At 32.8% G+C, this 250153-nt stretch overlaps 9 protein-coding genes across 13 annotated transcripts; 5 read left to right on the top strand and 4 right to left on the bottom strand.

Moving 5' to 3' along the window:
- Nucleotides 1–3370: 3370 nt before the first annotated feature.
- LOC134694992 (complement C1q tumor necrosis factor-related protein 3-like) lies at nucleotides 3371–7238 on the bottom strand. The gene is made up of 3 exons (XM_063556117.1): nucleotides 7106–7238; nucleotides 4793–4968; nucleotides 3371–3780 (listed from the first exon to the last, which is right to left on the bottom strand). The coding sequence occupies exons 1-3, from the start codon at nucleotides 7108–7110 to the stop codon at nucleotides 3380–3382; spliced, it is 582 nt and encodes a 193-aa protein (XP_063412187.1). The 5' UTR covers nucleotides 7111–7238; the 3' UTR covers nucleotides 3371–3379.
- A 1254-nt stretch (nucleotides 7239–8492) lies between these two features.
- Nucleotides 8493–11900, bottom strand: LOC134694429 (cerebellin-2-like). The gene is made up of 3 exons (XM_063555438.1): nucleotides 11896–11900; nucleotides 9661–9818; nucleotides 8493–8927 (listed from the first exon to the last, which is right to left on the bottom strand). Exons 1-3 carry the CDS (start codon nucleotides 11898–11900, stop codon nucleotides 8527–8529), a joined length of 564 nt encoding a protein of 187 aa, XP_063411508.1. The 3' UTR covers nucleotides 8493–8526.
- Nucleotides 11901–16717: 4817 nt separating this feature from the next.
- LOC134695214 (dynein beta chain, ciliary-like) lies at nucleotides 16718–93091 on the bottom strand. The gene is made up of 48 exons (XM_063556426.1): nucleotides 93049–93091; nucleotides 83814–84391; nucleotides 78107–78291; nucleotides 77558–77747; nucleotides 76928–77027; nucleotides 76055–76266; nucleotides 75136–75369; nucleotides 74720–74887; nucleotides 71277–71393; nucleotides 70631–70896; nucleotides 70280–70348; nucleotides 69415–69797; nucleotides 68668–68912; nucleotides 67561–68148; nucleotides 67121–67290; nucleotides 66431–66653; nucleotides 65780–65983; nucleotides 63397–63798; nucleotides 62325–62570; nucleotides 61709–61933; nucleotides 60876–61094; nucleotides 59447–59599; nucleotides 57899–58132; nucleotides 53848–54140; nucleotides 53087–53243; nucleotides 52013–52275; nucleotides 48248–48479; nucleotides 47384–47578; nucleotides 46787–46997; nucleotides 46110–46386; nucleotides 45519–45801; nucleotides 44917–45090; nucleotides 43474–43947; nucleotides 42414–42653; nucleotides 41193–41978; nucleotides 37971–38132; nucleotides 36819–37313; nucleotides 35698–35844; nucleotides 33595–35055; nucleotides 32373–32543; nucleotides 31191–31313; nucleotides 29764–29957; nucleotides 28356–28632; nucleotides 27311–27538; nucleotides 26629–26940; nucleotides 26019–26261; nucleotides 19680–19868; nucleotides 16718–18179 (listed from the first exon to the last, which is right to left on the bottom strand). The coding sequence occupies exons 2-48, from the start codon at nucleotides 84168–84170 to the stop codon at nucleotides 17562–17564; spliced, it is 13395 nt and encodes a 4464-aa protein (XP_063412496.1). The 5' UTR covers nucleotides 84171–84391; nucleotides 93049–93091; the 3' UTR covers nucleotides 16718–17561.
- Nucleotides 93092–98295: 5204 nt separating this feature from the next.
- On the top strand, nucleotides 98296–104425 carry LOC134694793 (uncharacterized). The gene is made up of 2 exons (XM_063555850.1): nucleotides 98296–98370; nucleotides 102498–104425. Exon 2 carries the CDS (start codon nucleotides 102501–102503, stop codon nucleotides 104199–104201), a length of 1701 nt encoding a protein of 566 aa, XP_063411920.1. The 5' UTR covers nucleotides 98296–98370; nucleotides 102498–102500; the 3' UTR covers nucleotides 104202–104425.
- Nucleotides 104426–119885: 15460 nt separating this feature from the next.
- Nucleotides 119886–154107, bottom strand: LOC134695216 (histone-lysine N-methyltransferase EZH2-like). Its single transcript, XM_063556427.1, has 18 exons — nucleotides 153966–154107; nucleotides 152051–152249; nucleotides 151237–151365; nucleotides 150607–150717; nucleotides 150118–150331; nucleotides 149386–149506; nucleotides 148805–148965; nucleotides 148101–148192; nucleotides 147002–147050; nucleotides 146388–146500; nucleotides 145509–145606; nucleotides 144413–144591; nucleotides 143614–143727; nucleotides 138781–138842; nucleotides 137090–137185; nucleotides 122119–122200; nucleotides 121615–121780; nucleotides 119886–120047 (listed from the first exon to the last, which is right to left on the bottom strand). Exons 2-18 carry the CDS (start codon nucleotides 152219–152221, stop codon nucleotides 119990–119992), a joined length of 2016 nt encoding a protein of 671 aa, XP_063412497.1. The 5' UTR covers nucleotides 152222–152249; nucleotides 153966–154107; the 3' UTR covers nucleotides 119886–119989.
- Nucleotides 154108–160511: 6404 nt separating this feature from the next.
- On the top strand, nucleotides 160512–218387 carry LOC134695521 (protein crumbs-like). Of its 3 annotated transcripts, none has more exons than XM_063556801.1 (9): nucleotides 160512–160877; nucleotides 164520–164570; nucleotides 165357–165464; nucleotides 165848–165955; nucleotides 206226–206333; nucleotides 208361–208468; nucleotides 209640–209747; nucleotides 213911–214477; nucleotides 217482–218387. In XM_063556801.1, the coding sequence occupies exons 1-9, from the start codon at nucleotides 160685–160687 to the stop codon at nucleotides 217490–217492; spliced, it is 1362 nt and encodes a 453-aa protein (XP_063412871.1). In that variant the 5' UTR covers nucleotides 160512–160684; the 3' UTR covers nucleotides 217493–218387. The 3 variants fall into 3 exon arrangements, with proteins under 3 accessions (XP_063412871.1, XP_063412870.1, XP_063412872.1); XM_063556800.1 differs by lacking the exons at nucleotides 160512–160877; nucleotides 164520–164570; nucleotides 165357–165464; nucleotides 165848–165955 and adding exons at nucleotides 201875–202212; nucleotides 204262–204369; nucleotides 205137–205244; nucleotides 205602–205708 and having other exon boundaries at nucleotides 206225–206333; XM_063556802.1 differs by lacking the exons at nucleotides 160512–160877; nucleotides 164520–164570; nucleotides 165357–165464; nucleotides 165848–165955 and adding exons at nucleotides 201875–202212; nucleotides 204262–204369; nucleotides 205137–205244.
- LOC134694742 (uncharacterized) lies at nucleotides 180541–186410 on the top strand. Its single transcript, XM_063555788.1, has 3 exons — nucleotides 180541–181022; nucleotides 183080–183184; nucleotides 184644–186410. The coding sequence occupies exons 1-3, from the start codon at nucleotides 180563–180565 to the stop codon at nucleotides 185855–185857; spliced, it is 1779 nt and encodes a 592-aa protein (XP_063411858.1). The 5' UTR covers nucleotides 180541–180562; the 3' UTR covers nucleotides 185858–186410.
- Nucleotides 218388–218503: 116 nt separating the features above from the next.
- On the top strand, nucleotides 218504–228720 carry LOC134695522 (ataxin-8-like). 2 transcript variants are annotated; one of them, XM_063556803.1, is made up of 3 exons: nucleotides 218504–218727; nucleotides 222104–222150; nucleotides 225813–228720. In XM_063556803.1, the coding sequence occupies exons 2-3, from the start codon at nucleotides 222105–222107 to the stop codon at nucleotides 226247–226249; spliced, it is 483 nt and encodes a 160-aa protein (XP_063412873.1). In that variant the 5' UTR covers nucleotides 218504–218727; nucleotide 222104; the 3' UTR covers nucleotides 226250–228720. The 2 variants fall into 2 exon arrangements, with proteins under 2 accessions (XP_063412873.1, XP_063412874.1); XM_063556804.1 differs by lacking the exon at nucleotides 218504–218727 and having other exon boundaries at nucleotides 221670–222150.
- A 2576-nt stretch (nucleotides 228721–231296) lies between these two features.
- Nucleotides 231297–243260, top strand: LOC134694864 (golgin subfamily A member 6-like protein 7). Of its 2 annotated transcripts, none has more exons than XM_063555964.1 (4): nucleotides 231297–231429; nucleotides 237112–237223; nucleotides 238595–238843; nucleotides 241850–243260. In XM_063555964.1, exons 2-4 carry the CDS (start codon nucleotides 237205–237207, stop codon nucleotides 242563–242565), a joined length of 984 nt encoding a protein of 327 aa, XP_063412034.1. In that variant the 5' UTR covers nucleotides 231297–231429; nucleotides 237112–237204; the 3' UTR covers nucleotides 242566–243260. The 2 variants fall into 2 exon arrangements, with proteins under 2 accessions (XP_063412034.1, XP_063412033.1); XM_063555963.1 differs by having other exon boundaries at nucleotides 237183–237223.
- Nucleotides 243261–250153: the final 6893 nt, after the last annotated feature.

Consider the following 250153-nt stretch of genomic DNA (forward strand, 5'->3'; position numbering starts at 1 on the left):
CAGTATTTTTGTGATTTAATTTTTTAATATAGAAACATGAGGAAATACAATAAGGTTTATGTGTTGTGAGAAAAGGTCATACACCATCATTTGTACGTTTCAAAATATTTATTTGGCGGTCTCTGATTGGATTTATGAAGATTTCGAAGAAGAAAAAAATCCATGACCACCAAAGGAGGCTTAGTGATGTCATAATCTCAGAAAGCAGAGCTTGTAAAACCAAATAGATTCCCCCCCCCCCCCCCCATCATTTTACAAACATGACCAGTAAGTATTTCCGACATTAAGAAAACATGAATTTTACATTGTTTTATTTGCATAGAAATGCGTTTGTAAAAATGTTGCATTTACATGGTGAGAGTATCCGTGGAAAGTCAGTCAAAATGTCTTCCTCTAGATGGTTTTTAGATATCAATAGCCATGTATTGTAAATATAATAATAAAATAATTGAATTAAAAGATTTTATAATAAATATCTATATGACAATTTTGTTTTTATGTTATATGAATTTATAGTTTATAACCGCTGAAAGTTGACTAGCCTTCACCAATCATGTACTGTCCAGTATTACTATTGTGGAACTTTAACGAATACTTTATCCTTGAACGAAAAAAATATGATAAGCAGCTAAAAACGACAACCCCTGAATTACAGGCTCCTGACTCGGGACAGACATATACTAAATGTGGCAGAGTTAAACCAGTGTGAAGGCCCCACGCTGCCCCTAACTGGGGACCAGGACAGTGGTGTAACAACAAAAAAATACAAACTTCAGTTGAAAAGGGGTGAACTCATCTGATCGATACAAAGCAAAAAACTAAAAAAAACCAGGTAAGTCATTAATGCATCCCCACAAAAAAGAACTACAAAGTTAGCACAGATCTGAGAGTACTCGTTGTTACTGACAGCTACATATATATATATCTTATAATCCTGGTACCTTTGATAACTATCTACATTGTAGTTCAAAGCCAATAACAACGTTAAATACTAGTAGATAGATAGTTCTTGATCTATTGATGATATTTAACATGTGTTGCTACGATATCTCTTTTTGACTTTGAGATATAATCCAAAACCACTAGAATTGCAAAAGTTTTCTTTTTGTTGATGTGACGTCATGACTTCTCCTCGGTCTTAAGTTTTCTATGTTGTATAACTAGAGGCTCCAAAGAGCCTGTGTCGCTCACCTTGGTCTATGTGAATATTAAACAAAGGACACAGATGGATTTATGACAAAATTGTGTTTTGATGATGGAGATGTGTTTTTAAATCTTACTTTTCTAAACATTCTTGCTGCTTAAAATTATCTCTATCTATAATGCACAATAGATTCAGTGGAAAATGTAAATGAAAATTTAGAAATTTTATGAAAATTGACTAAAAAGGGCAATAACTCCCTAGAGGGCCAATTAACCATTTTGGTCATGTTGATTTATTTTTAGATCTTATTTTGCTGTACATTATTGCTGTTTACAGTTTATCTCTATCTATAGTAATATTCAAGATAATAACCAAAAACAGCAAAATTTCCTTAAAATTGCCAATTCAGGGGCAGCAACCTAACAACAGGTTGTCCGATTCATCTGACAATTTCAGGGCAGATAGATCTTGACCTAATGAACAATTTTATCCCTTGTCAGATTTGCTCTAACTGCTTTGGTTTTTGAGTTATAAGCCCAAAATTGCATTTTACTCCTATGTTCTATTTTTAGCCGTGGCGGCCATCTGGTTTGGTATGCCTGGTCACCGGACACAATTTCAAAATTAAATACCCCAATGATGATTGTGGCCAAGTTTGGTTTAATTTGTCCCAGTAGTTTCAGAGGAGAAGATTTTTCTAAAAGATTACTAAGATTTACGAAAAATTGTTAAAAATTGACTATAAAGGGCAATAACTCCTTAGGGGGACAATTGACCATTTTGGTAATGTCATTGAAACTTATTTATAGATCTTACTTTGCTTAACATTTTTGCTGTGTACAGTTTATCTCTATCTGTAATAATATTCAAGATAATAACCAAAAACAGCAAAATTTCCTTAAAATTACCAATTCAGATACAGCAACATAACAACGGGTTGTCTGATTCATCTGAAAAATTCAGGGCAGATAGATACGGACCTGATAAACACTTTAACACCATGTCAGATTTGCTTTAAATGCTTTGGTTTTTGAGTTATAAGCCCAAAACTGCATTTTACCCCTATGTTCTATTTTTAACCATGGCGGCCATCTTGGTTGGTATACCGCGTCACCGGACATAATTTTTAAACTAGATACCCCAATGATGATTGTGGCCAAGTTTGGTTAAATTTGGCCCAGTAGTTTCAGAGGAGAAGATTTTTGTAAAAGTTTAGGGACGCCGGACGACGACGGACGACGGACGCCAAGTGATGAGAAAAGCTCACTTGACCCTTTGGGCCAGGTGAGCTAAAAACGAAGATGTGGTTTGAATGCACCAAGTCTAATAAGGAGACCAAATGAGTGTTTTGTTTGCCATTGGGTTGTTGTTGGTTTTTTTTTTAGTCGTGGTGTTGTCACTTTTTTTCGACTTCGACTTGTGAGTTTGAATGTCCCACTGGTATCTTTCGCCTTTCTTTTAGGCTAAGATAGGAGGACAATGAGGATTATTTGTAGAGGACAGAACAATTACCAGTACTTCGTTTCAATAATAATTGGCAGGCCTATGCAAAGGATTTAAAGTAGATTTTCGAAAAAGGCAACTTTCGATGGCAGACGACGACGGATGCTATAGTGATGTAATAAGCCCATAAAGCCATTTTAGGACTAGCGAAGCTAATGAAAGAACAAAAATCCTTCAACTTTTAAGCATGACCCGTAAGTATTTCCGTCATTAAAAAAACATGAACTTCGCCGTTATTGTTTAAAAAGAAATGCGTTTGTAGAACTGTTGCATTTACTGTACATTGTGAAAGTGTCCATGTTTAAAGACAGCAATAGTTGCTCTTTCTGGACGGTTTTTAGATATCAGTGGCCATATATTGTAAATATCATTAAACAAGAATGTGTCCCCAGTACACGAATGCCCCACTCGCACTATCATTTTCCATTTCAGTGGACCGTGACATTGGGGTAAACACTCTAATTTGGCATTAAAGTTAGAAAGATCATATCATAGGGAACATGTGTACCAAGTTTGAAGTCGATTGGACTTTAACTTCATCAAAAACTACCTTGACCAAAAACTTTAACCTAAAGCGGGACAGACGGACGAACGGACGAACAGACGAACGCACGCACAGACCAGAAAACATAATGCCCCCTTACTATCGTAGGTGGGGCATAAAAAAACCATTGATTTCAAAGCTTTTTAATAAACATAATTATACTAGTATCTGACATTTTTTATATGCTTCTAAAGTTTATAACCACTAAAAGATGAATAGTGATTACCAATCATGTACTGTCCGGTATTGCCTTCTAGGACCTTAACGAATACTTTATCGTCCTTTTTAATTTCGATAACAGCATTTTGACTTGATGATATGTGATCCGCCACACTATTTGCTCCCGTGTAGTTTTTTATTATCACATTTCCGTTTAGAGCCAGATAAGTGACGAAGTATTTGTGATTATGAGTTAGTACGGTCCAGGAAAATATGTAGATACCATTTGAAGGAGCTGTAAATATCCCAGTTGACTTGTCGTATCCGTTGCCTATATTTGTCACAACTGTATCGTATACTACAGTAGATTTTGCAGGAATATTTATTAAAGCAGATATAGTTTTAGCCATAAACGCGACTTTATCTGGTTCTGAAAGAAATTGAAATTTCTGTCATTATATACTTATTAAGGTTGACAATATAAATTGTGTATCAAATGATGTATAAGAAAAGGAAATAAAAAAGAGAATAGATTAAAAAAACCTTGACGCCTCCAAAACTTTCATTCTTAGATTATATTAACCGTGATGTAGGGCGTAACGCTGATTGATCTGTGGTACGTGTTCAACCCCGCCAATTATGTATGTGCCTGTCCCAAGTCAGAAGCCTTTGATTTAGAGGTTGTCATTTGTTGCTGTGTGTCATATTTACACTAGTGGGGCCCTTTATAGCTTGCTGTTCGGTGTGAGCAGAGGCTCCGTGTTGAAGGCCGTACCTTGACCTATAAATGGATAACTTTTATAAATTGTTTTTTGGATGGAGAGTTGGCTCATTGGCACTCATACCACATCTACTATATTTACTAACGGCAGTCATGTATTGCGATTGGATCGTGAAAGCTCTAGTCTATATTCGGACCGCGAAGGAAATGATCTGATCGAAGAAACATATGCGAGTCAATTACTAATCTGATTTAATAATTATATGGACAAATTTAGCAACAACAAAAAACTGTCTGTCAAAAGATCTCAAAATAGTCACTTCAATATTCTGATCAGTAACCGAGAAAATAAAGATTCTCAAATAAATCTTTTTTTAAAACTACAAAAAGTATAGATTGTTCCTCGACATTTCAATGCCATTACACATGTAAGCAGTTAGGAATTTTCCAGATTTGACAGAATAAACGGACATTTCGTTGAGACATTTCATTCCATTTCGATGATTCAAATGGCTTTTACAGTTATATATTATACATATGGTGTTATCATAATAACTAATCAGAAATTTTGCTAAATGAAATATCTACAAGAATTTTTTTTTTTGAGATTGTGAAAGATTGACCGAATGAAAGTCGTGCTTTTGGTCTCTTGTGGAGACTTGGCTCATTCAGTTGGCAATCATATTAAGTCATCTTACTTTTAAATGTAAAAATATCATACCTGTCACAGAATCTCTTCTTGAATCTCTCCCTGTACAATCACATTTTCCATTATTGTCTTCAACGAGTTTAAGTTGGTATTGGATACTCTTCATAAGACCAGCATTTCTGGAGCAGGATTTATGTCCATTTACCATAAGTGTCATAACACATGTCAGTAGGATAACTTGAAATAAACTAAAAACAATGCTTGATGTTAATTTATGTATCACAAAAAGTGACATTCATAACAATGTTGAGCTCATTATTGCAATTCTTGTGTTTAAATTATGTCTTTGTCAACCAAAATTTGTTTTATAACATTCGGGTATTAAAATCATGAACTATCAAAGACATAGTTTTAATCAAACCGAATTGCTTATCATACTTGTTGATTTCTAACAATCTAAAAGTGCATTCTGACGTTTTCTATCTGTTTCAAAATAGTATGCCTGCCAAAAGAATAGTATAATGAACTGATTCTATATAAATGCAGGAACTAAACAGCAGAAAAAAGATCTTCCAGGTTCCGTGGCCTTTTTTTTTAAATTTAAGATAGGCCTATGTTTCATTGAAAAATTGGCGGGATATGATTCTTTCTAAATTATTCTTAATTTAATATTGGCACCGTTTTCTGTCAAAAAAAGAACAATTTGTTTATTAGATTACAAATATGACTAAATATGTAATAAAATAATCCAAAGAAAAGTAAGGGACATCTTATTTAAAAAAAATATAGCGTCATGTAGAATATCTGACACAAAGTAAAAAAAACAAGAGAAGCAAACATTCTTATGCGTGTATACGATATATTAATAGTAAGGAATTGTCGAATATTAGTGATAACGAGGAACTAATAAATAAGCGCACTCTATATATTGAAGTTATATATATCAATCCAAATTTAAACTCATCTTTTCGTAGGAAATTCATCTTGCTATAATTTGTCATTCAAATAAGCCAAATATTGAATAACTTAAAAGACTTGTAATATTCTTTAATTTTATATGAATATAATTTACTACATGTCTTGTGTGACTAGTGAAAACTTGAAGACCTGGGGCCTGTTTATCGAAGCTCTCTTAGGATTAGGACGTGTCCTAAGACCAACTTAGGACACATCTTAGTCCTAAATGGGTTTATCAAACATGTCGCAACTTAGGAAAATCCTAGGAATTGTCCTAACTTTAGGATACCAATTTAGGTGTCTTAAGATGGTCTTAGGACATTCGAATTTCGTCTTTTGTTCATTTTCACGCGTATTATTTTTAAAGCAGTAGTAAAAATAGTTGGAATTCTCCGTAATGATATGAATAATGCACGAGATTTGCATTTGCACTGTTTAAGAATGAAAATGTGACACTTCGAATTCAACTCACTGAAAAACATATTGTGATTTTTACGTATTATATATCTTGTTTACAGTTAGTTTGTAATTCTTTTTTATTTTTGTGTCATGTTTTGTTTCATACAGTTTAAATGTACAATTATTTTACAAAAAATATTTTTACCTTTAATTTAAAACTACATATTAGTTATTAGATTCTAATTAACCATATTTGAAATAAAATTATTGATAAAATATGATATTCTAATTATTTTTTTTTCATATTCGGTTTGTATTTTCTTTTCCGCTAATACTTAGGACATCAATTAGGACGTCCTAACTAAGATATTCCTAAGATAGCTTCGATGTGCATGCTGAGACGTGTCGTAAGTCGGTCCTAACTTTATCCTAACTTCTGTCCTAAGAAATTCTTAAGACCGATCTTATGACAGTTTCGATAAACAGGCCCCTGGGCACCCTTACGATGCACCATTATCCCATAATATATCAGTGACCGGTCCGCTCGAATAGTATTACACTTGGATTTGGTAGTAAATAACAAAATTAATTCATTTCTGATCATTTCTAGTATATTTATGTTGAACTTCATACTATGCAGTAAACGCGAAAATAATTGAAATTAACGGAAAACAAAACAAAAATAACGGATTTTGGAAAAAAAAGGATAGGGCTTAAAAAATTGTCCTGTCCCCAAGTACCTATGCTCATTCATACTTTATGCTTATAAAAAGAGACGTCTACATTCAGTTACACTAGTGTAGGAACCAGGCGATAGGGAGCGGACAAGGGATGTAATCCCTTTACATTTGAAACTCATACAATACCGATATTAGATTATTAAAGAAAACTTTCAATTTCAAAAGTTTGCTCCCACTTTCCAGTACATCCCTACTCCACTGTGTTATTTGAATACATTTAGTATTATGAAAATTAGCCAACGGAAAATTTCTGTGAAAAAAATAAGAAAAAAAAATACATGCATCATACCTCATTTCGATATGTTGATTCGGTACCTGGACTTGTTCGGATCAATTTCCTTGCATCTGTTTTGACGATATTTGGGCAATATATCAAGTTTGTTTAACACTATTGCCACACATGTTCCTATGTTAACACGCAAACTTATCATTTTGGTAATGTAGAAGTTGGAATCAATCCGAAGAAAAGGAAGTAAAAATAAAGGCCTAAAATTAGCAAAATTGTTAAATTCTAGTATGTGCAAATTTATGAAAATATCCTACACTGTCACGATATCAATTAAAGAGAACAACCGTAGAAAAAAATGAAGAAAGTATATAAAAAGCTCCGAGATGAAGACCGTACTTTACCTTCAATTGTTTACTTTTTACTGACATTGTGACTTGAATGGAAAGTTGTCTCATTGACACTCATATCACATCTTATTTCAATCAAAAATATTCAAAACTCATGCAAATGAAAAAATTTGGAAAACCAAAACAAGTACAAAGTTGAAGAGCACCGAAGACCAAAAGTTCCAAAAGTGTTCTATGTTTTAACATGGCGGACATATAATCTTTCCATAGGATATGAGCACAATGAGGATTATTTGTAAAGAGAATAGTTTATACACCATCACTGCTATACGTCTCAAAACTTTTGTCGGTCTTTGCATGAGTTTTGAAGAAGGTTTTTGAAAAAGGCAACTTTCGATGGCTGACGACGACGGACGCTTAAGTGGTGTCATAATCTCAGAAAGCTAGTTAAAGAAAGAGAAGCTATTAAAAGAAAACTGATTTTCCCCCATCAATTTCTACCCACCACCCGTATTTATTTTCGCCATTAGGAAAACATGAATTTTACCGTTATTGATTTAATAGATATGCAGTTGTAACAATATTCCATTGACAGTGTGAAAGTATCAATGTAAAGACAGTCATAATCGCTTCTTCTAGACGTTCTTTTAGATATCAATGACCATTTATTAAAAACATCATAATAAAAACCTTGTTCACTTGTTTGTGTTAATTGATATTGTATAGTGTGTCTTTCAATGTTGTGATGTTACACTATTGTTTCAGGTAAAGGTAAATTGGTACCTTTTAAAACGTTTAAATCCGCTGCATTGCTTTGCACCTGTACTCAAGAAGGTTCAGTGAATGTTGTTTGTTGATGTGGTTCATACGTGTTTCTCTTTTTTAATATAGAATAGACAGTTGATTTTCCTGTTTGAATGGTTCTACACTAGACATTTTTGGGGCCCTAAATAATTTGCTGTTCGGTGTGAGCTAAGGCTCCGTGATGAAGACCGTACTTTGACCTTTAATGGGTTTCTTTTATAATTGTGATTTGAAAGCAGAGTCGTCTCATTGGCACTCATACCACATCTCCTCCTAATTAAAAAAATGTAAATAAATATCTGACAATTGTGTTTTTATTTTATATAGCTTTTATAGTTTATAACCGCTGAAAGATGACCAATCATCACCAAACATGTACTGTCCGGTATATCCATCTTGAACCTTTATGAATACTTTATCGTCCTTATTTATTTCGAGAACAACATTCTGACTTGATGAGATGTGGTCTGCAATTTTCTGTGCACCAGTGTAGTTTCTGACTATCAGTTTTCCATTTAGAGTTAGATAAGTGAAGAAGTATTTGCCAGCATGAGTAAGGACATTCCAGGAAAAAATGTAGACACCATTTGTAGGAGCAGTAAATATTCCAGTAGTTTTATCGTACCCGTGGCCTACATTTGTTATTACTGTATTGTATACTACAGTAGATTTCGCCGGAATATTCTGTAAAGCAGCTGAATTTTTAGCCATAAACGCAACTTTGCCTGATTCTGAAAGTATAGATAGGAGAGTACTCGCAGTTACTGACAGATAATTGTTCAAAGCAAATAACAACTAATAAAAAAAACACGTATTTTAGATCAATATATCAATCAGATTAATGACAAAACAGAATTAGTAAAAATAAAACAGGGAAAAGAACAAATATATCACCTCTTGACGCATAATCATCAAAGATACAATTTTGTATATACGCCAGACGCGCGGCGTTTCGTCTACAAAAGACTTATTAGTGACGCTCGAATCCGAAAAAGTTAAAAAGGCCAAATACTGTTACAGTACGACGTTCAGCATTGAGGACCAAAATTCCTAAAAGTTTTGCCAAATCCAGCTAAGTGTACCCGGCACAACAGGGATTCTTTCATTCAAACTATATGAATTAAGGGCGTAACGTTGATTGGTCTGTATCAGACTTTTAAAGAAACTCGTAAAACCACGCAATATTTTGTATATGTCTGTCCCAAGTATCCTTAGATTCAGCGGTTGGCGTTACGTGCTCACGGTGTATCATATTTGCTTCTTGTTATTTTTGTAAATAAATACGACCGTATAGTGTTCGAGTTTGAATTTTTACAGGTGTTTTCATTGTCTAAGGACATACAGTGACCTACAGTTGTTAATGTTTGTTTCATTAAGATTTGGTGTCTAATGGATGGTTGGTTATCTAGTTGGCAACCAAACCACATCTTCTTATTTTTTCTACTTATTGTAAAAATATTATACCTGAAACTCTTCCTGTACAATCACATTTTCCATCATTGTCCTCAACGAGTTTAAGTTGGTATTGGATACTCTTCATAAGACCAGCATTTCTGGAGCAGGATTTATGTCCATTTACCATAAGCGTCAACACACATGTCAGTAGGAGAACTTGGAATAAACTGAAAATGAGGCTTTATGTTATTTAATGACTGGCACTTATCTATTTTGAATTATTAGTTTTATGGTTCAATAAAATCAAAATATATTATTGCCATTCATTATAAATAAATTTCTATCAAAAATAAGACTCAAAGAACTATTTATTTTGTTTATATTAACAATAACAACGTACACGCATGTTGGCGTATGAATACACAACGTCAGAGTAGGCGTGTCGCCATAAAAATTGACAACATTGAAAATAAAACTAAAAATGTTAACCAATCAGAAGACAGTAAAAACACCAAATTTATTTATTTAAGAATAGAATGCTTCTTCTGGTAAATGTATTGTGTTGTAAAAGCGTCGACCGAAACACATTTTTTTCAATCTAAAAATGTGCAGACGGTCAACGCTTTTACAACCCTATAAAATTACTAAAAGAAGCATCCAATTCTTATTATTATTTTATTTTTGTACTAGGATCACGAAAACACGATTTCCATCAAGATTTTTCTTTATTTGCATTTGCACTTCATTGGGGAAGCTCGTGTCATCATGAATGTTGTATTTCATTTTGAAATATAGATCTAGGTCAATTTAAGAATGACACGAAGAATTACTATTAGCCAATCAAAATAACGTAATATATTGAAACATACATGTAATGTAATTATAGGGAAGTGCATATACAAAAAGTGTGAGCTCATTATTGAATCTCTTTTATTGAAATTAAGTTTTGTCAATCAAAAGTGTTTTTATATTTATAACATACGGACAGTAAAATTATGAACTCCCAAAATCATAAATTTAAATAAACAGAATCGTTTATCCTGGGTCGAAAGACGTCTGGTACTGTTGAAAATAACAAGCCTTTCAAAAGAATGATATAAATTGATAGTATATAAATAACGGAAGTTGAGAACCTATAAAGCAGAAAAAAATGAAGTGTCCGTGTCCCATTGTTAAGCCGTTGAAAATTTGGGGGGAAATTATTCCCTCTAGATTTTTCGTACATTTAACATTGGCACATTTTTTTCTTTCCGAAACTATAAAGAATATCAATATATTTGTTAGTCTAAGGTTTAAGATATATAGATTCTTACATTGGCACCAGTGGATTATCGGATTTATCCAATCGAGATAGTAAAATTATCAATTTTAAAGTCCGAGCCGCCTCGGCGAGGACTTTAAAATTGATAATTTAACTATCGAGATTGGATAAATCCGATAATCCACGAGTAATTATGTAAGAATCTGTTTCTCTAATGATTAAAAAAACATTTTCTTTTTTTGTTAATCGAAAAACCCCTTCGGGTGCCTTTCACATTGCACGAAGTTGTCAATTTCATTAACACCTGTTAGCATTAATTTGAATCATCCAGTTAGCTAAAAAGGTCATGACCCTTAAAATCATCCAATGGTCTGTTGAGATCACAGTCAACCACACGTTGATTAAATTTTTTTATACAATGGGTTCGAAAAGGGATAAATTTCCATAGAATTAGAGAAATGGCTTTATAAAGTATTGTAATTTATTAATCAATTTAAAGTATAAAAAGAAATACATATACAGGATAGGTGGAGAAATACGCTTTCTTAAGATTTTTATGATTAACAAACCAGAAATGGTCTTATACAAGTTTCAAAATTGGTGAAATCTTCGACTATTTTAACAATGTTATCTATACGATACACAGAAACGGGAAAACACATTGTTGAATATGTATACTGCAGGAATTTCTCGCTACAATGAAGACCTGTTGGTGACCTCCTGCTGTTGTTTTTTATTTGGTCGGGTTGTTGTCTCTTTGACACATTCCCCATTTCCAGTCTCAATTTTATTCTACTAGTGTAACCACCAAAAAAAAGGGGGATATGGCAAAAGGGAGGCGATTCATTCACTTTAGAAAACTGTCGAACTCCTACAATACCGATATTAAATATTTATAACAGAACACATTTTTCTTCGATTACCAAAAGTTTGCCCACTCTCCCCTACTTTCCAGCTCATCCCTATGCCACTGTGTTACGTAAATACATTTAGAATTACAGTGAAAATTGACAAAAGACAAAATATAAAACAAACTATCATACCTCATTTTGATCTGTTGGTTCGGTAACTGGACTAGTTCTGTTTCAATGCATCTGTTTTCATGTTTTTTGGGCAATATATTCAATATATATATCATGTATAACACTATTGCCACGTATGCTCTATGTTAACACGCAAACTTATCATTTTGGTAATATAAGATGAAATCAATCCGAAAAAAAAAGTTAACTTGAAAGGCTTCAGTAAAAACAGCAACTTCGTTAGATTGTAGTATGTGCGAATTTATGAAACTATCCTCCACTGTCAAGATAATTTGTGTTAAAAAGACCAAAGAGAAAATATAAATTAAGTCTATCCAAGCTCCGAGATGAAGGCCGTACTTTGATCAATAATTGTTTACTTTTTACGCAAAGTGACTTGAATGAAGAGTTGTCTAATTGTCACTCATACCACATCTTCTTATTACTATCAATATCAAAAATATTTAAAGCTGAGGGGACTCTTGGAATACTCCAGTACACGTTGATTTGGTTAATTCAAAGCTCTTTCACAAATTCAGAAAAAAGACTTAAAAGAAAAAAAATCCCATATTCTGTACTTAGAGGATTTATGGTAATGACAGGAGACTCTAGGACAGGAACTATGGGGGCTCAAGCACCTTATTTATATGTATTTCTCAATAATATCAATTGTTCCAATCAATGATTGTCTATTAACAAAATTTCAAATAAAGTGGACGTTAGCATAAGAGTTGGGCTTTCAACAATGAGAAAATCCCATGACGTATAGTCGGCTATACAATGACCTGACGTGAAATATGAATCAAAACAATTGAGAAAACTAACGAACTAATTTATAACTTTACAATTCAATGTATCCCACCCCCATTTTTCTGTAGTCTTGGCACTCTTTTCTCTATATCTCAGCAGCCTGTTAGTCTCTATTCTTTCTTTTTTAGCTCACCTGGCCCAAAGGGCCAAGTGAGCTTTTCTCATCACTTGGCGTCCTGCGTCCGTCGTCCGTCGTCGTCGTCGTCGTCGTCGTCGTCGTCGTCGTCGTCCTGCGTCCGGCGTTAACTTTTTCAAAAATCTTCTCCTCTGAAACTACTGGGCCAAATTTAACCAAACTTGGCCACAATCATCATTGGGGTATCTAGTTCAAAAATTGTGTCCGGTGTCCCCGCCAACCAACCAAGATGGCCGCCATGGCTAAAAATAGAACATAGGGGTAAAATGCAGTTTTTGGCTTATAACTCAAAAACCAAAGCATTTAGAGCAATCTGACATGGGATAATATTGTTTATCAGGTTAAGATCTATCTGCCCTGAAATTTTAAGATGAATCTGACTTTCCGTTGTTAGGTTGCTGCCCCTGAATTGGTAATTTTAAGGAAATTTTGTTGTTTTTGGTTATTATCTTGAATATTATTTTAGATAGAGATAAACTGTAAACAGCAATAATGTTCAGCAAAGTAAGATCTACAAATAAGTCAACATGACCAAAATGGTCAGTTGACCACTTTAGGAGTAATTGGCCTTTATAGCCAATTTTTAACCATTTTTCGTAAATCTTAGTAATCTTTTAGAAAAATCTTCTCCTCTGAAACTACTGGGCCAAATTAATTGAAACTTGGCCACAATCATCATTGGGGTATCTAGTTTGAAAATTGTGTCCGATGACCCGGTCAACCAACCAAGATGGCCACCACGTCTAAAAATAGAACATAGGGGTAAAATGCAGTTTTTGGCTTATAACTCAAAAACAAAAGCATTAAGAGTAAATCTGACATGAAGTAAAATTGTTGATCAGGTCAAGATCTATCTGCCCTGGAATTTTCAGATGAATTGGATTATCGGTTGTTAGGTTGCTGCCCATGAATTGGTAATTTTGAGGAAATTTTGCTGGTTTTTTTGTTATTATCTTGAATATTATTATAGATAGTGATAAACTGTAAACAGCAATAATGAACAGCAAAGTAAGAACTAAAAATAAGTCAACATGACCAAAATAGTCAATTGACCCCCTAAGGAGTTATTGCCCTTCATAGTAAATTTTTAATACTTTTCACAAAATTTGTAGATTTTCACTAACATTTTCCACAGAAACTACTGTTATAGATAGAGATAATTGTAAGCAGCAAAAATGTTTAGTAAAGTAAGATCTACAAACACATCACCATCACCAAAACACAATTTTTTCATGAATCCATCTGTGTACAATGTTTAATATTAACATAGACCAAGGTGAGCTACACAGGCTCTTTAGAGCCTCTAGTTTTGCCTAGTTTTCTGTAGTCTTGTTTTATTAGTAGTCTATTCTTTATATTTCAGCAGCCTATTAGTCTCTATTTTTTTCGAATATTTTTCTCAAATTTTTTTCTTTAGTCTTGACTCATTATTCTCATATCCTGTAAACCCCACATTCGTTTACCAAAATTAATATTCAACTTTGATTTATAATTTTAAAAAAATTGTAAGGGTTCCGCGGAACCCAGTGTCTCGCCTACTTTTGCTGTAAATCGCAGGCTCAACATAAAGGAGGAAAAAAATCATTAAAAATATTCCTTTTGATTGTAAGAAGCATCTGTCCAAGTTTGGTAAAAATGTAGGATAGTTAATGAATCTAATTAATGTTTTGAAAACTTAAACTGCAGACTGTATGTTATGTTAACTGGAAGAAAATGTAAGTCCCTTTAAAAGTAAAATACAGAAAAAATGGAAATATCTTTTAACAAAATTTACTTCTGGATACTATCTTATGATCATAAATTTACAAATGAAAATGAATTTACAAATGAAAAGTAGTCCAAGTTTGGTACAAACCCAGCTAGTTTAAGAAAGTTATTAAATTTTTAAAAACTTTAACCACAGAGTAAATGTGGTTTCTCTGTAGAAAAACTAAGTCCATTTAAAAGTAAAATACGGAAATAATGGATTTATTTTTTTACAAAATTTACTTCTGGATAATATCTTATGATCATAAACAAGCTTTTGTCCAAGTTTGGTTCAAACAAAGGATAGTTTAAGAAAGTTATTAAAATTCTAAAAACTTTTAACCACAGAGTGAATGTAATGTTTCCCCGCAGAAAAAACTAAGTCCATTTATAAGTAAAATACGGAAAAAATGGAATTTTATTTTTACAACTTTTCTTCTGGATACTATCTTATGATCATACACAAGCTTCTGTCCAAGTTTGGTAGAAATCCAGTGTAGTTTAAGAAAGTTATTAAAATTTCAAAAACTTTAACCACAGAGTGAATATTTGTGGACGCCGCCGCCGCCGACGCCGACGGAAAGTAGGATCGCTTAGTCTCGCTTTTTCGACTTAAGTCGAAGGCTCGACAAAAAGGGCATCAACCAATTACTTTAATCTAGTTGTGATATATTGTTAAAACAAAGACATCTAATAACAAAAACAGTCACATGTTAAACCCTGCCAGTCATGAACTAGGGGTATGTCATGCAGTGGTTGTCTTTGTACAAATCTTAAGTGTTTTTGCCATTTGGTGTTGTGATATGGCAGATCTTTGAAAGTTTCTAATAAATTCATTGATATACTTTTTTCTTACATTCCTTGTGTCTTCTGATAAAAACAATACATTTTTGGATTTTAAGTATTTAAGTTGCTGTACAAGGCTCAGTGAGGAATACCCCCAATCTTTTTTCTATTAATATCTACATGCCTTTTCATGGGTATTTTTATGTTATGTGTTGATAGGTAGCTGTCTCATTGATTTAACCCCTGAATTCCCTTTCATTGTCTGTCAATGCAGTTGAATCATATCATTCCATGAAAGCCTATCATGTAAAAGAGATGCAAAAGATATCAAAGGGACATTGAAACTCATAAGTTGAAAATAAACTGACAACAACATGCATACCTGCCAACTTTTCAAAATGCCCATGGGGGTTTTGCATGCAAAATGGCTGTCATAGCCCTAAAAAAACTTCATGTGGGCCTTCAAATACATTTTAATGTTGTTTTTTTGGCTTCTTCATGCTTTTATAAGCCTAGAGTCAATGTAAAATTAACTGTTTTGTTTAAAATTGTGGTCAAAATTGCTCTTTCAAAATTTCGATTTGGGAGCCTTCATTTGGGAAATCTCCCGAAAATAGTGACAGTTGGCAGGTATGAACATAGCTAAAAAAGAAAAAGACCAAGAGACAAACAACAGTACAGTCAAGTGTGTAGTGCCCTCTTAATCATGTTTTAACTTTTGTGTAGTCATGTATGGCAGAACTGATAGAGCTTGACATGACCTGGGGAGAAGCCGAAAAAAAGGCTAAGGACAGAGTTGGATGGCGAAATCTTGTGGCGAACTTATGCTCCGCCAGGATCAAAGAGGATAGGTAGGTAGTCATGTATGACGGTCTGGATGGATGGGTGATATCTGTATTGTTCAAACTTTAGGTAAACTTTCTCGATCTTTCTTTATATCTTATTTTGCCTATTTTTCTCTTTTTTCATTTCGTTTGCACAAAGTCATGAATGTTTTCCCATTATTCTCTAAACTGTAACCCAACCCTGACCCTCATGGTTTGTTTGAACCATCTCCCATCCCAATCAAGGTACTCCAGGATTTATCAGCCTAGAATTAATTGATTCAGAGAAGATTGCTTTTTCTTTTATTCAGTTTGAAATTTTCAAGAATAGTTTCATCACTACTAAATCATTGAGTCTCTAGTGGATAGTTGCCTTATTATCAATCATACCACACATCATCGAGTCTAGTGGATAGTTGCCTCATTTTCAATCATACCACAAATCTTTGTTTTTACAAAACATAAATTCTACCACTGCTTCACTGTGCAAAAAAGTTTATGCTTTAACTAAAGCCTAAAAGAGACGAAATAATTGAATAATATTTTTATCTTTTATTATGCATCAAACTGAAAAATCACAAATAAACAAATAACTTTAGTAGTGACAAATAACAAATATGTATATATTATTCAACAATATGTATAAATATATATAAAAAAAATTAGAACAAAACTTTAGTTACAAACGTATATAATCTTAGGACGGATTGAAGTAAATATGACTCGACAGATAGAGCAAAAATACAGTAAGGCTTCTTTTGTGTGATATAAAATTAGAAAAGAACATATTTATTCAAAAATATACCCTTTTTCAATATTTAATTTATTTCACTAATACTGTTACTTGTAATATTCGCATATATACATGTTAACTTTATTTCCAAATTCCATTTATTTGAATAATACTGGTATTTCTAATGTTGCATACATTTGACCTTTTTTTCCAATTTTAATCTATTTCAATAATACTGGTACAATGTATTATGAATGTTACATGTAATCTAAATCAAGCAAGTCTATAGTGCTCAGAAAACAAACATTCTCAATCACATAATCTTCTCTGACATACATAAACAAGTTCTATAAATAACCCAAATACTTCTTGGACGGATTGAAGTTTACTCATTCTCACAAAAATATCTCTCTTTTATAGCCATTATATAATTCTTTTAACAATGCTATTCACTTAGCAGTGTATTTAATATAAATATAATACTTTATCAATTTAATGCTATTTCAAACATAAATAAAATCAGAAATTTATATGATACAAATATATATCACAAATAAATATATCAAGTACTTAATTAAATAAATAAATGTCAAACATACAAATTAAGTTAGAAATGCACACTAAGCATAAAACCAAATAAGTCCTAATATTTTTATACTTGAAGTAGAAGAGCCACACCACCAAGGACCCATTTACTTGCTTTCTCTTTGGACTTAAGATTAAAGGTCCAGACGAATGTTGGTCCTCTACTCTTTGTCTTGTATACTGGACACTCATAAATGTTCCTGTTGTCCATACGGTCAACAGGTATAGCTTTAATAAATATGACTGGCATAGCTGGGGCCAGTTCCTTAAGACGGGCCTCTCCGATCATGCTAGTCTGCATATCCCACCGAGCACCTTCCATGTATAGACCGTGGACGTAAGCACCTTCTCTTGGAGGTCCAGCCATATCTTCTCTGGCCTTTTTAGTCACGTCACATTGTAAGGCCATACGATCAAGTGGCCACTCATTCTTTCTAGCCATCTGCTGCATAATAGCGGTCAAGAATGATTGAGGGTTGAAGAAGCCACCGAGCCAGACTGCTGGTGGGAGTTGGAAGTCAGCAGTCCAGGTTTCTAATTCTTTAATCCTAAGCAACAAGTCAGCATACCATATACCAAGACCATGAAGGGATGGGTAGGCCTTCTTGGACCAATTCTCTGGTACCACATCTAAGTACAAGGCATTACCCAATGCTTCCATGTCAGCTGTGATAGTTAACTCTCCCTAAAATGTTAAAAGAAGATTAAGTGAAGGTTCTTTGATAATCACACAGTGGCAAATATTTCATACATATTTATACCAAGGCTCCGAGTTGAAGACCACACTTTGACCTATAATGGTTTACTTTTACTTGTTGAAGAAGACCATACTTTGACCTATAATGGTTTACTTTTTCTTGTTGAAGAAGACCATACTTTGACCTATAATGGTTTACTTTTTCTTGTTGAAGAAGACCATACTTTGACCTATACTTTTACTTGTTGATGAAGACCATACTTTGACCTAAAATGGTTTACTTTTACTTGTTGAAGACCTTACTTTGACCTATAATGGTTTACTTTTACTTGTTGAAGAAGACCATACTTTGACCTAAAATGGTTTACTTTTACTTGTTGAAGACCTTACTTTGACCTATAATGGTTTACTTTTACTTGTTGAAGATGACCTTACTTTGACCTATAATGGTTTACTTATACAAATTTGACTTGAGAGGGAGAGTTGTTTGAGTGCACTCATACCACATCTTCTTATATTTATTCATTGAAAGATATGATTATATTAATTCATAGTTCTTCATTTAATGTACAGTGGCAAATATTTCATACATGTTTATACTCCATTAAAAGTTATGTTAATATTCATTAATTGTTCTTTGCTTAATTTTCAGTGGCAAATATTTCATACAAATTCATACTATGTGGTATGGGCTTGGCTCATTGTTGAAGGCCATATAGTGACCTATAGTTGTAAGCTTCTGTGTCATTTAGTCTCTTGTTGAGAGTTGTCTTATTGGCAATCATACCACATGTTCTATTTTATATCAATAAAAAGATCTGATTATATTAATTCATAGTTTTTTACTTAAATGTTCAGTGACAAATATTTCATACATATTCTGGACAAATATGCACCAATGGTTTTTTCAGTATTTTCATCTTGGTGATGAAATAGTTTACCTTCTACATAATTGTAAAAGAAAAAAAAAGAAAAAAAATTTTCAATGGCTTATATCTCGAAAACAAGCACACATACCCTTCAGTTTTATTCTGCTGTTTTGGTTTCTTTATTTATAGATATTGATATTTTATAGTGTGTTTTTCTATTGTGATGTTATACTATTGTTTCAGAAAAAGGGAGAATGTTTGGTACCATTAAAACGTTTAATCCCGCTGCAAATGTATGCACCTGTCCTAAGTCAGGAATCTGATGTACAGTAGTTGTCTTTTGTTTATGTAATTCATACATGTTTCTCGTTTCTCGTTTTTTTATATAGATTAAACCATTGGTTTTCCCGTTTGAATGGTTTTACACTAGTAATTTTGGGACCCTTTATAGCTTGTTGTTCAGTGTGAGCCAAGGCTCCATGTTGAAGGCCATACATTTACCTATAATGGTTTACTTTTATAAATTGTTATTTGGATCCTTTATCTATCAATTTATAACAGTCTTTTAAAGAGCTGGTAATCTAAAACAGAAAAGCTAACATCCAAAATTTAATTTTACCTTAAGTCCAAGGTCAAGTTCTCTGAGGGTACGTTTCATTTCTGAGGTCAGACCATTCATTCTCTCCGTTTCCTGGAAGGCTACAACAACGTATGGTGTTCTTTCTTCAGGAGGTACTTTACCCATAACTTCTAACATGTTAAACTCTTCTGGTAGTTTCTCTGAAATCTCGTCTAAAATAGTCTTAATCTGAAAATAGATATACTACATGTATTACAATTGAGAATGGAAATGGGGAATATGTTAAAGAGACAGCAACCCAACCAAAGAGCAGACAACAAGTATTAATCTTCATATTTTTTTTCGTAACATTTATATAAATCAGTGAAGTGTAAAGAAATAAGGCTATTCTCTGAAAATGGATGTGTGGGGGTGAGAATTGATGTCAAAATTCTTCTGATTAATTTTGCATACATCAAATGAAAAAGATCTATTGAAGATCAATACCCCATATCCAAAAATATTTTTTCTATTATATTCTCTCACATTTATTTTAATGGATTTTAAAACATTTAAAATTTAATGACTGAAAAATAAGGAAAACTAAAGTTTATATTGTAAACCAAATAATTACTATTTATCTCGCTTATCTGAGCATATATTTCATTGGTAGACTTCTGGAAATGTTCATGGATAGTACGAATAGAATGTTATATGATCAATGCAATATATTTTGTGTATATCAAAGGTAGTGAGTGATAAACCTTGGAAGATTTAGATATCAAGTAAGTACCATAGGATTTTGATTTTCATGCAATCTTTACCAAAAAATATTCAAATTTTAAAGTAAATTTGGATTTTATTAGATAAATACTTACCATCATAAATTCTGAGTGTAACCCCAATTGCGTCATAGGTCAGATGGAAAATCCCAACTAAAAATAAACGTATTCTCACTGGTCCGGACATATACCCCTGTTTGCCCATATTCTTCCATTCAATTTCCTCAAGACAGAAAACATAAGGAAAGGGGATGAAGGGGAGGTGGGTGGGACCTATAATTTATGATGGTAAGTATTTATCTAATAAAATCCAAATTTACTTTAAAATTTGAATATTTTATAGCTATAAATACGTTACCATCATAAATTCTGAGTAACAGAATCTAACGTAAAGCTGAATCCCCTGTAACAGAAGAAACAGGAGGAAAGTTCAATCTTTGTGCTGAAACTATAGGTCCAAGAGAGTATAAACTCTCGGCAAAAGTAGCCATAGATTGGAGGTAGTGAGATATAAAAGAGTTCTCATTTCTCCAGAAACCTGCAGACAGTACCTCTTCCAAAGATGCACTGTTAAACAGAGCCCAGGATGTAGAGATACCCCTAACATCATGAGCTTTAACATTAAAACTATTTAAAAGTTCTGCCTTAGAAGAACCATAAGCTAAAGATATGCATTTGCATATCCAAGTAGAAATAGTTTTAACAGAAAGATCTGAGATTCCTTTTTTAATAGGAATAAAGAGTCTTGAGTTAGAAACAGAACGTAAACTACACGTTCTTTCCAGATAAATAGAAAGGATTCTTACTGGACATAAAAGTACAGAAATAGAATCGCTAGGGAGTGCAGGAATCACAACTGGTTCTGCACCCTTATCTGGAATCTGATTCTTTGCCAAAAAAGCAGGATCCGTTAAAAGAGTAACCGAAGATTTATCCCTGTTAAATCGAAGGCAAGCATCAGAAATAGAGAAGGCATGGATTTCACTCCTTCTCCGTCCAGAAGCCAAAGCTAAAAGAAAACAGCATTTATAGGAAAGAAACCTTAAATCTATTGTTTCTGCTGGTTCAAAAGGAGGAAGTTTTAAAAAGGATAAAACTAGTCCAAGGTCCCACTTAGGAACTAAAGTTTTTTGTCTTGGTCTTTCAAGACTAAAACTACGAACCAAAAGAGAAATATGTTCATTGATTCCAAAATCTGGGCCACCAGAAATATGAATAGTTCTTGAGATAGCTGATCTATATCCCTTAATAGTAGAGGGACATAATCCTTTGGATTCAAAAAGAAAAACTAGAAAGTCTGCTAATTGTTGTACAGTGACTTGGAAAGGATCAATTTCCCGCTCACTACACCAATCTGAGAAGATTGACCATTTTGCATCATAGACAATGCTAGTGGAGTCTCTGACAGACTTTGTGAGATGCTTGGTTGCTCCTTCAGAAAAACCTCTCTTTCTGAGGCTAACCCTGAGAGAAGCCAGGCGTGTAGATGAAGTTTTTCTGGATTTTGATAAAGAACCTTGCCCTTGATTTGAGACAGAAGGTCTGGTCTCAGAGGTAGAACTAGAGGACAAGCACATGATAGGCGCAGAAGGTCTGGAAACCAAGACTGTTTTGGCCATGCTGGAGCAATAACTATGATCTTGCAATTTTCCCCTGCTATTTTCTGAAGTACTGGGGAGAGAAACCTGAAAGGAGGGAAGGCGTACCCGAACATTCCTTTCCAAGATAGGCTCATTGCGTCTACTGCAAAAGATTTTGGATCTGGAACCGGAGACACAAATGTTAGAAGTTTGTGATTGAGACTGGTCGCAAACAGATCTATCTGAGGTGACCCCCAATGAAGAGTCACAGCTTTGAAAACTACTTGAAGTAGTTCCCACTCCGTGTTTACTGGAGCAAGGGATCTGGATAGAGTGTCGGCTAGAATATTGAGGTGCCCCGCAATATGTCTCACCACTAGATGAACCTGGAGTTGAAAACACAGAAGGAGAATGTCTCTGGCTATCTGATAAAGAGAAGGTGAATGAGTTCCTCCCTGATTCTTGAGATAAGCTACAACTGTTGTGTTGTCCGTGGCCAGAATGACAGACTGATTCTTTAGAGACATTTGGAAATGATTCAGTGCAAACAGAACTGCTTTCATTTCCAATACATTGATATGCTCTTCCAAAAGATCTGGACTCCAGACTCCCGAGATTGTAAGCCCCTCCAGATATGCTCCCCAACCGAGGGTGGAGGCATCTGTGAATAATGTTAGACTGGGAACTTGAGGGGACAGACATAGGCCCCTCATTACATTTTCCCGTACTAACCACCATTGAAGGTGTGGAAATAAAGGCTGAGTGATTGGAATCAATGCTTCCCATTCTTGTGAAGCTGCAATCCATAACTTGTGCAGATAAAACTGAAGCGGACGAATGTGAAGTCGTCCCAATGGAATTACATCTGCCAGAGAGTTCAATAGACCCAGAAGTTGCAAGAATTGACGTGCTGTGACTGATTGAACCGTCAGGAATAAATGTATTTTCTGACATAGTTTTGTAAATTTCTCCTCTGGTGGGAGGACTAGGCCTACACTGGTTAGGAAATGTTCTCCCAGGAAAACAAAGTCTTGAGAAGGAATTATCTCTGACTTTTTCCAAGAGATAAGGAAGCCTAGGGACAGAAAACAATTGATGACCAAATCTGTCTGAACCCTCAATTTGATTGGGCAAAATTCCTTGAGAAGGGAATCGTCCAGATAGGAATGAATCTGAATAGACAGGGAATGTAGGTGAGCTATAGCAGCCTGCATGATTTTTGTAAAAGCCAAAGGGGCTGTAGACAGGCCAAAAGGGAGAGCCTTGAACTGGAAAACTTTGTTGTTCCAAACGAAGCGAAGGTATTTCCTGTAAGTTTTGGAAATGGGAATGTGGAAATACGCGTCTGAAAGATCCAGAGAAGTAGTCCACATTCCCGGAAGGATTGAAGCCCTGATGGATCTGTTTGTTTCCATTTTGAAGTGGGGAACAATAAGAAATTTGTTCAGAATAGATAGGTCTATGACTGGCCTCATTCCTCCAGTCTTCTTTGGAACCAGAAAAAGACGGGAATAAAATCCCGGAGACAGAGTTAAGATCGACACCTCCTCTATTGCAGCTTTTTGTAACATAGTGTCCACTTCTACTGATAGAAGTTGACACTTGACTGGGTCTTGTGTATGAGACAAACTTATTGGAACTGCAGATAGAGGAGGTGGGTTCTTGAACTGAAGTGTTAATCCCCCTCGAATTATTGACAGCACATAACAGTCTGAGGTAATTTTCTTCCACTGATTTAGGAAAAAACTTAACCTCCCCCCTACTGGTATTGATTTTTGAGGAACTTGTTGTAAATTTTCCCCTGGGGAAGCTGTCAATAACGTACGAGGGGGCAAGAACCTAGGTACTAGACCCAGGTTTCTTGGAACCCTTAAAACCACCAGAAGGCTTACCTGAGCTTTTTCCTGAGTTATTGGGTTTGTTCTGCGGTTTGCCGTAGTTATTCTTCCTTTTCTTAGCAGAAGAAGGAGGACCACCTGAAGCAGAAGTACTATTAGAACTAGATGTAGTATTAACCGACCTCTTGCCATTAGTAACTTGTACACTAACTTTGACTGGAGGAGGGTTTTTGCTGAGTTCCTCTTGAACCCGCTGTAAGGGTAAACCAAACATCTTGTCAGAGAGTGGAGATTTCAGTAAAGAATCTTTCAAAGGCTCAGCTATAGAAATGTTTTCAAGAAACTCTGCTCTTTTAGATAGGGTGCAATTAGCAATAGAACCCATTAAAAGCAACTGAGATGAACCTAAAGCTTTATCCAGTTGAAGTAAGAAGGATCGTACTTCTGCTGGAACAACCGAATCTTCGCTGTTAAGCAAATGTCCAGTTGCAGCTAGAAAATGTTCGGCTGTGCCAAGAACTTGAGAAGCACTACGAAGGAGATTCTCAGTCTTTGACCAAACAGGTTGAGTGAGACGAAGACCATCTACTGGCTTTTTTCCCAATAAAGATGACATAGATTTGTCACAACTGGGAACAAGTCTACCCAGTGAAGAATCAAAGATATCAAAATCCTTGTACTTAACCTGATCAGTAAAGGATGACATTCCAAATCCTGAGATATTGTTATTAGAAACCTTTTCACTAGCAGAATTAGCGATACCTTCATTAATAAATTGTAAAGCAAAAGCCATATGGCCAGATTCAGGAAAAGAATTGTGAGAAGTCACAGTATCCTGAGAAATACCACAGGAAGCCTCAAAAGTTGAAGAAGGTTTCTTCGGCTTGGAAGGAGAGAGAAAAGGGATATGTGCTTCATCCCTCATCAAGGTATACACCTTATCCCTAAGATCCTTCAAGGAAGGAGGATCCTCAGTCTCCTTGGTGGGAGGTTGTTGAGCTGACTTAGAAGAAGGCTCAGGGGCCGTCTTCGATACCTTGGGAGAAGAAGAACTTTCAACATCCTCATCGGTGAGGAAAGCCCTTTCATGACTCCCAGGGGAAACAGAAAGCTCGTCATCCTCCCTCTCATCACATTCTACAGACTTAGCTGGAGAAGGTTGATGAGAAGAAACTCTATTTTCCAGTAGAGTCATACGACTGGATAGAGTATGGAATTCTGCCTTGAAAGACTCACCAAAGTCTAAAAGTAACTTCTGTAAACCATCCAAAGGTGATGCATGATCAGAAACCTGAGTACCATGTGAAGAACTAGAAGCTTGAGAGTCAGGTACGGTGGTAGGAGCTACTGCAGAAGTCAAAGATACTGCTACGGGTAGAGCAGGAGCTAAAGGTGGTGCAGTAGCTACCCCAGAAGGGGGGCCATAGAAATTGTCCCTATAAGGCCAAAAACCAGGTTGGTTTGGCATAAACCCACCATAAGGGTAAGACTGTGGCCAAGGTGGCTGAGACCATGAGGGTAAAGGTTGTGTGCCCGTGTTGGGAAGCATATACCCACAATAGGATAATGGGGGTCTAGAACCTGGCAAGTTCAAGCCCATAGCTGTACCTGGGACAGAACTAATAGTACCCGCTGAATTAACAGACCTAGATAAAGTATGAGTCACCGAAGTTGACGTAGGTACCCCCCCAAAATGCATGGCCGAACCTTGTGAAAGGGTCGGATAGGTAGCATTACCAGACACCGTTGTCGAAACTCCGGTCAATGTACTGGTAGTTTGGGGGGGACTTAAAGGTAGTGACCCATCTAAGAGATAGTCCGAACCAGGAATACTTACATACGGACTATTCAAATTAAAGTCCATAATAAATTTTACTTTAGTCAAAAAAAACACAAATAATTTGTTTAGAAATTTAAACAAAACAAGGGAATATATTTCCAATAAAATACACAATATATATGAAAAGCAATTAAGCTATTCAAAAAACTAAACACTTCTCTGTTGAATCTGTTTGCTGTGCACGTGTGACCGATGTCGCAGATGGAAATTGAATGGAAGAATATGGGCAAACAGGGGTATATGTCCGGACCAGTGAGAATACGTTTATTTTTAGTTGGGATTTTCCATCTGACCTATGACGCAATTGGGGTTACACTCAGAATTTATGATGGTAACGTATTTATAGCTATAAAACTTACCTTTTCTTCTCTACTGACTCCAGTACCTCCGGAGGCTCCAGCATCTCTGGGCTGCATCTCAAATACAGTTCTGAACAAGTTCTCCGATATAGTGGTCAAGAACTCAATCTCAGCATTAGGATGGAGACCGTACAAATATGGACTTTCTTGTGGTAGGCATTCATCTATGTAAGCATGGTATCCCTTGTAGTCAGAGTTAGGTGGACTAAGGAAACCTTGGGCCAAATACAGCTCACCATCAAGCTAAACAAATAGATTTGTAACAGTGTAGTTTGTTATAATAGAAATTCTATTATGAAGTTCATTTTATTGCTTTGGAAACAAAGCTATGTTCTAATCCCAATAAAACATGGGTTGCACCCGAATGATGTCACAATGGAAATTGCAACGTCAGCTGGAAATCAAAATAGACATTTGTTTTGTTGTTGCTCGCTAGCAAGTTAAATAAAATCATTCTAAAAGTAAGTTTTCATGTATCTGTTTATTTATTTAACGTGAAATGATTGATTTTCTTTAACATTTGGGCTTTATCAAATCTGATGCCTTTTGAACTAGTACAATAGGTCACCTCATAATTAAAAATTTGCCCCTGTCCAGATTTTTAACTCACCATATCAGGATGCATGTAGACCTCTAGGTATGTTTTACAGAGACGTCTATCCCAATCATCAGTGATGTGTCCACCATACATAATCTCTCCAAACAAGTATCTCAAATCTTCCCATGGAACCTTGGCATTGGCCTCTAAGTAATTGTACAACACCATAGCACTAATTGTCAAGTCTCCAGTGTTGTATGGGTACACTCTGTTCCAGCCCTGGGGTCCAAACTTACGCCTCTCACAGACAACGGCATGGAAGTAACACAGTGAGAACAAAATGCTCTTAAATTCAGTCTCTCGGGCACACATCTCCATGGTATTCTGAAAAAAGACAAATATATTGTACAGGATTATCTCCCTTGAAATATTATTATCTCCCATTTTTTGCTGTTCCTTTGCTTTTAGTGGGTTTTATGCTGTGCACATACTGATTTTGTGTCATTGATGGATACCCCATATCTTTTGTTTTTCTATTTAAAGCAGTTTGTCTTTCATTCTCTATTAATACTCATGAAAATTAAATATCTAAACTGTCTTGTATTACAAAAAATGCACACAATAAATAAATCAAATCAAAAAATTCAAACACTTCAGTAGAACTTACAATCAATTTTAGTTGTATGATATTTTTGTAAAGAGACCCTGGACGGTAATGAAAGGAGACTTAACTCCAAAAGATTTTTTTTTTTACCTGGTCAAAGTTGTCCAAAGCTTTATGTAAATTAGCAAACATGCCAGTTGGAGGTTCATTGGTGATTTTAATGGCAGCCTCTAGGATACCCTGTGGTATAATGTGGTATTCAGGTAAACCTGCTGGTTCAGCGCTAATGAACACACGATAGTTGTCGTGACTCTCTTCACCGTACGTCTCTAGCTTCTTTTCAAGGGTAGATAACCACTTCTGCACCAAGTGGACATTCTGAAAAAACAATTGCACACACATTGTTTATTTTGATATTGATAATGAAAGTCATTTCTTTCTATCATGTGGTTTAACTCAGACTGTTAGTGAACAATTGCAATCAAAAATTTTAATCAACCAAGGTAAAATTCTCTTTATATTATTTCCTGTGTAATTATACTGTAGAAAATAATTTTGATTAGTTAACAAATTTGATTAATATGAAAGGCTTTGGATTCCATCAACTTGTTTATATAATTGGCATTTTCAGAAACTACAGGACAATGGGATAATCTCTTTGTTTGTACACCAAAAAAAAACCAAAAACATGTCATTGGTTGAATTTCTATTGTTTAGAACGTTTTAAACAAATGACAACGCTTTAGTGTACTGTTTTAAAAATATAATCCAGTATGCATTAGAATCAGAAACAGTGATTCTCTAATTTTTGTGCTATTTTTACATTTCCTGACCAGTGTGAGAAAAAAATTTCTCCTCACTAGTGAAAAATCTGTTCTCGGCAAATGATTTATTGAAATTTAATTGTGACGTTGAATTTTCTTGTTTTCTTCTGAATTTTCTTAATGTGACGTCACATCAAAAGTACACAACTTTCCTCAAATCTTTTAAAAGGAAGGATAAAAATCATTAGAGAAACAGATTCCACCACTGTAACTCATGTACTACCATATTTCTCCACTCTCAACAGTTAAATTTTAATTATTTAAAAAGATTGGCAAGCCTCACGCTTTAAATAATAAAATTTTACTGTCTCGAGTGGAGAAATATTGTAATACACTTGTTGCAGTTGTGGAATCTATATATTGTAACTTACCTGTAAAATGACCCAGTGTCCCTCTTTGGCAGCAATATCTAAGGCTTGTTCAGCAACAACTTCCTGACCTTGACCTAGTGAAATGTTATGGAAGTTTTTATCATCATCAGTAAATTTAAGCTTTTTCCCTATAACTTCCACATCCTTCAGTGGATTGACACCAGGGGACAGGATAAAGAATATCGGTGTGCCGGGACCTGATTCCTCATAAGATGAAGCAAAGTCAACACTCCTTCCTTCTGTGTATTTGTTTCCAAGTTTCTCTGTCACAAAGTCACTAAAAATAAACAATGCATAAATATATGTTATTGATCCTCTTTATTGTTTCTGCTATACTGTTTATATACAATAATATATACCTTTTACAAGAAAATGAAAACAAAATACTAAACATTTATAACTAAATGTAATATTTTCAAGTGAGATAAAAAATAAAATAAAAATAATTGAAGCAATAATTTGTAAAATTAGGAGAAAAAGGACAGGACTAAATTTTAGGCTAAAATTAAAGATTATTTATTTTTTATTTTTTATTTTTCATTTAACTGTTAATGAAATCAATGATTCATATTTACCAGATATGTGCATCATCCGATAGAAATCGAATTTTCAAATATCAATCAGAGTATGTACATGTATCTTAGGGACAACATCAAAAGTTCAATGAAGGATAAAAAACTTAATTCACATAGTTTTTTTCACTGACCCCCACACCCCCCTCTTAACTTAATTTGGGAAAAATTGATTAACCAATAGGGATATATGTAAAATCGATTTTACATTAACAAAACTTGCAGCAATGTTGACCCCCCACCCTCAAACTATTTGATTTAAGTTTTTTATCCTACATCGATCTTTTGATGTCGTCCCTTACTTTGATTGATATTTGAAAATTCACATACAAAATGAAAGATGATTTTTGGTCTATTTTGTAGGGTTCTAATACAAACTTAATTTATTGATGTATTGATGTTCTTTTTTATCGGTCTATATCACTCTGATCAGTCTGATAAATCCATTTTAAGGTTATTCAATATATTGAGATTTTAAAATATCAGCTGCTTGACACAATATGAAGGCTTTTTTAAGGCTTTGGCTGCACTCACTCGACATAAAGCTTAATATTGTGACTCACAGCTGATATTTCGAATATCAATATGCTGACAACCAGATATTCGGTATACATAATGTTGATTTCTTTCTGACACAGTTTACTGTAAACCAACTAATTTTCGCATTATACCAATTCTAGTCCATTTCGCGGCTTTTAAAATTCGTGATTTTCTAATTTACTTAATGTAGATTAATAAAGATTTACTTATTCGTGACGATTTATATTCGCGTAATTTTTCTACTCGCGAAAGTGGCAAAAATAAGTTTGTTAACAGTATATATTTTCACTACTTACGTAACAGCATAAGTCATTCTGTCTGGTCTCAGAGCTCTCATCATGCATAATTTCTGTAAAGATGTTTTATTCTTCCATTCCTGTGGGAACTTCTCCTTCTCTGGAGCTTCACTCTCTACGAACTTCTTCCACCTTTTAGCCGAGCCTTCAATGTCACGGTCCAAGTTACGGAAGTCATCCATGTTAGACATAGCCTGTTAAAAATAAAGGTAACGTGAATCTAAAATAGAACCTTGAGATTACAGTTATTTCGTAGTGCATTTCTTTAAGACAATAAATTCAAATTAAACAAGAATGTGTCCCTAGTACATGGATGCCCCATCCGCACTATCATTTTCTATGTTCAGTGGACCGTGAAAAAAGGGCATAATCTCTATTTTGGCATTAAAATTAGAAATATTATATCATAGGGAACATGTTTACTAAGTTTCAAGTTGACTGGACTTCAAATTCATCAAAAACTACTTCGACCAAAAACTTTAACCTGAAGCTGGACAGACGGATGAACGGACAAACCAATGGACACACAGACCAGAAAACATAATGCCCATAAATGGGGCATAAAAAAATCTGACCTGCTCCATCTTAAAAAGATTTTAATAGTGTAGTGTACTACTATTGGGAAAAATAATATGAAAAGTTTATAAATTTATAAATTATCAATGTTTCAACTCCTAAGGGCAAAGTTAAAACTTGGATTTGGCTATAATATTAGGCCTTTTTTTGTCATGTAGCTCTTCAACTGTTTGATTTTTTATTCTTATACGTCCATCACTTTAAAATATTCTGCTTTAATGGTTCCTGGTGCAGGTAAATCTAGAAAAGCACTTCCATGGGGGTCTCATTGGGGGGTTTTGATCCTGGATCCCACTTAGTGTTTTGTCAGATTATTTAACCCCACTTACAATATGTACGTAAGCAATTCTCATTTTTTTGTAATTTCCTGTGTCCCGCTAGACTTCATTTCCTGTTTTCAAGGCACAATAATTTGACTTTCAAGTGTCATGCTTAGACCCCAATGAGACACACTTCCATGGCATGAAATTCAGAAAGTGTTGTTTTCATTTCTTTTTAGTATCTAGAGAATTATTGGAATTATATTGTAGGTACACCAACATGGAAAGAACTACACAATTATCAGGTGTTCATTGTTTATAATGTTATCAGCAAATCACAATACATTGGTGTTCTCATTTTTTTTAACAATAGTACCCAGAATGCATCAGAAACTGTGAATTGGATGAACAACTTATTTATGGCCAACCTCTGACAATAGGAAATCATGTCATGACATGACATGACATGTCATGTCAATAAGCATGTTTCATATTAATTTTAATATTTTGAAAATAAGGTTTTAATATTTTACTACTGTGTGACACAGGTGCTCCAATGCAGAGGAATTTATGAAGAAAAAGATTACAAACCTTAATTCCTCCCCAGCTGTTATTATTCATGAAGTCTACAGGGGTTGTTACATTAGGTGTAGCAGGGAATCTCAATAAGAAGTCCAATTCTGCTGGGTTGATATCTTTAGCCATCAATAATATCTAAACACAATAGAAATAAATTACAATTACAGTATATACAACTCAATTAATACAAAATTCACTATGAAACAGAATGATTGGAGGAGATTTGGCGTGAATACACTCTGATTTGATTGGTGGAGATTTGGATTGAATAAACTGATTTAATTGGTGGAGATTGTGCATGAATACACTCTGATTTGATTGGTGAAGATTTGGAGTGAATACACTCTGATTTGATTGGTGAGGATTTGGAGTGAATACACTCAGATTTGATTGGTGGATATTTGGAGTGAATACACTCTGATTCGATTGGAGGAGATTTGGAGTGAATACATTCTGATTTGATTGGTGAAGATTTGGAGTGAATACACTCTGATTTAATTGGTGAAGATTTGGAGTGAATACACTCTGATTTAATTGGTGAGGATTTGGAGTGAATACACTCAGATTTGATTGGTGGATATCTGGAGTGAATACACTCTGATTCGATTGGAGGAGATTTGGAGTGAATACATTCTGATTTGATTGGTGAAGATTTTGAGTGAATACACTCTGATTTAATTGGTGGAGATTTGGAGTGAATACACTCAGATTTGATTGGTGGATATTTGGAGTGAATACACTCTGATTTGATTGGAGGAGATTTGGAGTGAATACACTCTGATTTAATTGGAGGATATTTGGAGTGAATACACTCAGATTTGATTGGTGGATATTTGGAGTGAATACACTCTGATTTGATTGGTGGGGATTCTAAATGACTACACTTTGATTTGATTGGAGGTGATTTGGAGTGAATACACTCTGATTTGATTTGTGAAGATTTGGAGTGAATACACTCTGATTTGAACCTTTACAGTATTTATCTTATGAATGTATAGTGGTACAGACAAATATATGATGCATGACCAGACAAGACAGATTTTCATTTAAAAGAGGTGACCTTCATTGCAGGTTTTCCAGGTTTTACTGTACTTCAGGGTTAATCACCAATAATCACCAGTGTTCACTGTTAAATTATCACAAATTAGTGAGACCTTAAACAGTCAGTCAAATTGTTATCTGACTCTTACTTACTTGGAACGTCATCTGTGCTGTAAATATGATCTTGTCTCTGGTGAACAGACCTCTAGCTGTGTACATGAATACAGAGTATGTTATACAGTCGATCAAATTGTTTACTCTCTCTTTCAATTCCTCTGATGGTTCTGCCTTGTCTATAGCTTTCTCAAATACAACACTGAAAGCCTGAAAATGAAATAATTGTTTTACTTCTTAAGAAAATATCTCAGCATGTATACTAGGATTATAATTTAAACATCATCAATTCTATGACTGCTTTATCATACAAATTTATTTGAGAAGTTGTTAATTCTATTCCAATTGTTTAATAGCACAAAAAACTACAGGTAGTAAAATCAATATTCCTCAGGTAAACATTTAAAAGGCCAAATATGCCTACATAAAGTGGATTGACCATTTTGGCCATGTAACTGATTTGATTTGATTTTTGATGATCATTTTTGCCATTTGTATTTTCTCTCTATTTAGTGTAGATTCCGAAAAGAAGACAAAAAAGGGTGAAAAAACAAGTGAAACTGCGAGCTACTGCTCACTGTTGATACCCCCGCCGCAAGTGGATAATATTAATAGTGTAAAAATATGCAAGTGTTCGGTAAACAGGAAGTTGTCGAGTGATCAATCTGAAAACGCATCACACAGTATAGCTGACTTATATAAATCCTGAAACCAAATTTCAAAAATCCTTGTATTGTAGTTCCTGAGAAAAATGTGACGAAAATTTTCAACTTGGCTATCATGTGTAAAATCATACAAGTGTTCGGTAAACAGGAAGTTGTCAAGTGATCAATCTGAAAACGCATCACACGGTATAGCTGACTTAGATAAACCCTGAAACCAAATTTCAGAAATCCTTGTATTGTAGTTCCTGAGAAAAATGCGACGAAAAATATTCATGGGACGGACGGACTGACGGACTGACGGAAGGACAGAAAGAGGTAAAACAGTATACCCCCCTTTTTTAAAGCGGGGGTATAATAATCATGCAAGGGCAATAACTTCAATTAGAGTTGCGTGAAGATCTGGAAATGTTTATGTATTTGTAAATCTTGACTTGCTGATGATTTAGTAAAAGGACTACAGCTGTATCAATAAGTAAAAAAAAACTTTCTAAAAAGCTTTTTTATAAATTTCGGTAGAATTAAATGAAACTTAGAAATATGATCCCAGACTATGATAGATAAAGTTTACAGTAACTTCATAAAAAAATTCAGCTTACCTTAAGTGAGAACTGGTACATAGGATTAATTTTGTTCAGGTCATTCAGGATGAAGTAAAGAAGAGATGCCCTACTAGCAGCTGGTCTGTAATTCTCTCTGGCGAGGTTAATGTCGATTTCAGTCTTCTTTGCTTCTATAGCTTTCACTTCAATCTCAGCTGCAGTTCTCTTAGTATGTTCAAGATTTTCAACCAGAGCATAATCACCCAAGAAGTTTCCTTCGGCAGCAGATAAACGGGCCAAGAGCGAGTCTTCAAGTTCTTTCAGTGTGATTTTGAATTGATTCTGTTGTCTGGTCAAGTCACCTTTGAGTTTTTCTAAATCAGGTCTTTCCTTGCTGACGACAGCTGCCAACAACTGGTCTTCCAATCCATCTCTTGTGACTGTAAAGTTGATGAGAGTTGTCTGAGCTTGCATTTCTGGTTGGTAATGAGGATTAGCCAATTTTGTCTGCATAATCAACTTGAAGTCTGGATGATAATCAACCTCTTTGTCACCCATCTTTATGGCACGACCTTTCTTGATTGTGTTACGACCAATCAATGGAGCCAATACAGGATCAACATTTTCTCCGATGTTTTCAATAAGAACCACATCACCGTTAGCCACAGCCTTTTCAATAGAATCTAGATAACCCTTCTGACCAAGACGAATGATTTTAAGATCATTTCCATATTTGGTTTTGATCCACTTAATACCTTGTAATTGAGGATCTATCATCAGCGGCCATCTTTCACAGTTTGACAAAATGGTGGCATTTTCTGTTGACATTCTGTCGCTAGGGAGACTTTCATTGTTCCAGGAAGCAACCTGAGCATCATCTGTGAGCAAGGTCAGTGGGTCAAGGTTCTCTGTTATTGGAATAGGGCTCTTCAATCCCTTCAAATATGGAACCCAGTGTCCGTCCATTAGATCTAGACGGTATTGTTTGGTGAAACAACCGACATACGACACAAACGCAGTGGTCAATAATACATCACCAGGGAGAGTCTTTTCTTGTACTTTGAAGTTACCAATTGCTTCAGCCCAACGGACATTTTCTGATGCCAAGCCTCCTACCAATCTGTTGGCTAACTCAATAGTTTTAGCAGTCATTTCAGCCTCTTGTTGACATCTGAGCTTTTCATTGGTAGCTTTTTCAAATTCTGCTGTTAGTTTGGCCAAGTCAGCTTCCAGTGCTGCTAATTTGGCTCTAATAAGACGCAACTTTTCGGTTGCAGCGGCTAATTCAGAATTAGCTTGTGCTAAGGCATTACGTTTAGGTTCTACTGTACAGTATACCTCGTAGTATGTAATGATGTTAATTACCCATGAGCAGAGACCGGCAGCAGCCAGGGACTTGCCTCTTACGAAGTCAGGGTTGAATTCAGGGTCCTGCATATAAGGTGCTACGGCCTTCTGACAATTCTCATGAATATTGTCTTTGTCGTAGTTGACTAAGTTATCCAAGAACTGGTCAACCTGTTAAGAAAAAATTATAATAATAACTGATTGACTGTTGTTTGATTAATATCCAGTCGCAATCATTTCATGTATATTAAGGACAAATTTAATAAAAAATGTTATTAATAATTAAAAATCAAAGTGAATATTCCCTTTAGGTTGCACTATGTAAATACAGCTGTTTCACAAAATAGACCTCTCTTGGAGAGATATTCAATATTTATAGATATTTGGTTTTGTCTACCTACTTGTTCCCATATATGATCTCTATGTCTGATCTCACAGATTGGCTAATTAAAATTCAAAGAAAAAGTTACAGAAGTGCACCCTAGGGTGACCTAAAGTAGTTTATTTCTGTATTAAAAGTGGCACAGGGAAACAGCACTGTCTTTAGTTACAGAAGTGCAGCCTAGGGTGACCTAAAGTTGCTTATTTCTGTGTTATTTTGGTCTCTTAAAGAGATTTGTCTCATTGGCAATCATACCACATCTTCTTTTTTATATATAGATCTGCTTTTAATAAGGTAAAACTAAAATACACATTCACCCACTTTCTAGAGAATGTAACAGCTTTTCATGACTGTACTCACATCTCATTCATGAATGTACTCTTACCTTGTTCATGACTGTACTCTTACATTGTTCATGACTGTACTCTTACCTTGTTCATGACTGTACTCTTGGCAGCTTTCCAACTTTTATCTTTAGGGACTTTGCCTCCTTGTGCCATTAAACACATGACAGCACCTAATGTATTGATTACAGCCGGTGGGGGAGAACCAAAAGACTTCAATTCTGTAAGGTTAGTCTGAAAAAAAAGACAGAAAAATAATGATAAAAAGTTAAAAGATAGTTATCTCAATATCATACCTGCCAACTTTTCAAAATGCCCATGGGGGTTTGACGTGCAAGATGGATCCTAGGGTTCTACAATACCATCAAGGGGCCTTCAAATATAATTTAATGTTGTTTTCTGGCTGCTTCATACTCTGACAAGCCTATAGCCTTTGTAAAGTTTATTGTTTTCTTTCAATTGTGGACAAAATTGCTCTTTTAAAATTTCCATTTGGGAGCCTCCATGGGGAAAACACCTGCAAGTAGTGACAGTTGGCAGGTATGCTCAACATAGGAGCCTATAGTGGTTGTTGTCAGTTCATCACAGTCTGTCATATTTGTTTTCTCGTAAACATTTTGGTAATATAACATTAGGCTACAAGTTTATCTGTTTGAATTGTTTTACATTTTAATGCCCTGTAAGCATTGTATAGCAGACTATACAGTATAGGTTTTTCTCATTGTTGAAGGATGTAATGTAGCCTATAATTCTTTAAATCAACTCCATTTTAAATCTGGTGGATATTTGTCTCATTAACAATTGTACCACACCTCCTTGTTTTTATATAGATAAATTAATTTATCAAGACTTTCAAAATATCATTGTTATTTCAAGAATTAACATCCCTGGCTTTATAAATGTTGGGGTTTGAGCATTCCTGATGAAATCAATTTCAAAGAGTAAATTGGGCCATAAAATAAAATAAGTTTGTTTGCCCTAACCCTAACTAGCTGCCTACTCAAAATCATTTATTGTCCTGATGTGAATTTTTTTTTTCTTCTTCAGATAAGGATGAAGACTAATATACATCTTATACTTAAATTTCTCTTTGCCAAAAAATAAAATAAAATGCCTATTACCTACCAACCCACTGTTTCTATGTTTGGGTAGGGTTTGGGCAAACCAAAATATTTCTAAGTGTGGCCTTAATTTAAATCTCTTATTACCTTGTTGAGAGTATTCAAAGCTTCTTGGGCTGCTAACAAGGCTGGTTCTGCTTTGGCCAGATCAGTTTCACATGCTCTCTGTTTCTTACCAACTTCCTCGCTGAACTTGGACACTTTTCTCTCTTCTTCATCAGCAATCGCTTTTTCTTTTGACACTTTTTCTGTTTCAGCTCCTACAACGCTTATCAATTTGTTTGCATCCTCGTTCTTCTGGGCTAATTCTACTTCCTGTGATGCTAATTTTGATTTGAGATCGTCTACTTGTGTTGCGGTACTTCTTAGTTTTTCCAAACCATTTTCTAGACGAACGATCTTTCCTTGTAGATCAACATTCTGTTTCTCCAGTAAATTCTGATAAAGTTTGATTTGTTCTAAGAAACTTTTTGGTGTGGTGTAGTTGTAACGACGTTCATTTGTAAGATAGGCATGTGACATTGTGTTGACAGACGTATGTACATATCCCATAAAATCAGAAATAGACTCTCTCATCTCAGGCTGCAAATGAAGATAAAATGTTCATTAGTCTTGATACATAATAAGTTTTTATTTCATTGTAGTTTAATACAAAATCAAAGGAGGACTTTTTCTCTCTAGAGTACTCATTGTGAAAATTTCACACAATAATAATGTTTTTAATTTCTTTGTAGTCTAATAGGATTCTCTGGCCTTTGTGAGTCTTGTATGGGTTTTAAATTTAGTTTCTTTTGTATATTTCAGAGTTAAGTATTACATCCTAATCAATGAACTAGTACATATTTTTGTTTAAGGGTCGGCTGAAGCATGCCTCTGGGTGCAGGATTTTCTCGTTGTATTGAAGACCCATTGGTGATCTTTGGCTGTTTTCTCTCCTTGATCAGGTTGTTATCTCTTAGACACATTCCCCATATCCATTCTCAATTTATATACAAAATCAAATGAGGACTTTTTTCTCTCTAGAGTACTCATTGTGAAAATACACACAATAGTTAATGAATTCAAAATAAGAATTCTGTTTAAAAATTATATTGCACATTTTTTTTGGAACCATTAAGAAAGACTACTGGTACTCTAACATACAAGTTGTATCATAAAAAGAAATTTTAGGGATATGCAAATGAAACAGAAGACCAATTACTCTAACACAAAAATACATGTATTATATAATTAATTTACCGATAACATTTCTATGTCTTCTAAGAACCTGGCTGACACAGAGTTAAGAGCTTCCACAGGCCACTCATGGAACCAGTCTATAGAGGTACAGTTTGTGACGGCAGGGAACTTTCGACTTCTAACTCTTAGCGCTGATCCAACAGGTGAGAAACACAATACAACCTAAAAATAACAAAAAAATATTCATACAATATATTTACATGCACTTAAAGTGTTTTAGAACACCTAATGGAGTTAACTCTTTAAACTAGAGGCTCTAAAGAGCCTGTGTCGCTCACCTTGGTCTATGTGCATATTAAACAAAGGACACAAATGGATTCATGACAAAATTGTATTTTGGTGATGATGATGTGTTTGAAGTTCTTACTTTACTGAACGATTTTGCTTCTTACAATTATATCTATCATGAACTTTGCCCATTAGTAACAGAGAACTATATTTGGTAAAAATTTACATAAATTTACCAAATTAATGAAAATTGTTAAAAATTGACTATAAAGGGCAATAACTCCTTCAGGGGTCAATTGACCATTTAGGTCATGTTGACTTATTTGTAGATCTTACTTTGCTGAACATTATTGCTGTTTACAGTTTATCGCTATCTATAATAGTATTGAAGATAACCAAAAACGGCAAAATTTCTTAAAAAATTACCAATTGGAGGGCAGCAACCCAACAACCAGTTGTCCAATTCATCTGAAAAATTCAGGGCAGATAGATATTGACTTGATTAACAATTTAACTTCTTGTCAGATTTGCTCTAGATGCTTTGGTTTCATAGTTATAAGCAAAAAACTGCATTTTACCCCTATGTTCTATTTTTAGCCGTGGCCGCCATCTTGGTTGAATGGCCAGGTCATCGGACACATTTTTCAAACTAGATACCCCAAAGATGATTGTGGCCTAGTAGTTTCAGTGGAGATTTTGTAAAAGATTACTTAGATTTATGAAAAATGGTTAAAGATTGACTATAAAGGGCAATAACTCCTAAAGGGGTCAACTGACTATTTTGGTCATGTTGACTTATTTGTAGATCTTACTTTGCTGAACATTATTGCTGTTTACAATTTATCTCTATCTATAATAATATTCAAGATAATAACCAAAAACAGCAAAATTTCCTCAAAATTACCAATTCAGGGGCAGCAACCCAACAACCGATTGACCGATTCATCTGAAAATTTCAGGGCAGATAGATCTTGACCTGATAAACATTTTTACCCCATGTCAGATTTCCTCAAAATGCTTTGGTTTTTGAGTTATCAGCCAAAAACTGCATTTTACCCCTATGTTCTATTTTTAGCGGTGGCGGCCATCTTGGTTGGTTGACCAGGTCACGCCACACATTTTTTAAACTAGATACCCCAAAGATGATTGTGGCCAAGTTTGGATTAATTTGGCCAAGTAGTTTCAGAGGAGAAGATTTTTGTAAAAGATTACTTTAATTTACGAAAAATGGTTAAAAATTGACTATAAAGGGCAATAACTCCTAAACGGGTCAACTGACCATTTTGGTCATGTTGACTTATTTGTAGATCTTACTTTGCTGAACATTATTGCTGTTTACAGTTTATCTCTATCTATAATAATATTCAAGATAATAACCAAAAACAGCAACATTTCCTCAAAATTACCAATTCAGGGGCAGCAACCCAACAACCGATTGACCGATTCATCTGAAAATTTCAGGGCAGATAGATCTTGACCTGATAAACATTTTTATCCCATGTCAGATTTCCTCAAAATGCTTTGGTTTTTGAGTTATAAGCCAAAAACTGCATTTTACCCCTTTGTTCTATTTTTAGCCGTGGCGGCCATCTTGGTTGGTTGACCAGGTCACGCCACACATTTTTTAAACTAGATACCCCAAAGATGAATGTGGCCAAGTTTGGATTAATTTGGCCAAGTAGTTTCAGAGGAGAAGATTTTTGTAAAAGATTACTTTAATTAACGAAAAATGGTTAAAAATTGACTATAAAGGGCAATAACTCCTAAACGGGTCAACTGACCATTTTGGTCATGTTGACTTATTTGTAGATCTTACTTTGCTGAACATTATTGCTGTTTACAGTTTATCTCTAACTATAATAATATTCAAGATAATAACCAAAAACAGCAAAATTTCTTTCAAAATTACCAATTCAGGGGCAGCAACCCAACAACCGATTGACCGATTCATCTGAAAATTTCAGGGCAGATAGATCTTGACCTGATAAACATTTTTACCCAATGTCAGATTTGCTCTAAATGCTTTGGTTTTTGAGTTATAAGCCAAAAACTGCATTTTACCCCTATGTTCTATTTTTAGCCGTGGCGGCCATCTTGGTTGGTTGACCGGGTCACGCCACACATTTTTTAAACTAGATACCCCAATGATGATTGTGGCCAAGTTTGGTACAATTTGGCCCAGTAGTTTCAGAGGAGAAGATTTTTGTAAAAGTTAACAACGACGGACGACGGACGACGACGGACGCCGGACGCAAAGTGAGGTGGGTCAGGTGAGCTAAAAATAGTAGAATGTTTTAATCACATATTATAAACTGCTATTGTATCCAATGGAACTATTCATGTTAATTGCCTGGTTGAAATTTCTATTTTTTCAATAGGTCAAAGTAAATATTTTTATATAAATTTTAGAAAATTAAACAAGATCAATCTATTTTATTCATAGTGTTGGGTTATCCCTTTAAATCTGACTAACAAAATAATTTTCCTATACTCATGGGGATTCTATGTTAAGTTAAATACGTCTATTATTGAAAATGTGTACCTACTATTAGAGGCATATAAAACTAGTTTCTAGTGTTTATAATGTTACGAAAATTATTGCACCAATGCATGCATATATATACATACTAAGTCCTCTGTGCATGTATTTTACATTTATTACTTATCCATGATGTATAATCGACGAAAAATATTTCATTTGGGGATTGTTGATCAAAAACTTAAGCTGTTAATTAAGCTCAGTTTTTGTTGAGGAAGTATACCTATCATGACCTTGATCAACAATCAACACAGAATCATGGAGCACATGAAAAATAAGTGAGATGATTTTTTTTATTTTCCATACATTCCCATTTGTTTGTTTAAATTTGTCATAACAGTGTTAAATTATTTGGTTAATAAATTATTTGTTCTTTTTCTACAATAACTGCAGTGTTCAGACAATCTTTTTTGGAAAGCTGATACTTGTTTTCTTTTATAAGCATAAATGATTACCTTCAGAGTCTTTCTGACTTTATCAATAAAGAAGCTCCAACAGTTCTCTCTAGTATCTTCTATTCCAACCCCCTTAACTTCATTCCTGATTCCATTAATGATATTTTCAATCTCATCATCAGGGAAGAGATCAGGGATTTCACCGGAAGCCAACAGATCATTGATCAGTACCAAGAACTTTTCGTCAGCAACCTGTGCATCAGTCATTAAGAAGACCATGCCCATGTTTTTAATACCAGCTTTCATGTAAAGGGCAGCAATGTCCAGCTTTAAATCAGCAATACTGTATCCTTTTCTCAATTGGATCTGAAACACGTCCAAACTACTGATGAATGCAGCCAGACGTGACAAACTCTGTTTACCGCTACCACCAACACCAATCAACAAAGCATTACCACGAGGGGATTCTAAAATTCTGTTGATTCGGCAAATATGAGACATGGCATCGGCAAACAGTACAAGGTTCATAACAGCATTCAATTCATTGTAATTATCTAATGATTCTACCAAGATTTTGTTCAAACTTTCAAAACTTTCTACGATATTGTATTTGGGGTCTCCGATACCGTTAGCGAAGTGACAGAAGATCAGAGGCACTTTTTCTAAAGCGCTTTCCTCAATGTCTTCAAACGATTTTTTGACCACATCTTTCACTAGTTTATCGTAGGCTTCCAAGTCTGCGTTATCAACTAGTTTGTCTCTGTACACTCTCTCAGCCTCGTGTTGCCATAGTCTCACTAAGTCAATAGGCGTTTTAGCTGCATCTGGCATGGCAAAGAGGATTCCCTGTTAAGAAAAAAAGTATTTAAAATTCACAGTGCTATTTTTCACTCTTTTATGCAAATTGATATAACCTCAATATTTTTTTAACAATAATGTATCTATTGTTTCCTCTTATTTAAGTGACTAAGTAATCAAATGATGAAAACTAATATGATCCATTCCAAACTTTGAAACTTTTAATTGTACATTTCATAAAGCAATTCCTTGAATGTCCATCCAGTTAAATTTAAACTGTGAAACATACTGCATTTTATTGAAAAAAACATGAAAATAATTATGAATAAAATTAGGTTGATTGATTGTTGGTTGCTTAATGTCCAGAGGGAAAATTTTTTGCATGTTCAGGAAATTAAAGTAATATTTGAGGAGCACATATTTAAACATAATATGTTTTATGAACTAAGTCGGTCAAGGTTTTTTCTTTTCTTATTTACTCACCTGGAAAATGTTGGACAAATCTCTCAAGTTGAAGATATAGTGGAATTTGACAGCAGTTGGCAGGAAAGAAGAGGTTATCCTTGAATGAAGTGACACGGCTCCGGCGATAAGTGTTGGGGCATATTTCTGTACACCTGCTGCGAAGTGGTTGAGTGATAAATGCTGTTGTAATATGCTGGTATAGATTGTTGTCAAGGCATCCAAGTTAGGGAAATTCACTGAGAATACACAGAAGTGACGCTGAAAAAAAGAAAAAAATATAAGTGCATGCATTATGTATCAAAAACTTTAATCTCGTGAACACTGCATGAAAATACATTGCAAACTTTATACTTTCGGTTTTTGATATATATTACTTGTTTTAAAAGAATTTGTTTATATATTTTGTTATTAAATGTGATATTATATTACAGGGTTTTGTTTGATGCTCCTTTATAATAAAACTATCCAGAACCCTACATTAGTCTACTAGTCATATACGCCCCAGATGCTGCCACTAAATTGAAACAAACTACACTCAGATTCAATATTAAAGGGAATGAACAGGTGCTTTAAAGGGATTAATTAAGGTTCTTTTTTTATCAATGCTTGGTGGTCAAAATTTCTTGCATGTTGAAGAAAACTTTTAATGCAAAGGTACTGCAAATAATCATTGGTCTATCAAAACTACTTCATTTTACACATATTTTACCAGGAAAACTTTTTCTCAACAACAAATGTATGTTTTTTATTCTTTTGCTTGATTAATACATTTACAATTATGTAAAAAGTTCAAAATCACTGACACATTGCAGAGGAAGGCAGGAATCCTCAAATTCTGCTCATAACTGATTAGCAATGATGTTGATTAAAACCATTAATAGTACCATTGTGTCATAAATACTTATTCATCAATACAATTAATCAGAAATTTAAGTATTTGACTTTTGAAATCACTGCAGCAAATAATTATGTTTTTTTTATTTATTTTACTATCTATCTATAAATTCAGAAATTTTTATGATGTTTTTATTATTTGGAAAATTGTGACCCATAAAATCAATGAGGTATAACTAATTACCTGTAAACGAGAGTCAATTGTAAAACTACCAGCTGTAGGGTTCATGCAGGCTACATATTGTGTATTATGTATTTCTTTCATTGACAATTTCTGCCTGTCATACCAATGACCGTGGTCAATATGTTGTCGGATCAAGGTATGAGGTTGTACTGTGAAGTACTTGTCAACCTCTGGCATGTTCATATCATCCACAAAGTAGATCAACCGACGAGTTCCTGGTGGACCAAAGTTCCTACCGGCTTTCTTTTCCAATGGTTTCTCCAGAATACTTTGCAACATGGATGATGTTGTGTAAAAATTAAATGGTACATTGGCTACCATGAAATCTTCAGACAGAGCCGATAATTTGTCTCCCATAAGTACTGTTTTACCGGTACCAGCATTACCGACCAACATGACTGGACGTTTCTTTTCAACCAACATGTCTAAGAAGTATTTGACCCTGGTTGTCTCAGCTGTGTGTACTAATGCAGCCTGTATGTAAAAAAAATCTTATTGTTAAACATTTTGTTGATTTTTCATTGTTAATCAAATGTTCTTTTCTTCATATATAGGTATGCGAATCAATTTACCTACTTTATTGAACTGAGTTATTGCCTTCATGTGCAAGGAGAAGTCATGCACATGGTATTTAAAAGATCCCCCACCCTTTCATAAATCAATTTTACTTCAACTGCATATAGCCATGTTTAAATTAATATACCAAGTCAGGAGCCTGTAATTCAGTGGTTGTCGTTTGTTTATGTGTTACATACATGTATTTGTTTTTCGTACATTTTTTTACATAAATAAGGCCGTTAGTTTTCTCGTTTGAATTGTTTTACATTGTCTTATCGGGGCCTTTTATAGCTGACTATATGCGGTATGGGCTTTGCTCATTGTTGAAGGCCGTACGGTGACCTATAATTGTTAATGTTTGTGTCATTTTGGTCTTTTGTGGATAGTTGTCTCATTGGCAATCATACCACATCTTCTTTTTTATATTTCCAAATGTTCACAAAGAGATATTTTTACCCTTGTTTCAAAATTCCAATAGGGAACATATGTTATTGTAGTAAATAAACCATTTTGTGAGAACGATTGTAAAAGTAAAATGTCTACAATACAGTTAAGAAGGATAATTAAGAAACTAAAGAAGCCAGTGGCTGAAACATTTTACAAGAAAATAACACCTTGCAACTTAATATATGACAACACCATTTTGTAAACATCTGTCTTTTTTAGCTAAAAATGGCAGTATTGGCTTTGCTCATTGTTGAAGGTTGTATGGTGACCTTTTCGCTGTTAATTTCTGTGTCATTTGGTCTCTTGTGAAGAGTTGTTTCATTGTCAATCATACCACATCTTCTATTTTATATAAGTTGTTTTTGAGAGGGAGGCTCAACATTAAAAAGTGTCTATTTTTCAAACAACATACTTAGGAGAATTTTAAAATTATTTTACCTGCAGTGGCATATCTGGGTCCATTTCAAAAGTTGGAATTCTCTTGGTCCATGGTTCAAACTTTTTGGTCTCGTTGTCAATAAAATAGTCAAACACAGTACCAGCTATTGGGAATTTGACTGCCTTAAATTCAGTTACCCACCATTTAGTGAATTCTACTCTGTAGTCCACAAGCTGTAATAAAAAATAAACACAATGAAATACCTCATAAATTCTCAGTTAGATAAAACAAGAATGTGTGCATAGTACACAGATGCTTCACTTGCACTATCATTTTTTATGATCAGTGGACTGTGAAATTGGGGTCAAAACTCTAATTTGCCTGATAATATTGAATAAACTAAAAATGTATGACTGAACTTTTAAATTGAGGACATATAGTGCCTGTTTCTCAGATATCCTGTACCTGGTTTGGTGTATCTGAAGTTTCGGTAACCAGTACTGTCTGATGTGTAAATAACGGAATATTGATACTGACCACCCTCCCCCCCACCCCCCATAAATGTTTAAAAGTAAAATATTAAATGTGTATAGGAATATAGGAATAGGGACCAAGAATAGCCAGTATTTATATCAGAAATTACACTAAATAAAATATTTACCTGATCTTGGAACATAACACCACCAAAGGCCCAGACACAGGCAAATACAAAGTATAATTCATACAAGTCCTTAGGACAATCTGGGGGTGTATTTTCCTCAGTAAGTAGACACTCTAGTAAGAAGGTCAACATCTGGATGTGGCTGACTTCTGCTATAGGGGTGATCTTCTTGAATCTGATTCGAAGGGTCTCTAATAGGACTGGAACATATTTGTCAAACAAGATTGTCAAATTGGCTTTCTCTGACTGCACCTCTCGTGTGTCAATCCAACTCTGTACATATCTGTTAGGAATAAATAATATATCTGTTAGAAATATATAACATATATGTCAAAATTGGCCATTTCTGACTGTATCTCTCTGGCATTTCAAATATTATAACTTAAAAGACAGAAAAAGAAGCGATTTTCCCTCATAAATTTTTTGCAATCACATTCATCAGATTTAACATTTTTGTCAGTGGTCAAGGATTAGCAATTATAAATGCATGCATTAATTTCTAAATATGCAGTATTTGAAAATTTGGAAAGAAGTAAGTCCATAGAAGGTTTTACATATTTGATTTTGTCAAACTGTTATCAAAATACTTACGGATTCCATCCTACATCAGTGGGGTTAATGAACAGGATACCAGCTCTAGACACAGTGGCCGGGGTAGCAGTTCTCAAGTGACTGATCTCAAACAACAATCTCATACTGGGTGTCAGAGGAATTCTCTCGTTACTGGCGAGTGTCAATACTTTGTTGTCGTCCATCACTGTGTTTAGGGATTCAATCCACATAGGATCAATATCTCCGTCAAGGACAATCCACTTTGGAGAATCTGTCGTCAGGTTAGCTAGATCTCTCATGATCACTGAGAACAAACCTGAGGAAACAAAATGCGACAGTTTTTTATCAAATTTTTATGGATAAACTTACATTAACAGAACATTCGATCCAATATGATTATCTTTAATTACTTCTTCCCAAATTTTCTTAAATTGAAAAAAAGATTTAGGTAAAAAAAGCAACTAGAAAAACATTCCTGCTCAATTTATCACATGTTAAGTCAAACAGAAGGACTCAGATGGATAAACCTAATGGCCCTCAACTTATATTGGGTTCTCCATGCTCTTCAACTTTGTACTTGATTTGGACTTTTTAAACTTTTTTTTATATGAGTGTCACTGTTTTTTAAGACGAAACGTGGCGTACAAAATTCTAATCCTTGTATCTATGTTAAGTTTATTGCTAAGGAAAATTAGTGCAAAACAAAATCTACATACCATCCTTCCATTCTCTGGTGGCTGGGTTAATGATACCAAACAATTCATTATTGGTGACAGCCTTTGGATCCAGATCAATAGCCTGTGGTTTCCTGCCTGCGTTTCTGTAAGTTCTTATGAGTGATCCCCAGACCTTACTTTTACCCACACCAGCGTTACCCAGACAGAAGACAGAATGACGTACTTCAAACAATTCCTGGAGCTGTACAACCTGTAGAAGACAAAAAAACATGTTTTCAAAGCTATCTGATTAAAATGATTGTGAAATTATTTCTACATTTTCCCTCTATTGTTTTTTTTATCATGTTTATTGAAAAATTAACACTTTAATTTTATATTTCCCCTCCATTATCAAAAGTTTTTGGAATATGAACTCTTTTTTCATATTTTCCTATCATTATCAATTTTTTTGAGAAAATGAAAACATTTACTCAATATTTATTAGAAAATGAATAATTTGACATATTTTTTTTTTTAGGTTTGTATATATGCATGGAAATCAAAGAAATCAATTATCCATGAACATTTTCTTTAATCCATGAAAATTAGTACCCACAAAAAATAATTGAATCTACAGTAACTGTTAGAGAAACAAACCTTAAGAATGAAGTTTTCCTCTGGCTGTAGTTTCTGGTCGAGTATGGCTTGTTTGATCTTCTGTTCAAACTCCATGTCCCGTTTCCTGGGTACGTTAAGAGCTGGGAAGAGATCACCAATCAGTCCCATGATAATAGGTACATCATCAGTGACAATCTTTGGAATGTTGAAATCTCTCAAAGCTCTCATCAATACCTGAGGTCAAATAAAAGAAATTTAGAAATATGAAAACAAATTACAGCTAGAATAACAAAAATCTGCATTCAAAATTTCAAATACCAGGGCCCTCTGCCATAAAACTTTACTTAGTCCTGAAGAACATAAAATGTTTGCTTGGAACACAAAGTCCCGCATTTCGATTGGTTGAATTCTGAGTCTGAGTATAATAATTGATCTCCACACTTTTATGACCGCAAGGCCTGATGTCATTTTGTACTAAATAATGATATTAGTTGTTTATTTTGATATACACTGTCAAATAAGTAATTTCTGCATGCATTTACCATGTAACTATAGTTATAGTTATAAATGTTGAACAATGGACAAACATATATGTTACAAGAATAATTATTGGATTTCAGAAAATAGCACATACAAATGATGTTAGCAAATTCAAAATGCAATTTTTTTATTTTTGGGAAAACTATATATTGAAAAACCTCATTGCAAAGTTTTATGAATTTACAAAATATTTGTACTCTATCAATATTTCAATACATGTAATATAAAAACAAAATAAATATTTACTGAAGTACTTTATTATGAATGCAATTTTAGCCATAATTCAATAGTAAAACATAGATTGAAAAAAAAAAATTACTAAAGATATTTAATTATGAATTCAAAGCCATGATAAATTCTCACCTGATCTTCTGGTCTGTCAGGGTCACTTCTCTTCAGGGAACCTGCCACTACCAGTACAGACTTAATGGCCCTCAGACCCCAATCATAATGGTCCTGTTTAGACAACAATTCTCTACACAGGGTATACAGGGTGATGAACTTTCTGGCTAAAAGACGAGCTTCAAGGAAACCCTCAGCTACCAACATGATTTCACAAATCAGTTCAAAATCGGGGACAACCATAGCACATGGTCTGAAATTAAAATACAAATGGTTCATTAAATCATTGCAAAAAATAAAGCTGTAGAGAATCCTGTTTTCACCTAACTGCCATTAATAAATAACTATATAAAACCAATTATAAGGGTCTGGATGTGAGAATATAAGGCAAAAAATGAAAAATAAAGGGCTAATACAACATGTATAAGAATAGAGAAAATAGTCTCAATAAAAGAATAGAAAATAATGGGGTTAAAAAATAAACCAAATAATAGACGGGACATGTTGTGTAAAGTAGATAAAATGCGTTGTGTATAGATCGTGTTTATTTTAACGTCTAGCCATTGCTATATAAGTAACGTCATAATTACATAAGTCAAGTAGCAACGTTAACATGTATATATTCGCGCTAAATTCCCGACATTCTCGGGGCCGGCAAAAGTTAAAATATGAAATGATTAATTACTTTAAATGTCAATCGAATAGATATTTCTGAAAATTAAATAATTAAAATGTCTTTCTAAAGCAAATTCAAATAATTCACTTATTAATTTTTCACTTTTAACGAAGTCTATCACTTTTGGGTAGTCCATTTCTTGATGTTCTCTCGAGCTCGGACAGATGCCTCTCGTTTTGGTAGAACTCTTGTCAATCCCTCTGTTGAAGTACCGGTATCATCATTCTTGTCATCTAAATTGTTAATGTTTGTTCGGATTTCGAGCGGGTACAGTTTTACTATAGGACGCGAAGTACGTCCTGCACTAGTTCGTAATGTAAAACCATCGTTTCCTGTAATCAATTCATCAACAACGGCAATGTTCCATCGGTTTTTCTGTAATTTATCATCTTGGACTTGCACTACATCTCCAACTTGAATAGTTTGTAAATTGTTTCCTGTTTGGCGATGGAACTCTCTTAGGTTCGTTATGTACTCGGATTTCCACCGGTTCCAAAAATGCTCCATTAAACTCGACTGTTTATTTAAATGTTTATGCAGTTCTTGTTTTCCATTATTCACGGCAATGTATTCAATATTCGGTTGTGGATACGGCGTTAAAGTTATTCTTCTTCTGTACAGCAAGTGTGACGGAGTTAATGGCTCCTCGTCCTCAATATCCGGTGATACGTAGGTCAATGGTCTATCATTGATGATGGCTTCTATTTCTGTCAGAATTGTTTGAAGTGTATCCATGGTAACGTAAGATCTACCTAATGTTTTCTTCAAACAAGTCTTTGTAATTCCTATAAAGCGTTCCCACCATCCACCATACCAGGGCGCTCTTTTCGGTATGAATCTCCAAGTTGTTCCATATGTTGACAACGTATCGTTTAGCGATGGTGATTGGGTTAATTTCTTTAATGTTTCCGAGGCGGCTAAATATGTCGAGGCGTTATCCGATATCATGATATCTAGATTTACGACTAGCGAATCTTCTAAAGGCTTGTAAAAATGATTTTTCTGATCCGGTACAACCTCCAGGTGTACGGCTCTCGTTGAAGCACAAGTAAATAGACATATAAAAACCTTGTTTTCAGTATCATGTGTATCAGGAACGTACAGCGCTCCAGTAAAATCGACACCGGTAATTGTAAAAGGCGGCGCTTCCAGTATTTCGAACTTTTGGGAGTGGCGGCGGATCAGGTGCTGTATATGATTTACTGTTGATTTTTTGACAAATTACGCAATTTCGCAAAATTCCTCTTACGTATTGGCGAATTCGGGGTATCCAGTAAGTTTGTCGTATCTGAGTCACTGTTGATAAAACTCCTGAGTGTTTCATGTACTTGTGTATATCAAGAACAACTAATTTCGTAAAATGATGACTTCTGGGTAACAAATAAGGAAATTTCGTATTTTCACAAACAGGTGCGTTATGAATTCTCCCTCCACAGCAAATTGCGTCTTTGTCATTCAGGTACAATCTAAGTTGTCTAACTAAAACAGTAGGTTTAGTATCCTTTAATTTCAAGTGTAACATTTCTACCTTAAATGAAGTTCTTTGGCAATTTAGTATCCAACATTGTGTTGCATCCTGTAATTCCTCTCTTGTAACGTATTTTTCCTTATTTCTCTGTAATATTGGCGAACGGCAATTTCGTATAAATCGTAATAGATAAGCTGTTATTCGTAGTAATTTTGATAATGTGCTATATCTAGTAATTTGCACAATTTGGTGTATTCCTTGTTGATTATCTGTTTCATTGTCTGTTGTACTTGAATCTTCTATAACTGTACTGGTAAGTAATACTGTTGTGTCATTTGGCTTCCACGACGGCCATTTTGATGTATCAGTGATCCATTCGGGTCCGTTGAACCATAGTGTGTTCTTTTCAAACTGTGACGCGCTGAGTCCCCTAGTAAGAATGTCAGCTGGATTATCTTTCGTTGGGCAATATCTCCATTCTTGTGTATTGGTCAATTTGCGTATTTCCGTTACTCTATTTCGTATGAACCTTTTCAATTGCTTTGAAGTTGATAACCACTGTAGCACTATCTGACTGTCTGACCAAAAAGTTATGTCTTCTATGTGTAGAACTGATTTTACGTGATCGGCTAGTCGTGCTCCAACAATGCGGCCATTAATTCCAGCTGTGGTAATGTCAATTGCTTAAGCGGTGCTACTCTATTCTTTGCAATAACTAATGATGACTCATGATGGTTACATATGTAAACAGTTGAACTCCATGAACGAAGGTTGAATCCAGCCTCCGACATCAATGATCTGGCTTGTACAAAATACTTTTCGGCGTCATCTTCATTTTCCAAACTGGACAAAATGTTATCCACGTAAAGGTCATTCTTCATCATCGCTGAGATATTTGTGTTGCATGCATCCAAGTGTTTAAGCAGTGTTGCATTTAGGATGAACAGTGAACTTGTTGCACCAAACAAAATAGATTTAAATCGATATGTTGTAAGAGTACTGCTGGGATTATCTGTGTCGTTCAACCAAAAAAAGCGTGTAAAATCTCGATCTTTCTCATCTAATCCAATATGTAGGAAAGCCTTTTCAATGTCCGTGCTTATTGCGTACTTCTTGGTTCTAAATCCCATTAATATTTTTGTCAAGTCGTTCAAATCTGGCGGGGTTGACATTAGGCAGTCATTCAAACTTGCGTGATCTGGCGACTTTTTACAGCTACAGTCGTACACTATTTCTTGAATAACTTTGTAACTTGCCCTCTGTGTCCTCTACGTACTGCTTTTAACTTCGATTCCATTGTTTCCGACAGTCACAGCACCATAAATGTTGTGTAAAGTAGATAAAATGCGTTGTGTATAGATCGTGTTTATTTTAACGTCTAGCCATTGCTATATAAGTAACGTCATAATTACATAAGTCAAGTAGCAACGTTAACATGTATATATTCGCGCTAAATTCCTGACAGGACATAATAAAAACCCTAACCAGATCCCTCAACAGGGTCCCTTATTGTAAATGTAAACTTGTACTTTCACTCCTAAAAGATATAACAAAGAATCGTTTTGCTTAAATTTTTCTTAAATGTCATTAGCTCACAAAGGGGAATTTTGTAAAACGCTGTAATCATTTCCAATAAACCTACCTGAATAAAGCTTTAAGATTCTCTGGTAATTCAGTTCTTCCAGCGTAACCGGGGTTCATGGTAATAAAGAGACCAACAGTCCAGATAAGCTTTATCACATCTCCTTGGAAGTTGAATTCTTTCTTCTTTTCTTTGATGGCATCCTGGATACATTTGACCTGTACGGCCACTACAGACAACACTTCAACAGCAATACGATTAAACTCATCAAAACATCCCCAAGCTCCAGACTGAGCCAGACCTTTGTAGATGTTACCAATGGACTGAAAAATATAAATTTATGAGAATCTAATTTTTTGCATACATTTTTAAGTTTATTTAACAACTCAGTACCTGGAATATTATTAATATGGTCATTTTCTGTAAATGTTCTCTTTAGAAAATTTTAAATTATTTGAAACACTGAAGGTTTTATTACCCCGCAGCATTACCCCTTAGCCTTAGCTGTATTTAGTAAATTTTTTCAGAACTTTTGGCTAGCAATGCTCTTCAACTTCAATGTTGTTTTGGCCTTCAGAGGGGGTCTCATTGGGGGGGTTCCGATCCCGGATCCCGCTTACTGTTTTGTCAGATTCCCGTATCCCGCTTACCCTATGTACGTAAGCAATTCTCATTTTTTTGTCATTTCCCAGGTCCCGCTAGACCTCATATCCCGTTTTCAAGACACAATAATCTGACTTTCACGTGGCCCGCTTACAAAAAATCAGCAATCCTGCGTCACGCTTAGACCCCAATGAGACCCACTTCAGATTATTATTAGAGAGTCTTAATATGTAAATGAAATGTACAGCTGGCTTTACAAATTATAAGCCTGGTATCTTTAACAGGTTTATACACTAAATTGTCATAAACTAATGTCATTTCAAATTTGGGTCAATTTAGAACTCCACAATACCAGTTATCAACTGTGCGAGGGCTTTATAGCCAGTCAAGGTTGTTAAAAAAAATCCATAAGTATAAAAAAGAAGATGTGGTATGATTGCCAATGAGACAACTATCCACAAAAGACCAAAATGACACAAATAACAATACCAAGTAACAATATCAGTTAAACTAATTAAAGAAACATTTTACCTTGTAGTCCATCTGTTCTGAACAATTGAACACATAGACCATGATACCAAGAGCACGACCAAGATCTTTAGTGGTCTCAGTTTTACCAGTTCCTGCGGGTCCAGCAGGGGCGCCACTCATAATCAAATGGAGAGACTGGGTAAGGGTGATATAACATCTGTAATAAATATTTACGTAATATTAAAAATATCAGTTTAGTTTAGTTGAAGACCTTTTTATAAATAACTGATCTAGGTAAGTTACTATGTTCAGGGGTTATCTTTTCTTGATGTTATTCATGGGAGTTTCTTGTTTCTCTTTTTTATATACTACAGATTAAACAGTTGGTTTTCCTGTTTGAATGGTTTAAAACTAGTCATTTTTAAGGCCCTTTATAGCTTGCTGTTGAGCCTAGGCATTGTATTGAAGCTATTGCTGTTGACCTATAATCATGATAATGGTTTAATTTAACAAATTGTAATTTGAGCTAGACTCCTATCAAATGATCCATTAGACTGGAAAATTTATAAAAGAATTTGCTCTTGCATTTCTGTATTTTTTTATTACTAGTACAATATATAAAGATTTCTAAATTTTCCGTTTAACATAAAAAAATACAAAATATATATGACGTGATTTGAGAAACTTCAAACCTAATTTGATGCAGTGGTAGAATTTATCTATTACTTACAACTTAAAAATCTCACTGTGTAACTCATGAGAGATAACATACCTATCAGATAGAGGATAACTCTCTATCAATAGAAGGGGAGACAACTTACCTATCAGTTAGAGGAGTAATGACAAGACGTGGTGTGTTGCCGAGATACTCATGAGAATATCGGAACTGGGCATCACAAATGTTGGCGAAGCAATCTCTTTCGTTGTCATCCCATCTGTGACGAAGTTGACTCAACCAACTGAAGGCCTGTGCGCTGTCTACTCTGTTTGCGACCAACTTTATTAATACGTCACGAGCGTGCACATCAATAGTACAGATGGTCATAATTTTCTGACGATCTCCGGAATTCAATTTGCCAATCAACAACTGGATGAGTGCATTCAACTGTGTTACCTAAAAAAGATGGAGTACATAACAGTAAACTTGATTTAATCAAAGCCCTTGGTAGTACTGAGAGCAAAGTTTGCTACAGTGTGCATATCTAATCCCTGAGTATTCCTATATCCTTCTTTAATTGACACATATTCATGGTCCAAAAATGTGCCTTTCATTGCAGAAAATACCTGAGTATTTAGACACCATGCTTAATCCAACATTTTTTTCTGATCCCCAAAGTCTTATTACACAGGTTACACTATATAATTTTTCAGTGGGAAGTAAAATAACGCCTTTTTTTGCATTGTATTAAGTATTGGTTGTAGTTGATTCACCTACAATTCACCGTTTCAGAATATAGTGCATTCTAGGTAATATTTCCAAAAGCGTACACCAAAACGTTGTGATTGGTTCAAAACGTTCTAAACAATGGAAATCTATCCAATCATGTAACATTATTTTTATTTTGGTGTACAAACAATGAAATTACCCATAGTCCTTTAGATTCTGAAACGGCAAATTATGTACAAAGGAAGATAACCCTTTTTTAAAGATTACTTTAAGGGCATACGATACAGTTACAGGGGAGGTATTGATGTTGATAACGGAAATTGTTATTTTCGCAACGTCAATCTATGACTTATCAGGAAAAGATTCAGTTTTCGACTGATTGTTATCATTCAAACTTATTTAACTTGAAAACGAGTTCATGGACTCCTCTTTTTTAAAATGACATTTGGTTTGATTATGCGAGAAGATTACTGTATAGATTTGCTTGTATAGTTCGCACCCCCTTCTCCCACAAAATTTTGGGTAAAAAACCTTTTTGTAACTGTTAGAAAAGGTCTAATGAAACTCCGGTAATTTAAAATCATATGCGGTCGTTTGCGGTATTTTCTTGAAAAAACCTGTTTACCATCATCAAACAGAAGATAAAACTGCTTGTAAATGATTTTAGAACCCTTCATTATTGTTAAAATAAGTTTAATTTACTTAAAAAACAATTTAGAATCTTGTGTATAATTAAACAGGAAGTTTAAAAAGCACGTGTAAAAGAAGAAATTAACCTGTGAGGGTCAAAATCCGTACATAACAGATATCACTATAATACGACTTTATAAGTAAAACAGTTCCATCCTTTTGTAAAACAGTCTTTAATATATCTATCACATTAATGTTTGAAGGGTCTTAAGCTTGGGATCAGTTCGATGGTCCGAAAGGTCAATAGTCCGAAGGGTCAATAGTCCGAAGGGTCAATAGTCCAAAGGGTCAATGGTCCGAAGGGTCAATAGTCCGAAGGGTCGTTGGTCCGAAGGGTACTAGTCGGTAATACTCCGTTAATATTCATCTCCCTCTCATACAGGGCCGGAACCCGGGAGATATGGGGCGGGAATTAACCGGGAGACAAGGGGCGGGGAACCAGGAGTGGATGAGACGGGAACCCGGGAGTGAGGGACAGGAATCAGGGTGAATGGGACGGCCGGAAGAGGGGGGACAGGGGGACGGGGGTAGAGGGCGGGAAGCGGGGGCAAAAGGGACGTGGAGCGGGGAGAAAACGGGCAAAAAAACGGGGAAAAAATTAAAAATGGAAAACCTGCATAAGTACAGCGTACGCTCTTAAAAACGGGTCAAATCCAGCATACAAAAAGGGAGGTTACACCCTCATTCAGGGGAGTTATCACTATCTCGTCACATATCCAACAGGGAGGGTTGGTACGGTGGTGGGAGTTTGGAAAGCCACGGTGACTAGGGGCGGGGAGCGACAAAAACAGGGGTAAAACGAAAAAGTGAAAAGGGGAGATCGGGGGAAGCGCACACACACACACACACACACACAAGGATAGGAGTTAAATAGACTAGCTCAATCATGATTTCACTGCTAATTAGGAGGGGGTAGGAGAAGAAGGGGTAGTAATATCCACTTCCCGCCCCCAACTTCCTGTTCCCGCGCCCTTCTGCCCTCCAGTTCCCGTCTCCACACACCCTTTTATTCCTGGCTCTCGTCTGCCCGCACCCCTTTCTCCTGGTTACCGCCCCAACTCCTGGTTTCCACCCCTGACTTCCGGTTCTTGCCTCTGGACTCTTGGGCCCCCTATCCGACCCTCAATAATGTAGCTACGGAATCGGCCGAGTTGTGCCGAAATGAGGCCGTATAATCCCGAAATATGGCCAATATTAACCGGAGAAAACCGAATATTTTGTACTCGGCATAACCTTCTCCCCCCTACGGATTCGTCAAATCTTTATAGTAAATGGGGCAATATGCGCAATTGTTTCTCCATAGGCCGTAATGGTAACGTTTTCTTCTGTTGCTCAGCCCATATCGTAAACTTGTATTTGTATGATGGCTTAATGTTTCGAAGCTGAGACATTTTTACATATGTGGTTAAATTTTCGGGGTACGAAGTGTGATTCATTTTTCCGTAATTTAGCAAACCCCGATTATCCTTTTGCGATGTGTCTCCTCATGGTAAAAAATCCCATTTTTAACACAATAAGTTCTTTGAAATTTTAATACTTTGAACACATTAAATAGCTCCATGGTTTTTACACATTTATTCTGTGTTCCCCTACTTTCTAAATTAACACTAATGTTTCAGCTCAGTCATTTGTTTAACATAGAAATGTGTCAAATATCACTACACAGAGATTTTTTGTTTACACGTGACTTTTGTGTTCCTCAGTTACCTTTCGGACCAATGACCCTTCGGACCAATGACCTTTCGGACCATTGACACTTCGTACCACCGACCCTTCGGACCAACAACCCTTCGGACCAACAACCTTTCGGACCAATGCCCTGGAACCCTTAAGCTTATACAAACCATATTAGTCAGTATGAAACACCAAAACAGAATGAACAATAACCCATTTCTTTTTGTAGTTTTCAAATTCTAAGCTGGTTATGGTTGTCTTTTTTACTATGTTTGTATCGTTTCAACCAAGCAGATACCAGTTTATTTTAACCAATGCATTGAAAACAAACGAGAAATTTGTAATGAAAGTTTTAGTTTTTATATTTATCAGGATTTATTTGATATTGAATAGATTGATGGATTGTTGGTTGCTTAACGTCCAGTGGCAAATATTTCATGCATATTCAGGACGAGAACAAGCTCATAATAAATACAATAGGTAGGTTGATACAATAGAGGCCATCTGGGATGATGGTCAGGGAAATTTGAACTGCCACTGGAAAATGAGGGTATATTGGATAGGGACAGAAAAAATGATATTTTTTTCTACATTAATGAACATTTGATAAATATGAGTTATTTCTGAATAAAAAATGTATAAATTTTTATGATTCTTTATAAAAAACAGAAATTACAAATTATTTAACAAAAAACAAAAAACAATTTGTGTTTATCTTTTCAAACAAAAAAGTTATGTCTTTCTTTCGAAAGGAAAATACGGCCACAAATCTGAATTTTTAGGAAATATACAAAATTTCAACCTCATTTTACTCAAAAAGTAGCACATGAAGGAATATTTTTTATTACATATTTGATTTAATCAGGTAAAATAAAGTCTATTTGGAATTTTTTATCAAAATGTAAATACAGGGTCAAAACTGTATCGTATGTCCTTAATTAACAATGACTTCCATTGACATTTTTAGAACAGATATTAGGTTACTGCACATACCTTGCACACAGTACGTAATTTTTCTTGACAAGTATAACATCATTTTTTTAAATAATTGAATATTTTGGAATATATATTTCATTGATTAAAATGAATCCATATAGTAATATTGTTGACATATTCCTTACCTGTTTTTTGTTGTAATCTTTCAGGGCATTTTCATAACCTTCCTCTAGTCTGGCAAAGGCAATGTTAACTTCTGTAGTCCACCAAATCTGTGTGCCACACAATGCCACTTGAGCAGGGAAGTCAAAGAGCCACTGTTCTCTTGGTTTTTCTTCATATGAGCTAACAGCTTCAGTCATCTCATGTCTGACTGTACTACATTGGGAATTTAACAGTCTCATTAACCATACCTCAACCTAGAAAAATGTACCGTATTATTCTCTATTCTTTATACAAGATTAAGTATCCCCTTTTCTGTCAATAGTCATACAGTCAGATACGTCTACCACTAACATTAAATTGGTAAAAAAATTATATATGATTCATCAAAATATCCTTATTGTAATTTGTCAGATGTCTCAAAAATTTAATAATTACCATTTATTTGGGATTCGTTAAAAACAGTTGATTATTTATCGTCATAAAACATCATTTGGCAAGATTTTTTACCGTTTTTTTTGTCATGAAAGTACCACATTATGACCCTCTTATATTTCAGCACCCCATTATTCTATATTCTTTTATTTCAGCACCCCATTATTCTATATTCTTAATATTTCCAGCACCCCATTATTCAATATTCTTATATTTCAGCACCCCATTATTCTATGTTCTTATATTTCAGCACCCCATTATTCAATATTCTTATATTTCAGCACCCCATTATTCTATGTTCTTATATTTCAGCACCCCATTATTCTAAGTTCTTATATTTCAGCAACCCATTATTCTATATTCTTATATTTCAGCACCCAATTATTCTATGTTCTTATATTTCAGCACCCCATTATTCTATATTCTTATATTTCAGCACCCCATTATTCAATATTCTTATATTTCAGCACCCCATTATTCTATGTTCTTATATTTCAGCACCCCATTATTCTATATTCTTATATTTCAGCACCCAATTATTCTATGTTCTTATATTTCAGCACCCCATTATTCTATGTTCTTATATTTCAGCACCCCATTATTCTATGTTCTTATATTTCAGCACCACATTATTCTATGTTCTTATATTTCAGCACCCCATTATTCTATATTCTTATATTTCAGCACCCCATTATTCTATATTCTTATATTTCAGCACCCAATTATTCTATATTCTTATATTTCAGCACCCCATTATTCTATGTTCTTATATTTCAGCACCCCATTATTCTATGTTCTTATATTTCAGCACCCCATTATTCTATATTCTTATATTTCAGCACCCCATTATTTTCTATTTTTCACTTGTTCTGTCTATTTTTTCTGTAGTTTTGGCCCATTATTCTCTATTTTGTAAACCATATACAGACCCTCATATATTGCAAGAAAAAAGTTACCATTTTGAGAGAAAAAATTGCACATGTTATTTGATTTTGTTTCTAATTTTGTTTGCAACTATGCAAAAAATGAAAATATGAAATTAGTGAGGTGGTCAAGGCCTTTTTTCACACTACTGTTTATATAAAATATGAAATCGGCGAGCTGGTCAAGGCCTCATTTCAGACTACTATACTTACTTGACCATTCAGGTCACATGGTTTATCCATATCGACATACTCTCCGTCTTTACTGTGCATACCTATGGCAGATTTGATTGGGTTTCCCTTGTCATCCTCCTCAAACTTAAGGTTGGCCAAACTGTCAAATAACTTGGTCAAATGACGGGCAACCTAAAATGTGTGATAAAGTGTTGTAAAAACATAGAACTTAAGGTTCGCCAAACTGTCAAATAACTTGGTCAAATGACAGGCAACCTAAAATGTGTGATAAAGTGTTGTAAAAACATAGAACTTAAGGTTCGCCAAACTGTCAAACAACTTGGTCAAATGACGGGCAACCTAAAATGTGAAATAAAGTGTTGTAAAAACATTATGTGCAACGCTATAAATAGAAAAAAATGATTTTATTACTGGTATTTTCATTTATTGGAAAGATTTCTGAAACTTAACTGCAGTATATTTGCAGTCATATAAAAGGTGCTTTAATTTTTTTTTTAATAATAATGGAAATTTTGGTTTTATATCAGTTTAATCTGTAGGAAATAGCATCCCATTTTCTTTTTGACCTAAATGTGCATGTAACATGTTTAACCCTGCCACATTATTTATGTATGTGCCTGTCCCAAGTCAGGAGCCTGTAATTCAGTGGTTGTTGTTTGTTTATGTGTTACATATTTGTTTTTCGTTCATTTTTTTACATAAATAAGACAGTTAGTTTTCTCGTTTGAACTGTTTTACATTGTCTTATCGAGGCCTTTTATAGCTGACTATGCCATATGTGTTTTGCTCATTGTTGAAGGCCGTATGGTTACCTATAGTTATTAATGTTTGTGTCATTTTGGTCTTTTATGGATAGCTGTCTCATTGACAATAAAACCACATCTTCTTTTTTATATGTGATATTTTCCATTGGACACGGTTAACAAAACAAAATCATATCCAGAAACACAATTCAAGTCGAACAGTTATAAACTTTACTTAACTGAAACAAATTGATAGTTTTTTTTGTACAGAAATTTGGCTTAAATATTACTTGTTTCCACCAAACTGAGCAATATTTTTTTTCAAATTACACAGGTTGTTTTCAACTTACAACGAGGGGAGTATTTTCGTTATACAAAATATTTATTGAACTAAAGGGGTTGTTTTCAACTTAAACAAATTGCTAGTTTTATTTTGTATAGAAATTTTGCTTAAATTTGACTTCTTTAATCCACCAAACCTGCAAATATTTTGTTTTCAAATTACAGTGAAACCTGACTAAACCGAATCCTGAATAAACCGAAAACCTGTATAAACCAAACATGTTCTTGAGCACCACAATCTCAAATTGTGTGTGTTCTGAACCTGATAAAACCGAACATTGGTCAAAACTGAACAAAATCTTAAGTCCCGAAGAGGTTCGGTTTGAACAGGTTTCACTGTATATGGATTGTTTTCAACTTACAACTGGTGGATTATTTCCGTTAGACAAAATATCCAACAAATCGGCAGACGATACGAAGTAGAATCTTGGAAATGCCAATCTCTTGGTTTCTAGATACTCAGCCAAAGCCTTCTCACAGAGTGTAAGTTGCCCCTGTAGAGCCTCTAATCTCTCAAACAAGTTAGGCTGGTTGGTAGCATCAACAACATTCTTTGTTTTCTCAACTTCAGACACTAATTCCTAAAAAGTAATAAAAGTGGAATTTCAATTTTAAGTTTTCAACTTCAGATATCAATAACTTCAAAGTAACAATTGTAGAATTTTAATTATACACATTTAAGGAATCTTAGTAAAATATCTGGAAAGAAATGATCTTCATTCCTCATGTAATTAATACAAGGTAATAATTTGCATTATTCTGTTCTCTAAAATGGACAGTTTTAATATACAATAATGCAAGAGTACCTCCTATGGATAAATTATCAATGGTTTCTACATTTATTTTTTAAGTGGATAATTCACTTTTACTTTGGCACAGTTTGCATACATTCCTTCAAAAAGTTTGTAATTCGTTGAATATTTAAATTCGTGGTCCCCAGTACCTATATATATATATATATATATAAAAATTGTTATCCCAAATGTGCAACGAATCAAGTTAAATTTTATCCAAAAACAACGGTTACAGTTAATTATTTGAGACATCTAACGAATCACGATAAGAATATTTTAAATAATCTTGATAAAATTTTAACCAATTTGATGCTTTTGGTAGCCGAAAATAACCACCTCACTTCTAACAGTAAAGGGCATTCATACCTCTTACATATATAGGGTATAAATATTCTACTAACCTTAAAATCACTGTCAATTCCATCAAATCTTTTTGAATCCTCTGGTAACTGGTTCCTGATATCTTCTGATCCTATGAAGATACTTTCTAAATGAGACCAAGTTCTCTGTACCTCCATCCAGATCTGGATCACTTGATCAGCAGTCGACAGTTTCTTCTGCCATGACGATACTTCTTGTAAAAAGTGAGCGATGAACTTGGATGACAACATGTTTTGTAATTGTACCTGAAACATAAATTTTTAAAATATAAATAATAATCAAATTAATTTTATAACAGAAACCAAATGTGTGTACAATTTATTTTTAGTGGTGGTCAGTTTAAATTTTATTAATTTATCAGGAGCTATCTTTTTTTTCAAATCTGGTGTTGAAACCAAATTAGCTCATTTAGGCTTCAGGTAAATGAATGGTAAAGTATTAAGGACTATAGCAGGAGGAATTTCAGTGCTGTGGTATTGGGAAAGATTCCTATGTTTAACTGTTAAATTTCAATCACATGTTCACCTGTTTTTTTTGTCTAAGATTGTTCATTTTACCTAATAATGTTATAAATATCTGAGGGACCAGTTCAATGAAATAATAAAATGATGTCATAAAACTTTAACACCAACTGACCTGGTTATCTTCAAGTGTATCGATCAACTCCTCACTAGTCTTCAGCATTGTAATCTTTCTCCTGGGATGTGGGTCGTGTTCAAATTCCATCGAAGCCCAGGTAACGTCCAATTCTTTCAGGACCTTCTCCATACTCATTTCTTTCACGGCTTTGTCCACAATACCTCGTACCTCATCCTCAAAGTTATGGAGGTTCAAGGAGAGTAAATCGGCAAGGGTGGTCTTGTCATCCATCATAAATCGTACCTGTTAAAATATTATAACCTGCTTTATTGAAGTTCATGTATTTAAACAAAGAAGCAAATTATTATCAGTATTTTTGTGTATTTAAAAATAGTAAAAGAGTACTGACTTTCTTCATCATGTTTGTTGAAGCTGGTGGCTTAATTTTCCTTTTTTTTCAATTACTTCATTTGTATGGTAAATTGATTTTTGATTTTTGGTGTTTTAACGCCACTTTTAAGCACCACATTTAGGAAATTTCGTGGCGGCCAGCTTTTATTGATGGATGAAGCCGGAGTGCCCGGAGAAAACAATGACCTTCGATAGGAAGACTGAAAATCCTAGTCAATTAAGATTAGAGTCTAGTGCACCCGCAAGACCGGGGTTAGAACTCACAACCTCAGTGTTAACTGGCTAGTGATAACAGTAGTAACTACTTAGACCACTCGGTCACCAAGGCCCCCTGTATGGTAAATACTTCCTTCTTTAAAAATCTTTTAAAGAACAACATTATTGTAAGATTTGCCCTTGACAGTAGAGTAAACATAATAACTTTTTTTCCTTGGATACTACTTTTTTGCTTTATGCTGTTTTGGCAAACTCTGCAAGATTTGTTTTTCAGTTACATTTAATTTATACTGGTAAAAAATCCTATAAATTCGTGACTCAGAAAAATAGGTCACACTTTCTGAGTGTTACTATATCAGTTTAAGCAGTATGGGCTTTGCTCATTGTTGAAGGCCGTACGGTGATCTATAGCTGTTAATTTCTGTATCATTTTGGTCTCTTATGGAGAGTTGTCTCATTGGCAATCATACCACATCTTCTTTTTTATAACCTTAAAACCTACCTTAGTGGCAGCCATAAGTTGTTGCCAATGGCGTTCTCTGATGGCATCATTCTGAAGCTCACCAACGGCTCGGAGAGATGTCAACATGTTCTTAACACTATCCTCCACACCAGTGTAGGAGTCCCAGGCTCTCATTTCCTTGTCGAGAGATCGGATATCTTTGGCGAACTTTTTACAATCCATGTCCATCTGTTCTACGTTGATTTCCTTCCACGTTGTTGTTTTCCAATCATCAAAACTGCTTCTGACCATGATGACATAGTCCCACAGTGTTTTCAGAAGTTTTAGTTCTTTACGACATTGTTTAAGCTGTTTGAAATCTGGGACATTGACTTCAAAGAGACTGGCAGCATCTAATAGTTTAAGCATTTCTTTTTCCATATCAGATATCTCTTTATGGTACTGAAAAAATAGAGGAAAGAATTTGGTTATTTTAATAATCTGTTGTTCTGCTGGGATAAAAATGAACTATTCCAATTTCCTCTGTTCTGAATATGCATGAAATGTTTGCAAACAGATTAGCAAATAACAATTAAATAGATCAGCTTTCTTCATCAACATTTTATAAGACTGAATTTAAAAAAAAAACAAATCATGAGTGTTTTGTATCACTGTTAAAAGTATTATACAAGCCCATTTTAAATTTATAGTTTGAATTTCTCAAAATGTTCTTTCTTAATACAGTACATTCCGGTTATTTGCATAGCCTATTTGTCAGACGAAATTATGCAATAAAGCAGAGTATGCTTATATCCGAAATGCCAAATTACGGAGTCAAATAACATCGATAGTGCAGATCAGCAAAGAAGAAAGATGAACGTCCACAGTCCACTTACAACATATTGAATAAAATTGAGAATGGAAATGGGGAATGTGCTTATTTATTCTAATAAAAGTTATTTGTCTACTGTCATACATTTTATTTCATTGTGTATTCTTTCAATAAAGTTAATAAACACATTTTGTTTTAGTTTATTTATGTACCGACTTTTCCTTTACCTGAGATACGAAAATATAATTGTTCTAAAAATAGATTTGTTTCTATGACCCGGATGTACAAATTAAATTGTTACGCTTTGTTTAAAATAAACTGTTTTACGATACTACACAGTTTATAATCAGTGTAAACAATAATTGTGCAATGAACTGCCTTTGATATTCAGTATTTACCGATTACACAGTGATGTAACGCTGTTACTTTAACATCGTTAGTTTATATGCAAAGGTGATGGGGCCCTGCACGGGTTATTTGCTGGACACGAGTGTTGAAAGTGAGAAAATATAATAATCAGACGTTAATTTTCTTTTAAAAAAATATTAAAAAGGAAAGATTGATGTATAAAATTCTTCAACCATAAATAAATGCCCTGTAATATTTAACATAAATGTAGATCACCCAAGCTGAATTACGAAATTACACATTGGATAATGATCGATAATTAGCAGGCGTTAAATGTTTTAAAAATTCACCCAAAATATAATTATGAACAATGTTTGAAATCCAATCAATAATTAACACCTTTTGAGATAGAAGATTATAGAATGGTTGTGTTTTTACAACAATCAGCTGATTGACATTTTTATGACCTCGAGGCTTAAAATAGAATATGGGAAACTTTACCTGTGTACACATCGAGGCCTTTTCTATAATCATATAAACACGAAAGATACTGTTTTAAAACTTTATTTGAAAAACACACAAGTAAATGTGAAATAATAATGAAAATTATGATGCATTCAAGAAAAATATACTTACCAAATTGCTGTTTCTGGTCAAAAATCTCGTCAGTTTTAACTGAGCATATCTAGCTGGCGATTATTTTCTATGCAATAAACCAAAATGCCACTTGTAAGGCTATGCATATAACCGGACAATTTAACATTAGGTGAATGGGAAATGGTTTTGTGCAGGAGAAAAGTATGCAATTAACCGAATTATGCTATTAAGCGGTATGCAATTAAGTGGAATCGACTGTATAAGATAATATAAGGGTTAGGGCAAACAAACGTATTCTTTTTTATGACCCAAGCACAAAATATTTTTTCCAAAAAAATAAATGAGGACAACTAACAAGAATGTATCGATAGTACATGGATACCCCATCCACACTATCATTTTCTATATTCAGTGGACCGTGAAATTGGAGTAAAAATTCTTATTTGGCATTAAAATTAGAAAGTTCATATCATAGGGAACATGTGTACTAAGTTTCAAATTGATTTGACTTCAACTTTTCCAAAAACTTCCTTGACCAAAAACTTTAACCTGAACACAGGACACAGGAAAGAACGGACAGACGGATGGACGAACAGTTGCACATACCAGAAATCAAAATGCACACAAATAGGGCAAAAAAATAAATGAGGACAAATAAAAACTTACAGAATCAATGCTGTTATATGGTTTTTCACAGTTATATCTAAATGGTGGTATGGAGCGGAAATGTTCCCTGAACTTGTGTTGGTTGACGTCAAATGTGGCGGTGTTACGTCTAATATTTGCCACCTCAGTAGCCTGTAGTGGTGCCACCTGTTGTTTAACAGTTATAGCAATCTTCTTTGTATTTTTCCATTGTTCAGGTAATTCCTAAAAAGTAAAGAGAGAATGATAAAGAATATTTTAAATTAACATAAAGAGCCCTTGTCCCAAAATAGCTGTATAATGCTATAGACCACTTTGGAGTTTGTCCGGAAAAAATCTTCAATTATACACGCCTTTATGATGTCACTTACCAGATAGAGGGCATCGCCTGTATCCCTACACTATTATTGTTCATCAAGTGTCTTAGTGATCATCATTGTGCAGGTTACACAAGAAATAATGTTTGTTCCATAGGTACTTAATCACAATTCCCTTATGACAGAAGTGTTGATTGTCAATTATGAGAATTGAATTTGACAACTAACTCGTGCAATAGAGCATCATAGTTTTCCGTTCACTCGCTCAACATGGGAACGGAAATCTCTAAACGCAAGAATGATGTTCACTAAAACCTGTTATTTATATAATTTACCTGTAATTTATTTAATTTACCTGTAATTGAAGATGGACCTCCTCAGACATCTCCTGATCATAAGTTTTCAGTAGTTCTATAGTCTGTTTCAGCGGTTCAAACATCTCATCTGTAGTAGTTTGTCTATCCTTGACAGCCAGTAGGTATCCCATACATCCCACAAGGCCATTGTAATCACCTTCATCTACTTCCTGTTCTAACCCTATATCTGTTGTCTTGATGAAGTCAGTTAACTCCTTCAAACTTTAAATAAAAAACAAAGAAAATTATATTCTGCACTGCAATGTAAAATAGTTGATTTTTTTACTATTTGGGGAAATCAACTCCTTCAAACTTTAAATGAAAAACAAAAAAAATTATATTCTGCACTGCAATGTGAAATACGTTGATTTTTTTACTATTTGAGGAAACAAATCAAATTACATAATAACATAAATTAAAATCATATTACTTCCTAACAAAACAATAAGCACATTCCATATCAACTGTGTAATTTCTATTTATTTACAAAAGATCTCATATTAGTCCAGGACATTAAACATTTTTTTCAAAGAATAAGGACAATCTTATTTTTGTTCAATTGTGTTTGCATGCAAGCCTAAAGAAAATTCATACTTTAATTTAATGAAAGTTAAAAATTATGTTTACCTTTACCCAAGAATTCAAAGAAAACTTTGATCCCACCAATAATAATGAAGAGATCAACTTACCTGTTGGTCACATGATCAATCAGATGTTGTTTGAAACTGTAACTCCATCTTTTGATAGTGTTTAATAGAGCTTGCTTGAAAGGTTTAGAATTAACTCGGAACCAGCTCTCAAATTTCTGTGTTGGCTGAATTTGTTCTGCCTCTCCATAAATCTTCTCGTAAGTGTCAATCTATAAATAGAATTTGATGATTATAATATATTGTCACTATGGGTTTAATTATAAAATCAACAAAAACTTTCTATCTCTTGATAGCAATGATCAGATTAAAATTTGAATATAAAGATTAAAATTTGAATATAAAGAATTAAACAGATGATCAAAAGTACCAATTGGCTTCATACAATGTCTTGGTTACTAAAATCCATGAGTAATCTCTCAGGAGTGAGGTCACATATATTGTTTTTTATTAACCAATGAGAATGTATTATTCAATCCTACCTGTTCTTTGAATTGTTTGAGTGTTGGTGGATTCTCAGGGACACTGTCCTCTGCATGAGCTTCAATCTCTTCTTGTGTGAGTACATGGTTGTACAGTAAGAACTGTCTCATAAACTCTGTCCTGTCGTCAACCCATAGATAGGAGTAATTATCAAATGAATTTCTATACTCGACAGCCTTGTTCATAATGTTAGTAATTCTATCCATGAGTTCGCTTCTCATGTCCGACAACTCTTCCATTTCCTCCAAATCGGGTTGATAATTTTCCACCCCACTATGAGCAGCGAGACGTGGAATCAATGAAGCCTGTTTGTAGATGTCTCCGGCGAGGCTATCCACCAAGTCGTAGAATCCATCGGCTACTCCGTAATCTAGAGATGGAATGAAGATCATTTCCGGTACTCTTAGTTCTAATTGTGCTTCAAATAACGGATCTACATCAATCTTAGGATCTGTATTGTCTAGTAAGAATTTAATACTGCAGTGGATAGTGTTGAAGAAACCATCGACTACCATTTCATCTACATAATCTACATAGGCCTTCCAGGTGTCAGAACTACCACTGGCTTTGAAATATTCTAAGTTTTGCTGAAATAAATCAATTATTATTTGATTAATATGACTCTCAACAAAAATTTCATTTTAGTGTTTATATTAACATATTAAGTGAAAATATAGTACCGCGTATATGCCAGAACACATAACAGCATCTGGTGATGTTTCATAGCCTGACTGGTTTTGGTCCTTAAGAGAGGGGGGATAGGAGAGGTCCTGATCCCGAAATCCTGGGCTTAAAAAACACCAGATTCCGAAATCCCGGGCTTAAAAACACGAAATCCTGTGTATATATATATATGTGTTGATAAAATACTTATTGTATTCTTTAAAACTTCAATTTATAAAAATTATTTATTTAGACATATTTCATTACATGTTATTACAGCATAAAATTAAGGTTTAAATTTATTACAAAAAATTATTTACTGTGAAAAATCAATGCTGTTACTAATTTTTGTCCATATAAATCACACAAATTATTTATTTTGATTGCTGAAATCAAAACAAGACTCTAAAGATCATATTCTTGTGAAGCCCAATTAATTGTACCTTTAACAATTCATGTAATTTGTCTCCTAGTCCCTTAATGTTAGTATAACGCTTTTCAAGTCTTTCTTTTCTATCATCTAAGTTCAATAGAGAATCATGTTTTTCTTCTTTACGTTCAAACAGTGGTGTCTTAGCCCAGGTTGACATCAGTTTCTTGATTTCATCTACATTGTCCTTCGCCTTCTGTACACGGGACTCGAGGTCTATGACTTGGTCTCTAGTTTTCTGGATATATTCCCATACACCTAAAACATAGAGATTTGTAAATTGATTTATTTGCATCACATCCCATAAAATTAATTTTCATCTCATGTTGGAGAGACAACCTTTTTATTGAACAGACAAACAAAAACCTATTAAACAAAAGAAGGAACTGCCATGTAAATATACTTTTAAGGTGGTACCTAACACTACAGGGAGATAACTCTGTAAAGTCAGCTAAACGTTTTAATTACGTTGTGTTGTAAAGGGAATATTAAGCTTCTCAATGATCAAAATTGGTGTTTGTCAAACTCCTATTTAACCAGTGTAATTTTTCTGACAAAAAGGTTGGTTCAAAATTTTTATATTTTTGTTAAAGGGTCAAAGTAAATACATTATCAAAATTTTATGAAAATTAAACAAGCCAAATAAATTTTAGTGAAAGTGTTGGGTACCACCTTAACCTATAATCTTTATAAACATATTATTTAATATAGCATTCTCCTCAAATATTTCACTGTACAATCTATAAATGTATTCCCTTACCTTCACTCTCCCAGTTTAGAGATTTTTCAGCTTGTTCTAATTGGACATCAATATCCTTTAATTGGTCTTCAACCAATGGAAACTCTACTTCTAACACAGTGTTCCTGACTTTATTGTAGAGATGGACACTAAGATCTAAGTTGGTTACAAAGCGCCAGAAAGTGTCATTCTTAGCAAACATAGCTTTGGCAGATTCTGGGATCTCCTGTTCTTCACGCCCATCCAAATATTTGACTTCTCGTAGCACTGCAGTAAGTTGTGGGTCAAAGTTAACTTGTATAAGGTTTGTCTCTTCGTTTCTGACGATCAGTGGTTGACTCATATTGAAAGCACATGCTTCGCTTACACTGGCTGCCCATTCTGAATAGACTTCAGCGTCCCAACTAAAATTTATAAAAAAAAATCCAGTTTGATTAAAACTCCAGGAAAAGTTTCGGACCGATGTTTTCAGTATTTGACAGATTTTTGTTTGGCCATGTATTTGAACTAAAAATTGACAACAAAAAATCACATACATATTTTTTTTCTTTAATATAAACTGAATGAAAATTCTTAAAAGGTAAGGAGATTTTTTTTTATAATGTCATTTGATCACTGGTTGTTTTACAATGTTATGATTTTCTCCTCATCATTATTTGGCAATTTTGCGACTCTTTAACTTAAGATTTTGGGCACTTGACCTATTGCTGTCAAACAACAATCACTTTAACCTTTTTACATCAAACATTTTCTGGTGTGATTGGAAAATTTTAAGATAACTTCTGTGAAATTCTGTCACAGTGTACACAGTGATAAGGTGTTATAAGCAACAACATAAACTCTATGAAATTAATCATAGATAAAAAAAAAATTGAAAAACACCTACCCATTTAAAAGTCCCAACATTTCTTCAAACTTGGTATAAACTAATTTAGCATCTTCTCCTTGCATACATCTGAAGAAACAAATTGTCAAAGGTTTAATATGCTTTCAAAATGTGAAAAATACAAAAAGTTAATTTCATATTCCTTGAAATTAAACAATATTTGATCACATTCAGAATTCATTATAGTATCCATAATGTGAAGTTCATTCAACAAATTCCAAGGTTATTTTACAAGGCACTTGAAATAATGATATACATTGTATGTGGTTTTTGTCGAACATACATTCCAACCCTGGTACAAACACTGCAATGGATTAGACCAATTAACAAATGATCTACATGTAAACTTACGCATGATCTATAGATTTGAAGTCTTTCATTGGAATAGATATCCTTTCTCTGAGTTCATGGGACCACCTCAAACTACCAGAAACTTTAGGCATGTTTTTATGTAAACCAGCTTTTCCTTTGCCTTTTTTAATGGCGACTTGTGCATCGTAGATGGCCTTGGCAGTATCTAAATCATTGTTCATCATATCTATGATGATCGGGTATTTAGCTTCAAAATCTGTCTTTATCAGAGGACGCTCCAAAAGGGTACCCAAAATATCCAATAACTAAAATAAAAGATTAATCATTCAATTTTATAATATAATTTTAAAAACATGTTAAAATAAAAAGAAGCAGGCTAAAATTGCATCTGTGAAGTAAAAAACTTATATCAGGGGAGATAATCCATCAAAATTGTTTAAATATAAGATGTGGTAGGATTGCAAATAGAACAACTCTTAACCAGAGACCAAATGAAATAAAAGTTTGAAAACTTGGATTTCAAGAAAGTAGTCTAAGAATATATTTATTGAAAATCTTAATACTGTAATTTAAAATCCAGCGATTTTTTGGGATAAAGTTTGTGCATTTAGAGATATAATTCTTTGTTGTAGATGTGTAAATGTTTTTTTATAATTTCAAGTATTTTAGGAATATTCTTCCTTACCTTGAAGATAGACTCTGATGTTGAACAGTCATCAAATGCTTGGCAGACGACGGTAGCTAGTCGTCTGTCAAAGTCACCAATCTTCTCCTGGAATCTGCTGTAATCTTCTAGAAAATCCTGTTAAAAAAGAATATCATAATCATAAGAAACGAAAAAATAAAATAATATGAAATATAAAAATCTGTTAAAATTCATCATAACAGTTGAAGGTATATACCAAATTTGTAAACATCGGTTCCATTATATTTTTCATATTTTTAAATCCTTGGCAAGTTTTATTCAGTATGAAGTACAACAATTTAGGAAATTGTATTTGGATCTAGTGTAAAGAAATAAAATTCTATACAAAGCAGACAAAATTTGTAAAAAAGAATGATTATAAGGATAAAATCTAGCTACAGATCCTTATTTATACAGATAACATGCATTCATGCTTATTATGTTATAGTATATCTCATGTAGCATATATAATATAAAATTAATGAAAATTGTCCTGTGTAAGGTACAAAATTTCATTAAATTGTTGCATAAATATTTTTACTATAACTTAAGATTTCATGCATTGCCTTCTATCAACTTTTGAAATTCAAACATTTTGAAAACTAACCATGCAATAAAAAAAATCTACTAAAAAAAAACAGAAAACTAAATGTGTGTTTTTGTTATTGTTATGTGATTTACTGATTATATTGTCATTATGTAGCTTTATTTTCTCTAGTTTTACAGTATAAAATAAACTATACAAAACTATTACCTATAATGCATGAATCTATTCAACTCAATTAAGTTCTAATAATTAGAAAGTCAAATGGTTCACTCCTTTCTAAATTAAAATCTCCCTTATTTTTCATATTTAATAAAGATCAAAATACCATAAAAGGTACAAAACTATTAAAATTGCACATAGAAAGAAATCATATAAAAGTGAATGGTTTAAAGATGAAAAATAAATTGAATTCATGGAAGGTTAAATAATGATTGCAGGAACTCAGTCATTTGAAACCAATTTTGATGGCATTTCTTTATTCACAATGGTGTATCAATGAAAACAAGATAGATGAACACAGAGTTATCTGTCCTTCTTAAGTATGAAAATGATGAAAAAAGTGATATGATGGATTTGAACATCTTAAATAATGCTACCTACAAGTTAGATATTTGTCACCTTACATTTTATTTCTAGTTGAACAGAGGCTGTACTGATAATGTATCATAGTTGCCATTTGCCAACACACACAAGAGTGATTAAGGGTCTTGAATATTTGTTAGAGATTCAGAAAATTTCTAAAGGTGATTTTTACTACCAACTTTAGTTGTGTAAATTACGCATTTTCAACCCCCCAAAAATAAGGTTGGTAGAAGGGGTGCATATTTTACACAGCTATAGACGTTTTTTGATTTTCAATTGTAGAGGAAAGCAGTATGCTGTATTTTTTTTATCATTTTTTGGTATTCAGACAGATTAGAGAGATGGCAACTATGATATACAAGATACTAATACCAGAATATCTAGCAGTCAATTAATTTCTACTCCCTAAAGATATACATATGTATCCCCTTCAGTAATAGGGTTTAACAATTTAAATACAGATGAACCTTATATTTGAACTTGAATGGATTGTCTGGTGGGTATTTGATTTCTGTCGTTTTCAACAATTTACACAGTAAATATTAATTGAATTAAAATTTAAAAAAAGATAAAATTGTCATAAAAGTTCTATAGACAGTAGTCCAAATTACTGATAACAATTTGTACAACTTCTTTGGACAAAAAACAATTGAAAATGAACTTTTCTTGCACAAGAAAATCAAAAATCAAACAATCAAGGTTCTACTGTATATAAATAGTAAAACCAATCTGTCCTTACCTTTCTTGATAAAGTGATCACTACATTGTGGACACTTGATCTTACAACTAGAATTGATATATACATGTATATAAAAGTTTTCTGATTAGAATAAACAACACAAAACTTGAGTTAACTGATTATAAAACGAAATAAAGAAAGAGTACCAGTATATCCTCCTGTTGAAATGACTGATTAGAGAAGATATGTTGCAACCTCAAATAAATGGTGAAAGAACAAAGGGACACAAAATATTAAGGGTCAGACGAAAGCTATGAGTTGAATGAAACTGACCAAGCCAAGTCAAGAAAAATAAGATGACAAAAGACAACAAGCCCACTAAACACTACATAGAAATTATTGGATTATTATTCAGATGCTGCTTTTAAGAGTTGCTACATGAAAATGGAATGTTCACAATGGAAAGATAAAGCTTACAACATGGAACAGTTTTATGCTGCTAATTAGGATTGAAACACAAAAAATAGATTTCAACACGTTAGTTTTCAAGCATATTACCGCACTTATAAAAACACAACAACAGGTATAAGATATCATAAAGCATAACACAAGACAAAAACCATGCCTGTTTTACATATAAATATTGCAGGAAGAACAAAATCTACTTCGGAAGGAGTTGAAAATGTCTTACAGAGAAAGCATAGAGCTATATAGCTTGGGTCATAAATATCTATCAATTGATATTCTTAATTTTTTATCAAATTGACAGTCAGATACACTCCTTAAAAACATTCTGAGAAGCAGGGTTCATAAAACACTTAAAAGCATCAAAAGTAAAGGGAGCTGTTTGTTAATTTTCTAGCTTATTTAACTCCTGGTCACGGAACACACCATTGAGTTAGGTGTTAAGTCAGCATTCTTACCTTATCTAATGCCTGAAAGAGTTATCACTAAATAAGTAAGTACAAACAAACAAACAAAAGCATAGGGTGTTGGAAAATAATATTCTCTAGCCAAATAAAAAGTTTTACATTATTTCAAAATGAAAGATACATTTATCTTGTCTAGATTTTTTATTGTTATAATATCATTATATGAACATTTGTCTTGAAAATTTAGGAAAATACTGGTAAGTTTCAATTACTTTTTAAAATTTTATCGTAATACTATTTATTTGGCCCAATAGACTGAAAAAAGAATAAAATTGAAAGCCAGTAAACAGTGATAAAAAGGGAAAACACAGTGCAAAATTAAAATGTCTTACTGAATGCATACAAAATAGGTCATTTTCAAATTTATTTTACAAACAAATTGAATATGCATATAAACCAATAGATTTGATTACACTTTTTATCATTAGCAATTTCAAAATATTGAACAGTGAAGGTCCTTAGCATACCTCAATCTATGCAGTCTTTACCTCATTCTTCACGCTTCTTTGTTATCTTCATTTTTTTGTCATACATATTTTTTTTAAATTTTAGTTTTTACAAATTGATAAATAATATAAAAACCAAAATTAAACAAAATATCAAATAAAAAAATACTGTGAAATTAGTTGAAACTTTGTAGATAGAGGGAGAAAGTGATAAATAATGAGAAAACAATCACATGATCATAAATAAAAAAACGTACTGGGTTACTAGGATCCAGTGAGTCATAACTCCTGGTGGTGAAGGTACTGTAGACAGCATTGAACTCCTCAAACAACTGTACTACTTGCTGACTCAGCACTTTTCCTTTAACTCCACCAAGTTCTACTTTCTCTAGCTTTAGAAACTCTTGAGCTGTTTCCATCAGTTCCTATGGATTAAACATAATTTTGTTACCATATTTGGTTGTGTATAGTTCGCACTTTTTGTCATTCATTGAGACAAAAAGAACTTTCAAAAAGACATTTCTTTTTCATTACATTCATGTATTCAATAATGCAAAATATCAATATTTATTTCATTTCATAATTATATATTTTCTTATAATTTCTATGGACTCTCTCTTTAAACTTGTCATATCTGGCAAACTCCAGTTTAATAGCCTAAGTATAGCCTTACCAAAACAGTTTCGACTCTCTCTTTAAACTTGTCATATCTGGCAAACACCAGTTTAGGGGTAAACTCCCACTCTCTAGGTTCCTCCCCTTCACCAAAGTAAGATTTCAGTTTGTTCTTGTGGTCTTCATATGTCTCCTTATAAATATGGAGCACCTCCACAGACTTTCTGACTTTGCCAATGGTCTCTTCTAGCTCACCTTTAAACAATTCTGTTGGCTCCAAGAAATTTCTAGCCTAGAAAAAGAATATTTAACATAAGTTATATTTCACTGTTGTTGTTGTATCTAATATTTTTTTAAGTTGGAACTGCAATTTTTACGTGTACCCAATAAACGATTTTTTTCAGTTACTGATATTTGTATTTTCTTCTTCTCTCGCTTTTGTCTTTAAGCGTTTTCATTGAAGATTCTTAAAACCAATCCTTGTTACAGAATATTAGCCCTCTTTTGATTATTTTTTTATTTCTAGAGTTGGAGACTAATTTTTTTCTTTCAATTTCATATGGCCATACTCATTATTTTCATTATAAAATTGCAATTTAAATAATTTTTTGCATACTGTAATTAATATTTTTTTCAATAGGTATATATTGGTGATGTATAGATTCTTACATCTACAATCATCAGATGGATAGTTGTCTCAATGGCAATCTATCACATATTCTTATTCTTATACAGACAACTCTAGCGCTATAAAATCAGGTTCAATCCACGATTTTCTCATTTGAAAATGCTGGTACAAAGTCAAGAATATGTCGGTTGTTGTCCATTCGTTTGATGTATTTTATCATTTGATTTTGCCATATGATTAGGGACTTTAATTCCGTTTTCAATTTTCCTTGAGGTTCAGTATTTTTGTGATTTAACTTTCTATAGAAAATATTCATGACTATAAAATGACAAAGTAATAATATAATTACATGGTTGATAATCATGTTACACATTTCCTGGAGTAGGACAATAATTCTAGCTGGAGTATTGTAGTACTGAGAATGGACCCATATCAAACAAACTGTGTGCATCATAGGGGCCATTAATGGACCACTGTCATCAAATTCAGACTGTTCATAGTCCTCAAAGTGATGTCTGGCTGGTCTCAAGTATATATTGATGTCCTTGGCCTCTTCAAGTGCTGTAAATGTATAAATAAAAGTCAATAAAATGAATAGTATTGTAATTCATTGGCAATTTTTTAATATTCCTTTTGATCCTACTACCTTATGTTTTTGTAGATCAAGGACAGGATGTGGTACTTGATAATATTAGGCAATTACATCAGGTAACAATGCAGCAGTCATGTTTTTATGTACTGTACATATCAATGAAATGCTTTCAAAGTCAATCGTTCAATTGAACAAATCTAGCAATGTTTTATATGTGGTGAAAGAGATTAATCCACAACTGAGTGTTATTCAATTTTTTAACCAAGGACTATAAAAAGAATAAAGGCATTTTCTTCTTTTTCATTCTGACTACGTTATCGCTTGAATATCAGCTCTCGGCAGAGGGCTGTTTTCTGTTCTTTGGTTGGGTTGTTGTTATAATGACACATTTGCCGTTTTTATTCTCATTTTATTGCAACCCATTTTAACTGATAATAAGTATCAAAAACAAAATGCAATTATTCTGCAAGTCTTATTTCTACTGGTTAATAACACCAAATTATATCTATGCCTTAATAAGTTAAGCCAAATTAAAGAGCTAACAAGCAAATGGTCAGAAAAAATAACGTAAATCTCTTTGTAATAAAAGCTTAAGACCAAAAAGGAAAATTCATGTGTTGTAATACAAACCTGCTACAACATCCCTGAAGATATCTTTGAACACTGGGAAATAACTGCTCTGTGTTCTTTCCAATACTTCAGCCATCTTTCTGACTTTTGGATCTCTCAACTACAAACATATTATCAATTATTAGTGACATCCAGAAGCACATAAACTTATACAGAATCTTTTAATAAACTTGAGTATCATATCAACATGATCAAGGACATATGATGTATTTGTAATGTGTGATGGAACATGGTTTAAATCTGATTGTATCCCTTTAACATTAAAAATTTAACTGAGAAAAGACTCAAACATAAATATATAAATTAGTTGCCAATTACAAATGAATTTTGTGTACGTCTGATATCTGATAAAGTCAAGTTTAAGTTTTGTTGCTTTTCTGGAACTCATTATTAAAGACAAAACTCCAATTGTAGAGTTCAGAATGTGGTTTGATAGTTGTTCAATCTTAGTTTTTTAATTTGATGTTAATATCCAATATAAAACACTGTACAACATAATAATGTTGTCACAATTTTTGGTTCAATTGAAACATTGGTCTTTTGGTAAATTATTAAATTTAAGAAATCAAAAATTCTCAATTTTTTCAGTATGGCTAACATAATTCAGTTTTTTCTGTTGCCACTATTCACCTGGTCATAGATGCAATCCAGATTGGTGGATTTATTTTTCCAGAATTCTATTTCTACAAATGGTGTTGGGTTAAGACCCTCTAATAATGGCTGAGCAGAATCTTTCTTCAATACATCTCTGATCTGATGTGTCCAGTCAATGACAACTGACTCAATGGCATGGATAAGCTGTCGGTCAATACTGTCAGCTCTGGAAAAAGAAACATCATTATATATATATAAGAACAATCAAAAATAGTTATTTTTTATGATTTCATTATTGCATAATTTATATTCAACAGTTGACAAATTTACTATTTAACAATAGAAATTATACACACATTGACCAGAATGTAACAATACAACTTCTGGTAACATTATAAACTATAACCCCTAACCTAAAAGTGTTAACTGGCCCTTAATGTAAGGTGCAAAACCCCTAAAGTAAAAGGAAGCTAGAATTTTTCAGTCAGTTAAAAAAACTCTAATATATCACTTCATCTGCATTTCATAGTGTAAATAAAATCACAGAAAAGTTCTTAAGAACAAAGGCATGTGACAATAACATACTTATCATCATCAGCATCTACTTTCTCAGCACCGACAGGAAGTGGCAGCAAGGTTTTACCCTTAGCTTGTCCTGATACCACATATACATCACTTTTAAGTCTCTGAGAATGGCGGGAGACATCAGCGGAAACAACTTGTGGCCAGGATTCATGATTTCTGTCATTGGATAACAGTGGAACTAAAACCTGTAAACAAAAATATTAGGTTACAAATTGTACTGTTTTATCCTATATTACAAAATTGATTTTCAAACTTTTTAGAATTTCTTTCATGGGTACCTTATTTTATGGTTTTATGGATATTTTATTTCATGGTTTGGACAAAGTCAGCATATAAACGGAATTTGATGAGAGAGGGTTAGCGCTATAAAACCAGGTTTAATCCACCATTTTCTAGATTTGAAAATGCCTGTACCAAGCCAGGAATATGACAGTTCTTGTCTATTTGTTTTTAATGCGTTTTGTTATTTGATTTTGCCATGTGATTATGGACTTTCCGTATTGATTTTCCTCTGAGTTCAGTATTTTTGTGATTTTACTTTATACATGTTCATGTTATTTGTATATATTTTAAATTCGTAATTAAACTTTTCCACTAAATCTACAAAAGCTGGTACCAAAAGTGAATTCACAGGCAAAAGAGTTGGACAATGAAGGACTTGAATTCGCCATTGAAATTGATTGATTGTTGACAGAATAATGTCAAGTCATGCCAGTGGCAAATTCATTTAAGAATTGAATGCTTCTTTTTGTAAATTTATTGGGGTGTAAAAGCGTTGACCGAAGTACATTTTGTATGAATTCCGCGCTTCATTCTAAAAATGTATGCACGGTCAACGCTTTTACAACCCTATAAAGTTACAAAAAGAAGCATTCAATACTTATAATTACATTTTTTAGCTAGGATTATAAAAACACGATTTTCATGAAGTGAGATTTTTAAATTCACCTGTGCACTTTATTGTGGGACCTCGTGTCATCATGAATGAAATGTTATTGTCTCATGCAACTGCTTACGGAATAACATGTGGTGTGCAATTAGCCAATCAGAATAACGTATTATAATGAAACATACATCTAATGTAATTATTAGAAATTAACTATGGCATATTATCATGTACAAAACTTTAAAATCTGAATCTTATTTTAATACTTTAAAAATTTGTTGTTTTCTGTGAAAATAAAAGGACATTTAGGTCAGGGGTAAACATCAAAAGTCTATGTTATTGTATATTTTGCAGTGTATTAATATTCATAAAGTTCCTGGTATAATTTTATTTAGACATATTTTTCTGTGAATACCAATGCAGCTTCATTAGAAGTATACAATAAAACCTTAGAATAAACACCACAGGATTATACACTTGTATATGCATGTTTACCTTCTTTACCTAACATAACCTTAAATGAACTGTAAAACAGTTAAAATAACACCAATGATCCAAACAGAAAACAAATTAAGGTTAAAAAAAGGACAAAAGGTAACAAATAATGCCATAAGCAAATATGACAGTTTTATTGTGTAAATTGCAATTTAATTGAATAGCAACCTGTATTTAACATAGGTCTATTTGGTTGATTAAATAAACTTTGTTTATTTTGTTTCATTTTTTAAAATAAATAAAGAAAGACCTAATTAATGACATTTAAATATTTCTAGCCTGTTGAGAATGTTTGGGTTTTTTTTGGAAATACTGGAAAATTGACTTAATTTGTGCACACCAATTCATCAGAAATACATTTAATTTCACCAAAATCACCCCAAAAAATTATACACGAAAAGCATATAGTAATAATTAATCAAAATATAAATTAAAATGCATTCTAGTACTTAGATTTCTTTTTCTACTTTAATAAATATAAATTGGAGATCAAATTAAATCAATGTAAAAAAAGGCAGCCTTAAAATGCACATCCATCATGAAACTTCCTTTTTATCTGGGTGAACACTATTTCCATAGAATGAAGATGACTTAATAGAAATAAATGATGTGTAAACCGATATATTTCTTTGTAATTTCAAACACAAAGGGGCATGAACTCATGAATGACAAATATATGTGTAAATCAACCAAATTGTAAAAAGTAATTATGGTACCAGGATATCACTAAAACAAATTTGTAAAAACCTTTAAGCAAATCTGGTACAAAAATAAACATTAAAGAGAAGGACATGAATTAAATAATTGATCCCTATTCTAGTTAGCTTGGATTTCATTTCCAAACTTAAAAAGGCTAGAAAAATTTCTTGTCCCCTTGGTTTTTTAGATACAGTGCGATTTAAACATGTTCTGGTATTTGTCATGTGTGTAAGAGCATTCCAAGTCAGCTTATCTTTTGTTGAGTACCATAGTTTGACCTCTAGATGTCTTTGGTTTTTAAATGATACCATTACTATCAAATAGAGATCTTAGTTTGGCTATTCTCCATTTAATCAAAGGTACATCTAAGGAATGACACATTTAAAATATATGTCAAAGCAAAGTTTGAATAGTCTTTTGATCATGTTCATGTGAATATATAATATGTTTTAAATAAAATCCATTTAAATACAATTGTTTTCCTATTTTTTTCATACACTTAAAACTGTATTTTGTTATCAATTTTCTAGTAAGTTTTTAGTGGTAAATAAAATAATTTAAATTCATTGAAAAAGCATTTTTTCACAAAAATTCCAGATAACAATTTTTAACAGATCAGAGGTTGCTAAGCTAGAAAAACATGTGAAGGCCAAAAAATTACACGATGGTTAGGTCTTTGTTAAATAACACCTGACCTTATGTTATAATTGCAAAAGATATTGTCATTTTTAATAGGCTGTATTCACTCTACTCATGTTAAATATGTTTTGTGTGTTATCTTTTTAATGAAACCCAACTAATTGTTTGATATGCATTCAATTTTATATTTATAAGTCAAATTACAACTTAAAGTGTTTAATAATAAATGTAATTTGGTTCTATAATCATCAATGTTCAAAAATCAAACTAAACTTGTTTCAAACTTGTTAGAGCCTCAGTGAATTATGTTGAAAAAATCTGAATGTAAAGAAAAGAAAGCAAATTTAGGTAAATGAACTTAATACCCTTCCAAGGGGGGCATTGAAAAGTAAATCAATTTATATTACATCATGTTTATGAATAAACTTTTTATTTATTACAGTTAAAAACTTGACGACCAAATACAAGTTATGTAACTTTCATTATATAATTATATGGTTACCAGTTTAAAGTTATGTGATACCAAAGATATCTCAATCAATGCCATTGATGAATAATTATTTCTTACACTGTAAGAAATTGATTAATTACCAGCAAAATATCTTTTTGCTGAGGTGTTCAATATTGAATTTCTTGTAATGTTAATAAAAGACCAAAACGTTAACCTTTAATTTCAAGATAAATAAAAAAATATGAACTCTTAAATATGTAAATTTCAGTCTCATGACAGAAAAAGGATTCTTCTTCTCTTTTATAAAATTGAAAAAAAACCCACAAACACTGGTAGAAATATACCCTCCCCTCCCCTTAATAAAAGAAATTGATTATATCAAAGGACCATGTGAAGGGCTACATGTAAGACAAGGTTTCTAAGGTATGCAATGGAATGTTTCTTTAAGGAGAATCAACTGTCACACATCAAAGAGACAAGTCATTGTAGAGTCTATTATACATGTAGATTCTGTCACTGTATTGAACATTTGTTGAATGAGTTACAATATTTTCAATTGATCAAATTTTGAAATAACAAACGAGCCAGGGGATTTAAATATTTGAGATTTAGATATTGAAAACAGAGAAATAGTGCATCACTTGAAATACACTCCTAACAATGCCAATCTTTAATACAGTCATGACGTTTGTTGTTTCTTTATAAGGTTTATGCTGTACTTTAATTATTTTGTTCAAAAGGAGTGTCAGGAATCCTTTTTTGACATAAAAGAATAAGTCACTGTTTACCAATTAAGTATTTAAACATAAAAAAATATTAAAAAGAAGATAAAAAGAAGGGTAGATTAAATGTTAAGTAGAATATTCATAGTTTTTATTATCACCCTTTCTTCATGTTCTTGGAAAGAAAATGAACCTCAGTTTATTTCCTTAAAACTTTATTGTATATTGGGATATAATTTTATTCGATATCTTATGCCAACTCATGAATCCCTAAAGTCTTTCTATCTTTTACTCGGGATCTTTTACCTTTTACTTATAACTTTTATCCATGCTTTAATTATTCATGTATGGGACGTTTATTATCCAATACAAATTAGATTTAGTTCCGTGTTACTTTCATGGATTAGAAGGATCACACTATATGCTACGAGACTAGAAGTTCTTAATAATTCACTACTTTCTCATATAATATCCCGATATTATTTTGTATGGAGATTGTAACATGAAGATATCTACCTATTGCGGTTCTCCTTGTACAAGGTCAAGTTAATAAAACAATTGTTTGATATTGATTTTGACCAATTAGCTTGACTTATTAAGTAGTTTCCTAGAAGAAAAATGAACTATTGCATTATTGAGGATGTAGTTGAGGTTTACAGAAGAAAAAAGTGGACAAAATAGATTAGGGAAAAATGGGTAAACCTTATATAGAACAGAAGATTATTGTGACGGGGTGCTTCAAAATAAAGAATTGAAAAAGTATTGAGAAAAAAGGCTTTTAAAAAAATGATATAGAAATGAACTATCCCACACCTATCTAGATCCTCTTGAAAGATAACCATGGAAAGTAAAAGTATCATTTAACTACATATTAAATATTTCATTTAATAATATTGGTAATTTTAGGGTAATCAAATTTATATGGTCTTTTTTCATGTATAGAAGTACATTTTCTCTACCAGGAAATCAAATGTCGATTTATTAAAAAAATATGACATTAGAGCCAATTAGATAGGTTCACATATTGATTATCTAATTGCCATCTGAAGCCATTGATTCCAACACTAATAAAATCATATCAAATTCCTTTAATATTATGGGGGCTCTTGTAGGGTACCCACTAAAGGTCACAAGGTCGATTTACAAAAATTTGCTGAGGTTGGAAAGTTACTTTTGAAAAAATTAAACATTTAAATAACATTTACAAGGACTTTTAGATGAGACTTCAAGTCCCAAGGTAATTGTTCATCAAATTCCCTTAAAGTTGCTGGTCAGATTTGACCATGTTGGAGCAGGGGCGGATCCAGCCATTTTAAAAACGGGGTGGGGGGGGGGGGGGGGGGGGGGGTGGGGGGGGGGGGTTCTTATTACATGTCCCCATTCAAATGCATTGATCGTCCAAAAAAAGGGGGGGTTCCAACCCCCTGAACTCCCCCTCTGGATCCGCGCCTGTTGGAGACACAAACTAATAACAAAAGATTCTACTTTCATTTATAAGAATTGAGTCGTTTACATATAAAAAGATGATGTGGTACATGTTTGATAGCAAAAAAGACAAATCTCCACAATTAACCAAATGACACAGAAGGCAACTGTTCCAGCTTGAGCAAAGTCCAAACTGCATAGTCAGCACATGTATATATATATGCACACATAGCAGTTTTATTAATCCAAATTGAACTAGCTCCTATGTGAAGATCTATAATTTTACAAGATCCTATTGACAATGATAGATTGGAAACAGCATAAACCATAAATTTAAAGAAAACATAATTTTGTGGGAAAATGTGAATATATTGAAATAAAAATCTATACCTCATCTACAAATGCGGAAAGTTGATCGAGGGGAGCATATGAGAGATCACCATACATCAAAGCCGTCCTCATATTGGTGTCTTTGTTGATATTGTTTCCTGTCATCTTGACGAAATAGCAAGCTTTGGCTTTTGGTTTCGTGGGCCATTCTAATGTGGCAACTAAACTACCAGTAGGCTGACCAATAACTATAGACTGACAATCTGACTTTTCAAAGAAATCCATGAACATTTGTCTGGTATCTTCCAAACTGTACATCTTTTGAAATTTGTCTGGTTTAATTTTTAATGTTTTGATGACATAGTCTGCCATGAATTCCACACGTGCATCGTGTAAATCTAAATCTGCCGCCGACATGGTGGCAGTTTTAGCAGTCCTCACTCACTATAAAAAAATAATACTGTAATGTCCTTTCCAATTTATTCCACTCCAAATGAGAATATATCCTGTATACCAGACCTACTTCACAGATGTAATTGGACCATGTGATTCAGGTAGTACGGGAACTTGTTGTGTGTCGTCTGCAGGCCATGGTTACCAGGATCAGGACCATTGTCATGCAAACTGGGTTTTAAGTTCTATAAGTAGTACAAGGCTAAAATCAATATATTAATGGTCATACTCGTTGAACCGCTAAACTAATTATATACAGGTATATTGTCAATAAAATACATAAACTGATTTGAAAAGAACTTATATATTGTCAATAAATTATAAAGTAGATTTAAGAAAGAATTAAGAGATTAAAAATGCCTTAATATAATCAGGGATTTAAAACATGTCTTTTAAATGTTAAGATTGGATCAAATTTTACCTTGTATCATGTACGCTCAGCATGGGTAAATAATCCATTATTGATTTAACAGTTATTTAAACTAAAAAGAATGCAAATCATATTGTGCTTTTCTTTTATTTAGTGTATTGATAGGTATGGTATACATGATAGTGTGAATGTCATATGGTTTAAAGTTTCAAGTCTACGTCAATTCTTGTTTTTTTTCATACAAAACTTTATAGTTTCTTATAAATTGAACTTATAATAAGTTAGAATTTAAGTTGAATCTATAATGTATAAATCTGCTGTAGTTAAGGACAAAATCTTAGAAAAAAAAGGGGGAGGTTAACATTCCAGTATTGTGTCTGGAAAATGTCATGTTGTTTTCAAGAGAGCATTATAAAATTATAAAATAAAACAATTTAATTGAACCTGCCTTATTTTAAAACTTCTTATTTTATTTTGACAAAAGGATAGAGATAAAAACATTTCTGAAACATTTAAGCACCCCCCCCCCCCCCCCCCTTAAAAAACATTAAAAAATTATTATCTATTAAACGGTCATGACCTTCAATAACCCACAACAAAATTCTTTTCAATTCATGATCTACTCATTTGGATAGTGAATTTTGAATTACACTAGTTAATTAAATCTTTATTTTTTCAAGTAGAGAGACTTCACTTTAAAGTAAGGCGATATACTCTTGGAAAAGCAGAAATGGACTAAATGTGCGAAATGCTGTAAAGTTGTGAAATGACATCATTTGATAGTATAGACCTTGTCCCCATTCCCTCAATAACTGGACATAACAAAGGTTCTTAAATTATATGCAACTTGAAATTGTCTGATACCATTTAGGCAAAGTGATTTTTGCATGACATCAATAGTTCAATTAATCAAGTGTTGCAAATTCGTTAATTCTAATACCAAATGTCTTCACAGATTCCTAAATAGTGATAAGTAATAATCATGATAATGTCTATTGCGGCCGTCTATTGTTCCCAAATACAAAAATTCTGTCATGAAAATTTCACTGCAAGCTGTTTTTAGTGAACTATAATTTTATTTTATTTCGTGTCAATAAGCAAATGCTTTTCTCATAATGGTAAAATCAATGTGGATATCTCATTAAATTCACTCATCTATTTGTGTTACTATTTGTGCAAATCTGTGCAATTTTTCAACCACTTCTTAAGTTTTATAAATGTTTTCATAATATGTATATACCTACTGTAAATGATATGGTAGTGATATATTAATGATTTCAACCTTTCCAGGTACAAAGTTAGATTTCTCCATTATATTTTATGTACTTTTAAACGTCCATATATATCTTTGTAACAACTTGCGATATTAACTTTAAATTTTGAAATCAAGTGTATGCAATGGTCTGGTTAAAATATGGAAGTTTTAAAACATTTTCTAAGGCATAATGAAAACAAATTTGTGGTTCCAGTTACCCTACCTACATGTACAGGCTACCCTCCTTTTTAGTCGTGATACAAGTCTACCCTTAAGATTTTTTAATCATTTTGCATTAAGCACTGTTAAAGTCAGAATGTTGCTTCCTTAGACTCAATACAAGAAAAAACATAAAATTACAAAAAATCCCTACCTAAACCTTTTTTTAGATGTTACTAGAACCGCATATTCTATTGTATTTGGCCTCATAAGTACATGCATAGATAACTCTTCCAGACTAAGCCTATTGTTTTAAAACTTTTAGTGGATTTGTTTTTTTCATTGTAATCTAATTGTTAAATACAATTAGAAGATTATTATATGTTTGTAATGTTCATTCATGTATAATTATGTTATTTAAAAGTATAAATTAAAATAATTAAGTGTTTTTCACAGGTGATTTTTCAATTGTAATGTTACACCTTAACAACTGGATGATTGACATTAAATTTATTGATTTTACTTTTTAAACTTGGAGCACATGTACCTGTATTTGTGACACTTGGGGATCTTGATGGGGTTAACAGAACAGATTGATTGATTGTTGGTGTTCTAACACCCCTTTTGGGCTATTTTGTGGCAGGCACTTTTTATGGGTGGTGGAAGCTGGAGAAAACCACCCACCTTCAACAGTAAATTTAAATTGGAGTCAAGGTGCACAAACAGGGTTTGAACTCACAACCTCATTGAACGGCTAGTGATTACAGTAGTAGGACTACTTAGACCACTTGTCCACTAATGCCCCTACAGAATAGAAAATAATGATCAAATTCAATAATAAATAGAGAAAAGGTGAAAAATATATAAAAAGATAAAAGGTGTGCAAAGTATAACTTAAGGAATAACAGTGGAAAATAAAATAATCAAGTAATAAAATACTGATTACAGAAATGTAATGTGATGATGTACAGCTACTGAAATAATCTTACTACAGAAAAAGCATTAATTTTCATGATTTCAGGCCTTGAAGGCATAAAACTTTGCTCAGTGCTCGGAGCATAAATATCATGCTCGAAACATGAAATCCAGCAATTTGATTCGTTGATTTTTTAGTAAGAGTTCAAAAAACTGACTCGAAAGTTTTATGACGGCAAGGCCAGAAATTAGGACCCCATCCATACCCTCATATCAAATATTTTTATCTAATATTGTATTCATATTTTTCAATGACAATACTGAGTTAATAAAAAAACAACTATTTGATAACTTGAGGGGCACTTGACACAAACAACATTTAAACTATTAGAAATAGACCTTTTAAGTTGAAGCATGATGTTTTAAATTTGAATTGTATGTATAATACATGTATCTGTCTAATAATTCAAAACTTATTTTAAATACTGACTTTGAATTTGAATTGTATAAATATCTGTCTAATAAATCAAAACTTATTTTTAATACTGACTTTGAAATGAAGTTGTTAGGAGTTATATATTTTCATTTTATTAATTTATGTAAAACTTGAATGTAAAACTGTTTATGAAATTAATGTTATGCATGTTGTAAACATTACAGGATTATAAAGTGATATGACGTCAGATATATGTCAATGCTGAACATAAATGTTACTCAATGAAATAAATCTCTGCAAATTAAAATCACAAATAATTATAATCATCGCTATTTTTGTGATAATTTTTCATTTCATGCTATTTACTTGAGATAAAAAAATCATTGTCAAAAACTTGGGGTGCATGTGCCATTGTCAGTGTTTTATAATTAACAATAATCTATAAGGTCAGGGTTTTTTATTTTGTTGGTTTACAGATTTTCCCCATGAAAAATGGGGTTGGATGGTCTGAAAAAAAAAGAAAAAAAAGTTCTTTCAAGACAGAAAAATATGCAAAAAAACTATCACCTTTCTACCAATATGCTTGGTATGCTATTTTGTAATCATTTCAAAAATTTCAGTTCTATGAAGTATTATTGCTCAGCTGTCATAAAAATGATAAACATCGCATTTGTCTAATAATTCCTAAAAGGGATGTTGTGTCCACTTACAAAGACCATGAAGATGAAATTGAATTGTCATTCAACAAACTATGGAAAAAAAACAGATCCCCTTCATTCTTTTAGCTCTTTATCAATTCCATGAAATTTGGTGAAAATGATTTTCAAGCACGAAAACTAATAAAGAAAATTGCAAGCACGTCATACGAAAGTAAGTATACACTTTTGTGTTACAAACATAATAGACTCATCCACTGGAAAAACAAGGATATTGAGGTTCATCAGTTGTAATGCGTTCCCGTTTTTTTTTTTTTCTAATTGAACAATTATTTTTTTTTACAATGTATCTATGAAATAGAAAATTCCTAATGATTTGTTTATATTTAGTACTTTAACTTGAAGTCTTCCACAGTTGGACAAGTCCATTTTTAATTTTTCTATTAGGTAACACATCTTAGGAAATGATGACAAATACGGGAAACAAACTTATTATAAAAAAGTTTCGTTCACTTATTCATTTGCACAAGACATTTCAAGGTAATTTTTTGTCTATTTTTAGATACCGGTACATAAACATACAGAATACAGAATATTTTGAAAGTTATATTTTTTCACAACACAAAGACTTATCAATTCTGTTAGTGTTTAATGTAATTAAAGTAGTTTGAAAGTAGTTTTGTGATGATTACTGCAATCTATACCAAAAACCCAATTTTAATCATAACCAAATTTTTCAAAGTAACTACTATGAGGGGGAGAACAGGGGTAAGGGAGACAGGGAGAAGGGGGGTAGGAGAAAGGAGAAAGGAGAAAGGAGAGGAAGGCTGGGAAAATGGAGAAAAAGTTGGAGAAAGGAGAAAAAATAAAATTTCTCTTATTTTTGTGCTATTTTAAAAAATGATCTAATATTTCAAGAAAAAATATCTCAAAAGGTGATGTTTTATTCTAATGGGAGAAAGGAGAATGGGGGTAGGAGAAAGGAGAAGAGGGGTGGGAGAAGGGAGAAGGGTACCCCCCTTTCCTCCCCCTCTACTATCTGTACTTTTTTCAACATGAAAAAGTTGCAAAGGACAATTCACTCTACCAAATTAAAATCAATTTTATAAACATAATAAGAGAATTCTTGTGATGTGTAAATTACATTTTTTGTACATGAAAAAAGAAAAAAGTCTGATTCAAAACTATTTTTCACTATTTTCTATTCAAAGAAAGACCACTTTCTTTTCCTAGTATATTTTTATGACAGTTATATGGCAGTCTACAAGTCATTATACAAATCACCATAAAGTATATTAATGATTGTCTTTTTATTGAGAACATCTGTATAACTTGTATTTCTTTTAATATGCAACCTTATTGTTGTTTGTGTTCTTTTTATAATTACTCTTGAACATTAATAATGAGTTAACTGTCGATATTTGTAGCCTTTTTTTTCTTCGCTTTGAATACTACTGTCACTCTAATATAATTATAATCAATTTAACAATTGTCAGTTTGTTGTCTTAATTTTGTTTGACATAACCATGTAAAAGGGTGGTAAAGGGTTATTTTCGTGCAACGTTTTAGGCCTTTTTATTTCACGTGTTTTCATGTTTTGATGTTTTCCCAAGAGAAAACGAAAACGGGATCCATTGGGATCCCAATGTAATCCCAGATGTGTAGAACTATAAGTATTTCTGTAGCAGGTGTAAGAACACTGGCGTTACTTTAGTTTTACGATTTCGTAACGCAAATTTTAGATGATGTACGAGGGCTGTTCGTAAAGTTCGTGGACAAACTACAGTCTGCTTAAATATAGTGTTTCAGGGGAATTCTTTTTGCATATTTGTAATCCTGTACTATATCCTAGTTCGGTTATATCAATATTTGTCCAATTTTTAATGCGAAATAATAACACTTACTTCATATAAATATTAGTAATAGGGATTCGGAGCACGGCGAAAAAATCACACAACATGCAGGCTGGTGTTTTCATATTTCTGTTATTTTTAGTTTCAAAATCCGCCAAAAATACATGACACTTGCATTGTGACATCGGCAATAATCTAGACGTTACACCTGATAAATTTGAATGGTCAAAATTTTGAAATCGCAGCAAAATCCCAGTTTGAAGCATTGAATCCAAAATCAGCATCACTGAAAAAACGGACGTTTACTGAAATTTTGAAAAGGTGGAGCAGTGGACAGCTATCAAGTTTTGTGTAGACATCGGAAAAACGCCAACAGAAACACACAAGTTCTCAAAACAGTCTGAGAAACATAGCAAGACAATGCACTGGCCCACACTTCTTTAAAAACTAGTCTAGAAATTGATTTATTTGGATTCGAATGTCTGAAACATCCTCCGTATAGCTCTGACTTAGCGCCAATGGATTTTGCGGTATTCCCGCATATTAAACTTTTCTCCGTAGACAAAGGTGTGACGATTTATCTGTACTAAGACAGGAATTAATGAACATAATCTTAAAAATGAAAACAGAACAGGTTGAAAAAATATTTGAGTAAAAAGATGTAGAAAATGAGTTGCTTTGAAAGGAGACTACGTTTAGAAAAGTTAGAAAGTTATCGTAGTTGTCAGAACGTCGGAAATATTTGTTTTGGGGCTCCTGGTGAGAGTTGCTTATGATTTTTGAATTGATGAAAATACAATTACTCTAACAGGTACTGAAATAAAATTTTGTACACTTAATCAGTAAATCATGCAATTTGTTACATACTTATTTTATTTATTTCGGATGGGTAAATAATATTTTATTGAGATTGTTCTCAAACTTTACTGACAACCATCGTAATCTGCTTTGTTGTAATCAAATTCTTTATAACAATATGCAAATATGAACTCTCGCGAGATGTTCAAACAGGTAAATCAGAGATGATTTACATTCTTGTTGTGTTCTTCGTAATAATTAAGTTAGAAAATGACGTTATCGTTATGCATTACATTTCACACGAAACAGAAGTCCAGTTATTTATTAAAATTGTTTTTGTCGTTAAGTTCTAATCATTTCCGGTCATACGTAAAACATGTGACTAACATGTGATCACGCCCTTCCACCTGGATATACGAAATACTAGGCCTAAACATTATTTTTGTTTCCAACGGGATGTTAGCAAACATAATCTGTAGACTTGTTTTGTCTTGTTTTAAAAAGGAAAATACAATTTTCAAAGAGATTGCGCTGGGGGTCTATTATTTTTCCTATGTGCATAACGTTACTTACGATCTAATGTGTGAAAATAAATGCCCAATGACTTGACAAAATCGATTTCAGATTTGACAGATGTTGTTAACACACTTCGTTTCCTGATAACGATGTAAAGGGTCCTTGGAAAATTGAATCGAAATTACGTCTCTTATCATTGTACCGATGCTCGTTGGATTGATTTTGCTTTAGCAGTAAATATTACTGGATATTTAAGGTGAATAAAGATAATTTAATAAAAAATACATGTTAATATACCGTTACACTTGGAATGTACAAAGTTGGTATCTTTGTCACAATTTTTAATTAATTTTTTTATTCATGTTCTGCAAACACTTTTCAGAAACGCAATAAACTTGTCAAAGGAGAGGTGAACTTTTACCATGCATGACTTGAAAGGAAGTGCTTTATTGATTTTAGCCCACTAAAGTAGGTTAAAATGTAGAAACCATGTAGATGGTGTGCAGGTCACAAATATCACATGGTGCCTATTTTAAAGATTTTAATTCCAAGTTAAAAGATTTTTTCTTTACTGGATTTAAAGAATTTTCCATTGCCAATGATTTGGAATAAATTGTATATAACTGGAATTTCAAAATCAAATATAAATACATTGTTTTGGCTAAAACATCAAGATACAACGATTATGGTATCCTGTATCAATGAGGAAAATATGGAAATTTCTGAATAAATTGTACTAATTGTTTTCAAAACAAGCACATATTTAGGAGTTTTATAATACTGATACATTTAAGAAGGATTTTAAGAAAAAGTATACTGTTCAGATTATTTTAAGCAGATTTTGCAATAAAATAAAACTAAAAAAATGCTTTTGCTTTCCTATGGTTTCCTGTCGCATTGATTTTTTTTTTTAATTTAACATTGAAAATAGATTTTAAATATATGAAGCAAGTAACACCAGTAATGGTGTTCATTTATGTTTTTTGAAATATATTTTGCAAAATAAAGAAAATAAAGATTGGTTTCCTGTTTGGTTTCCTGTCACGTAAATGGTGAATCAAAATGTATTATTTTTTTCTTGAAAAACTCAATTGTTCCATTAATACTATTCTACCACCAACACAACCCACAGAATAAAAGTTAAAGTTTTAGTACATTTTGTACTTATAAAAAAGGATAGAAAAAGAAACCAAAGGTTGAATACCAAATTGTGGTCCATATATACCATGTATACTGTGGATTCACTTGTTTTCGTGGGTACCATTTTTCATGGATATTTGATTTCATGGTTTTTAACAAAAATCTTCATAATTTGATAAACCTTTATCATGTTTATTGAAAATATGTTATGGTTGAACAAATAATTTCGAGGTTTTACCTGTACCCATGAAATCCAGGAAATTGGTATCCAAAGAAAATAATGAATCCACAGAATAGCAAAGTCTATTTTTTGGATTGGAATCAAAACAAAGTTCAGAAATGACTCTAAAAGTTCGTTTTTTATTAAATTTGTCGCAGCTGAAGATTGCATGACCATTCAAACATGTCAAATAATTACAAAAAATGTAGATCATGTAGATTGTTTTTATCTATTTATGAAAATAAGAGTTGAAGCTGGGACAAATCCTGCAGTCTGTCTTAAACATTTTCAGTTACATTAGAGCCCCTAGTCTACTCCAAAATTCAGACAAGTTCGAATTCCCCTTTACGTAAAGGAGTGCATAGAAAACTCGATATATTGAGATTTAGATCGAGTTAAAACACTTCAGTATATCTTCCATTGCCTTTGGTTAGAGTTTATCTTAATTTGTAAATTGTGTAAATGATTGCACGCATATTATTGTGACAGAACTTTCTGTTTTATCCAAGTTTTCAATTTGTTACCTGAACAGTTTTCAGCCGGTATGAAACTTAAGGGGTGGATAGGTGGTAGGGACAGAAACGGTTATTTCATGTTCGAATTCTCACATAAACTAAACTGGACCAAAATACAGTGAACTTTGCGTTGACACTGAGACTACTAGTAGTAAGTCTCCACTGAGACTCTCAGTTTGACATCATCATGTGCTAGGCCCATTCTTGTTTTGTTATTGGGCAACACTCTTTATTCTATCAAGCCTCTTCGGTACTTCGCCTTGACTTATTTTCTTCCTAAATAAAGTGAAATATTCAGTTAGCCAACTCATATCATTAAAATATTTATTTCCAGGAATTTTTCAGCAAGTTATGTTGGTCAGTTTTCAACATTCACACGATCAATGTGTATGTATGCTTTTTTCATTACTTGATATCTTGACGGTTTTTAATCATGTGATTTCATCTTTTTCTATAAACAACAAACTTCAACTTTTCTGAGGACATTTTCTGTGCAAAAATAATCACTGAGAAACAAGATTTTGTATAACTACTAATCCATTAATTTTCGTGGACCATAATATCAAATGTGTGTTATACCAGAGACATATTATACATATTATAGGACATTATATGTCTCTGTCGGGTGATACAGTCAAACTTGGTATAAAGGTCATCTCCATTGACAAAAAACGCACTCGTCTTTAAAAAAGGCTCCTGGTCGAGTCACCATCTTGTTATCCTGTCCTAGCAATATCTATGCATTACAAACCTCAATTCAAAGTCCACCTCTCTTATACGGTCTGCTTTCTCTCTTCCCGAATGTGACCTAGTTTATATATATTTGTTTTGGAAACATCACTCTAAACAAGTAGGGTATACAAACCTCCGTGCTCTAAATTAATGTTGTTATCAAATGTACCACTGAAGCTTATAATTTGATATGCCAGACGCGCGTTTCGTTTACATAAGACTCATCAGTAACGCTTAGATGAAAATAATTAGAAAGCCAAACAAGTATCAGTAGCGGATCCAGTTTTTTTGTAAGGAGGGCCTACTGACTGACCTATGGGAGTGTCCGCTCCAGTCATGCTTAACTCAGTGATTCCCTCTTTAATCAACCAACTTTATACCACAAAAGGGGGTGGGTTGGCCACTTGAATCCGCCTATGAGTATATGAAGCCAAGTTGTAGAGTATTGAGGACTTAGAATGCCAAAACAGTTGTGCCAAATACGGCTAATTAAGCTATAGGTAATAAAATTGTGTCTATTGCTTGGGATTTCTTTAAGATCTATTTCAGTCTATTTCAATGACCTAAAATTGTAATTTTTGTGTCAATTTGTCTCCAGTCTAGACGTGTCTCATTGATAATCATACCACATCGTTTTATTTGTATACCCAATTATATAGTTACACATTATAAATTTAAAAAAAAATCTATTAATATAGTGAAATGCAATTATAAACTATGGGATCAAATTAATCAGTTAATTATCAGTAACATGTGCACACTGCTGACGGAGATTAAAAGTAAAAGTTAAAGTATTACTTTTTTATAAGTCATATAAGTAATTTTTAATCTCTCTTAATTAAAAATTCCCCTTTCCGTTTTAAGATTTTAATTATTCTTTGTTATGTATCGGAATATACCTATGTTTTTTAGAAAGTTTTTCAACTTGATCATGGAGCATGTAGAATAAATAAAACATAGACTGTTCTTAGAGGGTGGTAAAGGGTTATTTTCGTGCAAAGTGATCGCCTTTTTTTATTTCACGTTCAACGTGTTTTTATCTTTTTAATTTTACGTTCAGTCGTGCAAGACAGGCGCCTCGTTCAACGTGTTCTGCTTATTTATTTTTACGTGCATCGAAATTGTCAAATGCTTATTTTGCGTGCTCGGTATTTTTCAAATAAAATTCAAACACTTTGCAGGCATCGTCAAGAAATACTTTTTTAAAGCCGTAAACCATTTATATCATAAATGTGTTTACTAAATCGGGAATATCAAGTAAAACAGAGAGTGTACAACTATACAAGAAGACAGTGACTTAGTCACAAAAGGTTCACATCAAAATCTTTATTTTTCGTGCAACGTTCATGACAGAAATTATTTCACGTTCAACGTGAAAGTATGTCTTATTTCATGATTTTTTTTCCGTGTAAGCACCCCCTTTACCACCCCCTTCTTAGTTACGTCAAAAAAGTAACATGTCGGACACATGTATACAGGTACACATCATGCGAAACAAACGAAAATAACATCAGCGCGATAAGTTCCGTAATACCTTGTTATAGTGCTGCCATAAAAGTGCGATGTTTGGCTAGCAACAAAACCAGGTTCAACCCATTATTTATTCTTAAAATATCCTGTATCAAGTCATGAAAATGGCAGGTGTTGTCTTTTTATTTCATGTCCGAGTGTTTTGCATTGTCGTTTGTGTTTTGTTGCTTTTCAGTATTTCTGTCGTTTCGTTGTAGTCCTCTTTAATATAATTAATGTGTTTCCCCCGTTTTAAGTTTGTATAACCCGTATGTATTTTCTCTCAACCGATTTATGACTTTTGAACAGCGGTATACTACTGTTGTCTTTATTTATAACTATAAATAACGACTTTATATGTTCAAAACTGGCATTGGCTTTAAATACATCTTGAAATCTACACATATACTTACTTCTTACTCATTATTTAAGTTGAAAAGAACGCTGTACACATGTACGTACTGTATTTATCATAATCGCTCATCATTATTTTATCATGCATTACGCAGACTCTAGTGATCAGTATCCTGGAGTTTCTTGCGCATTTGTTAAATTTGGAGGTAGATTTTTCAACAAATTGTCGGCATTCCTATGAGAACGAACTTTGCGCCTCTCCTTGTCGACCCTTTCTTATTTTCATAGGAATCGGAGTTCCTTCAGAAACTTGTCAAAAACAAGAAGAACAAAGAAGCCATGTTATTTAATTTTCACATTCAGATATTGATGATGTTCTTTCCTGAAAAATCCGAACTTTTCTGATTTGGTTCAATTACTAAGAACTAGATATTAAAGACACAACAGACACGGCTTCATCCGCCTAGTACCTCATCTCAGTACTAGAATTTATGACAAACAAGACGATTTAAATTTCGAAATCATCAATTTCCCCCCACCTTAATAGCAATATATCAACTTCACCTGCATATGTGATACACATTTCAAAAATTATTAGGTATTAAAGACCTTGCAGCTCTTACTCAGACTTTGTCAAATGTCACCAGTGTCTGAGCAGAAAGTTGATGAACCAGGGGCCATCAAAGATCGTCTCGTCCTTTTTCTAAAAAATAGTTCACAAGAAGGTACCAATATCTTGTTGATAAATATTCTAAATCAACTTCACAAATGATACACGAAGGTCTTGAAATATAGATTATTGGTACTGACGTTGTTTATTATCATGGTAACGTGTAATGGTGTTCTTTTATTTGTATTTGTGAATATTGCTTTTACTGTTTGGTCTATTTTTTGTGATTTTCTGTACTTATACATGCCGTTATTGTGTTATTGTAAATTTTTGTATTCTTGTCCTTCAGTTTTGCTATTGTACTTCTTTGTTACAGATTTGTTTGTTTTTATAGTGACTAATATTGTAACAAAATGTTGACTGTTGTACCCCTATTTTTGACTTTTTTACCTATTATATCTGTTTGGTTTGTTCACACATTGTTTATTGTCAATATAATGAAATTTGATGTGACTGCCATACAAGTGAGAGGTCTAGCTAGCTTTAAAACCAGGTACGGTCCACCATTTTCTACTTAGGAAAATGCCTGTACCACGTCAGAATTATGACAGTTGTTATCCATTAGTTAATGTGTTTGAGCTTTTGATTTTGCCATTTGATTAGGAACTTTGCGTTTTGAACTATTCTCGGACTTCAGTAGTTTTGTGATTCTACTTTTTAATTCAATATTATATTTTTCAAATTTGGATTCCCGCTTGCGTTGCAAAACTTTACCAAAAACTTCAAAGGGGGTTTGTTCTTAATCTGAGAAAGTGCATCGATCATCATTACACACAAAGGTGGAAAAGTATATTAATCATAACACAAAAACAGACTTTCCCAATGGCTGGAAACCAGGTAATATTACATAAGTGTCATTGTTAAAAAATTGAATTGAGCATGTTGAGGGATATCACTCATGAACAGCTAAAGTGAAAATCGTCAATATTAAACATTAATTTTGTCATCCGTTATACCATTTTTAAGATAGAAAAATCCAAAACTTGTGAATGCATAATCCATAAAATGTCAGTTTTAAATCAATCAAGGACGAATATTCACAAACAGCAAAAATAAAAATTCTCGATATCGAAATTGATGCACACTAAAATAGTCTTTTTTACCAGTAGCAATGTAGTAAAATTGGAACGCATTGGTTGAACAATTGATTTGGTATTCATTTGGTATTGCAAGGAAACAACCGGAGCGTCTTTGAATTGTTTGTTGATGGATATGTTTTTGTGTTCTGTTAAATTGTTCCTTTAAAAATTGTTACACGATGATGACTGCTGTACCCATATTTTGAGTATTTTATGTTTTTTTATGTCTGTTTAGTTCACGCATCATTGTAAATATAACTGAATTTGATTTGACTGTCATCAAAGCGAGAGGGTTAGCGCTATAAAACCAGGTTTAATCCACCATTTTCTACATTTGAAAATGCCTGTACTAAGTCAGGAATATGACAGTTGTTGTCCATTCGTTTTTGATGTGTTTTGTTATTTGATTTGGCCATGTGATTATGGACTTTCCGATTAGATTTTCCTCTAAGTGCAGTATTTTTGTGATTTTACTTTCTATACCAAAACCTGTTTGCGAGGTTAAATTGGAGGTTTTTCTTGTCTGCTTTCGATCTGCCTCAAAAATCAAATCCATGCAAGGAAATATCGATCTGCTCTCTGTTTAATAAGTTAACCATAAGTGGAAAAAAACACTTTTTCGCAAATATTTCACTTCACGGTCCTTTGTTCATGTTGTAGACCTATGAGAGGCAGTGGCGGATCTAGAAATTTTGATAAGTGGGGGCCCACTGGCTGGCCTAAGAGGGGACCGCTCCCGTCATGCTTCAGTGATTCCCTATATAAGCAACCAATTTTTTGTCTTAAAAGGGGGGCCCGGACCCCCTGCCCCCCCCCCTAAATCCGCCTCTGAGAGGTTATATAGACTCTAACTAGACTATAACTCTAACACTCAAGACCTTTAAAAAATCATATATATATTTAAATGTCAGTGGTAAACTGGAACAGGTATGATCTATTTATAGATATAGATGTCATTTAAATATTTCCTGATTGCATGGTTACAAGGTATGTTTTTGTGTCATCATTTTTCTTGATTTTTGTTTTGTTTTAATATATGATCAAATGAGATAACGTGGACAAATATCAACGAAAGAGCAACCCAACCAGAATAGAGGACAACAGCAGACAGATACAAGGTTTCTTCACGCGTATTTTTGTAATTCTTATTGATTAACGGTTATAGTCCAGTCAAACTAAGTTTAAACCTCAAACTAATTGCAACAGAAAATGTTTTAACTCTAATCTATAGCCCTAAATATACACAGAAAAAAGTCCCAAGAAATCTGCCTTGAAAAAAATTCACAAAATCAGCATTTTTAATTTCCTATGGAAATTAACGTTGGAAGGGGAGATAACTCTGCCAAAAAAATGAGGCTTTTTTGTCAGTTTGTGGTTGTTTGTCTTTATATTAATGTTAAGTATGATACTTTGATCATGAAATGTACAAAAACGAAGTGTTATCGGTATTTTTATTATTTATGTGTGCATTAAAAAAGAATATATGGTTAATTAATTGTTTTTTTTTGGTTTTTTTTTATAAAATATGAGATTCTTTACCTTGACATGTTGAAAAAATCAATAAATGGTCAACTAATGAATTAAGAAATCGAGATTGAACCTTGTTAAAAAGATATGAAAACACCTTAAGATTTGTTTGTTTTACTCTAAAGACGGCTAAAATATCAAGAATCAATAAATTCTGTTGAATAGAAGCGGTTAACTTATAGTTTTGTATCAATTGTTTTGATATTTCTGCCTTTTCAATGGAAATCTCCATAGGATTTTGAATTGTGCTGTTTTAGTAAGATTTTATAGGACTTTTTTCTGTGTATGTTTGGGGTATAATGCTAAAGATTAAAACTTAAAAATCTTCTGTTGCCATTACTTTAAGGTTTGGCCAAATTTATGCTAGATTATCTGGACTATTAATTTAAATAGCTGAAGGTTCATCATAACAAATGGACAAATAATGCCGTATGTACACCCCAAAAACTACTCGGACTACAGACGTATTTGTCCAGTTGGAAAAGTTTTAATAGTTACAATAGATATCTATACAACTACACTATAGGTGAGTTAAAGGATGTAACTGAGTGGACAGTATCAAATGCAATTCCGGCGTTTGTTTATGTTTACACCTTCTGCAGGAATGAAAAAAAAATGCTTATCAAAATCCAGAAATGATTTTATCTAATGCATTTAACTTATATACGTCTAGTTAATTAACCTTAAAATCTGTATCAGGCATATATGGAAAAGGCTCGTCATACTTTCAAATGCAGGTTGATAATCATAAATCATTGAGGATATACATGAGATATTTACGGATCCCTATGTTTCGATTTCGATTAGTCAACATTACTTTATATCAGGTTGTTTCATATTTCACAATATCCTTAGATTGAGCTCCATACTATTATTTGTCTATTCAAGACCTTCACAATTGGATTCCAGGATATCCCTTAGTATCTATTGTGTTCCTCAATTATGTAGGAGCTGCACAATTCTATATAATGGTATCCTGAAAATAGACATGTGGATATCCTGAAAGAATTAGGAACATTCGACATGACGTCTTTTTTTATTTGAATCCACTACTGTGCAAGTCCACAGCTCATCTCCGGAGATTTTTTAAAGCATACTTGGTTTAACATTAAGAATGGAAACTCAATAAGACCTGACACTTTTGTTGGAACCCACTACTGTGCAAGTAGATCACAGCTCTCTTCTTCTGAGATTTTTATAAGCACACCTGGCTAAACTCAATAATGTTGTCTGAAAACTGAAGCGAAAGATACCAAAGGAACAGTCAAACTCATATATCGAAAATAAACTGACAACGCCATTGCTAAAAATGAAAAAAATCATCGGACAAATAAAAGTACACAAGAAACAACATAGAAAACTAAAGACTCAGCAACACGAACCCCACCAAATAGACTAATATGTAGTTTATATTGACTGTATAAAGTACAGAAACTGGAGACATGAGAGACTAACAGTGACTCTTGCAAGTATAACATGATCATCTAAACTGATTCTCTTGACCAACACGTTGAACTGCGAGTTTGTGTTCACAAATAATAACCTTTATAAGTAATACCTCAGGGCATTTAAAAAATATAAGTTCATAAGATATAATGACGAACATTTGATACATGACAATCATGTTTGAGTGATATCTTAGAGCATGATTTTCATAATAAAATCACAGTCTCTTCACAAATCCGGGGTTCCCCTTTGGTTGTAGTCAGCGCTGTAAAACATAGATATGTCTGACAAGTATTTTATTTTGGTAGTTAATGCAAATGTTGAAATCAAAATGACAATACTTAACACGCAAACTATGCAAAATATTAATTCAAACGTATCTTATCCAAAACTTAATCTACAAATATGCAAAAGTTTGACATGAGTATCAATAATGTGGTCATTTTTATAAATTTCCTGTTTACAAAACTTTGAATTTTTCGAAAACTAAGGATTTGTTATCCCAGGCATAGATTACCTTAGCCATATTTGGCACAAAATTTTGGAATTTTGGACTCAATGTTCTTCAACTTTGTACTTGTTTGGCTTTATAAATATTTTGATATGAGCGTCACTGATGAGTTTTATGTAGACGAAACTTGCGTCTGGCGTACTAAATTATAATCCTGGTTCCTTTGCTAACTATCAGAGTCAATGACTAAGAGTGCATGGTCAGGAAGTCATCATGGATGTGTCAATTCTTATACAAATGCATACCAAATAGCATTTACTAACCATACAATTTTTATCTCAAACTCACCTAATAGCAACCTTTACATATAAACTGTCTAAAAAATTCAATAGACCATGACCTAGGAGTCATATCATCAGCCGGACATTACAAGCCTTAATTTTTAACGTAGTGAATTCGTCGAGGCTATATAACACCATTAATTCGGTTCAAAATAATTAGTCCCTGAGGGTATCACCAGCCAAGCGGTGAAGTTTTAGTATGAAAACAGGGATATAGTTTTATTGAAATTTGCTCTGAAACATATTTAGGGGACGACCATTTGATATTCTGGGGGGGGGGGGGGGGGGGGGCTGGAGGATTTGTTTTTGGTCGGTTATTTATTTTTGTAAACTGAGAGGACAGATTATTCATTTTCTGCACTATTGAAGCAAGATTTTTCATTTTCATTAAAGCAAGGGACTGATTATTCATTTTCACAACTATATTTATGATAGTCGAAAACATACATTTTTTTTAAATATTTGTTAATTATGAATAATACATGTATAGTCAGTCATTATGTACCATTTAATCAGAAAAGATCAGTATCCCCTGCAGAAATTTTAAGATTCAAGATTTATTTCATAACCTCAGACACATACTTGCATGACTTGTGTACAAGAGGACAATATATTACAAATATACTAAGATAATACATAGCGAGACAGGACTAACGAAACACAAATACATAGTAATAAGTATATTATAAAAGACAATTGGTATAATTAGATTAAGTATTTTATAATTTTCTTCACGAAATGAATCATTTATATTCCCGAGCAATATACATGTATTGCATACAACATACATACATAGTATTAAAGTTAATTTAGTTTGTTTTTATCTAGCCTTTTTCAAAAGTATTGTTAAACATATTTTGCCTAGCGGAGCGAGGCAAAAAAATTTTGAAGGGTTTTGATACCGCTGAAGGCCCAAGAAGCTATAGATCTGCTAAGTTATTTATTTTCAATACATTGCAAGTCAGGTTATTTATTTTCAAACTACCACAGAATAAACCATTTATTTTTGTGATTATCAAGGCTGAGTTATTTATTTTCAAAATCCTCCTGCCCCCCCCCCCCCCCCCCCCCAGAATATCAAATGGTCGTCCCCTTAGAAGTTCAGCTTGATATATCCCGTAAGGATATCTCTAATTCCAAATTCATCTTTAGTTATACTTTCTTCGGTTTAATAAGCTCTTTTTAAGTTTTACTGATATATTGGCCTTTTTTTAACATTTTCTGATTCGAGCGTCACTGATGAGTCTTTTGTAGAAGAAATGTGCGTCTGGCGTAAATATAAACGTTTATGTAGATCAAATATAAGAGTCTTGTGACGCAAGTATGATAAACGTTTTTATTTGTTTTAGGTCATGGCATCCAATAAACCTGTACCATGTGGACCTTGTCACAAACAAAAAGTAAACAATAAAGCTGAAATCTGGTGTTATAAATGTGATGAAGGATTATGCTCAAAATGTTTGAACCATCACAAAAGATCTAAAGGAACTCAAACGCATCAGACAATTGATATCAAAAGTCATAACCGATCCATCCAGGCTATCAAAACAGAATGTGACAAACATCACCAACAGCTCAAGCTGTACTGTCCAAGTCATTTAATTCCTTGCTGTGATAAATGTGTGTCTACTAGTCATTCAAAATGCACAGAAATACAAAGTTTATCAAGTGTAGTGGAGGAAACCAATATTGAAAAGTCGAAGGAATCTGCAGAGAAAGACATTAGTTCTATCTTGTTTTTTCTTGACAAATTATTGAACACCAAATCAAAAAATATCAAAACAGGAGAACATACATATTTAGGTATAAAGAAATATGTTAAAGAGATTAGAAAGGAAATAAACAAACATTTAGATCTCATAGAGAACAAGTTATGCCAAGAAACAGATACCATTTGGAATCAGGAAAAATTAAAAGCAACTGATTTCATTTCTGAAATTGAAGGAAAAACGAAAAACTTAAAAGAGATGAAAAACAATTTGCATGGCATCACTGAACATAATACGTCGAAACTTCAATCATTTTTATGTGTACATTGGATTGAACAACAAGTACACCAATTTCAAATGTATGCTGATAATCTGGAAAAAGATAAAAGGACCAAAGAATTTGACATCAGAATGAAACAAAATGGCGAGATAGAAACTCTACTAAGTAAATTAGAATCGATAACGTCCTTAGGAGAGGTAATGGTCGTAAAGACAGACATAGATTTAAATAGAGAAACATCAGTTAAGAGGAAAGCACAAGTAGAATCAATAGAACATTTCAACATACACAACATGACAATGAACATTGAGACTAAGATAAAGACCAACATCGGTGAATGGATAAGCGACATTATGTGTTTGATAGATGATAGAGCAATTGTAGTGAAAGGTGGGGGTAAATTTGAAGTTATCCTTGTTACTTCCGATGGAAAAAAAGAAAAACGTCTACCAATACCTGAAGGATGTCAGAGTGTTACACAGATCAATCAGAATACTATTGCTCTAAGTTCTCCTTTTGATAAAACAATTAAGATCTTCAATGTGGAGAAGGAAAAAGTAACCAAAGTTATCAAACTAGACAAAGTATGCCATGGATTATCATTCTTCAATAATACTCTGGCTGTAGGGATGATGGGAGATGAGGGTAGTGAAATTCATATAATAGACCTGGATGGTAAAACACTGAAGTCAATGAAGGTTCATAGTGAATCAAATTTCTTTAACGTTGTATATTATAAGGACAGAATAACCTATAGTGACCCTGGTAGCAAAACAATTACATGTACTGATGGATCGGGTAAACAGATCTGGCAATATAAGCGGGATTTGTGCAGACCGGAGGGTCTTTGTACAGATGCTTATGGGAATATCATTGTAGCAGACGTTGAATCTGATAGAATAATAGCTATATCAAAAGATGGACAGAATAGTAAAGTACTGGTTAGGGCAGGAGATGGACTAAAGACTCCAACATGCATTTATTTAAAGCATAATGACTCCTCAGGTCTTATTAGTGATTACACTGGCACGTACTTGGCCAAATTTAAGTTGTCCTATGGATAATATACATATTCAATAATCTTAAGATATCACCTGATACGTCAGTAATAAGTGAAGAAATTTGACATTTGGAGAAGGATCTGCTTCCCTTCTGGATCACATGAGGTCACACCCCAGTTTTTGGTGGGATTTGTGTTGCTTAGTCTTTATTTTTTGTTGTTATGTTCTCTGTACTATTGTTTGTCTTTCTATTTGTATCCCTTGCATTGTCATTTTATTTAATCGAGTTATGAGCTTGACGATCCCTGTGATACCTTTCGCCCTTCTTTCAAAAGTAAGAGAAAATATATCTTTTTTTATTTTGTAAAATTTAATGATTGTAAAATAATTTATAGCACTTTGTAAAAAAAATATGCGATTAAGATTAATGAAAACGGTATAAGATATATCATACATACATACAGTTGTTGATATTAAAATTGATTTTTGATGAACGTGAATAGAAAAGATTATTTTGAAAGTCACATGAATCATGTATTAATTGCCTAACACTATAGTCCCAGGTAAGTTGGAGGGTTGGCGCTTTCAAACATTTTAACCCCTGTGTGTGTGCTTGTCCTTGCTATTCTAATTTTATCAAACGTCAGCACTGTCTGATTAGATGGTTGATGGTCAAGAGTTATGTCAAAGAACGTCTGGTCCTTTTTCTGAAAAAGGTTCATTTAAAGATACAAAGACCTTGTTGATAAATATTTTTTTATCAACTTCACAAATGATTTTATCCATCTGGTCTTTTTTTATTGTGCTTGGACCATTTATTTAGTTATTGTCTTTCATTTATGCTAAAGTGCTTTGTAAATATTTTTTTCTTTGTGGACACATTAGTTTGTAACTATAAAGATAATAACAAAATGTAGACTGCTTTGTAAATATTTTTGACACTTTCTCTTATATGTCTGTTTATTACGTTTAAACATCGTTGTCAATATAATGGAATTGTATGCGACTGTCATACAAGTGAGAGGTTAAACTAGCTTTAAAACCAGTTTACAAACACCATAACCCACATAGGAAATGCATGTACCAAGTCAGGAATATGACAGTTCGTTTGATGTGTTTGAGCTTCAGATTTTGCCATGTGATTACGGACTTTCGGATTGAATTTTCCACGTTTTTTTTTATTGTACTTTCTACATACATATTTATCATACTCTCTTATCATTATTTAAGCTAAATATAAAGCTTCGCATATATTTATCACGAATCTTCAGTTCTATCAGCTTCATCTTAATATCTCAATAAATTTAATGTGGGAGGGTAAAAAGGGAAACTTTACTTTTTTTTTTACATTGGTTGACTTCTCATGTTCGCAAAGATACTAGTAACTGAAAGTATGTTGGTTTTGGGACGACTTTGGTAGAACCTTCCGTTCTTCTCATATCGATTGTAATGATATTTTTCTTATTAAGCTCTTCTTGAACCAGACCCTGCTGATGGTTTCAATTATTCTTAATGTTCAATTGTTTACAATAAGTTCACAATGAGAAATTCATTACCATGCACAATCTAAATTTTAATCTTTGGACTTTATCTCCTGAACTACAAAAGCGGAGATTGTTAACCTGGAACATGACATTAGTTTAGTTATCATTGACAAAATATTTAAACGAAAACAACATTGGTTGAACACTTCTCACGTTATTGCGTGGACAAGAAAAAGAGTATCAGTTTTAAATTAATCAAGCACCGTAATCCCTGCATGGTCAAAGTTAAAATCCGGATTTTCAAAACGTACCTAATGTTTTCATCAGTAACTGCTCATATCAAAATTTGAGAAGCATTTTAACATGTTTACAGCTGCATTAGTTAGTGCACGGACACAAAAGGGCCAGCTCAAATTCATATGGCAAAACTGTTGTGGAGATTTTCATTGTGTGTATTTGTGATGTGATTTTGATCTTCGTAAAAAAGATAATTCCTTTTATGGTGTATTTCTCTGTTTAATATTCATCAGTATTTAGAGAAAAATATTTTTTTTTCTCGATCAACAATTTTCCGCAATAGTCTTCTAAATGTAGAATTATGAAAGAATCACATATTACAACATAAAACTCGTGTGAGTATTTTGTTGGGACCATGGGAAATTTCACTGTTGATCCCGAGAGATGTAAAATAACTTCACATGTTATTCACTTGCTGAATTTAATTATTTAAGACATTTGTTGGTTCATTGAAACCATAAATATCTTTTACATTCAAAATTTACAAATGATTGACACTCTGTATGCATGGTCTTAAAGGAACGAAACACTGATTAAAGTATTTAACTTTCATTGCAATTGAAATTAAAGTTCTAGTATTTAAAATAAATATTTTTAATGGTTGACTGACAGAAATGATCGATATGTGCCATTTGAATATAACATGATACCTGGATCATGTTTGAACACGTATAATTTGCTTCCTGGTAAGCTTACATTAGGGAAAAGAGATAGAAACATACATACAAGTCTTGTGCCAAAGAGGTATGTCATTGTAAACATTCATATAATTATCTTTTATGGCACGACATATTTTATTAACGTTATTTTTTTACTTGAATATGAATAACAGAAGAAAAAAGGAGGACAGGAGTAAACATCAAATACTAATTTTTAACTTTGTGAGACCAAATCGTTACTGTAAAACTCATGACACTTTTTTTTACTGTGTAATTTCTTTTCCCTTTATGCTATTGGAGGCATAACACATAGATAAATAGATTGGGAATGTGTACCACAAAACATATTTGAAGAATACAATGTTCACACTAGGGTAACATCTGTGGACCAAAAAAGTCAAAAGACCATAACTCTTTTCCTGGACCTTTACTGTTAAATATAAATATATTGAAGTGCAAACAAATTAAATAAACAAAACCACCCACTCTATTTCTACATTTAATCTGATAAATAATAATTACTTGAACAACATAATATTGTACATGAGAGTGGTCAAGGTCATATGAATCTTGCCAGACCACCATACATTGATTCTACTGACAAAAAAAAAAAATTCACACTAATCATATTAGTGACGATGAAATAATGTCAACATTTTGTCATGTACAATTAAATTTGCCAATGATAATTAACACACTGCTAAACTGATGGCACAGAGCCATATCTTTTCTATATGATTTTTTTTAGTAAAATTGCAATTTTTAACATGTAAATGCAAACGATTCAAAGTGTACATGTACCATGGCTGAACGTGAAATACGATAAAAGAGCAATTGTAATGAGTTATGCTGTTGCATACCAATGATTATTTACTTTTTAAAAAATGATAAATTGACCTCATTATTAACCTCACAAAAAATCGTTCTATGTAATATGATGGAGAGAGCAGGATGATATACTATGTGGAAAAGATGATTACATATGCATACAAATTTAAGTGGTATATACTTACTGTAAGGAGATATAAGTCTTTTACCCTTCCGGAGCAAATGAGATCACCCCAAGTTTTTGGTGGGGTTCGTGTTGTTTAGTAATTAGTTTTCTATATTGTGTTTCATGTACTATTATTTGTCTGTTTGTCTTTTTATTTTTAGCCATGGCATTGTCAGTTTATTTTCTATCAATGAGTTTGAGTCTCCCTCTGGTATCTGTCGTCCCTCTTTCACAAATGTAAACTATGCAAAAGTTTGATTCATTAGACCATGACGTACTTGGCCAAATTTAAGTTGTCCTATGGATAATATACATATTTAATAATCTTAAGATATCACCTGATACGTCAGTAATAAGTGAAAAAAAAATGACATTTGGAGAAAGATCTGCTTCCCTTCCGAATCACCTAAGATCACACCCCAGTTTTTGGTGGGATTTGTGTTGCTTAGTCTTTATTTTTTAATGTTATGTTCTCTGTACTATTGTTTGTCTTTCTATTTTTATCCCTTGCATTGTCATTTTATTTAATCGAGTTATGAGTTTGACGATCCCTGTAGTACCTTTCGCCCTTCTTTCGAAAGTAAGAGAAAATATTTTCTTTTTTTATTTTGTAGAATCGAATGATTGTAATACAATTGATAGCAATTTGTAAAAAAATTATGCGATTAAGATTAATGATAACGGTATAAGATATATCATATATACATACAGTAGTTGATTTTAAAATTGATTGTTGATGAACGTGAATAGAAAAGATTGTTTCGAAAGTCATATGAATTATGTATTGATTGCCTAACACCATAGTTCCAGGTAAATTGGAGGGTTGGCGCATTCAAACGTTTTAACCCCTTTGTGTGTGCCTGTCATTGCTATTGCCATACATTGATTCTACTGAACAAAAAAAACGGGAACATCTGCCTGTTAGTAACGTGTTTGAAGCACACTGATGGATACTGTTAATGTTGGTTCTCAACAAATCTTCATTATACTTGTTGAGCATATTGAATCTCATCGTCTATTCATAAATAATAGAATGTAGGTGTACGTGTACACGATTGATAAAAAGGTCTAATACCACTATAACTGTATACGAAGTCGAAATGTTGGTGGTTTCCCTTAAACTGGCTGATTTTTAACATTTAATATAATATTTTTAATATTTCAAGCATATGGTACATCATGACTGAGGTGCAAGGTATAAAAGTCGACAAAAATATTGAGACTATATTATAGCACACTTTTTTCTGTTAAAAAAGTAAAAAAAACATTTTGAAATCCTAATCGAAGTTCTGCTGTTTAATTAACTTAAACAAAGTTATGCTTCCCTGTTCGAGTAGGGTTATACTTCTAGTCCTATTTAGTTGAATCAGATCGTCAGATGTGTTTTTTTAGCAAATGGCTGAACAAATAGAACTATGTGAAGCTAGCTTAATAACTTTATTTTTATTTTTTGAAGTCATGGCATCCAGTTCACCTATACTATGTGGACCTTGTTACAAAGGAAAAATATACACTGAAGCAGATATCTGGTGTTACAGCTGTGTGGAAGGCTTATGCTCAATGTGTTTAAGTCATCATGAAAGATCCAATGGAACATATGATCATAAGACCACTGATGTTACAAGTTATTAACCATCTATCCCTGCTTTCAAAACAGAATGTGGCAAACATTATGAACAGCTCAACTTGTACTGTCCGAATCATTTAATGCCTTGTTGTGATGACTGTATTTCTACTAGTCATTCAAAATGTACAGGAATCAAAAGTTTAACAAGTGTAGTGCAGAAAACTAACATTGAAAAACTAAAACAATCTGTCGAGACAGACATAGATTACATCTTGTATATTTTGGACAGATTAGTGAACACAAAATCAGAAAACATAAAAACTGGAGAACGTCTATGTATAGACATAAAGACGTCCGTAAAAGAAATTCGAACGAAAATAAACAATCATTTAGACCTCCTAGAAAAGAAGTTATGCCAAGAAACAGATACCATTTGGAATCAGGAAAAATCAGAAGCAACTGATTTCATTTCTGAAATTGAAAGAGAAATGGATAACTTAATGGAAATGAAAGTAAAATTAAATGCTATCACATAATATAATACCTCAAAACTCCAATCATTTCTAAGTGTACACCAGATTGATCAACACGTACACCAATTTCAAATGTATGCTGAAAATCTGGAAAATGATGAGAGGGCCAAAGAAGTTGAAATTACAATGAAACAAAATGATGAGATATAAACTATTCTAAGTAAATTAGGATCATTAAAATTCTTAGGAGAAGTAATGGTTGTAAAAAAAGAAACATATTCAACAACACAATCCAACATAAACGATATGACAATGAACATTGGGACAAAGATAGAGACTAACATTAGTAATGGGATTACTGACATGATTTGTTTGATGGATGGAAAAGTAATTGTAGTTGGAGGGGATGGTAAAGTTAACCTTCTTACTGCAGATGGCAAATATGAGAAACATTTACCAGTAACTGATTTAGCCACGTGTGTTATACAGATCAATCAGAACACAATTGCGTTAGGTTATCTTCATAGCATTAAGATCTTAAATATGGAGGAGAACACAGTGACCAAAGTTATCAATCTAGACAAAGCATGTAATGGCTTATCATTCTTCAATAATACTCTGGCTGTAGGTTTAGAGGGTCAAGGTGGTGGAGAAATCCGTATTATATATAGACTTGGAAGGAAATACGTTGAAATCAATACAAGTTCAAACTGAATCATACCTCTTTAACCTTGTTTACCATAATACAGAATAATATATAGTGACTCCCGTGGCAAAGTAGTTACCTGTATTGACGAATCAGGTAAACAAATCTGGCAATGTAAACAGAATTTATTAGGACTAGAAGGAATTTGCAAAGATGCTTATGGTAACATTGTTGTGGCAGACCCTGGATCTAACAGAATTATAGTAATATCAAATGATGGACAGGATAGTAAAGTACTGATTAGTGAAGATGATGGACTAAAGAATCCTATGTGTGTTTGTTTTAAACAAAATGAGTCTTCCGGTTATATTTGTGAAAGTGGTACATACTTAGCAAAGTTTAATATATCTTATGGATAACATACAATGTACACATTGAAGAATCTCATATACCTGCGTTCGATTATACATGTAGGATAGTAGCAAATAGATATATTTGAAGCGAGATGAAATGTACTGCCTTTTGAGTATTGTTCATTTAATAGAATAAATGTTATTTTTCTAATGGAATTTCACAAATTGTATTGTTGGAATAAAAGTAAAACAACAATCATACCAAACTCCAAGGAAAATTATCAAAAGTGCGCACGCTAAAATGTCTCACCTGCTTTATTGACCATCGATTTAATGTTGAGATTCCTAAACATAGTTTACTACAAGTATTACAAACATTTGATTCCATTCATCGAATATAGTTGAACTATTGCTTATAGTATACAATAAACATTCAAAACCACGAAAATTTTATATTCACTAATGAACCATTATATTAAGGTAAAGGTCATATAAACCCTAACAGACAGACATGTACACCCGAAGATAATTCCATGTTTAAAAAAATTGATTTATTGAATATAGTATCTAAGAAACAAAGTTAACCAAAAAACCTTAACAGTGAAAAATGAACAATAAAGATTAGGTCAAGTTCAGATTCCAGATATATATATACCTCACTATCTTCCATACACCACACTTAGTTGATCTGAATATCAATCCTGGTAACTATGATGAATGCTGTGGCTTATAGTTCAAGAAAAACAGACCAAAACACAAAACCTTAATATTGAGCAATGAATCGTGAAAAAAAGGTCAAGATTGAATAAAACCTGCCGGATGCTCATCGTAAAGTATTTTCATACATTTAACTCTAACTACAGAACTATGTAAATGTGGTCCAGGTTAGACGATAACTGTCAGATAGACATATACATCTTATAATTACTAGAACACCCCCGCGAAATCGCGGGCATTCAGTGCGTATTTGAAAGGATGTAAAGTGTTGTAGGAAGAATTTTGTAAAGATTTAATGACTTGAGAATTTCAGGAAAAGTATCAAAAGTCATAGGTACTTGGGGACAGTAAAATGATTTTTTAACCCTCCTCCTTTATTTCCAAAATTCCCATTTTTTTGTTTTCTATTAATTTCATTATGAACATACATTTAGTGTACATGTATTATGAACATTCCAGTCAGGAGCCTATAATTCAGTGGTTCAGTGATATTTTTTTCCCGTTCATTTTTTGTACATAAATAAGGCTGTTAGTTTTCTCATTTGAATTGTTTTACATTGTCATTTCGGGACCTTTTATATCAGACTATGCAGTATCGGCTTTTGCTTATTGTTGAAGGCCGTAAGGTGACCTTTAAATGTTAATTTCGGTGGCATTTTGGTCTCTTGTGGAGAGCTGTCTCATTGGCATTCATACCACATCTTCTTTTTGTTGTAAAACATTTAGCGACTTGAGAATTTCAGAAAAGATAACAAAAGTCAAAAGGTAATTTGGGACAGGATAATTGTTTATCTAGCCAGGCTCCTCCTTTTTCCATTTTAATGACACATGAATAATTTTAGCGCTTATCTGTATATTATGAACATTGAATTTCATTAAAAGGGGGGGGGGGGGGGGTCGGGACAGAGGCGGATAAAGCCCCCCCTTTTCTGGAAAAATAATTGGTTGCTTATATAGGGAATCACTGAAGCATGACCGGAGCGGGCCCCCTCTTAGGCAGTCAACGGACCCCTTCCGGACCCGCCACTGAGGTTAAATATCTTGACATCCCGAAATTCGAAAAAAGAAAACCCGGATCCCGAAATGGTCAATCCTGAAATTTCGATCTTAAAAACACCTGTTTCAGACGCCCTGAAAGTGTATTTTTTACAGTTAATTCTCAGGTAAATAATTGATCCACAGCGGTCATTGATATATTATTCAGACCCTGTGACTGCCGTGGATAGTAAACTTGAAAATGATATCAGACAGAAAATACACTTTTCTCGAAGTATATGTATTTGTTTCAAAGTAAAAAGAAAAACGCAAACCGGAGGTCTAAATTTCGTCCAATGGCGGATATAAGACAGCAAATACACTGTATTCGTAGAATTTATAATGTATGTTCAAAGTATACAGAAAAACGCAAACCGGAAGTCTAATCTGACTTAAAATTTCGCCCAATGACGGAAACATATCCGGACGTCTTTTTTCTCGTTTTTTTTACCCAAAATAACTCAATCTGAATAATCATATGAATGGATGACAAATGCGATTATGAACTGTACCCATAGGACATAGAGGCATGATGATTAATTTATTGTTGAAAGAAGAGAAGCGACACCCAAAATGAGGTCTTCTCGTTTAATAGTATAGATTCCGTACACTAAAATAAAGTTGACCTTAAAAATGAGGTCAAGGTCAAATTAAGCCTGCCATACTGACATGTTCATCATAAAATATAAAACAGTATTTGAAAAACTGACCAAAACACAGAAAAAAATAACTTTAACACCATATACAAATTAATTAAATATAGTTGACCAATTGCAAACAGTATTTGAAAAACTGACCAAAACACAGAAAAAAATAACTTTAACAAATGAACCATCAAAATGAAATCAAGTTCAGATGACATATGCCAGTTGGACATTATTATCATTCCATAAATGTACGCACGTTCATACCAAAAATAGTTATCATGCTACACATGATAAGGGAGATATAAACATAACGAAAAATCTTCAATTTAAAAAAAAAAAAACACTGAACCAAACTCAATGATGTTTCTTAGCCACATCTGTCGCCGGTAAATGAGATTGAAGCAGAAGAAAACACCCTCTTCTTTGAAAAGTATAGTACACACGCCGAAATGTCTGGCCTTCTTTACTAACCATTGATGTTATATTGAGTCCTAAAAAAAAAGTTTTACTACGAATATCACATCAATTTAGCAGTATCCAAGTAAATGAGATCAAGGTCAGATTTAACCAAACTGGAAATATATGTACAGTTTTTAACCATTCAATACATCAAATATGCTTTAAATATAGCTGACATATTGCATATAGTATTTAAAAAAGGGCAAAACACAAAACTTAACTTTGACCATTGAACCATGCAAATGAGACCAAGGTGAGACGAACCTTGCCAGACAGACATGTACACCTTACAATCCTTAAATGCTTTTAATAAGGTTGACCCTTTGAATAAAGTAAACAAGACACAAACGAAAACAGGAAAAGTGAAGATTGTCCAATGAATCATGAAAATTAGGTCATGGTCAGATAATTGCAAATACGACATAAATACCTTATAATCATTCCATACACCAAATAAAGTTGACTTTAGGCTAATAGAACTAGAAAAACAAGCAAAAAACCAAAAATTTAAAATTGACCAATGAATCGTAAAAATGAGGTCGATGTCAAATGAAACATGCCAGACAAAATATAGTTGACCTATTACAGTATAAGAACAACAGACAACCACTACAAAACTGAACTTTAACCAATTAACCATGAAAATGAGATCAAGGTCATATGACACCTGTCAGTTAGACATGTACACCTTATAATCATTATTTATACCACATGTAATAGTCCTATTGATCATAGTATCTAATATATGGAATTAAGCACGAAAACTCCACCTTGCTCACTGATCCATGAAATGGGGTCGGAGTCATCCTATAACTCAAAATAAGAGATAAGAGATAAATTAAAAATCCAAAAAAAAATCAAAAAAATCAACTATGACTGAACCATGAAAACGAGGTCAAGGCCATCAGCCATATGGCAGACGTAAACTTCATAACATGGTGTCTTCCTCGAATGCCAACATTTTATATGTTACCTATTCCTTGAATGCCAACAAAAATATTTCAATAGATGTTTATATAAGAGCAATAGGTGTTTTCGTAACTATTCAAATGTAAAAATTAATTAGAGAACTTGATAAAATTGCAACATTTTATTACTTTTTTATAAGGAAATAAAGTAGATTTTGGGGATAAAATTATCATGAATTCTAAAATGTCTAAAGAAATAAAGAAAACAAAAATACTTTTAATTTTTTTGAAAAAAAATATTTTGAGAATGGAGATGTTTCTTAACATAAGACATATTTAATTTTTTTTTAAAGAAATTCTAGTTAAATACAACTATTTCAAACTAAAAAAAAGGGTATAAGAGATTTATTTAAATCCATATCATATTGAATATTTTATTAGTAAATATAAACTAAATTAACTTTTAATTGAACAATTAATTAAATTTTACAATTGTAATAGACTGGTTATGAAAATTGCTTGTATAAAATATTCAACAATATTCAAATATGAAGATTTATAGTGCTTTTTTCAATCTGCTTATATGTTTACTTAAGTTATATGTATTGCCTTCTGTGTTCTCTGTCTGCAAACAAATAATGTATATTTCAAAATTTTCTTCTTTTTATGCTATGAAAAAAGTATGACAATACACAAAGTTTGGTGAAATTCCATCAAGTAAAATAGTAGAATATTACAGCACATAAAACTATAAAATATTGAAAAGTCCAAAGACTTAATGATGCAACAATTCAAAGTTTTATCTTTAGAGAAGAGCATGTTGGTTAAAGCAGTTACGGCAAAAAAATTTTATTTTCAACAACTTTACCAACATGAATGTGATTTAACCACCTGGAATTTACCTTTCTGTTTAATTAGAATGATTGTTTTGATAAGCATCCACTTTTGTTGATAACTTCTTGCACCTATTCATCGAATGCCAACTTAATTTTACAGGTAAATTGTCGGAAGATCAAAGAATGTTGGCATTCAAGGAATAAACCCATAACATAAGGCATCTATATACAAAGTGTGAAGGATCCATGTCTTCTACCTTCTGATTTATAAGCATTTAGGAGTTTAAATAGCGCCGACGCTGCACTATCCCTATGTCGAGCTTTAATTGACAGAAACTTGATATCATAAGGCAACTTTATATAAAGTATCCATGACTCATTCTCTCAAAAAAATGTGAAGCTTTTTAATATTTAGTGAACGCTGCCATCGCTGTCTGATCACTATGTCGAGCTTTCTGCTACTTCTGTTGTTGGCTTAACAAAAACGGAAAGTACTTTAAATAATAAATTATTTAAATCTGGAACAATTTTGAATGCAGGAAAATTTCATTAGAAATGTATAATGAATTAGTAATCAAAGGTACCAGGATCATAATTTAAAACGCCAAAAGCGTGTTTCGTCTTCATAAGACTCATCATCGGTTAATGTAATATATGCCTGGGATTAGAATATCCTTAGTATTTCGAAAAATTCATACTTTGGTAAGCAGGACATTTATGAAAAGACCACATAAATGATATTCATGTCAACATGGAAGTGCTGACAACTGGGCTGGTGATACCATCGAGGACGAAACGACCAATAGCACTGTCATTGACTCAGTAGTGTGAATAGTTATCAAAGGTACCAGGATTATGATTTAATACGTCAGACGCGCGTTGCGTCTACATTAGACTCATCAGCGACGCTGATCAAAATAGTTATTAAGCCAAATAAGCACAAAGTTGAAGACCATTGAGGATCCCAACTTCGAAAAGTTGTGCCGAAGACTAACCGAACTAAATATGTTTATTCATGCATGCATGGCTTAAGTTAATTTTGCTTTCACTGATAGTTTAGTATGAGCTAATCGCACTTAGCCATGACTAACCTTCCAAAATTTTATTAGGTTTTCTTCATTTACTTTTGATCAATTTTTCAGACCTCAGAATTGATTCCTTCTTTTTATCAAATGGAAAAAACAATCTTTGAAACAAATGAAAATGAAAGGACATGGTACAGGAATATCGTTATGTAGAAATTGAATACAAGTCAATTGAATATAAGAATGCAGGACTATAGGTAAATATATGTGGATGTCATGTTCTACATTGGTTATGTTTTATAATATAACTTATGATGGCATGGTACTATCTCCAAGGGGGAGAGATTCTGGGAGATTTCATAGGATGAAGATATCATCTCCAATGGGTATAAGTTTAAACCTGATGATGTCAGTTTCAACATTTACTTGGTTTTAACTACAAGGTAGCAAGATGCATCAGTACTGTGTGTATGCAAAAGTAGCCTTTACCAAAAGTTAGATGTCCTTCACGATTTAGACTTTAATACCTCTTATATACAGCAAAACAAGTGTACAGGGACCAGTTACTGTCACTTATAAATATCATTCCTAAACTTAACTTTTTTTCTATTAATAACAAAATTGTTGTCATATTTTGCTGTTTACGGGCATACAGAAATGGAAGTGTTTTAATAAGTAAATCATCAATTGAACTGCATTGAAAGGGATGAATAACTTGATTTTAATAAAATTCTAAACTTTTTTTACATCATATTGAGGTTTGCTATTACTTTATCTGAAAACAGTCAGTTTTTAAAACTCAATGTCATTATGTGATGACCTCATGACCCTATTTTTGTGTAACACCCACAAAATGGTACAAATAAAGGAACAAATAAAATTAAAATTATCGGGTATTGATATCGATTGGATCAGACAAAAACCAAAGTTATGAAAATTTAAACTAGAGGCTCAAAAGAGCCTGTGTCGCTCACCTTGGTCTATGTGAATATTTAACAAAGGACACAGATGGATTCGTGACAAAATTGTGCTTTGGTGATGGTGATGTGTTTGTAGATCTTACTTTACTAAACATTCTTGCTGCTTACAATTATCTCTATCTATAATGAACTAGGCCCAGTAGTTTCAGTGGAAAATGTTAGTGAAAATTTACAAATTTTGTGAAAATTGTTAAAAATTGAATATGAAGGGCAAATACTCCTTAGGGGGTCAATTGACTATTTTGGTCATGTTGACTTATTTTTAGGTCTTACTTTTTTAACAGTATTGCTGTTTACAGTTTATCTCTATCTATAATAGTATTCAAGATAATAACCAAAACCAGCAAAATTTCCTTTAAATTAACAATTTTAGGGCAGCAACCCAACAATGGGTTGTCGGATTCATCTGAAAATTTGTGAGGGGATAGATCTTATTCTGATGGACATTTAAATCTTGAAAGATTTACCCTAAATGTCTTAGTTTCAAAGATATAAAGCAATCAAAGAGCTGAATAGCTCTGAGGGGAAAGACGGCCATTGTTTCTATTTCATTTGGGGGGGGGGGGGGGGGGGGTATCTTTTGATAGTTTTCATATACAGAATGAAAAAAAGAACAGCTAGAACATGTGGAAGGTTAAAACTATTGGAATCAATTGTTGTTTAATGTAATTTCGTTTCTTTAGTTTAGGATTCGATTCAGACCAATGGAAGAGATCTGCATCTTCTAAATCTAAACATTCAATTAAAGTTGATAGTTAATTATCTAAAATTCAACTAGTTGAATTCTGTCATTTAACAACAACTACAATTATTTTTGAAATCTTAATAGTGTACGACTGAACTGCAGGCTGTGGCCATTTTCCATTTTTTGTGACAGTACTCTTAAGATTTTTATTTTTTTTCTTAAGAAAGTTAGGACTGAAAAATCTATTCAGTTTTAAATTTCCATTGATAAAGTTCCCAGTTACATCTCTCATCACAGGGATACAGGTACTAATAAAAATAACAATATGATTGATGTAAACTGTGTGAAGCTTGTTTCCAAATCCTACATTTTGAAATATTTGTTAAATTTCATGAATAAATAGGTTTAAACTACAAAATGCATCATTTGTATTTTTTTTTTTGTGACTATTACAATGATTATGTTGGTACACAAAATTTAGTCTTAATGGAAGACTACTTATCAGATAATAAATGTCACATTTTATGTGTTTATTTTAGTGGATAATTAGCTCATAAATTGAGGTGCTCCTGAATTGGAGGAAGATTCTCAAAACAGAGTTTTACAGAAAAAAATGGAAAAGATCGTTTCTCTCCTTGATCTCATGTAGCCCCTCAGACTTCCTGTTTACTTTGAAAGTTGTTGACCTACAAATTAAAGTATTGCATGTTGATGTTTGGATCATCTACAGCAAACATCATTATGTTTAAATTTAACAAATATTATTTTTTAATAAGTGCACAATCTTTGAGAATGATTTAAATAACCAGTGAAGGATATCCCTGCTTATGCGTAGTGTGGCATTCCAACAATGACGTCACTATAAAATATAATGTAGGTTGGATATATTTAGAATATCTCGTCATACTGATTTTTCCGGATTGTTAAAGAAACGTAAATAGTGTAAAGGAGAGCTCAATATACGATAATTTCGAGAGAAACAGAAAGGAAATGTGTAAAAAAAGTGTTTAAAGTCAATTTATTCATTTGTGTCTCCCATCTCATCATTCTCAGTAAGATTTGTTGGGGGGTTTTCCACACTATAAAAACAAAATGAATGATGTGAGGGAATGTCACTCTGGTCAACCCCATTGGGGATTGACGGCTAGAAGCCGTCTTCCCCAAAAACTGCATTTTACCATTATGTTCTAATTTTAGCCATGTCGGCCATTATGTTTGGTAGGTGGGGTCATTGGACACATTTTTTTAAACTATATACCACAATGATAATTGTGGCCAAGTTTGGTTAAATTTGGCCAAGTAGTTTCAGAGAAGAAGATTTTTGTACAAGTTACAAAAAATGACGAAAAGTTGTTAAAAATTGACTATAAAGGGCAATAACTCCTTAAGGTAACTGTACATAATCAGATGTTTAAGTTTTATAAATTTGCTCCACTGTAGAATATCAGTGGTTGTTAAATAGTTTCCTTTTATATATTGTTTAAAATGGTTGGCCACAAAATGATTTTAAAGAAGTCTCGTATTGGTGAACTTTTTATGATACCTAAATCGCATAGAATATTATGGGGGAGAAATGTGTAAGGGCAGAAATGGGGACTTCATGTTGGAATTTTCATCACTTTGTAATTATTTGAAAATATTGAACACATCCTGTCATATTCACTTTCTTTTGTAGGTGAGTTTTTGTCTCAGATACTTTAACCTAATTTCACCTTGTCCATTTTTCTTAAAATATAAGAAATAGATAGTTAAAAGATGAAAACACTTAAATGTTATGTGTCCAAAATGCTTTTCTAGATTTACCTTAATCAAAAACACACAAAGCCGAAAGTATATGATAGCTGAGAATGTACTATAAGAACATAAACATTTGAAGACCTATATGACAAAAAAAAAGAAGACATTCTTAACATTAAAATCTTTATTCAGGTCTTGTTCAAAGAATAAACTCTTCTTTTTGTTGAAGGTAAACGAAGTACACATCTTTCCACTTTCCTGTTATCTTCACTTTTCCAACCAGTTTGATCAGTCAGTTTTAAACATTCACATTGTCAATATCTTTTCTGATGATATCTATGAGTATATTTTATGAATTTTCATCTCTTTCTATGCCAACAAACTTCAGCTGTTCTGTTGGACCATATCTGTTAAGAAAATAATAAAATTCTATAAATGAATTCATTTTTTTTTTCAGCTTTAGCAAGAAAAATATAATGTAAATGTAAAGATTGGATCTTCAATTACATAAATACATAAAGAAAGTTAGAAAATTACATGCTGTGGATTACTGTACTGTGAAGTTAGCAAGAAAAGATTTAGCCTAAACAATGTATTTACAGAAATATGTCAGTTAACAGTGATAGATTTTGTAAATAAATGAATGTATGAAAGATCCTTGTTTTTTTGGCATATCTTTTTTCTATATACTAGAAATTTTGAAATTCATGTAAAGGATAACAATTCCTGCTTTATTTGTTTCATAAAATTCTTTGTTTTTGCTCTTATTATATAACACAGACCTTTAGTGTATGGTCATTAGTATTTGTCACCTACATTTTTTTGCTATATTTTAAATAAAAACACATTTAAACAAGAATGTGTCCAAAGTACATGGATGCCCCACTCCCACGTTCAATGGACCGTGAAAATGGGTAAAAAATATAATTATGCATTAAAATTAGAAAGATCATATCATAGGGAACATTTGTACTAAGTTTCAAGTTGATTGGACTTCAACTTCATCAAAAACTACCTTGACCAAAAACTTTAACCTGAAACTTGCACTTTCGTTTTCTATGTTCAATGGACCGTGAAATTGGGGTCAAAAGTTTAATTTGTCTTTAAAATTAGAAAGATCATATCATAGGGAACATGTGTTCTAAGTTTCAAGTTGATTGGACTTCAACTTCTTCAAAAACTACCTTGACCAACAACTTTAACCTGAAGCAGGACGAACGGACGAACGAACTGACGAACAGAGGCACAGACCAGAAAACATAATGCCCCTCTACTATCGTAGGTGGGGCATAAAAAAGATATTTGATTTTAACAAATCAAAAGTGTTGAGAAATGCAGAATTTGTTTAAATTTAATTTATTTATTTGATGATAGTTTTGTCTTCAGATGATAATTGTCTCCTGAATGAATTAAAATCTGACCAGTTATGACCCTACAATATTATTTGAAAAATGTGCTTATTCATAAATAATTTAATTTTTGATGTAATGTGTCTTCTGATTGGCTGACTGTGTTTTGTCTATCAGCTCATAGACATAATTTGGTCATGTGACCGTGACATCTTCAATGTTTTTTCATGATTTACTCCAATTTAAAATGGAATTTAGAATTAAATTATAAGGAATGACTAATATTTAACCTGTCTATTTGAAATAACATAAAAAAATGTGGTGGACACTTTAAAATACATGCACAGCTACGCTGGTTATCCAGTGTGCACCACATTTTTGATGCTATTTCTTCATAGACAGAAAAAGTATTACAGTCATTCCTTAAATAATATAGTGCTCATGTCAATAATGATACCATAATGAACATTGTTTTTAAAATAGATATCATTAACATACATTTTTAAATTTAAAAACTTCTGCTCAAATTTTGTGAATATTAAATTTTTAAATATCTAACTTTTAAGATGTGAAATAAAACTATTATAACAGTTAAAATATAATTCTGTTAGTTTAACAACAATACCTATAATCAAAGAACAGTTCTTCTCCAGCATGTATAGGTCTCTTCCCAAATATACCAATCCTGTGGTCACCATTCACCATCATTACTTTAGCGTAACAATTAGGATTTACAGAATGATTGGCGAATCTGATTTTGTTCCCTTTCCTGGTAGCATCAACAACAAAGTCTGCAGAGAGACACAAGTATTTATGAAATATTTTAAAATTCGCCCCTATTCAAAGATTTTGAAATAACAAAGATGGAAAAAGATGTTTTTTTCTGATTGTTTCTGAATATAAAGGGAATTTTCTTAGATTATTTCTATGCTTTTCAGAAATTCTTCAAATTGGCATAGATCCGCCTCCCCTCCAAAAAAAACCAAAAAAAAAACCCCAAAAAACAAGAAAACAAGCACACTTTTTTATTTATTTAAAAATGTTAAAAGTACCTTTTATAACTAGTATTCACATCAAGCTAGCAAGTATGATGTATTTCAAATTCACAGTCAACTGAAAACTCACTTACCATTATTCAAGTTGAACAAAAAGCTACACATGTATTTATCATAAACTTTTCCTCTTCTGTCAGCCTCATCTTGAGAAATTATCTGAAATATATACATCTGTAATTTAACACAGTAACACTATGCAAAGAGATTCCATTTTAAATGGATGGGAGAAGGCATGAAAGTGGGTTTTATTTGTCTACAGTGGTAGTATGTCTTTTATTGTAATGCCGAAAAAACATAATATAATAATAAAGTAAAAGAAAAAAAAAATGTATGCTGGAACTATTCATCTACAGGGTAATAGTCTTCACTAGAAAAACCAAAGAGCTATCAAGCCCGCTTACTGTCTATGATGCCTGTCAACAGCTATTATTATTGACTAGATCGATTTTATAGACGTTCTACATTCAAAATAGCTGTCATATTTCAAAGTTGCTGTCAATCAGTTATTTTTGCCGTCTGCAGTTAAAATCGTCTTTCCGCTCGGCAGATTTGACCTTTACCTTTTAATCCCTCTGATACCATCAGATAACGACGGCCCTTTAACAGACGTCCGTTTAATTAATTATAAGAAGTTAAATCTCGCGATCGATATCGTGAACGTTAACGTTGTTACAGTTATTACAATAACTATATAAGTCATTTATATTTGGTATTTCTTTCAAATTAATACAATTATCATGAATGCAAATTTTAATATTTAAGATTTAAAATTAACCGCTCAAAAGAATTAATATTCTTAATTACCACAATGAAACATCGTCCAAAGCTTATGAGTTGTTTTCAAAAGCAGACCTACCTGAGTTTAATTCACATGAAAGGAAACCACCTTAATTAGAAGGAGCGGCTATTTGTCAATTTCAATGACAGTGTAATAAAAAAAAGTTGTATAATGAAGGAATGTTGAAATAGTTAATTGATTTATATAAATTAACATTATTGAAAGGATTCATATTGCTGAAATCCTACATTTTATCATACGTTTAATATAAAGATATTCAATTGAAAGACTTAGTATCATTATTAACAATTTTTTTTCTGTTGCTTTAGGTACACATATAGGTATGTGCGCATTTAACAGGCATGCGATTTTTTTTATGAAAGTGTTTTTTAACATTTCATAATTCTTTTAAAGGGATTCAAACATCAGATTTGAGTGAATTATATAGACCGAATAACCTAAATATTGCAATAAATCACGTGCCTGTTATTTTCCTGTTTTACAATTGTTTGATTTTTTAATTTGAAATTGTTTACGTTGACTAACAGTATCGTTTTATGATAGAAAAGAGCAGACTTGTCTTTATTTGACTAACATTAATTTATTCTGTTTAGATTAGAATGCATGTATATGTAGCGTACAATATTCAAAAGTATTACCGAATATAATACGGAGATGTTCATGTGAATAAATAATTAGTTAGTGTATTTTCCTAGGAAAACATCTTCAATCAGATGCAATCAAATAAAGTTAATATATTACATGCTTTCTTTTCCCTAATTGGTTATAAGAAGCCGAGATGTCAATTTATCAAATTTTATGTCAGAGGCTCACAGTTTACAGACATAAAAAATTGAGAATGGAAATCGTGAGAAATATAAATATTTTATAAACTCCAGGGGCGGATGCAGGAATTTTCGAAAGAGGGGTGCTAACCCAGGGCAAAGGGGGTGGCAAAACATATGTCCCGATACAAATGCATTGATCGGCAAAAATAAAGGGGGGGGGGGGGTGCGCACCCCCGGAACCCCCCTCTGGATCCGCCACTGTAAACTCTATGATTTCCACAAAGTAGTCTTCACGAGAAACCTATTTTATACTGAAATATTACAGAAATCTTTTCAAACTCCTTCATACACGTGGGAAATATATATGCTTTCTATAGTTCTACTATCATAGTATGCACGTTGTATTACTTGCTTTAATAATTATTTACTTGAATATCCGTACATGTACTTGCCGGAAAACTCTATTGTTAAAATCTATTCGTCGCCTCTTTGGTCAAGACGAATATAATATCCATGAAGAGAAGTACACGAAATAAACAGAAACTGTTTATATTACTTAATTGATTGGTTTTTTTTGTTTTTTTTTTCTCTTTCTATAGCACTCAGATTGTTGTTGACTTTATAGAAAAATTAACGATCACATTTAAAACAATTGTACACAATTTAACAAAACAAAATATAAAAAATAGCAGGTTATAAAAGATTTGATTGTGAAAAAGGTTTTAAACGTAATGCGACATTCCCGGTATTTGTTTTAATATATAAAAAAAAAAACACCCCCCAAAAAAACATGCCCCACCTACACCCACATTTGATTGGTCCGTGTAACAATACATACTATTATTGCTTATTTCTAATTGGATCAATTTGATGTGGAGGTGTGAACGATAGACTATACAATACACACTTTCAATTAACAAAACCGACAGCGTAAAAGGTGTGTAGCCGTTAAAAACTTCAGTCTTCATCACTTCCGAAAAGAAATATAGAATTTAGTCATTCCTCAGAATGCAATAATTATTATAACATAATGCTTATCAAACACTAACTACAAAGAATAATAGTCCAACAACTTTATGTTTAAAGGAAAAGTACCAATTAATAGAGAAAATGGACTAAAAATTAAAGTTTCCAGAAAGACGGGCCTACAATATATGTTAAATAAGTATGCACTTGTGTGTCATGTAGTCAAGCATAAATCGATGGCCTGTATTTTTTTACTATGCACATATTGTTTTATTTTTCAACCAAAACCAACTTGTGTATTGCTGTTAAATAAATTTTCGTCACCTCAGAATGTATTTTGCATTCTCACACCATTCACGTATATTCTTCAATCATGTTACAATAATCAGTGAAGTTTATGTTCAGTTACCAAGCGTAAACAAATCAAATGTGATTATGATCCAGAGTATTTGGACCGTATGCGTATAATCGTACGGTCCGACCATACGCGTACGGTCGGACCGTATGAGTATACGCGTACGGTCTAGTACGAGCTGATCATACATGTTGTTGGATCATACGGGTTAAATTTAAACAAACCTTATCACAATCTTTATTTTTAGTTTTACAAATTTATATTATTTGTATTATTGTTCCGAATCCTAGTTTGGTACTCTCGCCTACAGTGACACTTGCTACCACAAGTAACGTAATTTCGGAATTTCTCGCTACATTGGTGACCTTCTGCTGTTGTTTTTTCTATGGTTGTGTTGTATGTGTAATGTCGAACGTCGTATTTCTCTTATTTTCGAGAACAATTTTCAATTTATTTTACAACTGTCTCCCATCTTACCTCCCGGTCCAGTAAAAATAAATTGACATTTCCTCATAAATAATCATTAATGAAATGTATTTTATTTTCAGAAGATCTACTTTGTAACACAATCGTGGACTTATACATTTCTCTTAAAGCCCAAGCATCCAGTTATATTTTATGTTTCTAAATTACCATGCACAACATACATGCATGAGAATATGAATAGGTCATCATTTATAAGGATTTGAAGGTATTTACAGATATAAGAAAAATGTGCCAACAAGTAAGTCTGGGAGCGATACCAAAACAATATAGATAATAGAATAGAGGTGATGAACTATAAAGAGCATAATGATTAATCATGGATAGTGCTTGGTTGTTCAACGTCAAGTGGCAGATATTTGATATATGTTAAGGACGATTATAATACAGATCAATTGGCAGGAAAATATTAAGATAAATAGTACCGGTATAACGAAATAAAAAAAGATATAGAAATATAGAAACGATTTATGGTGTCCCCAGACAACGAGATTCTGGATCGCTCCTGTGTCAGAACAATTACTGACCATACATTATTCTCTTTGGTGATAATCAGCCGATTGAGCGATTTATTTTTTAAAATACAACTGCGGGCATCAATTTGTAAATAAACAAGATCTTATATATTATTTATTCGAAAATAAATGAAATTATTGAAAATTTTCTGTCATTCTAAAAAAAACCAACACTCAATGTACAAAATTGGTGTCCGAAAAAAGACGACTTCAAGAACATTTACAGATCATCGTATGCATACGAGTGACAAGCGTGGTGACAGGTCAGTCCCGTCTAATGTACAGTACAAGTCTAGTTTTTAATTAAAAATACAAGTATACATATTGGAATTTCATGACTGCCTTTTCATTCAGCATAGGTTTTGCCTTGTCTGTTTTCAATTAATTAGCTCTCTAGCTAATAAGTCTAGCGGAAAATACTTCACGTCAGGTCGTAAAGGGTTAGTCACTGCAGTACAGAAGAAAACATGGTAAAACAAGAGAAGATGATGATAATTAACTGACATTAATGCATTAAGGAAGGCCTAGATATTGAAATACAATATTAATAAAAGTGGATTTTTTTTATGCAAGAACTGTAAAGTGAAAACGCTAGGGATCACCTTGCTTTTTGGTTATTGGATAGACTGAGTACGGGGTTACATTTATTTTGTTTTATGTTGTGTTTGATTGTTTAGTTCTCACTGATATGTGTTTGATTGTTTAGTTCTCACTGATATGTAACACATTTTATCCTGCTTCACATTCTCATGTATTTTATCAATCATACACAAAGTAGCGTTTAAATCTGATAGATTGAAAAGAAATTTCCATTTAACCAAATAAGACAAAATTATCGTAGAAAATCAAACACATGATTTTTTTCATAATTTATTTACAATGTTATTTGGATATCAATATATTCAGTTCAGTTTCAATATATTTATCAATTATATACAAGTCCTTTGAATGAAGAGATAACTTAAACTGGTCTATGTAAAACATAGATCTCTCTGCCCAAAATGAAAGTTTTTAGCAACCTGCAGCATTGTCTTTATCACCGTCTTTGTAAAATGCATTAAAATATGAATTCGGTGCTAAATAAAAAAAAAAAGAAGTTTTGTATGTGTCGAAAGCCAAATACAGAGATTTTATAACGCGGATTGTATACTTTAAATATAATTACATTGTTGCTGCTTAAAACGTCCAGTGGCAAATATTTCTTTCATAGTCGGGACTAGTTTGATATTTGCCCAAGTGCATCTACTATTGTCATTAGCTATCATATGGAAAAAGTAAAGAAAAACCATACTCGTTGTTATCTGACATTACCGAGCTATAAGTTCGATTTTTTTTTCTAGCCCAAATTTCATACAATCTTGTTTGCCATGGTATTGTTTTCTTTGTAACCGAGAGCTTTTCTCTATAAAGATTATAACTTGTACCTCGCCACTCATATAATTAATCGCTAATATATTACAAAATTCTTTTTTGAGTATGTTACTAATATTTGTTTTATATGCGTTCAGTGGTAACTATACCATGCATGCATGTCAAGTATGTCGGCTATCGTACATATTATTGAACCTGTACAAAATTAAAGAACCTTTGTGAGCACGCTCATATACCCCACGTCTTCATATTTTCACTTGAGAAATAAAATCTCGTCGATATGCACAACTACATAGTATGTCCTTATTATCTGAAAAGGTTTCGTGAAATTCTGTTGTGTGGTTTGAGAGGAGTTGCGATGACAAACTGTTGCAGTATTACATTAAAGTAAATAAGTTCAAAGGGGCGTAACTCCTAGAAAAAAATTGATTCGCAATTTCCCGTCGATATGCACAACTGCATAGTATGTCCTTATTATCTGAAAAGGTTTCGTGAAATTCTGTTCTGTGGTTTGAGAGGAGTTGAGATGACAAGAAACAGGACTGACGGACTGACGGACGGACGGACGGGTCAAAAACATTAAACCCTCCGCAACCCGTTGACGATAGAAAACAATAGAGTCATGTCCAGATAAAGAGGCCGTCCGAAAATAAAGATGGGTATCAATTTCGAGAGTATTTTGGATAAAAATATAAAAACAAAATTTAATAATGCAAGACGTAACAACAACTACTTTTTACATAGTCCAGCTTGCTGCACAAATCTTTGTTTTTACATAAACAACAAGAAAATGTGATAGTACACGGATGCCCCATCCGCACTATCATTTTCTATGTTCAGTACCAGTAGACCGTGAAGATGGGAGTAAAAAACTTTAAATTGGCATTGAAATTAAAAGATCATATCACAGGGAACATGTGTACTCAGTTTCAAGTTGATTTTGGGTTGACATCAAAACAAAAAAAAACAACCACGACCAAAGTTTTTAAGTTGAAGCAGGGAAGACGGTGGGAAAAAGAAACGAATGAACCAGAGACATATATACACATGTGTATATATGTCTTTGAATGAACGGACAGACCGTAACGGACCTCCAGACTAGAATACACAATGCCCATAAAAATGGGCTTAAAATGAGGCATGGAAAGTGAAGATGATTGCAGCGCTTGTAATAAATGTCCATAGTTGAAATAAATATTCTATCAGCAAAGGCCTAGCCCCATTTTTGGCGAGCCTACGATGAAAACGCTAAACATAGCGATCCTCCATTCCGTCTGCTTTGTCCGCAAATATTCACTCTGTGGTTAAAGTTTATAAAATTCTGATAAAAACTATCTTTGATTTCCACCAAACTTAAAAAAAAAAAGATGTGGTATGATTACCAATGAGACAACTATCCACAAAAGACCAAAATGACACATACATTAACAATTATAGGGCACCGTACGGCCTTCAACAATGAGCAAAGCCTTTAGCCACATTATTTATGTATGTGTCTGTACCAAGTCCGGCGCCTGTAATTCAGGGGTTGTCGTTTGTGTATGTGATACAATTCTTTTTTTCGTTAATTTTTCTATAAATTAGGCTGTTAGTTTTCTCGTTTGAATTGTTTTACATTGTCATATTGGGGTCTTTTATAGCCGACTATGCGGTATGGGCTTTGCTCATTATTGAAGGCCGTACGTTGACCTATAGTTGTTAATGTCTGTGTTATTTTGGTTTTATGTGAACAGAGGTCTCATTGGCAATCATACCACATTTTTTTTGATAGTATGGAGAGGAATTTTTTTTTTTGATTTTTTTTCGTCATTTTTGTTAACAGCAAAAGTAGGCGAGACACTGGTTCCGCGTCTTTGTTAGCTAAGGGTTACAATCCATTCCCGTTCTCTCAACGGTGCCGACGTGGAGAAAACGGGAGTGGATCGTAATCCTTGGCAAGCGTAGATATGTGGGTTCCGCAGAACCCTTACAAATTTTCAACCCTGAAATTCGACTTCAATTTAATTATGTTGTTATATCTGAAAACAGTTATTCCTATGTCAATATTTGTTCTTAGTTAAATAAGTTCATGCATAACTATATCATACCTAAAAAAACATATGTAAATTATATGGTTTTAAAATGTTTAATTTATACTTTAGATGATATTTATTAGCACAAAAAAAAATCACAAGTCTCTTGCTATACACATCATTATTTTGTGAATCCGAATAATTCGGTCCCTCCCCGAAATGGTCCTCTCCTACTTGCGAGGTTATCGTGGATCAGCGTAATATGAACGACTGAATTATTCGGATTAGTTAAAGTCATTGACTTTGTAATTAGTAACACCCCGAAATCAGTCTTCCTTGACATTTCCGGCTATTTGAATTTAGTGCGAGTTTTCCTCGACATTTTCGAATTACCGACAGCTACATGTATATTACCTGTAATAGGTTAGGTGTCGCAACAAGTCTTCTATGTGCGCTAATTGTGTTGTGTATAATGCCACATTGATAGTATCTCAAGATTTCTGCGACTTTAATTTTTCAATAAAATTGATTCCAGATCAACGTTTAAATAATAAAGTTAAACTTATTGTTTGTATAGCATACTACTTTAATGTATAATTTTAGAACGTGAAAAGTTTGTCCGCAAGTGAGTCTGACTGACTGACAGTATGTAGACGAATAAGACCATGGAAGTAATATATTAAGTCAATATTGGTATCAAATAAAATATATACGAAAAACATTTAAATGAACTTATGTTGCATGCCGAGATGAAAATTCACTTGTTGCGGGGAATCGAGTTGAGAAAAACAAAAGTTATGATGCGAGTTACGAAAGTCGGGTTGAGAGTTACGCCAAAAGCTAGGTGTGCGTGAAAATAAGGAAAACCATTAAAACAAATGGTGTATCTCTAACAATTTATGATGCTTGCTTATAGAATGATTTACTATATTGTTGATTCTTTTTTGTTTGGACATCATCCTAGTTTCGTAAAAAGAGGTGCTTATATAACCACTACGCAAAGTATGGTTATTTTGTGAAGAAACAAATAGCCTTTTGAAATTATTACAGCTAATTTCCAAATGCACGTAAAGCAATATTTTGGTTAGCTTGCTTGCTTTGTTTTTATATTGTACAATTGTAATTAGAATATATAAAATAGTTTAATTGCCTATAAATTGTTTGAAGATGTCAATTTTAAATGTTAAGCTCGAATTTACGTTTATACAAACAAAGCAAGCAAGCCTTCCAAAGTACTCTACAAGGTTTAGGAAACTAGCTGTAATTATTATTAAATTCCATAGCTTGCAGCGTCATAGTTAACGGAAAAGGGGGTAGCAACTAAACTATTTTACATATATGTAAAATACCCCTTCTGCAGATTTCGTTAAGAGAGGCCTCTTTGGGGCAAAAATCAAATAATCTTATTGGTGTAAAATCCAAATATATGGTTATTACGAAGACAACAATAAGAAGTATAGTGTACAACATATAAAATTCGTATTCTTTAAGACTATATTTAGATGTTTTGGATGAGGTGTTTCATTAAAATTTGCAAATTTTAGACAGTTGCAGAAACAATTTATTTTATGGACCCCTGAACATTTGTTATTTGACCGTGACACTAAACATTGTTTGTGTTCAAAAATGAAATGACTAAAGGTGAAAAGGTTCGATTGAGCGCCCATAAAATCTGTTTAATCCAGTCGCATTTGCGTCCGTCCAAAGTCAAGAACGCTGAAAGGCTTTGTTGGTCTTGTATGTTGTTTTTTTTTTTGGGGGGGGGGGGGGGGTCATCTAAATGTTTCTGAGAATTGCGTCCTTATTTTCGATACGCTGTGTTTCGGGGCCTGATCGGGGCAGCCTCTTGTGTGGACTTTCTCGCTGTGTTGTGCATGTGCATTGGTGTACTTGGGTTGACTTGTTTATGTTTGTTGGGTTGTTGTCTCTTTGACATTTTCCTGTTTCCATTCATTATTCTATAAATGTAGTAGACTAGTCAAATATACTTTTGTAAAAGATACAGAAGACGCCGTTATGGACCATGTAACCTCTTGTTAAAAATAATACAAAAATATACAATACCCAGCTGATATCTGATATTTGATAACCCAAATATGCATAAAATTCACATATTTCTCCTCAATTAATTCATCTACCGTAGATTGCCAATCTGTGTTACCAGTATTTATCACTTATGTGGTCATATTTGTAGTTTCTATTTCATAATGCACAAGAATGGCGTATACCACATTCATTCCTTGATTTGAATAGTTCTAATTAACAACTCTGAATTTTCTTTAATAGAAGAAACACAATCCCTATATCTTCGATGGGTTACTTCCTTTGATATTCAATCCTATTAGGGTATAATATTGTCACGAGATTGGGTAACGTGTTTATCGCCATTAATCAAAATACCAGGATTGACCCCGTAAAAGTACATCCCGCCCCCCTTTTTTAGTGAGAAAAGTTTGTTTGATTATAAGTATAGGGAATCTCTGAAGCATGACTAAAGCGACACCTTCCTTTATAAAAAGTTCTGCACCCGCAACTTATGCATATATTACGTTATGTTCTCTTTTCCGAATTATGTCCTACTAGAACTTATTTAAAATGTTTTGTCGTACGTCCATTTCTCGTAGTCTGTCAAATCCCAGAACACCGGAAATGTCTCCCGCTCTTGTTAGCTTTTCTTATCACTTGGCGTCCGTCGTCTGTCCCACGTTAACTTTAAAAAAAATCTTCTCCCTTTTAACTATTGGGCCAAGTATAACCTCTGAAACAACTGGTCCGAGACCACAATTATTTCGTTTTTCTTTTAGAACATAAATGAAAATAAAAAAAATCCCACCTGCGCTTTCTCAAAGAAACTTTTAGTGTGTTGTACTACTTTTGGGACAAATTATATTAAATTTATAGAAATCTTCATCGGCTCTAACTCAAAATATGGACAATGCTAAAATGTTTAGGTCGTCTTGAAATCTTTTGACAGCTTCCGAAGGGCTAATTTTAAACCTTTTTTCAGCTGGACCAAATCACTACTTTCCTTTAAACTTCTGGACCAAATTTTTTTTCAGTGTAATTTCAACCCCTACTTGCAATTTGAGGCAATACACATGGAGAAATAAATTTGGAAGGGGTATAAAAATTTATGGCAAGTAACCCACTGTCAACACTAGGGACTATATTTGTAAAAGGGACGTCAATTGTGGTCTCGGACCAACTGTAATGTGCATAAACGAAAGAAATACACCAAACCATGAGACGTCTGGAGTGGTCCTGCTTTTTATATGCATAATATGTATGTAGACTTGTCCACAATGACACTATGATGTGCGTAAATTTTAACAAGCTCATAGATCAATACCATTTACTTCAACATACGTTGATACAGAGACATATATGTCTCTGGTTGATATAAGTAATTTGCAAATTATCACAAACTCTAAAAAAATATAAAATATAAAAAAAGGGTAATTGCACATCATTTCAACATAACTGCATTTTCAATAAACTAATCGTCATACTTTGTTCTTTGTATCGAAAAATTGAAGTAATAGGAGATTGACTAGGCGTGTTTATTTCTGCTTATATTAATTCGATATAACGTCTGAATTCAGAGGCGGTTTACCGGATGTACCCCCCGCCCCCGCAATTCAGGCAGGAACATATATAGATATACTGTTCACAGGTTCAGGTTTTTTCGAACAAGATTTTATTGCTATTGAATCTGCTTCTATAGAGAGAAGTTAATCACAGCTTGATTTGACTTCTTAAACTGGCCGTTTATTGATACTGGTCAGCGTCCACACACGTGATTTATGACAACTTATTGGTCGGTATGTAAATTTATACATGTGTTGACACCTGTGTGTAATGTCTCTTGGTAATTGTAGCTTTCATGTATAAAAAGACATTATTTACATGTTGATTGCAATGGTACAGTTGTATTAGTTTATACAGCTTAAGATTAATTGGCAGGTGAAATCTACTGAGCAGTTTTTTTAAATAGGTACAAATATATGTTTAATGTTGATAATGTTGGTATACATCTTTAATTGGGATATCTGAAAGTGGAGTGGCAAATATTGCATCCGTATTTTACGCATACATGGACTTTTTTTCGGCATGCTGTGGGTAAAGTATTAATAATTTTTACTAACTTGAAAATAAAGATTTGTATTCTTGGATAGAAGTTTATCGTCAAAAGGAAGTAAAGACAAGTCTCAAACAACTCTTTTAAAACCGGCCATCAAAATACCAGTACCCAACCTCATGCAAAAAAAGATGTGGTATGATTGCCAATGAGACATATGTCCACAAGAGACCAAAATGACACAGATATTAACAACTTTAGGTCACCGCACGCATGCTTTGTTTTTTTAAATGCGAAGTAAACCGGAAAACTCTGAGGACTGTTTAAATATAGGAAATTAAAAAATTAGAGAAGGTATAAATGTTTTTGTAACTCACAACTCGACTTTCAGAAGGGGGCTACCACATAATTGTTTCTTTTTAAAAAAGGTGGTTGGGGTGAAATAAAAGTAAATGTCCGGCATTCTTTTTAGTCGTATCTCTGTTCTGCCTTTTTTCCAATTAGCTCCTCCTGCCTTTTTAAAAAATACATCCTAGTCCGCAGATAGCTCACTAACTTGGAACTCTACCTTAGCAACTCACACACTCGACTTTTGTTGTAACTTTTAGAGATTTATAAGTTAAAATAATAATTGAATATAATTGGTACGATCTCCACGACATGCACCGTAATGAATATTGTTGTTCATGGACGTGTATATCTTAATAACTATGACTAATAAAATATAAATAGTTAAAGAAGACATTTTTTATGTATTTGAAAAAGGATTATAATTTAGACTTTCATAAATTAATTGCAAATGGACCCTCAAGAGCCTCGATTATTACACATGGAATGTAACACTGAATTGATTTTCCCACGGTCATTTAGTAAGGTCACCTAAGTTTACTGTTACATGAATTTTGCCGCCGTATGAAATTCTCGTGCAAGAAGATAATTGGTGTCAGCTAATTTTAGGCGAACAAACTGAGCAATGTCAAGTTAAAGGTCAAGCTACATCTGTTGACCACTAAGATGTATAAAATTGCGTGCATGAAATTATTAAATTTTCATAAAAAAGGGATTATAGATTTTATAGATTAAGATAATGTAATTAAATTTCATAAATTTTATAAACCAAATTAATTGTATACAAATAAGGATAATTTTCAAATTACATGATAATGTACATTTTACGCGTGACAATTTTTATATAAAACATGGGAGGGGGGCCACATTTTTTAAGAAATTGTTTGTATGTGCGGACCAGAACCTCGTATGCCTGGGGGCACCATGTAAACCATTTAAATATTTTATTCGTTTCCATATTACTATATCCAGAGACATATTGTATTATATGTCTCTGCTATATCGTATTTGTTTTTTACCATTCCACTATATTTGTTCATTCTTCTGCCAGTTGATATCCTCGTCCAGTGAAACATGCATGAAATATTTGCCACTGGACGTTAAACTATCGACAATCATTCATTTTGTTTCTTTCCAATTTGTCTCCTCAACACGTGCCAATTATGCCCCCGGCCTATGCCCGGGTCAATCCACCACTGGCGGCTATCAACTAGTGTATTGATGTTCTTCTTTATATACATATATACACGATAAAGTCAAAAGAAAACTACTGACAGCTTGAGAACAATTTTAACAAAACCAATCTTCTTTAACTGAGATATAAAACGGTACAACAAAATGTAAAATAGAATAAAATTTAAGGAATAAAAGAAAAAATAGCTTGACCCCATTCAATTTAATTATAAGCAATGTTTAATAGTTAGATTAAAAGTTAGCAATTTACGTGAAGAACTAGCAGTCTAAGATACTGATATATAAAGTTATGTTATATATATTTCAAATAATGATTAAATGTAAAAACAGGGAAGTTATATGACCTCCTTGGTAAAAATGAATCTTTTTCATTAAGAAAGGTGAATAATACAGGATTCAAAGTGGTACATTTTGAAATTTATTAAAATTTTAGAACACAAACTAATACTTTAAAATAAATTAGTATATGATACCAAGGAAGTTATATGAGACCTTCTCATATAATCTCCTTGGTCATACTGGCAACCCCGAAAAACGATACAGAACATAGCATGCGTATATGAATAGTAAAACAACAACTTTGTCCAATTACCGTACTTTTTCAAATACAATAGGTTGTTTCTTTTAAGAAAACCGCAATCAAAATTGGGGATTTCTGAAGGAATACACAGATTCTGTGAATTAACTTTACTCACAATGCGTATGCTTATAAACATGAGATGGAGACCTTACTAAATACTGGTAAATCAACTTTGTTAAAGGAAATTTCATTCACCCCGAAATTATAAAAAAACATGTGTTAGATCTGGGAATATATATGTTCCTGGTTAGATAAGGAAATTTTATCGAACATGAACAAAACTATTAACATGCAAATAGACAGGTATGTGAATAAAAATCTTGAACAAAATCAAATGCCACAAGGCATTTAATTCTTCTGTCAAAATTTGGACAGAGACATTTTATTGCAGAATTATATGTCGGATAATAATTAGATATCTGACAAAATTTCACGTGCCTGTTTATTGTTCACATACCATTCAATAGACACCTAAAATCAAGAAAAGACGATGATCAGTAAATACGGCAACGGAATTTGTATTTATATTCTAATTGATTATTACGCTATTGAAAACGAATCTATGGTAAATTTTTACAGTCGGACAAATCTCAATTATGAAATTTAAAAGTGGAAATAATTTAAAAATCCACTTTTCTGTTTGATAAAGAAAACAAATTATACGCTATCATGGTTCCTGACTGGTAAAAAATGCGTATTCCATAATTAACAATTTATAATTTAAAATTCATTTGAAACATTTCAATACTAATATCATTACGAAACTAGAACATTTCATTATTATCAAAAAAGGATCGCCGCTATCAAAGAACTTTTTTCACCTGGATTAAGCAATTAACTCTCCTACTTGTCGAATGACAATCTCCTTTGATGTGAACTCAATTCACAAGGTTGATTGTATATGCCTGGGGGAAACAATTTAACATAATCGTCAAGGTACTAAAATTATGAATTTAAAAATGGTGTTAAAACTTTATGATGATTTTACCGATTCCGAATATTTTTCAGTCTTCCGAACCATATATATAATAACTTGTATTAATTTGAAAGATACCACTTAAACATCATGAACATTATATATGTATAATTGCAAAAACTTTAAATTAAAAACAACGTTCACGATACCGATCGCGAGATTTAACTTCTCAATTAAACGGACGTCTGTTAAAGGACCGTCGTTATCTGATGGTATCAGAGGGATTAAAAGGTAAAGGTCAAATCTGCCGAGCGGAAAGACGATTTTAACTGCAGACGGCAAAAATAACTGATTGACAGCAACTTTGAAATACGACAGCTATTTTGAATGTAGAACGTCTATAAAATCGATCTAGTCAATAATAATAGCTGTTGACAGGCATCATAGACAGTAAGCGGGCTTGATAGCTCTTTGGTTTTTCTAGTGCTTTGAAACTATTGACTGGCAATTGTCTGTGGAATGAAATAACACAGCTATTTCATTACTTTTTACATAGAAAAAATATACTGAGGTATAATAACAACTAATATCAGTTAAGATTGATTAATTGTTGGTTGCTTAACGTCCAGTGCCAAGTAAATATCAGTTAAGAAAACCTTACCTCTCCACAATATTCTGAGATGAAATCATTTTTCTCCACAGCTTCTTTTGTGTAGATTCCCCAGCCAGCAACTTCTGACGGGGCTAATAGAAGATGCTGAAAAAGTACAACAAAATATGGATGATGATCACTGATAGATGACTGGTTCCTAATATCCAAAATAGCAATACTTGGTTAGAACCCCCCAAAATTAAAATCTAAATTAACCTCCCAATATAAATTGAAAAAATTGAGAAAAAAATAACACCCCCCCCCCCTTTACAAAATTTGCAATCCCTGCCTTTCCTTTGTTGTATGCAACCTTTCAGAGCGATTTATACACTTAAAAAAATTATTGTCTGAAATATGTTTGTTTTTTTACCCCTAATTGCTGACCATTAGGGGCAAAATGCAATTACCTCCAAACTCAATCCCAGCCTTCTCTTTGTGATATGGAACTGATGGTACAATTTCAAAGAGATCTGTTTACTTACATACAAGTTATATATAAAATACAACAAAAATGGCATATAGATCATGTAGATTGACACTAACAGTTGATATTTTCATCCTAAAGTGCTCTTTAACTATGGGCATATAAATAACATTTTAAAAATACCTTTAAAAAGACAGGTTTGTATTGATTTCACATTTTCTCCCCTATTAAAATCTCTACTAAGTCTCTAAAACATTATTTCTCTATTTTTTGTGCTATTTTCACATTTCCTAAATGGTGTGAGAAAAACTTTCTTATCACTAGTGAAATATCTGTTCTCAGCAAATGATTGGTTAAAACTTGATTATGACTTTACATTTTTTTTATTTCTTCTCAATTTTCCTATTGTGACGTCCGGAAAAAATGGCGACCATGTCTGATGACAACACATAGAAAAAATACAACTTTTAGCAACTGTTTGAAAAGGAGGGATAAAAATTATCAGAGAAACAGATTCCACCACTATAACTCGTGTAATACAAAATTTCTTCACTCTCAACAGTTAAATCTAAATTATTTAAAAAGCTCCCCAAGCTTCTTGCTTTAATTTTCAAAATTTAATTGTCTCGAGTGGAGAAATATCACAACATTCTAATGCAATTAGTTTGTAACCGTAATTTTCATTGGACGTTGACAAATATTTTGAGGGGTTAGATTCCACGTTCTACCAGTCAGTAACTAAGAAAGCCACCATTTTGAATTCTGATTTTTTTGGGTTATGTAATTTCTCAAAAAAATAAACAAGATAGTCACATTCTGAGCCTCAAAATCCTCTCTTTTTCTATATTGAAACCATTCTGAAGCGTACGAAAAAGTCAAAATACGTTTAGAATTCATGTTGACATCCAGAGTATACATATGACGTCACATTGTTTAGATGCTAAAGATGATGCAACAGTTTCGCTGACTTTTTCATTTATGACATTTTTAAGGCAAAATATTTATTAAATTTTTAATATCTGGCATTAGAATGGAGATAACTGTATTGTATTTTAAGCTTGGCCTTCGTAAAACTTACCTTCGCGTCGCTAGGTACACTCAATTTGCGACAGTAAAATCTACGTTGTACGAAGGCCAAAGCTTAAAACACAATACAGTTATCTCCTAATTTATGTTGCAGTTATGGAATCTATATTTCTCTTCCTCAAACTTACCTTCCCCATACCTCTTTGTACACTGACATTCTTACAGGAAATCTTTACTGTATCAAACTTACCTTTCCCATACCTCTTTGTACACTGACATTCTTACAGGAAATCTTTGCTGTATCAAACTGATCTGTAACATAGTAAAGTATGATAAATATTTCAAGTTCTTTTAAAATAGGGATTTTTTTTAATCTAGTTCATTACCTTTCATCTTCTTTGCTTATCATTGTTTCATAATTAATACTATTTTATTTACCTTTAATTCAATTTCAATGTTATCTATGTAGAATAGTGGCATTTTTGGTTTTAAGACAGACTTTCTCATCAAGAATATTGCGACGGCAGGATGATATTCAAGTAAATGAAGTCAGTATACGTATCAAAAGTAAAATGCAACTTTTTTTTATCAGCACTTTGTCTCTTGTGTATTTAGAATATGAAATAACTATTTTAGACAAACAAAACTAAAGCATTGTATAGGCATTGTATTAATAAAGTTGTGTGCATTAAATATGGGTCATCAGGTGCAAAAAGTGTCAATTTTGCCAATTTTTTGTCCTTTCTCTTAACCCAGAAGACCCAGGGATGCTGATAAAGGTATCCAGCTGTAGCCTGCATGAAGAGTGGACCCTAGTGCACAAATTGCCCCAACAGTTGTTAGGTCGGAGTGATTTGATCTTGGTTCAGCAGTCTACAGAAGGTCATTTGGACCAAAAATACTAAATTTCACGATTTTTGTCGATTTTTTACTTCAAATGGACCCATAATCAGAAGTAGTTGTTTCCTATGCGTATTTCAATAATAATAATGATCAGTAGTTATATGGCTGTGGGTTTGCACTATTTTTGCAAGTTTTATGCCTCTCTGAACTTCCTATGTAAGATGCAGATGTAAAGCCCACCCCTCCAGAAAACCAAGTTTTAGCTAATTTCAATTTTACAAGTCCGTATTTGTGCTCAAAATGCTACTTATACATGAGAAATGTGAATATGGATAGCCTCAGGTTGACGGAACATGCATAACTTTTAAAATTAAAGAACCTTAGTGAGCACGCTCACATACCCCACGTCCCCATAATGTCATTGGAGAAATTAAATAAGTGTAAGAAAAAAAAAATGTAATTGTAATTTCATGAAACTCTGTTGAGAAGTTTCAATGGAGTTGAGATGACAAACTGTTGCAGTAGTACATTAAAGTAAATAAGTTCAAAGTGGCATAACTCTTAGAAAAAAAATGAATTGCAATTTCCTGTCGATATGCACAACTACATAGTATGTCCTTATTATCTGAAAAGGTTTCATAAAATTCTGTTGTGTGATTTGAGAGGAGTTGAGATGACAAACTGTTGCAGTAGTACACTAAAGTAAATAAGTCCAAAGGGGCGTAACTCCAAGAAAAAAAATTAAAAATAAATTTCCCTTTGATATGCACAACTACATAGTATGTCCTTATTATCTGAAAAGGTTTCGTGAAATTCTGTTGTGTGGTTTGAGAGGAGTTGCGATGACAAACTGTTGAAGTAGTACATTAAAGTAAATAAGTTCAAAGGGGCGTAACTCCTAGAAAAAAAATTGAATAGCAATTTCCCGTCGATATGCACAACTACATAGTATGTCCTTATTATCTGAAAAGGTTTCTTGAAATTCTGTTGTGTGGTTTGAGAGGAGTTGCGATGACAAGAAACAGGACAGACGGACAGACGGACTGACGGACGGACGGACTGACAGACGGACGGGTCAAAAACATTATACCCTCGGCAACTTGTTGCGTGGGGTATAATAAGTGTCATAAAGTGGACTTCTTAAAGTATGGAACTCCATTGGAGCCAAATAACAGTTATTTGGGTACGCCCGTCATATGACGGTCACTGCATGGTAAGTGTTAAGAGTTGTAATTTGATTGGTTTTAACATTATCATATTGATTTCATTTGTGTTGATTAGTAAACTGTTTATATTAAGATTTGTAATTTGATTGTTTTTTTTAAACATTATCATATTGTTTTCATTTGCATTATTATTAATTAGAAAACTTTTACATAGAGAATTGTATTTCTAATTACTAGTACCGTAGTTCAAAATAGTTTTTCATATGCACTTACTTGTATATTTAGGCTCTGTTATCAGAGGCAATTTGCAGTGATAAGATTAATGTGCTCCAAAACTAGGAGTAACTTAAGTAGAAGAAACCTTGTTTCATATTTGAAAATTGCATGCAATAGCAAATTTTCATTTATATATGACAATGGGGTTCACTTTTAATTTTTTTGACACCTGTTCATGTAATTACATATAATTTCATATATTGTCTTCTTGACTAAAGATGTGAATAGTTGTTCTAAACTGATTTGATTTTTGGTGTTTTAACGCCACTTTTAAGCAACGAATTTCGGCTATTTTGTGGTGGTCAGTTTTTATTGATGGTGGAAGCTGGAGTGCCCAGAAAAAAACACTGACCTTCGATAGGAAAACTGACAATCCTAGTCCTAAGATTGGAGTAGTCCACCCACTGAAGCGGGTTTCAAACTCAAAACCTCATAAGACCACTTGGCCAACGCGACCCATTGTTTTAAATTGAAATTCCGTGAAAAGACAACAATAATTCAACTCTAAGAATTTTCACTAAACCCAATCACTAAAATTTATGCAATTTCTTTTATTTTCTCATAAATATTTAAATGCTGATGACAAGGGAAAACACAGAATCATACATGTGATGGACTGTGAAACTCAGATCAGCAGATTGGGAAATTTTGGTCAGGAGATTGGGACTCAGATCACGTTTTTTTTTATCTACATTAATTTTGTCGTAAATGTAACCATACAATATAGAAATTGTCTTTTAAAGTTTATATGTAGGATTAAATAGTGTCCCCCATGAAATTATGTCCCATTGACAAAATTTCACAGATATGATCTATGAAATTTGGTCCAGGACATAATTTTATTATAAAATATTGTCCACCTCTATGTAAAAGTGTCCCTTGACAAGAGATACTATTGTGACCTTCGTTGGACATTTTTTCATAGTGAAATCATGTATATATTCCATAAAAGTCTTGTCTAATACTAAAAAAAATATTTAACAAAAAATAATAAGACTTTAGTATTTAAATAAGCAATAGGAATAATCCGATTTGATATATATTTCTTAACCATGTCTGTGATTCTTGGGAAGTAATATTTCCCAGATATCTTATAAACAGGTCTTGTTGACCCCAAGATAACATCCACTCTCATTATGACATAGATACAACACTTGTTTTAATTTGTCCTTATGAATTACAAGTTTTAACATAAAAAAGAATATGTGGTATGATTGCCAATGAAACAACTATCCAAAAAATACCAAAATGATTTTGCTCTTGTGTTTTTTGTCAACATGTATATAATACATTTCATTGTTTTTAATTTGAAACTGCTTTGTCTTCCTTCTAAATGATCTCCTATCATTATTTTCAAATTCTGGAGGGTATTGACCATCAGACACATACATGTAATTATACAGCTGTTTATATTCATCACTTTCCATTTTTGTTCACATCTGTGTTGTCTTTATTTAATTTTCAATTATGATTTAACTAATTGATTAAAACATTTCAATGATTTCTCAATTATTTGCCTTCTAAAGGGACAGAAAAAAATAGCTACACTATGAAATATTGTCCTTTGTGACATAATTTTATAAATCATCCATGAAATTATGTGCAAGTACTAGGGACAATTTTTCACTAAGGGAGACACTATTATATGGTTTACAAATGTGATATTTTGTCCCATGAACAAAATTTCACCGCTGAACTGTGAAATAATGTTCTAGAGGACACAATTTCATGGGACACTTTTTTGGCTTACATATACACCCTAGAACCCTTGTTGCCTTTCTGTTTGAATGATAACACATTATCAAATAAAAATGTTGAGAAGATTCTGTTTCTTGTTTTGTGTTGTGTTTGATAATTGATTGTTCATTACTTGCAAATAAATGATTATATACAAATAAGAAAGAAATATGCTATACATGTATATTTTTGTCATGATAAATTAATTAAAAAATAACAAACAATAATAATAGTAAATTGCATATTTTTTTAGCATTATAAAAGTCATATTTCTAGAAACTTGCGACTCTGTGTTTAAGATTTTGCTTGTTTTAGTTGAATGACTGATAACAGATTTTACTGACCTAATTTATTTATACATTTTTACACCTATAGGTCTGGGTCACACACATTGTTCAACTGTTACAGAGATTTATTCAAATACATGCAGAAATATGCATTTAAATAGAAAAATATATATATATGGAAATGTTTAACAAAAACTTAAAAGGTTAGAATTATTATATAAATTTCAATTAAATCTTTGAAAAGAAGTCTAGATTCCTACAATATTTTGTAAATTTATTTTATATTATTTGTCCCAAAACATTTAAATTTATTTAATTACCATCCTTTTATGATTATTTGATTAAAATATAATTCATTTATTTTACAATTTACATATTTTAATGATAAATAACTTTTAACAGGATAAATCAAAGGGAAGTAACCAAAATGTATTTCAAATTTTTTTAAAATACACAAAGTTTTTACCACACAACGGCAAATAGTGATCATTAGCCAGAGGTAAGCATCGTTGATCACCAGTATGTTTGACACCCAAGCTGTCAAGTGAAGCCATATAATTATACCTCTTCTTTGATTTACAGGTAAAATTTAACACAGGTGTAATTTTACCATAGTAAGAAATTATCAAAAATGGAAGCTGAAAATTTTCATTCATGAAATATTTCTCATACACTGGATTTTTTTCTCCTTAACGGGAGGACGGGAGGAGACCCCTGAAAACGGGATAATTGTACTCCCGTTGGGAGGTTCACATTGCAGAATATTATACAAACCTGCTCCACACATTGAACAAAGGTCAGGGTCACATTCTCTCACAGCCAGAAAACATGGACATTGTTTTGTGTTACATTGTGCTTTACAGCGACATCCTGGAAATCTGTTCTCACCTATAAAACATTAAACACAATGTTTAACAATGCAAAAGTTAAGACATATGTGATTCTGTTTGAAGCTTAACTCATTAATGTGGTACGAATCATCTCCACTAAAACTTAATTTGGCTCAATAAATTTTCCAAAAATTTTGACTACTTTGACACAATATAAATAAAAATTGTAACTTTTTTTTTATCACAATCTATCAGAAAAATTCCATTGGATGAATAGCAGTTTGACAAAAAAACTAATTTTGATCACTTAGCAGCCTAATATTTCTGTATCAATAGAATTTGATTCAAATATTCAGCAGTTTTTTACAGGGTTATCTCCCTGTATTGTTGTGTACCATCTTAGGAAAAGAAGTAAGCACTTTTTAGGGTATCTTCTTCTTAACATCAATTACATCTTTAAAAAGCACTGTTGATTCATTTGTTTTATTGGATGGAAGAAACCATTATATTTTCATAGAAAATTGATTTCATAGCTTTGCCTAAGTCTATTGGAGATGTGTACTTCATTAACATTTAAATTCATGATAAATCTACAAAAGAATCAAATTAAGTCACCATAGATACTACAATGTACTAGGCTAAACATGTTTTATGCCAGAAGAGTCTGAGCATCGTTTCAATTCTACATATACTTGCAAGGCTGCAATGGCTAAATTTTTTTATTGTGACACTTCTTTACTTACAATCACCGCTACACTGACAAAACTTCTCACAAAAGTTCTGTGCATGTATACAGGGACAATTCTCATCACATCTCTGTCCAGGATGGTCACATGGTTGGTAATTGTACACAGTTTTAGATGTACTGTCCTTTTTTAGCTGAATCTTACGGCAATGCATCGACCATAATCTGAAGAAATCACTGTAAAAACATCGGTTAATCATGCCTTCTAAAGTAGGGAAGAATCTTAATTCAAGGAATTCCTAGAATCATTTATTAATTTTACCTTGTCAATAATTACCCTTAAGGTGGTACCTAACACTCCAGGGAGATAAATCTGTAAAATCAGCTAAACGTTTGAATGACGTTGTGTTGTTAAGGGAATATTAAGCTTCTCACTGATCAAAATTGGTGTTTGACAAACTGCTATATAACTAGTGTAATTTTTCTGACAAAACGGTTGGTTCAAATTTTTTGAAATTTTTATATTTTTGTTTAACGGCCAAAGTAAATATATTGTCAAAATTTTATGAAAATTAAACGAGCCAAATTAATTTTAGTGAAAGTGTTAGGTACCACCTTAAACAATCATAATCTTTATTAAGATATATTTCCAAATATTTTAGATTACAGTGAAAGCTGGGCGAGCAGATGGTCTATTAATACAGGTTCAATCTTTATGAAGTGCTTTACAGACAGACCTACAATTAGTGGTTTTAGAATTCAGTTTTTTTTTAATTTAGGTCTCTTAAATAGTTTTTTTAATAGTGGACTATGTGGTATGAGGTTTACTAATTGTTGAAGGCCATAGTGACCTATAGTTGTTAAATTCTGAGTCATTTGGTCTCTTGTGGAGAGTCTATTTGGCAATCATATATCTACTTATTTTAATATCAACTGTATTTCAATTGTTGCAATGAAATTTAATCACCAAATAATAACTCATAACTCTACATGTGAATCCAAGAATTAAAGTACAAAAAAAACCCGAACCATTAATTCAGGAATATGAAGTAATGAATAAAATGTTCAGCACTTTTTAATATTTTTTTTAAAGAAGCAATATATTTCATTTGTGCCCATGAATAAATATCTGTAAACAATAATTCCTGCCCTACCTGTGTTTTTTCTTTGACTTTTTCCTTGGAGGAGTCTGCATCTTGTCTTCACTGGTATCTAATAAATGGGCTTCTTCTTTGATGGCAAAATCTCTTACCTGAAAATAACATTATCAAAAGATTTTTTAGCAGGGGCCAATTCCAAGAAACACATGCTACTAAAGTTAAGACTGGACCATTTTGTTTTTAGTTGGAAAATTTTCATAATCCTAATTTGTTGTACTTTCATTTTGTGGTAAATTTGTTAGGGAAATTTAAAAATTTTCCATGCAAAAATAATTCTGGATCATTCATGCACAAAATCAAGGGCAGAATGACCAAGTTCATGCATGAATAGTCCTAACTATCTAAGGTATTGACATACAACAAATCTTTTCAAAAGTAGTTGATGCACCAAATTGGTTGAAATGTTTTTTTCATGTATATACAAACCAAACAATATACTGCATAAATGGTTGGTTAAAGAGTTGGCAAGAAAGATTTATTAAAATGATCATGAAACTCTCGCTACTAAATTCTTAAAGTCTGAAATTGTCTAAAATATTTACTCGACATTTCAGAACTTGCATCAATTTACCTCAACATTGCTGGAATTCTTCTTGAGAGTCTTAACTGTTCTCTAAGAAAATAATTTGTTTTTGTTTTGATTCGCTCAATTGAATAAATTAAACAAGAATGTGTCCTTAGTACACTGATGCCCTACTCGCATTATCATTTTCTATGTTAAGTGAATCGTGAAATTAAGGGATAGACGGACCATAATGCCCATATTTGGGACATAAAGACTTACCTGTGTGCATATTTTTGTGCCGATTATTTTGGCGATGTTACAATGATTGTTTCTGTACATATCTAATAAAACACGGAACAAAAACTAACCTGAGTGCATGTTTTTGTGCCGATTATTTTGGCAATGTTACAATGATTATTCCTGTACATATCTAATAAAACACGGAACAAAGATTCTTCAGCGCCTGTCCAAACACTGTTTTCTAAAATACAAAAAAATATTAAAATTAAAGTTTTGTGAAATACTAAGAAATGAAGATGAAGTTTAATTGTGTATAAATTTTATTTCATTTTCACTATGGTAGCATATAACATGGTAAAGTGCTTTAAACTAATCAAGTTAACTTATATAGAGCATCAAACTCAATGATGATAGTTTTATTTTGCTGTGGAGTTAATGCTAAGAAATGTATTATCTAAACTACACAGCTGAATTTTTTGTGTGCATAATTTTGGATTAGGTTAAAAACAGAACAGATTCAGTACAGTGTTGTAGGCACAATATTTTGTTTTATTTTTTATCAAAGAGCACCACTGAAGACCAACTGGCCTTAAATAGTATAAATTGAGTTAAAACTTAAGATTAAAATGTAATCAAGTGGTTAGGAAAAGTATTCAGTGGATTAGAAATAAAGAATTGAATTTAATCAACATGGAAGGGAAAAGTAGAAATTGGATTACAACTAAAGAATTTAATTTTTTACCTGGTTCAGAACTTGTGCTTTCCATTGTATTTTCTTTATCATCTGATTTCTGAAAATTCAAATCATGAAGCAGGATTAATAGCGCTCTATATCACAGAAATGGATCAATCTATCATTGGAATTATAGCCTGTTATTAATATCTAAATAAAAACTAGTGTTGTCAACGGTTAACTGGTTAATCGGTCGATGACCAAATAAAGAATATCAAAAACCCTAACCAGTTAACCAGACATTTTTTTCAATTTTAATAAATTTGATATAAATTTGTATGGAAATCATTAATCATTATTTTTGATATAATAGCGTGTTACTTCTAAAATGTGCAACCTCCGTCGTGTAAGGCTTTGATATACTTTAAACGAAATGTTAACTAAAATATTGTGAAATGCAAACCAACGTGAATGTACTAAATGTATACGTGATAGTACAAGTAACATGCTTAATCATTTCAAATTGAAACACTCCACACTAATTTCGGAGACAAGAGAAAAGGAATATAATAATCGGTTTCAGACAAATTCGCTTCTACGAGATCAAGAATTTTTTATTTTATTTTTTAATCTGAAGTATATACAAACGCCATAGTTGATATGGTGTATCTGAATATCAAAAGTCAAACTTCACAAGGAATCCTCACAGACAAGCCTTATAATGCTTAAGGACAAACTTCAATTCAAAAAGAGTTAATCTATGACTTGGATGGAAGGTTGTCACATTGACACTCATACTACATCTTATAGCTATGTGTAGGGTACTAAAGATATAAGGGTGTAGGGTACTAAAGATATAAGGCTTTCAAACACAAACTTAAACTACAATTTACAGGTTAATCGGTTGAATGATTATCCAAGTAACTGGTTAGGTAATAGTGTACGATTTGACAACACTAATAAAAACAAAACATGCAAAATTATTCACAGCATATTTATCTTATAAACTTTGCTCCTAAAAACTGATATGAGTAAAAACTCAAAACTATGATTGAAAATGGTGTCCAAATATAAGTTCTTTGCATTTAATGTCAAGGCTTGTTGAAAAGGAAAAGCGAAAATAACACAAACACTAAAATTTGTATGTTTATAGTAAATGAATATTTACCTCTTTCAGATAACAATAAGGTCCACAAAGTTCTGTATCCAATTTTGTCTCCGGCATTTTTCTTGTTAGCATACTAGGTGTTGGATGGTAGGCTGTAAAAGAATAATGCAAACATGAATGTCTGATCTTTGGTTGTTTTTACTAAATTTCATCTCAATTTGACTTTAGAAAAGAAGTTTTTAATGGTTTGCCCTCCAAGTTATAAAATTGAGAATGGAAATGGGGAATGTGTCAAAGAGACAACAACCCGATTAAATAAAAAAACAACAGCAGAAGGTCACCAACAGGTCTTCAATGTAGCGAGAAATTCCCGCACCCGGAGGCGTCCTTCAGCTGGCCCCTAAACAAATATATACTACATATGTTTGTATGGAAGCAGGTAAAAGTGCCATACACAGTGAAGAAAGCTTATGTTATTATAACTTTGAGTTATTTTCTGGAGTCTATTTGTTCTAAACCCAGTTTGTACATTTGTTTTTCACCAAGTTTCCTTTAAAAGTCTCCTGGTTCGATATGGGTACTCTGGCTTCCTTCAACAATCAAAACTGATTGCAATGAAATGGCAAAGAATGCTGAAAGTAGTATCAAACACCAACAATAAACCAATCAATCACTCCTACTATCTTTTTAAAGCAAACTTGTATTGGTGAGTTGCTGTCAGCCCCGAAATCTCCCAAAAAAATATTGAGCAATGAATCACTTACGATGAAGAAAACAATCATATTTATAACATCTTCTGCAGAACAGTGTGTGGAAGGAATGCATGGTTTGTTCTCTGGGTACAGACTGAGCCTGTGTTCCATCAATGTTAGGGGTACACTCAGGGGGTACAGGGTTATCTCGTGATTCTATGATTTCTTTATATCTGAAAATATAAGTATGTTTATTCTTTAGGGCTGTTCCATTAAAATTATACATAAGACTCAAGGAAGGCACTTCAAAATTGAGATTTGGGCAGATGTTTTTATACATGAAAAGTGTCTGAAATCCTGAACTTCTAACAAATTCTATATCCCATTAAAAACATTCAGTACAATTACATCCCATAAAGAATCTACAATTACATCTCTGAGTGAATTTAATATTTAAATGTCCCTATCAAATTGAATTACAGATTCTGTGACTACACATTACCAATAAGGATCTAACAATGCTCTCTTCTACTTTCTTTTCAAATGCATAACAGATTCTTATATGACATCAATAGTTCATTTGTAGGAAAATCTCTTGAAGAGTGACGTGGATTCTGAAATAGTAATTAGGTCTATTGTTTCTACTGACTTACTTTTCCTTGAGTTCATCTGGTGATCCTTTTTCTTTAAACTGATTGGATATAGCCTCAAATATAGAGTTACTTGGGAAAATGCTCTTTTTAGATTCATCATTTGATGTTATAATGTCAGCATCTGTAATCAAATATATTTTGGTTTACATAATGTACAATGTCAGCATATGTAATCAATTTTTTTTTTAGTCCGTAAATTAAGAGCTGTTCTGTTCAAACAAACACACATTTGTCATGTTTGTTATAGAAACAAAACAAAAAAAAAATTGTTTAATTATTGACTTTGCTCCCCAAACTACATGTTTTCTTTTATGTCCGTGTTCAGGTTTAGTGGTCATCTTGTTGGTAGCTGTTCTGTTAAGGTAATAATGTTTTTTTTTTGTTGTTTCTGAACTCATATCCAGCACATGTTTGTCTTTTTTTTTTAAAACAATCATCATATTAATAAATAAATAATGTTGAAGCACACAATAGGATGCGGGATTTTCTTGCTTTGTTGAAGACCCATTGGTCAACCTCAGTTGTTTTTGCTTTTTGGTTGTTTTTGTGTCATTGACACATTCCCGCCTTAGGGTGTTGGATTTTCCTGCTTTGTTGAAGACTTATTGGTCAACTTCTGTGTTTTTTGCTCTTTGATAGGGTGGTTGTCTCTTTGAGTTTGACACATTTCCCATTTCCATTCTAATTTTATGCAACAGTTCTGAGTTTACACAATATAAGTAAACCACTAACTGCTTTCATCATCTTCTAGTTCTGGATCAGGATAATTAAGCCACATAGAGTTCACAAGTTCAACAAAAGTCTCATCATCAAGAACTGTACTGGTCTTTTCACCATGAACTTTCCCTTCATAATTCTTCAGTAGTTCTTCAATGAAGGCGCCATCTTGTTCTAGAATGTCATCACCCATGTAAGGGATATTGTGTAGGACTGTTTCATCTTCAACCTGACATAATAAATAATATTTTCAACTATATAAACAATGATAAAGGATATTATGCATCTTGAAACAACAGAAAATCTGAATGGAATGGAAAATTTTACTGTTTCACTTGGATTTCAAACAATCAATTAGATCATAACTTATATAGTCTTACTTGACAGCATTAACTGCAACCTCTTTTATTAAACTTACAAATATTTCATTTTGCAAAATACATAATTTCAATCTTTAAGTAAGTTATTAGACAAAATACAATCTTTACTGAGTATGTGTTTTACCATGTAATTTTGTGTTAGAGTTGACCAAGTATACATGGTAGGGATGGCTTTAATGGCATTCATTAGTCGAAGGGTTGTGGCCTGTGTTTTACCGCCTCCTTTGATTTCACACTGCAAAAAATAAAATAAATCACAAGTAATTCAATTATTATTTTGATTTCATGGTTTCATTGTTTTTGGTATCAACAAGTTTTTTTGTACCTCTTTCTTCTATTCCAATCTTTTTTTATAGTGCAAGTGCAAATTTCAAAAAAACATTTAAGCAATTCCACTTTGCACTACCTAATTAGACATATTGTTTATTTTGTTCCATCTCATCCTAAACATGCCTGAAGGTAAGTCTCTGGATGTCGAACAAACACCAATCAATCTATCTTAGTAAACAAAACTAGAAATCCAACCATTTATACATATCCAAGTTTGAAATATTGACAAAAGAACTGATAAATTACCTGAAATAAATTGTGCTGTTGACCCAGCTTCAGTGGAGACACAAACAAACCCTTAAGAACATGTATCAGGAAAATGTATTTTAAATTGTTTTTCCCCTTCCTTTTATTTCGAACAAACCTTAAAAATTGTAAACTTTCAACAATTGTTCACAAACAAAATCTATTTTTAAACTTTTACCTTTCTTTTGATTGGTGCATCTACAACTGTCTCAGGTACCAGAACAGGTTGAACATTTTCTTTTTTAAACCAGTCATTAAACTCTTCCAAGTCTTTCTTCAAAATTTCTCTGTTTGCATCAAAAGCGGCCTTGAAAAAGAAAATACATTTATCTAAGCTTATTATGGAAGTTACCCAACACTTCAAATAGATTTGAAGCATTTAATTGTCATGAGATTTGGAAAAATAATAAATGTTTCAAGAAATTTGAAATACACAATGTACAGGAATAATTTATTGCATATATATATCATGTATATAGCTGTTTGACAAATGCTAATTTTGATTATTGATAAGCTTTATTTCTTTTTTCGTGATGAAGTTTTTTTTAAAGTTTTTTCTTATTGCAAACTCTTATCTTCCTTTAAATTTATATTTACAAAAGCAAATCTCATTCACAAAGTTATCAAAATTAAACCCTTTTACTTGAGTTTACCATTAACATTAATGTGTTGACATGAACGTTCATCGATATGGTAATATTTAATATAAATTATATATATTTAAAACACATCAACATGATCAAGTTGTTCCAAATAGTAAGGATTTTCTACTCGAAAATAGATTTCTTAACTATGTTATTTGGAAACCGTGCTTTATTTTTAGTCTGTTATTTTGCTGTTCAAATTTTTTTATTTGAGTATCACTGACAGCTGCTTTGAAGACAAAAAAGGCATCTCGTAACTAAATGAAAAGCCTGATATACATCTAAGATGAGTTTTTGTTCTATTTAATTTATTTACAAGCAATACATGTAGCTTAAACTTGTTTTTACCGTAACTTCATCCGCTCTTTTGAAACGCTTCAGATTATGAATTCTAAGGAATTCAGACTTGACTCTTTTATTCCAGTCTATTTTTCTGGACTTTTTAAGTGGTTCTCTTGTCAGTGGTTTTTCCAACGTCTCTACTTCTACTGGCTCAACTTTAATGTTTATATCCTCCATTGCTAGTTAACAAGCAGCATCAAATTGCCTGAAAAAATAATGATAAATAAAATAAATATGCAACAATAACCTTTGAATGGTCATCTACATTTGTACATGATATAGAACTCCAAGAATTCAATTTTTGATGAAATCAAATAATGTTCAATTTTAGACCCTTTAGACCTCAACACATGCTCAATGTGGACCAATTTGATAACCGGGCCCAAAAATTAAAAATCTAAATATATGGTCATGATGGTTAGATTCAGCATATTGAAGAACCCCACATATTCAATTTTTGTTGAAAATCAAATCAAGTTTAATTTTGGACCTGATATGGACCAACATGAAAACTGGGCCCATAATCAAAGTACATGTTTAGATTCAGCATCTATATATCCAAGAACCCCAATAATTAATTTTTTGTTAAAATCAAACTAAGTTTAATTTTAGACCCTTTGGACCTTAACGTAAAACTTTTGAAAACAGGACCAAAAATTAAGAATCTAAATACACGGTTAGATTTGGCATATCAAAGAACTCCAATAATTAATTTTACGATGAAATTTTTTACCCTTTTGGCCCCTAATTTGTTGGGACCAAAACTCCCAAAATCAATCCAAATCTTCCTTTTGTGGTTATAAACCTTTTTTTTAAATTTTATAAATTTCTGTTTACTTATTCTACTGTTATTAAGCAAAAACCAAGAAAATTGCTTATTTGGTCCCTTATTGGCCCCTAATTCCTAAACTGTTGGGACCAAACCCCCAAAATCAATCTCAACCTTCCTTTTATGGTCATAAACTTTGTGTTTAAATTAATTTCATAGAGTTCAATTATCTTATACTAAAGTTATAGTGGGAAAACCAAATGTCTTCAGACCACAACAACGATGACACCAACGTCATACAAATATACGACCAAAAAATTTTTGTGGTCGTATAAAAAAATTACCTTCAGTAACCGCACTATAATACATCACTTTCAAAGAGTGTAAAATATTAAACTCAGTAAAATTTGACACACCCGAATTTCCGTATAATGTAAATTGGACATTCTGGCAATTCTGGTCCATTAACTTTTGCCAATTTAATCTTTTATATTCACCAGAAGTGACGTCCTATGGCCATGGGAGTTCGCAGACATCATATTGAAAGCAAAATAAATATTTGTCCACCTCAAATGAAATCGTATCTTATTTTATCATTTCTTTTGGATATTTTTGGAAATATTTTGCACCAATAAGCACAAAATATGTTGGACTTTGTAACTACCACTACGTAAAATGTCTAGCCAGTAATGACAATTTCATATCAAAATTAGGTCACAAAGATCCCCCCCCAAAATTTGCTCTGAAAGTCCAGACGTAGAAAAAGGGCTTCAGCATTATGACGTTGGTGGGAGGCGTCCAGAAAAAATTAAACAGCCTTGTTAGACATCATAATTATTTGGACTAGCCTGCCTCATATTATAATTAATCAAAACATAATATAGGAAAATTTGCCTCCCCTCCTCCAGATTCCATGTGAAAGCTCATTACAAATAATTTTCATCTACAACAAACAAGAAGTATTCTATACATCTTTAATGAGAATGGATTTATTTAGGCTGAGTTGTTATCCAATCTTTTTGTTTAAATAATTTGGACAACAGTAAAATTCCGAAATTTTCAATTTCAAAATCATCACAACAAAGAAGCCTCCATTATATCCTACTGGGATAAGTCAAGTGTTACTCATTCAAGATTGTGAAACAATTTTACCGTCTCTAAAGTTAATCTATATCTGTTGGAGCTCTATAATATCGAAAACGATCAAAAATACTATGTCGTTGTTGTTTGATGTGATTATGGCGCTAAAATTCTATTTCCTCCTTTCGGTTTTCTTTGGTTTTTACGATACGAATATTTTTAAGGGAAACTTGTTTCTACCTTCTTGGAAAACGCCGTTTGAAATGGCTTCGGCGGTAACCAGACAACCCTGTCTATACGTTAATTATGTATATATCATCATATATATTCCTAAAAATCAATTAATATTTTGAATATTCACAATTTCTCCAATCATTTAATACAATTTTTCATTTTTGATAATATAGTATCAATAATATTTTCCTACAAAGTTAACGGTTTTGACTTATACAAATCCTTGTTTTTACCTAGGAATATAAATGACATGGACTAGATTCCTAGGAAAATTAGTCTGAGGACATACATTACTAACATCGGACAAAAAATACTAATTAATTTTGTCACCATGGACTTTTTCTACTAGTTTTATGTGTCCGCCCAGACATATTTTACCAGGACACATTTGTCTCTTACATTTGCATGGGGTTTAATTTTGGCATTTGGTTAAGGACTTTCTTGTTAAAATTTTCCCTCGGAGTTCGGTAAGTCGATGAGAAAAGAAACATATTTAGGCGACATTAGTACACTACTGTTCAAATATCTCAATTCGACGTAAACAAATATTACCTTATCAAAGGGACATGAGGAACATGACGGGTTTCACATGTGGAGTAATATCTAGATTAGCTTGCCCTTACAGATCTCCTGAGTTAACCAAAAGCTTTTGATGGGGTGCGGGTTGCTCAGATTTTTGTTTTCTGTGTTATATTTGTGTACTGCTGTTTTTTTTGTTTGTCTTTACCTTTATTACGTTTTCAGTTTATTTTCGATTTGTGAGTTTGAATGTCCATATGGTATTGGTATCCTTAGCCTCTCTTTTGTTAGGCCACTTTTATGATTTAGTTTATCGGTATCAAATATTTTTGTCACAGATCAACCCACATTGGTTGAACTTGTATATAACGAAAAAATCACGACGTTTTCTTTTCCTAAAAATGAAAAATAACCGAACGAGTTGTATTTATTCTTGAAGAGAGCAACACAGTGTGTGAGAGAATAATTTGGCCGTACGGTCGAGTTCACACAATTAAGGATTCATTAGACATTGATTGTTTATCTGTTTATATAGTTACATACATACGTGTCCATGTATCCCCGGACACAAAATGCATGCTAACTATATTTTGCACCGAAAATAGGACATATCTGAAGGGTTTATTTTGCTCAAACATGTTTTTTCTGTCAGTGTAGTATTTTGTAGACTGTTTGTTATTCTTTTATTGAATCATTTAGTTTTGTTGTCTCAAGTTCTTCGGTTTATGTTTTTTATTGAAGGCCGCACGGTGACATACAGTTGTTAATTTGTGTGTCATTTGGTCTCTTGTGATGAGTTGTCTCATGGACAATCATACCACAACGTCTTTTATATATATCATGTACATTTTTATTAAAAAAAAGAGATGATTTCACCTTCTCAATTGTGAACTTTCCTTTTCTATGTAATTCCATAAAAATCTGCACACGAAGTATATATCTGCCAGTTGATACGATATTGTATTTTTCTATCACGATTTCCTTTACAGAGGGTTGTTGTTCAAAAGGAAGCTATTACACCAATAATTTCAAGTGGTGAAGTTGAAATCACCCCCTCGTTAATTATACGGACGCCATCCATAAGTTTGTTGAAATATTATGATATAATGTTTTATATATATATAATTATATATATAAAACACCAAAAAAGTGAAAAAGTATATTTAAACAAAACGCATTTGACTAACAGGTCGAACAACTGATGTTCTTGGACCCTGCTGACTGCTATTAGCGATTGCTTTTTTGGTCTTTTGGAAAATGTTGTTTGTGCTGTTTTAAGACCCTTCTACAACGAAATTTGTTTTATATGCACACGTATAAAAATTGCGGTTTTTATCCAACGCAAGTTTTCAATTTAGACTCGTTTATATTTTTCGTTTGGGCTTGTATCATAGTTTCCCTCCGGTTTATATGATCCGTTCATCCTATAAGCGTTGACTTGTCAGGTAATTTTTCGACTTATGAGTTTGAATGATCCTTGTACAGTGTATCTTTCGACTCCCCATTATTGTAATAGAGATCACAAAGATAAAAAAATCGCATTCCTGCGCAATTCAAATTCAAAAATGAAGATCATAACATTGACATATTTTAGCAGCTAAACACAACACTTATCATTTTAAGTGTCTTTACATGTACTTAAGACGATTCTTGATCTTGAGTGGCTATTTTGAAATATTTATAATTGGTTTCGCATTCTTATGGGATAAATGTATTTGTTTTGAATTTTTTCAAATTCTAAGAGGCTAACTCCCATAAATAAATGTAGTACAGTAAAAGAAGTTAGAGATGGAAGATATTTAAAAGAGATCTTCAAACTAACAAAGTAAAGACAATCGATAGCGCCATGACAGACATGACAGAAGAAGAAAAAACCCACAAAAAGGACAAGAATAGTCTACAATGATAAATAATTGTAAACGAGCAATGAACAAATATGTAGACTACATACTTTTCTTGATAAAAAAAAAACTGATTCAGAGGTCTCGTGATCACTATTAAAAGGGAGGTCGAGGGTTTGGCCACGTGACGGACAATACCAAAAACGTAATAATAAAATATTGCTCTGCCCCCCCCCCCCCCCCCCCCTTTCTCCCAATAAAAATACAAAACATGTAACGTGGAGAAATAACAGTAACGACAGCTTGACTAGAAGTCAGAATATTATGTCCGGTTAAGGTGACATGTGATTCTGCACACCGTTACCTTATAAATTAAGTAACATGTAAAACATACTGTATTATTCAGTTTGATGGTTAAGCATTCGGCGATCTGTTATTTTTAAATAATTACATTAGATGTATGTTTCATTATAATAAGTTATTCTGATTGGCTAACTGCACATCGCGTGTTATTCCTTTAGCAATTGCATTACACAATAAAACTTATCATTTATGATGACACGAAGTCCTGAAAAAAATGTACAGGTAAATTAAATAAAGACTTGATGTAAATCGTGTTTTCATGATCCTAACTAAAAAATGTAATTATAAGTATTGAATGCTTCTTTTTGTAACTTCATAAGGTTGTAAAAGCGTTGACTTAGGTCAACGCTTTTACACCCCAATAAAGTTACAAAAAGAAGCATTCAATTCTTAAATATTTACTGGTATTTTACAAATACTGCCTACTTCAATTAAATTTTTAAGGAGACTTCATGAAAGATCATGAAAGAGAAACGATAAAAACGAGACATTTAACTCATCAGTTGAAAATAAACAAACACCACCAATAATAAAATAGAAATAGACTAAAAGATAAACAATAATTCACAAAACACAAGAAAGAGAACAAAAAATTAAGCAATACGAACCCCACCAAAATAAAACATGAATTTATCTTTCATAGGTGCTCCAGAAAGGTAACCATATTCTTCACAGCATGATATACTCGTCATGCATCATATACAAGTATTCTCCTTGGGGTAATTGTAATTGTAATCATTAATCAGCTGTAATTTTTCAAGTAATCAGTGTAATCATTAATCAGCCAAAAATCTGATTGCATGTGATTTAATTTAATCAATTACTTTTCAAAATGCCCTGTAATCCTGATTACTTTTTGATTACATTCTGATTACAATGAACAAAATCTAAAACAGTGTGTATGGTCTATAAAGGAGTCTTTTTGTAAATCATATTTGATACATATTTAAACATGTTAATGTAGTTTTGATTTGTATACTCCAGTAAAAAAAATAAACTATTACAGCATTCAAAAGTCATAATTTGTAAAAAATATTGTACATATATTCAAAATTTATAGATGAACAGATAAATTTGATGATAACTGTTATATTCAGGTAATAATTTTCTTAAACCCTTGAAATTTAATCTTTTGTTTAAATTGTGATTTTTGACAACTATGAATTGACAGGAAGAAACCAATTAAGGTTTGTTTTTATTGAATTACCAATACATTATAACTGTAGGGCAATATATACATGTATTATAAAATATTAATCAGAAATGTGAAAAATAAACTAATTAGCACATACTAAATTCAAAGTGGGATAAATATGTTGTTTAAATTAAACAAATTTTGTTATGTATTTGGACAACACCTGTAAAATGCTATTATTTTAAGCATTCATATTTTGTTAACAATTTGTTTAAACATTTCGATTACCATTTTACTTAGTTTTTAACTAGTAAATTATAACTTAATTTCAGCCCTATTTTTAACTTCCAGAAACTTAACCTTTAGAAAAATATAAATTCTGGAAGATGCCAGAAGATCAACACCAAACTCTTTATCAACCTTATTCATGTTATTCAATGGAAGTCAAAATAATTCAGAAATCAATGATGCTAAAGTGTATTAAGTCATAACCAGTGACACAATGTTCATGAACTTTTGTGGTTTATTCAATAGATGAAGTTTGAAGTTATAATATATAAAAAAAAATCCTTTCACAAAAATGCTATTGTTATATTAAACGTTAACTTTACTCATTTACATCAGTCAAACTGTTTTTTTTTAAATTCATTGTAATCAGATGTAATCATGATTACTTTGCAAATGTAATCATTAATTTAATCAGATACTTTCAGAAATGATGTAATCATTAATTTAATTTAATCGTACAAATGACAAAGTAATTGTAATTTAATGAGTATTTATTTTAACTAAACAATCAAAGAAAGAGATTGACCAATCACAAAAAACTGTACACGTTTCTATACGAGCGCCATATACCCAATTTTCAGTTCATATACATGCTAGAGAACTATTTGGGTATCAAAGTATGTTCACTTGGACTTAGTTGGCCTATTTTATGAGTTGGACAGCTTTTTGTTATATGGATGTATACATAAGGACAATTATCTTTTGCCTATCTTCTTCCTATTTCTTATAACAAAATTAGCGATAACACTTTGCGGTGTTCATATGTGGTCTTTATAGGAAGACATTTCTGACTCTATCCAACATACATCTTCGCCATTCGTTGTTTTAATCATTTCCTCTATATTGCAGTCGAACACAATTGCTTATTTATATGCAGTTAAAAGCCGGATTAAATATAGATACCTTTTTAGTGTATTTCTTTTAAAATGTTGTGTAGTTTCTCCTCCTGTTATTGACGTTGCTGTCGAGTCGTCAATTCATGAGTATATGACGGCATGGTTTATGTACTTTGAGCCTTTACTTTCAGTAAAAGTTGCATAGTATACCGTTTGATATTTTTTTAATATTTTTTTTTGTAGTTTGTGATTTTGCATGGTAATATAACATTAGTTTAGAGTAAAAAGAATGCAAGCAATGCTCATTTCTCGAAGTGATGTTCATGATAATGTCTTTTTTTTATTTATAGATTGTGATGAATCCAGATCTTTTATAATTTTTATATAAAAAGTGTTTCACGTAGTTTTAAACACGTGATTGTTATACTAGTAGAAACAATTTCTGTTGTTGAACTTTGGGTGTTTATTTGTGTTGATGTTTTTGAGGTAAATATCATGTTTCATTTGTTAAATATTTGATCAATACTAGAATATTTGATCAAGCTAATCATTACTTGTATCAATTATTGGATGGCTCGCCAAAGTGATTTTTTGTATAGATACTGTGTAAATAATGTTTGTTTACAATTTTACCTTCCTACACATGTGAATTTTAGAGTGTATTTAACGAGAAAATTAAGATTGTCTCCACATACATGAAAGTCTTTGTTGAAACAGAACGATATCACGGTGTTAATAGATGAGAAAGAAATGCACCCTCTGTACTTTAAATACAATAGAAGAAGAGTTTCATTTCATTTTACAGTGTGATTGTTATAATGCAATAAGGAGACAGTATATTAAGCCATATTATTTTAAGCGTTCATCGTCATTTAAGCTTATGTAGTTGTTGAGCACAGTAAATGTAAGAGACATATGTAATCTTTGTAAATTTCTTTTCCATGCATTTAAACGTAGAACAGACATGTTATACGTAATCAATCTTTAATATAGATCATCATTCTTCTCGGATGTATTCATTTATTAGTTAGTTAGTTATGTATGTTTTATGTATTTATTTTTGATATATTTGTATTTGCATATAGATTATGTTTGTACTGATGAGCATTATTTGCTAAATAGTTATCAAATGTACCAGGATTATATAAAATTAATAAAAACATTGAATTGAATTGATTAAAATAACTTTTGAGGGCGTTGAGTTAAACCAACTAATTGCAAGTGATTTAGAGTGATGAAAACTCTAATGTACAACTTGTCAAGACTCATACTAGTTATACAACACTGAATCTATAAAAATATTACAGAGTGAAACACTCACATTCACAAGCAGTCACTGTAATAAACTTGTGTGTACTGTAGGACATTAACCTATGATACACGATGTCAAACCATGACAATTAAATTCATTTGGTTCTTATGAAGATACAAAATCAAGATGTCTATATCTAGTACCTTATACTAGACACTTAAGCATCGGATGTAGATACTAGTTGACGAAAGTACTTGATATAAGTACATATTTACTAATGTTCTGGTCAGTATGTCATAAGTTAAGGAATTCGATGCGACAAGATGGATTCCTACAACACTGTGTATAAAGGCAGTGATGATATTCAGATGAGTAGACTGGTGAATGAGGAGGATGATTATGGAACACAGACACTTCTGAAGGATAGGAGAAAATGGAAGACTTTATCTTTAGCACTAGGACTGTTATCGTTTGTTTGTATAATCGCAATCGTGGTTCTGTCCGTCTTAGCCAGTGGTAAGAACTTTATCTTTAGCATTAGGACTGTTATCTGTTGTTTGTATAATCGCAATCGTGGTTCTGTCCGTCTTAGCCAGTGGTAAGAATTTTATCTTTAGCACTAGGACTGTTATCTGTTGTTTGTATAATCGCAATCGTGGTTCTGTCCGTCTTAGCCAGTGGTAAGAATTTTATCTTTAGCACTAGGACTGTTATCTGTTGTTTGTATAATCGCAATCGTGGTTCTGTCCGTCTTAGCCAGTGGTAAGAATTTTATCTTTAGCACTAGGACTGTTATCTGTTGTTTGTATAATCGCAATTGTGGTTCTGTCCGTCTTAGCCAGTGGTAAGAATTTTATCTTTAGCACTAGGACTGTTATCTGTTGTTTGTATAATCGCAATCGTGGTTCTGTCCGTCTTAGCCAGTGATAAGAACTTTATCTTTAGCTTTAGGACTGTTATCTGTTGTTTGTATCATCCCACTAGTGGTTCTGCCCGTCTTAGCCAGTGGTAAGAACATATATTACTCACTTATGAATGGAAGACTTTATCTTTGGCACTTGGCCTAGGATTGTTAGTTTACAATCGCAATTGTGGTTCTCTCTGTTTTTATTAATGAGTGCTAAGATATATTACTCACATATCTTTTTAGACATTTGATGTTTGTATTAATACAATAGTGGTTCTGTCCGTCTTAGCCAGTGGTAAGAACTTTTATTACTCACATATTTTTTTTAGACATTTGATGTTGGTATAATCACAATAGTCGTTCTGTCCGTCTTAGCCAGTGATAAGAACATATATTACTAGCATATCTTTGTAGACATTTGTTGTTTTTTTAATCACGATAGTCGTTCTGTCCGTCTTAGCCAGTAGTACGAACATATATTACTCACATATCTTTGTAGACATTTTTTTTTTTTTTAATCACAATAGTGGTTCTGTCCGTCCTAGCCAGTGGTACGAACATATATTACTCACATATCTTTGTAGACATTTGATGTTTGTACAATCACAATAGTGGTTCTGTCCGTCTTAGCCAGTGGTAAGAATATATATATTACTCACATACCGTTTTAGACATTTGATGTTTGTGTAGGCACATACTATACGTACGTTTGTAAATAGCTTTATACGTGTTTGTACATAGCTTTATAAATAGCTTGGTACGTTTGTACATAGCTTTATATGTGTCGTTGTTCTCTTATATTTAATGCGTTTCCCTCAGTTTTAGTTTGTTACCCTGATTTAGTTTTTTCCCATGGATTTCTGAGTTTTGAACAGCGGTATACTACTGTTGCCTTTCTTTATAGACTTTTTTGTTTGTTTGTATAGTGGTAATAGTGGTCCTGTCCGTCTTAGCCAGTGGTAAGAACACATATTACTCACTTATATCGTTATAAACATTTATCGTTTGTATTGTCATCTAGTAGTACTTATGTGACTGATGACTAGTGTATGATTAAGTTACAGTAAGCATATTTTGACAAAACTATTTTCATAACCATATACGGTTATGATAAGCATTTAATATTAGTTTATAGTGTATAAATACATGTCTAGATACAACTTATGACAATACCAAAACATACAAAGAATATACCAAGTGGTTATCAAGATAATAAATAAATAAATCAGACAACATCACAAACAAAAATAATAACAATGAAATGACAATACATTTTTTAAAACAGCATTCGAAACAAAGATTGAACGAGGCAAACTCCACTACATTACCGTAGTGAAATCAGGTGCTCCGATAGTGGGTTGATATTCACGGAGGAGTCATGACCAAATAATTTGCATTCTACAAAAACGAACTGATACATTCCTTTGTCTGACATTACTTAATTCAAAATCCCATTGAAACATGTAAACAGTCAAAGGAATTAGACAAAAGATAAGGATGTGTACTGATAGATATTTTTAAAGTCTGGAACATTCTGGTTAATTCATTAGTTATAATTGGCTTTGAACTAGGATTAAAACAAATCTGAGTACTCCTAGATCATTAATTTGTGTCTCTTGTCTGTTGGGTAGTTGTTTTTTTTCTTTTGCTTGAAGCTTATTGTTTAAGCATAAAACTGGTCTTTGGTTCACACTTAATCTATTAAGATTCACTACAAACCAGTAAAAGTCTGAAATGGCCTGTATCTGTACTCGACTATTCTGATTTGTAATCGATCATTTTGAATTGTTCTGAAATTTACTTGATATTACTCGACAGTAGCATGAACAATACTTAATAACAGTCTGAACTTGATCTCGACCAGTACTTATAACCATTTTATACGAGCCTGAACCATGCTCGACCTAGTCTGACCTATACTCGACAATCTATACAAAGATAAACTGGAGACACCATAACAGTCGTTAAAATGTCAAAAGGCGAATTTTTCTTTACTTTGAGGAAGTTCCACGAAATAGATACAGATCATAAATTTAGTGTCATCCCTTCAGTAAGGTGCATTCACTAAATTAAAAGTACAAGTTCTCGAAATGTTTTTGTTCGTGACTTATCCTGCTATTCGTGCTATAGCTGTGAGAATGGAGTTAATAACTGTACTAGCGAAGTTGCACCTTTTCGTCATGATAAACTGGTGCATGAAACGGAGGTTACTGAAAGACTAATTGCAATTGCCAACAGCAATTAAAACTATTTCATTGACTTAATACAACCCGGATTATATTAGCAGTTTTTACGGAAGACCCATGCAGGAAAATTTTACTAAATTTTCGGGGAAACAGTTTCAAGCTGGTGTTCAAGTGATTGAAGGGTTGTATTACCACAATGTGTGTGTCAAGAAAAATATTATTCCTTTCAAATTTATCAAGAGTTAACATGTTTTGATTTTCTTGCAGAGTGTCAGATTTTTATTATTTGAATCAAAATATGGAAAATTTACAATAACAGATGGTATGCAGCATGACATTAAGGCAGCTTGTGATTAAATGTTTGCACATCTAGAATTTTGGTTTCATTTATTTATGGAAAACCGTATACTTTCGTCCCTTTTTCTTCCTCCATCACTTACGACAAGCCTTTTAAGGTGAATTAAGGGTAAAGATTGTTAATTCTAATGCAACAACGTTTGTAACGTTCATTTTGATTGGATAACGTCACTTATTTACATGGCATCAATTGACAATTGATGCTATGGGACTTACGCGCAAGCGCGGACGGCATATAACAGATTTTAAATACATGTTTTAACGTTGTTTCCTGACAGTTTCATTAGAATGGAGATAACAATATTGTATTTTAAGCTCCGACGGCATCAATTGGGGATTTGATGGTCGCAAATACCCGTTTACTGTCTCCGCTAACGCGTCGCCAGTAAACTTAATTTGCGACCATCAAATCCCCAATTGATGCCGTCGGAGCTTAAAATACAATACAGTTATCTCCTAAATCAATTTCAACAACTTGAGGAAATTCATGATAAAAAGACATATAAAAAACAAGAGACAGAATCAACCAACAACATGTCAAAATACTCGAATGAAACTTACAAAATTTGATTTTATTAATCGACGTCAAAATTTCAGAAACACTTTTTGACGTCGCATTTTTTTTGTGTAACATCGTATCGTGAGAACATCGTGCGCAACGTCACCACATCATCTTATTTTTATGTTACCTTTCTTCTGATTTTGTAGGAAAAGTATCACAGGAAGAAAATAAAACAGAAACGTCTGCCTTCCAGCAAGGTAGGTTTGTTTTCCAAATTTAATTTTTAATTTTGTAACCAATATCAGTTATAATTCAGGTACACAAAGATGGTTATCGGTACACTTGTTTTTAATTGCTGAGGCCATGCTAAGACGTTGTATGAAAAATGTTATCGTTGACCGAATAACAAACATCAATCAATCTGTCATTCAAGTTCGATTTTTTTTTCTTGAAAACTTGCAAATGTACAGTTTAGAAATTATTACTTACTACATGTACTAGTATGTAGCCAATTTTTTTTATATTAATATTGTAAAGATAATGGGGTCTATAAAAGGGAGACTAACGATACCAGAGGGAGAGTCAAACTCATAGATAGAAAATATACTGACAACGCAATGGCTAGAAATAAAAAGACAAACAGACAAATAATAGTACAGAAGACACAACATAAAAAACTAAAGACTGAGTAACACGAACAAAAACTAGGGTGATCTCAGGTGCTCGGGAAGGGTAAGCAGATCCTGCTCCACATGTGGCACTCATTAACTCATCCTCGTTACTAGGATTAGCATTTTGTACGCCATATGGAAGCTACGCAAACAAAAGACTGATCAGTGACGCTTGAAACAAAACAAAGTTAAATGGCCACATAAACCTTAATGAAGTACCCTTATTCCTATTATTTAAATTGTAATGCATATTTGCGTACGAATATTCCATATTACCAGAAATCGTTATGATTCATATAAATCATTGGGTCAATAATTATGAGATTATAATCGATTAATTTTTTTTAAATTGAAGTTATTTCTTTTTTGCAGGTTCTTCATGCGGCAACCAGCCATGTTTTAATGGCGGTCTGTGTAAAGCTATTGGAGACAATTTTACCTGTACATGCAGCCCTGGTTACTCAGGTTCCAGATGTGAAGGTAAATATGACTTTTTTGATATTTGAGTATTGAAAGAGTGTTTGGAACATTGTTACAATTTTTCCATGGACTTTTATTGAATCCACTTCTATGTAAACTATTTCAAAAAGATTTATAAACAAAGGAATTTTAATGTAAAAACTCCCAGGCCATTTAGACATGGAATTTAAAGAAGAGCATTTAAGGACCTGAAATTCTGATTCATCCTTTTCGTTCAGCATGAATCAGTTTTTACCTTGTAAATTGATTTTGTCAGTTTTTAGAAACTTTCCCCTTTTTGAATTCGTCTTCGAGTTTGGTATTTGTGTTTTTCTTTTTTGTTCATGTTCGTTCGATTGACACGAACCAAATTTAATAAAAGCTAACAAACTTTTTGTTTGTAGTGAGTGTATGCGACAGCAACCCATGTAGTAATGGTGGACTATGCCAAGTAAAGGGAGATAAATACAAATGTACCTGTGATCCTGGATTTTCAGGTGACCAGTGTGATGGTATGTATTATGTGTATATCAGTTCCATAATAACATTATTTCATGTGGCTGTATTCTTCGGAAAGTAAGGCCAATTTCACATAAGTGTCTTAGATTTTGTATTAGCTTCTGATCTCGAACGTTAGAAATTTATCATTTTTTTTTGTAGTAATGGAGTTAACAATTTTTCGATGTCTTGACTTTATTTTAACTGCATTTCCTTCTTAAAAAAATTTAATTTTAGTAGAAAAATAAATAATGTTAGATGTTAAGCTATAGAAAATGCCTCTACCAATTAAGAAAAAAGTTAAATCACAAAAATACTGAACTCCGAGGTAAATTCAAAACGGAAAGTCCTTAATCAAATGGCAAAATCAAAAGGACAAACACATCAAACGAATGGACCAACACTCTCATATTCATGACTTGGTACAGGCATTTTCTTATGTAAAACAGATTAAATCTGGTTTAAAAGCGATAAACATCACACTTGTATGACAGTTGTTTTCCATTCGTTTGGGTGTTTGACCTTTTGATTTTGCCATTTCATAAGAGACTGTCAGATGTGAAGTTTCATTGGGTTCAGTATATTTGTTATTTTAAATTTTTAACCCTGCCCATGCCCAGGTGTATTTACAAGGCCTCACACTCACTTTGAAAATTTTAAAACTACTTTGGAACATCATTCCTTTAAATTTTCATAAAAAGTTAAACCCCTTGTATATTTGGCATTTTGCTACAACTACAGAGTATCACCTTTTAGGTGCACATGAGATCAAACCCTGTTTAAAGTGGGTTCGTGTTCTTCGTCGGTTGTTACCTTTGTAGCCACCATTTTGTTTGTATTTAGTTTATTTCGAAGAATGCTTATTTCCTTGGTCCCTTTGTATCTTCTCTTTGTTTTGTAAAGGCATGAATTTATATATGCCGGAGACACTATTATCATTAATGGTAACTTTTAGAACAAATACATCGCTGTCGTAAAACAAAGATTTATTTCATTTTCTCATAGCTTGACGGAAAAGTCAGACAGAAGAACTTGGAAAGAATTTAATGTCAAAAGAGAAACATTCTCAATAACTTATCTTTATAATTGTAGAAATTTGAAGAAAACGTTTTCTTTCATTCTTTAATTAAACTGGTAAAATACATAATTTTTTTTTGCAGTCGGCCCTTGTGATAGTAGTCCATGCTTGAACGGTGGAACCTGTGATATTACCGGAAACACATACAGCTGTACATGCGCGAGAGGATTTTCTGGTGGTCAATGTCAAAGTAAGTACAAGGAAGATACTATCTGATAACCATCAAATTATGTTGTAACCTAAATCACGGCCAAGCACTCACAAAAATAGTAATGCACTCTGTCAAGATTAACAAGACAAGCTTGATATTTTGTGATTAGGAATATATTACGATGTTAAAGCTGTACCTCAATTTATGATGCATTTACCTATTACAGATATATATAAGAAGATGTTGTATGAGATCAAATGACAATTCTCAATCCATTCCATTATGTCTGTTTGTTTTGCTCAAACATTGTTGTTAAAATGTTGGAATTTTAAGCACTTGTCATAAAAGTGAGAGGTTTAGTATAAGACCAGGTGTATTCCACCATTTTGTTCATAAGGTACAAAACCAATAATTGATAGCCCATTGCTTTCTATGTTAAATTCTGCAGTTTCAAGCATTATTTGCTACTTTTGTCTTAAGTTCATATAAAGTGACAGTCATTTCCCTGAAGTTTGATAGTACAAAACAGTAATTTCGGATATGAACAACAGGGCAAATTTGCACTACTGTATACCTTTTATATACTTTTTTATTTTTCAAAAGAAACTAACAAGGGTTCTTCAGTGATATAAAGTCCCCAGGCTTTCCCTTGATACCAAAAACTACCTAAATATGTCACATATTCATAAAGATGCAGCTATATGCGTAGGATCTATTTTGTTTTAAATATGTATTACTCTAATGTAGGTTCTTTCCGTTCTGGCATGAATACGTGATCTATACCATTAGGAAACGCCTATAACAAGTCAGAAATATGACAGTTGTTTTCCATTCTTTAGATGTGCTTTAGCTTTTGTATTAATGACTTTCTGTTTTGAATTTGCTGTGGAGTTCGGTATTTTTGTTACTTTACTTTTTTCCTGTATTTTCACCTGTCTTTTGTTGTCAAGTGTTGTTGTCATTTAGTACCATTTACCTTATTTAAATTGTGAATTAATTAAATAAGTATGTATAAAAGGTATATTTACGTAGATTTTGCTCACACAATTGTTTGAAGGAGTACTTTGCTTTGGAAACATCTGTCAATATGGATAAGCTTTAATATGAATATCAAAAATTATTTTGCGATTAACCTACCTTTTATTAATATTAAACTTATGAAATAAAAGTTGGAACTGAGATATATCAAAGTTGAAAAGTAGTTCCCTGAATCTGAATCTAGTGATAATGAATTACATGGGGTCATAAATATGTCGACAAAATGAAAACATCCGTTGTCATATTTGAACAAAATGTTTTTAAACAGCCAAACACATTATAAGTAGTTAGTTTAATTTTAGTTTGTTTATAAAACATTTACAGAAGATGAACTATTTCATGTATCTGAAAAAAACTCATGCAAGTTTAATAGTAACATTAACGTTTGTAAATATCCTACGTTGATATTTTGATTAAAGTCATAATTAAGAGACCTCAATTAAAAAAAAATAATGCATATGTTTTTTATAACTTAATGGATAGTTTTCATTATAAAACTTATGTACAGATACTTTTTTCTGAAGAAAATTCTTTAATTTATTCATATTTAGAAGAAGTTTACTTTATTTTAATTGCTTCCTTCCAGCAAGCTATTCCCCCGACATATTTTCCGTATGCAAAGTGACCTCAGTGTGACCCATCTCGTAAAAATCCGGTTATCACAATACGCATGGATGTCCTTAAAATAAACTATTATCTGAATTTACATGTTAAACACGTGCTCTCTGCCATGCTTTTTTGTTTATTTTTTGTCGAATGTAGACAAACAGGGGACCATCGTTAAACTCCGGCTTCAAAACACGAACTTTAATTACCTGCCATATTTTCACAACAACACTGACCGACTGAAAAAAAAATTGACGATTATACGACATTTAAAAAATAATAAATTCGTGCACAGAAGACTAAGTTTATTATGTTTGTATGCATTAGTTCAAGAATTGTAAGAACATTATTTTTCACCGGTCACTCGTTTCTTATGACCTTAAGTATTATTTCGCACGGCTGGATATACATACATAGCTGGAGATGGTTTTTAACAGTTTTTGATTTTAACTTTGATTTGTATCTAAGTTGATTTATAAGATGTGATAGTCTGTATACTACTGTTGACTCAATTCAGTACTTTCGACACTTATCTATTTAGGGCAACCAATTTATCAGAAGTATTTTAAAAGAATACCATGAATAGGTGTCAAAATCAGCTTATATTATTCATGATGTATTCAAAAAACCGTTGAGAGAAATTAACAGTTAAAATCTCGGATAATAATTGACAGCACTACACTTGTTCACTTACTACTTAAAACGTTTGTCATTTACGATGGAAAACTAATTTCTCGTGTGCTATAGCACATAGGACTTTGAACTTCATTTCAAACATCGTAAAACAGTCAATATGGCACACGATAATTCAGTATTTGCTTTATACTTATTTATTTACATTCTTATATCTGAAATATATATTGAGAATTGAAACAGCATGATCACATGGTAAGATTCAACTTTGAATTTCAGTAAGTGCTTGTAATAGATGATAATAGTATTTGCCTAATACTAATCAATTTACTTATCAAACTATATAATAATTATATTTAGTGAGAAATGAAACAGCATCATAAGCCTTTACTTTGAATTTCAGTAAGTGCTTGTGACAGCAATCCTTGTCAAAATGAAGGGACATGTAAAGTTACAGGAGACAGTTACAGTTGTGGATGTTTATCCGGGTATTTCGGTCGACAGTGTGAAGGTAAATATTTATATGCATGCACAGGCTTTCATATGGTGTAGATATCAAACTCAATATAAAATTTAGCTTGATATAGAACCAACTTAAACCCATCCTTTTCTACAAAAAATAAAGCCTGTACCTCTCAGAACTATGACAGTTTTTATCCATTCGTTTGACGTGTGTAATGTTTAGATTTTGCTTAGGGACCTTCCGTTTACAATTTTCCTCGGAGATCGGTATTTTTGTTCAAACTACAATCCCCTTCCCTTTCATAAATGTGACCTACCGAATTAGACTATTTACCGGATTTGATATCACATAAGCAGCACGACGGGTGCCACATGTGGAGCAGGATCTGCTTACCCTTCCGGAGCACCTGAGATCACCCCTAGTTTTTGGTGGGGTTCGTGTTGTTTATTCTTTAGTTTTCTATGTTGTGTCATGTGTACTTGTTTGTCTGTTTGCCTTTTTCATTTTTAGCCATGGCGTTGGCAGTTTGTTTTAGACTTATAATTTTGACTGTCCATTTTATACCTTTTGTCCCTCTTTTGTACCTATATGAGTTATAAAGAAAAAATGTCAACAGTAAAAATGATTAGCAATATAAGATCAACGAATAGATTAATATAGAAGAAATCGTCCGCTGATTTCTAGAGGAGATATTGCCGTTAAATAGTTCTTACGTTTTTCTACATAACATAAGGCAGACAAAAGAGAAACAATACACAATAAAAATGAGTAGCAACCTACAGTTAACAAAAAAGATATTTTTGTCATGAATTAAGTTCTAGTCTACAATGTCAAAGAGTGGCCATTGTTGAAAATGCACGTAATTCAATACGAACCACTAGTTGTTTAAATAGTAACAGTGCTGAGGAAATATTATGAGGGGATCACAAAGACTCTACTATCAATGAAAGTTCTTTGTATTCTTGAAATTTCTAATACTCTATTCGTAAGCTAAATATACATCTCAATTTGTCAATGTATGTTTTATAAAATATTCAGAAACATCTCTTTTCCTTCAATATAATTATGAATTCTTTAAGGTGGTAGACCTTGGTTAAGGGAAATAACTCTTGAAATCATCAGTACGTTTGTGTCAGCCATTTTCATATATACGTTCTAAGCTTCTAGGATACATTGATTATTTTCAATCTGTTTCAGGTAAATGCTTAAAATACATTAATAAAACTTGACTTTTACAAACGCATCACTGAATTAAAGAGTTATCTCCCTTGACCAAAGTCTAACACCTTAAATGATGCAATTTATCAATAAAGCACACCTACTCAATCATGGCTATATTGGTTGATGCTTGATATATGTAATAATTAAATTCATTCTTTTGTCGACTGATTGTGATTAACGTCGGTTATATCACTAAGCGTAATAGAATTGTTACACACCAAATATTTATTTAGGAATATTTTGTTTTGTGAAAATGCTATAATAATTAAGTTAAGCCGGCAACTTCCAAAGATCAATGGCAAGCTAATAGTTATCAAAGGTACTAGGATTATAAGTGTGTACGCCAGACGCGCATTTTGTCTACATAAGACTCATCAGTGGCGCTCAAATCAAAACGTTATAAAGCCAAGCAAGTACAAAGTTGAATATATTTTAAAAATTCCTATTTGCAGATAAAGGATATTCTGATTACGTCATCATGTTTACAGAACCTCCAAGAAGCGATAATGTTCCTCGACTATATATTCGTGCTTCGGAAAGCGGAACTGTCAGTGTATATTCTAAGATTGGACTAATCAGCACTATTGATCTAACTTCCGATACTAATTCAGTAGACCTTCCCAATTCTCTCTTCACAAAAGATGGCATTTCAAATGACGCAATCCATGTAAATTCTACTATTCCCTTTGTCCTATATGGTTTTGTTTCTGATACCGCTGTTGACGGATATTTGGCGGTCCCATCTACTATTCTAGGTGACAAATACATTGTTCCAACATTTAAACCATCGAAAAATGAGGAACTCAGGAAAAGTTTGCTTGGTGTCGTGAGTTTGCAGGACAATACAGAAGTCCAAATAAAGTTTAGAATTCCAGTAAGCAGTACGAATGTCAAATATAAAAGTTTATCGTATGGAAATGGAGAAACACTGACGATTACTCTATCAAAACTTCAAACATTGCAAATATCTCATATTTATGACTTGTCTGGTTCTATTGTAACTTCTAACAAACCAGTCGGCGTGGTTTCCGGGAACAAATGCAATGCTATAAATAACTTCTATTGTAATGCATTCATTGAAATGGTATTACCTGTAAACCAGCTCGTCCAAGAATTCATTATTCCGACGATTGCGAAAAGAAACGATAGTGTTGTAAGGGTTTACTGTCATGAAGCTACGGAATTAAAGATATCCACGCTTAGCGGGGGATATTCAATTGATATCGAAAAAGAAAATTTTCATCAATTTGACAATTCTCACTTGTCCACCATAAATGCAAATGAGACTGTTCTGGTTGTTAGTTTTCCGAAAGATATTCCTAAGTATGACGCCTACATGATGACCATACCAGGAATTCAACATTACAAATCATACTATAATTTCACTGTTCCAACTGGATATACCAGCTACATAAGTGTTACATATAGCGTAACAAACGTGAAATCACTAAATGACCTATTTAATGGATTTAAAATCGACAATAAGAAGCTGAGTTTAACAGAAGTTTTTAACATGACAATTAATGAATTCAACTATGCAACATTTAGTAAAGAAATTAAAAAAGGCGGCGCCCATGAGATACGCCATGAATTAGATTTGAAGTTTGGACTATGGATTTACGGAGAAAAGAACAATGAAGGTTATGGATTTCCAGGCGGAATGGCTTACATAAGTCGACCTTAACTCTGACCTGAAAACTATTTTCAAATATTGTCATGTTGTACCCTATTGAGAGAAACACCATACGATGCCGATTTCTGCGCATACGAATAATGCATATGTTATTATGTATGTTGAAGATGTTAAAAATAACAATTTGCTCTCAAAATCTGTACAACTCGTGTTTTTCAGCAAACGTTGCATTTTGATTTTCATAATTCTTTTAGATTTTGGATAATCTTCATTGGTGCTCGAGTCCGAACAATTTGATAAACTTGAACTGATTTACATCCCGATTCTGCGAGCGACACAAATATCAAGATATGCATTTTAGACAGCAGACAATTTTCGTATAACTAATGTAGTATCCGTTAACATTCTCGTGCCAAGCATTTAACAATTGTTGAGCTAAAATTTGAAACTACGGAGCCGCGCTTCAGTTGTAACATAACAAAACAATAAAGGTGATAAAAATCTGGTTTTAGATTCAAATTCCTTGATTACCACTGAACATAATAAATCCAGTGTTACTACTTTTATTCTTATTGTCGCAGTTTATTACCACCCATATATTAGGAAATAATGCGTTGTTCTCCATAATGCAATTATGTTATTAAAGTTTATGGATATGTTAAAATAGTGTTTCAACTCATAAAATCATCAATGTTATATTTCTCATGGAAGAACACGTAATGATCAAATAAAATTGAAAATGGAAATGGGGAATGTGTCAAAGAGACAAGAACCTGACCATAGAAAAATACAACAGCAGAAGGTCACCAACAGGTCTTCAATGTAGCGAGAAATTCCCGCACCCGGAGGCGTCCTTCAGCTGGCCCCTAAACAAAGGTATACTAGTTCAGTGATAATGAATGCCATACTAAACTCCAAATTGTACACAAGAAACTAGAATTAAAATAATACAAGACTAACAACGGTCACAGGCGCAAAAATGCGGCAGGGTTAAACATATTTATGAGATCTCAACGCTCCCCTATACCTCTAGCCAATGTAGAAAAATAAACGCATAAAAATACGCACATTAAAATTCAGTTCAAGAGAAATCCGAGTCTGATGTCAGAAAATGTAACTAAAGAAAATAAACAAAATGACAATAATACATAAATAACAAGAATGTGTCCCCAGTACACGAATGCCCAACTCCAACTATCATTTTCTATGATCAATGGACCGTGCAATTGGGGTAAAAGCTCTAATTTGGCATTAAAATTAGGAAGATCCTATCATAGGGAACATGTGTACAAAGTTTGAAGTCGATTGAACTTCAACTTCATCAAAAACTACCTTGACCAAAAACTTTAACCTGAAGCGGGACAGACGAACGGACGGACAAACGGACGAACGAACGAACGGACGCACAGACCAGAAAACATGATGCCCCTCTACTGTTGTAGGTGGGGCATAACAACAGACTACTAGCAGTTAGCTGACATCCCAGCTCCAGACTTCAATCAAACTGATTGAAAGATTATGATTTCATCATATGAATATACGACACAATGCTTCCCGTTAGGGGTTTAGTATCATACCATCATAACATATATGAGAAGAACATAACCCGTGTCATGCCAACAACTGTTTTTTTTAAGAAATGTGTTTAGTTCCGATGCAAAGACCTTATAAGTGAATCCATATTAACGCCAAAATATGCAATCTTTAATGACCTGACAACAGTATTGTAAGTATACTATCCCTTCTAAATAAATCTATTTAAAGGTTTTGTTAGATTCTGAGGTGAATACTGATATTGTTGTGCTTTATAAAGAGTATTTCCATAAAAAATATATGTGAAATACCTGAACGCATAAGAAGTCTGCATGTTGAGCTATATTTACGAATGATGTCCTTATACCGATGATAAAATTTAGTAAATGTTTTGATTAGATTGTGATATCGAAAACCCTGGTGTAATAAATTACTATCAAATACAAAACAAAAAACTACTCGTTTAAATGCAAAAAATGTTGACGATGAGAAAAAAAAAAACAAAAAAAAGAAAATTGAAAAAGAAACAAAGAATCAAGTTATTTCTACATCTTTCTTTCTACCTCAATTGGCCCGAACGGCCAATACAGCTTTTCTCATTACTTTGCGTCCGTCGTCCGTCGTCGTCAACTTTTACAAAAATCTTCTCCTCTAAAACTACTAGGCCAAATTAAACCAAACTTGGCCACAATTATCATTTGGGTATATAATTTAAAAAGTGTGTCCGGTAACCCGGCCAACCAACCAAGATGGCCGCCATGGCTAAAAATAGAGTATAGTGGTAAAATGTAGATTTTTGCTTATATCTCTGAAAACAAAGCATTTAGCGCAATTCTGACATGGGGATACAATTGTTTATCAGGTCAAGATCTATCTGCCCTGAAATAATTTTCAGATGATTCGGAGAACCCGTTGTTGGGTTGCTGCCCCTAAATTTGTAATTATAAGGAAAATTTGCCGGTTTTGGTTATTTTGATTATTATTCAAAATAGAGATAAACGGTAAACAGCAATAATGTTCAGCAAAGAAAGATCTCGAAATAAGTTACGTGACCAAAATGGTCAATTGACCCCTTAAGGAGTAATTGCCCTTAAAAGTCAATTTTTAACTATCTTTTCTAATTATTTTTTTTATGCGGAGGGACTTTCCGTTAAACATTATCCTCGTTGTTTGGTATTTTGTTATTTTTCCTTTTTTCCATATTTCTAAGGTATGTAGCTTTATGTCGCTGTATTCTTGTTATCCGTCGTTATACAAATTACCCATCTACTTTAATATGGAATGATTTGATATTTGATCTAGAACTTCATATATTGACGAGTTCTACTGTTTAAGCGATTTGAAGAACTTACGGACAGTCACCTTCTGGTTAACGATACAACGAAATTGAAATATACAAAAAAGAAGATTGCCAATGAGAACTCGCCACAAGAGACCAAAATGACATAGCAATTAACAACTATAAGTCACCGTACGGCTTTCAACCATGAGCAAAACCCATACTTCATATTCAGCAATAAAAGACCCCGAAATGACAATGTAAAACAATTCAAACGAGAAAATTAACGGCCTAATTCATGTTCAAAAAATGAACGAAAAACAAGAATGTAGAACATAAACAAACGACAACCACTGATATTAAGGCTACTTACTTGGAACATGCATATTGAATGTAGCGGGATTAAACATGTTATACCCACAAAAGATAATTCTTCAATGTGTCACACCTGCAAATGACTGCTCTATGACTGTATCAATTGACGACTAATTTAATGTGCTTGTGATCAGGTACGTTCTTAATCAACCTTTTGAAAATGGGTTCTACAGTGCTGCACGATTAAGACTTCAACTGGTGATAATCAACGATCTTATGTTCATGTGAAAAAATGATGCCCCGCTTGCATTTAGCGTTATAAAAAGGCATACCTCGAAAATGATAAAAGTGACACCACCCCAAATTTGAACCTGATGTGAGTTTTGTGGTAATAAGCATTGTGTATAAGCTACATAACATGTTATTCAGGCAATCTAAAATTAGAGACCGCAAACGAAAAATTCAGCATTTTTTCAATATAAAAAGAGGCATACCCCTGAAACGGTAGAAGAGACCGCACTAAGAATTCGATCTCAATTTGTAATTTGTGGTAATAAGCATAGCGTATAAGTTTCATAACATTAATTTGAGGCAAACACAAGTTATGAAACGGTAACCAATTTTTGAACGTACGTACCAACGGTGACGGCGTGGGCACAACAATGTGTCTTCACATATGACGATTGACCAAACTTTTCAATGGCGTAAAACGATGGTGTTTTTTTTATACATATAATTTAAATCTGTTTTTCAATTACACCAATATACGACTTGATTATTGTCCCCAAAATAGCTATGTTAAGTTGAGTTTGGTACATCCCTGTCATATTCTAAGGGTTTTTACTTTGATTGCAAATAAAATTTTGCAAATTGAATATAAAACTTTCGAAATTGGTTTGAAACTTTCATGACAAACGCTTAAACCAAGACATAAAAAGACAGACGACAAGCAAGAGCTTAACTACGCAAAAGGACTTAAAAAGAGACTTAAAAAGGGACTTACAAATACTTAAGGTAAATAAAATAAAATAAATTGGTTTGTTTTATTGTTGTCCTCTCATACATGCAGTTTGATCAGAAATAAATTGCGTTATAAATTCTAGAGATTATCTGTGACACTTAAGGTAGGTCAACTTGACCTTCTTATGACCTAAATATAGAATATAACTAAAAAAGTTATAGTTTATTTATAAGCAGACCTTTGTTTGTAAAATGTTCCTGTTATGTAATATGTAAAAGTTTAAATAATACATACATTGAGCTTAAGTGTGCTGTACTTCAAAATACTATCCAATTATGATGTAATTTCATCTTACCTACATCCTTGTTCAAATAAGTGTTGGATGAGAATAACGTTCTTTAGATTGAGATGTCCAATCGGATGACAGATGATTACGCGAAAGATAATCTTAAATATTAGAAATTATTATAAGTTAAGGAATGTATCTCCCTCATGCAAAGCTCTGATTCCTTTCACGGATTTGGCTATACTTTTTGGACCTTTTGGATTATTGCTCTTCATCTTTTATATAAGCTTTTTGGATTTCAAAAAATTTGGCCACGAGCATCACTGAAGAGACATGTATTGTCGAAATGCGCATCTGGTGCAAGAAAATTGGTACCGTTAATTTTATTACTACCACTGGGTCGATGCCTCTGCTGGTGGACTATAAGTCCCCGAGGGTATCACCAGCCCAGTAGCCAGTACTTCGGTACTGGCATAAAAATACGGATTTTTTGTGTTATTAAAATTTGCTGTTAAAAATATTAGAAATTATTATAAATTAAGGAATGTATCTCCCAAATGCAAAGCTCTGATTCCTTTCACGGATTTGGCTATACTTTTTGGACCTTTTGGATTATTGCTCTTCATCTTTTCTATAAGCTTTGGATTTCAAAATTTTTTGGCCACGAGCATCACTGAAGAGACATGTATTGTCGAAATGCGCATCTGGTGCAAGAAAATTGGTACCGTTAATTTTATTACTATCACTGGGTCGGTGCCTCTGCTGGTGGACTATTAGTCCCCGAGGGTATCACTAGCCCAGTAACCAGTACTTCGGTACTGGCATGAAAATACGGATTTTTTGTGTTATTAAAATTTGCTGTTACAAAATATTAGAAATTATTATAAATTAAAGAATGTATCTCCCTCATGCAAAGCTCTGATTCCTTTCACGGATTTGGCTATACTTTTTGGACCTTTTGGATTATTGCTCTTCATCTTTTATATAAGCTTTGGATTTCAAAAAATGTTGGCCACGAGCATCACTGAAGAGACATGTATTGTCGAAATGCGCATCTGGTGCAAGAAAATTGGTACCGTTAATTTTATTACTACCACTGGGTCGATGCCTCTGCTGGTGGACTATTAGAACCCGAGGGTATCACCAGCCCAGTAGCCAGTACTTCGGTACTGGCATGAAAATACGGATTTTTTGTGTTATTAAAATTTGCTGTTACAAAATATAAGAAATTATTATAAATTAAGGAATGTATCTCCCTCATGCAAAGCTCTGATTCCTTTCACGGATTTGGCTATACTTTTTGGACCTTTTGGATTATTGCTCTTCATCTTTTATATAAGCTTTGGATTTCAAAAAATTTTGGCCACGAGCATCACTGAAGAGACATGTATTGTCGAAATGCGCATCTGGTGCAAGAAAATTGGTACCGTTAATTTTATTACTACCACTGGGTCGATGCCTCTGCTGGTGGACTATTAGTCCCCGAGGGTACCATCAGCCCAGTAGCAAGTACTTTGGTACTGGCATGAAAATACGGATTTTTTGTGTTATTAAAATTTGCTGTTACAAAATATTAGAAATTATTATAAATTAAGGAATGTATCTCCCTCATGCAAAGCTCTGATTCCTTTCACGGATTTGGCTATACTTTTTGGACCTTTTGGATTATTGCTCTTCATCTTTTATATAAGCTTTGGATTTCAAAAAATTTTGGCCACGAGCATCACTGAAGAGACATGTATTGTCGAAATGCGCATCTGGTGCAAGAAAATTGGTACCGTTAATTTTATTACTACCACTGGGTCGATGCCTCTGCTGGTGGACTATTAGTCCTCGAGGGTATCACCAGCCCAGTAGCCAGTACTTCGGTACTGGCATGAAAATACTGATTTTTTTGTGTTATTAAAATTTGCTGTTACAAAATATTATAAATTATTATAAATTAAGGAATGTATCTCCCTCATGCAAAGCTCTGATTCCTTTCATGAATTTGGCTATACTTTTTGGACCTTTTGGATTATTGTTCTTCATCTTTTATATAAGCTTTGGATTTCAAAAAAATTTGGCCACGAGCATCACTGAAGAGACATGTATTGTCGAAATGCGCATCTGGTGCAAGAAAATTGGTACCGTTAATTTTATTACTACCACTGGGTCGATGCCTCTGCTGGTGGACTATTAGTCCCCGAGGGTATCACCAGCCCAGTAGCCAGTACTTCGGTACAGGCATGAAAATACGGATTTTTTGTGTTATTAAAATTTGCTGTTACAAAATAATAGAAATTATTATAAATTAAGGAATGTATCTCCCTCATGCAAAGCTCTGATTCCTTTCACGGATTTGGCTATACTTTTTGGACCTTTTGGATTATTGCTCTTCATCTTTTATATAAGCTTTGGATTTCAAAAAATTTTGGCCACGAGCATCACTGAAGAGACATGTATTGTCGAAATGCGCATCTGGTGCAAGAAAATTGGTACCGTTAATTTTATTACTACCACTGGGTCGATGCCTCTGCTGGTGGACTATTAGAACCCGAGGGTATTACCAGCCCAGTAGCCAGTACTTCGGTACTGGCATGAAAATACGGATTTTGTGTGTTATTAAAATTTGCTGTTACAAAATATTAGAAATTATTATAAATTAAGGAATGCATCTCCCTCATGCAAAGCTCTGATTCCTTTCACGGATTTGGCTATACTTTTTGGACCTTTTGGATTATTGCTCTTTATCTTTTATAAATTCTTTGGATTTCAAAAAATTTTGGCCACGAGCATCACTGAAGAGACATGTATTGTCGAAATACGCATCTGGTGCAAGAAAATTGGTACCTTTAATTTTATTACTACCACTGAGTCGATGCCTCTGCTGGTGGACTATTAGTCCCCGAGGGTATCACCAGCCCACTAGCCAGTACTTCGGTGCTGGCATGAAAATACGGATTTTTTGTGTTATTAAAATTTGCTGTTACAAAATATTAGAAATTATTATAAATTAAGGAATGTATCTCCCTCATGCAAAGCTCTGATTCCTTTCACGGATTTGGCTATACTTTTTGGACCTTTTGGATTATTGCTCTTCATCTTTTATATAAGCTTTGGATTTCAAAAAAATTTGGCCACGAGCATCACTGAAGAGACATGTATTGTCGAAATGCGCATCTGGTGCAAGACAATTGGTACCGTTAATTTTATTAGATGTGATTCAATCAGAATATGTTTTTTTCTTTTTTGCAATAAACTTAATTCCTTCACTAATATTGCAAAGACAAGTTTATTTTTCTTTCTGGAGTGTATCCTCCTTTAAAACCGTTCTGGAGATAATCATCACGATACTTTCTAACAATATATTGATAATCATCGGGACCTATCTATGGGATTTTAGCAAAAAAAAATCCTACATTTGGAACTTGTAAAAATAAGGATGTGGTTAGGTATCATACTATCTTTTCTGCTATACTCCTGGAATGGATATGTGTATGGTTTTACTACACAACGTTCTAATAGGGAAGTCATAGAAACAGACATCAAGAAAGATGTAAACGTAATGAAAAGCACTTTTCATGAACTACTTAAACGAGTTATAAGTAATGAAAATGAAATTTCAGTACTGGAAAGTCAAACACAATATTTGGGATCTGAACTTGAAAACATAAGGAGACATTATTCATGCCAGATCGATGAGATTCACGAGAACAATCTACAGATACGTGATGAACTCCACAAATCAAGATCACAGTTAGTGACGGCAACAGACTCAATCAATGAAACAATGCAGGAACTTAGCCATACTGTCGATCTATTAGACAAAAAATACTTGCTGTTAGAGAACATAGCAAGACAGAAGTCGGAAGAAAACCTTAACAAATCTGTTAATGAATCAGGTACGTATATATTAACTATTGTGTGGTAGATCATGGTACACTGGTGAGCTCTTGATATTTATACGTTTTAATCTGATAACTTAGAGTACATAACTAGTCATCTGATGGACACCTTACGATTTTGAACATTCTGATATGAATAAAAAGTGCGTTCAACAAAGTATGAACCTTCTGTCCATTAATGGTCCCCTTAATGAACTCTTATAATCCAACAACCCTAAAAGAGGGACGAAAGATACCAAAGGGACAGTCAAACTCGTAAATCTAAAACAAAATGACAACGCCATGGCTAAAAATGAAAAAGACAAACAGAAAAACAATAGTACACATGACACAACATAGAAAACTAAAGAATAAAAAACACGAACCCCACCTAAAAGGGGATAGCTAATTAAAAAATCTCGACATCATTATTATTCAATATTGTCTGTTAACAATAGCTGTTCATTGGTTAAGTTTACATAACTATATTGGTTTAATATGTATATATGAATGGACCGTTACGTTAGGTCTGTGTTTTAAGTCAATTTCGTTATGACTATCGGTCTAAATTGTAAATGCTAGAAGAGTCGTCAGATCTGTAAATTTACTGATTGTATCCTATTTTCAATTGTGACATTATCTCTTAGTATCTAAAACGAATCCGAGTAGTACGTGTAAAGCAGAAGTTGCCTTGGTTTCAATAGTTCTTAAACCTTTTAGACATATTTTGGGTCAACACATTGTCTCCATCATAGCACTGTATTTGACCCTTTTAACTTTTTTTTATTAAAAAATCATTGATGAATATTTTATAACTTTTGTGGACGACACGCGCATCTGTCGAAATGCCAAATTTAAGTCCTTGTATCAATAATGAGGTGATCATTTTTGTCTATTTTTAGACATGACGCTATTGATACAAACAAAAACAAGTAAGTATAAAAGAGACAAATATTACTACAGCGTTATCATCCTATAACAGGTATAAAATATAACGTTTCTCGTAATACCTGCCCGAATACAGTTACAAAGAATAAACTTTGCACACTAAATTAAAATAAAGGCATATTAGAGTTTTACGGTGATCGATACGTTATATCTGCGTATCAACTCCCTAGGGATAGGTTTAGGAAATCTTAGACATTAAGAAAGAACACAACATTTACTAATTTTGTCCTTTTTCCGATTGTGATGTTTTGATTAAGTGGGGATATGCGTGACTGTTGATGCTTGCATAGCAGCAGACGTTTATCCTATTGATGCACACAATATCTCTCTTTTCTTTTGGGCTATTTCTAATTTCCCCAGTTTTTATTTGAGCCATAGATTTGTCTTCTGAAAAGATATATGAAATGGACATATGCAAACTCCTGTCACTTTAGGTTGTTAAGAAGTCATGTACGGAACACTTAAAAGTTCATCCCTTCGTACATTTTACGAACGCCATCACGAGTTGGTTGACCGTTATTGCCCGTTTCACAGATGACATCGGATATGTTTCTTGCAACGGTACTACAACCCCCTTCCCATTTCATGAATGTGACCTACCGAATTACACTATTTACCGAATTTGTAATAACATGAACAACAAGACTGGTGCCACATGTGGAGCAGGATCTGCTCACCCTTCTGTAGCACCCGAATAACCCCAGTGTTTGGTGGGGTTTGTGTTGCTTAATGTTTAGTTTTCTATGTGGTGTCCCGTGTACGTTTTTGTCTGTTTGTCTTTTTCATTTTTAAATTTTGACCATGACATTGCTAGTTCATTTTCTCTGGAAATTTGTGCCACTCTTTTCAAAGATATATCTTTTGGTCATAGTTGCAAGACGCGCGTATTGTTTTCTAAATACTCACCAGTTACGATCTTATAAAAACGTTAACGGCCAAAATAGCACGAAGTTGAAAGGCATTGAAGACACCAAAATCATAAAGGTTTTGCCATATACACAGGTACGGTAGTCTATTTCAAGGTTTGAAGGACTTTAGTATTTCAAATCATTGTACGTTTTGTAAACAGTTATTTCATTAAAGAGAGAATGAACAGTTTCTTCTTATCTCTCGTTAAAAATGAAAAGGTGTATGCAGTAGTAATCCCTGTAGAAATGGAGGAATATGCAAAGCTGTTAGAGAAAGTTACAGTTGCAAATGTTTATCAGGATATTCCGGCCAGCAGTGTCAAGGTAAATATAAAGTACCTGCAGCATCTTATAGCGTAAATTTGTAATATACCGCATATACATACATTTTGATTAAGTACTTAGTTTTTTTTTCAAGTATCAATTAGCTACCAGTTCTTGCATCATTTGTTTAGATGATATTAATTGCCTTATTAGTAAAACAAATTCTGATGACAATTTGTTCTATCCCTTGGTCTTCAAGCCAATCATAATTTTGATATCATATGAATAGCCATGTACGTGTGTTGAAATATGAAACGGAAGACAAATTAGCAAAATTATATACAGTTAATGCTGATGGGACTACAAACTTTTATTGGGTTTGTTATCCAGCGTTTAGGCAATAAATTGAACCTGTCCGTTCAGTTGTCACATTTGATGTTAACCCATTGCACCGAAAACAATAAAGAAATTGATAAACTTTACATACGTTTGATTAAAATAGTGATATAGGTGAAATATTTGAGTAGCTTTGGTATCAAATGAAATCTATGGAACTTTTTTTATACCGAAGATGGGGATCTAACTCATAAACTCACACGCTTTAGGGAAATACGCTTTTTAACGAAACCACAGCACCGAGTCATGGACAGTTATCTATTCTAACCTAATATGTCATCAATTGTTTCCATTTTCTTAAAACATGACAAATCTATATTTTGTTATTTTCTAATTTCTTTAAATACTGTATACAAATTTGATTACTCGGGATGATATACTATTTGATATATCGTATTACATCCGTATGCTAATGAAGACTGATACTGGTAACTGAATATTTATAAAGTATCATGCTTCATCTTGATAACAGCTTAAATTGTTGGAAGACCCCTCCTCAATAATGAAAAGCTATAATTTTTCATAAGTGTTTACTACATAACCTAATGCTCTTGTGCATGGGTGAATATGATAGATGTCATAACGAAATTATTTTAAAGTGTAAATAAATTTTTAAGTGAAGAAATTCTGTGGTAAAATTTTCATATAAATATATATAAAATTTACTGTTTGCAAAAAGTATGAATTATTCGAAATATTAAGGATTTTTTTTTTATCCCAGGCATAGATAACCTTAGCCGTATTTGGCGCAACTTTTCGGATTTTTTGTGTTCCTCAGTACTTTACAACTTTGTACTTTTGTTTGATCTCAGCGTCAATGAGGAGTCTTTTGTAGACGAAACAAATCATAAGTCTGGTACCATTGACAGAGGTTTGATAAATTACTGGGTTTACTATGGTAAATTTTAATAACACAGCGTGCGCTTGTCCAAAGTTCTATCAATTTTTTTTTCGATTATATTTATTGAACAATTATCTGTTGCAGAGTATGACATGTATTACTCTTGACGACAAATTCAGTTCCTAGTTTAATATTGGTATACTTAGAGTAAGTTGCAACAATAACATGTACAATGACTTAATGAACTTACATATATGTAATTAACATATAATTCATTTGCAGATTCAGGATATTTCGACTACGTTATCATGTTTACAGAACCTCCAAGAGATGATAACATTCCTAGACTGTATATTCATTCTTCTAAAAGTGGATCCATCAGTATATATTATAAAGCTGATAAAAACAGAACTCTCGCCTTAAGTTCCGGTACCAATCAGGTAGATCTTCCAAATTCTGTTTTTACCAAAGATGGCATTTCGGATAAAGCAATCCATGTGCATTCTACTGTACCAATTGTCATGTATGGATTCATTACTGATGTTGCTGTGGATGGATATTTGGCCATACCATCTTTGATGCTTGGTGACAAGTACATTGTCCTAACCTATAAACCGTCTAAACATGAGGATCTAAGGAAATGTTTGCTCGGCGTCATTAGTGTGGAGACAAATACACATATACAAATAAAGTTTAAAATTCCAAGTAGCGGAACGAAGGTACAATATAATCACAAATCGTTTGGAGATGGTGACACTTTGTCTGTAACTTTAGATAAACTTCAAACATTCCAAATATCTCATATTTATGACATATCTGGTTCTGTTTTGACATCAAACAAACCAGTAGGTGTGGTTTCTGGGAACAAGTGCAATGCTATAAACAACTTCAAATGTAATGCATTCATTGAAATGGTTTTGCCTGTTAACCAGCTTACCACACAGTTCATCACTCCGACTATTACCAGACGGAACGACAGTAAGTTGAGGGTTTATGCGCATGAAGATACAGAGCTAAAAATATCAACACTTCACCAGGATTATTCGGTCCATATCGAAAAAGAACATTTTTATGAATTTGAGAGTTCTCATGTATCAGTCATAAACGCAAATGAGACTGTTCTTGTGGTCAGCTTTCCAAAAGATATTCCTGACTATGACGCCTATATGATGACAATACCTGGAATTCAACATTACAAATCATACTACAATTTCACTGTTCCAGCCGGATATACCAGCTTCATCAGTGTTACATGTGTTGCAACAAAGAAAAAATCACGATATGACATATTCGATGAATTCAAAATCGATAATCAAAAGATAGAATTGACAAAATTATTTAACAAAACAATCAAATATCATTCCTTTGTAACATTTAGTCAGGAAATAAAAGATGGTGCTCATGAAATACACAATGAATTAGATTTGAAGTTCGGATTATGGATATATGGAGAGAGGAAATCTGAAGGTTATGGATATCCGGAATGGGTTATATAAGTCAACATTAACTTTGAAATACCCGCAAAGTTTTTTCAAGGCTACAAATGTATCCATTTATGCCACATTTAACGCTTTTATCATTGCGAAAGTCAGATAAACAAATATATAATAAACCAATAAAACGAGTAAGTGTATACAAAAGTAAAAGAGTCATAACTGCATATATCTGTTTTGCCTGAGAGTACAGCAACAACCTGACGAGCGTAACGTTACCAACGATGGCTCATGAGTTGAACACTCCTGCAATGTACATACCAACTAACGCTTTATGAATATTACTTTTTTATTTTCTTTAATATTAAACTATATTAATGCTATTTAAGTGTATGCTTTACGATGTCACTTCAATTAATAGATATGGCATCATCTTGTTAAATGACTGCCAAGAGTATATTTTCATACTGTCGTAAAAATCCATTTATATATTTACTGCTGCTTTCTTCTATGGATAAATTCAGTAAATAAATATACTACACCATTGTGGAGAGCTTTGTGTCAAACACTGAAGTCATGTGCTCTTCTGATTGGTAGGTAATGCTTGTAATACATATTATTTGATAAGAACTAAACTAAAATAGAAATAAAATAAAATAAAAAAAATAAAAAATAAATGCTTAAGCACTTATTTTTGCTACAGTACAGGGTTGAAAAGTAATAGGGGAGAGTATTGAAATTTATTGTAATCCACAGCGTTTGTAAACAAGGCCATATTGCACATAAATTCCGAATCACCATTGTTTTATTGTTGTAATATATATAGATGGGACTACATTTGCACTGAAATGAATGATATCTGAAAGCTTCTAATTTATAAAGGTGAATCTGGTATAAATTGAATTGAAGACATAGATTCGCATTAAAGTCAATGTGAGATATTTTTTTACTGAATTTACCCCTTCAATGGACAGAAAATCATTTCAGTCACCATTGTGCATACGTCTCATTTACTACCTGAACTAATAAGATATGCTTCACTGTAAAATTGTATAGGAAAATATCGGGAACCATATTTTCTGTCTGTTTTATATGAATAAAAAATAAATCATATAAATTCAAGTCAAATTGAGTCTATAAGTTAGTATCTTATAGACTAAAGATCGGTCGGGGTCTAAGTATTCCCTAAACATATTTTTTTGTTGATGATTTATTTCCTTATTCGGCTGAGTGAAATAAGTGTTTTTTGTAGACTAAAAGTAGTTGTTTGAGAAGAAAATATGGAGGGACTATATAATGCATATACACATGTGGATGAGTGTTATTATCAGAAAAGTATCTTTTTGTTGTAAAATTATATGCACTGGTAGAAGTTGTATGCCATGACTTGATAACTGACGATTTGTATTATTGTTTATATTTTCAAGAGTATTGTTCATATTGACCTTGTATATCAAAATAATGCTTTAATGTGTCCAGGGGTCGAATTTTAGCTTTTTTGTGTACCGGACAGCCTGACCAATGGACTGAAACCTCAACTGGTCCGGTTCAAAATCTACTGGTCCTGCAAAAATGCTCATGACGACATGAGCAAGTACAGTATTTGTTAATTCTGTATATTGTTTTAGTCCTTTCGATGAACTGTACAAGGCACTTGTACAAATATAAAAAAAAGAAGATGTGGTATGATTCCCAATTAGGCAACTCTCAACAAAAGATCAACATAACACAGAAATTATCACCTATAAGTCACCGTGCGGCCTTCAACTATGAAAAAACCCATACCGCAAAGTCAGCTATAAAAGGCCCCTAAATTCTAATGTTAAACAATTCAAACGAGACAACTAATTTATGTACAGTAAATGAACGAAGAACAATTAGTAACACATAAACAAACGACAACTACTGAATTACAAGCTCCAGACTTGGGACAGGCACATACATACATAAGTAAACATGTTAGTGGAATCCCAACCCTCCCCTAACCTGGGACAGTGGTGTACCAGTACAACATTAGAACTATAAAAATCAGTTGAAAACGCATAACTCATCAGATGGATGAAGAAACAATGTTCTTTGAAATATAAAAAAAGGATTTTATCAGAAAATTGATATTATAATATTAACATTCATAAAATCGTCAATATGGTATCGAATTTGTCAGTAAAAAAACTGAAAAAGGCGTAGAAATATCTGAATGTTTGTTCTTTAGCAAGAGTAAAATCAGCTGAGAGCTGTATTAAATTTGATTAAGATGCCAAGATTTACCAAATCTGTGAAAGGTTCGACATCTGCGGTTGTATCAGGCTGTACAAAGGGATCATTCCTTCGTTAGCACTAAGTCATGTTATCAATCAAACACAAACATTAACAGTGAGTGAATTAATTGAACATGCCACCGATCTGTCTGTTAAAGCGGTCAAAGCGGTATGTCAGCTTTTCGCATCAATTGTCGTTAGTCATCCGTCATCGCCTGATTACGTTCACATAAAACTTCTTCTCTGAAACTACTAGTCAAAATGTAAAAAAAACCACTATGTCACAACTTTCATTATGGTATCAAGACTGATAAATGTGTGCGACGACCCCGCCTTCTAACCAACATTGCGGTCATGGTTAAAAGGAGAATAAAGAGAGAACATACAACTTTCATCTATTATTTTCAAACCGCATGGAATAGACATGTGAATAATAATATATAGGAAGAGGTGGTATAAGTGCCAATGAGACAACTCTCCATTCAAATCACATTTTATAAAAGTAAAACAATATTCAAGGTACGGTCTTCAATCTGGAGCCTTGGATCACAACGAACAGCAATGTTTCTCTATTCATAATTATTGGTGGAATCAAAAGGGGAATCGTGCTTGATATATATTATTTTAATGATTCCAACATAGGATCTGTTTATAATATTTAGAAAAGCAGTAGGACTAACCCGTACTACGTCAATATGGCTTATAATAAAGTTTAAATATATTGAAAGGCTGTCGAACGTTAGAAATCGCTTTTATCAAGTGCTGAAATATTTTCTTATTGATAGTAATAAGCCGTATAATTTGTTTACACATCTATTTATAATGGACAACTCAGTACGAGATTTGATATGTTTATATAATGCTACTATTGCCATGTGAATATTTATTATTTATAGATATAAGAAGATGTGGTATGAATACCAATAAGACAATTCTCCGTCCAAGTCATAATTTGTAAAAGAAAAACCACTATAGGTCAAAGTACAATCTTTAACACGAATCATTGGCTCACAGAATAGTAAGCTATAAAGGGACAACAAATAAATGACTAGTGTTAAACCATTTTAAGAACAACAACAAAACATATGGTTATGCAGAATTTATGTGCATTTATATGATCTTGTTTACAAACGATATAGAATATCAGTAAATACATTTGGAAATATAATTAGAAGCGATAAAGCCGTTTCAAGAGAAATTCCCTTTAGACAATTGGTTATGCCCGCGTCTCACTGTCCCGATTTTTACGCTGATGGCAACACGATTATGGAAATTTAAAATCGGGTCTGATCGTATCCAGATCGGGCTATTCGTAGTGCCATCTTCAACTATCGTAACACCATCGGCCACTTTTTCTAGCCTTCGGGGACAACTTTGGGAAGGGTTTTAAATTTTTTAACATGTTAAAAAATCCCCGAAAGTGCGTCCGATGTTAAGGCTTCGTATTGAGTTCGTATCACCATCCTCACCATCGTTATGTCGACGGTAATGCATCTTTGAACATGGTATTGCATTCGTGTTTCCATCGTTTCCATCGGGCAGTTTTGACATTACGATGTCTACACGAATGAATCACTGTCACAGGATGACTTTGGTTACTCACATATATGTTGTTATTTTGGTTGTTAATTCTATTTCGATTTGCAGAGCGTCAGTATCTTATAAATGCTATATTCTGCAGACTTCAGTGTATAATACATGTCCACATTTTACATTTAATTAATTAGGTAGTGTCCACTATTTACTTGGGCATTTACCTGTAAACTTGTCGAACGGGTTGAGTAACATGTGATACCTGTATTTGATGAGCTGACTATTCACTCTCAGGTAACACCTTAACGAGTCAAGGTGTATATATGTTTTGTATAAAGTTAGTTTACAATGTGGCGTGGACACACACACTGGATTTCTGAGGTAGGACTCAATTTATTCTTATTTATTTAATCATTATTCGTTCTAAAGTGTTCAGTTTTCTGCAACAACGCAAATATAGAATATTTATTTAAATTGTAATTGTAATTTTTGACATTGCTATTTTGTAACTATCACAAGTTAATTAATGTTCATTATAATGAAAGTTTAACACGGTTATATATTTTCGGTTATAGTAATTATTCGAGTGTCGAAACCGTTTGGTATTTTAGGAACGTTGGTGTACGATAATGCAATGATGTATGTATCTCCATAAGTATGTAAAGTAATATGCAACGTATAAGCATAAATGTATATTCAGCGTTAAAAGCTGTATATTGGGTATAGTAATTGTATAATGATAGTATACAATAAAGTCAATTATGTGACTTGTAAAGTAAGGCATTATACGAGATGCCGTAGCTTGTATTGTGTAAAGTAAGGCATTATACGATATGCCGTAATTATTTGAGTATAAGTAATGCATTATTCAATATGCTGTAATCTTCTATAGATTGAACATAAGTAGTCGTACTAAGTATTTGTCATTATGTATGCGACATGTGTAATACATAAACATAATTATGTATAATTCTTGAGTATAGTATTGTATTTTAACGTACAGTATGTATTTCAATAGGTCCCAGTTTCGGGCTAGATGTATGTAGTTTGATTAGTAAAGTATGGAGATATGTTACAAATGGTGGTGAAACCTGTTAACAGTGCAACCTTCCATGTTTTCATCAATAGTTTGGCAACCTACAATATTTGGAGTCGAGTCTAGACAATAGGGCAGTCGTAATGTGTACACCGCTTATGTTGGGCCAGTTTTGTGTAGTTACCATAAAACCAAATACGTAACATTCCGTAGTATCGTTATCCAGATTTCAAAGCTAAATATAAAGAAGGAACAGTTCATTAAACATGGGACATTATTATTTCATTTGATTTCATTTATTTATATTTGTAAATTTGTACAATATTAAATTGTTATTTTGTTTACAGAAGTAGTCATTTATTATCTGTAAGTACAAACTCCTAAGTCAGCTCTCGTCTATCCGTGACAATTTAATATTGTACAAATTTACAAATATAAATAAATATGAATATACATTTATGCTTATACGTTGCATATTACTTTACATACTTATGGAGATCCAGTGTATTGCACCGGATTGTAGAGTTAATCTACAAAAGACCAACAGTGGATCGTCAGACGATAGAAAGAATTTTAAAGGTAAAGTATGTTATACCTGTACTATACCTACAGATTCTATAGTAGATGCTATTCCTACTGGTTGTACAAGTACACTTCCGTTGGCTTGTCAGTCAACCGTAAATGTAAGTATGCCTGTCAGTTCAGGTTATGTTGATGGTAAACCAGTCACGGTTTTACGAGATACTGGTTGCAGTGGTATTGTGGTTAAACGTGATATGGTTAGCAATGAGTCATTAACGGGTGGAAAACAGGTATGTATTTTGGCAGATGGAACCAGAGTTGAAGTGCCAATAGCTAGAATTGCTATAGATACACCATGTCCACATTTTACATTTAATTAATTAGGTAGTGTCCACTATTTACTTGGGCATTTACCTGTAAACTTGTCGAACGGGTTGAGTAACATGTGATACCTGTATTTGATGAGCTGACTATTCACTCTCAGGTAACACCTTAACGAGTCAAGGTGTATATATGTTTTGTATAAAGTTAGTTTACAATGTGGCGTGGACACACACACTGGATTTCTGAGGTAGGACTCAATTTATTCTTATTTATTTAATCATTATTCGTTCTAAAGTGTTCAGTTTTCTGCAACAACGCAAATATAGAATATTTATTTAAATTGTAATTGTAATTTTTGACATTGCTATTTTGTAACTATCACAAGTTAATTAATGTTCATTATAATGAAAGTTTAACACGGTTATATATTTTCGGTTATAGTAATTATTCGAGTGTCGAAACCGTTTGGTATTTTAGGAACGTTGGTGTACGATAATGCAATGATGTATGTATCTCCATAAGTATGTAAAGTAATATGCAACGTATAAGCATAAATGTATATTCAGCGTTAAAAGCTGTATATTGGGTGTAGTAATTGTATAATGATAGTATACAATAAAGTCAATTATGTGACTTGTAAAGTAAGGCATTATACGAGATGCCGTAGCTTGTATTGTGTAAAGTAAGGCATTATACGATATGCCGTAATTATTTGAGTATAAGTAATGCATTATTCAATATGCTGTAATCTTCTATAGATTGAACATAAGTAGTCGTACTAAGTATTTGTCATTATGTATGCGACATGTGTAATACATAAACATAATTATGTATAATTCTTGAGTATAGTATTGTATTTTAACGTACAGTATGTATTTCAATAGGTCCCAGTTTCGGGCTAGATGTATGTAGTTTGATTAGTAAAGTATGGAGATATGTTACAAATGGTGGTGAAACCTGTTAACAGTGCAACCTTCCATGTTTTCATCAATAGTTTGGCAACCTACAATATTTGGAGTCGAGTCTAGACAATAGGGCAGTCGTAATGTGTACACCGCTTATGTTGGGCCAGTTTTGTGTAGTTACCATAAAACCAAATACGTAACATTCCGTAGTATCGTTATCCAGATTTCAAAGCTAAATATAAAGAAGGAACAGTTCATTAAACATGGGACATTATTATTTCATTTGATTTCATTTATTTATATTTGTAAATTTGTACAATATTAAATTGTTATTTTGTTTACAGAAGTAGTCATTTATTATCTGTAAGTACAAACTCCTAAGTCAGCTCTCGTCTATCAGTGACAATCACGAAGCTACCCGAAGGTCTTACGATGGCAACACGACTTCGTGAAGACCTCGTAATCCCGTCGTGTTGCCATCGAATAAAAGTACGAAGGCGACAATATGGAACTACGACGGCAATAAATCCAGCTAAATATAAGTTAATTCTTGCACTAAAATACATTTAAAGTGCCATGCGCGATATGCACTGGTCAGTCTTATACGACAGTTAAGGAAGACGTTCACAAAACATGGAGCTCATATCATATGGTTCTATGAGAACAAGAAAGGCGACACGTTGTTTCTATTAATTCAAATTGAACAAAAAGAGCAGCTATTACAGGCTCATGATTTACTTTTACAGTAAAGTATTATTTTTTGTAAATGTTTCATATCAAGTAACATAATGAAAATCACAAACGCGTCTCGTACACCAACACTACAGGTACACGTATATAGGGAAACCAACTTTTCCTTCATTATTCTGATTTTTTATGTATCGTCTGAGTTGTTGTCACACGAATGTTTACTCCATAACCATTTTGTTTTCTAAATGTCATATTTTGTCGCATTTGTTGCTTTCCCCACATCCCTCCTTTTGTCTATAATATTATGATATTCTCCTGGAAATAGCTCTTTTTGAATAAAAGGGATCAACGAACCCATTACCTTACCTTTAAGATAGATCAGTAAACATGGGCATAATTATGGGTGATTATTCAGACTAGTGCACACATTTTACAGTTCAAACAAGGCAATGCCGAGCGTGGCATTCCCTCGTATGTAACATATTGGGGACACATATGGACACTATATTTGTATATAACACATGCAGAAAATGGTAAATTAGTAAAATGGTGAATATGCATATTTGATACATTAACTATTTTTTTTAGAAATCAATCAAAACATTCAGTAACTGGAAATACCTTTAATATTATCTTTAGAACCAGCACGTAAATAAATTAGCAACCCATTTCCTGTGTATTATGCTATTTCAAGGAGAAAAAAACAAGTCCATCTGCATGACCTTCACCTTTGGCCTTGAACGTAAAAAATGTCAGATCATTACAAGGAGGAACAATATACCAAATGTGGCTAAAATCTTTTGAAGCATATTGGTTTTAGAGTGCCCATAAGGGTGATAGTGCCTTGTATTACAACTGCCACTATAAAGTCAATAGCGCTTAAGATATTCTTAACGAGTAACACCATACCAAGTTTTGAGCATTTTGGTTCTAGAGTGTCCATAACAATTTTATCTACAAGCAACTTACATGTAGTAGGCGAGGGGATAATAAACTATGTTTTATGAGAATTAGACAAAAAGATCGATTTCCCGCCATGCATGGCAGACTTGTATAGAAACAATATGTTGTCGAATTTCTGTTCGTATCATAAAAAAGTTCAAAACGGGTAGGACGCATTTTTAGATCGTTTGTATACTTGTATAATTTACATATATGTATTTTACCTTTACTTATCTTGTTTTTTTTCGGCATATAATTTAAATGCATCATAATTATAAGGTGTACACGACGTCTTTTAGACATCGTATGGCCATCGCGCCATCATCGTTATCCATCGTGTAGCGTTCGTAATACATCGTGTAGCCTTCATGATCCATCGTGTAGGCTTCAGCTGAGATATGAAGCTTAAACACCCGTCTTCGGTTAACCTTAGTATGTCCATTTTTTGCTATCGTATATAATTTCGGCACCATCGTATAGACTTCGTTATTCATCGTACTTGCTTCGGTCACTTTTTTGTATTTTATCGAGATCGGGACCAACTTCGTACGAACTTACAATTTTCGCATTCGGATGTCCATCGTATATAAAAATCGGGACAGTGTGACGCGGGCATTATGAAAGATGAAACATCTGGAAACTAGTTTAAAAAACTTCATAATGTAATTGAAAATTATGGATTATCGTCGCCTCATGGTATTATTATTGAAAATCCATCAACAAAATCAAGCAGGGAAAAGACATTTGAATAGCTGTATTAATAATTATTGTTTTCAATATTTAGAGGTTAAATCATCCTTGATACATATGAATCCAACATAGAAACTGTTTGAAATATTTAAAAAAAATAGTGGGTCTTACCCATACTCAGTGAAAATGACTACCATTAAAGTTAAATTTGCCACAGGGATAATGATTCTTCAGTATGAGAGATTTAAATTTTAACACACTGCCATGAATGTAATATGGAACCAGAAGATTTTATAACCCTTTATATTTTGATGTGAAAGGCTGTCAAGCGTAAGAAATCACTTTATTCGAGTGATGAAATCTTTTGTTGTTAATAGTAAAAAGCCGTATACTTTGTATACATATCTATTTATAATGGAAAACTAACGAAAATGATTGAGATGTATATAATAAGCTATTATGATGATATAAATAGGAATATTGTATTCGAGAGTTTGATTTGTGTGCGTAAAAGGCTTATCTAAATAAATAATCATTTGAAGGTTGCACTTTATAAACATAGCTGTTTCTCAAACTACGCCTATTTTGGGGAGAAATTGAATATTTATGGATAATTAATATTGTTTACATACTGGTTCCCAGTTCTGAGCTGTAGGTTGCATCTCATAGAGACATAATTTGGGAATGTTACCAGTAAATATACATGTGAATATTGTCTGTATTGAAATCTGTGGTAACCCTACAGTCAAAGGAACTTACTATTCGTTTAAACGTTTAAAAGTTTGGGGCATATAAACGTTAAAAATATGCCGCACAGTGCTATATTTTGACCTTTGAAATAAATATTAGTCTAGGATATGATTTTTTTAAAAACTTCATGGTAAAAGTGGAACAGTTTTAGCCGTAAAGGGATTTTCTATGGAAAAATGCATTGTCAATCTTTATAGAAATTCAACCTGAAAGGAATAAGTATAAATTGTAGTTATTTCCATTTGCCCATATGTTACATGTTCTATCTTTTCATAATGTGGATATGTTTATTATTTGTTGTTTTATCTATGTCTCAATATTGTGCATTAAAAAACGCGAACCCTAAGGTCATCGTTAGTTGTATGTAACCAAAAAAATAATACAAAAAATACCCCGTTTACATTCATACTTCAAATAAAATTACCTTTCTCATTATTTACTTGGCATATTTCTGAAGGTTGAATATTTAGTCCCTGATTTATCTAAAAGTTTCTTTTTTATTAGTGTTGTCAAATCGTACACTTTTGCCTAACCGGTTACTCGGATAATCGTTCGACAGATTAACCGGTTAACCGGTAGTTTAAGTTGTTGTTTGAAAACCTCAAATCTTTAGTATCCTACACATAGCTTTAAGATCATATGTGGTATGAGAGTCAATGTGACAACCTTCTATGGCATACAAGTCATAAATTTACGCTTTTTGGATTGAAGTTTGTCCTTAAGCAGTTTAAGGCTTGTCGGTGAGGATTTCTTTCGAAGTTTGACTTTACACCGTATCTACTATGGAGTTTGTACCAACTTCAGATTGAAAAAAAAAATCTTTGTAGAAGCGAATATGTCTGAAAACGATTATTTTCTCTTTTCTCTTGTCTCCGAAATTAATGTGAAGTGTTTCAATTTGAAATGATTAAGCATGTTACTCGTACTAATAGTATCATTATGCATTTAGTACATTTACATTGCTTTTCATTTTCAAACGCATGTTTCGTATACAAACAAAATCATCAGATGTAATAGAGAAATGTTATGGGGAGCCAAATCAAATACTATGATAAAAGAACTGAAAACAAATATTCAGAAAAAGTGATACCAAAATATATGCCTGTAGGTAAAAGAACTCATGACACTGTGTGCCGAGTAAATCAATAATTCAATGATACAGTGATATTGTTTCTATGCGCTATGGTTAGAAGTGCAAGTTAAACTCACGAGTTTGCTTACTGATTGAGACTTTACATCAAATTTGTTCAAAAAACAAGCTACACAAAAGGTGACACATATGATGTAGGATATGCATACCCTTAAAATCAATTGATATTACTCCTGAAGTGTTGCAATGTCTTTTGTTGACATTAAGTGTTTTGTTGTCTTTTGGACTTTCTTCTTCGTTTAATCTATGATAATGACAATATCGCTGCGTTTCATGAGTTTTGATTTTCGCTTTGACATCTTTCCTCTCTTGAATGCTTTTATTTCATTTCGGACTAGACATACATCTTCATTGACAAATAGAGCAAGAGTTTAGGGCATTTTGAAAGGGTTTTTCTGTATTCTTTGTCTTTATATCATTTTTCTATATTTTGTATTTATTTCCCTATTATTCTCTATTCTTTAAATTTCAACACCCCATTGTTCTCTATACTTAATGTTTTTGAGACTACTTTTCTCCAATTTTTTTTAACCTTTTGTTGCCATTTACTTTGAACTTGATTTTCATTTTCCCTTATCCGTAAATCCCATCAGTTAAGATCTAGTTGAGTTTTTTTTGTCATTTCTGTACATTCTATATATTCTTAAAAATCTGTCTCGATACATAATGTTTAATTTATCATAAATAAAACTTCTTATATGAATAGTTATATGTTTGTATGATAAAAGATGTATTTAAATTGGTCTCATATTGTAAAAATATGTCGCTAATGAGATGAAACATGCAGCGACACGTCGTATCCAATTTGGGAAGATGACCGTAAAACTTATGTAATGTCGATTTTATTTTTTCTCTAATAGTTCTCTTTAAGAGCGGTATATATATTCAGAACAGACCACTGTCAATAAAGTTTGAACAGTTTGAAGAGGCATAAGCGCAACGTATGAATTGAGATATGTGAACGCCATTTTAGGGCAAAGTATATGTTTCTGCTTAGAAATAGGAACTTGACAATTGGAGTTGCAATCATCGCGATTATCATACATTTTAGTTTTAAGTTTTCTATTGTCCAATATAGAGAAACATTATCAAGATGTGAATATTTTTTTCATTATGGTTGATAGCTCTTCAAAGTTTCCGATCCTTATACATCAATGTTTTTTTTGTTATGAAGTTTTGAGAGAGGATTGCTGCTAACAATGATAAAAAACACTTAAAGACGACGTTTTTTATATTTTATCCAACTCGGGGGCAAAGCCTATTTAGGCGATAGAAATTATGTACCGATGTTTAAATATCGTATTTCGAGGTGTGATACCATTGACGTAATCGTATTAAAAGTTGTAATGCTGCTTTCATGATTAGGCTCATTGTTTTAAAAAATAAAATAAAAATACTGATCTCCGAGGAACATTCAAAACGGAAAGACCCTAATCAAATGGCAAAGTCAAAAGCCCAAACTCATCAAATGAATGAACAACAGCTGTCATATTCCAGACTTGGTACAGGCATGAAACATTTTTGTCACATATATCCCGTATAGGTTGTACTTATAAACACAGTCCTCTTATCCTAAATAATGAAATAACCGAACGATAATTTACTTGTTATTCTTTTAAACAGTTCAGATTCCAAAATGAAGTTCGTAATATTTGCATATTTGAACCGTTGCACACAACACTTATCGCCTAAAATGTTTATACAAATATAGATACTTGACATGATTCTTAAGCTTGAGTGGTTATTTTGAAATTTTGAAATTTTGATAATTAGTTTCCCATTGTTATGAAATATGTTAATGCGTTTGTAAGAAATATTCAAATGATATAGTCGGGTATTTAGTCAAATTTCCACAGGAAGTTTTGATGATATTAAAATACTAACACGGATAAAAATATAAATAATGTCAAAATGTTCAGGATTTAATTCAATCTGTATAATGTTTAGTTGATGCAAGCATATGATATGTATTGTGTCTTATACTGTTAGAGGCATATAATGTTTAACAACCATATTATATTAATGTGTAAACACGTTAATTGTAAGCTATGAAAGTCAACTAGTTCAAGCATTTTTCTGAATTTTCATTGATGCTGGAGCATGAATGTCGTGTAAATAATCCGTTTGATGTGTAACTTGTATGCAAAAGTGACATCCCTTGGTACTATGTTTCCTTTCCAAAAAACGTATATCCAATCAATGTGCTGATTGTCTCCCTTGAACAGGGTCATAGATTGCCTTAGCTGTATTTGGCAACACTTTTAGACATTTTGGTCCTCAAAGCTCTTCCACCTCGTACTTTATTTGGCCTTTTTAATTTTTTTTGATTCGAGCGTCACTGATGAGTCTTTTGAAGACGAGACACGCGCCTGGCGTATATACAAATTTAAGTCCTGGTATCTATGATGAGTTTATTTGTTTATGTTTAGATTAGAAACAAGAAATTATATAAAAAAAATGAACTGTTCTATCGCTTCTATCTTAAAGTTTTTGATTTCAAGAGGAAGACTGTTCCTAAGACATGTACTGGAATTTGGAAATGTTTTTTTCATACAATTTGTTCTCGTACGTTGTATGAAAAGGCAATCATTTTCCGATGAACGCAAAGAATATCTTGCATTATTATTTAGGTTATTGTTAAACAATTGACAAAGATAATCAGGTGCAAGACTATTTACACACGTATACATTAACATGTATCATTTTAATTATAGTTTCTTGTGTACAATTTGGAAATTAGTATGGCGTCATTATCACTGAACTAACATATTTTTTTAGGTGCCAGCTGAAGGAAGCCTTTGGGTGCGGGAATTTCTCGCTACATTGAAGATCTGTTGGTGACCCTCTGTTGTTGTTTTTTCTATGGTCGGGTTGTTGTCTCTTTGACACATTCCCCATTCCCCATTTCCAATCTCAATTCTATTAATACTACTTTGTGATATGTGATTCTTGTTTGAAAATTTAACCATCCTAATTGTTTAAATAAAGTAATAAAAGTCATTTGCTTTGTTAAGAATAATTCTGGCTCCCCTTTTTGTAATTTTAACATTTGTTCCATGTTTAGATTACATGTTTCAGTCCAAATTGTACAGCAATAAACAAAGAGAGGAATTACATATCCATTATAAAATAAACATAAACCTTTTAGTGGAATATAATAGTTCAATCGATTTAGTAAACCTAGTCTTGTACTTATCACAGTAATACTGTGTTTATTTGTTGATTCCATGAAAGAAACTCATCAATTATGAAGCAAATTTTTACTGATTACATTTTGTAAAAGAATTCCACTGTGTTCTATCTTCAGAGTTTCTTGTATACTTTGAAGCTTTCTATGTGAACCAACTAACATCGATTTGGATTTTTTAACATTAAGAATCATATCAACACCATATTATAAAATTTGCTATTTCATCGTTAAGTTTATCACATATATCATCAACAAAATTGAAGAGTATTTAAGAGTTGTGTTATCTGCATACAAATCAGGCTTTGTATCATTAAGTTGAAGTGGGAGATCATTAATATATAAAGGAAATAATGAAAACCCTAAAATACTGCCCTGCGATACACCAAATGTAACTTTTTTTTCCTAAAGATATGCAAATATGTTGGTATTAATTTTTACTTTTTGAGACCTGTTTGATAAATATGATTTGAAACATTCAAAAGAAAGAGAATCAAGCTTATACATTTTCAATTTCGATAATAACATTGAGTGATTTACAATATCAAACGATTTTTTGGAATGTTTAAAATCAAAGATAAAACTCCAGTATAGTTTCCTTGATCCATATTAATTAACAATTCTTCATTAATTTTAGTCAGAGCTTAGTGACACGAATGGCCTTGTTTTAACCCAGACAGGTACTTATAAATCGAATCAGATTCTATTAAATATTTGTAAATTTGAGAGTAATTAATCTTTGCAAAAATCTTTGATAATTTTAAAATTGGAAGTACAGATATTGGTCTATAGTTGTTCATATCTTTCACGTCGCCAATTTTATGGATAGGTGATACTCATGCACACTTAAAGATAAATGGAAATATATCTGTACAAAGGCTTAAATAAAAAATATGCGCAACGGATTCATATATTATTGGAGCGTTTATTTTTAGATTTTTAGGACCGAAATCATCTAAAACTGTAGATTTGTTAATTTTGAATTTCAATAGTTCATTCACTTGTTTTAGAGACAAACAGTAAAATAAAAAAAAATGGTAACTTGAATAAACTATTTTAACTTTCGGGATTTGAAATTTGATTTGGGGTTAGGATTATTTGATTCAGCGACAGTTCCAAAATGGTCATTTAAGTGTTCACAAAAAAATTCTGGTTCATTGCCATCAGATCCTTGAAATGTGACACTTGTTGCAGTATTGGGCATTTTGATTCTGCATTTTAATCATTTAGATGTTTCCTGATTTCAGAAGTTTTTGAATTAGACTGTACAGCCTTCGATAAATAGTCAGTCTTACATTTATTTATTAAGGCGGTTAGCTTGTTTCTATATAACTTATAGTTTTCAAAATCTCTCTTTTTACGATAAAAGTCTCTTTTAGCTCCTCGTTGATTTATATCCTGATTCAACTACTTCGGTTGAGAAATTTTCTTTACTTTTTTCGTTATTATTGGAGCATGTTTATTTATAACGCTTTATAAATTAGAGTATCATGCATCTAATGCATGATCTGGATTATCAATATAAAGTATTTCATTAAAAATTTTAGCCTTTAAATCTTCTATAATTTTTCTTTATCAAACTTAGAGAAGTTTCTATATCTTATTGTGACCTACTTATCTACTGATGTTATGAAAGAAGGCTTATAAATAGTAAAACTTGCCACGTAATGACAATAGGCAGGTGTTATTTCCTCCTTTTCTGCCAGGTTATCTGTGAAACCGTTTAAAATTCATTTATTCTTGTTTTTATTTTGTAGTTTGTGACTTTGTTTGCCTTTTACATCATAATTTTAGCGTAAAAAAGGCGAGTTTTGTACATTCCTCGTAATAATGTCACTATTACGGGTTTTATCTTTGTTAGTTTCACATATCTGTAAACTACGGACTACCTTAAAAAGTATATCACCGAATAGACAGAGGAATATGTAAATCACTCATATTCACAGGCAATCACTGTGCTAATCACCATCGTCAGTAACTGAATCACTTTATGCGCACTTATGTTATGACACTTGGTTTGGTTCTTCTGCAGATACAAAATCAAGATATATATATCTATTACCTTATACGATACACTTATACATCGGATGTGCATATTAGGTGACGCAAGTATTTGTACTTTGACCTATAATGGTTTCCTTTTACAAATTGTTACTTGGAGGGAGAGTTGTCACTTATACCACATCTTCTTATATCTATACACACTAACTAATGTTCCGATGAGGATGTATCAACTATAGAATTCAATACAACAAGATGGATTTCAACAATACTATCTTTCACCGCAGTAAGAGCAGACTAGTTAATAAGGAGGATTATATTGGTACACAGTCGTTGTTGAAGAGAAAATGGAAGACTTTAACTTTAGCAATAGGACTGATATCTGTTGTTTGTATAATCACACTAGTGGTCCTATTCGTTTTAATGAGTGGTAAGAACATATAATACTCACATATTTTTTTAGATATAACTTCTTTGTTTATTCATCTAATGTGATATTCAGAACAAATCTGAAAAAAGAAAAGCGAAAGATATCAATGGAACATTCAAAGTCATATGTCGAAAATTAACAGACAACGTCATGGCTCATAATGAAAAAAACCAACAAATTAACAATAGAAACATAATTAACTAAAAACTGAGCATCGAATCCCATAAACAACTTGGGGTATTTTCAGGTGCTCCGGAAGGGTAAGCATATCCTGTTCTACATGCGGCAACCGTCGTGTTGCTCACGTAAGTACCAATCCGGTAATAAATCTAATTCGGTAGGTCACATTCGGAAAAAAGAGATGGGATTGTAGTTACAACATTAAAACATATCTGCGATCATCTGTGAAACTGATAGTCCGTAACGGTCACCCAACTCGTGATATAATGTAAAGTATAATTACAGTTAGCATAGTTTGACCTAATTATATGTATTACTATACACGCTCATGATGCCATTTTTGTTGTTGATACGTAAATAAATTATAAATTATAGGAGAATGAACCCTTCAAAAACATGTATTATCTAGCCATATTCTTTTGATGCATGCCCCAGGTTGGAAGTCTGTAAATATTTGTTTTTCATAAATCATATTGGTGGTTTTCTCTTAATTGTTTTAAATGTTGTCAGAACGAAGTATTTTATATAATAAAGCTATTAAACAAGTTTAAGCCCACCATATTGGTAGTAAAAGGTATGTACTAAGGCAGCATTGTGTTTTTTTTTCCCTTGTTCCGTTAATTGGTAGTGTTTATGTTTTGCCAGTTTTTATTCACCTCCCCTTTTTGAATTTGCTACGGAATTTGGTATTTATGTTACACTTTTTATATTATATGCTTTGGTTTTCTTTCGTTGCTGAAGAACTTAATACGGTTACTTTTCGTTATTTCCCTGTGCATGGGTGTTTAAAGGATGTCCCATCTCCTTATGTTTATATTATCCTTCCAGATCAAAACCGGGTTATTGATATGGTTTGTGTTACTCAAGTTTTAGTCTTCTTGTTTTTGTGTTTTGAGTACTGTTTTTTTGTCTTTTTTTCTTTTATACATGGCGTTGTCAGCTTATTTTCGGTTGGTGAGTTTGATTTTCACTTTGGTATTGTTCGTCTTTCTTCTATAGTAGATGATATGAATACTCTTTTCGACAGCTCGTATGACAAAAAAACTTTTATAGTGTTTAACATATGTTACAAACGTACGATATAATCTATAACTATATGATTGTGTATTTTACTTGCTATTATCTTCTGTTAACATATTTATATATAGATTTTTTTTTTAAATTACCAATTCAGGGGCAGCAACCTATCAACCGATTTTCCGATTCATCTAATATTTTCAGGGCAGATAGATCTGGACCTGATAATCAAATTTCCCTGGTCAAATTGCTCTAAATGCTTTGGTTTTTGTGTTGTAAGCCAACAACTGCATTTGTTCCCTATGTTCTATTTTTAGCCATGGCGGCCATCCTGGATGGTTGGATGGGTCACCGGACACATTTTTAAAACCAGATACTCCAATAATGATTGTTGCCAAGTTTGCTCAAATTTGGCCAAGTAGTTTCAGTGGAGAAGATTTTTGTAAAAGTTAACGAAGACGGACGGCGACGGAAGACGGACGCCGACGGACGACGGACGCCAAGTGAAGAGAAAAGCTCACTTGGCGTTTCCAGCCAGGTGAGCTAAAAACGGCAGCAACTTAACAAATGGTTGTCTGATCAATTTGAAATTTTCAGGGCAGATACATGTAGGTCTTCACCTGATAAACAATTTAACCCCAAACACAGGTAAATACTTTGATAAAATTTTATGAAAATTAAACGAGTCAAATTAATTTTAGTAAAAGTGTTGAGTACCACTTAAAAAAATCATCTATTTATTTTAATTAAGAATGTATGATGACTAAAATTAAGAGTTTGGTGTGAAATCAGAGTTTTGGAGGTTTATAGAAATTAGTTTATTTATATCTAAAATTATTTTAACGTTTGCAGATAAACCATGCGACAGCCAGCCATGCTTTAATGGCGGTCTGTGTGAATCGGTTGTCAATAATTTCACCTGTACATGCAGACCTGGTTTCTCTGGATACAAATGTGAAGGTAAATCCGACTTGTTTGTTGTATATTTATCGTTTTTACCTGCTGCCATTTAATTTGTATCGAAGGTAATTATTTTAAACTGCAAGAAGTAAAGCCCAACTCGACGAAACATTAAATAATGATGAAACCACGTGGGTATTGGTATTGACAAAACCGTATAAATTTATGACAAAAAATATTGATCTAAATACTGTATTTTCTTCTTCCGCAACTTTTATTACTTGATTTAAGGTGGTATGGGTGTTTTTTGCCATTTTGGATTGTAAACAAAAGAGAATCTTGTGTCCAGATTTTCAATCAAGCAAAATTTGATGCAGGAATGAAAATAAATAATTTAAATTTTCAGATAATTTGTGTTTGATTTTCAAAAGAAGGAGAGGTAATAGTGCATTTTCTTGAGGAACAAACTTGAAATTTTGCCATTTTATATTTGAGCTGTTAAAAACGAACCCATATCTTTTCTTTTGATATTCTCAAAGTATTTTCTTAAAGCTATCTTCACATATTTTATTTTACAATTTTATCATTTAGTTTAGCTTACAATCACATAATTATGTTTTTTTCGTGCATAATCCATACAAAATGTGTCATTTTTTTCAAAACCTGTAGCTTAAGACAGTGCTCGGTGACTCTTTCTTTTATTGTATTTTTAAAGATATAACAATATATATTATGTTTTGACATAGTATGAACATTTTCTCATTTTTGTTGGGTCTGGACGTTTAATAGATTAGTCTTTTCACTACTAGTTATATCATTGTTTGTAGGTACTCCATGTGACAATCAACCATGTTTAAATGGCGGTCTGTGTAAATCGATTGGCGACAATTTTACCTGCATATGCCAAACTGGTTTCTCAGGTTACAAATGTGAAGGTAAATATGACTAGTTTAAATATTTGAGTTCTTGATAATTAATAATAATTCATGTACTTTTTCAATCCACTCCACTGTTAATAATATAAAGATGAGCTTTTAACAAAGGGTTTGTGAAGACGTTTGCCATTTAATGTGCACTAAAGTTAACTGTCTTCAACTGTAAGAGGTAGAGTCTAACTCGAACGATTCAAAACAATAATACAAGTGACATATTTGCGAGTGCACGTTAGGGAACTAAACTTTAAAAATACTGTTTCTTAGACAATATTCATTGTTCCCAAGGGAACAGATGGTCAGTGCAATGGACGTGTTATAATTGTATTTAAGTTAAACAAAGTTAACTTGTTATTGCAGTGAGTGTATGCGACAGCAACCCATGTAGTAATGGTGGACTTTGCCAAGTAAAGGGAGATACATACAAATGTACCTGTGATCCTGGATTTTCAGGTGACCAGTGTGATGCTAAGTTCAATTAAATCATTAATTATATTACTTTATACGAATGTTTTCTATTTAAAGTAAGGTTAATTATGTTTAAGTGAGTGTAAGGAAAATGTGTTTGTTTGTTCGAAACAGTTGTTAGGATTAGCGTATGTTGGAGATGTGAGAGGGGTGTTTAAAACTTGATTTTAGTTCGGATCCTCATCTTATTTAATTTATTATTATTGTTTAGGATAAGAGCGAACCAATTTTTGGTGCCTTGCTATGATCTGTTGAAATCTTGACATACAGAGTCCTCCTGTTATTGAACAAAACATTTAAAACCGCTGCATTTGTAGTCCCCTTAACTAAGTATGGAATCTGTTGTTCAATGGTAGATGGACCACGGGACGAGCGCTAATTTCGACCTTTGAGTCATACCCCATCTTAGCTTCTTATCTATATAAATAAACTTATCTTTGTAATGGAAATTTGAAAAGAAAATGTACTGTTTAATTCTAACGTTTTAAGCTGACAAACTCATTATTTTATTTACAGTTGGTCCTTGTGATGGTAGTCCATGCTTGAATGGTGGAACATGCGATATTACAGGAAACACACACAGCTGTACATGCGTGAAAGGGTTTTCCGGTAGACAGTGTCAAAGTAGGTACCAGGAAGATTATATATAGCTTGAATAACGTTTACATTCAAATTATTTTGAGACCAAAATAAAGATCGAACAGAAACAAAAATGATAATGCACATAATCGAGATAAAGATGACCTTCTTTATATGTTGTATACTAGTATTTAACTGTTTTTATTTGTCGAACATTGTTGGTGCCCTTAAGTTGTCTAGACTAGCTGTGTTGCTGCTTTATCTTCTGTATCTATATTGCTCGTAAACAAACTAGGTTTTGTGTTTTGAAGGTATATAAATGCAGATTATCATATACTATAGTTATCAAAGGTACCAGGATTATAATTTAGTACGCCAGACGCGCGTTTCGTCTATGTGAGACTCATCAGTGACGCCCATATCAAAATATTTATTAAGCCAAACGAGTACAAAATTGAAGAGCATTGGGGATCCAAAAATCCAAAAAGTTGTGCCAAATACGGCTAAGGTAATAGAAACTAGTTTGTTTAGAAATCTCTGTCAACACAAATATATTTCTATATATTTATTTATGCGAATGAGTGATTACAAACTATTTTAACATGACGTCCTTCAAAAGGTTTCAGTACACACCCGTGGTAAAATATGAATATATTGTTTGGGCTGTTCCCATTGTACCCCCACGTCATATGTTTTTTTTGTGAATGAGGAACCCGACATCATAGAACGATGACGTAAGAATATAAATATTTTACGGAAAAATACACGCTTGTGAAACCGGAAATCATCACAACAACGGTAAGCAAACAAACGTTGCTAAAATGTGGTATAAGCCATTTTTTTATACATGTTAGACATATCAGTAAATCATCATTTAAATTCATCCAAAACTATCTATATACGTTATTCTAAATAGTTGAAACATGTAACTAATTCATTTTGCTACGATTTTTTTAACGTCAGTTTAAAAGTGCGTTTATTTATGATAAAATTGAGAATGGAAATGGGGAATGTGTCAAAGAGACAACAACCCGACCAAATAAGAAAACAATCGTAGAAGGTCACAAACAGGTCTTCAATGTAGCGAGAAATTCCCGCACTCGGAGGCGTCCTTCAGCTGGTCCCTAAACAAATATATACTAGTTCAGTGATAATGAACGCCATACTAATTTCCAAATTGTACGCAAGAAACTAAAATCAAAATAATACAAGACTAACAAAGGCCAGAGGTTCCTGACTTGGGACAGGCGCAAAAATACGGCGTGGTTAAATATGTTTATGAGATCTGAACCCTCCCCCATACCTCTAGCCAATGTAGAAAAGTAAACGCATAACAATACGCACATTAAAATTCAGTTGAAGAGAAGTCCAAGAACAGCAAGTATTTGCCTCCAAAAGAATTGCCGTATTTGTCCTATTAGAATCCAAATAATTCAATGGGGCTTGAATATATCTAGATTTTACCATGGGTTGTCCCTTTATGCCGTTATTTTACCCCTCGCTAACGCTCAGGGTAAAATATTTGTCATAAAGAGACAACATGGGTAAAATCACGATATATAAGCCCACATGAATTATTTCTTAATGTTATTCTACATATTTAAATAATGTTGAGAAAAGTAAAACATAAACGTATAAAACTTCAAAGGACTTCGTCATTGCCAAAGAAATACTAATCCCAAGAATGAAGGTGTTGTCATGTTTTTACTAATCACAGGAATGAAGGTGTGGTCACATTTTCTCTAATCTAAAGAATGAAGGTATGGTCACGTTTTTACTCATCCCAAGAATGAAGGTGTGGGCATGTCTTTAATAATCCCAAGAATGAATGTGTGGTCACTTTTTTACTAATCCCAAGAATGAAGGTGTGGTCACACTTTTACTTATCCCAAGAATGAAGGTGTGGTTACGTTTTTGCTAAAATTTGATGTTAAATGCTTTTTTTTTGTTTGTTAATGAAATCATCGGTTTTTAATTGGGGAACTAATTTAAAACAATTGCTGGGGTCTGGAAGTTTTGATGAATTATATAAGTTATTTCATTTATTACAACAGTTATTTTTGCATTTGCAGGTACTCCATGCGACAATCAGCCATGCTTTAATGGTGGTCTATGTAAATCGATTGACGACAATTTCACCTGTACATGCCAAACTGGTTACTCAGGTTACACATGTGAAGGTAAATCTGACTTGTTTTAATATTTTAGTTCTGGAACCATGTTAATGTTAATGCATGTATGTTTTTAAAACCACGCCTCTAATAATCTAAATATGCACTTTAAACAAAAGTTTTATCTTGCAGCAAACGTAAATGTTTTGATTTGCAAGAAGCAAAGCCCCATTCAGATGAAACAAAACAATACTTCATATTTGCCAGCATAGGTTAGAGATTTAATACTTAAGTTACTGAATTTTAGGAAATATTTATCATTCCCAACGATTTTGATGGTCAGTTCAATAGACGTCTAACCATTTTGTTAAAGTTAACACACATTGTAATTGTACCTAGTGAATGCGACTGTAACCCATGTAGACATGGTGGGTTTTGTCAGGTAAAGGGAGATACAAACAAATGTACATGTGGTCCTGGATTTTCAGGTGATCAATGTAATGGTATGTGGTATATATATCAATTCAATAAATATATTTATTCATGCAGTTGTATACTATAAATAGTTAGAGTAATTTTATCTAAGTTATAGTAAAGCAAATATGTATGTACGTTGGAAAAATATGGCGGGGATAGAGTGTGGGACATAAAATTTGTATCTAGTTCCGATCCCTAACTTCCTTTATTAATTTTTTGTCCAGGATTATAGTGAACAATTTTTTGGTGTGTGGACCTGACCTTTATTTTAACTCATAAAAAATATTTTGAGAGGAAAAAACATTTTTTTAAGGTTAATGGCTTAAAACATTTTCCTATGAAGACTCAATTTGAGTTTTTTGTTCTTTTTTGTAAAATTATCAATTGCGATTTTCACATTACTTAGCGTTGCATAAGATAATTTTACACACTGCATGAACTATTATAAGGACACCAGAAGTCATAAACCATATATCACAATATTTTATATACTTAGAAATAAGTGTCGGTGTTTCTCGATTCGCTTTTTTTTATATATACATTAGATCGTTGGTTTTCCTGTTTGAAATATATTACAAGTTAGTAATTTCGGAGCCCTTAAAAGCTTGCAGTTCGGTGTGAGCCACGGCCCCGTGTTGAAGCCGTACTTTGACCTAAAAATGCTTATACATTGTAATTAAAAAAAAAATACTGTTGAAATTTAGAGAAAATGTTTAATTAAGTTCCATTATTTTAAACTTACATTTTTTTTTTTAAATTACAGTTGGCCTTTGTGATAATAATCCATGTTTGAACGATGGAACCTGTTATATTACCGGTAACACACAAAGCTGTTCATGTCTGAGAGGGATTTCTGGTGGTCAATGTCAAAGTAAGTACAAGGAAGATTATTTCTAGCTAACATAAAATTAAGTATGGAAAGTCCCAAGTCAAAATACAGAAAAGTGAAAGAGTTATAACTTATTCGATATTGATATTTCTGATGAATTACATTTCTATATGAAAAGATACACGTTTTGGATGCAAAATGGATGAAATTTGGCTTTATCTTGCAATAAGGAATATGATTGGTTAATAGCAAATGCGTTGAATCTGTGAATATTCCATATAAGGGTAGTATGGTTCTATATAAGGTAAGAAGGCGGGACTTATATAAACACGGTTAGGAGTGGTGTAACGTCCCTTTATAAAATCAACACGCAGTTGAGGAAAAATCTGAAAGGATTCAACAGACGAAAAACTTTTGTTTTTGTATAGACCGATTGAAGTAGATTATTAATACTAACGTTATTGAAGACTTAATCACCTTGAATGGCCAGAGTCTAATCTAAATACCACATAAAGATAGTCGATGAGGAAAACGTTTTAGATAGTGTGCTAGCTTCGCTCTCACTTCATATTGAATTTACTGACCCTTTATATCGTATAAGGTCACCAACACACAATGTAACTAATAGAATATAAACAAGTCTAAATTGAAAACCTTGTTCAAACCTATGATTGCGTTGGATAAAAACCACAATTTTACGGGTGCATGTAAAACAAATTTCGTTGAAGAAGGGTCTAAATACAGCATAAACAACATTTTCTGAAAGACCAAAAAAGTAAAAAAGTATATTTTAACAAAACGCATTTGACTAACAGGTCAAACAACTGATTTTCTTTACCCCTGCTGACTGCCATTGGCGATTGCCAAATAAAATTGATCACAAAATGTTACAAATGGATCTTAATATAAATTTGATACTAAACAGAAAACAATGAACTTGCGGCGAAGATGTTATGCCACAAAAATAAGGTGTCAATATTTTTTAGTACACCAGATCCGGATTTCGACATTAAATGTCTCCTCAGTGATGTCAGGCAACGAAACGGCATTTGGAAGGCCAGATAATATATCCCCATTTTTAGACAGACTCTTGAACTTTAAGAGTCAATATAGGATGAAAGGATCATATAAACCGGAGGGAAAATATGATACAAGCCCAAACGAAAAAATATAAACAAGTCTAAATTGAAAACTACATTCAACCCTATGATTACGTTGGATAAAAACCACAATTTTACGGGTGCATGTTAAACAAATTTCGTTGTAGAAGGGTCTGAATACAGCACAAACAAAATTTTCCAAAAAACCTGAAAAGGGAAAAAGTTTATTTCAACATAACGCATTTGACTAACAGGTCGAACAACTGATGTTCTTTAAACCTGCTGACTGTTATTGGCGATTGCCAAATAAAATTGATCACAATATGTTACAAAATGGATCTTACTAGTAATATAAATTTAATACTAAACAGAAAACAATAAACTTTAGGCCGAGATGTTATGCCACCAAAAAAGAGGTGTCAATTTATGTTTTATTGTGTTGAATAAATAAAAGCACCAGTAGTATACCGCTGTTCGAATATCATTTATCGATTGAGACAAACACATATCAGAATTACAAACTTAAGCCTGGGAAACACATCAACTATATAAGATGAAAACAAGGAAACAACAGAAACGCTGAAAAGAACAAGGAAAAAACGACAATATAACACACACAGAAACGATTTATTAGATAACAACTGCCATTTTCCTAATTTGGTATAGGACATTTTAAGAAACATAATTATGTTGGATTAAAACTGGTTTTGTGGTTATCTAAAGATAAGTGAGTAAAATCATGCAAGTTAAGTCTAGTGTAAAATAAAGGCAACAGTAGTATATCGCTTTTCGAAAGTCATAAATTGATTGAGAGAAAACAAATCAGGATAACAAATTGAAAAGGATGTAAAGAGTAAAAAAACACAGAAATGCTAAACATATCAATTTTATAAGAGGAACACAACGAAAAAACAGAAAACACCAAAATGCATCACACACATAAACGAACTATAATATAAAAACGGACATTTTCCTGACTTGTTACAGGACATTTTATCAAAAAGATGGTGAGTTGAACCTAGTTTTGAGGCTAGACAAACTTCGCTCTTTTATGGCAATGTAAAATATAATACTAAAATGACAACATCACATGACAGAACTACAGTACAAATAAATGCTAAAACAGTCCTGACAGAGAAATACGCAAAAACCAACATTACAATAGAACCTTCGACATGCTAATAGCTATCAAAGATACTAGGCTTATATTTTAATACACCACACGTGCGCCTCGTCTACACAGGACTCATACGTGACGCGCAGATAAAAAGAGTAAAGAGCGCCAAATAACTACAAAGTGGAAGAGAACTGATGACCCAAAAGTTGAATTTTTCAAAAAACTAAGGATTTTCTTATCCCAGGCATAGATTACCTTAGCCGTTTTTGGCACAACTTTTTGGAATTTTGGATCCTCTATGCTCTTCAACTTTGTATTTTTGTTTGGCTTTAAAAATATTATTTTATGAGCGTCACTGATGAGTCTTATGTAGACGAAACGCGCGTCTAGCGTACTAAATTACAATCCTGATACCTTTGATAACTATTTACACCACTGGGTCGATGCCACTGCTGGTGGACGTTTCGTCCCCGAGGGTATCACCAGCCCAGTAGTCAACACCTCGGTGTTGGCATGCATATCATTAATATGGTCATTTTTATAAATTGCTTGCAAACCAATCTTTGAATTTTTCAATATCTAAGAATTTTCTATCCCAGGCAAAGATTACCTTAGCCGTTTTTGGCACAACATTTTGGAATTTTGAATCCTCAATGCTCTTCAATTTTGTACTTGTTTGGCTTTAAAAATATTTTGATATTAGCGTCACTGATGAGTACTTATTTGGCTTTAAAAATATTTTGATATTAGCGTCACTGATGAGTCTATTGTAGACGAAACTCGCGTCTGACGTACTAAGTCATAATCCTGGTACCTTTGTGCCAATTATGTCTAAGGTTATCTATGCATCCAGTTAGTATTTAGAATAATTCGTACTTTTGAAAACAGTAATTTTTTTAAAAATTAATATATTATTGATGTTGTTAAAGATGAATTTTTTGAAAAATTAAGGTTTTTATACCTCAGAAATTGATTAACTTACCTGTATTTGGCAAAAACTTTTAGGAATTGTTGGTCCTCAGTGCTTTTCGACTTCGTATTTTATTTAACTTTTTAAAATTTTGTTGATTAGGACGTAACTGATGAGTCTTTTGTAGACGAAACGCGAGTCTGGTGAAAATAAAAAAATCGATTTTGGAATCTATGATGATAGATATAAGAAGATGTGGTTTGAGTGTCTTTATGACAACTCTTCATCCAAGTCGTAGTTTTTAAACGAAAGTCAGGTGTTTATTAAGTGAAAAAATAAAAAAAGTTAGTGTTGCAGAAAATAGAAATTTATTGAGAATAACTATGTCAATACTCTCATACGCAAAATGTCATTCTATATACAATTCAATATGTAAAAAACCTTTTAGCAATAACTAGAATTAAACAAGAGTCTATGCGTTTTTTTTATTAGCATATAAGTTACGTTACTTATGTAGCATTACGGAGAACGTTTTTTGTCTTTAATTAACTTAAGGTATAGGTTGCTGTCTACTTTTTATTGAATTTTGTTTTAGCAGGAATAATTTAGTACAGTAACAGCAAAACTTTAAAATTGAAACTATTTATTTATTACAATTAAAAAAAAAATATAATGTTTTGATTATTAATGGTGTAATTCAACACTTCTGTCAAATGTCACTCAGAACCACCTTTTTAATTATAATTATTATCCTGGTACCTTTGATAACTATTAACCGTTTTATACATACAAATATAAATGATTATAACCTATCAATCTAAAAGCTATATCTTTCTTAGATAATCACCACAAGTCGAATTGTCAAATTCTAAAAGAAATACCTTAAGATTCAGGCTCAGTCACTAATTCTAGAGAGCGCTCCTCAACAAATCTAACCAAATTTGTAATGAAATTGAAGATACAAGTGAGCTCATGTGCTTTTTGTTTCATAGAAGTTTAAACTTATTCCACGTTTCTGCCAGATTTGATATCCTATTGTATATGCATACATTCAGAATATTTATTTTTATTTTCACAGCATGTGGTCGAGCCAAAGTTGATATTGTTATTATTTTGGACACTTCAACAAGTGTGGGTCCTGTTAACCTCCAGAAAATGAAAAAATTCTGTAAAGATTTTTTAACGAAAGCTGATTTAGGTTCTGAAAATATACAAGTTGGAATCGTTTCATTTTCTTTTGTTGGCCGTATTGAATTCCATCTGAATACCTACAGCTCTTCACAAGACATAATAAAAGCTATTGACGCCATAACTTATAGGCATGGAAGTACAAATACTTTTGGAGCTTTGAAAACCATGCGTTCACAAATGTTCACTGCTGCCAATGGGGATCGTGATGGTGTGCCTAATGTAGTACTTATTTTAATAGATGGTGTGTCAAATGTGAACTCCGCAAGAACCATTCCTGAGGCGGAGCGAGCTCGTTCAGAAGGAATTCATATTTATGCTGTTGGTATTGGTTTAAGAGGTTTCCGTGAATTGAATGCCATTGCCTCTAGGCCAGCCTCGGAAAACAGCTTCAATGTACAAAACTTTGATGAATTGGCAGCCTTGAATGATAAAGTTTTCCGCGCTTTCTGTTCTGGTAAGCAGTTAAAATGATTTAAACAGTTATTCAATTACCACACTGGTCCTAGGTTGGAATCAAGTCTCCATAACAAAGAATACCAAAGCAAGTGTTTGCTGCTTGTCTTCTCGTCAAAGTAAAGTCGATAATGTGAAAGTCAGAATAATATGCATGTTTTATCATTTTTGTCTGTTACCTAGCTTGACGTTTAGCTAGCTATAAAACCAGGTTTAATCCACCATTTTCTACAAACGAAAATGCCTGTACCAATTCAGGAATATGACAGTTGTTATCTATTCGTTTGATGTGTTTGAACTATTGATTTTGCAATTTCATTTGGGACTTTCCTATTTGAATTTTCCTCGGAGTTCAGTATTTTTGTGTTTTTACTTTTTACCGTTGATTATTCGTTTGATGTGTATGAGCTTTTGATTTTTGATATTTGATTAGGGACTCTCTGTTTTGAATTTTCCTTTGATTTCATTGTTTTTCTATTCACTCAGCACATTTGAAAGATAGAAACATGTCTCTATTAAAACGCAAGGTAAATAATCTATATAATTCTAATATCAACATATTTCTTAAGTTAGGTTGAATAATTGCAATCCAAGTCAGTTAAGATCGGAGTCAAGAGCACCTTGTCAAAGTGGAGTTTCGATTCACAAACTCGGTGTTGTAGGCCTTGTGATAAATTCATATGAACTATACAGTTCATGATTTTGACAGGTAGTCATCATCTATTATGCATTTCATATTAACCATTTAGTGGTATCCAATCAGTTTTATTGTAATCCTATACCAAGTCAGGAGTATGGCCATTGTTATATTGTTGTTCGTTTCTGTGTGTGTTACATTTTAACGTTGCGTCGTTTATTTTCTCTTATTTTTTAGTTAAAATTTACTTTGCCATGTCACGGTACTTGTCTATCCCAAATTCATGTATTTGGTTTTGATGTTACATTTGTTATTCTCGTGGGATTTTGTCTGATTCTTGGTTCGTTTCTGTGTGTGTTACATTTTAGTATTGTGTCGTTGTTCTCCTTTTATATTTAATGCAGCCCCCTCGGTTGAAGTTTGTCACCCCGATTTTGTTTCTTGTCCATGGATTTATGAGTTTTTAACAGCGGTATACTACTGTTGTCTTTATTTATTGTGGATGTTATTTGTTAAGATTTATTTCAATTGATTCAACATATCACTATTACAATTAAAAACATAATATTCTATTATTTGCCTGATATGCTCAGAATCAGTAGACTAAATAGTTCTATTGCGGTTGCCACCACAGGTACATCATAAAAAAACTGCTTATAATTTGGTCGATATATTTTTTTTCAAAATATTTTGATTGGATGACATTCGTCATTCTCATTCTATAAGTCATGTAAGTAGTGGTAAAATTGTTCAGCTATGTCCGTGGAAACGGTCAGTCGTTGACAATGTAATGGAATTTGATGAGACTGTCATAAAAGTGAGAGGTTTAGCTAGCTATACAACCAGGTTCATTCCACCATTTTCTACATTAGAAAATGCCTGTACCAAGTCAGGAATATGACAGTTGTTATCTATTCGTTTGATGTGTTTGGACTTTTGATTTTGCCTTTTGATTTTTGATTTTCCTTTTTGAATTTTCCTCGGAGTTTAGTATTTTTGTGTTTTTACATTCGGGTACATGTTAATCAAAAAGAGACATATGTAAGCATGTGAAAAAGAGTAAAATTTTAAATATACTGAACTCCGGGGAAAATAAAAAAAGGAAAGTCCCTAATCAAATGATAAAATCAAAAGCTGAAACACATTAAACGATTGGACAATATTTGTCGTATTTCTCACATAGTACAGACATTTGTGGTGTGTAAAAAATGGTGGATTAAACCTGGCTTGATAGCTAGCTAAACTGCTCACTTGTATGACAGTCGTCGCATAAAATTCAATTATATTAACAATGACACTGTTTTATACCAACTGCAAATGCTAATTTCTGTTTGCATTGTCCAGTGGCTCTCAGAAACCAAAACCGAGTTGGGCTTTTTGTTTGGTTTATATATTTCTTTCAAATGTTTATCTTAAAAATGAAAACGAACAACCAAAAACAATCACACTTATTCTTCAATAATTTGTATGCTTACGCAAGTATCTATTGACATAATAAATAAACGGGGATGTGAAGTGTATAGCAAAAGAACCAAAAAGGTACTAGGTGACATCTCGAGGTAAAAATACAGACTCAAAAGATAAAAATGTGTCAACACAATATGTCAAATTCTAAATTGACTTGGATGGAGAGTAATCCATTGCACATCTTCATATATCTATCTTGTCTTAAAAAAAGTTTTGAATTATTTAAATTGAAACATGGCATTTCTCTAATTCACAAACAAATAGAATAAAAATAATGAAATATTCAAAATATGATATACAACTACTAATGAAGTTCCTTACAGTCACATGTCCTTCTAAGATAGTAGATCGGTTAATATAATTTACAGCAAAGCTTTTCAATCTGAAATTCCTTACTAATATATAACAAAATAACAAAATTATAACAAATTATACCATTTAAAAAGTTATCGCAGTCAATGAAAGCAATCGCAAACTGAAGTGTTCGCCTGTAATTTTTCATATTTAAAAAAAACAACATTTTTTCATTATGGATGACTGTTTCATTGATAGATATGCAAAATATCTTTATTTCTATATCAAAGTACTTCAATCTGGTTGTAAGAAATCATACAGTCTTTTAATTAATATTGGTTTCTGGTTTTTTTCATAGATTTTAATTGATTATTTTTCAAAACTTACACTGTGTGTTGTTCTACACAGTATTACTTTTATCTGGCTTGATGCAACATTTCAAATATGTATAAAGGGAAACTACATTGCTGAATTGTAGCAGCAACTAATATTAACAATGAGTAAGTAGACTTATATACATTTAAAGCTGTTATGCTATAAGGGAACCAACACCTCAAGTACTAAATGTGAGGTACATACATTTAATACAAATATACTTTTTTTGCAGATTCAGGATAATTCTTCTAGGTCATCATGTGAACATAGCCTCCCAGGGATGATAAGATGATAACATTTATAAACTGATTTTATCATAGTGGATATATCAGAATAATTCTAACATTGATCAAACCTGAGCTATTGCACTAGGTTCCGTTACTAATAAAGTAGACCTTCTTAAATATGTTTTACCTGAAAATGACATTATGGATAAAGTAATCTATGTGAACTCGACTTTCTTTTATGGATCGTTACTGATATTACTGTGGTTGTATATTTGTCCAGACAAATTGATTGGACAGCAGCCATTTGTTGGCACAATCTCCTGAACAGTTTAAGACAATGCAAGTTCCTAGGATGATTGGAATCTTAGCAAAAAAATATTTTTCAACGCATTGCTTTTTTTCTTTTCTCTTTTTTGTGGTATTTACTTGTTTTGTATTAACTTGAAATGCAATTTTTTGTACATTTATTCTTTTTTTTAAGGTTTTTGCTTGTTTTGCATGTTTTTAGCTTAATTTTATTTTTATTTTAACATGTTATTTTCGTATTGACGTTTTATGTTTTGGTAGGCATTATTGTGTTATTTTTTTATTTCAGTTTTTAAATCTGACACAGTGCAGGTTTCATGTTTTGTCTTTGATTTGTTTAAATTACTATGCTTTATGTACAGTGCTTTAGAGTTATATTCATTTTTTACATGAACTTTATATAAATTTTCATTCTTATAATTTTCATTGTACCATCTTCTATGATCAGTTATGGTTGATGTTTTGACCATATGTTAATCAACAGCACAGTATTCAGCAATCCTGTGCTAACATGTTAAATCCGTAAATTTACTATTCATAAAATGTTATAAAACAATTGAAACACTAAGGTTCTACTGCAATGGATAAATGAACTTAATTTATCAGTTATTATTTTGTTTTGATTTCCAATATTTTTAAATGTTGCCACATATTTAGCATCCCTACTGTTCACACCGCGCGTTTGTTAAACCTAGGAATAGTTTTAATAAAGGTTGAAATTTCATTTTCTACCGAACAGATAATGAAGAATATTTATTTGTATGAACTGCTTCTTTTGAATTTGGCGTACATTTTTAATTTCGGGAAATCAAATTGCTATATTTATACATTTATTGCGTAATGTGAAAGATAACTATTATCTATCTTTACCTGCAGCCGTCATAAAGGAATTGAAATAAATAGTTGTGATAACAGACGGATCTGTTTGTACCTGAAACAAAAGAGGTAAGCTCAATTTTGTATGAAATGTCATCTTAGCTTTCAAAAGAATTACACTGTTTTACAGAAATGTAGTAGTCAATATGTTTTCAATCAGGTCCTCTCCGTCAACTGAAATAAATTACATGATAGCATTCCGACAAAAAATATATTGAAAAGGATATCGATATAGTTGAATATAGTTTTCATTTCTCTGTCATATGCGAATACATATATCAACAATCTGGTGAAGTTTTCTGTCTTAACAAATATTAATTCAATCACAGTTGTTGTTACATGTCCATGAGCATGTTATTTCTAGTTTCTCTTTCGTATTTTATAATACCTTATATTATCATAATTTGATTTTTATGGGTGTATACCTTATTTGCATAGTGCTTAAAATCAAACTGACGTAATTCATTGATTCCAAGGTAATTTATAATCCTGGTACCTTTGATAACTAATTATATCGATATACCAAATGGAGAGTGTCTTTAGAAATCACAAATCAATCTTATATTGCAGAACTTTAGTGTAATTTAATCTTAATTTAAAAATAACTTTTGGATATCATATGACTAAGATAACAGAACAACATTTAAGTTTATTAGTTAAGTGAACTTCTACCTTTGAGTTTTCTGAAATCAAGTGGACGTGTTTATTTCGGGAAATCACATTTATTTTGTTAAACATAACTTGCATTACGTCAGGTAGGGAGGGGGTCTGTAAGTGATACCCCATTTTTTTAAAGGAGTCTTTGTTAAGCAACATTTGTTGAAATATTTTATTTTACCCTGATTTTTTTATTTTGTCGCTAAATTGCCATGTCGTATAGAAAATCAAGTTTGACATATTTTGTTACATGCAGTGTTAAGGTTCTTGATGTACACACATTGGAACGAAATACCATCTAAGTCTCGTGACAGCTTTCATTATTACATAAAAAGATTTCACTAGTCGAAATAAAGGATTCCAAACGGGGGTGTTGTATGATTCCTTAAGCGTACGTTACTTTCGTCTATTTAACGTAGCGTAGTTTACCAAAGTCTATTTTGATGCCCGTTTTTTTATGCATAACTTATAAATGATATACTCGTAGGTATTACAACGTTGGTGAATATTTGGTCGTCACAGCTCAGTCATCAACTATTCATCCATAGATTAATGAATATTCGTCGGTCAATCAACGACCACTCAGACGTTCGGATGACAGATCTGCACATTTGGCTGATCGGACGAATATAATTAATAAAGGAAACAGTAGCATACCGCTGTTCAAAAGTCATAAACGAAAGAAAGAAAACAATACCGGATATCAAACTATAGCCGAGGGAAACATCAACTACATGTATAAAAGGAAAACAACGAAACATATTTCCTAGCTTCGTTAACAATCGTTATTATCAAAACTAAAAACGATTAAACAAACAACGTATCTGATTACTAAAATTTGAAATCGAACAAGCATTTATGAAAATAAACGTTTCACAAACTGAGCAAAAAAGGGTTATGCTATACATTCGAACAACACGAAAACATATTCAATTTCAAAAGAAATAATTTATAATCACAATGAAACATTAGTCAATAAGCAAGTCTGTATTGGAGTACCTCGCTGACTGCTTGCTATTATTTACATTGTGAAAAAGGCATAGGTTTAACATAACACTGTAACAAAGATAAATAGATAATTTCAATATATAACACCTAGCGTCTCCCAACATGGACAAAAATGTATACTTGAACTATAAAATTTGATTTGTAAAGATAAACAACATGATAAATGATTGTTTATATCTTTATTTATCAAAATCTGTTTCACAACTTTGTTTCATTAATTATATCTGACCATTTTATTATAATAATATAGTTTTGGGGAATATTTTACTGTGAGGTTTAAGGTCTTGTAAACGCCAAATATTTGTGCAATCTTTTTATGCCCCAATTATGGCCATAATGTTTTCTGGTCTGTGCGTCCGTCCGTCCGTCTGTTAGTTCATTCGTCCCGTTTCAGGTTATAGTTATTGGTCGTGGTAGTTTTTGATGAAGTTGAGGTCCAATCAACTTGAAACTTAGTACACATAATCCCTATGATGTGATCTTACTTGCCAAATTAGAGATTTTCTCCCATTTTCACGGTCCATCGAACATAGAAATAATAGGGCATCCGTGTACTAGGGACACATTCTGGTTTTTTGTTGTTTTTGGTGTACTTTTGTTCTGTCGGTTTCAGAGTTAATGTTTGTATTTTTATTGCTTATATCGACTCTAAATAAAGTTTTATGCCTTTTGACAATAAATAAGGAAACGTTTTCTAGATCCGAGTTATTTGTTATATGAGCGAATGCAGTAAACACACATTTTGCACAAAGAAAAATATATAGATTCAGTGTAAGACTTTTAGAATTAAGGTGGTATGGGAGCCTAAAATAAAAATGATAGAATTTGTTCATACTTTGCCAAAATGTAGTATCTATTGATATATGTTGAAAAATATTATAAAAATGATAGGTCACCGCGCATTTTCTCGAGCTACAGGACGTGACAAAATGACACATTTTGTATGGATTATACAAGAAAAAATACCATTTTGTGATTAGAAACTAAACAAAATAATAGAATTGTTAAATACTTAAGGAAAAGATAGCTTTCGGACAATGCGTTGAGAATATCAAAAGAAAAGATAGGTTCACCGTACTTTTTTCCAGCTAAAATACAAAATAGGAAAATTCCATAAACAGTCATTCAGAAAATGCACTGTTTGAGAGTTACCTTCCCTTGATATGCCAAATGTTTTTTTTAAAAACAACCAAAATTACTCAATATTTGCAAAAATATAAATATTTATAAGTTATATCCTGATAAATTAGTTTATTAAATAAAAATTCACATTACATATCTGCATTTCTGCATCAAAGTTTGCTAACTGGATAGAAAATCTGGACCTTTGGTTCTCTGTTTTTTACAATCCAAGATGGAGGAAGACACCCATACCACCTTAAGTGACAACATCAAACGCTCAATTTGTAAGAAAAAGCAAAACATGTAATGCACATAGCTAAGTATGCGGCTGCTGTATTTTTGAAGTGGTGTTTTGGTTTGCAGACAATCTTTGATACCTGTCAATTTTTTTTTTCATGAATAGACTAAAAACGATATTGCTTGGACTCGAAAAACATTAAATTTTGTAAGGAGCCTATACAATAAATCCATTGCAGTTGGCTTATTTACTTTGTTTACATGCTTACCTAAATTTTGCTTCTCTTGTTTGCTCAAACTTTATTCCACATATTATTGTTGAAAAGCTCTTACTTTGTAATCTTGGTTAAACAAAAAACTATATAAAAAATATGTGTATTTAAAACAATTAAAATAATGAATGTGTCATCTTAATTTTCAGAATGGCAAGCCAACCAGATAAGAGAAAACAGCCTGCGGGAACATATAGTAAGTACTAAAGCATGTTAACAGTGGAACTAAGGCCGTGTTCACATTGACCTAAACTCGGTGTTGTGTAAGTGTAACTCACACGTAAACTAAACAAAGTTATGTTCCCATTGATAAAACTTAATGTGTACATGTAGTGTAAACCATGTTTTGTCTACATGCAGTCGATACTCGATTTAGGCCTTGTGTAGATTAAGTGTAAACAACACTAGGTATGTAAAACATTAGTTTTACCGTGTATATTTAAGGAAGAAACAATTTTTGAATAATATTAATATTCATAACAATTATTAATAAAGTTCTTTACAGAAATATTTGTCCAAACTTGATATATTTATTTGGTGTTTTTTTTTAGAAAAAAACTTAACGTAGTTTTATTAAGCCTTTATCAAAACTCAAACCAGCATCATTGCCGAACACATAATTCATTTGAAAAATAAGGTCTTTCCGAATCGACTTGACTTGCACAGAAATATTTGCCACTGGTCTTTACTCAAACAACGATTCACTCATAAATGCATAACTTAAAAAGTGTGGGGTAAATGTATTGTGTGTCTTGTATCTCGGATCCGTTAAATTACACTCAAAACTAAAGAAAACATTTGCCCATCCCTTTGTCGAATACTCCTTGGAGAAGAAATACCATTTTAAACAAACAAACTACGTTTTCTTATGCTTAATCGAGATATCTTTATTATGTTTAAACTACTGCAAATCATCAACATGGATTTCATAAAGAAGCAACCACTTAACTTAAAAACGGGGGGGGGGGGGGGGGGGGGGGGGGGTGTATTTTGTTTATTTATTTGAGCCCGACATTTTCCGCGCAAACGTCCGATATTCCGTTTTTTTTCGATGCTGGTAATAAAATTATTTTTTTCAACATTTAACACTATGTAGTGTAGTATCTCAGATCCGTTAAAATACAATTAGAAATAAAAAAAACATTACCCCCTTCCTTTGTCAAATACTCCTTGGAGAAAAAAACACCATTTGAAACAAACAGAAAAGATAGAAATGTAGTGAATCAGATCCTTAACATCGCAATAACTTTTCTTCGTCTGTAAGCACGCTGATGGTGAACCTACGTTTTTAATGCGTAATCGAGACATCTTTAAACTACTGCAAATCATCCAAAATGACTTTCTTAAAGGCGCAACCACTTTATTTAGAAAAGGGGAGGTTCTGAGTCAGAATTTTTTCTCGCGCGAAAGTTTTTAATTATTTTTTTTCTTTCGATGGTACCAATTCAATATTTAACACTATAATGTATGGGGAAACAAACTTTGGATTCAGAATATATGTTCATTTTAATCATCTGAGTGACTGGCTTTTTTTAATCAAATTGTGGGAAAATCCAATTCCCCCCTTTTTTCATGTCATATGACCGTTCCCTAACTGCTAGAAAATGTTCATGAAGGATAATTATCGACATCGCGAAAAAAAAACCGCCATACTTAATGATTCTAGGGATCTTTTTATAATAATTGTATGAAAAACAAACCAACTTGGAACTCGTTTGTCATTTTTTGTTTGTTCATAACATAGATAGCAAAGTTTTAACTTCTAGAGTACAGCTATTGTACATTTCAACTAAGTCTGGCGAGCAGTATAAAATATATTTCCGACACATAAAAGTTCGTCGATAACTGTTTTTTTTTCGAATAGTTGTGTTTATGAAACCAAAAACGTAGACAAAAGTGTTTGTCCTATTCAGGAAAAATAAAAGATTTCAACATTATACCAAACGGCAAGTCAGTGAAATTTAAAAATAGATAGCTCAAAAACACTCGTCCGCTGTATTTCCTCATTCTCTTTAAAACAAAATAAAAGAGAGAAAGTATGTCATAGCATTAACATGCTCTATGGCTGATTGCATCTTTCTTAAGCTTATACAAAGTATTGCTGACTTTTTTTCAGCAATTGTCCCAATTTATTAACTGCAACGACAATTGCGATAATGTGTGTGTCTCATGTTAAATTTATTTCTAAAATAATGTTAGTTCATTCTATCATACTTCGTATAATTGCAGCATTTTCAATTTGGATAACACAGTATGCAATAATTAATGTTAACACATTGCTGGAAAATATATTTGAAATTTTTTTTATTTAACTACAGGAAAACTTCTCTATCGTTACATTGTTTTGGATCGACGGTTTATTTTTACACTTTGAGAAAGCCCAAGATTTGAATGCTACCTGTAAGTGTAATTGTAATCCTAATCGTAGGTGTATGACTGTTTCCGCAAATGTCTAGTGAGAACAAATCTTATGTACAGGTAGCTAAACAAGGTGTATAGATTTGAACAAATCTAATGTGAAACTAGTGTGCATTTCATTAAACCAAATGTAAACATGTTTACTGTACACAGCGTTTGGTGTGAACACGGCCTTAGTGAATAACAAAACAAAACTGTTGCACCCGTCGTGTTGCTCATATAGTACGAGCCCGGTGATAAGTCTGATTCAATAATCCATTTTCGGAGTACTAGCTTGTGGTTTGAACCATTTGAACAAACCCGCAGCCATCTGTGAACAAACAAGATATTCCGTAAACTAAAGACCAACCAACTAGCTCGTCATGGCGTCCCTAACGTTTATAAAACCAACTCCTAATTTTATAGCTTCCTTGTGAGCGAAAAACGAGGACAGACAAGACCATTTTTGGCGCGCGCAGGTTATTGACTGGGTCAGAATAGGTGAACGGTCGTCTGTAACGTCTACTTGTCATATCGTACGCGTTATACACATTTAAACTGTGGGGTCGCAAAAATTTTAAAAGTTTTTAAACGCCTGAAATAAATAATACGAATAACTAGCATAGTTTGTTTTGATTTTTTTATGTTGAATTCTTAAACGATTTTTTTCTTCTCGTATACCTGCATGAACTTTACCCTTTCATTATATTTCAATCCTCATTGGAAAGCTTCTGGCAGATTGAGTGAGCGTAAAATCACTGTTAACGATAGCCAATGACAAACAGGTTAAAGGTGATTGATTGAGTATTATTACCAACATAATTATTGCGGTTGTCTTCCCTGTTGTGGAAATGATTTTAATGGTAAGAAATGGAAGCCATGAATAATGAATGTTCCAATAAATAATTAATACACTTTATAATCGAATACATTAACTTAACATACAAGAAAGATCGGCAAACAGAATGCTTGATTGACAGATTGAATGTAAATTTTTTGAATGGTCTAATGGACACTTTTTTCTCTGAAGAAATTTAGATTCATTATGGAAAGGACAATGTTCTTTTAGGTGATATTGTTTTTTTTTTCTAAAATCGATATTCAGACCATGAAATGTGTTGATAGGTAAACGTGCAATAGTAAATGTCATTCGAATATTGAGCTTTGTTTTATAATTACCTATTAAACAAAATAAACATTTGATTAAGATGCGTCCGGAGCTTTTCTCTATTTCCCCTGAATAACCTATCAATATTGTAGCTTGTGTTGTTCCTTAACTAATGGTCTTCTGACTTTTAAAATCAATTCATATTCTATTTTTTTTCATTTCACATTTTACGCACGAATGTATTTGGGTTATAATTTCCAAAGTAAAACCCATTGCTAATATACAATTCAAATAAACGTAAAAATGATAAACTAAACAATGGCTTACACATTTCCTTTCTTCAAATCTTATAGAAGAATACGAACAACGAAGACAAGAAGAAGAAGAAGATGAAGAGGAAGAAGAAAAACAACGACGACAATACGACTTAGAACAACAATATCAACAAGAAGAAGAGGAACAAAGACGACAACAAGAAGAAGAAGAACACAGACGACAACAAGAAGAAGAGGAACAAAGACGACAACAAGAAGAAGAGGAACAAAGACGACAACAAGAAGAAGAGGAACAAAGACGACAACAAGAAGAAGACGAAGAACGTCAACGACAACAAGAAGAAGACGAAGAACGTCAACGACAAGAAGAGGAGAAGGAGGAACAACAACGACGACAACTAGAGGAAGAACAACGACGACAAGAAGAAGAACAACAACGGCAACAAGAGGAAGAAGAAGATCGACAACGACAACAAGAGGAATATGAACGACAAGAAGAAGATGATGACTACTAAGATGGCTATAATGAAGATTATGATGATTAAGATTTTAATTTATCAAAGAATTTTAAATTAAACACTTGTTCATTACTTCTGCTAAAAAAAGTTATTTATAAACAGTCCCAGTAGTTTGTACAAACGTATGAAAAGTGTCTCTAGCTTTGATAGATGTCAATTCTATTATTTGATATATCAGCAAACTTTATTTCAAATGTCAATGAAATGAAAAATAAAATAAATTTAAACAATTAAAACGATAGATATAAAGACATGTGTATTTAAAAAAAGTATTATATATGAGATCTATAATAAAATTCCTTCGGTTAACATGGTTAAGTATGTACATTGTAGATTAATACCATCAAACGATGTATTTCCTTTGTAGTCCCTACAAATTTTACCTCTTTAACTCTTCGGTCAATAAGAACTTGATTTGGCCTGTAAATAAATATTGTTTTGTCGTGGGGTGGGGGTGACTGGCTTTGTTGTATACATGACCCTCTCGTCAATAAGGGATTGTTGTCTGGCGAGCTATAAAAGAGTATTGCTGCGTGCTTTACATATGGTTTTCTTTGAAAAAGCTATTCTTTCTCTTGATTGGCAAGGAAATAATAAAGTGAATAGGACAAGTCAAAGTCAAGAATTTGACGAAGATAGCTTTAAGGAAGGTTTTCTAAGAGCAATAGGGCATACAATGTACTACAGGTTATTGACACGAAATGTCTAGTGCCCCGTCATCTCTTGCAGTGCGATTCACAAAGAAAAACTCTGGTGTGATTAGTTGATGACTTAATAATAATATGTTACTCCATATCTTCTAAAAACCTGAACATATAATGTATTTCAAGATTATGTTGTCTGATGTTTACATGTAGTGGACACACGGGTTTTTTCCAACATGGTGTCTAGAAAATAATTTCGTCATTCTTATTTTGCATGAATTGCAGATACATTCATCCGACCGTGTGTTGAACATATTGTTCAACCACTGAGGATAATTTGAAGGTTTGCATGTGTTATGGTACCGCCGCTCAGAATTTGATGAGCAACATTTTCTCGCTGTAGGCATTTGTGTTTAGATTTGAAGTGTATCCATACTTTGTGTTAATACGTAAAATAATTTCGCTGATGACTTAATGAACTATAAATGCAAATGTATAACTAGATTTTTCAAATTATCATTAAAATAACCATATTGTGACAAGCCATATTACGAGACACTAGTAGCGACATTGTAAGCTAAAATAGGACATCAAAAGTTCAAACAAATATGAAAAACACTAGAGTAATATATATGTAAGCGAACCACGTTAAATATGGCGAACTTCGTGTACTAGTAAGCGAGTCATTATTGGAACTTTGATTAATAGACTGAAGTAATAATTAAAGACCTCTTCTGTACGCTATATAGTCATAATGTACAGTACTTGACCAGAATACTGATGGGTCATTGTGAAAAGTGCTGTAACGCTTTGTGACATACTATAATAATAATGAGTAAATATGTGAAGTACCTTTGGCAATTTTTTAATGGTGAACATTTTTAATATTCTTGAATCTGTTTCTGAGCTTTGATGAACTTACACTGAACACAACTAACATTAAGACGTTTATCTAAGTGTAGAACAATAATACAAGCGAGTCTTACACAAAATTCATGTTACTTTCTACCTTCTAAACACAAGCGTTCGAATTCTTTTGTTTTAATTGAACAGCAAACCGGACTGGTTTCTTTTACTTTTTGCCAATACTTTATCAGAGTTTTTTCTGTAATCAGCTTATGGATTTCGTTTTCCTCTAGGTATCGTTTTAATTTTTCAACTTTATTTAAGGAATGACTATAATATTTTTTCTGTCTTTGTAGAAATATCATAAAACATGTGGTGCGCACTGAATAACGCGCGTAGCGGGTTATTTAACATTGTGCACCAAATGTTTTAATGTTATTTCGAATAGACAGAAAAATATTACAGTCATTCCTTAAATAAAGTAGAAAAATGAAATTTATAACAGTCATTTCTTATAATTTAATTCTAAATTCCATTTTAAACCATAGAAAATCACGAAAAAACGTTGATGACGTCACGATGACATGACTAAATTATGTGTATGGTCTGAGAAAAAAATTAACGCCAGCCAATCAGAAGACGCGTTACATCCAAAATTAAATTGTTTGTGAATATGCCACCGAATACATGATGGTAGAAATGTTATAATAAACTCGATTGTGACGCTGGAAATAACTATTAAACTATTTATTGTAGTAATACTTTTATATCTATTGGAGAAAACTTTAACTCTACGGCAGAGCTGCTATATTTACAGAAATGGGAGTATTTACATGTAGTGTAAAAATGTCTGCTAATTAGATAAAACCTTTACATGAAAAAAAGTGTCGACGTTGAATACTCGATGATTCAACTAAGCTATCAAAATAAAGCACGGCGAGTTACTTGAAATAAAGAAATGAATTTCTACAATTCTTATTTTATTATGTATATATTCAGTCTTGTGTTCAGGGTGGCATCATCATCTAAAATAAAAGAAACTAATGAGAAAAATGTTTATGTGATATACATGATAAATTGAAGCTATTTGATGCAAATATGTAACGCTGACTCTTCACGCTTTATCTTTCACATTTGATACTTTGCAGTAAAAATATATATGTAATACAACCTTATTGTCCAAGGTAAAGATAATGTTAGTCGGATTTAGCTATTACTTTTAGGATTTTGTTTTGTTGTCTTATAGCTTAGTTCTGGTTCTTATACAAAATTAGCTATCTAATATCGGGGTTCTGAATTAAAATCCAGAAAAGTGCTTCGGGCGCATGCAATTAAAATCTGTAATTGTTTTTATCGGTATATATTTACGTAAAGACATAATTCGTAGAATTCACTTTAATTACCATTTTTTTCAACAATATTCGTAAATATATTCTAGGCTTCAAATTGAACACACATTAACTAAAATTTTGTATCTAATGAGTGCTTAATGCATTAATAAAACAGACAAATACATGCCCAGGTCTACCTACTGATATATACCTACTGACATATCTTCAGTCCCCCTTTTATAGTAACTTATCAATCAATATTTATTTGGTACCTGAGTCATTTCAAAACTATTCTTATTGAAAGACACTAGCGTCAAAAATGTGTAAAGAACTCAAATCACAGTCATTAATCTTCCCATTGTATATTTATTTCTTCTGTTTGCTGCCGTGGACTTCAGTTATTGCGTTAAGTACAGCACCATAAATGATATTGAAGTTTTGAATTATCGTATCATAATTTGCAAATGTTTCTGCACGATTTTGCATCAAAAAGGCCTTCTCGCCAAATCTTGTGTCAAGGTAGTTTGTGGAATTTTGTTGACTCCATCAGTATGATTATGTTTCACATTAACACGATTTCTTTATTATGATTGCAGACTATGTGCTGGTGAATAAGACTCAGTAGTTATTGTTTGCCTCGTATTAACTTCTGTCTCACTTTCAGGTTGTTGTATTATTCGTTTAAGTTCCATTACCTCGTTTGGTTCATGATTTACGATATATGAAGATCTTTGCAGATTACTGTAAATAGTTATCAAATGTACCAGGATTATAATTTAGTACGCCAGACGCGCGTTTCGTCTACATAAGACTCATCAGTGACGCTAATATCAAAAGATTTATAAAGCCAAACAAGTACAAAGTTGAAGAGCATTGAGGATCCAAAATTCCTAAAAGTTGTGCCAAATACGGCTTAAGTAATCTATGCCTGGAATAACTCAGAAGACACTCTATGCAGTGATTGGTTTGTCATGGTATAAGTTTGAACTGGTCATTCGTCGGGTAAAATTTGTATTACCATTATTTGGCTTGAATAGGTTCTCACATTAATACTATTAGTACTAACATTTGAATCCAACCCCAAATTGAATATGTTTACTTTAGTACTAGGTGAACTGATAGTTTAAAAGCAAGAAATGGATGGATTTTCCGTGGAACTATTAAAAGTATAAATACTTGAAGTGTATAAATCTGGATGAATATCATAAACTCATGGTTCACAATTTAGAACGTATTGTATGTCTCATTCATTTTCTCTTTCAAGTCTTAATTATAAGCACTATATGATGTGAAAACTCTTGAGGTTTCGTCTTCTCCAAATTTTGGAACATAGGAAGTGTAATTTATCTGTTTCCCAAACTCATATTTTAAATGTAACCAGACTACATTAAGACTGTTAATTTCAGTTACCCGTAATGTTTAAGAGAAAACAATGGACACTGAATTTCCATAACTCCCAATGCGCAATTATTTTTTTGAAATAAAATACACCGTGAGTTAAGATTACTGTTTGTGTATAATAACTTTATAATTGTTTATAAATCACACATCTTGAGTTGCAATAACTGTTAGTGCTCATAAAAAGTGTAAATATTCACTTTCACTCTAAAACTGTTCGGAATTCGAAACAAAGAAAAACAATCGCCTAATCTATAGTTTAAGCTGTTTTGTTTGTTTGTGTTTTACTGTGTTTAATGTATTTGTTTTTCTATCATTTTAAAAAAAAATATATAAAAAAATTGAGGAGCCAACCGATACTATGAATGGTTGGCAGATATTATGAACAAATCACTCTCAATGTCATTGTTCTGTGGAATCATTATTATTCGTTGGATAACAATTTTAGTAGATATCGTGGGTACAGGTGCACCACGAATCTAAATGACTAACGAATTGCAAATTTTCGAAATGTATATATGCAGACTTTTGCAAAACCAAGAGATCAAATATCAACGAAATTACTGGCAGGCCTCAATCCAATGAATTTGGTATCCACGAAAATAAATGAATCCGCAGTATTTAACTTTTCTGAAAGTGTATATTTTGTAAAACTAGAATTAATATTTATTTAGATAAATTAACAGCAGCTATTTTAATATAACAGTTAAATTGTCAAAATCAACAATTCACTCAAGGCACATATTTAAATGTTATTGAAACAGACTTTATTTTATGAAAACGTTTGCAAGACCACATCAATCGATATACCCTAAATATAGAATCGGTATACACAAATATATCAGTAAACACAAATGACCTTCTAGTTGGCAAGAAGAGTTTTGGATAATTCATACATAATAAAAGAATAAATATGGATTAAAACGGATGCAGTTTTAACATCTTTATTTAGCATAAGGTAATTTTATGTTTTAACTTTGAAAGATCCTTCCCCATAACAATAACTGTACAAAAGCGAAAGTAATTATGCAGTAGTTTACAGGAAAATATATACCGTAAATACGAATGATCCAAATCTCTTAATAAAAAACTTAATATCAATAATCATGGCACATGTATCGATCATTTTTATATGCGGTCAACGAAAAGAAGTTATACGTCATGTCTTAAGACTAAACCATAACCATTATGAGGTCAACATGCATTCCTCAATAAAAACGAGCTTTTTAAGTCATATATATAAAATATTAAAAATAAACATTAATTGCGTCCGCAACGTTTTTCTGAATTAAATTTCACCAGGAACAACCAAAGCCGAATATAACTCGTCAGGAAGAAACATTCAAGTAAGTTTAATATCCATAGTACCAAACAAAAAATACCGAAAATTTCAGTTCGGCTCTATTATTGTATGAACATTAAGATGTTCCTTAGAAGACAGTTAGCAGAATGTGTATAATGCAATAACCAGTATACTTAGATTTAAAATGACAATAATTCATGAATTTGTCGGACCAACAAATGAACTTAACACTTCTAAAACTGTTTAAAAGCCCATGCAATTTACACACATAAAATTGGATAATGTGTAATTTAAAATTAAAAGAACATAATCGCTGTCTACGTCATAAGATATTTATCATCCAAACAAATCTTTTTATTGGTTAAATGTTCGTCTGCAAATTGTCGGTAAATGTTCAAGATGAAATGATTAAGCAAACATTAAAACAAACTCGGCAACCCAAGCTTTATTCAACAAGAAATTGTTAAACAGCTCTTATCGTGGGAGATATTATGGACATAATTGTGCAAATCGTGATACAACCATGAAATTAGGTATGAATTTGGTTTAAATGATACGTATAAAAAATCCGCTGCTGGTCAGAAAAAATAATAAATTTTTCAAGATGGTCACCACACATTTTGGAAATGGCGTCATTATAACATGGCAATAATTCGTAAATCCTTTGGAAGGTGTGTTTTATTTAAAATACAATTTTGGATTTGATAAAAAGTAAATGACAGTTCCCAAATTACGACTAGACATTACAATAATAAAACTAAAAGTGACTTCTGGTTTCAAAATGTCGGCAAAAAAGTCAAAAATTTCAATTCTTATACTTTCAAACAACAAATTTTACAACAAATGTTGTAAATCCTTGAAAGATGTGTTATAGGTATAATCCAATGTTAGTTATGAGTAAACGTTAAAAACAGTTCCTAAGTACGACAAAACAACATATAAATGAAGAAAAATGTGATTTCCGGTTCCAAAATGGAGGCAAATACGTAGAAAACATTTTTATGATTTATATCCACTTAACAATTGATAGCATTCTTTGTTAAGTTTAAATGCCAAGTTTGGTTAGAAAAACTGATTGCTTATCTCATAATTATGTGACAGTTGCCTATACAACAACCCGTACAAGGAAGGCCAGAACGATAGAATTTACAGTTACCAACACAGCTGGATGTTTGCCTCCGCATTTCAAAAGTTCCTGACACAAGGATGCAGCGGCAGTTACAGACGTCCTTTTCGGTTTCCAACTGTCATCGATTCTTTATTTCATCCAACCCCGGTGTTCATGACTTGGTATATGTACCTGTCGAATACATGAATCAGGCTGAGCCCAAACAACTCCTCCTTGATTTACTTCTCTTTTGATGTGCTATGCAAATGAACCTCTTGTAGTCGGAATTGCATCACAATGCCGCTGCTTCCTGACAAACAATTCACATCGTGCCGCGCTTCATACTTAAGCCGAAAAAAAACGTCCTTTACATCTGAAAAACCTTCCATAGTTAGCCAAGCTGACCTCTTCCCTTTCACAGGACGATTCGACAAAGTGTCAAAGCGACTGAATGCATGGATGAAAGGAAGAGCAGCAACACAAGGACCAAACGCATTTGATATGTCACGTACAGGAAGCCATCAAAAGTCTTTATTTCTTCGATAACCTATCCACAATGTGTTCCACCTAGTTTTGCGATTGCTGTAATTCCTAATACTATTACATCTGTGTCAGTGCTACCTAGTATTACATTTTACAACACTTTTCATAATCATGCCGAACAAGGAAACATTCGTGTATCTTCTAATTCATGATTATAAGGGGTCGAAAGGAAGCATCCTTATTGAAATTGAAGTATGAGTAACATACACATTTTTAGCTCACCGGGCCCGAAGGGCCAAGTGAGCTTTTCTCATCACTTGGCGTCCGTCGTCCGTCGTCTGTCGTCCATCGTCCGTCGTCCGTCGTCTGTCGTCCGTCGTCCGTCGTCCGGCGTTAACTTTTACAAAAATCTTCTCCTCTGAAACTACTGGGCCAAATTTAACCAAACTTGGCCACAATCATCATTGATGTATCAAGCTGAAAATTTGTGTTTTTTACCTGGCCAACCAACCAAGATGGCCACCATGGCTAAAAATAGAACATAGGGGTAAAATGCAGTTTTTGGCTTATAACTCAAAAACCAAAGCATTTAGAGCAAATCTGACTGGGGTGAAATTGTTTATCAGGTCAAGATCTATCTGCCCTGAAATTTTCAGATGAATCAGACAACCCATTGTTAGGTTGCTGCTCCTAAATTGGTAATTTTAAGGAAATTTTACTGTTTTTGGTTATTATCTTGAATATTATTATAGATGGAGATAAACTGTCAACAGCAATAACGTTCAGCAAAGTAGGATTTACAAATAAGTCAACATGACCAAAATGGTTAGTTGACCCCTTTAGGAGATATTGCCCTTTATAGTCAATTTTTATTTATTTTTTGTAAATCTTAGTTAACTTTTACAAAAATTTTTCTCCTCTGAAACTACTAGGCCAAATTTTACCAAACATAGCCAGAATCATTATTAGGCTATCTAAATTGTGTTTTGTGACCAGGGAAACCAACCAAGATGGTCACTACGGCTAAAAATCTGGTCAGGATCTATCTGCCCTGAAATTTTTAGATGAATCGGACAACTCGTTGTTAGGTTGCTTCCCCTAAATTGGTAATTTTAAGGAATTTTTGCTGTTTTGGGTTATTATCTTGAATATTACTATAGATAGAGATAAACTGTAAACAGCAATAATGTACAGCAATTAAAGACTCAAAAATAAGTTCAAATAACCAAAATGGTCAATTGACCCCCTAAGAAGTTATTGTCCTTTATAATCAACTTTTAACAATTTTCATAAAATTTGTAAATTTTTACTAACATTTTCCACTAAAACTACACGGACAAGTTCATTATAGATAGAGATAATTGTAAGCAGCAAGAATGTTCAGTAAAGGAAGATGTACAAACACATCACAATCACTTAAACAAAATTTTGTCATGAACTGTCTGCTTCCTTTGTTTAATTCACATATGCCAAGGCGAGCGACACAGGCTCTTTAGAGCCTCTAGTTATTAGTCCCTTAAGAAGCAATTTTGTCAGCAAGAAACTTGCACAATTTCGTTTTGTTGCAATCTTCACAGTGAAAACTATTCTAAACCCTTGGTATTCTGCCAACACCTTTCAATCTGGCACAAAAACCTTGCCTTTGTTTTGACACAGCCTTTAAACTATTCATTTAGTAAACATCAAATACAATGTATACTCTTAAATACTTATCGATGCATAATTTTTTGTAAGGCAGTATGACATTATTTGCATATTCATCAAATATTTTTGCCCAACCATGTGACCTGGAATTAACCATTGCTGCCCTACCGACGATAAATGCGTCCAAATTTGGATCAGAAAATCGTAGAATGTATTAAGTAAACCTATTTGCAGCGATTTAATACTACTATTTCAAGAAACATCCTAAGATAAAGACAGAGAAGTAAAGTTTTTATGGATATAGAAATATTTCAAGTAAAACTGTCTACTGTAACAAGAAATGAAAAGTCTAGAAATGATATCGCAATCACTTTAAAGGTTCTCTAGCTTTGTTTTTGACAAAGACGTTTCCAGTTTCATTTTGCGGCCAAAATAAAAAGTTGTTATTTTTCATTTGGTTATAAAAAGCAGGGTTTCCATCGTTTTGCATTTGCTTCAAAAGATCTTCTATTGATTTGGACCAATACCTTGGAATTATTCCATATCTTACCTGTTCAACTATTTCCTAAATGTGGTATTTTTTTACAAATCTGACGACTCTTCTAGAAATGAATTTCCAAACTCGTTCATCACTTTACAAAGTCTTTAAAGCTGTTTAAAGGCAACGTTTTGTGTTTGTAGAGTCTTCATTAGGTCGTTCATCTGTTATCGAATGACACAAACCACAAGATCTTTTAAATTCATCTTCTAGTATATTGACTCCTGGTCCAGCTACCATCCATTTGTCTAAATTGGATCTTCGGTTAATCCTATGGCGCCAACATCGCCCTTCACAATTACATTATTCTGCTTTTGTGCCTGATCAATTGTGTTATAAGAAAACAATTTGCTGGACTATCGTACAGTGAAATTATCATTTTCAAATTTCATTAGCTCCTGTGGGTGATGTTCGGGAAGGGAAGTCACATCTTGGAGATGGGTCTGTAACGATCGAGCATAATTAACACGACCAAGACCTAAAACAAAACGCTATCATGCTCTATATGGACTGTTTGTAAAGTACGAAATCTCACTCATGAAATGAGCATAATACCAAAATCAGAAGAAGTTCTTAATTTATAATTGAACGCAAGGTATGAAACTGTGGTCGAGATGACTCTATACACCAGTCTTTTAAATCATAGAGCGTCACAGAGTCATGCCATACTTATACATTTAGCTTTCATAATCCGAAATGAACAGTTCAAGCAAAATACATGCAGTTGTCTGATGCGCCTGTCTAATCCTAGGTACATTTGAACATACATAAAAAGAATCTGCCGTTCTTGGTGTTGCAATATTGGCTTTAGTAGGACAACATTTCCATCCCCTATCACGCAATATAACACCCAGAGTTTTATACCAAGTCATTTTAATGTGCAATCCACCAAACATGACGATACACTTATCTTTTCCGTAAAAACCAAACCATTCTTAGTGAATTTGCTTAGTCATTTCCAAAAGTGGCTGATCTGCAGTTGCAATTGATGTTTCTCCAGGATTCACCACATTTCCGCCTTATCCATTGAATACATGAGAATTGCCTGGTAATGCATACGAATCGCTCTTAATGGCTATAAATAGTTTGCAGATGTGCAAAAGTGTTAAACACATGTGTATCATTACCTTGAAAAATGTAAGTAAACCAATTCACAATATCATTAGAAATCCAAAAACACCACATAAGTAGTAAATAGTTCAAATGTTTTTGAAAGAATTTCGTAACATTTTCGCCGATGCGCAAATACTGGATGTTCATTCTTAATAAATATGTTGTGTAAGGAAGGTAGCCGCCAAACCTGATAACTGGTTTTTACTAAAAGAAGTTCAAAGAAAAGTTTAAAAGAAAAATAAGTATGTTCAAACTGAGGAAAACAGCCATTTTAGAAAATGGCCGTGGCCATCTTGAAATTTTTTTTTCTAATGGCCAGCAGTTATTTCGTAAAAAGTATATGATAATGATGCTTTGTGGTAATTTTCATGCTTGTATAATCATTTGCACAATTCCCTTGATTTTGCTTGCTAAGATCTTCCATTATTACTGTATTGTATTGCTTCCACAGACGACAAAAACTATATGAAAAAAGAGTATTAGAGAAGAACCAAAAAAACAATTTATCATCTGAATTTTCAGAAGCAAATCAGATAAAAGAAAAATGCCTACAGATAAATATAGTGAGTAAATAACTTAGCCTGTTTTTATAATTGTTAGACGAATACTGGCGATCGAGACTATAGAAATGTACAAATACGGAGGAAATCCTCAAATAGTCAGAGAAGTTGTATAAAAAGAGAAATAGAGTTATATACAACATATCAAGACAAATCATCAGTTTTTATTGTCACAAGCAAAATAACTGTACTTATGGTGAATAAACTGCTTACCCTTCTGGACTTCACCACGGTTTTGATGGTATCTAAAACAGGGTGACCACACGCTCACTCCTTTGAATTTTGCTGTTTTATAGCAGTTTGACACGTCTGTGTTTCTATGATTCCTGACTATATTGCAGTATAAAGTAAATCTTTTTGTTTACGTTGAGTGCATAATTAAAATATTTTAGAAGGTGATAAATTGCAAAATCAGATTTTGTCTCACACACAAACATGATCTCCCCAACTAAAATATGTAACTGACCTTTTTACTTTTTTCATACTAAGCACAGAGCCCTAAAAGATTGCAAGATACCAGAGGGACAGTCAAACTCGTAAATTGAAAATAAACTGACAACGTCATGGCTAAGAAAGGAAAACGTCACACAGACAAATAATAGTACAAAACACAACATAATTAAAGACTACACTGTCAGGTGCTTCGTAAGGGTAATGCAAAATAATAAGTTTCTCTTATTGCAGGATCAGAAATATCTCGATAGCTGTATTTGGTTCATGATGCCAAATGTTCATGTAATAATTTATCAAAATGATTAATTAATAAGTTCTATTTCAATAATGTTGCAAGTACATTAAACCCAATTTCTTCTATTGCAGAACTGAATAAATTTGAATGAATCAATAATAGTGTATTTTCTTGTTACTCTTTGCATTTTGTTATTTTATTCTAGATCTGCGACTAAGAATGTGAGGTTAGCGACTTGTTATAAATAGTTAATCTTCATCACACGTGTCACATAACGCGTTAAATGACATGTCAAAATCAAAAGCTGATTTTAAAGAATGTTAAGCATATTATTCATTCTTTAATACTGTCTTGTCCATACAGATAAAAAACCGATAGCTGTTCTTATCCTGTCGATGCATACTACTTAACCTCGCGTTTTCATGTTTTCCGTTTGTATATAATGACTCAATATCCAACCAAACCTGTCAATTATCCAGAGTTGAATCCTAAAACTTACAATGTAAGCATGCACTTTTATCGAATTCATGATAGTGAGTGTAAAGTTTATGCATAAACATGATAAAGGATTAATCTTTTGCCGTAATCTATTCAGATATTGCATGTGAATTTAATGAGAACTAACTAGCTTTTATGGAGCATGTTTATGATCTTGTGATGCATTAATTCTTAAGTTTATATTACAGTTGTATTAACGAAGTCGTATCTAAAGAAGTTAGCCAGCAAGATTCGAAGAGAATACCACCTTGTTTTATTCAATCTAGGAGTTGAAGACCACATGCTTGAACATGATGATAACTATGTGAATCGAAAGGTGTTTAAGGGTTTGATAAAATGGCAGAGTTGGTTTGAGGTTAAAAGTGAATATTACATGGTACAGCGCTTGAAAGAAGCACTAGTCAATGCTGACAGGAATGATTTATGTAAAGACTTAGGTATGCATATGAGAATTATCCTTATATAATAAAATTGAGAAAGGAAATGGGGAATGTGTCAAAGCGATCACAACCGAAGGCCACCAATGGGTCTTTAATGTAGCGAGAAGATCCCACACCCGGAGGCGTTCTTTAGCTGGCCCCTTAAACATGTGTTTAATATTTCAGTGATAATGGACGTCATACTAAACTCCGAATTATACACATCAAGAAACTAAAATTAAAAATCACACAAGACTAACAAAGACCAGAGGCTCCTGATTTGGGACAGGCTCAAAATTGCGGCTAGGTTAAACATGTTTATGAGATCTCAACCCTCCCGATATACCGCTAGTCAATGTAGAAAAGTAAACGCATAACAATACGCACATTAAAATTCAGTTGAAGAGAAGTCCGATTCCGATGTCAGAAGATGTAACAATAGAAAATAAGCAAAATAACAATAAAACATAAATAACAACAGACTACTAGCAGTTAACTGACATGCCGGCTCTAGACCTAAATAAAACTGAGTGAAAGACTATGTCTCCATCATATGAAAAGAAATCACAAAACATTCACAAAAAATCTTTAAATCTATAGTAGAAAATTTTAAATCCGTTCCTTGAATTCGACATCATCGAAGCCACTTTACATCAAATTTGTTCTTTGCAATCAGCAACACGTTTGGTGACACGTCTGGAGGAGAATCAGCTAACCCTTTGTGTGCTAAGTTTGGGTATCTGAACTATTTACCGAAATGTTTTTTGCAGTCTGAGATCTTAACATACAAGTAAATTGATTTAAACTATAACATGTATAATTTTACCCATTTTGTTCTTTTCCCGATTGTGACATTTTGTCTTAGTGTGGATTCGCATTGCAAGTGATACATGTACATGCATATGTCTGTTTGTTTTATTCCCGCATCGTTGTCAATATAATGGAATTTGATGCGAATGTCATACAAGTGACAGATGGTTAATTTAGCTATTAAACCAGGTTCAATCCACCATTTCAAATCCCTGTACCAAGTCAGGAATATGACAGTTGTAATTCATTCGTTTGATGTGTTTAGGCTTTTGATTTTGACATTTGATTAAGGACTTTCCGCCTTGAATTTTCCTCGGAGTTTAGTATTTTTGAGATTTTACTTTTTATGCATTAAAATCTACGCTTCATCTTTCAACTTGTCACGTCTTTTGTTTGTTACATTGATTTGTCACTTCGTAATTGCTTAACAGTCATTGATTTCTATGTTGTACTCCAAGGACTTTTGGTTGTCATTTTGTCGTTTTGATACCACTGCACAAATTTCGAGGTAGTATACTGGTTTGGTGATCTACGCCAGCGTCATCAGCGTCGTCAGCGTCTAAAGACATTGGGTTTTCAGACATAATAGTCGTAAATCATTTTAATTGCATCAAATCAAGGTTACAAACCAAAACTGAGGGGAACAAACTATCTATAGGAGAAAAACAACGGAACAGCTTAAACACTCAACTGCTACAAAACAAACACTAAAATAAACAGAAACAGACTGTTTGACATAACCCTTTCTATATCCCTGACTTTATACAGGACGTTTCAAGAAACAATGGTTGGTTAAATCTGGTTTCCGCTTATACGCCTATATGTCAATGTTTAGAATACCACCAAAATGAAAACATTACGTTACCAGAATACAGTACAGATTAACACATAAACACTCAGGACAGAGAACACTTAGATACATAATGAAATAGTACAATAGATTTTAACCATTCAGTTGAATTCTTTGAAAACATTGCTGATTATTAACCAATGTCAATGGAATTAAATTCTAATTCTTGAATTCTTGAGGTTCTTTAATATAATCTTCTCGTTTATTTCGATTTTTTATTTTTGGTCCGTTTCTAAAAACTTTGTATTTTTAAAATAAAATTAATTAATATGTATGGGTTATTTGATATAATTAATCTTACCATGGGCGTATGACATTTGCGCCGATTTTTTAAATTGTCATTCTTTCATTTGCGCCGATTTTATATTTGCTCCTAATTGCATTGACAGATTAACCCAGGTAAGTAAATACTTGTACATGTACTATTCTCTGAAGGTACAGATATTGGTAAAATTTGGTTACAAACGTTGTTCACATAAGTTTAAGTTAAGAAAAGCCAGAGAAAGAAAAAAAGATACTTCGTTATTAACAATTACGACAAATATAGAAGAGACGAAATCACATGAAAGGAATATATTAGCTGTGTTGCCTATCAACACTCGGCAAGAACGTTAACAGATGTATGATTTTAATCTTACAGTTTTTATGGATGTTAATGTTTTAAATAGATTTTTATTTTGCCATTTTAGTAAAAACATAGTGCTTTTATCTTAGATCGTTACTTCTTGATTTGAAAGTATGTGAACATAGTGCGTTAAAAATTCTCATCGACATTCTTTCTTCCACCTCATCTTCATGTTATGGTTGATAATTCATATCATTTGTACAACTGGCTAACGGAAGAGGTCAATAAGGATGAATGAAAAATAACATTCACCTGTAATTCACCTGTAAAAAAATCGGCGCAAATGCTAAATGCCGCTCACCATGTGTAATAGATTTTGTTTGTTGCGGGTCCCGTTTCAAATGGGTCTACTTTAAAATCCAAAGGGTCAAAAATGAAACCACGTTTGATTTGAATTTTTAAGCTGGATTTAACCATTTATTTAGAATTTTGATTTTTGGCCCGGATTTTGAATTGGTCAGCATTATGGTCCAAAGGGTGCAAAGTTAAACTTAGTTTGATCAAAAAGAGAAAATAGCCAAGATTGTATTAGATGTTCAAAAAACGGGTTTTTAAACCTTTTTTTTTGCAGTGACTTTTGATACAAAAAAAGCATTTCAATCTATCGCCAATACGATTTAATTGGGATATTGGTCAAAATCATCAAAGTTAACATACTGACTAATACATTAATTTAAAAAACGTACAAAATATTCAAATAGACAATGTCTAACAAATTTTCTCCCTTCAAATTTAAAAGAACAACAACATCAGTATCAAGAACTAAGGCGACACCAACACGAAGAAGAAGGACACCAACGTCGACAACAAGAAGAAGACGAAGAAGACGAAGAACGACGACAACAAAAACAGGAGGAATACGACGAAGAAGAAGAATATCGGCAACAAGAAGAAGACGACGAAGAAGACGAACTTAGACAACAAGAACAAGATGAATACGACGAAGAAGAAGAACGTCGACAGCAAGAAGAAGACGAAGAACGACGACATGAACAAGAGGAACACGATGAAGAAGAACGTCGACAAAAAGAAGAAGAAGACGAAGAACGACGACAACAACAAGAAGACGACGATGAAGAAGAAGAACAACGACGACAAGAAGAAGAAGACAACGAAACAGAAGAACGACGCCGTCGAGAAGAAGAAGACGAAAAACTACGACAACAGGAAGACGACGACGAAGAAGAAGAAGAACGACGACGACAACAACAACAAGACGACGACGAAGAAGAAGACCGACAACAGCAGATAGAAGAAGAAGAAAGACAATTACAACAACAACTACAAGACGAGGAAGAACGACGAAGACAACAAGAAGACGATGAAGAAGAACAACGACGACAGCAGGAAGAAGAAGACGATGCAGAAGAAGAAATACGACGACAACAAGAACAAGAACAAATACAAGAAGAAGAAGACTACTATATGAACTATGAAGATGATGATGATATGTAAGATTTTATCTTTGTCAACGAAATTTGAACAAATTTGATAAGATGAAAATATTTGCATTACTTTTTAAAAGATATTTCTTCATAAACAGTCATGATATTCAAACAAACGTATGAAAAGTTTTTGCTAGCTTGGACAATTGCAATACTATTATATATAAAAACGAAGATGTGGTATGATTGTAAATGAGTCAACTCTCCACAAGAGACCAACATGATCCAGCAATTAACTAAAGGTCACCGTACAGCCTTCAACAATGAACCAAGCCCATACCGCATAGTCAGCTATAAAATGTTATTTATAAACAAGCTTTATTGAAACTGATTCTCAAGATTACGACAATAATTATAATATTGCGTTCTTTAAACGCTTAAAGTACATACCTTGGGTAACATATGAAGATAGTGTACCTCAGCTGATCAGAATCGCCATGATTTGTATGTGGTGTTCCGATCATATTCCAACGTCAATTTTATTCCTGAATGAGCTACCTGGCGCCAATTGGTGTAAATGACGTCATTGGACGAGTATGTAAGAACATAAGCATTTTACGGGAAAATGTGCGATTGTGAAACTAGCAGTCATCATAACAAGGCGACATAAACAAACGATAAACCATTGCATTATAATCCTAATCACTATAAACATTATAAAACAAACAAATATGTCAAGAAGAATAAACTGCTAACACAGAGATATTTCTCGCATTTCTATTATTTTGATCATGTAAGTGTTGAAATTGAAATAGGAATACTTTAACATGTAAATTATGTTATATAAATACAATGGATAAGCGTTGATTCTTGAAAAAAAAACCATGAGCCCGCAGGCGATGCCTTACAATAAATTATATATTACAAATAATTGGTAAAATCAATACAAATACATGTTGAACACACCACGTCTGCCTTTTCATTTATCAGGCATCTGAACATTTTTTGACAAAATGAGACATATTCTATCTTATTACTAATAAGAATGAGAATGAAAATTGGGAATATGTCAAATACGGGGACAACAACTTGACAAAAAACATATATATATATAATATATTTAAAGCATGTGTCCAAAATTTCTAACAAGAAGTCTTATTTTATTCTTTAGAGGTTTTAGATAAAATACATGCTTTCAATGGTCCTTACAATTCTGTTGACAGTTATGATTTTTCTACTCTGTACACTACACTTCCACACAATCTTATAAAGAAAAAGTTTTTGTATTTGATAAAATGGTCTTTCGAAAAATCTCATTGTAATTTTATTTGCTGTAACTCGTTCAAGGCCTTTTTCATTAACGAAAAAGGAAAGTATGCTAGATACACTTACTGGAAATGTGAGGATATGATTGAATCTTTAAACTTTCTGCTAGATAACATTTATGTACGTTTCGGCGATAAAGTGTATCATCAGGTAGTAGGTATTACTATGGGCACCAACTGTGCCCCTTTAATAGCAGATTTATTTCTATATTGCTATGAATCTCAGTTTATGACCAAACTCAGTAAAGACCCATCATTGTTATATTTGGTTGATACTTTCAAAAATACCTACCGTTATCTGGATGATATATTTTCGTTGAATAATCCAGAGTTCTCTAAATATACTTCAGAAATTTACCCAAACGAACTTACTTTAACTAAATCTAACATAAACAGCAGCAGTTGTTCTTTTCTAGATTTAGACATTTCAATTTTAAACGGGAAACTTCACACCAAAATTTACGACAAAAGAGACGATTTTTCATTTCCTATTGTTAATTTTCCTTTTTTAGACGGCGATGTGCCTTTGGCTCCATCATACGGTGTTTATGTATCGCAACTCGTTCGGTTTGCCCGTGTGTGTTCTGATGTCATAGATTTTAACGAACGTAATCAATGCATCACTGGTAAATTGTTGTGTCAGGGATTTCGATACCATAAATTACTTAAAACTTTTACTAAATTCTTTCATAGATACAAAGATTTGATTAGTAAATTTGGCTATACCTGTAGAAAGCTTATCAAAAATGGTATTTCACATCCTAAATTTTATGGTAATATTGTACTTAAAGCGAGGAAATCACTATGTGATCCTTGTAAACTCATCGAACCTTTAAACAAACTTATAAGTAAGGGTTATCGTACCAATATTGTAATTAGATCTCTGAATATAGTTCACATTGGCAATAATATTGATTTTGTCATTAGCAAATTAAAACATAACTAAATTTCATTATCTTTTGAGGCGAGATGTATAGAGACACAGACACGTTAATTTTTATTTCTATAGAAGTCGCTCTTCACTATCCTACTACCTGTCGATACATTTATTTTTGGCATTGCACAAGTCATGTCTTCTTTGACTATTAACGACGTTAAAATACTAAATCCCTGTGATGTGTTTTAGTTGATTTTAGTCTCTGATGCATGATTTTTTATTATTAATTGGTTTTGGCTTTTAACTAGCTGTCAGTAACTGCGAGTACTCTCAAATCGTATTTTCTTGTTAATTCGACCTGTTGATACTGTTTATAATGCTTTTTTGTTATTTTGTATTTATATGGATCTTGTCTGTACACCAGCTTTAATTATTTGTGACATCTATAATTTTTCAATTATTCTTACTCCATTTGTATAAACTTCAAAATTATAATTATTTTTTTAAAACCGGTTTTTTTCTAAAGTGAATTTTAATTGGTTAAATATTTCTCAGTGATGTCCTGCCATGGCTTTGTTTGAATTTGTTTGTTAGCTTAAATTGTTGGTCATGAATGTTTTTCTCTAATATTTAATTAATTGTGCATTTGTATTCAGATACCGCAGATCAAATTTATTCGTTCATTGTGTAATCATACGTTTTTTGATTGAGTTAAGTCTGCAAATTGATATTTTATCGTGTGTTTTTCTATGTTGTGATGTTATGCTATTGTTTCAGAAAAAGGGAGAAGGTTTGCATCCATTTAAACGTTTAATCCCGCTGCAAATGATTGCACCTGTCCTAAGTCAGGAATCTGATGTACAGTAGTTGTCGTTTGTTTATGTAATATATACGTGTTTCTCGTTTTGTTTATATAGATTAGACCGTTGGTTTTTCCCGTTTGAATGGTTTTACACTAGTAATTTTCGGGCCCTTTATAGCTTGTTGTTCGGTGTGAGCCAAGGCTCCGTGTTGAAGGCCGTACTTTAATCTATAATGGTTTACTTTTTAAAGTGTTACTTGGATGGAGAGTTGTCTCATTGGCACTCACACCACATCTTCCCATTTCTATATATCACGATTTTCTAGCATAGGAATTTGCGAATAAACAGATGAAATCATACTATATTGATTTATAAAACAAATGAACACCTAGAATGTAAACATTTTCATTTCAAACATGTGGAATGGCTAACAATGATCTGAATATAAACGAAGAAACTCGCTTTTATTAAACAAAATATCCACAATAACTTAAAAAACAAGAAACAAAACAGGAAAACTAGAAAATAGAGGCAACATTATGTTTTACCAGGATTCGCACCTAAACCGCCAAGGTCTAACTCATTAAGCATAACTATGAAACCTCGCGGCTACCAACTCATACACCACAATTGCCTATTATTGTATATATAAAGGTACAATCCATGTGTGTCCGTTGTACCGGTGTATATCAAATACTCATTTATATCTATAAGTTAGAAAATTAAATCGTAACCAATTGGTAGCCGAGAGGTTTCGTCGATATCTTGATGTTAGTGACACTTAAGAAAATGCATGGACGGGTTCGATTCCCAGTGCAGGCATAAAAAAATTACAAAAGTTAAAGGTAAGTTTTTAAAATAATTCCATTAGTGAACAGAAATCAGTAAATTAGCCAATTCAAACTTACTGAAATTAGACACACAAAGAACACAATTGAATATAATTTGGTGAGTCCATTTCAGCGACGGATTTAGGAAGCGTTGATTCTAGAAAAAGAATCCACGGTAAATGAATAGGTTGACGTCACCACAATGGTTTAAGCAAATAGTCATAGTTAATGAACCATGAATAAAGGTACACAGCCAAACAATATCCACTGGATAAAAAGTGTCAAGGATATTAATACTGTTTACCAAATATCTTCGACTGTTCATAAGACGTTCTCTTTAAACAAACCTAAAAACACATGTCAGTAACTGCTAGAAGTCCTTTGTTAATTTATGTAATATTTTCATTGTGTTTAGTTTCTTTTGTAACCTATTCTGACATCGGACTCGGACTTCTCTTAAACTGAGCTTTACTATGCGTATTGTTGTGCGTTTGTTTTTCTACATTGAGTATAGGTATAGGGGGAGGGTTGGGATCTAAAAAAACATGTCTAACCCCGCCACATTTTTGCGCATGTCCCAAGTCAGGAGCCTCTGGCCTTTGTTAGTCTTGTATGATTTTTAATTCTAGTTCCTTGTGTATAATTAAGAGTTTAATATGACGTCCATCATCACTGAACTAGTATACATATTTGTTTAGGGGCCAGCTGAAGGACGTCTCCGGGTGCGGGAGTTTCTCGCTGCATTAATGATTCATTGGTGGCTTTCGGCTGTTGTCTGCTTTAAAGTCGGGTTGTTGTCTCTTCGACACATTCCCCAATTCCATTCTCAGTTTTATTAACTAGTAAACTATGTAAAAGTTTTAAAGTCAATGAATCATGATGAGGGGTTGCGGCCATTAACATAATATCCGTGGCAACGAGACTTGCAAATGCCAATAAATTAGCATAATATATATCATTCATTGAACATGACCGGTTCATCTTTAACTGATCTATTCACAAACTGATATAGTAAAACCATAAACAGAACCAACTTTTCTGCACCAGATGCGAATTTCGACAAGAAATGTCTCTTCAGTGATGCTCGAGGCAATATAATAGTATTAGAAAACCAAAAGCTTACTAAAAAGATGAAGAGCTCTAACATTAAAAGAAATAAAAAGTAAAACCAAAGCCATGGAAGAAATCAGAGCTTTTCACGAGGGAGATGCATTCCTTAATTTACAATAATTCATACCATTTTGTAACAGCAAATTTGAATAACAGCAAACAATCAGTATTTCATGTCAAAGTGCTGGCTACTGGGCTTGTAATATCCTTGGAGATTAACGGTCAACCAGCAGAGGCATCGACCTAACTAAACAAAAGTTTCAACGTCAAAAGACCATGACTGCAAGATCGTGGTCAAATATTGTTTTTATAAAAAGAGATGTGCTTACGCCTATACTGTAACTGTATACCAATTAACATTGACCTTCTTCTTGTGATTCCTCTTAAACTGAACTTATCACAAATAAATGCATGTTACTAATGTAACTGAGGAAAAGTTCCAAAGCCAATACAACATGACTGAGGGACGGAGCCAAATTACTTCCATAGAAATGATATACGTCAATACTTATAAAATTGAATACTAATTGACATTGTTGTACCACTAGTTGTTCTTTATTTATTGACCTTATCACACATTGAATACATTAAAACCAATCAACAGTTACAAAGTCAATAGATCATGACTGAGGGGGCATTGTCAATTATTCTCCATGAAATGAGATATGGCGATGCATATACAACTGCATACCAAGTAGCATTGACCTACCACTAATTGCAAATTGTTCATAAACTAACAAATTGTTGAAGTCGCCTGGAACTAAATTACCATTGATAATAAGTTATTGGGTTTTGGTTCCTAAAAAACAAATCGAAAAGTCCAAAACAAATCAAAATCACACCCAGTTGTGACGCTTGAAATAACAATTTGTTATAGTATGCTTTAATATTTATTGGAGAAAACTTTTAAACCAATCTCGATTGTGGCACTAAAAATACCTTTACACTTCAGAGGTACTGACATACTTACGGAAATGCCATTATGGGAGTACCTACATGTAGTGTAAAAATGTAATGATGAAAATGATGGAAGTTTTTAACGACCTTGACTGGCTATACAGCTCTTGCACGGTCGGATGTAAAAAAATATTTTCTCTTTGAAACACCCTTAACATAAACTAGAGGCTCTAAAGAGCCTGTGTCGCTCACCTTGGTCTATGTGAATATTAAACAAAGGACGCAGATGGATTTATGACAACTTTGTGTTTTTGTGATGGTAATGTGTTTGTACATCTTACTTTACTGTACATTCTTGCTGCTAACAATTATCTCTATCTATAATGAACTTGGTCCAGTAGTTGTAGTGGAAAATGTTAGTAAAAAAAATGAAAATTGTTAAAAGTTGACTATAAAGGACAATAACTCCTTAGAGGGTCAATTGACCATTTTGGTCATGGTGACTTATTTTAAGGTATCACTTTGCTGTACATTATTGCTGTTTACAGTTTTTCTCTATCTATAATAGTATTCAAAATAATAACCAAAAACGACAAAATTTCCAATTCAGGGTCAGCAACCTAACAACAGGTATCTGAAAATTTCAAGGCAGATAGATTTTCACCTGATAAACAATTTTCCTAAGCCAGATTTGCTCTCAATGCTTTGGTTTTTGAGTTAAAGGCCAAAACTTCATTTTAAACCAATGTTCTATATTTAGCCATGGCGGCCATCTTGGTTGGATTGCCGGATAATCGGACACATTTTTAAAACAAGATACCCCAAAGATGATTGTAGCAAAGTTTGGTTTCATTTGGCCCAGTAGTTTGAGAGGAGAAGATTTTTGTAAAAGATTACAAAGATTTACGAAAAATGATTAAAAATTGACTATAAAGGGCAATAACTCCTAAAGGGGTCAACTGACCATTTTGGTCATGTTGACTTATTTGTAAATCTCACTTTGCTGAACATTATTGCTGTCTACAGTTTATCTCTATCTATTATAATATTCAAGATAATAACCAAAAACAGCAAAATTTACTTAACATTACCAAATCAGGGGCAGCAACCCAACAATGGGTTGGCCGATTCATCTGAAAATTTCAGGGCAGATAGATCTTGAACTGATGAACAATTTTACCCCCATGTCAGATTTGCTCTAAATGCTTTGGTTTTTGAGTTATAAGCCAAAAACTGCATTTCACACCTATGTTCTATTTTTAGCCATGGCGGCCATCTTGGATGGTTGGCCGGGTCACCGGAAACATTTTTTCAACTAGATACCCCAGAGATGATTGTGGCCAAGTTTGGTTTAATTTGGCCCAGTAGTTTCAGAGGAGAAGATTTTTGTAAAAGCTAACGACGGACGACGGACGCCAAGTGATGAGAAAAGCTCACTTGGCCCTTCGGGCCAGGTGAGCTAAAAATGTCTGTCGATTTGGAGGTCTAGATTCAACAAAGATACGTTTATATTTGGCAAGCAGTAGGCTGAATCGAATAATAAAATAAAATGATATTTATTTTGATTTTTTTTTATGTATATATCCAATCTTGTGTTCTGTGGTGGTCAGCGTCACATCAAAATCTACAATTAAAAGAACTAATGAAAGCAAAAGATGACTATGTGATCTTCAAGATAAATAATAACACATTTCTACTTCATATGAATATTGAAGTCATTTGAGGCAAATATATCACGCTGGTCCTTAATGCTTTAACTTTCATGTTTGATACTTTGCAGTGAAAGATAAATGCAATTCAACTTTATTGAGCAAGG

This window comes from Mytilus trossulus, chromosome 13 (assembly GCF_036588685.1).
Source record: "Mytilus trossulus isolate FHL-02 chromosome 13, PNRI_Mtr1.1.1.hap1, whole genome shotgun sequence".
Taxonomy (NCBI): domain Eukaryota; kingdom Metazoa; phylum Mollusca; class Bivalvia; order Mytilida; family Mytilidae; genus Mytilus; species Mytilus trossulus.

Coding starts and splice junctions, on each gene's coding strand:
- LOC134694429 (XM_063555438.1), bottom strand. Junction 8,928..9,660: donor TTGTACAGGAAGAGTTTCAG/GTATAATATTTT, acceptor CTATACTTTCAG/AATCAGGCAAAGTTGCGTTT.
- LOC134694742 (XM_063555788.1), top strand. CDS start 180,563: ATGTGGTTAGGTATCATACTATCTTTTCTGCTATACTCCTGGAATGGA. Junction 181,023..183,079: donor CAAATCTGTTAATGAATCAG/GTACGTATATAT, acceptor AAAAATGAAAAG/GTGTATGCAGTAGTAATCCC. Junction 183,185..184,643: donor TTCCGGCCAGCAGTGTCAAG/GTAAATATAAAG, acceptor ATTCATTTGCAG/ATTCAGGATATTTCGACTAC.
- LOC134694992 (XM_063556117.1), bottom strand. Junction 3,781..4,792: donor AAGAAGAGATTCTGTGACAG/GTATGATATTTT, acceptor AATTTCTTTCAG/AACCAGATAAAGTCGCGTTT.
- LOC134694793 (XM_063555850.1), top strand. CDS start 102,501: ATGGCATCCAATAAACCTGTACCATGTGGACCTTGTCACAAACAAAAA.
- LOC134695216 (XM_063556427.1), bottom strand. CDS start 152,221: ATGGAGGATATAAACATTAAAGTTGAGCCAGTAGAAGTAGAGACGTTG. Junction 145,607..146,387: donor GCACAAAAACATGCACTCAG/GTTAGTTTTTGT, acceptor TGTTATTTTCAG/GTAAGAGATTTTGCCATCAA. Junction 121,781..122,118: donor TTTGTTCAACTTGAATAATG/GTAAGTGAGTTT, acceptor GTCTCTCTGCAG/ACTTTGTTGTTGATGCTACC.
- LOC134695521 (XM_063556800.1), top strand. CDS start 202,038: ATGGATTTCAACAATACTATCTTTCACCGCAGTAAGAGCAGACTAGTT. Junction 202,213..204,261: donor CCTATTCGTTTTAATGAGTG/GTAAGAACATAT, acceptor TAACGTTTGCAG/ATAAACCATGCGACAGCCAG. Junction 206,334..208,360: donor TTCCGGTAGACAGTGTCAAA/GTAGGTACCAGG, acceptor TTGCATTTGCAG/GTACTCCATGCGACAATCAG.
- LOC134695214 (XM_063556426.1), bottom strand. CDS start 84,170: ATGTCGGCGGCAGATTTAGATTTACACGATGCACGTGTGGAATTCATG. Junction 76,267..76,927: donor CTTCAGGGATGTTGTAGCAG/GTTTGTATTACA, acceptor ATACATTTACAG/CACTTGAAGAGGCCAAGGAC. Junction 58,133..59,446: donor CATGTGACCTGAATGGTCAA/GTAAGTATAGTA, acceptor ACATTTTTCTAG/GTTGAGGTATGGTTAATGAG.
- LOC134694864 (XM_063555964.1), top strand. Junction 238,844..241,849: donor TGATTTATGTAAAGACTTAG/GTATGCATATGA, acceptor CAAATTTAAAAG/AACAACAACATCAGTATCAA.
- LOC134695522 (XM_063556803.1), top strand. CDS start 222,105: ATGGCAAGCCAACCAGATAAGAGAAAACAGCCTGCGGGAACATATA. Junction 222,151..225,812: donor ACAGCCTGCGGGAACATATA/GTAAGTACTAAA, acceptor CAAATCTTATAG/AAGAATACGAACAACGAAGA.